Below are 213,914 nucleotides of genomic sequence, written 5' to 3'. Positions count from 1 at the left end.
AAAGGATACAGAATCTGTTTCAATTGTGTAAGAGACTGCAAAAAGACTCCTTGACACTTTAGTCAGAACTTGACCCTAAGCTTAATCCCGCTGTAAAGCGAAAGGGTTCTTGTGTCCCACACCAGCCGGGGGCAGGGTCACCCATGCTGCCGGTGCGGTCACTGCAGTATTCCATCCTGAGAGGCTGCTCGCCCTAGATCCTCCCACTGGTCCCGGGGGGAGGGCCGAGCAGTTCCTCTCCATCTGGGTGGCGCCAGCTAGAGGGCGTGGGCCGGGCGGGGCCGGGGAGCGCGGGGGGGGCGTGACCTCCTGGGGGCGTGGCCTCGCCTCCTGGGCGTTCCTGGGCCGCCGGCGCGCAGCGGTTGCCAGCCAGCGAGCGGGCGAGCGCGCGGCTCCTACGCACTCGGCCGCCGCCTGCGCGCGTCGCTGGCACAGCTGCGTTCTCGCCTCGGCGGCTGGGAGCCGGGTTCAGCGCTAGACGCTGCTGAGCGCCCTGCGCTCCCCACACCTGCGCGCCTTCCCCACGGCAACAGGTCAGGGGCGGGCGGAGGCGGCGAGGGCGCACGACCCGAGACTGGAGGACTAAAGGCCTGGAAGGTAAGCGGAACCCTGCGCCCCCCGGGCTGGGGGTCATCCTGGCCAGAACGCCGCGGTCGCTGACTTCTGGGAAGCCCAGGCTCGGCCGCCTCGCTGCCGGCTTCCCAGCACGCTGGCTTAAGTCGCTGGCGTTCCCGCTTTTCCAGTGGGAACCTTAGGGGAGAACGGGCGAAGGAGACGCAGAGCTCGCACCTCCCTTACAAATCCCAGCAGGTAGCGTCTAGAAAAACTGGGGAGGGGAACACAGGAAGGGACCCATTCTCCTCCCCCAAATCAGACGTTGGCCCGTGCGCCCCGCGTCTTGCGGAAAGATGTTCGGATTTTGGAACCTGGTTCCGAGGTTGCGTAATAGAAGAGTCCCAGAAGTTTCTCCGGGGGGTAAAAGCGGGGCTTTTCTCTCCTCCATTACGAGTTCCCTTCCCTCTCGTCATAGTCACCCCTCCCCCCTACGTCTAGTAGAGACAGATTGGTGGTTCCAATCTCATCAAATTGTGATTGAGGTGGAAGCGTGCGTCGGTGGTCCGCAGACTCTGGAGAGGGAGGAGAAAAGTTGGAGGCACCTTCTGAGGCTTGCTCCTGGCACAGAGGGAGACGGCGTCTGCAGAACATGGAACTGGTTAATTTCCCTTGACGATAATTTTTTCTTGGTGTTTGATCCTCCGACTGCGGCACGCTAGCCCTCCGACTTTGCGAGCGCCGGGGTCGGCGAATTTGGAAGGAGAGGAATTGGAGGGTTATAGGAATCATACTTTCCTATAATGTGTTGGGAGTATCGTTAATGAAGCTGCGACGGACCTTCAAGGGTCTTGATATTTTCCTCCTAGGTTAGTCTTATAGGAGTTTACACACACAGACCCCGTATTGTTGTGCAAATTGTCCCAGGAAGACCCTTGGCTTTGGAGGTGGAGGTGTGTCCGAATCTTTCGGGAGCTCATCTCTGTTGGGAGGTGAAGTGGGGGTGGGGAAGGCCTTACCGACGAAGTTTTGTTTTTTTTAAGGGTGGGATGGGGTAGTCTTAACCCTCCTGGTGCATGTTGGAGGCGGGGATGGGGATGGGGGATGAGGGATGACATACCATCAAGAAACCAGACAGATTTAAAACTTTAAAGGCGAAACCGTACATTAAGGCGAAGACCCAGTGTTCCCTGAGGGGGTTGGAAGGTGAGAAGAGCTCAGTAATTGAGGCACAGAAACCTCAGGCAAGGGACCGGCCTGAGAATTTGGGGGATTTTGCTTGTGCAAAATTACTCCAGAGCAAGGTCATGCAGAGGTGGTAGAAGGAACGGGCGGTGGTGGGACACCCCTCCCGGACCTACGTGTTGTCAGACTCCGCGTGGGCATAGAAGTCACGAAAAAGAAAGACCTTTGGACTCGGGAGTCTAGTTCTGCTTAGAGGCTTAAGAATACCTAGGCATGCCCTGTTTCGATGTTTACTTCCTCTGTCTAATGTATTTCCTTAGCTTGCCTTTCATCTTTAGCGGCGAGGGTTCCTTGAGTGGATATTCTGGAAATAAATTCACAGGAGAGTTGAAAATCCTGGATGGTTTGCCTGCTTTCATTTAAAGGTGGTGTCTCTTGCCAGTGTCCGAAAGTATTTTATTTGAAGAGTATTTTATGTAGAAGAGGAATGGAGAGAACTAAAGGATAACGACCCACGAGAATGAAAGGAGACCAGGAGAGAAAGTAGAATAGATAACTAGTACTTAAAAAACTAATTTGAATTCAACTAATTTAGGAGAGGGAACCAAGGAAATGATTTGGGACAGATTTGGTCACTTTAAGACAAAGAGGTATTGAAGAGTGGGATACAAGGCTTTGGGAAAAAAAAATGAATTTAGATATTGGGGACTTCCTCCCCCCGCCCCCCCTTCTTTTCTTTTTCTAAATAGAACTGACAGCGATGATGAGGCTAGGGATGTGGAACTTAAAGGTGTGTTACTATGGACTCTTTGCTTCCCACTTGCAGGAAGAAAATGAACTGTTACATATCAGAGTTAATATGTCTTATTCATTCACTGTAGCAATTGAATTTCTGTAGTGTCTTTGGCAGTTGCTTAACTCTTCAATTTAATAAAGATACGATTTTGAAGACTCAAAATGTGTTAAGACTCAAGTGTATTAATTTAGAATACAAAAATCATCAAGAGACTGAGAATTTATGGCAAGAGTAAAGCCCAGGTGATTTTCAACATTGCTTTCTCCTACAAGATGCAGAATATGCATGCATTTTTTGCTACCAGAAGTCACTGTTTCATTGTGGGGTTATGAGACGGTAAGTAGTTAGACTATGTCAAAACTGGCTTTCTCTTCTGTTTCCTTTTGGTTTCACTGGATTTTGCAAGGACTTGGTGGAGCTAAAAGTAACTTTTTTATTGACTAAGATACTTGCTTAATTTGGTTTTGGATTACATTGGAAGAGTATTGTTCGATTAAGGTATATATATGTATATATATGAGTTGCATCTTTATTAGGTACCTCTATAAATCACTGTAGCCATGTGATTGTTTAGTTGAAGTTATAGTGCCTTGGGAGTTGAAAAGATGGGTAAAAAAAAAAAAAGCTTAGGAAAGGCAAACCTGTTTTCCATATTTAAAAAATATTTATTTATTTATTTTTGGCTGCATTGGGTCTTTGTTGCTGCATGTGGGCTTTCTCTAGTTGGGGGCTACTCTTTATTGGGGTGCACGGGCTTCTCATTGCGGTGGCTTCCCTTGTTGCGGAGCACGGGCTCTAGGCGCGCAGACTTCAGTAGTTGTGGCATGAAGTCTCAGTAGTGGTGGCTCGTGGGCTCTAGAGCGCAGGCTCAGTAGTTGTGGCACACGGGGTTAGTTGCTCTGCAGCATGTGGGATCTTCCCGGACCAGGGATCGAACCTTTGTCCCCTGCATTGGCAGGTGGATTCTTAACCACTGCACCACCAGGGAAGCCCCATATTTTTAAAGAAGCAAACGAAAGAAGTTTCACGTTCAACTCTGTAATTTGTGCTCTTTCATCAAACAAATTTGCGTAATCCTTTATGAAGTTAGTTGACTGTTAAAATTCCAAATCTTGAGATAGACTGTGCTACTTGTTAAAAGGTAGAACTAATTTATTTATAAATATCTGAATTATTATAAGACATACACAGGGGACAGTACACTCTGCAGATGTCCCTTAAGGTACAGCAACATAGCTGGGATATTCTCCTTACTATTGCAGCTCTACACTGAAAGCTGTCCTTCAGCTTGAATTCATTTGCTATCTTAGAATTGTCTGTTGAAGCTAAAAGCCCAAAGTTCCCCTATTTCAAGACTAGACCGTTAACTAATTTTTCAGGAGATCGAGAAAGTATGTTGGAGAGAGTACAAATTAAGGAACTGCATTTACCATACATAAAGTTTTGTAAATAAATTATATTTTTTCATTAAATTATAAATTCAACCATGATTTCTGTTCTCAAATGATATTTGACAATGGTTTTCTAGCAGTCTCTTTTTATACACAATAGTAGCTTATTTAATATTTGCTGATTTAATATTAGATTTCATTAAAAGAGATTACGTAAACCCTGTAATCTATTTATTAAAATTCTACCACAGTGAAGAAGTAAATGTGGAATATTTAGTTCTTTGTAGGTGCACATCCTTTATTCTTGACTGTTTACAAGAGCACAAGAGATTGTCGTAGATGTGAAACGATGAGGCTCTAAGGCCATGAGGGTTGCTAATAGGAGTTTCTGTCTTATGCCTTAGGACAGAACTCCTTCAGTAGTGTTCTCCAGGGGATGAAAATCAGCTGATTTTCTTAAATTATCTGCCCCATTTAAAACATGACTAAGGATTTCTTGTTCAAGTGACTTTTTCCTATTAAAAGACTGAGATTATTGTGACAAGTGGAGCCCAGAGGAATCAATTACATCATTAATATAATACCTCATGTTCATTCCCAATACCTCATAAGTATCGAGCATCTTCTATGTGCCAGACAGTACTCTAAGCTTTGGAGAAACTGATAACACCAGATCAAGACAGAGAAAGAGCCCATGCAGGTGGAGTTTACATCCAGGTAGCACAAAAGCTGTTTACCAACGGCTTTCACATGACATATCATTTAGGCCTAATTGCAACTCTGAAGTTGGAGTTCATTTTCCATTTTAAAATCAGGAAATTGAGTTGAAGAAGTTAAGTGACTTGACTCTGTGACTCAAAGCCTGCTGCCCTTTCTACTGTGGTACACTGTGTTGGCTGTGTTGATATGTGGTTTCCTGTTTTTCAAGAATTACAGCTTGACTCTCAAATATAAATAGTGTTTCTCCTTGGCTAAGTAATTCTTTCTAATCATTGTGGGAATAAAAAAGCAGGTATTTTCATTTAGCATTATGGACATATATTTGTGACTCCAAAGGAGAATATGCAGACGTATTAAACAGACATGTGGTATTTATTTGCACCAAATAAAGATCCCTACCTTCCTAAAAATTAAATGCAAGGGCTTAGGAGCCATCTCCCTTAGTGCTTCAAATCTATTATTCAAGTTATGAAAGGTCAGTTCACATCCTTATGTAAATCAGGATATACTCATACCATTTTGTTCTATCTTATAGATACCGTGAATATATGCAGAATATATGCATATGACAGTGTTTTTCAAGCTTATAGTAAGCATCAGAATCTCCTGGAAGGCTTTTAAGACACAGATGTGTCTCTTCCTCCCCCACTCCCCAAGTTTCTGATTCAGTAGGTCTGGGGTAATGCCCAAGAATTTGCACTTGTAACATGTTTGCAACTGATATTGATGCTTCCAGTTCTGGAATTACACTTTGAGGACTACTGCAGTATAGCAGAGAATTTAAAAGCATGGTTTCTAAGCCAGACAGCTTGGGCTTGAATCTTGGATATGCCACCTACTAGCTGTCAGACCTTAGGCAAATTACTTAACTTCTTGTCAAGAACTGTTAAGGCTCTGAGATTTTACCCTGCTTTCAAGGTAACAAGCTAACCTGCCACAGTTTCATGGACTCTTGGGAATGGGTTTATTATTCATAATAATAGCTGTGGCCAGAGTATCACCATTTTCTTACACCGGTTCCCTAAGCCCCAGTTTCCAAAGAGGGGAGATGTGGAGAGAGTCAGACGTTACCCGCAAACACAGTGGATTATATTAAGGAGAGAAATCCTGATCTTAGGGAATCCTAATCTTTTATAATGGGCATTAAGCATGACTGCCCTTTGTTCCAGAGGGAGACATTATCTTGATTATACTGGATAGTAAACCTGCTGCCCTTTGCTCTAGAAGGAGACATTATATTTTTCAAAGCTGTTCTCTATACAAGTATCTTTAAAGATTGTATGGAACAAAGGCAGTTGGTGCCTCTGCTTGTACAGTATGCAGAAATGACCCATGGAGAGTTGGCTCCCAATACTTTTCCATTCCCTTATGCAATGGAGTTAACAACACTGTAGTATCTCCCTTACTGGGTAGTTGGGTAGATTAAAGGTAATAAGGCTTGGCAAGTGCTTGAAGCAGAACATAATAAGTGCTACATAAATATTTCCTATTATTACTCCTGAAGGAAAAAAATTTGTTTTTTTTTAATGGTAAGTATTGCCTTATAAGATGAAATAATTGCTTTACTGAGTATCCCTGACTTTGAGTTCATTCCAAGAAACTTCTTTAATGGGTCTAAGTTCTAAAATGGTGATGATGTATGATACAATGTATCATTGTATGATAATCTTACCATTCCATGGGGAATGAGGCTTAAATATTTACTACCAACATTCATGTGCTCTCCCATGTGTCTCCGCCTCCTTAGGTTATACAGAATCATGTGACTAATTCTGTCCAGTGGGTTGTCTATGGGAGTAACATATATTCCTGGACTGAAGCATTTAAGCGGCTCTTATGAGATCCTCCACCTCTATTTTTTTACTAGAGTAAACCCCGCAGCCACATTTTGAGATAGTGGAGCTTCCAGCTTGGCTTTTTTCCAGCTTAGGTTTCTCAGTGTGGCGAAAACTCCCTGCCTCCTTCTTACAACCCTCCCCTTCCCCCTGCAATATGCAATAGACATAAAGAATAATCAGGAAATAAGTTTTTGTGCTATCAAGCCACTGAAATTTGGGGGTTAATTTGCCACTATAGCATAACCTAGACTACCCTTACTATATTCCAGTATCTATAATACCTGCCTACTGTGAGAAAGTTGACAGTCAATTATTTTAAAATATAGGCTCTGAGTATATATAAGTAAAGCTGGACACAGAGCTTGCATTCTGTTGAGGAGATATAAACATTAACATATTTATTTACTTAGCATAAGTTAATTTCAGGTAGTGGTAAGTACTATGAAAAGATAAGTGCGGCCAACACTGTTCTTTTCTTCCCCAATGCTCATTCCCATTTTTTTGTTGCTAAGAGAACCTTGATTGTGTGTGGGATTACATTGTGCCCAGCCTTAGGTGATAGATCATGTTTGTTCTCAGCCAGTAACAACAATTTGTATCCTGATTTACCTGCAGCTGGAGGAGGCCACGTGACCTAGTTCTGGTTTTCAGATAGGTTTGGGGAAGGATTCCTTTCCTGACAAAAGGAGAGAGATGTGGCTGACATAGCCACGCCTTCCTCCTCTCATCTTCTACCTGCCTTGCATGTTGAAAAGCTGTCTGGTTGTGGCAGCAACCTTTTTGTACCATGAAATGACAAGCATAAAGACAGCATGCTAAATATGGCAGAGCGGAAGGAGCCAGAGTTCCTGATGGCCTCATTGAACAGCTAAAATTATACCAGTAGCCACCCTCCTCTAGACTTGCTATAGGAGAAGTAGAAACCTCTATTAATTAAGCAGTTGTTACTTGCAGCTAGGCACATTCTGAATCCGTATAGAGTATAATGGAATAGAGCATGGGTTGGCAGGAGGGCACAGCAGTGCTACATTAGCTACTGTATTCAGGGGAGACCTCTTTGAGAATTTATCATTTGAGCTGAGACCTGAATGACGGGAGGGAGCTGACAAGGTGTGGGATGTGTACTTGAGTCTGGGGGCAGCACCAGAGCCCCCTAGAACAAGGATTTGAAGTGGAGAAGAGATAGTTGGGGAAATCATGTTCCATTATGAATTTCTAGGCATGTGGGCTTCATGTGGCACTGGAGAGCTAAAGGAATTGTAGGTGCTCAGGTCAGTTTGGGGCCCTGGGAGATTGTGGGGTGCTTGGGGTAGAGTTCTGGAAAATTCAGATGAAAACAGTGTATGACCCATGACTCACCCATGACACGTTGCCAATTACCAAGAGACTGTTATTCCTGGAGGGTATGTATGGAAAAGGGGAAGGAGATCTGACCAGGGACTACTGACCAGTCCAGACATCCTCTGGTCTCTGGACAGTTATTTTCCTAATATTCTCCTTTGGAAACTGGGTCATGGTCATGGGGCTTTGAGACCTGCTTAGCGCTGTTTGTCCAGTTGAAAAGCTTCTCTAATGTATGGATCGTCCCTAGCATGTGCTTTGGTTGGCAGAAAGATAACCAGAACAACTACTACAACCATTTATTGAGTGCTCACCATGAGCTTGGCATTGTGCTAAAAACATTACACCCATTTTATTTAACCCTACAACAACCCCAGGAAGCCCCATATTACTGATGAGAAGGCTGAGACCTTGGGGGAGAACAGTGATTTTCTTGAGGTTATATACCTAGTAGGTTGCAAAGCAGGCCTTTAAACAAGCATGTCACAAAGACTCCTGGGAGTAGTTCCCCAGAATGTGCTAGGTTTGGGAGCACTTAATGACCTAGAACAGAATATTTGAAAATATCCTGAATCATTTTTCTGTATTCCTCCTCTCTTTCTTTCCTTGTAATTATATATCTATATGGCGTAAATGTCTATAAAACTTTAAAAAAATTTTTTTTTTTTTTTTTACTTGAAATGTTTTACCTGCTATTTTGGGGAGAAAAGTAGTTTGATGTACATGACATTTTTATTTCTGAATAAATTTGCATTGCAAGAGGCTGGAAGGACTATGAAGGGTCACTTAAATAGATCTGGCAAGGTACAGTCCTACATGAAGCATAGTCTGTTTCACTTACATAAAAAGTAAGATAGACAGTGCTGACTTAAATGAGAACTGCTATGTATTGAATGCCCATGATGTGTCAGTGTGCTGGGCATTTTAGCTAGATTTATAAAGCACTTTTCTCAGTAACTCTGTAAAATAGACTGTTTTCCATTTTACAGATGGGAGCACTGAGGCTGGTAGGGCTTAATTTGCCCAAAGGGATCACCTGTCTCACTTGAACTTATTCTCTTTTTGCTGTATAGCACTATGTTATGTTATGTTATTTATTTATTTGGCTGCGCCGGGTTTTAGTTGCAGCACATGGGATCTTCATTGTGGCATGCGGGATCTAGTTCCCTGACCAGGGATTGAACCCAGGCCCCCTGCATTGGGAGTGCGGAGTCTTAACCACCGGACCACCAGGGAAGTCCCTACTGTTTTTAATATAGAGCCAAGTTGGAATCTTAACTGCTTTTTTTTAACGGGAGGATTTTAAACTGCCCCTCTCCCCCATTTTTTATTCTGCTTTGTCTTTATAATCTGGTGAGAATAATATAAAAATGTATGAAAACTTCAGGAAGACCTTCTGATTTCAATATTTATGGGCCAGTACATCCCCCCCCAACCCTTATATTTAGGAAAAAAAAAATGTTTACACAGGTAATAAAGGATTCATAGCATATAGAATAAAAGATGAAAGTGCCCCTTTCCAGAGAAGCCACTATTAACAGTTTGGTTCTGTGTGTGTGTGTTTGTGTGTGTGTTATGGGTGTGTGCTATGCATAAATATAAAAGGAAAGCATTTCTTTTCAAACAGATTGGCTCACATTGTACATTTTGTTCAGCATCTTGTTTGGATAAACCTATTCTTTTTGATGTTTCATTGTGTCTCATGTGCCATAATTTATTTACCATTTCTGTGTTTGTATGTATTAGGTTGTTACCACTTTTTTTTTTTTTTGCTATTATAAACAACATTTTATTGCACAAACCTCCTTGTACAAATGTGACTTTTTAAGAAAGATTTTCGAAGGAGACATTAACTGAAGCATATACTAATTGCCTTTCTTAGCAGTAGTTTAGGGTTATAACCTCCTGACTACAGTAGGCCTCCATTCTAACCTAACTAACCTTATATCTGAGTTGTGTGGCTACCCCGTACAGCTGTGCAAATCATACATACATCAGCATCTAAGCAGACTTTCATAGGCTGAATTTGGTCTTTCCTGTGAGACGTAAGAGTCAATAATCTGGTGATGTAGCCTCCTTGCCCTTGCCTCTGTGGAAAGGATTGAGCCACCATACAAGGTTATGAATTTGAATTGTACACACAAGTCCCTGGCTGTGCCCAGGGGCCAGATCCCTCAGAGAATATGTCTCTTTCACTTTGTACTTCACTCACCCACCCAGGAAACCAGTAGTGAGAGCCAGGGATTCAGCTGACTCCTTCAGTCTTGGACTTGTCAGTTCCTAGGACCATTTTTTAAAAAAACAGGCTTGCCCTATTTATTTATTTATAGCAGTTAAGTTCACAGCAAAATTGAGTGGAAGGTATAGAGATTTCCCGTAGACCTCCCTGTCCCCATCCCCACCCCTAGCTTCCCCCATAATCAACTGTCTCCTACTAGGGTGGTGCATTTGTTACAATTGAGGAACATGAGCATTGACACATCATTATCACCCAGAGTGCTAGACCGTCTTTTACTACAGCTCTGCCTGGTTTGCTCCGCACTTCCTTTAAGCCTTTGCTCAAATGTTTCCTTCTCTGACCACTCTATATAAAATTGTAACACCTTACCTCCTTTCCTCTCTGGCACTCTACACTGTTCACTTTGTTTTTCTCCTTTTAAAGTCTAACATCTATATATTATGTTTCATCTTTGCTTACCTCCTGTAGTTTGTAAACTCAGCATGGCAAGGGCCTATTTCCTTCACTCTCATATTCTTACAGTAGATACCCAGGAAATATTTGTTGGCTCAGTGAGTAAACGAACAAACAAGGGAACTCAGGACCATGCTGTCGGGTTGATATCCCTCAACAGCCCCCCCGCCCCCTCCCTTGCTGCCCTCCTTTCTCCACCAATCCGCCCTGGGATGGGTGCTGTTGGGCCGCAAGCAGGTGGGCCATCCTCACTGGGAGGGCTGTGTTGGGGACTGCCATCATGGACTCTTGAGAAGGCTTTACAGTGTTAAGAAGATTAATGCCAAAGCAAATGCCTACTATTTTATTGATAATTTGCTGTGGGCCAGCCCTGCATGTTGAGAGAGAAAGAGAGAGAGAGGGGAGGTGGGGGAAGGGGGAGGGAAAGGAGGGTAGAGAAAGACAGAGGAAGAAGGAGAAACAGAAGTATGTGTTTGAGGGACTTCCCCGGTGGTCCAATGGTTAGGACTGTGCACTTTCACTGCCGAGGGTGCAGGTTCAGTCCCTGGCCGGGGAACTAGGATCCTGCAAGCTGCGCAGTGTGCACCCCACCCCACCCCCCAAAAGTGTGTGTTTGATGGGATTCCCTCGTGGCACAGTGGTTAAGAATCCACCTGCCAATGCAGGGGACACGGGTTCGAGCCCTGGTCCAGGGAGATACCACATGCCGCGGAGCAACTAAGCCCGTGTGCCATAGCTACTGAGCCTGCGATCTAGAGCCCACGAGCCACAGCTGCTGAAGCCCGAGCCCCTAGAGCCTGTGCTCCGCAACAAGAGAAGCCACTGCAATGAGAAGCCTGTGGACCACAATGAAGAGCAGCCCCCGCTCGCCACAACTAGAGAAAAGCCCGCCGGCAGCAACGAAGACCCAATGCAGCCAAAAATAAAATAAATTAATAATTTTAAGAAGCGTGTGTTTGAGAGAGGGAAAGTGAGAGAGTAAGGGGGGAGAGTGAGGGAGGTGATTGGGATTTGAGTTGGAGAATTTAGGAAACTTGCATAGGGCCACTGTAGCCAGTTGAAGGAGTGGCCTACTCCAAAGCATGTTTGACCCTGAAAATTTTAGAGCTCTACTAGTGTGAGTTTAATTAGAATATTTGTAGCATCCGTGTTGCATTCTTTTGGGGGAGGAGATAGAGTGACAAGTGGTATCTACTAATATGAAACACTGTAGTCAGCAAGTCAGCAATTTTAATTTCATGGAGGGGGAGATAAAAGACCTTATCAAGAGGCAGAGTAGAGCTCAAGGACTCTATTCAGCGTTTCTTCAGGCTTAGGCAAAAAGTATAACAGCCTCTTAAAATAGGAGACAAGCTAAAATTGTTACAAATTTAACATCATGTTTCCATTTGTATCAAATAGTTTGTTAAATTGGTACTAAGATAATTTGGTAACATACCCTTTGCCTTAAGGATGTCTGAAAAAATAGAAACTATTTAAAGCAAGTTAGGATAAGAGCAGTAAATTTACAAATACATACAAGAAAGGGAAAAGGAAACAGCTGTTGATAGTGTTAACCATAGAGAGAGAGGTTGTTTCTAGAGATACTCAAGATAGTACCAAGGCCATCTGCCCAGGTTGGATAACAACTTTTTAAAACCAGTACTGTTTTGAGAGAATGCTCCAGAATTGCTTTGGTGGTTAAGTACCTTTTATGAGTGGAAGTAAAATCTCAAGATTGGCTCTTAAACTGGGCCCACTTTTTTACTTAGTGTTGAATTCTTATGTGAAGATCAACTATTAATTTTCTTTCTTGTCCATACTCTTTCACCGTTTTCCCTTTTGACTCTAGTGAGGTTGTTGACACAACCTATTACCTTAGGCAACTTACTTAAAACTGAGTTTCAGTTCTCTTATATATAAAATGGGGTATTTGGTATATGGTGTATTAGTATGTACCTTGCAAGTGTATTTTAATGTTTACATGAAATGTCATTTTTAAAGGGCTTAACACAATGCTTGGCACAAAGTAGACACTGGGGAAATGTTTTTTCCTTTCTTCCTCCTCATGATAAACTTGTGCACATTTTTTCCTGGCTGAAATTGCTTTGAGTAGCAGCCTTAAAATTAAAAGTGCATTTGGCCAAAAGTACATTTGGCCTTTGATATATGCTGGCCGGTTTGTTCACGCAACTTGAGAGTTGGTGAAGAACCATTCTCTTATTCGAATGGGAACTTTGAATTCTGTGTCCAATAAGATTTCTTACAGGTCGGGTGTACCTATGAGTTTACTTACGGGCTAATGTTCACAGGCTACTGTTTCTCTTTCAGATGAATAGACTCGTCGCTTTCCACTGACTGGCAGCAATGGCATTTACCCAAAGAGTCAACAGCAGTGGCAACAGGTAACCATGAAATCCACGATGCAAGGATATGATAATATTTAATTTTATAATCTAGTGTTCAAAGAATAAGTTTGGTCCTTTTTATTTTTGTGACTTATGACTCTCTGGTGCAGGAAAATGTGTGAAAATTTCTGTTTTCTCTACATGAAGTCAAACCTATTAGACTGGCTACATATTTTCTTTAAATCTAGTACTCTCTTAACTCATTTCTTTAACATGTGGTTGTGATGTTAGATCAGCATCTTAATTTTCTGTTCAAGGTACTGGTCCAGATTACACTGATTTGGGAAAATGTACACCTATTCAGCTTGTGCTGAAACAGATATCATGATGAAATCTGCCTTATCATGAGAGCTTTGAAAGAGGGAATTCTGTCAGTTATATTTTATGACTTTCACATCTCTCCCTCCAACTCTGTACATATAGTTAACTGCCATCTTGCTTGCATATAGTACATGACCAGGGTTGGTTGAGGGGAGCATATTTATATTCTGAAGCAGTTATTAAGAATAACCCATTTGCTATCCAGAAGGAATTCTTAATATCACTGATCAGTTTTTATTTATACTATTCGATGCTCAGATACACATATATGAAAGTATGAGACATGTAGACTCAAACTTAATTAATATTTCTTGAGTAATAGATGATCGTGACTGTAATTCTGGACCATTCTGATGCTTTCCTACTTCCTCCTCCTTTCTGGTTCATTTAGGAAATTCTTCCTGTACTCCAGGTGGTCCTGGTGGTCCTGTTGTTAAACTTGGTGCACTCTCCTCCCCCACAGAGGAAAGCATGTGACCCAGGCTGCAACAGTCCACATTCTGCTAGAGCCAGAGGGGAAGCTGTTATCATCCGTTTTTTTAGGCTTATTCATAATGTTTGGTTACACATAAGTTTTAAATTTTTATGTAGTTAAATGTCTTTTTTATGGATTCTGGTTTTGATTGTGCTTAGAAAGGTCTTTCCTACTCCAAGATTGAGAAAATAATGTCATGTGTTCTCTGCTGGCACTTGAAAGGTTTCATTTTTTGCATTTAATCAGAACTTGTAAGCTGGTGGCCTATGGGGCAGATCTGGTCAACAGATGGGTTTTGTTTGGCCTCTCACAGTGTTCTAAAAAAATATATCTACCAATGATTTTTACATAATGATCTAGACTTCCATCTTCTCTTAAAAAACTTAACAGCATTGGGTTTGCATTGCAATATAGCAACGTTCAGATGGAATTGAATAGCTACTTCTCTTTTTGAGAAGTCATGAGCTTTCTAATTCAAAACGTCCCAAGTGGTGTGCCATTAGTACTTCTCAGGTGTGCCAAGGTGCTGCTCTCCCCGCCAGAACTCCCGAACTCCCACCTGATTTCCTCCTGCAGATACCTGCTTTGTCAGCTTGCCCCAGAGAGACTTGACGTTAAAAAAAAAAAAAAAAAAGTTGGGGAAGCACGATGCTTTCTAGTTCACTACAGTTCCCACACAGCTGGATTCACACCCTGAGTTAGCTGCTTCACCCTCTTAACTTGCAACCCATTTTAGATCGTTGACTTTTTAGCATTTTGATCCATCTGTAATTAAAGTTAGTGTAAAGTGTGTGTTGTAAATTTCCATATTAATAAGAAATGAAAAAAGCCTGGGGATGTTAGGGAGCCTTTTTTTTTTTTTTTTTTTTTTTTTTAATTTTTATTTATTTATTTTTATTTTTGGCTGTTTTGGGTCTTCGTTTCTGTGCGAGGGCTTTCTCCAGTTGCGGCAAGCGGGGGCCACTCTTCATCGCGGTGCGCGGGCCTCTCACTGTCGCGGCCTCTCCCGTTGCGGAGCACAGGCTCCAGACGCGCAGGCTCAGTAGTTGTGGCTCACGGGCTTAGTTGGAGCCTTTTTTTTAAAAGCAAAAGGCTAACCAGTTGTTACAACATAATTTATTAAATCATATATCTTTACTGATTGGAGTGCTGTGTCCAAATTCCATCAGATTGTTGAGTCTATTGTTAGACTCTTTTGTTCCATTGATTGCCTCTTCTGACAATGGTGCTATACTATTTCAGTGTATTTTTATAGGTCTTAATATTCAGGCAGATTCTTTGTCATTACTTTTCATTTTTAGAATTTTTATAGCTATTCACATCTGATTACATTTCCACGTGTACTCTGGAGTCATTAGTCATTTTCTAGAAAAATTGTTGGCATTTTGATTGGGGTCCCTTTGCATTAATCAATTAGATTTGAATTTGATAAAACATTAAAACTGGGTCTTTTTACAAAGGAATCTAAATATCAGATTAATGAAAATTTACGGGGTGAAGAAATTTTAAATTTCAATTCTAAAATTTTTTGGAGGTATGATTTTTCAACTATTTCTGGTTATTGACACTGCATCCAGGGTAATTTCTGGTAGGAGAATCAATTATAATAGTTAACAACATCATCAGTGACAATTTAAAAAGATGTTTTGTAGTCTATTGTTTACACATGTTTTCTATTGTTGCTAATTATTAAGTTAGGATAGGTAACTGCCCTTTGTAGTAACATTCTAGCAATTACAGAGCTGTTTCTATTATTTGTTACATTTACCTTTTCAGCTCCTTACCTCCCTGATGTGGTCCTTTTAATTTTAACACCCAGTACAAGTGATAAGCTAGGGGAAATCCTAAATGGAGCTCTATTTTTAATATATACCAAATAGCTCACTTGTTTAAATGTTTAGTCATGGCAGTTTAATCTTTTAGTAGTCCCCCCCCCCTCAAAAAAATCAAATTCATGTGGAACTGGTCCAGGACTAGCACATATTTTAAAGGAAACAGATGTGTATTGAGCAGGCAGCTCTAATTGCTCAAACTAAATAGAAGTCTGAGTGTGAATCCTTAGTTTGCTCAGGGCTATCAGAAGTCATAAGCGTGGACAGAATATTAATGTCATGTGTAAAGACAATATTTGTTTTAGTTCTTGTAAATAATAGGCTTATTCCCTGGCTTCCAGATTTATCAGCATTAGACACTATTGAATCTGATTTACTTATATTTCCCCTCACCTTTCTTCCCCTCCCCGTTTTGTTCTTTCTAAAAATTGTCATTGGAGTATAACAAATTGAAAAGGGCAGACATTATTAGTACAGTTCAATGCATTTTCACAAAGTAAACACACTTGTGTAACCGATCAAGCAACAACAATACCAGCTCTCCAGAAGCCCCTCCTGTCCCCTTTCAGCTGCTGTCTCCCTCAAAGCCTGCCGCTATTCTGACTTCTAACACCATGGATTTGTTTTGCCTGCTTTTGATTTTTATTTAAAAATAATCATATTCTTTTATGTTGTCTATTTAGTTTTGATGTTTATGTTATTTTCTTTTATTTTATAAACTTGAATATCTTTAACATTTATATATCTTTATAATAAGGTATTTTAAATTAATGTACCATATTAATTATATTATATAATCAATATTAAATTTTAAAAAATTTCCATCAACTTTTCATAGTCTAGTACGATAGTATAATTATCCTTACTGTTTTTCCACTTCTCTCTCCTTTACCCTCCAACTGTTAGCTCTGCTTTTAGTTTTAAATTGTCCAGATTGATAGTACATTTATTTTATAATCATCTGTGCCCTTGCAAGCTTTGTCTTTTAATTGATAATAAAAGCTGAAAAACCAATAAGCATTATTTACATTATTTTGATTGGGAAGCAAAATAGTGTTTAGGGTTTCATTTCTCCTCTGTGGGTTCCAAGTCAACCCAAGTACCACTTGAGAAATTTCATATTGATCTGGACAGATGAACTCTTTAGCTGAGTAAATTGTTCAAATTCATGCCGCATTTAAAATTCCTTCACCTTTGGATGGTATTTTTATTTTTCCTGGCGTTTGTAATTACTTTTCTTTTTCCTTGTTGAAAGAGAGAACATGCCTTTTTGTTATGTCACTACCGTGTTCCCCTTCTTACCCTTCTGTACGCGTTAGGAGATTTTGCTGATATGCTTTTCAGTTTGGGTGAAGATTTGAAGGATTGCATTCTGTGAACCCTGAATCATAATGCTGTAGTCGTGGATGCTCTACTTCCCCAGGAGAGTCTGAAATAATGTTTAACTCTCCTAATTGAGGAGAGTCCTCAATTAGTGAGGAGGCTACAAGGTGTTAAGCTGATTAACACCTATTATATAGACAGATTTTCTTTGTGTAAGTAAATCAGGGGCCTGACTTCCAGATGCTCAGGAGAGAGATTAATGGCTGTAGGCCGTGTTTGCCTGAAACAGTGATTGGCCTGGGCATTGTAAATAATCCACACCTGGAATTGTGAAATTTCCTGTATTTCCCAAGCAAGTCATTTTAGGCCTGATTTACAAGTGCAATGATGTTTCTTATATAGAATGCATTGTTTCCCTTTATTTTAGAAAATGGTTCCTAAGTGTGAAGTATGTGTCATTGTCATATGTAGTTTTAAGATGAGTCATTCCGTTTGATGGCTTTAGAAGAGTTTGGTTTCAGACTCATCCCAGACCTGAGGAAATCTTTTTCAGAATTAGTTATTTCCCAAATGGATAGTTAAATTTTGGGGTTGGAGGGGCTAGACTCAACTGTAGAAGTATTGAGTAAATTTACCAGTAAAATCCAATTGACCGGTTACTGCATGGGTGATATAGTGGGCTTTAGTGTGGAACTCCAGGGCCACAGCCTGTGTTTAGATCTCTGACATGTTGGTTACTTGGACAAATTGCTCAACTTTTAAGGCCTCATTAAAATGGGGATACAGAGAATAATGTATGTAAAGTGCTTATCACAGTTCCTGGTAAATCATAAGTCCTTGATAAATTATTAATTCTATCGCTCTGGTGAGGATGGTAGAGTGCTGGGTTTCAGGAGAGTCAGTACCTTCCTCAATTCTACCTTAAAGGAGAAAGGCTTTGTTTAGAGGCAACTCTCTGGATGGAAGGGATTCCTTTGTGAGCGACTCCAGGAATAATATACATAGGAAGGAGAGTGATAGAGGAAATAGACCTTTAAAAAAAACAAGAGTGTGTTTATTTGCAGGGCATGTGGATACACTTACAAGTTTTTCTCTGGTCTATTTTACATTTAATATTGGCTATGGGATTGTCCTAAATCACACACAGGGATTGTAGAGGTCATCAAGCCCCTATGTTTTCATTCTTTTGGGTAGCTATTTAGGGGTGGAATTGCTTTCTTGTAAGGTAGATTTACGTTTAGAGTCATCTTAAGATTGTGCTAAGTTCATGGGCTTCCCTGGTGGCGCAGTGGTTAAGAATCCGCCTGCCAGTGCCCGGGACACAGGTTCGAGCCCTGGTCCGGGAAGATCCCACGTGCCGCGGAGCAACTAAGCCCTTGCACCACAACTGCTGAGCCTGCACTCCGGAGCCCGTGAGCCACAACTCCTGAAGCCCAGGCGCCTGGAGCCCATGCTCTGCAACAAGAGAGGCCACCGCAATGAGAAGCCCGCGCACCACAATGAAGAGTAGCCCCCACTCACCGCAGCTAGAGAAAGCCCGCTCACAGTAACAAAGACCCAGCGCAGCCAAAAATAAATAAATTAAAAAAAAAAAAAAGATTATTCTAAGTTCATAAGTCAGTGTGCCCAAGGTCAGTTTCAAGTTCATTTGTGTACGTTTTTTTCTCTTTGTCTTTAGCCCTGAATTCTACTAATGCTGTGAGTTGGAGGAGAATGAATTAATATTTATTCAGCACCTTAAATAGAATGGCTACTAGTCCAAGCAGTTGGCATTATATCATTTTAGGTGACACTTTGGTCCATGGTGGTGGATAAGATGGACATTGTGTTGAATTGTTTAGGATTATACCATCTTTATAGGAATACTGATTTTATACTATCCTGATTTGGGGAAGAATCTTTTTTCTTTTTGGAGGGCTTCGGTTATAACAATCCTTTTTTTCTGAAGCTGTAGCAGTCAACCTCCTTTGGAATCTGTGGAACAGGTTTAGAAAAGAGAGCATCTCAGTTCCAGTTTCCTCTTTTTCAGAAGCCTGGAGGACATTATTTCAGAATCTGAATCTTGTTTTCTGTACCTCATGATAACCCTGTAATGTGGTCAGATTAGATAGTAATCTGCCTCATTGTACTGGAGAAAGAAAAAGGCTGGAGAAATTAATAGTTGAATGTGTGAATCAGACTAAAGGGAATGCTGGGGCAACTAGTTTGTTTTGGAGAGAAATTGTTAAATTACTAAATAACATTTAACATGTAAGGCACTGTGCAATTTCATTTCTGCCTTTGACCAGCAAGTTCTGATCGTTTCATCAGATGATGCCTTCTTCTTAACCTGTAATGCAGAGTGCCACCATTTTTGTTGCTTTAAAATGAGTTTAAAATGTTAGACGTTGGATTGTATGTGTTTACAGAGGTAAGATGTTAATAGATATTGTTAAGTGAACAGGTCTTATTAAAGCTACTGAAAGCATGAGATGGTCCAAGACTTCTTGTTAAGGGGAAGACAGTCTAAAGGGAGAGAGAGAGGGAGGTTGGGAAGGAGGAAAGGCAGGGGTGGAAGGTGGGACACAAGGGAAAGACAGACAGAAAGAAAGAAATCTTGTGCATTGTAGCAGCAATAAAGAATTAACATTGGCCCTGACTGGGCATGTTAACCGAATTTAGCATAGACTTTATCATATTTCTTGCTCACTTTTTTCTTCACTTTAAAATGATTTTTTTTTTAAAATTTATTTTATTTATTTATTTATTTATTTATCTTTGGCTGTGCTGGGTCTTCGGTTCGTGCGAGGGCTTTCTCTAGTTGCGGCAAGTGGGGGCCACTCTTCATCGCGGTGCGGGGACCGCTCTTCATCGCGGTGCGCGGGCCTTTCACTATCGCGGCCCCTCCCGTTGCGGGGCACAGGCTCCAGACGCGCAGGCTCAGCAGCTGTGGCTCACGGACCCAGCTGCTCCGTGGCATGTGGGATCTTCCCAGACCAGGGCTCGAACCCATGTCCCCTGCATTAGCAGGCAGATTCTCAACCACTGCGCCACCAGGGAAGCCCTCTTCACTTTAAAAGAAAAAATTTTATCACAGAAATATTCAGACATTAGTAGAAGTAGAGAGAATTCCTCAGACTGAACATTTCTCAATATTTTGCCACACTTTAAAAAAAAATCTATCCTTTTTCTTTTGTTCTTTGCTGAAGTGCTTTAAAGCAAATCCCAGACATCTGTTTTTTCACTCTGGCATACTTTATGTGCATCTCCTAAAAAAAAGAGACATTTCCCTACATAATTGCATACCAGTCTCATACCTAATAATATTAACATTTTAGAGTCATTTATTAATTAACCCATCTCCAAACTATCCAGATTGTTTTAAAATGTCTATTCAAGTTGTTTACATCCTAATTCAGCCAAATCAAAGTGCGTACACTGCGTTAGGTTTTGTCAATTAAGTCTTAACCTAGAGCATTTACCTTGCTTATTTGGCAGGGATGGGGGGCGGGCGGGGATTGACTGGTTGAGGAAGCTGAGTTTGAATGTATGTCCTACTTTGTGGATTTGTCTGACTGCTCCTCTTAATGTGTTTTTGTTCTTATATACCAGTGGTTCTCAACCTGGAATACTTTTACCCCCTGGAGGTGTGGGGGGGTACATTTGACAATGTCTGGAGAGACTTTTAGTTGTCATAATCTCATGGGTAGAGGCCAGGGACGCTGCTAAACATCCTACAGTGCTCAGGATGGCCCCCACCACAAATACTTTTCTGGCTCCAAATGTCACTAGTGCTGAGCTTGAGAATCATGTGGTTCTGTCTCAGGTATTTCCTGTAGAATGGACGTTAGCTCTAAAGCTCAGTTACATTTGAGATAAGTCTTTTTGCTAAGAATAGTTAATAGTCCAAGAGTGCCGGTATTGTTCTGTGATTTGATCTGGGTGCTGCTTACAGGGGTATGTCACTCTGTGAAAATGCATGTGTGAGTGCATGTTATATTCTAATTTTTAAAGTTTACTTGAAAAATATCTTCCTAGTCCTGCTGTGAACCTTCCTCTTTTTTGACTACCACCTCAGATTCTTGGATGAGTCAAGAAATCTTTAAATCCTCTTTCCTTTTAAACTTCCTTAATTCTCGATTCCTTTTAATGTAAGAGACTGGTAAAGATGGGGAAATGGGTGCCTTGTGACCTAATTATTGGGATGGTTATGGGTCTGTTAATGGCCAAGCCAGGGTACTGGTATCGTCCTTGCTCTGGAGAGTTGCCCTAAGGGAGGGAACACCGGAACAGTAAGTAATGTTAGGCCCCCAAGAAAGCTTGAAGGAGAGAGAAGGAAAGTTCTCCCAGATGGGATGGCTTCAAGAGAGAAGGTTACCTTTCTCGAGCACTGAGAAAGGGGCATTTGGGGCAGAAAGAACCAGTGGAGGCTGGGAATGCAGTAGGGGTGTGCTGGGAACCCTTTCTGCAAAGTTGTCTTAAAGCCAGATTCTTCCCCCATCTCTGATAAATCACTGGAAGGAAAGGCAATGAATTTTTTCTGACAATCAGTTCTTACTGGGGGCCCAAGCTTCGTTTGCAAGTGAAAAGACTGCTGTTGGAGTAGTTGACATCACAATGGGCCCTGACTCTTTTCACATCAAAGTGTAAAAGAATCTCCAGGGGTGATAAATGGGGGCTGTTGGACTCATTACTTGTAAGCAAAGCTGAGGGATGACCTCTACATTTTTTTTAATTAAAAGAAAACAGGGTTTCCTAGTGGAGAGCGTGGGGCTACTCTTCATTTGAATTTTGACTGCTCCCACTGGAGAAGATCTTTGTTAAGGTTACAGGGAGGCAGCCTCTGTTACCTCGGGTTTGCCCTGACTCGCAAATCCTGGAGAAATGGCTCCGCCTGGGGTGGCCCCGCGGGTACTCCTGCTAGGTTGAGAATTGAAGTGCCCTGGCTTCAGCTGCATTTTTGTTGCAAGAGGGGGGAACAGGGCAGAATTTTTGAGCCCTGTTTCTCTGGGGAGACTGAGGGCTTAGACCCCTCCTCTGTTCCTTTTCCCACCCAGCATCAAGAGAAAAACTCCCTTACTCCCATGCAATGCAGAAAGAGGTCAGTTTTTAAGTAAATTCTTAGAACTTTGCACAGAAGTCCAAAGGTTATTGTTTTCAGGCTTACATTTAAAGTTAGTATTCCTTTTATTTATGTAGTACAAGGCTTTGCATTGGATCAAAACCCTTAACCAAAATTATAGTATTTGAACATATAATGATCAATGTTTATGTTGAAAGCAACACTATTAAAATACTGTTATTAGCACTGATAACCTGGCATTTTATGGAACCAAGACTTGGAAACTGCTCTTTAAATGCAACCCTGCAGCTGAAGGTCCACCTTCAAGTAAACTCTCTTCCTAGTGTCCCCATCTCCCCATCAAGCTTATCTCTCTTTTGCTGTTTTTTCACTTGGCTCCTTTGTTGCGGTCGGTCCAAGCCTTAGCCAGATTTTAAACAGCTGAGGGGGTCAGAGACTGCCCTTTGTAACCCGAGTGAAACCAGTAAGGCGCTGGGCATCCAAGAATTCTCATGTGTTTACTGACTTCCCAAGTGTTTGGTAATCACCTTCTGAGTGTATCTTCCAAACAACTTATAAGATTTGAGAAAGGAGCAGAGGTCACAGCTGGAGAGCAGCACGTCCCTGGATGGAGGGTAGAGAGGGGCTGTCCTCCAGCCAATGCGTTTTCAACGAGAGATAAGAGAGTGTTCAAGGCCTCCATTCCCCGAGATACTGGAATGGTGCGAATGTGGGGGCGCTCCTGGCTGACACGGCTTTTATGAGTTCAGAGGCCAACAGCAGCTAATATTTAATGAACACAGTGACCAGATTTTGTGCTAATAAGTATTTGATAGCTGTGATTTCATTTCAGTCTCACAGCTCTCTATGGGGCTATATTTTACAGATGAAAAAGGGGAAGGAAAGGTTAACTGATTCATCAGTGGCAGATACTCAAGCTACCTTCCTTCTGTCACTGGGCCCCAAGTCCGTTCCACATTGTCTTGGCAGAAGCCGGTGGCAGGGAAATACTTTCTGAGCTCTGGTTTGAAACTGAGGCTTGGGCCAGAAATCCTCTTGGTTGACTTTCTTTTCTGATATTGTAAAGGAGTACTAGATAAAACGCTGTTCCTGGGAGATGGCTTCATTGTGGCACCAGTAGTTAGAGAAATGTGCATCTTTTTTTTTTTTTTTTTTAAATTTTCACATGAATTAGTATTTTATCTTTGAATTTTTGAATTTTATTTTATTTTTTTATACAGCAGGTTCTTATTAGTCATCCATTTTATACACATCAGTGTATACATGTCAATCACAATCTCCCAATTCATCACACCACCACACCCAACCCCCCCGCCCCCCCCCACCACTTTCCCCCCTTGGTGTCCATACATTTGTTCTCTACATCTGTGTCTCAATTTCTGCTGTGCAAACCGGTTCATCTGTACCATTTTTCTAGGTTCCACATATATGTGTTAATATATGATATTTGTTTTTCTCTTCTGACTTACTTCACTGTGTATGACAGTCTCTAGATTCATCCACGTCTCTACAAATGACCCAATTTCGTTCCTTTTTATGGCTGAGTAATATTCCATTGTATATATGTACCACAACTTCTTTATCCATTCGTCTGTCGATGGGCATTTAGGTTGCTTCCATGACCTGGCTGTTGTAAATAGTGCTGCATTGAACACTGGGGTACATGTGTCCTTTTGAATTATGGTTTTCTCTGGGTATATGCCCAGTAGTGGGATTGCTGGGTCATGTGGTAATTCTATTTTTAGTTTTTTAAGGAACCTCTATACTGTTCTCCATAGTGGCTGTATCAATTTACATTCCCACCAACAGTGCAAGAGGGTTCCCTTTTCTCCACACCCTCTCCAGCATTTGTTGTTTGTAGATTTTCTGATGATGCCCGTTCTAACTGGTGTGAGGTGATACCTCATTGTAGTTCTGATTTTCATTTCTCTGATAATTAACGATGTTGAGCAGCTTTTCATGTGTTTCTAGGCCATCTGTATGTCTTCTTTGGAGAAATGTCTATTTAGGTCTTCTGCCGATTTTTGGATTGTGTTGTTTGTTTTTCTAATATTGAGCTGCATGAGCTGTTTATATATTTTGGAGGTTAATTCTTTGTCCATTGATATGTTTGCAAATATTTTCTCCTATTCTGAGGGTTGTCTTTTCGCCTTGTTTGTAGTTTCCTTTGCTGTGCAAAAGCTTTGAAGTTTCATTAAGTCCCATTTGTTTATTTTTGTTTTTATTTCCATTACTGTAGGAGGTGGATCAAAAAAGATCTTGCTGTGATTTATGTCAAAGAGGGTTCTTCCTATGTTTTCCTCTAAGAGTTTTATAGTGTCCAGTCTTACATTTAGGTCTCGAATCCATTTTGAGCTTATTTTTGTGTATGGTGTTAGGGAGTGTTCTAATTTCATTCTTTTACAGGTAGCTGTCCAGTTTTCCCAGCACCACTTATTGAAGAGACTGTCTTTTCTCCAGTGTCTATCCTTGCCTCCTTTGTCATAGATTAGTTGACCATAGGTGCATGGGTTTATCTCTGGGCTTTCTATCCTGTTCCATTGATCTATATTTGTTTTTGTGCCAGTACCATACTGTCTTGATTACTGTAGCTTTGTAGTATAGTCTGAAGTCAGGGCGTCTGATTCCTCCAGCTCCGCTTTTTTCCCTCAAAACTGCTTTGGCTATTTGGTGTCTTTTGTGTCTCCATACAAATTTTAAGATGATTTGTTCTAGTTCCATAAAAAATGCCATTGGTAATTTGATAGGGATTGCATTGAATCTGTAGATTGCTTTGGGTAGTAGAGTCATTTTCACAGTATTGATTCTTCCAATCCAAGAACATGGTATATCTCTCCATCTGTTGGTATCATCTTTAATTTCTTTCATCAGTGTCTTATAGTTTTCTGCATACAGGTCTTTTGTCTCCCTAGGCAGGTTTATTCCTAGGTATTTTATTCTTTTTGTTGCAATGGTAAATGGGAGTGTTTCCTTAATTTCTCTTTCAGATTTTTCATCATTAGTATATAGGAATGCAAGAGATTTCTGTGCATTAATTTTGTATCCTGCACCTTTACTAAATTCACTGATTAGCTCTAGTAGTTTTCTGGTGGCATTTTTAGGATTCTCTATGTATCATATCATGTCATCTGCAAACAGGGACAGTTTTACTTCTTCTTTTCCAATTTGCTTTCCTTTTATTTCTTTTTCTTCTCTGATTGCCGTGGCTAGGACTTCCAAAACTATGTTGAATAATAGTGGTGAGAGTGGCCATCCTTGTCTTGTTCCTGATCTTAGAGGAAATGCTTTCAGTTTCTCACCATTGAGAATGATGTTTGCTGTGGGTTTGTCATATATGGCCTTTATTATGTTGAGGTAGGTTCCCTCTATGCCCACTTTCTGGAGAGTTTTTATCATAAATGGGTCTTGAATTTGGTCAAAAGCTTTTTCTGCACCTATTGAGATGATCATATGGTTTTTATTCTTCAGTTTGTTAATATGGTGTATCAAATTGATTGATTTGCGTATATTGAAGAATCCTTGCATCCCTGGGATAAATCCCACTTGATCATGGTGTATGATCCTTTTAATGTGCTGTTGGATTCTGTTTGCTTGTATTTTGTTGAGGATTTTTGAATCTATATTCATCAGTGATATTGGTCTGTAATTTTCTTGTTTTGTAGTATCTTTGTCTGGTTTTGGTATCAGGGTGATGGTGGCCTCATAGAATGAGTTTGGGAGTGTTCCTTCCTCTGCAATTTTTTTGGAAGAGTTTGAGAAGGATGAGTGTTAGCTCTTATCTAACTGTTTGATAGAATTCACCCGTGAAGCCATCTGGTCCTGGACCTCTGTTTGTTGGAAGATTTAAAATCACAGTTTCAATTTCATTACTTGTGATTGGTCTGTTCATATTTTCTATTTCTTTCTGGTTCAGTCTTGGAAGGTTATACGTTTCTAAGAATTTGTCCATTTCTTCCAGGTTGTCCATTTTATTGGCATAGAGTTGCTTGTCGTAGTCTCTTAGAATGCTTTGTGTTTCTGCAGTGTCTGTTGCAACTTCTCCTTTTTCATTTCTAATTTATTGATTTGAGTCCTCTCCCTGTTTTTCTTGATGGGTCTGGCTAATGGTTTCTCAATTTTGTTTATCTTGTCAGAGAACCAGCTTTTAGTTTTATTGATCTTTGCTATTGTTTTCTTTGGTTCTATTTCATTTATTTCTGCTCTGATCTGTATGATTTCTTTCCTTCTACTAACTTTGGGTTTTGTTTGTTGTTCTTTCTCTAGTTTCTTTAGGTGTAAGTTTAGATTGTTTATTTGAGATGTTTGTTGTTTCTTGAAGTAGGGTTGTATTGCTATAAACTTCCCTCTTAGAACTGCTTTTGCTGCATCCCATAGGTTTCAGATCATCGTGTTTTCATTGTCATTTGTCTCTAGGTATTTTTTGATTTCCTCTTTGATTTCTTCAGTGATCTCTTGGTCATTTAGTAACGTATTGTTTAGCCTCCATGTGTTTGTGTTTTTTACTTTTTTTTCCCTGTAAATGATTTCTAATCTCATAGCGTTATGGTCAGAAAAGATGCTTGATATGATTTCAGTTTTCTTAAATTTACTGCGGCCTGATTTGTGGCCCAAGTTGTGATGTATCCTGGAGAATATTCCATGTGCACTTGAGAAGAAAGTGTAATCTGCTGTTTTTGGATGGAATGTCTTATAAATATCGAATAAGTGTATCTGGTCTATTGTGTCATTTAAAACTTGTGTTTCGTTATTAATTTTCTGTTTGAATGATCTGTCTATTGGTATAAGTGAGGTGTTAAAGCCCCCCACTATTACTGTGTTACTGTCGATTTCCTCTTTTAGAGCTGTTAGCAGTTGCCTTATGTATTGCGGTGCTCCTATGTTGGGTGCATATATATTTATTATTGTTATATTCTCTTGGATTTGTCCCTTGATCATTATGTAGTGTCCTTCCTTGTCTCTTGTAACAATCTTTATTTTAAAGTCTATTTTATCTGATTTGAGTATTGCTACTCCAGCTTTCTTTTGATTTCCATTTGCATGGAATATCTTTTTCCATCCCCTCACTTTCAGTGTGTATGTGTCCCTAGGGCTGAAGTGGGTCTCTTGTAGACAGCATGTATATGGGTCTTGTTTTTGTATCCATTCAGCAAGCCTGTGTCTTTTGGTTGGAGCATTTAATCCATTCACATTTAAGGTAATTATCGATATGTATGTTCCTATTCCCATTTTCTTAATTGTTATGAGTTTGTTTTTGTAGGTCCTTTTCTTCTCTTGTATTTCCCACTTAGAGAAGTTCCTTCAGCATTTGTTTTAGAGCTGGTTTGGTGGTGCTGAATTCTCTTGGCTTTTGCTTGTCTGTAAAACTTTTGATTTCTCCATCGAATCTGAATGAGATCCTTGCCGGGTAGAGTAATCTTGGTTGTAGGTTCTTCCCTTTCATCACTGTAAATATGTCATGCCACGCCCTTCTGGCCTGTAGAGTTTCTGCTGAGAAATCAGCTGTTAACCTGTGGGAGTTCCCTTATATGTTATTTGTCGTGTTTCCCTTGCTGCTTCCAAATTTTTCTTTGTCTTTAATTTTTGTCAATTTGATTACTATGTGTCTTGGCGTGTTTCTCCGTGGGTTTATCCTTTATGGGGCTCTCTGCACTTCCTGGACTTGGGTGGCTATCTCCTTTACCATGTTAGGGAAGTTTTCAACTATAATCTCTTCAAATATTTTCTTGGGTCCTTTCTCTCTCTCTTCTCCTTCTGGGACCCCTATAACGTGAATGTTGTTGCGTTTAATGTTGTCCCAGAAGTCTCTTAGGCTGTCTTCATTTCTTTTCATTTTTTTTTTCTTTATTCTGTTCTGCAGCAGTAAATTCCACCAATCTCTCTTCCAGGTCACTTCTCCGTTCTTCTGTCTCAGTTACTGTGTTATTGATTCCTTCCAGTGTATTTTTCAGTTATTGTATTGTTCGTCTCTGTTTGTTTGTTCTTTAATTCTTCTAGGTCTTTGTTAAACATTTCTTGCATCTTCTCGATCTTTGCCTCCATTGTTTTTCCGAGGCCCTGGATCATCTTGACTATCATTATTCTGAATTCTTTTTCTGGAAGGTTGCCTATCTCTACTTCATTTAGTTGTTTTTCTGGGGTTTTATCTTGTTCCTTCATCTGGTGCAAAGCCCTCTGCCTTTTCATCTTGTCTATCTTTCTGTGAATGGGGTTTTTGTTCCACAGGCTGCAGGATTGTAGTTCTTCTTGCTTCTGCTGTCTGCCCTCTGGTGGATGAGGCTATCTAAGAGGCTTGCGCAAGTTTCCTGATGGGAGGGACTGGTGGTGAGTCGAGCTGGCTGTTGCTCTGGTGGGCAGAGCTCAGTAAAACTTTAATCCGCTTGTCTGCTGATGGGTGAGGCTGTGTTCCCTCCCTCTTGGTTGTTTGGCCTGAGGGGACCCAACACTGGAGCCTACCCGGCCTCTTTGGTGGGGCTAATGGCGGACTCCGGGAGGGCTCGTGCCATGGAGTACTTCCCAGAACTTCTGCTGCCAGTGTCCTTGTCCTCACGGTGAGACATAGCCACCCCTCGCCTCTGCCGGAGACCCTCCAACACTAGCAGGTAGGTCTGGTTCAGCCTCCTGTGGGGTCACTGCTCCTTACCCTGGGTCCCGATGCACACACTGCTTTGTGTGTGCCCTCCAAGAGTGGAGTCTCTGTTTCCCCCAGTCCTGTCAGAGTCCTGCAATGAAATCCCGCTAGCCTTCAAAGTCTGATTCATCTTTTTGTAATGCAGGAACAAAGCTTTACATTGGGGTGTGGAAGGTGGGGTGGGGAAAAAAAAGGATGGGAGGGGATAGGGGTGACTAATGAGCTGCTGGCTGGAAAAGGATGAATTAGTTTTAAAATTGAGAGATGGGGACTTCCTTGGTGGTCCAGTGGCTAAGAGTCTGCGCTCCCAATGCAGGGGGCCTGGGTTTGATCCCTGAACTACATCCTATGTGCTGCAGCTAAGAGTTTGCATGCCACAACTAAAAATACCATCCGCCGCAATGAAGATCCCACATGCCACAGCTAAGACCTGGCGCAGCCAAATGAATAAATGTTTAAAATTGAGGGATGGAGGTGGTGCCCATCCTAAGATAAGTTAGAGCTGTTTTCATGCTTGCGGTGAGGTGATGTGTGCTCTCTCCCTGAGAGCAACTTGCAGTCTGTAGAGCATTGCACAGATGTCAGGTGGTGACCCTGTGAATAACTCAAGCTTTCAACGGTTAGAAGTTGTAGGAGGTTTCATTTTAGATTATCTTTCAACATCTGGCAGAAATTTACTTTCCCTCAGTGAGCACTTGATAACTGAGATATGAAATCATCCTTAATTTAAGGGTGGAGGTGTTGATTTTCAAAGAGACAGTGTATTTAATAAATGAGAGCAGGGAATATACCTTACTTATCTAGAAAATATATCTTAAAATATGTGTTCCTTGTAAAGGACAAAGAGTTGAGAGCACAGTCAATGATTGGAGTGAGAAGGGAAGATATTTGGAACAGTTCTTTTTATTTATTTATTTATTTATATTTGGCTATGTTGGGTCTTCGTTGCTGTGAACGGGCTTTCTCTAGTGTGGCGAGTGGGGGCTACTCTTTGTTGTGGTGCACGTGCTTCTCACTGCGGTGGCTTCTCTTGCTGCAGAGCATGGGCTCTAGGCGTGCGGGCTTCAGTAGTTGTGGCTCCTGGGCTCTAGAGCGCAGGCTCAGTAGTTGTGGTGCACCGGCTTAGTTGCTCTGCGGCATGTGGGATCCTCATGGACCAGGGCTCCAACCCGTGTCCCCTGCATTGGCAGGCGGATTATTAAGCACTGCGCCACCAGGGAAGTCCCTGGAATAGTTCTTAATATCATTGTTACTTTTCCTTTCTGTCCTCATGTTTCCAACCTACAGTAGTGACTGAGGTAAGGAGAACAATTTTTAGAGGCTCACTGAGACTCTGCTGTTAAATTTCCACTTGGAGGGGCAGTCTGAGTTCAAGCGAAAGTGATTTTGCTTTGAAATCGGTGAGACTTGGGCTTGAATTCTAGTCCCAACTAGATGTGTAATGCTGGGCAATTTTCCTAACCTCTCTAAACTGTACTTCCTTCACCTGTAAAATAAGAATAATAATGAGAACTGCATGAGATAATGCATTTTTTAAAACCCAGTGCCTGCACTGAGTCAGTATTTAATAAATACTAATTTTCTCCCCTTTCTATTGACCTGCCTTTGATCATTTTAGTGTTCAGGGTGCAGAGAATTTGACCTCAATGATGTTCTTAAAGTCCCTAGGAGGTTTAAAAGTTTGGGCTCCATTGGGCAGTATTGGGAAGCAGCCTGCCTCCCCAATTCCCTACCCCTGTTCTGAGACCCAGCTCAGAGATCCTGGTCTGTGACCAAGGTCTGGCAGTGTGTGAACTGCTTAATCAAATGTTCCTGACTGTGGGCTCAGGTGATTATGAGACTGTTTTTTTGTTGTTGTTGTTATTTTGGAATTTATATAATTAAGAGTTTGGGCAATTTAAAATGGTTGATGACACTCTGAATTCATTTCTCAGTAAAACCCTCATTTCATGTTTCCTATTACAATATTACATTAAGATATAGTTTAGGGTATACATCAAGATAAGTGTGCCTAACTGTGTAGAGAAAGTAGATATTTAATTAGTAATACTTTCTACCCTTTTGTGTTAAGTAAATAAGGAATCATGCATTTCCCTTAGTTGGACTTTTCTAAAAAATTTTTTTGCAATTTTATTTATTTATTTTTTTAAACTTATTTATTTACTTATTTTTGGCTGCGTTGGGTCTCTGTTGCTGCACACTGGCTTTCTCTAGATTCGGGGAGTGGGGGCTGCTCTTTGTTGCAGTGCGCGGGCTTCTCATTGTGGTGGCTTCTCTTGTTGCGGAGCATGGACTCTAGGCGTGCGGGCTTCAGTAGTTGTGGCACTCGGGCTCAGTAGTTGTGGCTCACAGGCTCTAGAGTGCAGGCTCAGTAGTTGTGGCACACGGGCTTAGTTGCTCCGCGGCATGTGGGATCTTCCCGGACCAGGGCTCAAACCCATGTCCTCTGCACTGGCAGGCGGATTATTAACCACTGCATCACCAGGGAAGTACAGTTTGTTTGACTTTAAATGGAAGGTCTTCTCTGTTAAGATAATTCAAGACTCACTCATCCATTCAGCAAAGACTTGTGGAGCCTTGATGTCACAAGTGTCTGCTAGGAACCAGGGGGAAAGGATGGGGAGGGAGGGAACTGGGGTGGGGATAGATTAACCTGATAGGAACTCACACTAGCACTTGCATTCTAGTTACTGTGTGAAAGTATTACCATCAAGTGGTTTTCATCTAATGCTTTAAACTTTATTCAAAGTTTATTCACAATTCACTGTTGCATTTTAATCTCATACAGATCTTATAAGGTAGGTGGGCTTGAAGAGGTTAAGTGGTTTGTTGAAGATTCCAGAGTTAATAGTAAAACTCCTTTCAATAGTAAAACTCCTCTCAAGAGAATGAGTTTTCTCTTACTCATTCCTCCCCCACCCAAATCTTACCCATCCTTTAATGTTCAGCTGAAATGTCATCTCTTTTAAACTCTATAATCACCCAAGAAATTCATTACTCTTTTTGTGCACTCCTATCCTTTCCTTTACCTCCGTGCCACATTTCAATTAACGCCTCTCGTGTCCAAATTCACCCTTTAGTACCTGCTCTGCTAGAATGGACTCTAGGCCTTTCTCCTTTACAGCCAGCACGGTGTTACACTTGGTCAGTGGAGGGTGCTGGAAGGACATTGCTGCAGTTAGAGAGATTCTCTTCAGGGTTGTGGTCGCTGCTCTTTCTTACTCTTGCTGTACACTGTCATTGAGAGCATGCACACTGTGCCGCGTGTGCAGACACCTAGTGATGCTCCGTCCCAGCCCAGCGCCCCAGAGCTTGCAGTCTCTTGGCTACTTGCCTGGGTCCTCTCAGTGCAGTCACTGGCACACTCCAGACCTCACGCCCACAGAGGCACCCCGCTCTCTCTGTATGCCCATCAGCCTCCGCTTGCCTGTACCCCAGAGAATTGTTTCCTGCTGCTCAGCTAGTATGAACCAGTTCCAGTGAACAACTCTGCCATCCAGTGGGCTGCAACCATACCTTCGCCAACGACGAGAGCTCAACTTCAGTTTCGGGGAGTGACCCTCCCCACTCAAAGTTTGTCTGTCCTTGGGTACCACGACGAGAGCTCAACTTCAGTTTCGGGGAGTGACCCTCCCCACTCAAAGTTTGTCTGTCCTTGGGTACCGTCTCTCAGCCCAGGGTACCTCTTAGAGTCTCTCTTTATGTCTTGATAGTTTTTCCCCATCATAGTTTAACATTTTTTATCTTACACTTCTGTTCACATTATCGTGTGGTTTCTCTCTCCTGATTAGACCTAGGCTAATATGACCTCTAGTGCTCATTTCCCTCAGTCTCAGTGTTACATCACACATCTGTGTAAATTGTATATTTCTTTCACACTGGAGGTCTGTTTAATCTTTGAGCATTATCTCTGTGCTTTGCAAATAACCAGCCATTAATGAATGATTGAGTTTGCGGCTGTTGTAGTTGTTGCTGTCATAGAGATGGAGGATGGATGATGGTTATGATGGGTATTTATTTGCCTTTTCTTGGAAAAACAGCCCAAAGTTCTTGCTCTATTACTAATGGGTTAACTTGATGTTTCTGTGAAATCCTGTAGCTGTTGAGGCAATTGCTTGTTGACCCAACTGTTGAAAACTACATGTTAAGGCCCGTGTATAAAGTCTTCAGAATTGTGTAAACAATAATTTACTGCTCCCTATTTGTCTTCATTGACCTTTTAAAAACAAATTGCTTCAAAGCACAGCAAGCCTTATAACCAATGGTGCTTAAAAGTCACCTGCATTTCACTTTTCAGGCTAATCTGTCAGAGTCATCTTGCAATGGCGTTTTCGTCTGTTTCGGGGGTGGGTTATGAGACTCGAATTAACGTTCAGGCTCTACGCAGGCACTTGCTGAGCCTGTTGTCTCCAACCCACAAGCGAGGGAGGAGGAGTGAAGCTGGCAGCCCATAGGGGGAATGTTTTCTCTCTTCCTTTGGCATCGTAAGCCTACATCCAGGAAAGCAGCGTAGCCAGAAGACCAGGAATATTGCCTGCATTTTGAAGATAGGTGCTCCGTGATGGCTCATAGAAAGGAAATATTGATATGTGGAATCAGTATGAGGCTAATGGGCATTTGTGGATCCCTAAAGATTTATTTGGCTCAGTCTGCTAGTTGAACCTCTGAGATGTGCCGACTTCAGCTCCTGGGTATTTGCATCTGCCTTCCCTTGCCCAGGCCCAATCTTCTCCATCAGCATTTGTCTGTCATTGCCCGATTCTTTGCACCCCTCCCCCCCACCCCACTCACACCCACGCAGATGACCTTTTCACACTAAAGCAACATTTCTCTCCTTTATGAAGACAGAGGGTACATTAAAATCCCCAATTTGAAAAAGTAGAGAGTAATAATTTGTATGAAGAAGATTTTGTTTCTTTTCAAAAGGTTTCACACCTGGCATCCTTCGAATCAGGGAGTGGGTGTGGCGTTTTTTGAAATGTAGTTAAAAAACTATATTTTGGGTGGGTGTGCTTTTTATCTTCCCGAACTCCCTGAGGTGACAATTTCTGTAATAAGAGAGTGACTTGATAATCTGGGAAATATATGCAGCTTCTTTAGAATATATGTAGCTTAGGGCTTCCCTGGTGGCGCAGTGGTTGAGAATCTGCCTACCAATGTGGGGGACACGGGTTCGAGCCCTGGTCTGGGAAGATCCCACATGCCGCGGAGCAACTAGGCCCATGAGCCACAATTACTGAGCCTGCGCGTTTGGAGCCTGTGCTCCGCAACGAGAGAGGCCCGCGCACCGCAATGAAGAGTGGCCCCCACTTGCCACAACTAGAGAAAGCCCTCGCACAGAAACGAAGACCCAACACAGCCATAAATAAATAAATACTAAAAAAAAAAAATTTAGAATATATGTAGCTTGAACAGAGGTGCTGCAGTGTATTATTTTACACTTCAGCAAATGCTCAGCACCTACTGTATGCAGAGTGCAGCACAGTAAATTGGACACACGATGTGGACATTCCTTCCTCCCTCCCTGATCCCCTCTCTGGGACATTCATCCTGGCTTATAAGCTCCTTACCATTCTGATTAGCCCCTTTCACTTTCACATGAAACTTCCTTTTTTCCCACCTGATAAAAGCAAGTCACTTCTTAGACCTCTATCTCTGCCTTGCTTCCTTCTTACACCACAAATTTTCTCCCACACAGTCCTCATCATGGCTTCACCACCACCTCACCCCCAGCCCAGGTGACTCCCCCAACTGATTTTCTGAGCCAGAACTGCTTCCAGAGTGCCCTCACTTCCCTGAGCATATTCCTTTATGCCTCTAAGTGCTAGTCATTATCTCCTAGCCTAACTTGATTGCTCCTCAGTGGGAGAAAGTTTATTATGTTAGGGGGTTTCCCCTAAGTTCATTGCTCCTCTACTTGAGAAACCTCCACAGCTCCCTATCACCTACAATTTAGAGATTGATTCCTTTAATGTGGCATTCAAACCCTGTGTCCCGTGGGCCTCAACCTTGTCTACAAGTCTCATCTCCCATCACTCCTGTCCTTCCCCCAATCTTGCTGCCTAGCTGTACAGAAGTTCTCACAATTCCATATGTAGGCCTTTGTGTTTCAAATACCATGCCTTGGCATATGCTATGCCTTCCTCCCGTCCCTGCTCCATTCATTCATTCATTCATTCATGCATTCATCCATAAGTGCCATCAGGAAAGTATGACCTTTACAGCAACATACAGGACGGGCACCTAAATGTAGATTTAGGGAATAATCAGGGAAGACTTCTTGGAGGAAGTGGTGGTTAGGCAGAAAATTAATGTATGTTGAAGAGTTAATCAATTGAAAAAGTTCGGTGGTGGAATGAGAAGAGAAATGTATTCTGGGTAAAAGAAAATATACTTCAGAAGATTTGGGTAAAAAAAATAGGGTCCTTTTGAGGAACTTAGTGAATTTCAGTATAGCTGGAGCATAGAGCACCAGGCCAGGAAATGATCTGGGGACCATGCTAAAAAATTAGACTTTATATTTAGGGAAATGGAAAGCCATCAAAGAATTTTAAGTAGGTTAATGGTAGGTTTGCTTTTATTTTTATTTTTATTTCTTTTTTTATTTGAATTTTATTTTTTTCTACAGCAGGTTCTTATTAGTTATCCATTTTATACATATTAGTGTATATATGTCAATCCCAATCTCCCAATTCATCACACCACCACCCCCACCACCCCGCCGCTTTCCCCTCTTGGTGTCTATACATTTGTTCTCTACATCTGTGTCTGAATTTCTGCCCTACACACTGGTTCATCTGTACCATTTTTCTAGGTTCCACATATATGTGTTAATATACGATATTTATTTTTCTCCTTCTGACTTATTTCACTCTGTATGACAGTCTCTGGATCCATCCACGTCTCTACAAATGACTCAATTTCGTTCCTTTTTATGGCTGAGTAATATTCCATTGTATATATGTACCACATCTTCTTTATCCATTCGTCTGTCGATGGGCATTTAGGTTGCTTCCATGTCCTGGCTATTGTAACTAGTGCTGCAATGAACATTGGGGTGCATGGGTCTTTTTGAATTATGGTTTTCTCTGGGTATATGCCCAGTAGTGGGATTGCTGGGTCATATGGTAATTCTATTTTTAGTTTTTTTAGGGAACCTCTATACTGTTCTCCATAGTGGCTGTATCAATTTACATTCCCACCAACAGTGCAAGAGGGTTCCCTTTTCTCCACACCGTCTCGAGCATTTGTTGTTTGTAGATTTTCTGATGATGCCCGTTCTAACTGGTGTGAGGTGATACCTCATTGTAGTTTGATTTGCATTTCTCTAATAATTAGTTATGTTGAGCAGCTTTTCGTATGCTTCTTGGCCATCTGTATGTCTTCTTTGGGTTTCTCTAATAATTAGTGATGTTGAGCAGCTTTTCATATGCTTCTTGGCCATCTGTATGTCTTCTTTGGGGAAGTGGCTATTTAGGTCTTCTGCCCATTTTTGGATTGTGTTGTTTGTTTTTGTAATATTGAGCTACATGAGCTGTTTATATATTTTGGAGATTAAACCTCTGTCCATTGATTCGTTTGCAAATATTTTCTCCCATTCTGAGGGTTGTCTTTTGGTCTTGTTTATGGTTTCCTTTGCTGTGCAAAAGCTTTTAAGTTTCATTAGGTCCCATTTATTTATTTTTGTTTTTATTTCCATTACTCTAGGAGGGGGATCAAAAAAGATCTTGCTGCGATTTATGTCAAAGAGTGTTCTTCCTATGTTTTCCTCTAAGAGTTTTATAGTGTCCAGTCTTACATTTAGGTCTCGAATCCATTTTGAGTTTATTTTTGTGTATGGTGTTAGGGAGTGTTCTAATTTCATTCTTTTACAGGTAGCTGTCCAGTTTTCCCAGCACCACTTATCGAAGAGACTGTCTTTTCTCCATTGTATATCCTTGCCTCCTTTGTCATAGATTAGTTGACCATAGGTGCATGGGTTTATCTCTGGGCTTTCTATCCTGTTCCATTGATCTATATTTCTGTTTTTGTGCCAGTACCATATTGTCTTGATTACTGTAGCTTTGTAGTATAGTCTGAAGTCAGGGAGTCTGATTCCTCCAGCTCCGCTTTTTTCCCTCAAGACTGCTTTGGCTATTTGGGGTCTTTTGTGTCTCCATACAAATTTTAAGATTTTTTGTTCTAGTTCCGTAAAAAATGCCACTGGTAATTTGATAAGGATTGCATTGAATCTGTAGATTGCTTTGGGTAGTAGAGTCATTTTCACAGTATTGATTCTTCCAATCCAAGAACTTGGTATATCTCTCCATCTGTTGATATCATCTTTAATTTCTTTCAACAGTGTCTTATAGTTTTCTGCATACAGGTCTTTTGTCTCCCTAGGTAGGTTTATTCCTAGGTATTTTATTCTTTTTGTTGCAATGGTAAATGGGAGTGTTTCCTTAATTTCTCTTTCAGATGTTTCGTCATTAGTGTATAGGAATGCAAGAGATTTCTGTGCATTAATTTTGTATCCTGCACCTTTACCAAATTCACTGATTAGCTCTAGTAGTTTTCTGGTGGCATTTTTAGGATTCTCTATGTATCATATCATGTCATCTGCAAACAGGGACAGTTTTACTTCTTCTTTTCCAGTTTGTATTCCTTTTATTTCTTTTTCTTCTCTGATTGCTATGGGAAGGACTTCCAAAACTATGTTGAATAATAGTGGTGAGAGTGGCCATCCTTGTCTTGTTCCTGATCTTAGAGGAAGTGCTTTCAGTTTCTCACTGTTGAGAATGGTGTTTGCTGTGGGTTTGTCATATATGGCCTTTATTATGTTGAGGTAGGTTCCCTCTATGCCCACTTTCTGGAGAGTTCTTATCATAAATGGGTCTTGAATTTTGTCAAAAGCTTTTTCTGCATCTATTGAGATGATCATATGGTTTTTATTCTTCAGTTTGTTAATATGGTGTATCAAATTGATTGATTTGCATATATTGAAGAATCCTTGCATCCCTGGGATAAATCCCACTTGATCATGGTGCATGATCCTTTTGATGTGTTGTTGGATTGTGTTTGCTAGTATTTTGTTGAGGATTCTTGCATCTATATTCATCAGTGATATTGGTCTGTAATTTTCTTTTTATGTAGTATCTTTGTCTGATTTTGGTATCAGGGTGACGGTGGCCTCATAGAATGAGTTTGGGAGTGTTCCTTCCTCTGTAGTTTTTTTGGAAGAGTTTGGAAGGATGAGTGTTAGCTCTTCTCTAAATGTTTGATAGAATTCACCTGTGAAGCCATCTGGTCCTGGACCTCTGTTTGTTGGAAGATTTAAAATCACAGTTTCAATTTCATTACTTGTGATTGGTCTGTTCATATTTTCTATTTCTTTCTGGTTCAGTCTTGGAAGGTTATACGTTTCTAAGAATTTGTCCATTTCTTCCAGGTTGTCCATTTTATTGGCATAGAGTTGCTTGTCGTAGTCTCTTAGAATGCTTTGTGTTTCTGCAGTGTCTGTTGCAACTTCTCCTTTTTCATTTCTAATTTATTGATTTGAGTCCTCTCCCTGTTTTTCTTGATGGGTCTGGCTAATGGTTTCTCAATTTTGTTTATCTTGTCAGAGAACCAGCTTTTAGTTTTATTGATCTTTGCTATTGTTTTCTTTGGTTCTATTTCATTTATTTCTGCTCTGATCTGTATGATTTCTTTCCTTCTACTAACTTTGGGTTTTGTTTGTTGTTCTTTCTCTAGTTTCTTTAGGTGTAAGTTTAGATTGTTTATTTGAGATGTTTGTTGTTTCTTGAAGTAGGGTTGTATTGCTATAAACTTCCCTCTTAGAACTGCTTTTGCTGCATCCCATAGGTTTCAGATCGTCGTGTTTTCATTGTCATTTGTCTCTAGGTATTTTTTGATTTCCTCTTTGATTTCTTCAGTGATCTCTTGGTCATTTAGTAACGTATTGTTTAGCCTCCATGTGTTTGTGTTTTTTACTTTTTTTTCCCTGTAAATGATTTCTAATCTCATAGCGTTATGGTCAGAAAAGATGCTTGATATGATTTCAGTTTTCTTAAATTTACTGCGGCCTGATTTGTGGCCCAAGTTGTGATGTATCCTGGAGAATGTTCCATGTGCACTTGAGAAGAAAGTGTAATCTGCTGTTTTTGGATGGAATGTCCTATAAATATCGAATAAATGTGTCTGGTCTGTTGTGTCATTTAAAGCTTGTGTTTCGTTATTAATTTTCTGTTTGAATGATCTGTCTATTGGTATAAGTGAGGTGTTAAAGCCCCCCACTATTATTGTGTTACTGTCGATTTCCTCTTTTAGAGCTGTTAGCAGTTGCCTTATGTATTGAGGTGCTCCTATGTTGGGTGCATATATATTTATTATTGTTATATTCTCTTGGATTTATCCCTTGATCATTATGTAGTGTCCTTCCTTGTCTCTTGTAGCAATCTTTATTTTAAAGTCTGTTTTATCTGATTTGAGTATTGCTACTCCAGCTTTCTTTTGATTTCCATTTGCATGGAATATCTTTTTCCATCCCCTCACTTTCAGTGTGTATGTGTCCCTAGGGCTGAAGTGGGTCTCTTGTAGACAGCATGTATATGGGTCTTGTTTTTGTATCCATTTAGCGAGCCTGTGTCTTTTGGTTGGAGCATTTAATCCATTGACGTTTAAGGTAATTATCGATATGTATGTTCCTATGATCATTTTCTTAATTGTTTTGGGTTTGTTTTTGTAGGTCCTTTTCTTCTCTTGTGTTTCCCACTTAGAGAAGTTCCTTTAGCATTTGTTGTAGAGCTGGTTTGGTGGTGCTGAATTCTCTTAGCTTTTGCTGATTTCTCCATTGAATCTGAATGAGATCCTTGCTTGGTAGAGTAATCTTGGTTGTAGTTTCTTCCCTTTCATCACTTTAAATATGTCGTGCCACTCCCTTCTGGCTCGAAGAGTTTCTGCTGAGAAATCAGCTGTTAACCTTATGGGAGTGCCCTTGTATGTTATTTTTCGTTTTTCCCTTGCTGCTTTCAATAATGTTTCTTTGCTTTTAATTTTTCCAATTTGATTACTCTGTGTCTCGGCGTGTTTCTCCTTGGGTTTATCCTGTATGGGACTCGCTGCGCTTCTTGTACTTGGGTGGCTATTTCCTTTCCCATGTTAGGGAAGTTTTCAACTATAATCTCTTCAAATTTTTTCTTGGGCCCTTTCTCTCTCTCTTCTCCTTCTGGGACCCCTATAACGTGAATGTTGTTGCATTTAATGTTGTCCCAGAGGTCTCTTAGGCTGTCTTCATTTCTTTTCATTCTTTTTTCTTTATTCTGTTCTGCAGCAGTGAATTCCACCATTTTGTCTTCCAGGTCACTTATCTGTTCTTCTGCCTCAGTTATTCTGCTATTGATTCCTTCTAGTGTATTTTTCATTTCAGTTAGTGTATTGTTCGTCTCTGTTTGTTTGTTCTTTAATTCTTCTAGGTCTTTGTTAAACATTTCTTGCACCATCTCAATCTTTGCCTCCATTCTTTTTCCAAGGTCTTGGATCATCTTGACCATCATTATTCTTTTTCTGGAAGGTTGCCTATCTCCACTTCATTTAGTTGTTTTTCTGGGGTTTTATCTTGTTCCTTCATCTGGTGCATAGCCCTCTGCCTTTTCTTCTTGTCTGTTTTTCTGTGAATGTGGTTTTTGTTCCACAGGCTGCAGGATTGTGGTTCTTTTTGCTTCTGCTCTCTTCCCTCTGGTGGATGAGGCTATCTAAGAGGCTTGTGCAAGTTTCCTGATGGGAGGGACTGGTGGTGGGTAGAGCTGCCTGTTGCAGCTGGACCTTCTGTTTGAATGATCAGCTTGTCTGCTGATGGTGGGCCTGGGTTCCCTCCCTGTTGGTTGTTTGGCCTGAGGCAACCCAACACTGGAGCCTACCCAGGCTCTTTGGTGGGGCTAATGACAGACTCTGGGAGGGCTCACGCCAAGGAGTATTTCTCAGAACTTCTGCTGCTAGGGTCCTCTTCCTCACGGTGAGACACAGCCACTCCCTGCCTCTTCAGGAGACCCTCCAACACTAGCAGGTAGGTCTGGTTCAGTCTCCTATGGGGTCACTGCTCCTTCCCCTGGGTCCTGATGCACACAGTACTTTGTGTGTGCCCTCCAAGAGTAGAGTCTCTGTTTCCCCCAGTCCTGTCGAAGTCCTGCCATCAAATCCCGCTAGCCTTCAAAGTGTGATTCTCTAGGAATTCCTCCTCCCATTCCGGACCCCCAGGTTAGGAAGCCTGACGTGGGGCTCAGAACCTTCACTCCAGTGGGTGGACTTCTGTGGTATAAGTGTTGTCCAGTTTGTGAGTCACCCACCCAGCAGTTATGGAATTTGATTTTATTGTGATTGCACCCCTCCTACCATCTCATTGTGGCTTCTCCTTTGTCTTTGGATGTGGGGTATCTTGTTTGGTGAGTTCCAGTGTCTTCCTGTCGATGATTGTTCAGCAGTTAGTTGTGATTCTGGTGCTCTCGCAAGAGGGAGTGAGAGCAAGTCCTTCTACTCTGCCATCTTGCACCAATCGGTAGGTTTGCTTTTAAATGGTCACTTGTCAAGTGGGGCAGAAGTGGAAGCACAGAAACCAATTGGGGGCCTATTAAGTAGTCCACAGGAGAGCTGGAGAGAACAGAATAGATTCTGGATAATTGAGGAGAAATAACAACAATGACAACAACAACAAGAACAACAACAAAAGGATATGCAGGTAGGTTGGATGTAAAGGAGGATGAGTAAAAGAGAAGGATGGAGAACAATTCCCAACCACTTGGCTTTGTTACTGGGAGATGCTGTGATTAAGATGAGGAACACTGAAGGTGGTACATGTTCTTTGGGGGAGAGTTTAGTTTGAGATGCCCGTGAAAATCCTTGCATGTGGAGGTGTCAAGTGGGCAATTGGTCATCCTAGAATGGAGCTCATTGGGGAAGGTCTGGGCTCAAGATACACATTTATTCTGTAGAAATTGAATCAGAGTTGTACATGAGATTTCTAAGGAGAGAAAGAGGATGAAAATGCCTAGGAACAGGAAACTGAGTAGCAAGAAGGCTCAAGGAGACTGAGAAGACACTGCCAGAGAAGTGGGAGGAAAACCAGGAGAGTGTTATCTTGGGGGCCAAGAGAATAGACTGTAGTGGTTCAGAGCATCTGATGCTGTTCAACTGCTGGTTCAGTTACCTCTTCCTCTCACTTTCCAGCAGTAAAGGACCACTGCCTCTGAAAGATAAAATCTTTTATTATGGCATTTATTTCTTAAATTGCTTTTATGTTTATCTTCCTTACAAATTTCTGTCTTTGAACAGCTGATTAAGAGCTGTCATCTTTGTGTCTCCAAGGGCTGGCATTGTATCTAGACTCAGAAGATATTCAATAAAGTAATTAAATAATTTAAAGATGAGTAAGAATTGGCCTCTACCCATCAAGAAATGGTAATGCCCTCTTTTTTAAAAATATAAATTTATTTATTTTATTTATGTATTTTTGGCCACGTTGGGTCTTCGTTGCTGTGTGCGGGCTTTCTCTAGTTGTGGCGATTGGGGGCTACTCTTCGTTGCGGTGCACGGGCTTCTCATCGTGGTGGCTTCTCTTGTTGCAGAGCATGGGCTCTTGGCACGCGGGCTTCAGTAGTTGTGGCACGTGGGCTCAGTAGTTGTGCCGTATGGGCTTAGATGCTCCACAGCGTGTGGGGTCTTCCTGGACCAGGGCTCAAGCCCGTGTCCCTTGCATTTGCAGGCAGATTCTTAACCACTGTGCCACCAGGGAAGCCTGTAATGCCCTCTTAGTGATTTGCCTTATTTTTGTCTCCCTGGATTTAGGATGTGCTTTTAAATATATCAACATTCCTTCATAGCCCCTTGTAGAATTTTCTGCACTCACAGTGGCAGAAGTATGACATTTTCCTGAGGTCTTTGCCCATCCCAAGAACCATACTTTTTTTTTAAAAAAATTGAAGTTTAGTTGATTTACAATATTAGTTTCAGGTGTACAACATAGTGATTCAATATTTTTATAGATTATACTCCATTTAAAGTTATTACAAAACAATAGCTATATTTCCCTATGATGTACACTATATCCTTGTTGCTCATTTTTTTTTTATAATTAATGTTGCCATGCCAACATTCTTTTTTTTTTAATTTTTATTTATTTATTTATTTTGGCTGAATTGGGTCTTCGTCGCTGCACACGGGCTTTCTCTAGTTGCAGTGAGTGGGGGCTACTCTTCGTTGTGGTGCACCAGCTTCTCATCGTGGTGGCTTCTCTTGTTGAGCACAGGCTCTAGGTGCGCGGGCTTCAGTAGTTGTGGCTCGCGGGCTCTAGAGTGCAGGCTCAGTAGTTATGGCACACGGGCTTAGTTGCTCCGCAGCATGTATGATCTTGGTGGACCAGGGCTCGAACCCGTGTCCCCTGCATTGGCACGCAGACTCCCAACCATTGTGCCACCAGGGAAGTCCCTCATCTATTTTATATATAGTAGTTTGTATCTCTTAATCCCTTACCCCTATCTTGCCCCCCACCTTCTCTCTCCCCAGTGGTGACCACTAGTTTTCTATATCTGTGAGTCTGTTACTGTTTTGTTATATACATTTTTTTATTTTTTAGATTCCACATATAAGCTATAGCATAGAGTATTTGTCTTAGGAACCACACTTTTGAGACCTTACATAGGGGGCTTACACTAGGGGAGTATGGGAAATGGCAACTCTTGTAAAAATAAGCTAGTCAGTGGGTGGTAGGTTAGCTGAGGGAAAAGATTTATGAGCAACATCCTGTTCTGCGATCACTGCTGGGGACAGAAGAGGGGGAGAAACTGCTGTATAAATCACGAAGGCAGCTTAGGAAATAAAGTCTGCCCTGGAGCATCTCTGGGGACCCTCTACGGATCCCTTTTGCATAACACATGGGTGATGGAGAATCAATAGGTGTAAATCTATGTGGGGGTTAGTCTGGGTTGAGATAATCCATCTTTCAGAAGGGGAAAAAAGGAGCAGAAGACAGAGAGATGGCACAGTGGGCCCAGAATCATCTGTGTTTTATAAGTGCTTGCTGAATTGTGAAGAAAAACAGAGAGTGAAGGGGCCATTTGGTAGAGAGCAGAAGATTGTGTTCATTGGTCTCAGGTCTCATGCGGTACCCTCTGCATGGAGTGCCTCCCTGTTCCTTCACTAATGTGCATCAGTTTCTGCTCTGGCTCCGGATGTGTAGGTGAGATCCTAATGTCTTGGCCAGAGCGTGAATTATTTGGTTTGAGATTTTTTTTTTTTTTTTTGAGAGGGAGGAGGGTCCTTTTCAAATGAAAGACGCTCGAATCAGTTCATTAATAGGAGATTAGATTCTACATTAGATACACCTACAAAATAGAAAATTAAGTAGCTATTAAAAAGGATAAGATAATTCTGTGTGTATCAACATAGCATGATGTAATATCTAAAAATTATGGAATAGAATCAAAGATATGGTCTATTTTTATGGATAGGAATATAGAGTTCTATCTATCTAGACATACATGCATTAAAATGGTTCTGAAAGGACATGCCCCAACCCTTGCAGTGTTAATTTTCTTGGGAATAGAATTATTCAGGTTGATGAGTGGAATAATTAAAAATAAAAATTTATAGATTTAAGGGTAATTTTTTTCATGATGTGCATATCTTAATTTTGTAGTTAGGTTTAAGATATTAAAATGAATGGTTTCTGAAATATTATTTGAAAAGGAAATGGTTCCTCGTTCTGTCACTTCCTTAAGAAAATTAGAATATTGCACATTCACTTGTTCAGCCAATAAATATTTGTGTCCCTGTTGCATTCCAGGCACTGGTCACTCCAGGCAATGAGGCTATAGCAGCAAATAAAACCAATGTGATTCTACTTTTCTGGAGCTTATGTCCAATGTAGACAAAGAGTAAACATGTAACAGGTTAGGGTTATAAAGCAGGATTGGTGGGTATAAGTAGTGTCAGGTGTATGAGGAAAAGTTGTGCTATTTTCTGTCAAGTCATCAGGAAAGTCCTCTCTGATAAGGTAATATTTGAGCAAAAACCTGAAGGAGTATAAGCCAGACAGATGACTAGATCTGGGAGTGGGGGGAAACTTTTCAGGCAGAGGGAGCATGTGCAAAGGCCCTCAGGCAGTGTGTACTCAGCAAGGCAGCCAGTGAGGGGGGAGAGTAGTTGGATGAGGTCTGAAAGAGCTAGCAGGAGGCCAGACTGTAGAGAGCCCTGTCGCTGTTGGAAAGTTGTTGGAGTGAGATGAAAAGCCGCTTGAGGGTTTTTTTTTTTTTTAATTTATTTTTATGTTTGGCTGCGTTGGGTTTTCGTTGCTGCGTGTAGGCTTTCTCTAGTTGTGGCAAGTGGGAGCTACTCTTTGTTTCGGTGCACGGGCTTCTCATTGCGGTGGCTTCTCTTGTTGTGGAGCACGGGCTCTAGGCGCACGGGCTTCGGTAATTGTTACATGCGGGCTCAGTAGTTGTGGCTCGCGGGCTCTAGAGCGCAGGCTCAGTAGTTATGGTGCATGGGCTTAGTTGCTCCGCAGCATGTGGGATCTTCCCGGACCAGGGCTCGAACCCGTGTCCCCTGCATTGGCAGGTGGATTCTTAACCACTGCGTCACCAGGGAAGCCCTTGCTTGAGGGTTTTGACCAGAGGAGAAGCACTAAACGTCTACGACATGGTAGGTGTGAGCAAAAGCAGTTTAGGGGAAACTATCCCTGCCTTGGATGGGGAGTATACTTCCCTCTCATTTCAGACATAGAGAAAGTCAAAGGTTTGGTACAGGAACATAAAACACTACAGAGTAGGGACCAGGTCATGACTGTTCCTAGTTGTTACTTCAACACTCTGTTACACAGATAAGGTATCCAATCTGGGAGTTTCCATTTTCTAGCATGTTTTTAGAGCATGTTATTTTTAATAGTTAGATCTGTAATTAATTATTGTGAACATGGCCCATGATGCTGCGTAGAATGTCCAGGGGTTCTGGCCTCAGTCCTCTTCTTCCATGAAGATGATGCTTCTGATCTCTGACATTGGCTAAAATTCTGGATCAGAGTGTGAGTTAGTGTCACTTTTTCTGAGCTTAAGTTGGGATGCACCCAACATTCAGCTTTTGTGTTGCCAATGGGTATTAGTAGTTTAGTTTACCTTGAAACTAGCTGTACCTCGGGCATGCATTCATGTTAAGGGTACACTTCTCTTGTATAAGGCTAGTAACTTAAAGAAGTCACTTCATTGGAAGTTTATCAGGGGTCTTCGGTGTGCAAAGCACTGTGCTGTGTTCTTTGAGAGCTGTAATATAAATAGCAATACTGTGTCTTTAAGGAGTTTACGATCTGTTGGGTAGCACAGGCAAAAGCACCGATGTTGTTATAGACTTGCAAGGATGACATGGAAGTGCAAAGGAGATAGAGATGGATTATGAGGGGAGGGTATGGGATAAGCTTCATGAAGGAGGTAGCACTTGAACCCGGTATTAAAGTTTGGAGAGAAGCAGAGAAGACATGCTTAAGGGACAGCCAAAGGAGTGACATGGAAGGAAAGAGGTTTAGGGGGAATGGTCTGTTACAGCTGGATTAAAGTATTTTCGAGAGGTGAAAAGCCGGAGGCGGTGGTGCAGTGGGGTCATTCCATCTAAGCCTGCACTGTTACAGTTCAGTACCACAGCCACTGGCCACATGTAGCTGTTGAGCCCCTGAAATGTGACTGGTCTGAGTTGAGACCAGTCCTCATGTCCTGGGAAACATACAGTACACACAGATTTCAAAGACTTGCTCTGGAGAAAAATGTAAAAGATCTCACCAATAACTTTATATTGATTACAAGTTAAACAATGAAAACACTTTTTGGATATATTGGTTTTAAATAAAACGTTAAAATTTACCGCACTGGTTTCTTTTACTGTTTTAATGTGGCTACTGGCAAATTTTAAATTACTATTTGTAGCCCCTGTTATATTTCTCTTGGTTGTAGCTGATCTAGGCTAGGCCTGGTAGCCCTAGAAGAGGGAGTAGTGAAAGCAGGGTGAATGGAAAGAAGGGAAGGGATAGACGAAAACTGGAAACGGTGAAGCTCTAGGATTTATACCAGTTGGTTTGGGAGGTCAGAAACACCCCTGAGGCTTCTGGCCTTGATGTTGCAATGACTTGAAGGAGTGCGCTGCTGCATGGAAGTGCTGGAGGGCTGGGGACACATCTCATTCTGGTTCTGTTAATCCCGGGCTGCCCTGTAGGGAGGTTCGTTTGGCAGCAAAATGTGGAGCTGGCATAGGCTGGAGGCCGGGAGACCAGTTAGGTTGGGTCCCATGCCCATCACACCCGGCTGCTGCAGCTGCTTGGAGCGGGGCAGGATGAGAGCGTGAGGCACTGTAGAAATAATCTGCACAGTTCCTTAGTAGATTACACTGAATTTTACATAGGGCTTCCCAATTCTGCCTCCAAAAATCTCTATTTTTTTTTTCTTAAATTACCACATCCTTTATATCAGGGAAAAGAAGGAAGTGTGCAAATTATTGTGTGGCCCCCAAATTTTAATGCAGATATTTAGCCTAGTATAGCAGCTTACCTTTTCCCTTATTATTTCTGGAAGGAGATTGATTTGGTAAAGAGATAGGAAGTATCCAAATAACAGATTTGCTTAGCTTTATTTCCTAGAATCAGAATGATGACTAAGAAAGTTTTTCATATGAAAGCTTTGCCCCCCCCCCCTTTTTTTTTTATATTTTGGCCACACCATGAGGCATGTGGGATCTTAGTTCCCAGACCAGGGATCGAATCCGCACCCCCTGCAGTTGAAGTGCGGAGTCTTAACCACTGCACTGCCAGGGAAGTCCCTTTTTAGTTTTTTTAATTCATTCATTCATTCATTCATTGAGCAAGTATTTATTGAACATTTCCTATGTCAGATGGTACGTTAAAATCTGGTGTCTCAAAGATGATCAAGATATAAGGGGTCCCTGTCTCTTTAGCCAGGGAGATAGGCACACAGATAAATTATGAAACTGTGTGATAAATGCTCTGATGGAAGTGGCAATAAAGTGTTACAGGATCATAGAAGGAGGTGACATGTCCTGTGTAAGGTCTTTCTGCTGAGAACCACAGTTATCCTGACTCATTTTTACTTTCTTCTGGGGGCTTTGGAGTCATACCGTTTTGCTTGAAGCACTGCAGTGGCAAAATTCAACTTAGTCCTACTTAAACTTTAGAGTTTTTATAAATGCAGGGATTTATATTAAATACAGTCTCCTTCTTCTGGCTGTTCCACCATTGTCATTTTGGTTACTATGAAGTTGCTTTTCTTCTAAGATTTGAAGTACAGATGAAGGGATTAGCCAGGAAATGCCATCAAGAATTGCTAACTTGTGATTTCCTGAAAGGGTGATATTTCTTCTAATTAACAGTATTCATATCGAGTATCTTGAAAGCTAACAATGTGAAACCACAGGAAAGCATTTCGTATACACTTAAAAGAAAAAGCTGGATGTAATGTTTTGGTCACATGGGTTACATTCAGAAAATAACTTTGTTCACTAGCTAAAGACGGGGGTCATGACACAAAGAATAAGCTATCAGGTTGTGGTGTGGGAGATTCTGCCGTCCTTTCTGGTCTCAGATTCCAGGCCCTCTTTCTTTGCCTGTCGTCTTGTGAATGCTTTTGACTGTGCTGCCTGGATTTTCCCAATCGGCTGCAGTTCCTGCACCTCCAGCTAACTACTGCCTTTGCCATTCCCTGTGTCTACTGGAAGAATCTTTCTAAAACCACGACTGCTTTAAAAACTCTGCTAGATCACTGCTGCCTAAAGAAAAATATTGCAGGCGTCTGCAGCCTGCTGGACACTCACCTCTTTAGTGCTTTCCCTACATCTCTCGGGCTCCTTCTAGTTTTCACTGTTTTCCTCCAAAAGCCACATCTTCCTGTGCCCCCTGTGTTTCTTTCTTTCTTTTTTTAAACTACGTTAACTGTAGCATCATCTTTCTAGTCAATCTGACTTTATTTTTATTTATTTATTTGGCTGCGCTGTGCAACTTGTGGGATCTTAGTTCCCCAACCAGGGATTGAACCCGGGCCTTCCGCAGTGAACGCGCCGAGTCCTAACCACTGGACCGCCGGAAAATCCCCTCCCCACTCCAACCCCGCCCCTGTGTTTCTAACCATATTGTCCCCAGGCCTGAAATGGTCTTCCAGCACTCCTTTTTTTCCTGGGGAAATTCTGTTTTTCCTGCCTTAACCTTTATTTGGTTTCAGTTCAACAAACATTTATTTATTCCTATGTTCTGTGTGCTCGGGATACAAAACTCATTAAGACAGTCTTTTTTTTTTTTAAGGATTTAATAGTGTAAGGAGGCAGATATACAAATATTTATTCCTATGTCCTAGGGTTAGGTGTTGAAAATATACTGACAGAAACAGTTATACTTCCTGCCCCCATGAAGCATATGTTCTAGTGGGGGAGACAAATCAAATTTAAAAAATTGATCTGTGAGAAATACTATAAGCAGGGGGAAATCTTTGATCTGAAAAAGCAAGTAACTTGGGTGTGTAGGAAAATCAATTTTAGACAAAATAAAGAGTCAGGATTGGCCTCTCTAAGGAGGTGACATTTTTTTTTTTTGGAGGTGACATTTTTAAAAAGACATTTAAGCAAGTAATTACAGTAAAGTGTAGTAAAGGTTAATTATCGTAGGGTAAGTATAGGAGACTTATGTGTAGGAATGTAAATGCAGATGAACAGTTATGATACTTTGTGATAAACTCAGTGATGGAGGGATATAACAAAAGATACTTTGATCATGGGAGGGGCACACAGAGTTTTTACTGCCATGCAGTGGAAGGGTTTGGTGAGGGCTTTCTATGCAGAAGCGCAGAGGTTTGAAACAATTTGAGTTGTGTTCACAGAATTAAAAGTAGTTTGATATCACCGAAGTTTTATAGTGCAAGGAGCCCAGAGGCAGGACATGAGGCAGAGAAGTGGGTGGTTATGAAAAGGGCCCTGGTGCCAGAACTGGGCTCATAGCTCAGCATCCGATGGTCCCATGCCTGATAGCTAGGACAAGGTTTTTTTGTTTTTTTAAATCATTTTGTGGCTCAGTTTCCTTGTATGTAAAACTGAGATGACGGTAGAAGCAACCTCGTCAGGTCATTGTAAGGATTAAATACTTATAAAATGCTCCGACCTGGGTGGTGGTGGACTTTGTATTGCGTGGAGATAAATTTTGACCTATTGTAGACTCTTGAAAGGTTATTTGCAGTTCAATGACTTGGTCATGCGTCTGTTTTTCAAGTACCATTTGAGAGCGAGTGTGAGCATGTGTGAGCATGTGTGTTGGGGAGGAGGGGGCTGGAATTGAATTTTTGTAGATTCTTTGAGCTCACCTTTTTTTTTTTTTAAATTAATTAATTAATTAATTAATTTTTGGCTGTGTTGGGTCCTCGTTTCTGTGCGAGGGCTTTCTCCAGCTGCGGCGAGCGGGGGCCACTCTTCATCGCGGTGCACGGGCCTCTCACTGTCGCAGCCTCTCCCGTTGCAGAGCACAGGCTCCAGACGCGCAGGCTCAGTAGTTGTGGCTCACGGGCCCAGACGCTCCGCGGCATGTGGGATCCTCCCAGACCAGGGCTCGAACCCGTGTCCCCTGAATTGACAGGCAGATTCTTAACCACTGCGCCACCAGGGAAGCCCCGAGCTTACCTTTCTTTATGCTCATTCTTTATGCTCATTCCCAGCATAATTACTTGCTCCTTCACGTGTGTTCCCACATCATTTTCTCTCCACGGTGGCATTTTCCTTTGTGTTTTATTTATAGTTCGAGTTTCTCACAGTAGACTGAGTTCCCTCAGGGTGTTAAGGACTATGGGTTACTCATCTTTACATGCCAGTGCCAAGAATAGTGCCTAACACTGAGCATACTGGGTGCTCCATAGGTGTTTGTTGCATTTATTTGAAAGGTTTATTAGGGAGTTGCCCCAACTTATAATTCAGGACGAAGGTCCTCCCATGGAAAAGTCTGAGCATGTTGTTATGGGAGGGTGTTTTCATTCTTTCATACACCAAATATTTATTGAGTGCCTGCTGCACATGGTGCTATGGGTGATACACAGATGAATCAGCTGTGTGCTCTGCCCTGGGCTCTGTTGACTCTTACAGTCTTAATTGTGGGGTTGAGGGAAAAGGTAAGTGGTTGCTGATAGGTTTAATAAGAAAAGCTATGAAGTGGTTTAGTTGTATTTGGGTTTTTGTTTAGATGTGTAATTACTTTGATCAAAGAATCTCCGGGGGCTTCCCTGGTGGCGCAGTGGTTGAGAATCTGCCTGCCGGTGCAGGGGACACGGGTTCGAGCCCTGATCTGGGAAGATCCCGCATGCCGCGGAGCAACTAGGCCCGTGAGCCACAACTACTGAGCCTGCGCGTCTGGAGCCTGTGCTCCGCAACAAGAGAGGCCGCCACAGTGAGAGGCCCGCGCACCGCGATGAAGAGTGGCCCCCGCTTGCCGCAACTAGAGAAAGCCCTCGCACATAAACGAAGACCCAACACAGCCAAAAATAAATAAATAAATAAATAAATAAACCCAAAGTTAAAAAAAAAGAATCTCCGAATTATTTTTTAATGCTGTCTCATTGGTGGTGGTACGGTTTCTCGTTGTTACATTTCATGTTTATATCATGACAGACTCTGTCTAGTAAATTGCACAGTGTAAAGTTTCATAGTAAGCCTGCTCAGTTTCTCAGATTTTAATTCTAAATAGAAAGGATTCCCACCTATGTGGGACAGGGGATATATCCTTGCCCTTGGACAAAATACCTTACTGGACTCTTTGTTCTTGAACGACTTTTTCTTAGACTCCTTAATCAGAGTTGGGTGTTACGTTGGATTATAGAGGTACCTAGCTACAGGTTTTTATTACAGTAGTTTTAGGCTTTTGCTTCTATCTGTCTCTGCTTTTCTCATCATAATTCTCTGCCACCTGTAGCCTGTTCCACCACCTTTTTTTTTTTTTTTTTTTTTTTAAATAGAAAAGGCAGGCTTCTTCTGCTGTGACCATTTATTATTCTTTTGCTTAGACCACCTCTAAAGCCTAGAAAACCCTTTCTCTTTTTTTTTTTTTAATTTTTATTTATTTATTATTTATTTTTGGCTGTGTTGGGTCTTCGTTTCTGTGCGAGGGCTTTCTCTAGTTGCGGCAAGCGGGGGCCACTCCTCATCGCGGTGCGCGGGCCTCTCACCATCGCGGCCTCTCTTGTTGCGGAGCACAGGCTCCAGACGCGCAGGCTCAGTAACTGTGGCTCACGGGCCCAGTTGCTCCGCGGCATGTGGGATCTTCCCAGACCAGGGCTCGAACCCGTGTCCCCTGCATTGGCAGGCAGACTCTCAACCACTGCGCCACCAGGGAAGCCCAACCCTTTCTCTTTTGACCCAATGAACTACTCCTTATTGAAATTTGCCTCAGATACTCTCAACTCTAGTGATGTGCACACCACTGGGATGCCTGCTGAACACTTCATCATTGGCCTTCCCATACCCTCTGCCCTGCCTGTGTTAGCACACCAGGAGCAGGTCCTGGTGCACCAAACCCCTCGAATGTGTGTTGATTAGATGAACTGGTATGAATAAAAGCCTATGTGTATGTGGGGTATTCTGAGTATTTAAATTACTCAGAATTAAGGAGGGTGTTTAACAGTTTTCCTTTATCTTTGTGAAAAGTTAATTTGAAAACTTTATTCTACAATATCAAACCTGGGACTTCCCTGGTGATGCGGTGGTTAAGAATCTGCCTGCCAATGAAGGGGACACAGGTTCGATCCCTGGTCCGGGCAGATCCCACATGCCGTGGAGCAACTAAGCCCGTGTGCCACAACTACTGAGCCTGCACTCTAGAGCCTGCGCACCTAGAGCCCGTGCTTAACAAGAGAAGCCACAGCAATGAGACGCCCGCACACTACAACGAAGAGTAGCCCCTGCTCCCCGCAGCAAGAGAAAGCCTGTGTGCAGCAACGAAGACCCAACGCAGCCAAAAATAAATAAATAAATTAATTAATTAAAAAATAAAACAAAATATCAAACCTGTCAAAGCACTTACATTTTAAAAATGTCCCTTTAATATGAAAAGATGCTCACTCATGCATGATAAGGGAGATGCAAATGAAAGCTACACTGCTGCATCGTATCTTGTCTGTCAGGGTGGTAAAAAGCAAAATTTTTGACAGCATGTTTTGTAGATAAGACTGTGGGTGTGTGTGGGGGACTTCCCTGGAGGTCCAGTGGTTAAGACTCTGCACTTCCACTGCAGGGGGCTCAGGTTCGATCCCTGGTCAGGGAACTAAGATCCCACATGCCATGCCCTGGAACAGACTGTAGGGGGGGGAAGTACTGTGCTCTCACTCATAGCTGGTGGGAATGCAAAGCAGAATAACCCTATAAGGAGGATTTGGCAGTAGGTAGCAAAATTATGTTTACATTTACCCTCTGATCCAGCCAGCTCACTTCTAGGAATTTATCCCCAAGATACACTGGCAAAAATAAGAAAAGGTATCACCAGTTTATTCATTACAGACTGTATGTGACAGCAAAAGACTGGAAATAATCCAAGTGTCAATAGGGAGTTGGTTTTAAAAAAAATCTGGTCCTTCAACAAAATGGAGCATTATACAACTATAAAAAGAAATGAGGACTGTTTCTTTTACTGTTGTGTGGTCTCTAAGATATATTATTTTAAAAAGTAAGATACAGAATACCATGTATAATTATGCTATCTTTTACCTAGTAAGGTAAAAGTAAGGGAGGAAGAATATGAAAATGTATATGTATTTGCTTATATTAAAGAATAATGGAAGGATAAACCAAAAACTGATGGGGGGACAAAAATAGAAGCTAGACTCTCCTGAAGGTACCTTGCTTTGTGGCTCCCTTTAGAACTATTAAATGTTACACGTAATTATAAAACAAAATTAAATCAAAATTGGAGAGGGGGTAAATGATCTCTTAAAAATTGAAAGCAACATGGCACACTCAAAATCTGATGAGGTAGGCCAGGAGGCCAGAGACTCAGGGAGGAGTTGCAGTTCAAATTCAAAATCAGTTTGCTGGTAGAATTCCTTCCTGCTCAGGAGAGGTCAGTCTTTGTTCTATTAAGGCCTTCAACTGATTGAATGAGGCCCACTCACATTATAAAGGACAATATGCTTTATCAGAGTCCCCCAATTTAATGTTATTCTCATCCAAAAACAAAACAAAACAAAAACAAACAAACACCTTCACAGAAATATCCCAAATAATATTTGACTAAATATCTGGGCACCATGGCCCAGCCAAATTGATACATAAAATTATAGATCACAGGTAGTTTTATTTCTTTCTTTCCAATCTTTATACTTTTCATTTTATTTTTTGTTACCTAGTTGCATAGATAGGGCCATCAACCTAATATTGAATGAAAGAAGTGAGATCAGATATCCATGCTCCATTCTCTATTGTAGAAGGAAAATAATCAATATTTTTCCATTACATATTACATTAGCAATATGCTTTTCACAGATACCCTTTATTATATTGCAGACGTAATCCTAATTTGCTAAGACTTTAAAAAAAATAATCAGTGGATATTAAATTTTGCCAAATGCTTTTTTTCCCATTGAGATGATTATATAGTTTTTCTTCTTTATTCTGTTAGTGTAGTGAGTTTCACTGACTGATTCCAAATGTTAAAACAACTTTGCATTCCTGCAGTAGACCCCAGTTGGACACCATGTATTATCTTTTTTTATACATTGCTGGACTTAATTTGTCGATGTTTTGTTTTGGCATTTATGTTGATTAAAGACATTTGCTCTGCAAAAAAAAAAAAAAAAGGAAAGCAACAATGAACAAATGAATTTAATAGTTTCTCAAATTGGTGGTTTATATTTTCCGAGAGGAATCAGTCAGTCCTCACTTTGCACAGTTCCAATACGTACAAACTTCAGTTACATGGTTTAAATAACACCAGTCCCCCAACACAATGGTTCAAATTTCAGTTAGCACAGCAATTTCATAAAGTGCAAACTTTGCTGCTAGCTCATTACTCCACAAATCACTATATAAATAACAGATGGCCTCATGATCAGTGACCAATCATATTACTTCTTTTAAAGCGTTTTGGTGATTGGTCACTGAGTTGCTCATTTAGTTCACGCAGAGATAGCAAAGCATGTCACTGTGTTGCCTTCTTGTCTCCCAGTGACAAACCATGTGACATTTCACATAAATGGATAATCGAAAGAGAGAATTGGGCAACAAAGATGAAAGTGCAGGAAAGAAACAAAAAGTGACAATGCTGGAAGTGAAATTCTAATAGACTATAATGAGGTTATAGAAGAAATATCTGACTGTGGGCATGTGCAGCCAGAAGAGTGGAGTGAAAGTAACTTATTGACATAAATAAGGAAAGTGGTTGAGATGGAAAGGATGAAGATGTCCCTGGGAAGTGGTGCCTCAAAAGCACTCACATTAAAAGAAGTTCTGGAGATATTTCACTACACTGAAAGAGCAAAGGATGCAATGTTGGAAGTTGATCCATACTTAGAAAGGAGTATGACAGTTTGCCAAGGCGTAGAAAAGATGTTCGCTTTGTGTCATAAGTTATGTGGCAAGAGGAAGGCAAGCACCCTTCAAAGAACTCTTAGAAAGTTTTTTTTTTTTTTAAAGTTGCGTTTTTAAACTTCTATTTCTTTTTTTTTTTTTTTAATTTTTACACTTTATTTATTTAATTTTTTATTTTTGGCTGTTTTGGGTCTTCGTTTCCGTGTGTGGGCTTTCTCTAGTTGCAGCGAGTGGGGGCCACTCTTCATCGCGGTGCGCGGGCCTCTCACCGTCGCGGCCCCTCCCGTTGCGGGGCACAGGCTCCAGACGCGCAGGCTCAGTACTTGTGGCTCACGGGCCCAGTTGCTCCGCGGCATGTGGGATCCTCCCAGACCAGGGCTCGAACCTGTGTCCCCTGCATTGACAGGCAGACTCTCAACCACTGCGCCACCAGGGAAGCCCAGAAAGTTTTTTTTTAAACAAATAAAATCATTCAATTCTCAAATGTGTCTGTTTTAAATCACAGCATACTAAGTAAATATTAGTTTTACTGTTTTGTTCATTTCCCTATAAACTGATAACCATGTAAGTTACTTATATATGTTATTTGTATATGTTATTTACATGTAACTTATGTTACATATATATTATATATGTAATGTAAGTTTTTTCCCTATAAATGTATAGACTTTTTAGTGTTTTGACAAAAATCTGTAAAGGACATGGAACAATTGTAATTGCCCCCATTCATTATTAAGATTGTCTTTGCAAAGTTTCAGCCTGCATAATCCTTTTTATGGTCCTGCACTACTCTGCAAATGAGGATTATCTGTATTTCAAGTGACTTTAATGGCAAAGAAACCTTAAACTGTTCTCAGCAAACATGTTTAGTAATGACATAGCTATCATTATTGTATTTGTTAGGAAACACAATTTTCATTGTAAGAGAAAAGAGATGATACAAACAAAACCAAAGAGGTTAAGTAAAAACACTGTAATCCTAAATATAATGATGAAACTAATGATGCCTATTATATTTTTAAAAATTGCATTTTCTTCTTCTGGCCCTTGGAAAAAAAGCCTAAAAATGGCCAAGCCAGAAGCAGGGCACTCTCCCAGACCGCACAGTGTGGATTTTATACACCATTTCCCACTAAAAGGAACCGGGGCTCTTTGGAGTAAAGACTGATTCTAGGTCTGGGTCTGGAAATGTAAAGATGAGCCTAGAATTTCTCATCATTACTAGAAAACAAAGCACTATCAAAGAGTATTGGTGTGATAGCAGAAAGACTCCAGAAACAACTTGAAGGGTTTCCCAGCGGCCAAAGGTCAGTCAATGGGAATATAAAAGAATAAAAACTACAGTGGATTAAAACACATCAAACATGTTTAAACCCATGGATTTAAAATAATACTGAAACAACAAAATTCATTAGTCACCTTTGGAAAAGGGCAGGGAACCAACTTATACTTTAAAAAATGAATATGAAAGAAAGAATCAAGTGTTAATCCTAGTTCCCTGAACAGATTGGGTAACCAAATAATTAATGAGGAAAAGTTATTTACAGGAAAAAAATGGCAAATAAAGACTGATAGTATTGGGATATTATCATTCCAATATTTGCATTTTCAAACTGGATAGGCACTAGTTACCAATAGCTGGTAATATCATTAGTTTAAGAGGTGGTGAGAAACTTTTTAAAAATAAATTTATTTATTTATTTTTATTTTTGGCTGTGTTGGGTCTTTGTTGCTGCGTGCGGGCTTTCTCTAGTTGCGGCAAGCAGGGGCTACTCTTCGTTGCAGTGCTTGGGCTTCTCATTGCAGTGACTTCTCTTGTTGCGGAGCACACGCTTTAGGCGTGTGGGCTCAGTAGTTGTGGCGCATAGACTTAGTTGTTCCGCGACATGTGGGATCTTCCCAGACCAGGGATTGAACCTGTGTCCCCTGCACTGGCAGGCGGATTCTTAACCACTGTGCCACCAGGGAAGTCCCGAGAAACTTTTTAATGGGATGGTTTGGGGTGGCTGTTAACACCTGAATCCATTACTATTTAATGTTAAGATTTTTTTATTTTTTGAAGAGTTAATTGTTGTGCATCCTGATGAGATTCAATGGGATGTAGACAAAGCACCCATGAAACAGTCTTTCTAGAAGTTTGGACAGGAATCTAAACAAGCCAGGTTATAGGAAATATGCTGGACAGAGGAACATGTTACAGGACACTTCCTGCATGCTATCAGCAAAATCCATAATGTGAGAACGCTACGGAGAATAATCTTTTTTTCTTCCAACAAATAAAGCTCAAGGAAAAAAAAACATAGATTATTAAAAGACCTAAGAGACATATCAACCCTGTAATGAAAGGATCCTCTTTGGGTCTGGGCACACCAATTAAATTTGAAGACTATCTGGATATTTGAGGTTATTAAAGGACAATTTTATAAATATTAATATTAAAGGAAACATTTAGGTGGTGTAATTGTGGTTATGTTTTTTGTTTGTTTTTTAAAAATCTTCATCATAAAGTCTATTTAAACCTGGAAAATGCTGCTGCTTGAATTTCTTACCTGTGAAATTAAGCAAGAGGATTAGATGTCTTTTCTGTTTTCTCTCTGCTCCTTATGTAATAGCCACTCCCACTTGCTTTCCTTCTCGGAATCTTATACTGTTATGTGCAAGCATTGGTGTTGCTTGTGGACAAGGCTTTACTTAATCAATGCACCTCTGGGAGGCAGGAACTCCAGGGCTTGGGCCGAATTATCTAATGGACCCTAGGAAGCTGCTCTATGCTTTCCTCCTGGTCATTTCCCTCCTCCCTAGTAGGGTCTGAACACAACAGTTCTGCATCTTGAGTCAGGGGTCTGCTAGGGACTTGACAACAATTTATAGGCTGGGCTGTCAGATTTGGCTGAGAGCCAGCCCTGCACGTGAAAGTCCTCATTCCTTAAGAGGTGATAACTAACTAATGCTCATGTGGGAACCAGAGGCAATAACCATGGTAGAGTAGTAATGATTTAGCACTTCTTCAAGACTGCATAAGTTGTGGAAGACAGCAGGACCCCTTCAGGGTGGGGAGACACTGGTACCCCTGCTTTGGCAATATCCAAAGAGCCTTGATTAGCTGTTGACATCAAAGAGGTATGATGAGAACAGTAGGCCATGGGATCCACCTCCAGAGAGCTCTACACCAGAGCTTTTGTACAACACAAGTTCTCGAAACCCCAGGCTCCCCAAGAGCAGTTTCAGACTGCCCACAGAGAGGGTGCCCTCCAGGAACAACTAGCCACCAACGGTGACTAGGGAGTGTTCAGGGAGGTGTTTGCCAAAGATGTCTCGGGTAACATGCTATAGACGTCATCTAAGTTTGTTGAAAAACTCAGGCTTAAGTATTGCATGTAGGCATTAGGAGGCTGTCCAAAAATGTTGTATCCCAGGAACTTGATTCAACTCTGAGAATAAACGTATGAGTGTTAGGAAAATTGTTTGGGTAGAAAATATTTTTTGTTTATTATTTTATCTTGGTCTCTCAGCTGTGATCTACTTATTTGAGGTTGTTGGAAATCTACAGCCTACATATATGGCCCCTTGCAACTATACATTTGTTAAAGGGAGGGAGAGAAATGCTGTTAGTTGAAATTGTTTCAGCCAATTTAGTTCTTATTCTAAAATTCTTTCTATTCATAAAATGATTGTCCTAGATGACATCAGTAACTGTTACTCTTAGCCCTCAGACTCAGTAACATTATTAACTTGCAGCTCTGCAGACTTTCTACCACCGTCTTTTCTGAAAGATGAAAACGACATATTCACTGTGACTTGTGAGTCACGGTGGGAGACTTTAGTGTTCATGGTATCTGAAATATCAGGTAAAAAAACAGGACTGGAGTTCCATGTTTACTTCAGATTGCTTTTTTAAAAAATATCTTTGTCTTTAGTCATTGAAAAATGGTAGATGCTCTGGTCCCAGATATTGAATTTCAAACCCAGATATACCTAAAAAAAAACGAAACCAACCAACTATGATAATAAATCACCATTTGCCTTTTGCAGAAGCCATCTAGCTGGGCTCAAAAGTCATGTCAAATTTGGGAGTGTTGTAATGAAACATAGCTAGATAGCAGGAAGAATGATTTTCTAAAAGACTGTAAAAGTAATCCTATGACTGTTTCCTCGGGAGTGTAACAGTAGGTTCTCCAGAGAGGCTGCATGGCATAGTGATTAAGAGTAGGGACCCTGGAGCCAGGGTGTTAGGGTCACAGCTCAGTCCCACCACTTACAGCTGCATGACTTCAAGGAAATTACCCAACTTCTTGGGTCTCATTTTCCTTGTCCTAAGGCAGAATGGTAATACTGTACTTGTCTTAACAGCTTGTGGTGGGAATTAATTTAATAAATAAATAAATAAGTTTAATGCCATCAAAGCACTTAGAACAGGGCCAGACATACTGTGGGCAATCAGCAAACACTGGCAATTCATATCACGAACAGAATTATTCCTATTACCTTGCTTTCCATTGTGCCCAGGCTTTAGTATCTAAGACCCCATTACTAAGTGTCTCAAATAACACGTACCGAGGAAATACTATCATATTTGGGGGCAAGTTATCTTTCTGTGAATTTCCAAATGGAAATGTAGGGCCTGTTAAGTTGTTAAGCATTTTAAGGCATGAAGCCAGTGGCTTTGAGGTGTTCAGGGCACTCACAACTTCCCAGCTGAGAATTCTCACCTAGACCCCTCCTTTCTGAGACATAGGCAATACTGTAAACTAAAACTGCTGTAATTTTCCTAAATGAATCCTTAAATGTAATGCTCAAAACTATTTAATTAGCTCAATAACTTATAGATCCTTGATTAGGAAAAGGTTTAATTGATTATTAATCAACTTTTTGTTCTTTAGATTTGCTTTACAGTTGACCCTTGAGCAACATGGGTTTGGATTGCTGAGGTCCACTTTTACCGGTCCCCTTTTTTTTTTTTTTTTTTTAAACCGGTCCACTTTTATGATAAATATGTACTATAGCACTGCAAAATCCCAAGTTGGTTGAATCTGCAGATGCAGAACCCCAAATACGGAGGAACCTCAGGTAGGGAGGGGGGACCATAAGTGGTACATGGTATTTCTGCAAAGAGGGGGGCTGCCTCTAACCCCCGAGCTGCTCAAGAGTCAACTGTATTTTTCAAGATATTTAGGACTTAGAAAATAGAACAGCCCTTTCCCTTAGTTACAGTAAGTGCTTAGAAGATAAGGATTAAACAAACAAACAAACAAACAAAAAACCCCCCAAAAGCCTCTTCTATAGAGTTCCACAGGGCTTTGGACAATATATGTGCTTAATAAATGATTTGATTTCATCTTAATTTGCCTGTTTTGCATGCAACCTAGTAGGAGACAGAGCTCATGACAAATAAACCTCAAATAAAGCTTCCCTGACTTTTGGGAGGAAATCCTCAGTCCTCAAGTAGAAAGTAAAATTGGTACCCCTAATTAGATTTGAGTTGGTGGGATTTATACATTTGCTGGGAATAAAAACAACGCATTTAGGACAGGCCTGGGTATCACAAAAAAATGTCAGTAGTTGACATAACGTCTTTTATGTATGGGGAGATCAGATCTTAGTGTAATTTATAAGCTGCAATTTACTGATCATTGTGGCTTGTCTGTGTATGTAATTTCTTTTCCCCCCTCACAAAAAGAAAAAAACAACCCTGCAGAGAAAGACTGGGAAATATCCTCTTTCTTCTAGTTCTTAAATCTTTCCCTTTTCTTATGTGTAATCAGGAAAATTTGAGAGTAGCTTGAAGGGATGGAAAAGGCTCCTACAACGGAGAAGCCTGTCCCAAAACATTGTTTAGAGATTAATGTTTTAGACTGAATATTGAGGGAATATCGGTCACTTGTCTCTGAGAGGTTAAGCAATTCTTTTGGTTGTTGTTGAGTTTTCCATTTATTATCTTATTTGTAAATCTAATTAATTGTAACAATTACTTTAAGGAAGATTTTATAATTTGATAATATCTTAATAAATACCTTAAAATAATAGTTTAAATGAATACTAATTTAATAATATTTAAGTGTAGTTGATGTACAATATTATATAAGTTATGGGTGTACAATAAAATGATTCACAATTTTTAAGGGTTATACTCAACCTTTGAGTTTATAGTTATAAAACATTGGCTATACTCACTGTGTTTTACAATATATCCTTATTTTATACATAATAGTCTGTACTTCTTGATCCCCTACTCTTAAATTGCCCCTCCCCTCTTCCTTCTCCCCATTGGTAACCACTAGTTTGTTCTCTACATCTGTGAGTCTGTTTCTTTTTTGTTCTATTCACTAGTTTGTTGTATTTTTTAGATTCTGTATATAAGTGATATCATACAGTATTTGTCTTTCTCTGTCTGACTTAACTTCACTTAGCATAATGCCCTCCAAGTCCACCCATGTTGCTGCAGATGGCAAAATTTCATTTTTTTAAAATGGCTGAGTAGTATTCCATTGTGTATATATATACTACATCTTCTTCATCCATTCATCCGTTGATGGACACTTAGGTTGCTGCCATATCTTGGCAATTGTAAATAATGCTGGGTTAAGCAATTCTTAAGTGTTCTGTATTTTATAAGGCAATGTTTCTCAGACTTCTTTTTTTTTTTCCACACACACACACTGTATTTTATTTTTACAAGAGATAAATAAACTGACACCAAGCATTGTAAATGGATGACCACAACAAAAGCAGCAATGATTGCAATTACCAAACACGAAACACACTCATACTATGTCATAATATTGATATTCAGTCCAGTAATCCTCCACTGTAACCGCTCCTTTACTTTGCAGTGAAAGTTGATTTGTATGTTTTTTGCCTCTGAGTCCTTGTGGGATTTTTTTTTTTTTCAAACAGAAAGTCACAAAAATTATAATCATCCTCATCAGTTCACTCAGTCCCATGTAATTAATTTTTTTTTTCATCTTGATCTTTTGTTAGCACTTTTATGAATTCATCAGTTTTCCATAAGAGTTCTGAAAATGCTTATTCATTCAGTTCAGCAGTATAGTCAGTTACCAGAAACCTGTACTTGTCAGAGTCTTTTCCATGAATTCCTTGAAGATGAAACCCTTTTATAGGAACATTTTTGCAAAAGCATCAGAGTACACCCAGAACTGTCTGTAAATGACAAAAGACTTAAAAATGACCACGGTTAAAGATTTGATGAAAGTTCATAATAATGCAATTGACAAGGAAATTTAGTTATTTCTGAGATATACATTTTAAAGTAATAACTAGAATTATGATTTATAACATTATACCAGAACATAAAAGATTTTTAGAAATTTCATGTAATGTCTGAAACATTTATATTTACATATTTCCATGCAAATAACCCAAAGAAAGTTAAGTATTAGTTGTTTTTTTTGTTTGTTTGTTTGTTTTTTTATACTGCAGGTTCTTATTAGTCATCAATTTTATACACATCAGTGTATGCATGTCAGTCCCAATCGCCCAATTCAGCACACCACCATCCCCACCCCACCGCGGTTGTCCCCCCTTGGTGTTCTCTACATCTGTGTCTCAACTTCTGCCCTGCAAACCGGTTCATCTGTACCATATTTCTAGGTTCCACTTATATGTGTTAATATACGGTATTTGTTTTTCTCTTTCTGACTTACTTCACTCTGTATGACAGTCTGTAGATCCATCCACGTCTCAACAAATGACTCAATTTCGTTCCTTTTTATGGCTGAGTAATATTCCATTGTATATATGTACCACAACTTCTTTATCCATTCGTCTGTCGATGGGCATTTAGGTTGCTTCCATGACCTGGCTATTGTAAATAGTGCTGCAGTGAACATTGGGGTGCATGTGTCTTTTTGAATTATGGTTTTCTCTGGGTATATGCCCAGTAGTGGGATTGCTGGGTCATATGGTAATTCTATTTTTAGTTTTTTCAGGAACCTCCATACTGTTCTCCATAGTGGCTGTATCAGTTTACATTCCCACCAACAGTGCAAAAGTGTTCCCTTTTCTCCACACCCTCTCCAGCATTTGTTGTTTGTAGATTTTCTGATGATGCCCATTCTATCCGGTGTGAGGTGATACCTCATTGTACTTTTGATTTGCATTTCTCTAATAATTAGTGATGTTGAGCAGCTTTTCATGTGCTTCTAGGCCATCTGTATGTCTTCTATGGAGAAATGTCTATTTAGGTCTTCTGCCCATTTTTGGATTGGGTTGTTTGTTTCTTTAATATTGAGCTGTTTATATATTTTGGAGATTAATCCTTTGTCCGTTGATTTGTTTGAGAATATTTTCTCCCATTCTGAAGGTTGTCTTTCCGTCTTGTTTATGGTTTCCTTTGCTGTGCAAAAGCTTTGAAGTTTCATTAGGTCCCATTTGTTTATTTTTGCTTTTATTTCCATTACTCTAGGAGGTGGATCAAAAAAGATCTTGCTGTGATTGATGTCAAAGAGTGTTCTTCCTATGTTTTCCTCTAAGAGTTTTATAGTGTCCGGTCTTACATTTAGGTCTCAAATCCATTTTGAGTTTATTTTTGTGTATAGTGTTAGGCAGTGTTCTAATTTCATTCTTTTACAGGTAGCTGTCCAGTTTTCCCAGCACCACTTATTGAAGAGACTGTCTTTTCTCCACTGTATATTCTTGCCTCCTTTATCAAAGATAAGGTGACCATATGTGCATGGGTTTATTTCTGGGCTTTCTATCTTGTTCCATTGATCTATATTTCTGTTTTTGTGCCAGTACCATATTGTCTTGATTACTGTAGCTTTGTAGTATAGTCTGAAGTCAGGTAGTCTGATTCTTCCAGCTCCGTTTTTTTCCTCAAGACTGCTTTGGCCCTTCGGGGTCTTTTGTGTGTCCATACAGATTTTGAGATGATTTGTTCTAGTTCCATAAAAAATGCCATTGGTAATTTGATAGGGATTGCATTGAATCTGTAGATTGCTTTGGGTAGTATAGTCATTTTCACAATATTGATTCTTCCAGTCCAAGAACATGGTATATCTCTCCATCTGTTGGTATCATCTTTAATTTCTTTCATCATTGTCTTATAGTTTTCTGCATACAGATCTTTTGTTTCCCTAGGTAGGTTTATTCCTAGGTATTTTATTCTTTTTGTTACAGTGGTAAATGGTAGTGTTTCCATAATTTCTCTTTCAGATTTTTCATCATTAGTGTATAGGAATGCAAGAGATTTCTGTGCATTAATTTTGTATCCTGCAACTGTACCAAATTAATTGATTAGCTCTAGTAGTTTTCTGGTGGCATTTTTAGGATTCTCTATGTATAGTATCATGTCATCTGCAAACAATGACAGTTTTACTTCTTCTTTTCCAATTTGTATTCCTTTTATTTCTTTTTCTTCTCTGATTGCTGTGGCTAGGACTTCCAAAACTATGTTGAATAATAGTGGTGAGAGTGGCCATCCTTGTCTTGTTCCTGATCTAAGAGGAAATGCTTTCAGTTTTTCACCATTGAGAATGATGTTTGCTGTGGGTTTGTCATATATGGCCTTTATTATGTTGAGGTAGGTTCCCTCTATGCCCACTTTCTGGAGAGTTTTTATCATAAATTGGTGTTGAATTTTGTCAAAAGCTTTCTCTGTATCTATTGAGATGATCATATGGTTTTTCTTCTTCAATTTGTTAATATGGTGTATCACATTGATTGATTTGCATATATTGAAGAATCCTTGCATCCCTGGGATAAATACCACTTGATCATGGTGTATGATCCTTTTAATGTGTTGTTGGATTCTGTTTGCTAGTACTTTTTGAGGATTTTTGCATCTATATTCATCAGTGATATTGGTCTGTAATTTTCTTTTTTTGTAGTATCTTTGTCTGGTTTTGTTATCAGGGTGATGGTGGCCTCATAGAATGAGTTTGGGAGTGTTCCTTCCTCTGCAATTTTTTGGAAGAGTTTGAGAAGGATGGGTGTTAGCTCTTCTCTAAATGTTTGGTAGAATTCCCCTGTGAAGCCATCTGGTCCTGGACCTCTGTTTGTTGGAAGATTTAAAATCACAGTTTCAATTTCATTACTTGTGATTGGTCTGTTCATATTTTCTATTTCTTCCTGGTTCAGTCTTGGAAGGTTATACCTTTCTAAGAATTTGTCCATTTCTTCCAGGTTGTCTAATTTATTGGCATAGAGTTGCTTGTAGTAGTCTCTTAGGATGCTTTGTATTTCTGCGGTGTGTATTGTAACTTCTCCTTTTTCATTTCTAATTTTAGTGTTTTGAGTGCTCTCCCTCTTTTTCTTGATGAGTGTGGCTAACGGTTTATCAATTTTTTTAATGTTCTCAAAGAACCAGCTTTTAGTTTTATTGATCTTTGCTATTGTTTTGTTTCTATTTCATTTATTTCTGCTCTGATCTTTATGATTTCTTTCCTTCTGCTAACTTTGGGTTTTGTTTGTTCTTCTTTCTCTAGTTCCTTTAGGTGTAAGGTTAGATTGTTTATTTGAGATTTTTCTTGTTTCTTGAGGTAGGCTTGTATAGCTATAAACTTCCCTCTTAGAACTGCTTTTCCTGCATCGCATAGGTTTTGGATCATCATGTTTTCATTGTCATTTGTCTCTAGGTATTTTTTGATTTCCTCTTTGATTTCTTCAGTGACCTCCTGGTTATTTAGTAATGTATTGTTTAGCCTCCATGTGTTTGTGTTTTTTACGTCGTTTTCCTTGTAATTCATTTCTAATCTCATAGTGTTGTGGTCAGAAAAGATGCTTGATATGATTTCAATTTTCTTAAATTTACTGAGGCTTGATTTGTGACCCAAGATGTGATCTGTCCTGGAGAATGTTCCGTGCGCACTTGAGAAGAACGTGTAATCTGCTGTTTTTGGATGGACTGTCCTGTAAATATGAATTAAATCTATCTGGTCTATTGTGTCATTTAAAGCTTCTGTTTCCTTATTTAGTTTCATTTTGGATGATCTGTCCATTGGTTTAAGTGCGGTGTTAAAGTCCCCCACTATTATTGTGTTACTGTCGATTTCCTCTTTTAGAGCTGTTAGCAGTTGCCTTATGTATTGAGGTGCTCCTATGTTGGGTGCATATATATTTATAATTGTTATATCTTCTTCTTGGATTGATCCCTTGATCATTATGTAGTGTCCTTCCTTGTCTCTTGTAACATTCTTTATTTTAAAGTCTGTTTTATCTGATTTGAGTATTGCTACTCCAGCTTTCTTTTGTTTTCCATTTGCATGGAATATCTTTTTCCATCCCCTCACTTTCAATGTGTATGTGTCCCTAGGTCTGAAGTGGGTCTCTTTTAGACAGCATATATATGGGTCTTGTTTTTGTATCCATTCAGCAAGCCTGTGTATTTCGGTTGGGGCATTTAATCCGTTCATGGTTAAGGTAATTAACGATATGTATGTTCCTATGACCATTTTCTTAATTCTTTTGGGTTTGTTTTTGTAGATCCTTTTCTTCTCTTGTGTTTCCCACTTAGAGAAGTTCCTTTAGCATTTGTTGTAGAGCTGGTTTGGTGGTGCTGAATTCCCTTAGCTTTTGCTTGTCTGTAAAGCTTTTGATTTCTCCATCGAATCTGAATGAGATCCTTGCTGGGTAGAGTAATCCTGGTTGTAGATTCTTCCCTTTCATCACTTTAAGTATATCATGCCACTCCCTTCTGGCTTGTAGAGTTTCTGTTGAGAAATCAGCTGTTAACCTTATGGGTGTTCCCTTATATGTTATTTGTCATTTTTCCCTTGCTGCTTTCAATAATTTTTCTTTGTCTTTAATTTTTGCCAGTTTGATTACTATGTGTCTCGGCGTGTTTCTCCTTGGGTTTAACCTGTATGGGACTCGCTGCACTTCTTGTATTTGGGTGGCTATTTCCTTTCCCATGTTAGGGAAGTTTTCGACTATAATCTCTTCAAATTTTTTCTCTGGTCCTTTCTCTCTCTCTTCTCCTTCTGGGACCCCTATAATGCGAATGTTGTTGCGTTTAATGTTGTCTCCGAGGTCTCTTAGGCTGTCTTCATTTCTTTTCATTCTTTTTTCTTTAGTCTGTTCCGCAGCAGTGAATTCCACCATTCTGTCTTCCAGGTCACTTATCCGTTCTTCTGCCTCAGTTATTCTGCTCTTGATTCCTTCTAGTGTGATTTTCATTTCAGTTATTGTATTGTTTACCTCTGTGTGTTTGTTCTTTAATTCTTTTCCGTGTTTGTTAAACATTTCTTGCCTCTTCTCGATCTTTGCTTCCATTCTTTTTCCGAGGTCCTGGATCATCTTCACTATTGTTATTCTGAATTCTTTTTCTGGAAGGTTGCCTATCTGTACTTCATTTAGTTGTTTCTCTGGGGTTTTATCTTGTTCCTTCATCTGGTACATAGCCCTCTGCCTTTTCATCTTGTCTGTCTTTCTGTGAATGTGGTTTTTGTTCCACAGGCTGCAGGATTGTAGTTCTTCTTGCTTCTGCTCTCTGCCCTCTGGTGGATGATGCTATCTAAGAGGCTTGATGGGAAGGACTGGTGGTGGGTAGAGCTGACTGTTGCTCTGGTGGGCAGAGCTCAGTAAAACTTTAATCCCCTTGACTGTTGATGGGTGGGGCTGGGTTCCCTCCCTGTTGGTTGTTTGGCCTGAGGCAACCCAACACTGGAGCCTACCTGGGCTCTTTGGTGGGGCTAATGACAGACTCTGGGAGGGCTCACGCCAAGGAGTACTTCCCAGAACTTCTGTTGTCAGTGTCCTTGTCCCCACTGTGAGCCAAAGCCACCCCCCCCCCCCCCGCCTCTGCAGGAGACCCTCCAACACTAGGTCTGGTTCAGTCTCCCCTGGGGTCACTGCTCCTTCCCCTGGGTCCCAGTGCGCACACTACTTTGTGTGTGCCCTCCAGGAGTGGAGTCTCTGTTTCCCCCAGTCCTGTCGAAGTCCTGCAATCAATTCCCACTAGGCTTCAAAGTCTGATTCTCTAGGAATTCCTCCTCCTGTTGCCAGACCCACAGGTTGGGAAACCTGACGTGGGGCTCAGAACCTTCACTCCAGTGGGTGGACTTCTGTGGTATAAGTGTTCTCCTGTCTGTGAGTCACCCACTCAGCAGTTATGGGATTTGATTTTACTGTGATTGTGCCCCTCCTACCTTCTCATTGTGGCTTCTCCTTTGTCTTTGGATGTGGGGTATCTTTTTTGGTGAGTTCCAATGTCTTCCTGTCAATGATTGTCCAGCAGCTAGTTGTGATTCTGGTGTTCTCGCAAGAGGGAGTGAGAGCATGTCCTTCTCTTCCGCCATCTTGGTTCCTCTCCCTGTTTCTCAGACTTTAATGGACATACGAATCACCTAGGAATTTTGTTAAAATGCATATTATGATTTGGTAGATCTGGAATGGAACCTAAGATTTTGCATTTCTAACAAGCATCCTGTGCAGGACGCTGCTGCTCTGGCTCTGTGGCCCATGCTTGGAGGAGCAAGGCTCAAAAGCAGAGATTCTCAAACTTGGCTGCACATTAAATCACCTAAGGACATTTTAAAAATACGGATGCATGGGTCCCACCTCCAGAGATTAATTGATCTGGGGTATGGCCTGGGTGTCAGGAATTTATAAATCTCCCCACATGATTCTCAGGTGTAGCCAAGGTTGTGAACCACTGCTCAGTCTAAAGGATCTGAATTGTTTTCATTAGTTCACATCCAAGAGGGAAGTACCTGTCTTCAAAGTGATGTCCTCTGTGTGTGTTATTAATTATTACTGTTTTCTCTTTTTCTTTGTATCTCATGTTTTGAAAGAGTCCCTGTACCAAACAAACTATGTTTAAACAATTTTGTTTGTTTTTCTATTTTTAAATCAAATCAAACCACCTACAGCTGTCAATTGGACTTCCTGATCAGCATGAGCTAACTGGTGTTGCCACACTCAGTTGGCATAAGCTCCAGAAAGGCCCAAAGCAGCATCCCTCACACGCTTTCCATGGGCAGTTATGTGATTTCCTGTGGACTTTTTCAAATGTTGAAAATAGTTGACTGGTCTCCAGTTGCTTCATTTGTGGGCCCAGGTCAGAGTCCAATGATTATATGATTGGAGAACTCCTCAGATTGTGCTGGTTTGGGGGCATTCATGTGTAGGAGTAAATCTTGGCAATTGCCCCTCCAGCAGAGTTCTTCACAGTTCTCTGTTTCAGTAATTATCCGTTAACTGCAGTATCTGTTGGCTGCCTTTCCCTTGAACAAGCAAACATTCCCCTTAATCCCATCCAGCCTCACGACTTGATAGACAGGAGAGGTAAGAGTTTGTGATAGGTAAAAAGTGTGAAGGTTAAGATATCAGAGAAAGCTTCTGAGAAGAGCTGCCTTGGTTGGGACTTGAATAATGGTAGAAAGTCTCCAGCTGGAGAAGAGGGGAAGCACCATTCCAACAAAGAGAAAATACTCTGCAAAGACTGCTGGTACAAGAGAACTGTCTGGCTGGAGGGCTTTTGTGGTGATGGGGTGGGGAGGGGATGGAGGGAGGTTGGTGGGAGGTGGTGGTGGTGGATGAATTGGGAGATAGGGATTGACATATATACATCAATATGTATAAAATAGATAACTAATAAGAACCTGCTGTATAAAAAATTAAATTAAATTAAAAAAAAGAAATAGCATAGAGGATGTAATATTTTCATCTGCTTCAGTTTAAATATTGTTTGCAACTCAAAGTGACAACTAACATCATAGTATTGTGTAGTAAATCCCACTGCTTTGAGCTTCTTATGAACCTGGAGAAAGAATCTCCTGTCTGTGGCATCTATGTCTCTGATTTCACTTGAGATAACTTTGGGTGAAAAATGCTGCTTTGGAGAAATAGCATGAAATATGGGATCTTATCTTTATCAATGTTACCTTCCATTTTTCTAAGAAGATGACAATTTCTTTTATATGTTTGCCAAATGCTACATATAATATAAAATTCTGCTTTAAATAAATACATTCATCATTTTCAGATCTAGAAAGAAAAAAATGAGAGAGAGAGAAAGAAAGCTACTGATGTGCCAAATTGCGAAGGGTATTGGATGCCCCTGTAATCTTCAGCCTGGAGGCAGGGAAGTCCTTCCTTCCTTCCTTCCTTTCTTTCTCTCTCTTTCTCTTTCTTTCTTCCTTCCTTTATCTCTCTCTTTCTTTCTTTGCTCTCTCTTTCTCCCTTTCTTTCTTTCTTTCTTTCTTTCTTTCTTTTTCTCTCTTTTTCTTTCTCCTTTCTTTCTTTCTTTCTCTCTCTCTCTCTTTCTCCCTTTCTTTCTTTCTCTCTCTCTTTCTTTCTCTCTTTCTTTCTTAAGAGTAACATCTGATGTATATTTTAGGAACAATATATTCCATATTCTGGCAATGAGGTTGAAGGCTAAGTGCCGGGTGGGGGGGAGAGATTTGGCAAGGGAAATAATCCTCATTAAGCTACTGAAAAAGTATGATGATGTATGAAGAAGAACCTGAACTTAGAGAATGTTAGGTGTTCTAGAAAAAATGGAAGACCTTATGATTATTTTTAATTTCCAGTAGGAATTAGATGATGGAAGAGTTAGCGAATTGGTACGATATTGACTCTAGTGGTTACTAAACTTTAGTGTGAAACAGAATCACCTGGAGGGCTTGTTGAAACTCTAATTGTTGGACCACACCAACAGAGTTTCTGCTTCTGTAGGTTTGGGTGGGGCCTGAAAGTTTGCAAAAGAATGAAAGAATGGAGCAACAGAGGAACCCAAAGAAACAAATGGAAGACAAGTAGCAAGTTGATAGAACTTAAACCCAACCATATCAATAATTAAAATAATGACTAAACATATCAGTTACAAGGCAGAGATCCAGCAGACTGGGTTTTACCAAACACAGTCATCTACTTCCAATAGATGTATTTAAAAATAAGAACATGCATAGGTATAAAGGCAAAGGATAGAGCAACATACACCATCCAACAGTAAGCATAGGAAAGCTGGACGGCTATATTAGAATCAAGAGGGCAGAAGTAGAAGCAATGGATGATGGCTGCAGGGAAGCCAGTTTTAGCTCTGTGGAGCACAGAAGTTTCCAATGCTATCACTGGCCAGCAGTGGAAGGGGTTGCCTTGTAATTATAACACATGTCCCTGGAGATATGCAAACAGGCCAGTCTAGGAAGAGAAAGAACATTCTTGCATGGAGAAGTGGATTAGATGATCTCCTTTGGTCTCCTTTCTGGAGCTAAGATTTCATCATAGTTTATTTTCTACAATAATTGTAAATTATTACAATTGTAAAAAACATAAATTACGGGTAAGTGTTCATTTTATAATACTTAGAATATTTTTAAATGCCCAGAATAAGACAAGTCATTTGATCCTTCCAGCCAGGAATATCTATGGCTAGCATTTAGTACAGAGGCTCAGTCAATCTATTTCAGTTTTGGTGAAGTGGGTTCATAACAGATGCACTGTATAGCAACTGCTGTTTGTTTTTTTTTTTTTAACTTTATACTATATCTTTCTATGTCATAAAATATTTTTGTAAAACAGGAGCGTGAAAGCATATTCAACCCAGGGGGAGAAAAAGCATTTCGAGACTAGTTGTATAAATTCAAGAAAACAGAGAAGTATTTCAAGTAAGATCTCCCTGCAATGACACCACTGCACTTTTAGTATCTCAAGAGACCTTTGGGATTTGGGTGGTGATTACATGTGCAGGAAGAGCCAGGAAAAGGAGAGAGTGACTGATCTTTAGTTTGGGTGATTGGTGACTAGGACCAGGGGAGAGGAATGGGTTAGAGTCATGTTAATTCTGGCCCTGTTGAGTTTGAGTTGCCCGGGGGTCACTGCCTGGCCTGGGACCATTTCTCAGGCTAATTTTGTCTCTTTCCTTTAACCTGTTTGCCTTTCCTTTTTAAAGGCATCACCGCTCTACCCTGCACACTCCCTGCATACTCGTTATTGTGCGTACTCCCTGGTTTTTACTAGTAAAAAACTTAAGGAGGCAGATCTTATTTTAAGAAGTTAATTGCTGATCATTACAGTTAAATACATTATAAAGATAATGGAATTTTTTAGTTTTATGTGACCCACATCCCTCCTGATCTGCTAATTGGAAGTCCTCTTTGAATTCTGCCCTCTGCTTTTATTCCTAAGAATGGAACCAGCAACACCACCCCCCCACAGCCCCGCACCAGTCCCTTCTTTGGTGAAGGAGACATTGTCCCCTCCCTCTGTAGAGAAACCACCCTTTGCAGACCCAAGAAGCAGCTCAGGTTGAATGATAGGTGGCTCTTGGCATCTCTAAGGTGACACTTTTCACTAAGTGAATGATCCATTTGGGGCAGAATCCCAAGTGCCTTTTTATACCCAGGAAAGTGGTTTTGGGCAGCTGGAAAGAAGGGACTTGGAGTTGTGGGGAGAGGCTTGGGCTAGAGTCATACTTCTGGAGGGTCACTGATGATTTTGTCCAAGACAGCATGTAGACTGAGAGATAAGGGACGTTTTCTAGCATCTCATATTGGATCCCGGATGTATGAGCAGAAAGAATTATGAATCACAATGAGGTCCCTCCAAATAGAGAGGTATCATGAAAGTCCACAGAGGAGAGTTTTGAGGAAGGTGGCCACTGGGGTCACAAAGGAAGCAGACCACTCTTCGTTTAGGAAGTTTGGCTGCAATGGCAGGAGATTGGGCACTAGCTTTTAGGGGGAGAAGACTGATAATGTGGGAGAAATGGCTGATTCTAGAGAAAGCTGTGGTAGAGAAAATAGAAGATGAGCGTGGAGCCCCTTGTACCAGAAAGTAAGGAAGTGCTTAAAAGACAAAAGGATGGGAGCAAGTCAAAGGGATGAGGGGCTAACTGGAAGAGCTCCCAGTGGCCAGAGCCAGAACAATTTGAGCAATAAAGTAAATCGTAGAGTATTGGATTATAGCCCAAAGGATAAAGTAAGTATCTATGAGTATATGCCATACTGCTATAAATAAATGATTGAATAAATTAATAAATGGAGAAGTAAATCTTTCTTACAAAAGAATTCCAAGTAATGTGTGGATACTACCACCCCATAGGAGTGGAGCATAAGTCCCTCCCTCCCTTGAAGGGAAAAACCATCAGACAAAGTCAGATGGGGACACCTGGCCTGAACTCCTCAAAACTGTCAAAGTCATAAGACTGAGAAACTGTCACACAGTACAATGTGTGATATCCTGGATTGGCTCTTGGAGCAGAAAGAGGATATTAATGGAAATCAAAATAAGTCTAGAGTTTAGTTCATAGTAGTATACCAATGTGGATTTCTCAGTTTTGACAAATGACAGATGGTACTATAAGACATGAAAATGGGGAAACTGGCCAGGGAGGTATATGAGAATTCTTTGCAACTTTTCTGTAAATCTAAAATTATTCCAAAATAAAAAGACTTTTTTTTTTTTTTTAAGTGTGTGTTACCAAACGAAAGTTCATATGCCCAATTCACAGTGAGGCCAAACAAACCAAAATGTAGGAGTTTGGGGCAGAGAAAGGTTTATTGCAGGGCCAAGCAAGGAGAATAGGTGGCTCATGCTCAAACAAACAAACAAAGAAACAAAACCCATACTCCCCAAAGGGTTTCGGCAAAGCATTTTTAAAGGCCGGGTGAGGGTGGGGCGTCCCAGGGTAAGTGATCAGCTCGTGCACTGTTCTCTGATTGGTTTATGGTGGGGTGACAAGGTGGTGTCACAGGAGTTAACATTATCAATCCTTAGGCACCAGTAGGTCTGGGGGGTATGTGCTCGGGATCATCAAGTAGTTAATTTCTTTGTTTGGTGGTGGTTTTAGCATCTGAAAAACAACTCAGGAAATGTGCATCAGATACTATTATTTAGGTAATTCAGAGAGGAGCTAAAGCAGAAGATATGGGGGAGGGGTCTGTCCCAGGAAGACCCCATAGGGTCCTGCTCAGTTACATGTTGGGGTGGGGTTGGGGGTTGGGGAAACTTGAGCTTGTTTGTAGGCTGAGAATAAATAAGTCAACTGGTATGGATGGGCAGGGGTATTGGGGAGGTGAAGGAAGAATGTTTTATCTATGCACAAACAGAAGAAGATAGGAAAAGTGTAGACCAGGAGTAGAGAAAAAGACATTTCAGTGAAGGAAGAGGTGACACTGGGCAGTAGTCTTTAAACCTTTTTGCTTGTGTCCCCGCCAAATGAATGTTGAAAAACTGGAAGTCTTCAATCTCAAACCTATCAGCTGAATCGTATCAGAGAAAATTTCCATCTCGTTTCATAATTCTGATATATAGCTGGATTGGTGAGGCAGGGCCTTGCTCCAGGTTGGTTACCTGGATATGTCAAATGAGGAGCCACCAATGAGTTTTTCCTGATTTGAGCTCAGGGACTGCCCTCCTACATAGAACTGTTCCTCTGGGGCTTTAGACGCATTTGCACCCTGGAGCAATGTACACTTAGAAGAGTGATTTGGAATGGGTGAGAGGCCTACTTTTCTTAATCAAGTAGGGAAAGGCAAGTGGAAGTGGGAGGAAAGCCTGAACCCTCGTTTCAGGAAAGAGGGCATTTGGGAACGAAGAACCAGGAAATAGATTTGCTTCAAACCTCTGCCCTCATCCCTCTTGAGGACTTCCACGTACCCCTGATTTGAAGATCATGGTAGAGGACCTGAAAAGTGTGGAATAAAGCTGGGGAAGAAGAGGTCTTTCTCAGGACCAGCAAGGGGAGGACTGTTTTGTGTTGAGGTCGTAGCTGAAGGGGGAGCTAGTTAATTTCCAGTGATGCTTATCCAGTTTTCCCTGCTATCTCTGCCCACCCGAGATGGCTCATCTTTTTTCTCCTCCTTTGTCTCCCCTCCCCTTTCCTGTGTCTGATTTATTTGTGACTGTCCAGTGGCACCTTGAGCACTCTTCTTTTGGTGAAGTGATTTTTGCAGTGTCCTCATTAAACAACATCCCATTGAAATGAAGTAAAAATTCTTAGACTTGACCGATGTAACTGTTAGACCAAAAATGCCATTAAAGAGTAGTATCATTGAATGACTATTGTGGACCAAATGCATGCATTGAATGAATATTTAACAGTCCTGATTAAGGCAACTTGTTAAAAAAAATTTTTTTTTTTAATTTAAAGTATGTTAGATTTTGCTTTCTATCTCCTAAATTAAAAAAAAATAATATAAACATACATTTAAAAACATATGCCTGTTTATATTTTGCCAAATAAATGATGGAACACTTGAAAGATGATTCTGTTTTCACTCTTGGATAACAATATGTAGGGCACATTTGTGATTGTACTTAAGATATTGTTATATATGCCATCTGTTGTTGCCACTACATGTGTGCAAGTGTCATTTATAAAGCTCATTAATTTAAAGAGCTAATAAAAAGGCACTCTTGTGATTCAAGAACCCATTTCAGGTAGTAAAACAGTCTGTCCCACTCACCTTATAAATTCTGCCCTGTTTATTAAATTGTATACCTTACTTTTTTGTTGTTAGCATACTTGGTCACTGTAGGCTTGGTGAATTCTGGAAATGTAGAACTGATTAGCATATTCTCACCATACTGAGAAACTTGTTATTTTGATATATAGATGATATTTTGCTGTCATGTAACATCTTTCCTTTTTTTTTTTTTTAAGACTTGTTTTGAATTGGCTTTATTAGGCAATTCATGAATAGGGCAGAATCCCATCTAGCAACTAGAAGGGTATTCCCTCTTTCCATTATTTTCATTAGAAATTCTTCACTGTAGGGAATTCCCTGGCGGTCCAGGGGTTAGGACTCCGCGCTTTTGCTAGGTTCAGTCCTTGGTCTTAAGATCCCACAAGCTGTGCGGCAGGGCCAAAAAAAAAAAAAAAAACCCACAAAACTTCACTGTACTGGGCAATTACTAAGACAGTCCTAACATTTTAAAGGGGCAGTGAAGATTGACAGGTGATTGTACCCATTATTTGTAAGGTAAATTGGGTCCATTAGCTGGTCCAGTTTGAGTGCACCTTAGGGCCCAGGGATTTATCACCTAAAGTCTACAGAGCCTCAGGTCCTCCTTAAGTGAGCTGCAGGGGGATCATGAACATCAAAGTATGGCAAATGTCATGTGCATAGGTCTGTATCCTCAAATCTTATCAGAAAGCCAACGAATTCTGTGCCCCCAAAAGGTTAAGAATGTCTTTTGTTCAGTTTCACTGCTGAACAAGACTGTGGGTTGGATACAATGATGTTTTCAAAACACTTGGAGATAATAACACCCACGTGTGTATTGCCGTACTTCTTCAGCCACATGCAGTATCCAATTCCAGAATAATTTCTCCTGCACTTTCCTCTAGTATTGTTAGATCTATTACAAATCGAGTGTAATCCCACATCTGTTTCAAATTACTCTCACTAATTTACGTTACAAATGATCTTGAGAGCCCTGGGAATTTCAGGTGTAATCCCGATCTGCTGTTGATTTCATATTTCCGTGTGTGTAAATATTTGCTGTATTCTTTTATTTCCTCATCTTTAGTGGAACAGAACAATTAACACAGTTCACAGGGGAAAAATGTAATTTTAATATAAGTGATGTTATATTTCTAGCCAGTGATAAAAGGAAATTTTGTCAGTAAATGCTATTATGCAATATTGTTTCTGCTTACTTATCTGATATCAATTTAAAGGATAAATGATCATAGTTGGTATTTAGAACAAGAGAAAGATGGGGGGAAATGGCAAGCAAAAAATTTTGGGGAGTAGACTTTTGCCTAAATTTATGCTTTGTTTCCTTCAAGGTTTATCATTCTCCTATTGCAAAAGAATACATGTGTGCAGTGGTATTTTATTGTCTGATAGAGATTTCTTATGAATGAAAATAAATGCTGTCCAACCATGATACTTAAAATGACTGAGGGATTATAAACCAATACTGAATCAAAGAGCTCACCTTTATCTTTTAAGTATGCGTGATCTAAGCAAGTCGTTCTCACATGTAAGCAGACAAGTATTAGCTGGAGAATTTGTTGAAATGCATATCCCTGAGACCTCCCCCTACAAAGATTTTGATTCACTAGTTCTGGAGTCTGTGGTTTTAACACATGACACAGGTGATTTGATATTTTACCAAAGCTGATCTCGGTGCTAAGATTCTACATAGGAATAGCTATAATATAATAGTATTACTTTTTTTTTTTTAAATTTATTTATTTATTTATTTATTTATTTATTTTTGGCTGTGTTGGGTCTTCGGTTCGTGCGAGGGCTTTCTCCAGTTGCGGCAAGCGGGGGCCACTCTTCATCGCGGTGCGGGGACCGCTCTTCATCGCGGTGCGCGGGCCTTTCTCTATCGCGGCCCCTCCCGTCGCGGGGCACAGGCTCCAGACGCGCAGGCTCAGCAATTGTGGCTCACGGGCCCAGCTGCTCCGTGGCATGTGGGATCTTCCCAGACCAGGGCTCGAACCCGTGTCCCCTGCATTAGCAGGCAGATTCTCAACCACTGCGCCACCAGGGAAGCCCTACTTTTAATATAAGAGAAGCCATGATGATTGTGGAGAGCTGGAGGAGACATGGAAGTATCAACAAGTATCAACAAATGACATGGAATAAGTTTGCACCCTCAAATTATTAAGGACCCCAAAGAGTTTTTGTATGTGTGTGTTTTATCTATTGACACTTGCTGTATTAAAAATTAAAATTGAGATATTTAAAATATTAAATTCTTTAAAATAATACACCCATTACCTGTTAACTTAAATAATATTTTTATTTGGAAAAAAAAACTATTTCCAAAATAAAAAATTTAGTAAGAGGATTGGCATTATTTTACATTTATGCAAATCTCTTTACTGTCTAAACTTAATAGAAGACAGCTGGATTCTCATCTGCTTCTGTGTTCAATGTTATTTTGGTTGAAATATATGAAGACGATGCAGCCTCACACAGAAAACGGAGGAGTATTTTAATACCTTTTTTGATATTATATCAAAACTCTACAAGTCATAGTTTCTTAAAGGTTAGTTGCAATGTGGAATTTGAAATCATATCATTGAACTTTTTTTTTGATATATTAAAATCCATTGGTCTGTCCTGTACTTTCAATGGATCTTTTACCCATGCACGATTTTTAAAAAATTTTATTTATTTATTTATTTATTTATGGCTGTGTTGGGTCTTCGTTGCTGTGCGTGGGCTTTCTCTAGTTGTGGTGCGCAGGGGCTACTCTTTCATTGTGGCATGCAGGCTTCTCATTGTGGTGGCTTCTCGTTGCGGAGCACAGGCTCTAGGTGTGCGGGCTTCAGTAGTTGTGGCACGTGGGCTCAGTAGTTGTGGCTCACGGGCTCTAGAGCGCAGGCTCGGTAGTTGTGGCGCACGGGCTTAGTTGCTCCGCGGCATGTGGGATCTTCCCGGACCACAGCTCAAACCCGTGTCCCCTGCACTGGCAGGCGGATTCTTAACCACTGTGCCACCAGGGAAGCCCCACGATTTTGTACTATTTAGAAAATTTTGGTCACTGAGTTACGCAGGTCTTCTTTTTTTACAATTTAATTAATTAATTAATTAATTTAGCTTTGGCTGTGTTGGGTCTTCGTTGCTGTGCACGGGCTTTTTCTAGTTGTGGCGAGCAGGGGCTACTCTGTTGTGGTGTGCTGGCTTCTCACTGCAGTGGCATCTCTTGTTGCGGAGCACAGGCTCTAGGTGTGTGGGCATCAGTAGTTATGGCTCACGGGCTCTAGAGCGCGGGCTCAGTAGTTGTTGCTCGCAGGCTCTAGAGTGCAGGCTCAGTAGTTGCGGTGCACGGGCTTAGTTGCTCCGTGGCATGTCTGATCTTTGTGGACCAGGGCTCGAACCCGTGTCCCCTGCCTTGGCAGGCAGATTCTTAACCACTGTGCCACCAGGGAAGTCCCTACACAGGTCTTCCAAAACCACATTCATTACTGTCCTTACCTCATCGGGAAAGTCTTTAAGTATTGGGAAGCTGACAGGCTCGCAGTGGCAGATGTCAAGTTTTCCAAAATGCTTGAAAACTCAAATTTTATCATTGGCAATAAATACTGTCAGTTGTTTTCCTTGAAAAAACAGACTCACTTTGTTCATTTTTGAGAAAATGATTGCCAAATACCCAAGTCAGAATAACCACAGTTCGTCAATTGTTCTTTCAAGTAGAAATGGTAGTCCATGAAAAAAACAGCTAGTTGAGCTTGCAGCTCAATTATACAAGTGCTTTTCTTCTAGACAACCACTGTACTTCACTCTGCAGCAGCAGAGTGCTTCATGTGGACTTCCCATTTTGTCACAAAGAACATTAAAATGACCTGTACTCAAGGGTCAAGATTTAAGAAAAGCAGTAATTCCTACTGCTCCCTTCATTAAGGACATGTGTAAAGAAAACTGACCTTTTTTTCTTTTTTAAACTGCTAATGAGTGAAGAGCCACTGCCTTGATTAGTGCTAAGGTGCCAGCAGTTTCCCCACAATTGCTTTTGCACCATCAGTGCAAATGTCAGCACAGTGAAAAAGACAAATAATGTCTTTGTGTTATTCTAAAAATAGCTTGACCTCTGAGAAGGTCCTGGGGACTCCCAGTAGACCACGAATCACACTTTGAGACCCACCATAGAGATGCTTTGGGCCTTCCTCCCACCTGCCAGCCCCCACCCCCCAGCTTTGCAGTTTTTGTGCAGATGTCAATATGTCTGTATCCATGGCTCCTTAGCAGTACAGTGTGGAGTATCTCTTTGTGAGATGGTGTCACTATCATGATTCTAGGTAGAATGGGGAGTCCACGGGGCCGGCATTCACTCAGCATTCATTTGGAGTTTGCAGCTCCTACAGTGTGCTGCTGGTCCGCATGAGACGCTGAAGCCCAACCTCTCCCCTGCCCAACGACGTTTTTCCCTGCTTATTAGCTTTAGGCACAGTTTAAATTTAAATGCCTTCCCTGGTCCCCTTAGTAGGACACGGTTTCGTTTGTACTTACAGTGTTTAATATATTGTTGGCTTGCATCCTCAGTCATTTTCTAAAAATTTGTCAGTTCCTTAATTACTTCTTTAAGTACCATCTGAGTTGCTGTTTCCTTTTAATCTGAATATTGTCCAATAAAAGAGAGGGCGTTTTAAAAAAAAAGAAAGAGACGGCGCTTTGTACATATTTGTTTCAATGTAACGAAATCAAAACTGAAAGCTAACAAAGTCAAACAAGTGTGCGTTAGTTGCACATTTCCTGACTGCAAGCATTGGCACGATCAAACGTAGCGAACGTGTTTTACTGTTGTGGTTTTATTCCTTGTTCACTTCAGCCTCTTGGGACCCAATATTCAACAAATATTCAAATTGGGGCTGGAGTTCTGAGCGCCCGGGTACTGCGTGTTCCGGCAGTGTGTGTTTGTACATTGTTAAAACCTGGCAAGAGAGTGGTAACCAGGAGCCTGCAGGCGGGGCTCCGCCGCGGTCGAGCCAGCTGGGCTGCGTCGGCGCTCGGGCTCTGCGCCCCCGCCCGGCGCAGCCTCGGGCTGGGTCGGTGGAGCGCCGTGCCCTTTTAAGGAGGCGGACCGTACCACCAGAACTTTGTTGAAGGGGGTGTCCAGGCGAACTCGGACAACTTTAACAGAGCCGAAGGACGATTTCCTTTACCTTCTGACGCGGGCCGGAGTTCTCGTGCTGCTTGGCGGGAGCTGTGTGCTGGTGGGCTTTGCGCGAAGGGAGCCCTTCGGTTTCCCTTCTCCGGAATCGCCCGGAGGGATCTCACTCGGTCTGAATCCGGACGCGAAGCTCCCCGGGCCGGTCCAGAGTGTAGTTTGCCTGCAGAGGCCCCAGTGCCCGGATGTCCATCAGGATTAGCGCGAGCCAATACGCTGGGAGCCCGAGGCTGCGCTGAGGACGCCCGGGCTCGAGAGCAGGTAGTCCCGTAACATCGGGGAGTCGCGCTGGGGAATCGTCCCCGCCCGGCCCCGGCAAATGGTGAGCGCGGCGCTGGCAGAAGGGCCGCGGGTTGAAGGCTCTGATGGACAGGAGACCTTGAGCTCTATAAACTGAATTATGGCAGCCCAGTCAAGGTAAGGGAGGCACCGAGAGAAACTTTTAAAATATGTTAGTGGCTAGGAGAATTGAAGGTTGCAAGGGAAGGGTTGGGGTGCTGCGAAGAGGACGAGCAGGAAGCAGCTTTGTCATTGCTTTCTCATCATTCCTGATGCTGTGGTTCTTTATTTATGTCAGATAAAAAACAGTTTGGAGAACATACTAGACAATTTCTGCAGAGAGGAGGGGGTTGAGTTAAAGTTAAGATTAAAGTTAAATTTCTCTTCTCTTCCAAAAATAATTATTTTCAGAAAAATCAAGTTGATTTAACTTGTCTGCCTTTGCCCAAATTGTCCTTTAGTTTCTTTGTGCACCTCCTTTTGGTTCTCCTGATTCCCCCCCCCCCCCCTCCGCTAATGCCTTGAGCAGAATTTTAGAAATCGATTAATGTGAAACAGTTCGCCTTGGGGGAGGTGGTTGAGAATTTGCCTGGTAAGTGACTGGAAATTTTACTGCCAGAATGTACGATTGCACATAAAACGGCACAGCTTGCGTGAATCTGCTGAGTAGGCAAAGACCAGGAATGTATCGGGGTTGGTGAAGGGGAGAGGATAATGAACTGCAGTTGCTGTCAGAGGAACGCTATTGTAAGAACCTCCAGCCCTGACTTTCCATGGTTTGTTACTTTTTTTGTAATGAGGCTTTAAGAGTGATGACAAGGCATTAGTTTTTTTTATGAAATTCAAACTGTTGTGTATGATTTCATTTTAGTTGTGACAGCAGCTGGTGCTAAAGGAAGCCTACAATTTAGATATATTCTTTTTAAACTTTCAGTTTTACTGGAAAGTACTTTGGTGTCACATTTAAATTAATGAGAGCTCCTCAAGTTGCTTTTTGATGTAATAAAGTGATTTGGGGGAAATCTTACAAGGCTAAACACATTTCAGGTCTGAAGACCCAGATAGGTCACTCAAAGAAATAGATGCTTTAAGCTTAAAGTTTGAGCTTGATGAGACTTTGAAATTTTTTCCTAAGAGATAGAACTTTCTAGGAAGAAAAAGAACTTCACTATATAGAGCGCCTCTATGTGCTTTGTATATTTAATCCTCTAGACTCAGTGGTTTATCCCCTGCCCCCATTTTATTGGTTGTTCTAAGAAAGAGGTTCTTAACTTGAGGCCATGTAGTAGGAAAACTTGGATGAGAAACAAAAGTTGCATCTTTATTTATGCTAACCTTGACTGAAATTTAACTGCCAAAAGGGTCCATGGCATCAAAACCTTAGATTAAGACACTGTGAGCTAAGAAATTAAATAGTATCTAACAGAGCTCAATAATAGAAAGCTGGGATTTGAACTCAGATGTGAGTGATTTCAGTGTCTGAACCCTTAAATTAATTAAGAACAAAATGAGGTAATAGCTAAATTGGACACTGCTGTGTGCCAGGCACAGCAACTGTAACTGGATTACCTCTGACTCTTCTCAGTCACTTAAATAGGTAAGTACTTGTATTTTTCACATTTGTTCAGGAAACTGAGGCCCAGCCAGTCTGTTTCTTGCTTGAGGTCACGCAGGTAGAGCAGTGCCTGCCTGACTTCTGAGCTGCCCTGCAGCATTTCCTTACTTTCAGGCTGCCTCTTTAATGCTGAGATAGGTGTTGAAAGGGAACTGCAAAGCCTCAGTCTAAATGCACAAAAAGCAATTTCTGCTAAAAGTACTTTGCTACAAGATGTAAAAATCCGAGTTATCAGTATGGTAGTTCAATTTGCTAGTAATTGAAATAGGAGGACTGTACATATTCTGCTTTTCTGCCTGGCCTTCAGATGTGCCCTTGAACTAGGAACAAAGCTACAATGTCTTTTTTTTTTTTTTTTTTTTAATTTTTTGGCCTCACTGCATGGCACGTGGGAACTTAGTTCCCCGACCAGGGATTGAACCCGTGCCCCCTGCATTGGAAGTAGAGAGTCTTAACGAGTGGACTGCCAGGGAAGTCCCCAAGGCCATGCTGTCTTGCTGTTTTCTTAGTCTGCATCATGGGAGTGTATCTCTCAAGTGGTAAATGTGCATTTTCTTCACTTGTAGCTGGAATGTGGTCCAAGCTCACTTAGACATTGTATTTGTGGGAGAGTAGGTAATCTTTGAGATCACGAGAGAGAATATATGGAGAAAATTGCAGGTATTTTTGGATTTCAGGAAACCCCAAAGCTGGGCCACTCTGCCTGAGTAGTGCTAAGAGAAATGCAGCCATCATCTGTGATGTATAATCTGGGGTAGTAAAATCTTGCCCGTGTGTCACTTGCAGCATCTGTTTGCTTTTGAAACCATTAATTTAGATTCTTGGACTCATTGGATCTGAATATTCATAGCATTCATAGCTCAGTTCTAACCATTGTGCACTGTTTAAATAATTAGGTGGTGGGATTTTTTTGTTTGTTTTTGAGTAGAAGAGATAGATGGAAACTTAGATGAAAATGAATTTTGTAGCACTGATAGTGAATAAATGAGCTGACCATGGCACTATTCTCTTATTATTTGTTATTGTTATAAGGTAATAGTCTTCATTTGATGTTGATGGATGGTGTATGACTAATTTTTCATGTGTATTTCCTCTCTCTAGTCAGCTCCTTAAGACATTGTCTGACATTTTTAGTATTCCTTGCATAGGCTAGAAGTACTTTGAATGAGGGAGGGACTGCTTAAATCTCTTGGCTTGTGAATTTCCATAAATTGAGGTTACATGTTCCTCTCCATTTTAAAACCTAAAAGTAGGAAATTGATTATTTTGTTTTGCTTTGTGGTTGATTTCTTCTGCTAGATATGGAAGACATTTATTGAATGAAAGGTCAATTGCCTAAGTTTTAAAACTTAGATTTTGGGTCAGTATTTTGAGAACATTAAATATCTGCTTTGCCTTTTCAGAATTGTGGAGAAAGGCAGTCACTTAGAAGTGCAACATCAGTTAAAGCAGGGCATATTCTATGCCTCCCCTGTGAGATCAGTGTGTGCTTCCTTTGGAGTCTATATAAGGACAACAGATATATTGACTATGCTTCTTTGCTTTAAGGTGAAATAGTTACAGATCATGGCTTTAGTTTCCGAATTCTGATCTAAAGCACTTGGAGACTGCTTTTATAGGAGTATACAGCCTGGCACACCCTGTTTTGAGGACTGGTAAACCTATGATGGGTAGGGGTAGGCATGGAATCCCATCAGTTTGTAGATCTATCCTTTTCTATGAGGATTAGCTTGCTTTATCTTGAGGAGTGTGTTGATGGATAAAAGAGAAAGGAGGGCTTTGGTTCTCCATCTCTGCTCACCCCTTCATTGAAGCAATCCCTGAATTTTAGAAAGGAATACATACATCTCTTCAACTACCTTCAGCAATTAACCGGTTTTAAATGCACCTTGTGATACTGGAGAAGCCCTGGCCCACCTCCTCCCAGGGTGTGTGTGTGTGGCGGGGGGGTGGGGGTGGGGGGTGGTGGTGGCGGGGGGAGGGTGCATGAATGAGAGTTGGGGGAGTTGAACTTGCTTCTTTAGAAGAGTAGCTTCTGGTGGCTGAGCACGTCTCAAAAGCGCTTTCACACAAACTGCAGAAGGAAATTAGGTTTAGGTAACTCTCCCACAGGTTTTTTTTTGTTTGTTTGAATTTGACTAAAGTTAATGATGTTAAAAAAAAAATAATAGAGGAAAGTTAGATTGTTCCCAAGATTATTATGAAGCCGGTTTTTGGTGGATCTCTGACTCTGGTGGGGGAAGTTTTCCACGGCAAAAAGCAATGCTCTTAAACTGGTATGGAACCAGTTTTGCTCCGTCCTCTGTCCCCACCCCCAGTTTATGAGCTTTGTAAAGATTACCTTGGAAGAAAATTCATGAAAGCAAAAAAGTTCTGATTTAATATGAGCAAATATCAAAGAAGAATGCTTGATGTTTTGGAAAGTGCAGTTCAAGGAAGTGATTTCAAGAGGGAAATAATTTATGCAGTATTTTGACCCAGTGAATGTCTTCATTTTTTCCCTTATGACGCCATCGTAAACTGTGTCCTTGACAGAAGAGGTTTCTTAAATGATTTCCTTCTAGTTCATCCTGAGAACCCCGCTGAGCTTCCTGACTCAGACTAGAGGTTCTTCCATGATGAGGATGGAAGGAGGATTGAGTCATTTTTTTCATTCAGCTGGTTTATGGGGATCTTCTTTGGCAAAAAATAAAATAAAATAACACAAGTGGTCTCTCAAGAGAGGGGATTCTATACTATACCATGAAAAGGTATTCAATAGCTGGTTCTATACTGTTTTGAAAATGGAATTTAGTGAATGCTGCACTAAGCAACTTAAATGTCAAATATACTCATTATCTTAATCATGGATAAGAGAGAAATCTCTCTCATCTGGGTACTGTCACTTATTTGTTTTGAGCATCCAAAGCTATGTATTACTTAATAGCTGTAAAATGGAGGAATTATAAAGCTGGTTCGCTTCATTACTGCTTTGAGGTGTAACATACAACTTGATTGCTTCTAATATATAAACTTAGTTTTCTGTTAGCAAATTTCTCTATTTTGTTTGCTTTCCAAGATAGGAAAATAAACTTATTTCCAAAATCTGTCTTCTGAAAGGGCAAGTCCTGTATGTAAGATGTGGTGAGAAGGACTACATGCAACAGTGTATTCTGACTTTGCTTCCATTCTACTTGGAAATGCAGCCTGCACCTTTAGGACAATGTTTCTTGGCTCAGAAGTGCAAACATAGCAAGCTTCAGTATCATAATCTCTTTGTTGTGGTTCAGTTACATTTTATTGATATGGGGTGGGTGCATAACTTTTACAGCTTAAATGATTACCTATCCTTTTTACTTAAGTTAAAAAAAAATTGAAAGCTAAAGTTGTAGTATTTTAGCTCTGCTTCCGATTGTTCTTCATGCATTTTAGTATGAACATAACCTGTATTCATTTGCTCAGAATAATACAGCAACTAGAATGCAAAGTAATGTCTTGCTCAAGTATATATGTACCAGATGAAGTTTAGCTTTAGGCCTCTGGTGGAGGGGGGGAGAATAAGATTTATAACTTTTGGTGTTAATGCCCTTGGAGACCCAAAAGTAAAAATTAACTTTAATAAACATCCCAGTGCTGACTTTTTGTGTCTTGGCAGTGATCAGTGTTGAGAATCCTGCTCCTGTGCAAACTTTTCCCTTTTCCTATCTATCCACAGTGAGTTAAAGCTTAACCTGATGGCCACAAAGCCAGCAGACTTAATATCCTGAAAGCCTTTTTCAATGGTGAACGTCTGTTGTTTTCTTGCGTTGGTTTATTGGCTTCGTTTTTAATTTAACCAGATTGGACTCCTATCAGGTTCTTAAAGCAGTAATTTGATGTCAGATTTAATATATTAAGGGGAAATCCCAATAGTGACATCTTGTCAAAAGGAACTGAAGCAAACAGAAGGGAGAAATATATTGTATTTCTATTGACAGCTAAATTGTCTTTATTTTGGTATTAGGTATTGTATTTCCAGAGGGCACCCATAGTTCGACCACATTCTAAAAGTACCAAAGATTGTTCTTCCTCCACAGTGGCTCATGTGATGATGAATGCTTGGAGACCTGCGGGCCACATGATCCTTTGTTTGGGTGGGCTGGGGAGAGTTAAGGATGTGACTCCTGAGTCACTGGCTCGCCTTTATTTTACCCAAAAGGATCTTGCCTTTCTTTTCAGTATTGCTTACAGCTCGATTGGCAATTAAACAAATAAAAGTGAAGGAATATTTTAGGGGCAGTGTGGTTATATTAAGCTCAAAGTTCTCAAACTGAATTAGGCACAAGAAACAACGTGAGTGCTTCTTAACATGCAGATTCTGCTCTCCCCTCCCCCCAGAGATTCCTATTAGGCAGGTCCAGGGTGGAGCTTGGGTGGAGCCCTGCTGGGTCTGAGGCCAGAGGCCCACCCACCACACTTTGTGAAATGGGGTGTGTGTGAGGGAGATACAGTATCATATAAACTATGTGTGTAATGCAGTTACATTTTGATTTAATATATATTCATATATACACGTCCCCCCCATTGAAATAGACAAGAGGTTGGTACAGAAGGTAGATATCTACCTCTATAAATTTATGTACCGATTATAAACTCTATTAGTTGAAATGTCCAAATGCACCTATATTTAAAAAATAAAAGGAAAAGGAAGGTACCAAGAAGTAATGTGCAATGTTTGATCCAGCAGCACTTTCCCAAAAATTGTTTCTTAAGGACCTGGATACTTAATTTACCCTTTCCTATCCGCTCTGGTCTCCCTCCCCAAACTACTAACTCACTTCACTCTTCAACACCACCCCCCCACCCCCCCCCGCCATCCCCCATTCATCAGGTGGCAGTTTTTTTTTTTTTTTTAATTTTTACTTACTTTACTTATTTTTGGCTGCATTGGGTCTTCGTTGCTGCGCACAGGCCTTCTCTAAGTTGCTGCAAGCGGGGGCCACTGGGCTTCTCATTGCGGTGGCTTCTCTTGTTTCGGAGCACGGGCTCTTAGGCTCCTGGGCCTCAGTAGCTGTGGCATGCAGGCCTAGCAGTTGCAGCACGCGGGCTCAGTTGCTCCGCGGCATGTGGGATCTTCCCAGACTAGGGCTTGAACCCGTGTCCCCTGCATTGGCAGGAGGACTGCCAACCACTGCGCCACCAGGGAAGTCCCAGGCGGCAGTTGTTTTTGTTCCTAGGGAAAAGTTATAACTGTGAATTGGTCAATTATATCCAAACTTTTGAAACTGAAATAAAAGTTTAGGGTTTTTTTCCTTTCTTTTAAACAAGAGCATTGTCTAGGTGTACTGTCATTGAACAAATAATACGCAACAAAATTTTTAAAATGGGGCTCCTATGGGAAGTAAATGTTAAAATTATAGCAGAAGTCAGTTCCTGTAACAAAATTCAGGAAACACTTTCTGGTATGTGGGTGTTGTAACTTTTCAATTCTTGGAACTTTCCTTCAGGAAACTGTCCTGTCAAAAGCAGAGCAGTCGATAAAATATGAAGCACAATTCACAAACTCTGTTATGCAGTGTAATTAAATTTTGATTTGGGGCATATGTTTTTGTGGTGGTGATAGAGCTGAGACTGTCATGTGACTTTCATCGTGGATAACGTGCATCTGGATAACTTGTTAAATGGCTTCTCTCCCTCTCCCCATTCTCTTTGCTTTAAAAATACAGGTGTACCTGATTTGCTCTGGATGTGAATTTATGGAAAGTGGTATTTATAAAATTAACCAGTTCCCATTGTTTTCTATAAAAGTATGAAACTTGTTTCTTTTCCAGCTTTACAGAAATTACATATTTTTGTCTCATGATTGACAAATTAATATTTTACCTTAGACATTTACATTTCTAAGTAAGATGGTCTACCTAGTAAGTTGGTAACTTAAGCTGCCAAAATGCTGATAAAAATTTGAGTCCATGATTTTAGGATTTTAATTTTTTTTCTTTAAAGGAAAATAACTTCTCACTGAGTTAATAGGACGTTTTAAGTAAGGTTTTTTTGGGGGGGGGTTAAAAACATATTTATTGGTTCAAAGTTCTAGACAGTAAAACAATAGCTAAAGCTCTTGTTTTATGTTTTTTTCAAGTAACTTTGACCTAGCATTTACACGTCTAGGAATTATGTTTTTCTGTTATTCTTTTATAAGCTGTGTGTCTCCCTTTCACACTCAGTTCCCTCTTAGAGTTCAACCATACTTATGCTAGCTCTCCATTAAGAAAAAAAGAAAATCTGTGTAAATATAAACTTTGTACCAGATGGAAAAAATCAGGCAGCAACATTTACTAACATTAGGATAGTAAAAGGGTAGAATGAAACCCAGCGTGTTACATTTGTTTCAAAATGGAGTTCTGCTACCTGAAGATGTTGGGAAGAATAAACAGTGGTCTGTGTCACTTGGTTTTAGTAAAATTCAGAGTAAACCAATTAGTTTTTGTTTTTAAATGGGAACTATGCCCAGAAGACAAAAAGCCCTAGATGGGAAGTTATAAAAGATTGAATATGATCATTTCTATCATATTGCTGATTGTGTAGGGGTTTTGTTTTAACCCTCATGACAGGGGCATTTTCTTACAAACATCTTTGTATTTTTCTCATTTTAACAGTCATATTTTTCTAAGGATAAAGTGAAAATCATTAGATTTACTTCATTTGAGTTTAATTTGTAGGCTTTTAAAATCTTGACAGTTCTCATGATAAGCCTAGAATAAAACTTGGTTTCTATCTGAGTTCACCCGTAATTCTGGGGTGAAACCCCTAAGGTATTGGTATTATCCATTATTTTAAAGAGCAGAGTAGAAGCTTCACCACTTTTGGTCTTTTGGTAGCTTGGTAAATTACTTTTTTTTTTCTTTTTGCAAAGGGAGAGGGGCATGTTCACCAGATCTTTTATCTCCCATGGTACTTGTCATTTTACGCTTCTTCCCAGCCCAGCTTTTTTTTTTTTTGCTTTGTTTTCTTTTTTCGTTTTTTCTTTTCTTTACAACTTTGAGGTATATTTTACATATCTTAAAAGTTGACCATTTCAAGTATACAGTTCAGTGATTTTTAGTTACTTTACTGATGCAACCATCACCATTAATCAATTTTAGAACATTTTATCCTCCCAGTAAGATCCCTCATTGCCCCATCCAACCATTAATCTACTTTTTGGGTGTAAATTTGCCTTTTGTGGGTGTTTCATGTACACGGAATCTTGTAGTTTCTTGCATCTGGCTTTTTTCACTCACATAATTTTTTTGAAGTTCATCTGTGGCATAGCATGTGTCAGTAGCTCTGTCCTTTTAATTGCTGAGTAATTAATTCTGTTGTCTGGATAGATAGACCGGTTTTTTCCAGTGTTTTGCCTTTTGGGGGGGTATTTGAATAATGCTGCTCTGAACATTTGCATGCAGGTCTTTGTGTAGACTATGTTTTTCTTTTTCTTGGTTAGGTACACTATGAGTGGAATTGCTGGGTCTTATGACAGTTTTGTACTTAACCCTTTGAGAAACCACCAAACTATTTTCCAAAATATATGCTCACCCATAGCCCATGTTTAAACCGATCTAATTCATTCAATTTCTTGTGACTTATGTACTATTCTCATAGTCAGTTGGGCTGTGAAAGTAGTGGTTCTGAGATGTGATTTAGAAAATGTTTTAAATTTATATATGTCTTAAAAACACAACTCTTTTTTCCCATAAAGAAAATCCCTTTTGGTATTTTTAAATTTGATTGGGCTTTTTGATGAAGAAACTTATCAAGGAATGTTTAAAGAATACCAAATTTAAAGTACCAGCATGCTGTTGTCAAAATCGCAAAAGAAACTTCCAACCCACAACTCAAATGTCACAAATACATTATTAAATATAACTCCTTTATTTCATAACTGCAGAATGGTCCTAGAAGTTGTTAACTTCAATACACTTTATAATAAAAACATTCAGGCAGAAATTAGCTGTTTTCATTCACTACAGCCTCACATGCAAAGATACGTTATCTAAATGAAGCTTCTGGAAATTATCATTGAAACTTGGGTCCTGCCAGGGGAAGGTGGTGACCACGTGCCCTCAGTTGGTGGTGTGCTCCAACCTTCAGGAAAAGATACATCTATTTTACACACAGAAGTATTTCATGAAATGCGGTGAAGTTATCTGTATGTGCATGTGTGATGGTAGTGATAGCGGATCATCTTTTCAGCACTCCACTGCTATTCTGTTTTTTAAAAAAAGGCTGTGAGGCCCTGGTTCATTGTCCACTGCACAGCTGCCTTGAATGAGTCTGCCCAGTGTGTCTTCTGCTTTGGAGGACATGTTATCAGAATTCACTGCTTCTGAGTATTAATTTTTACCTACTTAAAGATTATATATCAGTATGAATAGCTTTATGCCTGTGACCAATTCACATGCCTGGACAGTGCTTTTAATATTGATTCTCTGTATCCTGTATCGATGAAGCCTCACTGAAGCCTCACTGCTCGCTCAGAGCCAGCCGCAGCGTGTGCGGGGCTCTGAGCTTCTTCAGACAGATCCGGGGTTTCCCTCCCCGCAGGGAGACAGAAAACCAGCAAACAAGCTGGCAGCAAAACAACGGCAGACTGTGTTAGGTACTATGACAAAAACCCAACCGGGCCGGGGCGGAGAATAAGGGAGTGTGGGGAACTTATTTCCACGTGCGCCATGAGGACCTTCGAGGAAGTTAACCTGAAATGGAGAAAACGCAAATCATGACAAGTTAGATTTAATTGTCCTTTCAGAATGTAATAAGTGATATTGGTGGGAAGGATGGCATTTTTAAACAGGGTCAATATGGTTTTAGGAAATAGCCATTATGTGGCAGTTTCTCAAAATAAAATTTTAATTGTTTTTGTGAATTATACCAAAACTCAGCCCTATTTAAAAAAATTTTTTTTTAATTTTCATGAAGGCAAAGTGAGTTCCATAACAACGTAACTTGAACTTTAAAAATAGAGACTATGTTTTCTAAAAGTTTGCTTTAATTGGTGCATAAATATAAACAAGTTAAACATGTGGGAAAGAAATTTGAGAGGACATTTTCCTTAGTTTGGAAACCATCAAATAAAGGATGTGATAGAATTAGAGAAGTCCTAGCTCAGTGAGGACAGTCATAAGGGAGTGAAGATTTAGACTGTTGCAGAGGGTTTTTAAGCCTGGCTATTTTAAAAGGTTAATCTACAAAGCATCTTTTTATACATGTGAAAGGCTGTTATGGGGAGTGAGGTGAAAGATGGCCTCCATCTCTGCCAAAAGCAGATCTTGAAGAAATAACTTATATATGTTAAGAGGTTTAAGCAAAGCCCGGGAATGAACTTCTCATTGAAGATAAGTAAACATGAAAATATAGTAGAAGGTGGTGTTCTTTTAGTATATATAGAAATAGAAAATAATGTTCTACTTTGGATATTTTAGGAAGTAGCAGATGGTTTTAAGTACCTTTTTCTCAAGGGATTCTGTGGCTTCTTAAAAAAAAAATGTGATCACAACAAACTACTAGAGGAACTGAAAGTTCTTATCCTCTGCATGCATCACGGCTTTATTTGATTATATAGAGTTGCTTCAAGGATCCTGTGCTCATTATCACCTTATCTCTTTTGTACCTCTGTTTTATAGTTATTTTCAAATAGATGTATTTAGTTCTATACCTTTTGTGGCATGATATATGGTAATTTTATGACTGTACTGTGAACATGTGAAAAGAAGGTGTATTCTTTATTTTCAGGGTCCAGGGTTAAACGTGGGTTTGTACATTAGACCTATTTTACATTATTTCTATATTCTTTGTCCATTTATTCTGCCATGGACTGGGAGATGAATAAAGATCTCATACAATTAGAGAATTTCTACTTCTCCTAGTATCTTGTGAAGTTTTTGCTTTACAAATGTGGTTGCAATGCTTTTGGTGTGTAGATATTCAGAATTGTTACATCTTCGTTTTAGATCGCTCCCCTTGAAAGCATTAGTTTCTTATGTATATTTCCAGTTTTCTTTGAGTATTGGTGACATTTTAAAAAAAAATAAAAGATACATCTTTCATCCACATGGATATTATTTTGGTTTAAGGAGTGGGAGGGGTGGTCCAGCCTCCCTCCCAGCCTGCCCCCAAACTAAACATTTTGTTCTCTGTTCAAGAACCACCATCAAACTCAATGATTGTAACTTTATGTCTTAATATGTGAAAGAGCTAATCTCCCTTCTTTACCCTTCGTGCTTTCAGAATTTTCATGGATATTTTCTCATGTATATTTTTCAAGATCAGCCTGAGTATTTTGTCAAAAACTGGTGGCTTTTAATAGGATGACTTCCTAACAAACTTATAAAACCTCATCCTGTTTTTCAGAAGTATTAAAGTTTTAAACAGGATCTCTGTTTTTTTTAGATTTTCATGGAATGGAAAAGGGTAAGTCCCAGTGCCAGGGACTCCTGAATCACCAGACAGACACCACTCATTTATGTTGGGGACATTTGGGAAATCCTGTTTGCCTCAGTTTCTCCAGAAAGAAGTGAAAATGTACATTTGCTCTTGTCATGAATGAATGTATTATTAATATAACTCTAACTGGAATTGTATTTTTGTAGGTGATTCACATCTGGCTTTGGGCAGAAACAGCATTTTGCAGTCTCTGTATTGCTGTGCATAGTATCTCACTTTCTAGCAGACTTTTTGGTCGTTTGCTTTTCCTTGACCATAAAAGATATAATTTAGGCTCTTTAAAAATCTTTTTGTAGTTCAGTAAAATAAAAGCAGCAATTTATTAAAGTTAATTGTAATTAAGACGAAAGAGAAATATCTTCCTTAAATCTCAACAACTTGACTAAAGATGTTCTTTTTGTTCCTTTTCAGCTTTTTTCTTTATACGTTAAATGTTTTCACATAGTTGAACTATTCTTTGTATACATTTGATAAGTGATTTAGTCAATATACGGGGAAAAGAAGATGAGGTTGGGATTACTTTAGGCTGTTGTGATTTTTTGAGATTCTCATTATCTCTTAAATTTGAAAAGGAACAGATAAGACTTTCAGATCTTTTATGCTTAGAAACGCTATGCTAAGAATACATTTTTTAAAAGCTGAAAATAGCCCAGTTCATATTGACTAAAGCAAGGTGTTACTTTATACGTTGTGCTATAGAAGCCAGGGTGGTCATGGAGATATTAACACACTGCCACTTGGGTTTAATAGATATTGCAGCCTGTTCATGGTTCTGGTTATGGAAACCACACTGAATACCATAGTTATGAACTTCACTCGTTCATATTTACTTATAAGACTGTCATAGTTGAAGAGCTAGTGTAGCTCACAAACTCATAATAATTGAAGACCCCTTGTAGGATTTTTTCTTTTCTATTCACACTTGCAGATAGTGTTCATGAATGTTCATACAGAACCCAAACATTGTCTCAGTAGGAGAAGTTGGAATCGTATATGCAGACTGAAATCATTATTTCTAGTCATGCTTTTAAATATTAGTTTGAAAAATTGCTGTTTTGTTTTTTTCCTATTAGTATCATTTTAAGATCAACAAGAAAATTAGGAGTTCTCTGGCGGTTCAGTGGTTAGGACTCTGCACTTCCACTGCAGGGGGCATGGGTTCGATCTCTGGTCGGGGAAACTAAGATCCTGCATGCCATGTGGTGTGGCCTCTCCCCCCAAAAATAAAAAAAAATAAAATCAACAAGAAAGTAAAGAGATTTTTGACAATTGCCTTAACTTTGTAAATCTCAATCAAATTTGTTTAAATTATCAGGGATAGAAAATTCAGATACTTAAATTTTTATAGAATTCCTTTAAAAATTGTGCCCAAACTGTAGGACAGCAAGAGTCACTGAAATTACTTATTTACTTGAGGAAAACATTTCTGATTTAATTCAAAAATGATTTTTTTTCCCATTGTGTTTTCATAGTTGAGCTGGTAAGAGTGGGTGGTTATTTCAGTAGGTGTTGGGAATTTTAAAAAGCGTAGATAGTTTCCTAATTACCACTTTTCTACCCAAAATGGGTTTGGAACACAGAAAGCAGCAGAAGCAGCAGTGAAAATCATGTGATGAAGGTTAAGCCCCCAGGCTGCACCCAGAATGTTTCTTCACTTATGGTACCAAAATGTCAAAAATTTGGAGCAATAATGGAAAACAGTGCAATTGATGAAACAAAGCATACAAACCATGCTTGAATAAGATGGTTTATCCTATACTCAAGTTAGTTTTTTGTTTTGGCAGGAGGGAGGAGTGGTGTAGGGCATCTTTAGGTTTAATAGGAGGAGAATGTGGAAAAAAATGAATTATTTTGGGAGTATTTCTGTTGGTAAACTTGGACACTTTGAAGGACAGAGGCTTTATGTATAGTTTCAGTGTATGATAATAACAGTCATTTATTGAGCATTCCATTATATTCTGAGCCCTGAGCCAGGAACTTTGCATATTTGATATCCCTGAATCTGTATGACAGAGATTATCACTCCTATTGCACGGATGAAGAAACTGAGGCTTGTGGAGATTAACTGACTGACCCAGGTTACACAGCAAGTGACAGCTTGACACACAGCCTCTACTAATCTACTCTAGACTTTTCATTTAATTGTCTTATCCTCATACACTTATCCATATGGCAAATGTTCCTTGGTTTACTAATAAACAAAGGAAGGATGGAGAAAGTGGAATATGATTGTATGTGTATGTCCGTCTGTCTTTTAACTCAACTGTGACTGTGAAACAGAAAAAGGGAGGGAGAATAGGGAAACACGGTATGTGTAAAATTCCTCTCAGGGTGAAGAAATGTGCAGAAGAAATGTGAGGTCAGTCTTTACTAATGCCCAGCACTGGGAAGTATCTTTTCGCCACAACTTGGTCGCCACATGGAGAATGAGGGAGAGAATGCAACTATTTGAAGTTGTGGGGTATTTGTAATTCAGGGAACTCCTGTAGTGTTTGGAAGGGGAGATATGTATGGATGGAACCTTTGTGGATAAAAGATGTGAAATCCTTTTTACCCCGTATCCTCCTCCAGGATGCTGCTTCCATGTAAGAAACTCATTGTGGGACAAAGCAGACATCCTTCTGCCTCTTTTTAGTATGAAATGCATGCACCCCTTTGCCTCTGCTGCAGGACACCACACTTCTCATACCATCCTTGGATTCTCCTTTTTTTCTGCTGTTCTCTTACCTGCTCTATATGCTGCTAGCTCTAGAAACCATCGTATTGTGTTTAATATTGAATTATTTTGCTTTCTCCTTGGGTAAGAGAAGAGTGGGAGGAGCATAGAAAGCATGGGGGTAGGGAGACCAATGCCTGTGTTGCTTTGCCCAGTTCTTGGACTCCAGCTGTATGTATTTATTAATAATAGCTCACAGTTATTGAATACTTAACTATGTGCCAGGCACTGGGCTAAGGTAATTGTATGCATTAGGTAATTGAATTCTTACACCAGCCCTAAACCTTTGGTACAATTATTTCCATCTTAAAGAAGAGGAAACTAGAGCTTAGAGTTTGTGACTTATGCGGTTGACCATAGCTAGTCACAACAGAGTCCCAAAGGTCCCTTTCACAAATGTAGCTATTAAGAAAATCTCCATGTTTGTTTTCAGTCTGCTTTCTCAGTAGAAAATAACAGTGACTTGGGAATATTTCTCATTCTCCACTGTAGTGGCTCTCAGTGTGGGGGAGGAAGGGAAAGGAGGAGGAGGGTATCGAGGGTATTTTCCCACCCCCGCCCCCAGGGATATTTGGCATTTCTGGTATATTTGATGGTCACAGCAGGGAGGAAGGTGTGCTACCATCATCTAAGATAGAGGCAGGTGGTCCCATTACACTTTCTACAGGGCACAGGACAGTCCCCACAATGAAGAATGATTTGGCTTAGAGTGTCCGTAGTGCCATGGTTGAGGACCCCTTCTCTGCAGGGCCCCCCTGGTTCTAGGCCTGGGGATATTTGTGCTTCAGCGAGCACCTGTGCCTTGTCATCAGACTCCAGCTCAGTCGGTGCTGGCCCCAAATGGGAGTTATTCGGCCATGTTTGGGACATAGTACGCAAGACACTGCTAGGTACCGTGTGGATTACACTGCCCTGTAGAAAAGGGAGAAGTGGTCAGACTTCTCATAGGAATTCAGAAAATGGAAGAAACACTTCTGAGTGTGGTGAGGAAAGGATTTGTTGAAGCAGAGGGGCCATGGCACAGGCAAGGGCTTGGATGGATACAAGTTGCGAATTAGGGAAGTATTGATCCCGAGTGGATGGATAAAGAGCACAGTATTCTTTTTAGGGCTGGAGGTACATCTGGGGGACATTTTCAGGCTTCTTTCTTACCCAGTTGAGTGCTCTCTGTTTACTGTGCACTTTAGCAGTCATTAGCTCACTTAATCCTCATGTTAATCTTAGGGAATTGGTACTATCATTAGCACCACCCCTTTTAATGGCTGATGTAACTGAGACTCAGAGAGATTAAATGACTTGCCCAAACGATCACAGCTAGGAAGTGGCAGAGCCCAGTTTGAACCTTCACTAACTCTAGAGACCATGCTCTTAACCAGCTTAGTATGCCAGTAACCAGAGAGTTCTGTCCTGTCCTGTATTGCTCAGCGTCCTCTCTGCCTTCCCCCAAATTCAACGAAGCCATGGTAGGAGACTGACAAACAGCAGTCTCCATTTGGAGACCTTGAGTCTGGTTGCTGTAGCGGAAGGTGGTAGAGGGGTCAGAGGTGCCGAGGGTGAGTTAACAGAGAACTAAGGTGCACCTTTTAAAGGAGCAAGGAAAGAATTCTGAGTGACTTGAGCCTCAATATATCTGGCAGGGACGAGGTTGATTGCAGTAGCATTTTGAACTAGTTCGAGGGAAAAAATATACAGAAAGGGAGATTGGTAGGTATAAGGTAACCACCTATTATATTACAGATTTACTTGTGTCAAATGCGTTTCTAAAATCTGGGCCTTTTGTAGTTTATATATCAGATGTAACTCAAACTAGGGAAAATAAAACCATAGAATCAGGCCCTCCTTAAAGCCCAAAGCTTTCTGGCCTGGTAATTTTGTAGGGAAGGACTTGCAAGAAAAACACTCTGAAATATAAAGAAGGAAATGTGATTCTGGTCTTGCCTTTATAGGCACTAAATCAGTACATGAAGAAATAGGACAGGAATCAAAGAAGATTAATTTTCCAAAACCTCACAAACAACCTAGTTCGCAAATAGGGAACAGCAACAATTTTTTTAAAAGTTGAATATTGGAGGAGGGAGGCGGGAAAGGTGAATTGTCTTCTCGGTGGTTGCTAGGGAGATTGACCTGAAAGCTTTGCAGATGGGAGCCCGAAACTCACTCCTACAAATGTGTGTGTGTATCTCTGCTGGATCACTTGTAGTTTCTCAGTAGAGCAAAAAGCAGAAGCCAGAGAACGATTTTGAAGCAGTGAGGTAAGGTTTTGCTCAGCGTGCTTGCACAGATAGCACTCATGCAGCATGCACGCAGACACTCAAGCTGTTTCAATTCCGCTCACAGCAAATGCAATCTGTGTCTCACAAGTTCAGATCACTCTTTAGTTCCTTTCCTTGCAAAGTCCACCGTGCTATTTGATAGATGACCATATGCTTCCCAGGTATTCCTTTCTGATAAAACTTCAGATTGCACCAGAATTCTCTGAATGTGTCTGATGAAAGATGTGGAGCTCCCAGCAAATGCAATCTGTGTCTCACAAGTTCAGATCACTCTTTAGTTCCTTTCCTTGCAAAGTCCACCGTGCTATTTGATAGATGACCATATGCTTCCCAGGTATTCCTTTCTGATAAAACTTCAGATTGCACCAGAATTCTCTGAATGTGTCTGATGAAAGATGTGGAGCTCCCAGCATGTGGCAGCCTTTCAGATCCTACCATATTTACTAATTTATTCTTGTGGTGGTTTTCCTTAATATTGTAATAGGAACATTTTCAAATAGAAAAGTTGAAACAATTCCACAGGAAAAAGCCTCATCCCCAGATTATATTATTAACACTTTACTATACTTGCGTTACCATATGTCTGTTCATCTCTTCCTTGCTGTATCCATCCAGTAATCTTGTCTTTTGTGCTTTTTATGTCAGTTGCAGATATCAGTGTACTTTCTCCTAAATACTTCAGCTTGTATGTCATTAACTAAAGTTAAGTATTTATATACAGGGTTTTCTTTTTTCCCTTCTGCCATAAAATTTACATGCCACAAAATGTACAAATCTTAAGTGGACTTCTGTGTTTTGACAATGCATACATCTGTGTAACCCAAACCCCTATTAAGTTACAGAACTAGTCTTAGGGTTATTTTTTGGTGTGAATGTGGGAAGATGATTAGAAGATGAGTAAATAGACACATTTTTGTTTTATTTTTCCTTCTTTCAGGGTGTCATTCCTGTTTTGTTTTTTTAATTATAACATGAGTTGTATGTCCTTGATAATATCTCATTTTGTAGATTATTTAAGTAGTTTCTTGAGGTCTCAGACCAAAACCTTTGGATAAGGTACGTTTTTCTTTACCTAGGTTTCTCTTACTAAGAATTCTCTTGGATTGCTTTATTGAGTTTCTGGGATTTTCGACCCTTCTAAGATATATTGAGTATTGTTTTAAAAATGACTTTTCCCATGATTGTTACAAACTAAAATTTCTTCTGTGTTTGTGACTAGGCATATGGTGACTGCTTTCCTAAAAATAAGCAAATCTTTCTTTACAGAGTGCTTTGAACATTTAGTCTGACTCCAAAATTATTAAAAATACTTTTTTTTGTGGCATTAGCCCTCCCCGCAAGTGAAGACACTTTGTGAGGAGTAAAGACCCTGTCCATTCCTTTAGACGTCCCTAGTTTTGGGTAACAGTAAAATGCCTGTGAAAGAGTGTAACTAAACTACCCCCTGCTACTTTAAGAGTGTGTTTGGGAATTTCCTGGTGGTCCAGTGGTCCGTGCTTTCCCTGCCAAGGGCCCAGGTTCAATCCTTGGTCAGGGAACTAAGATCCTGTAAGCTGTGCAGTGCGGCCAAAAAAAATGAAAAAAAAAACAAAAACATGCACTTGTTAGAGGAATGCTAGGATGATTGGGTTGTGTTCTTCCAGGGTTATGCTGTGGAAGTCACCGGTAGCGAGGCAGGGGCTCTCCTGAAAGAGGTGGACTTAGTTGATGTGTCCCTCATCCTTCATGGGTGGGCCCTGGGCTCTCAGAGCCTCCCTCTTGGGCAGGATGAGAGAAGTCTGGGGGTGATGGCATATCTTCCCTGGCAGCGGATCTACAGATAACCAGGGACCCCAAGCTGAAGTGAGACAAGTTGTAATTTGTCAATCAAATGATCTGGTTGCATGTTACCTGCTTATTTCTGTTCTATTATCCTCCAGCTTTTGGTAAAGTCTAATGTGAATGTTCCCGTCATTTTTCAGCTATTTCATTGGAAGGGAATAGTTCAATCTATGATTGGCCCAGAGTTGTACGGGAAGCAACATCCGCCTGAGGGCAGAGTGGGTGTAGCAGCCTTAATTAGTGGGAGATCCCCTAAGAGGTTTTAAATTCAAAGGAATAAGACATCAAACAAGATGTTCACTCTACCTTCATTTGAAGATCTCAGTTTAATTTCATCAAGGCTGTCAACCTAACAGATGTCCTTTTATTTAAATAAAGGTACTCAAATCTAGTCATGCAGTCTCCCACCAGACTTCTAAAGAACCAGGACATTTGAGGAACAGTAAGTTCTGACCTTTAATAGCAGCCACTGGCTTAATTCTTCATATTTTCCAAAAACCACACCCGCCTGCTGGAGTAGATAGCTCAGGGAAGTTGGCTGGACTCACTGTGCCTTGGGAGTTTTTAATCCCAGAGCTTCTCCTAATGTTTTCTTCTGCTCTGCCATCTCTCTCACATCCTGTCCTTTTCCATTTATTTCATCCTAAAATTAAAGAATTGTAGTGTGAAGGCCATTATTCCATTGAAGATGCAGCTGGAACCAGTGACTGGCATGGTTTTTATGCCTCGTACAGCTCCCGAACTTCCACCAACACATTCAGTTTTGCCACCCTTTTGAGGCTGTTGACTGTTAGTCCAGGCAAGGTATTGGAGATGGGGAAGCTGAGCCCTGGAGATAGTGGGTAACATCGTAGAGTGAGTGGCACTGGAATCTGCAGGCTGCCCCTTTGGGACGCTTCTCACCACACACTACATTATGCTGATCTTTTGGAATAAGGGAGTAAGGCATTAAAATTAGATAATTAAGAGATAAAAGTGGAGATTTTCCATCTTTTCCCTCTAGGCAAGTAAGCTGGTGAGAGAGAAATTTGGTGTTACTGAAAGACTTGTATATTCCAGAAGAAATTATTTCAGAAGTAATCCTTTAAATGAAACACTCCAAAATGAACTTAAAAATTCATCCTTTGTTTTTCTTGTTTAATAATTCAGGGGTTGACAAACGTTGTCTGTGAAGGGGCAGATGGCAAACATTTTAGGCTTTACTGCTCATGCATTCTTTGCTGCCGCTGCTCAATTTTGCAGCTCCTCACCTCTGCTGTTCCAGGACTGCAGCAGCTATAGACAATATGTACACAAATGGGCAGCGTTCCAATAAATGTTTACAAAAACAGGCAGCTGGGCCAGATTTGGCCAACAGGCCATAGTTTGCCGACCCCTAGTCTAGTCCATTCTTTTGGTTTCGGCTAACTTTATTCAGTGTACGTTTATAAGTTGGGATTAAAGCATTGGTTAATGTTATGTCAAATAGGAATGTTAAAAAAAAATCCCTCCCCCCCTTTGCCATTGGTAGCCTTGTTTTCCTTTAATTTTACTCGCTACTCTGAAATTTCTGGGCTAATCATGTCAGGAAACTAAGGAACTGTTTGGGGTGGGGATGTTCAATTCAATGTTTCATTTAAATTTACTACTGAACTTTTTCAGTCCTGGGGTTGTGACTGCTGGCTCAGTAAACAGAATGATACATTGGAGGTCTTGAAAAGAGTGTAAAATCATTTGAATTAAGAAGTCAGGCCAGATTCTGCACAGCAAGGCTTTGTAACGGGGGCTGGTACCTTGTGGGTGCTGGGACAGCGCTCTTTGGGGCGGCGAGGAGGAAAGAGGGTGTGGGAGGAGTGATCAGTTTTGCTTTTGTGATCATCTGTGGCCACAGTTGAGTCCATTTGCATTCTAAACTTTGACATCCCTGCTCTGTTCATTGCCTAAAATTGACAGTTTTGGGGGTGCACCCTATTTGAGATCATTGTTTCAGGCCGAGGAAAGCCCACAGGCCGTATGAGGGGATTGTTGCCAGAAGAAAGATCATTGAGGCCTAGGCCAGCCCAGTGGAGAGGATGACTGCAAAAAGCTGTCATCCCCACAAATAACCCAGAGTTCTTTGGACCCTTCCTATGAGAAATTTGGCGTTGGGGAACGAGGTGAGATGTGTGCAAACACCCCATGGCCAGTGATCCCTTTCTCAGCGGGGGTATGGGGGTCCCATCTCCTCTTCCAGACTTCTGCTCATCCTTCAAGCTCAGATGTCACTGCTCTTAATTAAATCATCTAAGGCCCCTCCATTTAGACTTGGTGTTTTTCTCCCCTATTCTTTAGCGCTTGTAACCAACCTTTACAATCACTCTTAGTGGTTCCCTGCTTTTGTATTTCTCCCGCTAGATTGTGGCCTCCTTAATTCTTTTGTCCCTAGGTCTAGCACATAAAAATCAATATTTACTGGAAACAAATAGGTCTTCTGTTACCGTTCTGTGAGGATTAAGATCTTGAGTCGGGCTACCTAAAACCATAGATAGATAAGTGCATTAGTGCTCTTAAATAACTTTAAGTGGCATAAATAATATTTTAAATGCAATTTTGTTTGAAGGAAATATTTTATAATCAGAGGCCTTGTTTAATATGTTATCAGTGTATTGGTAATTTTGAATGTTTGCTTATCATTTCCTTACAATGGATATATTAGCCTCGGCTTTTCAAAGAGAGAGTTAAAAATGAAAATGTTAAAGCATTATAAAGGACATAATCTCTCAAAATCCTGAAGTGTACTTCTTTTCTTTTTTAAATAATTGAGCCCTCAGATTCTCATTTACTAGCATTGAAGAAGGTGGAGGGATGCTTTATTAAGTTTGGTAAGTACCCTTTGTTTTATGCAAGTGAGCTGCCTGTTGGCACTGATGGGGAAAAGATGATCTAGTCTGCATATAAATGTTCCTGGCTGGGCCAAAATCCAGCCGAGAGAATCCTGACAAGCTTTGGAAGGCTCATAACACTGCTTAGCAGAGGTCGAAATGAAGGGAGACTTCTCCAGAAAAACAATGACTTACTGTTTAGCTTTAAGGCGATGCCAATTATAGTGGGTGGTAGGAGGTGAGCTGGGGTTAGGATGAAAATGAGAATATTTAGAAACATGTCATTGTTGCTTGTTGCCATATAAAATACCAATACATGTTTCCAGCTTTCTTCTCCTATAATAATCTCCCTGTTCTTCCTACTTGAAATGTCTGTGGAATGAAATGGAACAGATAATGAGACTGCCTCTAGTTTTTATGACATTAAGCTTTCTTTCTGTGAAAACAAGTGTGGCATGTGCAGTTAACCAAAAGAAGAGAGAACTGTAAGTCAAGAGGTAAAGGGGAAAAAAAGTGCCGATGGTTCTGTAAAAACACGTATAGGACATTTTCTTACATTACATTTTCATCGTCTGTTTTGTGTAATATGCAAGTAAGATTAACTATCCATGTGGCTTTATTCCATGTGATTGTTAGAGCCTGGAAACTTTTTCAGTCTTAGAAAGTTTCTCTCTTCATATGTGTGTCCACAGCAGTCTGTTTAACTAGGTTTAAAATATAATTGGCAGTGATTTCTACTACTTACAGTCGTGTGTTGATTGGGGAATGGAGAATCGTTAAATTTAGTTTTCAGATATCCTCTCCTGTTATGGAATGAGCTTCCTTAAATGGATGGAGGAAGAGCCCTACAATTTTGGGGGGTTTGTTCAGTAACCGAAAAATGTATTGGATCTCTGTGTACCCATTTAAAGAATAAGTGTTTCTGAATATTTTCTTCTTTAGAGCAATAAATTGCATCTTGCCAGTTTCCTTATTATCCCATTGTTCCCCACTGTTCTTATCAATACACAGACATTGCTTTTCCTTTCATTTTCCAAGTGTAAGCCTTTTCCTGTTGCTTTTTGCTGTTGGTTAGCAAGTCTAAAGGCTGAGCATTTGTTCTGGCTGAAGCTGTATTTGGTACTTTGGCCCAGTTTCAAACGGTTCTTCTTATCGTATGTGGTGCAATTGGTTTTCTGGAATGTGTGTTAGAAGTTCAGTCATTGGGAGGGACTCTTCCTTTGGAATGGTAAATCCTGTACAGTTTTCCAAGCTGTTCTATAGAATGTAATTTGTTTAATTTGGTGTGTGTTGGGAATTATCTGGTGCTTAAGCTGCTAAGTGACAAAAAATATCCACTTAGTATGTTTGATCTCTTATGACTGTAGAATTAGTCTCTTCTTTAAAAGAACAAAAAACAAACAAAAACAACAAAAAACTTGCTCCCGAATAATTTGAGAGAAGAGTTGTTTTTTTAATCCCTTTAGGGACATTTTAGCAGTCTCATGAGACACAAGATGAATTTGGAACTGATTTGTTTTTCTCTTGCTTTCTATATGGTACTTGAAATTTTGATGTATTAGCCATTTAGAGGATTCTGTCCATAACTGCCTAGTTTTTAAAAAATGACTGTCTTTTGAAAATGCTTCTGTTAACTTCAAGTTATATGATTTTCTTTTAAAAAAAAGGAAAGAAACCACTACTGTCTTTGCATCTGTATGCAGAATTCCATCCATTCAGCCAATATTCATTTAGCTTAATGGGTTAGAGCTGGGTACATAGTGAGGCACGGGCGAGAAAAGGTGACTGACCTTCTGCACATTCTTCATGGAGGTGGGGGGGGCGCCAGACATAGTTAAACAGATAAATGAACAGACAAGACAATTTTACTGATAAAAAGAGACAAAGCAGGGTGAAGTGCTAGAGAGGTCCTGCTGGGCGGGGAGAGTGGCCATTTAGGTGTGGGACCTGGATGAGGAGCTGATAATTACCGGAGATATTAGTGACAATGTTGTCCTCAGCTCTAGGACCGAGTGTCCAGACAGGGATCAGCAGCGCACAGCTCGATCTATTCCAGGCGTGGAAAGGCCAGTGTGGCTAGTAGTTGAGGAAGGGCATGGGGAGGGGAATAGATCTGGGAGGTAGCGGTTGAAAGGAAGTGGGGATGCCAGGCTTCTGGATTTTAGTCTTGAATGCTAAGGGCAACCTATAGAGGGGGCTTTCAGCAGTGGAAGGAGCCACATAATCTGATTTGCATTTTAAAATTATTTCTCTAGATCTTGTATTTTCTTTGTTTTTCCCACGATGCATTTATAGCAGCACAGAGAGATTTTTCATTGTGGGAGTTTTGTTGCTGAAGTTTTTACTCCTAGAGACAGCTTATTAATATTGTTCTGAATCTTGTTGATTTAAAATTAAATGTGTATTTGCTATAAATGTTACCCAAACTTTTTTTTTTTTCCTTTGGTGTAGTAATGCTTTTATGACTAATTGAAGAATAAAATCTGTAACATTAACTGATAAACATGCGGCGTTAGCTGAGGCAGCTTTCATGGCTGACCTAGGAAAGAATGATGTCAGCTTCCCTCTAGGTTTGAGTCATTTGATGGGTACAACAGTCTGGTAAAATCGGTTTTAGGTATCAGACAGTGAATCATATTTTGTCATCAAATAATAAATAAGACTGGCAGAATTCTGCAGAATTCTGGATTGTTTGCAATTGAGTAATGCCAGAATATAATCGTTTTAGTCAAAGACGTGTATTAAGTAAGCCTCACTATTTGCTAAGCTCTCAGGAATAGTCCTTGCCCTTAAGGAGCTCACAGTCTAACCAGGGAAATCTGTAGGCACGTATACAGTTCATCTTGTTTTTGTAAATGTAAACATGGGCAGATTGGCAAGAACAGAGGTATCCCAGAGAAAGAAATCATTCACAACAGGAGATGGGAGGTGAGAGTGGAGGTCGAGGCTAGAGGCAGTGATGTTTTGGACGGCTTTGAAAGTCAATTTAGGAGTTCATCAGGGAACTAGCAGAGAGAGGAGGGTTGTGCTTTCTCCCAGTTCCTTGTGTTCAGAGGGTTGAGAGGTGAGGGAGTGGGCGGAAAAGGGTTTGTGTCCATGAGGGTTGAAGGGTAAGTGGAAGCCAGGTGGTGAAGGGTTGCTTGGCACACCTACCCCTCAGCTTTAATCCTGTAGGCAGCAGGACACTCGGAAGGCTTATCAAATGGGTGAATAACAAGATCAGATTCATGATTTTTAGAAGGAGGCAGCTTTGTGGAGCAAATAGCCCAGGAGGAGGAGAAGTGAGGAAGCCCACACAACACTTCATTTGAATTTTGGATGCTTAATTGATTTAATGCCCCAAACATTTTTTTAAAGTTGGGTATGAATTAAATGAGGCAAACATTAAAACAAGCAAACAAAACTTTAAGCTTGCTTGTCTACATTCTTTCCTAGTTTGTGACCGCAGCATTCTTTTAATTTGTGGCTGTAATGATACAGACTTTCACCAGCCTCATTATTTTATAGGTATGTGATGTGGTCCTTCATGGTCAGTTGAGTGTGCAAGAAGAATGGCCTGGGAATGAGGCCAGAGCTCTGGTTGATCCTAGTACAGACCAGACTTGCAGGAAGAGCCAACAGCTCCTACCCGTGTTTCTGATGGGTGCCAAATGGGCACTGCCAACCAGCAGGCCGTCAGAGGCGAGGTGGCTCTGATCATCAGGGGTCTTTATAACTAAAGGGGGAGGTGTAAATAACTAGTCAGGGGGCAGATTTATCTCTAGTGATCCTGTTTCCCACTGTGGTGAGTAACTTCTTTGTCCTTTCAATTAACTGCAGGTGAGTACTATCAGCATTTTAGGGAACGCTTCTCAGAGACTAAGTTTTCTGGAATTTGTCAGTAACAATAAGATGTTTTCATTTCAAGTAACATTAAAAACACATATTTTATTAACTGCCAGCTATATGCATCGTCAAAATCTTTGAGAGTGGGAGTGATTTCTTCTCCCTGGTGTGGTTTGTGTAATTGTGTCATTGGCGCGATGGCCTTCCTCCGTCAGTACTAGTTTTCTGTTTTTTAAAATGTGTTTGGAAGGTACGGGACTTGGGGTACTGCACATGGGAATGCATTAGCTCATTCGTCTCCTTCCCCCTCATCCCACTTTTGTTGGGGCTGTGTATCCCCACCCACACCATTTCCCCCGTGCCCCCTCTAAGACCAAGTAGTGAGAAGACAAGTTCTTGTGCTTTTCCATCTATAGGGCAAAAAATGCCCCTCAAAATATATTTATATGATTAGAAAAATTATTTTTGTTTTTTTTATTTTTTGGCCTTGCCACGAGGCTTGAGGGATGGATCTTAGTTCCCCGACCAGGGATTGAACTCAGGCTCTCAGCAGTGAAAGCGGGGAGTCCTAACCACTGGACTGCCAGGGAATTCCCTATGTGATTTATTAAGAAGAACAAAATGGGTTATAGTGAGACTACTCCAATTAAAAAACAGCAGCTGCTGGTGTTTGAACTTTGGAACATAGTCTTCAATGCAGTTTTATGAAGGTGGGTCTATAGTTATTATTTAGCAACGATCTAAGACTGAGTTCAGGGTCCGAAATCAATTTTCAGAGGTTCTGATGAGAGTTATTGCCAAAATGAGCAACACCCCAATATTTCTTTACCCCTGATCTTGATACTGTTATATGGATATGAGGCTATTTCTTTTGGTTTTAATTAGAACATTTAACTACACAAATGAATGAATACTTCCTTGTGAAAAGCACATTAAAACAGAATTTTAAAGCAAGAAACTCCCTAAACCACCAAACTACCACCTACTCCCTCCACCCTGATCTGGTGCTCCTTCTTGATAGATTTTTGTAAAGTATATCCTTTCAGACCTTTGCTCCACATTAACATGCCTGCAGAGGACCTGGCAGATTCATTTTGAAAAGTAAATTAGCATGTCTCTCGTTAAAAGTGAAGTGACTCACTTTTTTCCCCCCAACCTTGCCCAGGTAGAGGCTGTTTCAATTTAAAACTCATAGCATGCCTTTAAGGTATATGAAGTATCTTAAAGGTTGATTGAATTTTGCAAAATGAAGTCACAACTCTTCTGGTATTTTAATGAGGCTGAGCATTTTGTGGCAAGCAGAAGTGAGTAGCAGAGAGAGCTGTTAGAGATGATCCTTTAGGAGCTCCTCCAGGAAAACAACTGTGACATACTGCTGTTTTGTCATTTCGCTTTGGCTGGTATTTATTTTTTATATCCTATCAGATTTTGTTTTAGGATTAGGTCTCTGATGTTTTCTTTATATTTATTGTGTGTGTTAAGTGGTGGGGCAGGTAATGAAGGTGATATCCTTGAAAGATTTAGCTGAGTGATTTTTATCATGAGAAAGCCGCTGGTGAATTCTTTCATGTGCACAGAGCGGGAGAGGAAAACATTTTCCATCCTTTGAAGCAACATTTCTTCTGCCTTCAAACATGGAGCCACTTTGATTTCTCATTTTAAAACGCATCTATGAGTGATACGGTTTAATGACAAAAAAAAAGTTGGACATTTTTTCATAAAGCCAATGTGCAAAATGTTCTCTGATCCCCGGATTGTAGGAGTAGAGGACATAGAAACAAAGGCCAGAAGATGGACTTAAAAAGTCAACAGGGGTGGCTTCCAAACTAAAAAAGTCACTTGCGCGACGAGTAATCACCCAAGCCTGCTCTCCTTTTGCCTCTGTCACTTCGTGACGTATATCTCTACTCTCTAATCCAGAGTTGCCTATCTTTTGTGAACAGACTTGTGAGTTTTATGTTTTGCTCTATCCTTTGTACGTTCAAACCAGAATGGCATAGTGCTGCTAAAACAGTGAAAAGACTCGTTCTTTTCGAGAATTAATGCACCCTGTCGATTTCAGGATTTACCCTGTCCTTCCCGCCAAATGTCTCTTCCATGCCCATGAAAATAAATACACAGGAGAAATTGCACTCTATCCTCCGAGAGAGAATTTAACTTTTAAACTTGAGTCGGTCACATCCATCAGAGGAAGGTCTGTGCGAAGTGACCGGTCAAGGGTGATAAATGAGTAGTCAGCTGTGCACAGCCTGCCCTGTGGGCCGAGTTGCCATGGAAGCGCCTGGTGGCATTCGGGGATCCTGCATGACTAACCTAGATTAGCAGCAGGGCCCTTGGGCTCAGCCTGGGGAAGGTGCTTATAGCCAGATGATAGCAGAGCCAGCATGCCCCCCGCATCCCAAGCCCAACTTGGGCCTTCCTTCCCCTCCTCCCACATAGGCTCTTTCCTTTTTTGGTGCAGGGGAAAGAGAAAAGGGGGGATCACTCTCACTAATCCTTACAGAGCTGTGATTTCTTCATTTTATCTCAATGTTCTAATGCATGGGCCCATACCGCCAAGGAGAAGCATTTGAAAAGTGGGAGTAAATGTGCCCTGACAGGCCCCAGCATGGGGTTGACCAGACGACTGCATTCAGGGGCTGACTGGGCAGCTCTGAATTCCTCAGGAGTTTCACCACCTCTCTGAAAGCGAGCGCACCCTGGCAGGTTTTAGCTTTCCAAGCTTTGTTCAGGCTCCCGTGCTGCTGATGGAGAGTGGTGGAATTCTGTCAGTGAAAACATCCGTGGCACAGCCCACCTTAGTAATGGCTCGTGAGTCTCACATGTCACCGCTCTCTCTCACCAGGCACTGGAAATTGAAGCCTGTGGTTTCCCCCATCGGTCTTTCTAGTTCACTTAATTAAAAAAAAAAAAAAATGTGGTAGAGGAGGTGGTTTGATGTATTTTGCAGAAATCTTTCTGAGGCATCGGTGTTGAAACTTGCAGATGGTGGACAGTAGTATATGATCCAAAAGCAAGAACCTGCCTACTGCAAAGTAAAGTTATTCCCTATCTAAAAATATTTTTGCACACTTTTGGTGGAACTCGTGGATGTCTGCTGGGTGGTCCGACTTTGCACCCGCCCCCCCCCCCCTCCCTGGGGCGGGGGCACGTCAGCGCGTGGACTTGTTTTTGAATGCAGCCAGCTGCTTCACATCACCATGTGACTTGTCTACCCCTCCCCCCCCCCCCCAGGTGGGGACTCCTGGGCTGACCAGAAAGCTGGCACTGAGGCCCTAGGAACATGGCCTAGGTCAGCCAGCCAGAAGTTAATGGGAGTGGAGCCCAGTATCGGGCATATAATGGCTACTTTAGTGCAAGTTTATTTATAGCCTGTTCTTGAAAGAAATTAACGTGAAGAGCCCCTTAGCACATTAGAGATGACTTGTGAATCCAGAGGTTATTTTGGGGTCAGTGACCTTAAATCTGTAAACTTAAAAAAGGCTCTAACATAAGAATTATAGCACAGTTTTTATAATTTGAAGAGCAACTTCATGCTGTCATGCCCCTCCCCCCATCATGCCCCCCCCCCCCCCCCCCCCCCCCGTTAAGAGGGCCCTCTGTTGGGTCCATGGGCAGGGACAGACCTGTATGGATACATTTAAGGGAACATGTGTTTTATGGCTCTGAGATGCTCCACTGGCAGGGATAATACCTGAATTGTCGATGTGTACCTCTTTGAGACTAAGGGATTATGAGCAATTATGAGTGATTGTAAATTACCACATTTTAGCATGCTTTCTTTGTTTGCTCTATTTAATATAGCCTGAAAGCTTTACTAGCCACCGAACTGTGACTCAGAACGGAAGCTTTGGTGTCAGGCGGCTTGCACTTGAATTTTCAGGTCTACCATTTAATAGCAGGTTAATCACTGAGCCTTATTTTTTTTCACCTGGGAAACGGGATTAATCATCTCCTTCTCACAGGGTAGTTGTGAATATTAAATAGGAGGCTGATGTGATTTGCCTAAAGCTGTGCTCACTGATTCGCAGGTGCTAAGTGGGAGCCGTCCTTGGCTCTGGTGCTCTCATAATTGCTATTGTTTCTTGGTAAGCCTAAAGCGATCCATACAGCCCCCAAAGACTGTGCTCTCTCGTACTCTTCAGAACCACCTAGAAACTTGTTTAACATGCAAATATCAGGTGCCACATCAGATTGAATCAGAAACCCTGGGGGCAGGTCTCTATGATCTGTGTTTGAACAAGTTCTCCAGGTGCTTCGATGCTCACTGAAGTTTGAGAACCTCTTATCTAATGCAAAGAGCCATGTAGAAATCAGTGAAGGAGAACTTGTACAGTAGTCCCTTGGTACCTGCAGGGGACTGGTTCCAGGACTGCTGCTGACATCAAAATCCGTGGATGTTCAAGTCCCTCATATGAAATGGCCTAGTATGGTCCTTCCAAGTCTGTGAGTTCCACATCTCCAGACATGGAGGGTCAACTGTAACTCACTCTCTGTGAACAGTGACAAAGTCTGGCAAGCCTGATGTTGGGGTGAGGTTATCCTGTGAGAGCAGGAATGCTTTTTTTCCTTCATACCAGAGGAAAAACTGCCACCTTTAATTAAGAGAAGTGGTTGTCAACTTGTAATTATTCAAAGGTAATTACAGAGTTTACGAATCACGTAGGACATTTACTGCTTCCTAAAGTCCCCTCATTTAAAATTCTTCCATCCGCCCCCTCCTTGCTTGCACCTTGGTTTAAAAACAACAGTGGTGTGTAAGAGGCTGAACAATGGTTTACTCATGCTACTAATTGTGTTAATGTTTTTAAAATGTAAACTTCCCCTGATTTCAAAATGGAACCAAGAAAAAGAAAATGCTCATGAAAAAATTTGCCTGATACTTTAACAAACCATTCCTTAAGCCATTGTAAACTTAGTAATAAGTAAAAGCCAAATAAACCAGAAAGCTGCCCAGTATGACTGGCAAAACCCTGTTAGTTGCAAGGAGAAGGTAGACAGCCTAGAAGAATGAGGGCTCACAGCTTACCCTATGTCATCATCCTGGGGCTTGGACTGGTCACTTCCTGTTTCTTCTGCCGCCTTCTGCCCTGCCCAGGGGCCTTGGTGAGTGAGACCCAGGAGGGAGTTGCCCAGCAGACAGTGTGGGTGAGAATGAGTTTCTCTCACCAAGTTTAGGCCTCATAAAACTCATCCTACCAGTGACACTTGTGATATCTTTTCCTCACCTCACTATTTTTGGGTTTCTCAGTTGAAGGGTGATGGTGAATAAGAAAAAAAATACACTCAAAGCTCATCTCAGAATTGGTATAATATTACATATGTCTGCCAGTGAAATCTGGCTGTGGCTTTTAAACTTTTTTTTTTTTTTTAAACTAATGAAGTCAGACCTTTAATTAAGCAGAATCCTTAATTTAGTAGAATTCCCTCCCGGTAGGAGGCCTGTGCCTCAATTTTTGAATCCCAAAGCAGTAAGCCAGTGTTTGGAGTTTTGTAAAATTGGGTTCTTCTCATTATTTTTGTAGCAGCTTTGATTATTTTGGAATAAAAATCTAGAAGTGTGCTAAAGCCTAACTGATGCTGAGATAAGGCTGAGCTGATCGATTTAGAAATACTTTAGTAATTTTAAAACCACTGTAGCTTTTCTTAAATGTATGTGCAGTTGACAGGAAAATTAAGCAAGGACCCCGAGCAGCCTGATAGTTGAGGTGCTCTGTTACACACGCTCGCTTTTCAGTCTGGGACTGAGAATTTTGCCATTTGGGGTGCCCTTTCTGAGGCAAAGGTAGCGATTACTTAGAAGTGGGCAGAGCTCTGTCTCTTAAAGCAGAGCCATAGGCCAGGAACATTCAACAAGCAGTCAAGCTATAGAAACTCCACTGACATAACCAGCAGAAACAGACAAGGGAGAACTCCCTTTGTGGTGAGACTAGCAGAGCAGACACCCTTGCAAAGCAGCTTCCCCTTCTATGTGCACCCTGTGTGGGCTGTCTGTACCAGGTAGCTTTGGAAAAGAGAAGCTTGGGAGTTCAAGTTGCTTAGAGGACAGTTGCATGCCCTACCCCTCCCTGCAAACAAAGTGGCTGTGAAGCAAGTTTGAAGGAAAAAAATTATTTCCTGATCAACCCTCTTTTTTGGCTCCCATGGTCGGATGTTAATGGTACACATTGTGTGTGTGTGTGTTTTGAGCCAACAAGAATTACCAAAATTGGGGCTTCCCTGGTGGCGCAGTGGTTAAGAGTCCACCTGCCAATGCAGGGGACGCGTGTTCGAGCCCTGGTCCACGAAGATCAGACATGCCGCGGAGCAACTAAGCCCGTGCGCCGCAACTACTGAGCCTGCGCTCTAGAGCCTGTGAGCAACAACTACTGAAGCCCGTGCACCTAGAGCCCGTACTCCACAACGAGAGAAGCCACCGCGATGAGAAGCCCGCACACAGCAACAAAGAGTAGCCCCCGCTCCCCGCAACTAGAGAAAGCCCGCGCGCAGAACGAAGACCCAATGCAGCCAAAAATAAATAAATTTTTTAAAAAAATTACCAAAATCATAAAACAATTGAAAGGAATTCTTGAGTGATCAACAGGTCCATTGTGCTACTGTCAACCAGAAATAAGTCTGTCTGAAATGTGTGAGATTCAGACTTCTTAAAGAAGACTCCATAAGCCAGTTTCTGTTTTAGTTTTTCCTCAGTGTTTTTAGTATGTTGACTAACATAAATGTTCACTTTGCTGTTCTCTTAAAATCTGATATCAAGATACCCATCATCTAGGAAAAGTTTTTGCTACGGTGATCTAAGCAGATAATTCTTTACTACATCCCGGTGAATTCAACAGGGTAGCTTAGCCTTCTGCACACCCCTCACCCCCCACCCCTGCCTGTGCCCTCCCGCTTCCCCCAACCTGTAGATTGAAGGGCTATGGAAATAGCAGACACTCATTTTTTAGATGATTATAATTTTTTAAAAGCTGTTTTTGCACGCCGTGTCTTTCAGTTAAATTTAAAAATTACAAGTAATATACTGTAAGCATAGTGGCTATTTTTAAATTAAAAAACATTTAATGTTTAGCTTCTATGCAAAGTACCATGCTTGAGCACCAGGAGGCAGAAAAATATGAGAGGTTCTATTATGATGGGCTGGACATTCAAGGTGAACGCAGAGAAGGGGAGAGAACCAATCAGTATATTAAGTCAGGTGGATTTGAGAAAGCCTTTAGAGTGGGTGAAATTGGAATCACTCCCGATTTTCGCTGGTAGCTGAAAATTGGGTATAGGAGTATGTGGTTGAGAGAGACAGAGAGGAAATTCGTGTCATTAGAGTGAAAGCATCGAAGTCCAGGATATCACTGAGGAGCAGGGAGTGGTCTGGAGTGACTGAAATACAGAGGTGGTTTGAGGGAATTTTGTAGGTAAACTGGTCCTGGAAGAACGGTTATCTTTCAGTAAAAGGGGGTTCTGGGGTGGGGGTGGATTAGAGCAAGAGGCTGCCCTTTACCGGGTATGTTTGGGGAATGGACATGACTGTTAGGTAGAATGCATATGGTAGGCCTGCAGGGAGACAGCAAGGTAATTTTTAGGGTAGGTCTGTGCTAGATTATGGGGGAATTTTAATGCCAAAGCAAGGGTTCAGAGTTTATTCTGCAGTAGCAAAGAGCCATCGAACGCTGGTTATTTTAAAATATGGATGGTGACATGAGAACCAGAGCCTTAGATCAGATTTCTCTCCTTGAGAAGGCTAAATTAGAGGGACAAGATGTGGAGGCAGGGAGACCAGTAAGTAGGCTCTTGTCAGAGGAAGTCAGAGAAGTCCTGAGAGGGCCTAGGTGCCGGGAAAGGGGTGGGGGAGGGTGTCTGACATCAGGGCTAGAATTTCTAAGGTACATAGAGCCTTGGAGAAACAGTTGAATATTTTCCGATTTATTCAAATAATGTTGGGGGGAAAGATTCAGTAGATACTCTAAAGCAAGTCTATGAGGACAAAAGTCTTAATAGTTCTTATTTTCATTGTTCTTACATATCACATGTCGGGGTTGGGAGGGCGTGGCCCGAGTTGCTGACCTAAGGTAAGCCCACTTTTGGTTTGCATTCTAAAACTGCACTCTTTTGGGTTTCCAGCTTCATGATTTGTTTGCCAGTAGATGCATTTTTAACCCCTTTGGTGCCGGGGCTGATGATTTAGGATACATTTTTATGTGGTTTAAACAGTGCAATCAGATTATAGTTTTTCAGTAGGTAGAGCTGACATCTAAAATTGGATTTTCCCATCCTTGACATTTGAAATGAGAAATAAAAGTTATCTTTTCAGGTTTACATGCCAAGACTCTTCCAGTAGAGTAGGCTGAGAATAAAGTAAATGCTGTTTTGGGTGCCTGGTAATCTTTTAATTATGAAATAAGCCTTTGGATTTTAATCTTCCAAAATATAAAATACTGATTCAGGAAAACAGCCTTTTTAAAGTTCACATCCTGCTGACTCCTTCAGATGAAAAGCGTCCACCTCTACCCTGTATTTTGCAAGGCGAAAGTAAAAATATCATTAATCTTGTCTCAGTCCCACCACTGACTATAAAAGACTCTTCCATTTGGAGTCAGTCCTGAGCCATGAAGCCAGTAGCCCAGAGTGAACTCTTAGTTTTCCAGAACCAGGACCCGAAGCTGGAGGGTCACGGCCAGCTGACTGAGGCCTTATTCTAGGAGTGGGATGAGGGACTTGGGCTTTCTTTAAACCAGCTCCCTTGTCGTCGAGGCTTCTTGAGCTGTCCTTGCCTCCCTCACACATGTACGTATGCACAGCAAAGCTTGGATACTGATAAACTTTGTTTTTGTTCTTTTGTGGCATCTGAAGCAGCTTGTACAATGAAGACAGAAACCTGCTTCGAATTAGAGAGAAGGAAAGACGCAACCAGGAAGCTCACCAAGAGAAAGAGGCATTTTCTGAAAAGATTCCCCTTTTTGGAGAGCCCTACAAGGTAATTTTTTTCTTTTTTTTAAAAATTTATTTATTTTATTTATTTTTGGCTACATTGGGTCTTCGTTGCTGCGTGGGCTTTCTCTAGTTGCTGCGAGCGGGGGCTACTCTTCGTTGCGGTGCGCAGGCTTCTCATTGCAGTGGCTTGTCTTGTTGCGGAGCATGGGCTCTAGGCACGCAGGCTTCAGTAGTTGCGGCACGCGGGCTCAGTAGTTGTGGCGTGCGGGCTCTAGAGCGCAGGCTCAGTAGTTGTAGCGCACGGGCTTAGTTGCTTCCGCAGCATGTGGGATCTTCCCGGACCATGGCTGGAACCCGTGTCCCCTGCATTGGGAGGTGGATTCTTAACCACAGCACCACCAGGGAAGTCCTACAAGGTAATTTCTTGAATATGAGAAAGTCTGATTTATCACCATATTTGACTTCATGATGAAAGTGAGTTTGAACAAGGGTCACACTTGTGAAAATAAGACAACTTATCCTAGAGATCGTTTTTGAAAACAAAATATGAAAATCTTCTGAACCTCAGTAGTCAAAATTACTAAAGTTTGTGGTTTTCTTTTGTAATGTTCGTCTCCTGTATTTAGTAATATTTGTCCATGGCAGGCTTCTCAGCAGGGGAATTGAGTCGACATTGCATGTTAAATTCTGTGTTACACATTAAATTGAGGTGTTTCTTTTCTAATGGCATTATGTAACATGGTTTACTAAACAATGGTTTTCCTCCCCCTCTTTTTCCCCCTCAGTATCTAACTCTGCTGTCTTTTCTTTTTTTAGACAGAAAAAGGTGATGAGCTCTCCAGTCGAATACAGAACATGCTGGGAAACTATGAAGAGGTGAAGGAGTTCCTTAGTACCAAGTCCCACCCTCAACGCTTGGATGCTTCTGAAAATAGGTTGGGAAAGCCGAGATACCCCTCATTTCCTGAGAAGGGGAGCAGCATTCCATCTCACTCCTTCCACACTAGTGTCCACCACCAGCCTATTAATACTCCTGCCTCTGGACCACTTCCTATTGGTACCATTAGCCACAACCCAAAGATGGCGCAGCCAAGAATGGAACCAATGCCAAGTCTCCATGTCAAAAGCTATGGCCCACCGGACAGCCAGCACATGACCCAAGATCGCCTTGGTCAGGAGGGGTACAGCTCTAGTCATCACAAAAAGGGTGACCGCAGGGCTGATGGAGACCACTGTGCTTCAATGACAGACTCAGCTCCAGAGAGGGAGCTTTCTCCTTTGTTCTCTTTGCCTTCCCCAGTACCCCCTTTGTCACCTGTACATTCCAACCAGCAGACTCTTCCCAGGACGCAAGGAAACAACAAGGTTCACAGCAGTAACAGTAACAATAAAAGCTACTGTCCGGCCAAGTCTCCCAAGGACCTACCGGTAAAGGTCCATGATAAAGAGACCCTTCAAGACAGTTCAGTAGCAGTTGCCAGCCTTGGGGTAGCCCCTCCCCAGCCACCTTCTCAGACTTTCCCCCCACCCCCCCTCCCCTCAAAAAGCCTTGCAATGCAGCAGAAGCCCACGGCTTATGTCCGGCCCATGGATGGTCAAGATCAGGCTCCTAGTGAGTCTCCTGAACTGAAACCACTGCCGGAGGACTACCGGCAACAGAGTTTTGAAAAAACAGACTTAAAAGTGCCTGCCAAAGCCAAGCTCACTAAGCTGAAAATGCCTTCTCAGTCAGTCGAGGTGAGTGGAAGTTCACATCTGAGGCAATTCCAGTGTGAAGAAAGATTTGAGGTGGAAGTTTCTAGAGGTTTAGGAACAGGGGTGTCAGTGGCCTTTGTTCAGGGAGATTCCTTTCTGGCTTTAGGATCTCGTTGACCCACAAGAAACTCAGGTCTGAGGTGGATTACTGATGACAGATACTGAAATATGATTCGTAGAAAGTTAAAAAAAAAAAATCTTTTTATTGAGCCATGATTTACATACAGTAAAATATAGAAATGGGAAGAGGGTAGTTTGCTCTGTTTTGGAAAATGTATACACCTGAAAAATGGATACACCTATACAACCCACAACCCAACTGAGGCAGAGGACATTTCTATCATGAGAGTTTCAGGAAGGTTTTGAGCTGTCTTTGATTTTTGGGGGCTTTGGGGAACACTGGCTTCTTTAAAGACATTGGAAAGAAAAAAAATTTTTTTGGTTAATATTTCCTCTGCCCCAGTTAGTTTTTCCTGAGATCCAAACCATAAAAAAGTGAAAACAAGAGGTCAAAATGTTAGAGGCGAAGTATTAATTTTTAAAGATTTGTTCCCTATAAATTATAAGAAACTGTGAAACTAAATTTCTGTTCTAATATATTTTATTTACCACCTACGAAAAAAGAGTGGAGGTGTGACGACATCTCATTTGAGAGTGAGTCACAAATATAATATAGAACGTTATTCAACTATGGCTTTTTCAAGTAAACAAAATACTTTATCTTTTTAAACAAAGGAAAAATTCCTTTTTCTGCTCCTTTGACAAATGGCAACGTGGTGTTTGAATGAGGAGAATCAGAGCACACATTCTATCACTGAAATTCTAAATTAACACCGGTTACTCAGATTTGTAGTGCAAAGTGAAATGTTTGAAGTGAATTTATTTTAGCGCTTATCTGTTAAGGTAAAGTCTGTGGTTGAGTTACATCCATTGTATAAACATTCTAATTTGCATATCCCATCCTCAAAGACTTGTATGTGCACCCAGATACCAGCTTTACATCAGTTTTACATAGTGCTAGAAGGCAAAATTCCTTAAGGTTTAAAAAAAGAAAAAAAAAGAAAAAATTCCAGGATCCATAGCTGGAAAGATAACCCTTATCTTGAAGGAGGAAAATCTGTTCCTTTGTGGTGTCAGCTTTTGGTTTAGAAGAGGTTAGGGTTCTGTCCATAGTCAGCTGTTGAGCTGGAGTGTCTCCGGATGTCTTTAGAATGTGACTGGTTTGGAGGCTGAGGAAAAATTAGAAAGGGGGCTGAGGAAAAATTAGAAAGGGGAGTAAAGCACGTGGTAGAAATGACCAAGATGGCAGAACAATCCCTGTAACCCCATAAGCTATGCAGATTCACTGCAATGAGCCATTTACTGAACATTTTGTGCTCTGATGGGTGGTAGGGGTAGGGAACAGAATGAAGGTGGAGAAGAATAAAGTGAGGTCTTCCCACCTCCTATGGTCAGTCAGCCTACCTTATAATTCAGAAAGAACTTAATGGAATTTTCTTTATTTATCAAATAAGGTCTGTTCTATTTTCCTAGTTTAAAAAAAAAAAAAAGGTAAGGGGACAATTTAACATGTTTTCTTTAAAAAGAAAACTAAGCAACTAAAAATTGCTTTAAAACAATTCTAAGACCAATTGACAAATATTTGCATTGTCTACCAAATACCCAACCATATGTATAAGCACAGGGTGGGATGCCAAAGAAGTACTGGTCCCTGCCTCAGAGAGATGACAGTCTAGCCTGGAGATCAGCCTACACATATGAAACAGTTAGAGAACTGTTTGCTACTAGGTGCATAGAGAAAGTTTCAAACATCAGCCTTAAGACAGTGAACCCATGTAAATTCAGCCAACAGGTTTTCTGGTAGACCTTTTAGGTTAGAGGATCCCAGTTAACCTTTGCTTTCCTGGTGAAAAAAAGATAAGGTGAGTTGAGATTTCTCCAGGGTCTTACAGCTCCTCAGATTTAATACATATTTCAAACGTAGGACCGCATTAGACGGTCCTTGCATATTTTCTGAGTGGACAGTTGAACAAAATCATCCATAGATGTGGTAAGAGAATGGGGTTTTCTTGGCTTTTCTTGATCTGCTGTCAACAATTGAGTAGATGTAAATGTTTCCTCTTCAGCCTGTGTTTGCAGTCAACCTTCATTTTAACATGATATCTCCCTCTGGCCTCTCTAATCAGGGTTCTCAGGCCAGTGGCAGCTGTGGTGCTAACTGCCTTGGAGACCCTGGGTGGTGTTGGTGGCATGGGAGGATGGAGCTGAGGGGTCAGGCAGTTGGAGGGCTCTGGGCAAAGAACTTGTAATGAAGGGGGAGTAAGTCTGGGAAACAGGGATATTGCTGCTCTCTGGTGAGCGTTTAGATTTGGTTTAGTAAGATCTCACGTTTCACAGACTTACCATTAATTTTCTGTTTGTACCCAATAAAATGGCTATTTTTTTAAGGTTTTAAAAACACGTAGGGGCTTACCTGATGGCTCAGTGGTTAAGAATCTGCCTGCCAATGGCAGGGGACATGGGTTCGAGCCCTCGTCCGGGAAGATCCCACATGCCACAGAGCAACTAAGCCCGTGTGCCACAACTACTGAGCCTGCGCTCTAGAGCCCGTGAGCCACTACTACTGAGCCCATGTGCCACAACTACTGAGCCTGCACTCTAGAGCCTGTGCTCTGCAACAAGAGAAGCCACCGCAACGAGAAGCCCACGCACAGCAACGAAGACCCAATGCAGCCAAAAATAAATAAAATAAATAAATTTTTTTAAAAAAGCATTTTAAAAAAACCATGTAGATTGGATTTAAAAAATCTCAAATTTAAAAAAAATTATGTTTTTGGCTGTGTCGGGTCTTAGTTGCAGCACGTGGGATCTTTAGTTGTGGCATGCGGGCTCTTTTTCAGTTGTCAGATTTTAATATTCTGGTGAATCAAAGGAAAGCGTAGAGGTGGGGGACAGCAAAAGCGGGGAATTAACCCCAGAGCAGGTAAATTCTGAATATTGAACCGGAATAGTAGCAATATCTTGGGCTGCTTGTGGCACTGGGGCAGAAGGATAGAGAATGCCAGGGTGCAAGGGGAAGTTGGCTGTTGGTAGAGCCATGGGAAGGGACTTGGGGATAGCTAAGTGGTTTTCCTTTATTTGCCGAATTTGTCCTAAGGCAAGTCGGAGGAGGTTTTCTTTCCTGGCTTTCTGAGTGTGTGGGTTTTGTGGTTTGTTTCATTGCTCCCCTCCCCCACTGCTTCCATCAAACAGTATTTTTAAAAAATGGACCAAGATGGGAAAGTCATCTTGTCTGTCTGGCACTCCTTTATTCTCAAGCCACATACGTATGAGTTCCTTGCTATTTTCTGTCCTTTCACTTCATGGGAAACACTTGGTTTGTGTATTTTAGTCTCCTAAATAATGGTATTCCTTTCTGGGATAAGTCATGCTCACTGTTAACACTTAGTCTTTCCTTAAATCCTACAGGAAAAAAATTATCAAAAGGTCAACATTCTGACTAAATAGAGGCTAGAGCACACAGTGTGCACTGGATTTTTCTCTGGGCATGTTGGTTTTAGTTTTGTGTCAACTGGAAGACGTATAGCATCTTGAAATGACCCATCTGAGGATATAGCCAGGACTCCACAATCTCACATGGATGCCTTCCAGCTGTAGAGTTGCCACATCAGAGACCGAACTGCCCAAATGGAAGGCTGAGATTCCTTTCTAGCTCTTTCTACCGGAAGTTAACAAATGAGAGTGAGAGGAAAACCAAGGCATCTCTGTGGGAGCGTTCCTGAGTGTGGACCCTGGACTGGAGTGGATGTGCTTAGAGGCAGATAGGCATTTTACTGAAAGGGAGAAATGAATTAAGTTGAGGTGGGCATATTAAATTGTATACTGGATTTAGAATATTAGAATTTTAAGGCTAAACCTACAGCCCTTTCATTTTGCAAATAAAGCCTAAGAAGGTGAGGTCACTTAATTTTGCTACAGTTTAGTTAGCAGCAGAGCCAGAGTTAGAATTCTCAGTTCTATGATCTTTCTACCTCTGCTTGTTAAGTATGCATGGAGACCATAGGAGGATCTTGAGCACAGGAGTGATATATCTACTTTCTCATTTTGAAAAAGATCATTCTGGCTCCTGGGTGGAGAATAGCTTGGAGGGGCAAGGGTGGCAGAAGTAGGGAGGCCAGCTAAGGGGTGGGAAATGACGATGGCTTGGCATAGGATAATAGCAGTGGACATGGTGAGAAGTGGATAGATTCCAAATATATTGGGTAGGGGAGTAATAGGGCTTTGTGATTGACTGGAGATGGGAGTGGGCCTGAGGCGCGAGGGAAAGTGAGGCATTAAGGAAGGTCCTACTGGAAAGGTGTGGATGGTGGGATGATACCTGCTCTTGAGATGGAGTTGACCTGGGTGGAACAGGTTTGGAGGGAAAACCAGGATGCTCTGGATGGATCACATATTAAGTTTGAGATGCCGTTATATATCCAGGTAGACATGACAAGTTGGCAGTCATCGGTAGTAGATCAGCCCAGGGAAAATGATAAGTTTGGATGTTTGTGGCAGGGTAAGAATCACAGGAGTGGAGATAAACGAAATGGAGCCAGCATTCAGTTAGCACACAGCATAGGTTAGTCAAGTCAGGAAAATAGGCAAGAGAGTAACAAACCACTCCAAGGAGAAGTCCGGGAAGGGGGTGTCTCAGCACAAGCAGCGGTCTCGGTCTAGCAATGGTCTCGGTCTAGCAGCGGTCTCGGGACAAGCATGAGTGGGAAGTAGCGGTCTGCTTGGACAGAGCCTCCAGCAGTGCCCACGTGGAACAGCTCTCAGCAGGGGGAAATTGGGTCCTCCAGGGAAGAGCCTTCAGTTGCTCGGCTCAGTGGGCTCATTTTAAGGAGTTTATCAGTGGGTGTAATGGTCTTACTCTAAGACATTCACAGTCCTATGGTAGACTTTTCAAAACAACTAATACAGAAGTTCACATTGGCCACTGGGACTCCATTTTGAACTACTTAACATAGCTTAAGTCCTGTAAGTTTCACACAAGATGAGTAGAAATCATAACACAAAAGAAATCTCATCTTAATACTGGGAATAATAAATTTGGGCTGTGTTTGCCTATGGTGAGTATTTAAAGCTTTGGGACCAGGCAGGTGTAGCTGAGACGGCCCTAAGCCAGGCCCTCCCTGGCTTAGCTTTACCTGTGGCAAGGGCAGGAGCGGGAAGAAATGGGGTCCTGCTGGGTCTTCAGAAGCAGAAATTGAAGATCATCTTGAAAACTTGAGAATCTGCTTATAGATTAGGGGAAATTATAGGTTTCTGTTTTTTCACTTAGGGTTTGAAGTGTACATGTAAATAATACAATTAATTTAAGCAAATAAGTCACTGGAACGTAGCAGAATTTACCATCAATTTAAATTTGCTACTGCTTCTACCTCCTTATATGGCCCTACTCCATTCCCCTCCAGAGAAATCTGGCTTTGAGTCCTGATGGTTTCTGATTTCTGCAGAGCAATTGCTCTTTTCCTTGTGGCCTCTCATGACATCATTTGGGAACATTTTCTGATACCAAATCCTTCCACCTAATTTCCGAGACTCAAGTGTCACCTGCAGCTGTGAATTCATTGTTGGACTACTTTGACTCATGGCAACTCTTAAATTATGCCTTCCATTTTCAATAAACTGCCAGCCTAATAGAGTGAAGTAATCCACGTGGAAAACTGTGATAGTGATTCACTTTGCATTCATGTATGCAAACAATCTTTCTTACTTTCTTATTTAGCTTTCTTATCTTAAATCCTGAAACGAGGAACTTCCCCATTATGAAATAATCTAACCCTTCAAGAGGTGCACTTTCGGTGTGTCGATGGTGTATATCCTGCTGATGAGTCACTCAAAATATAGTTAAGCTCCCTGTCTCCCGTGTATATCATCAGTTCAGTAACTTTCAACTAAAATTTTTAGAGTACCTACCGTATGGCAGGCCTAATGCTGGGGATGCGGTTACAATGGCGGGGAAACCCCAGATGATTCCAGTTCTCTTGGACCTTAACTATCTAGTTAGAAACTGACTCTATTTAAATAACCACTCAGATCAATGTGTAAGAACTTTGGCAAGTTCTGTAAAGGAATCTATAAACTATTATAAGATTGATAAAGGGGTGTTGTGGCTTAGAATGTAGGAGCTTAGGGAAGAATTCTCTGGGGAAGTATTGAGTGAGACCTGAATGGTGAGTAGAAGTGAAAAATGTGAGGGGTTGTCTGAGTCCATTCGGGCTGCTATAACAAAGTATCACAGACTGTGTAGCTTGTAAACAACAGAAATTTATTTCTCACAGTTCTGGAGGCTGGACGTCCAAGATCAAGGCACTAGTATGGTCATGTTCCTGTGAGGGCTTTCTTCCGAGTTCCCAGCCGGTGCCTTCCTGCTGTGTCCTTACATGGTGGGAGGGGCTAGGACTTTCTCTCTGGAACTTCTTTTATAAGGCATTAATCCCATTTGTGAGTGCTCTACCCTCATGACTTAAGCATCTCCCAAAGGCCCCCACCTCTTACTATCATCACCTTTGGGTTAGGTTTTTGGCCTGAATTTTGGGGACACATAAATATTCAGACTACAGTAGGTGTGTTAGAAGTTAAACAGCATCAGTATTCCAAGCAGAGGGAAAGTGTATGCCAATGGTTTATGCCACATGATATACAGAGACCATTATAAGTTTTCTTGGGTTCTAAACCCAGTACTGTAGATCAAATGGAATTTGTGCATTCATTCTGAAACTTGGTGGCAAGTCTGAATCACCTGGGGGAAGCCTGTTAAAAATACAAATGGTTAAAAATAAAACTTCCCAGGTCCCATCGTAGGAGATTGATTCAGCAAGTATACAGGTGGGCTCAAGTACCTGTAGCTGATTCTCATGAGGTTTCTTCCAGAGCCTGGAAATGAAACTGTTCCAGAAGAGCTGATAACAGGCCACAAGGAGTTAGGGGCTCCCTTCCCGCTGGTTCTGGAGTCTCCCTTGTGGGCCCTCAGACAAAATGAGCACCTGAATTGATGGGACTGCTTGTCCTGAGCAGGACATGAGAGAAGCCTCAGGGAAGAAATAAGGGAGTAGGGCCCCCAGAACTGCATACACTCTTCCTCTACAGCTCATGTTTTGTTTTGTTTTTTCCTTTGGGTCCCCAACATTTTCAAGCTCATGGGGAAAGTAAGATTCTGATACAACCTTATCTAGCTTCACTCAGTTTTCTAAAAATGTTTTTATTACAGTAGTTCTTTATTGGAAATTTAAGTTAGATTCCATGAGCTAGAGCTCAGGTAACTTGGGCAGACCTACGTGACTTAAATGTTTGTTAGGAAGATGATAGCAAGGTTTTCTGTGTGCACAGTTCCCTGATGATGTTGAGTGTCTGGAGCAGAATACGTCCTATCTACAAGAAATAATGAATAGTAATAACCTGTATCTGCTTGGAGGATGGCTAAATTTTAGACCGCAAAATATCTAAATGTAGAAGCTTAAAAATAGTGGCAAATGGCTGACAGAAGTTTTAGAGCAGAAGTTGCAGGCAGCCTGAGGGCTAGACTGGACCTGCAGACTATTTTGTTTTGCCTGTATAATGTGTTTTTCTTTTTTCTCTTTCTTTCTTTCTTTCTTTTTTCCTCCCTCTGAGCCAATATTTACAAACTGGAGAATTCTGGTGAAAAATCAGATTTTCAGTTTCACCAGCTAGAGCTGAGTAGATGCTGCCACCTTTAATTTCCTGATCCTGGCGATTTATTTTGAGTTTGAAGAAACACTTTAAACTCTGAAGGAAACATTTTAAGTAATATAGGCAAAATATTTTTGGAAAAGCTCCAAAAATTGCTGGAAATGAGTTACTGCAGAGAACAGAATTGTTTATAGAAGCAAGAAGAAAGAAAGCCTGCGATCGAACCTGGAACATCTTTTTGGGTGGTATTAATTGGAGTTGTTTTCCTTGTACGTTTTACTTTACATTCCTTCTCAAAACGCCAGAAGTACATTTGGTACCAGGATAAGAAATTCCTGTTCCTCCTTGTTGTTTTCACACTTGAGATGTTTGTGGAGGGTTATTGGATCCCCCCTGGGTCCCTCATGCTGTGCCTCTGCCAGAATGGAGACATTCACCACTTCAGAATCTTTCCAGGCTGTGCGCTCTCCCAGGCTCTCATGTGCCACCCGAGTCATTTTAGCTCCTCTCTAGATTAATTGTGTTTTATTCTCAGCCAACTGATAATCTTCAGGGACAGAAAACCAGATATTCCGAGGGGAGTCCTGCTGACGACTGAGTTAGTGGTTTTGATTTGGGCTGTTTTGGTGGGGGTGGCCAATATGCATGAGATATTTCAGCCGAATTCTTTTTAAGAGAGGATTCTGGTTCATGTTATCATAACAAGTTTGTTTTTTTTTTTTTTTTTTTTCCTTTGGGCCATGGATTTCTCCTCTCCATTTGCCAAGGTCTATTTGAAAATCATTTTCCAAGGTTAACTCTGCGGCATGTTCACATTTTCTAAGAACTTCCTAAGCAGTTAGTTTTACATTGATATTGTTCCTTTTTTAATTGTTGAAATCCCTAGGTCGACCATTTTCCCCCCCTGCCAGATGTTCAGGGTCCACACACACCATTAGATTTCTCTTGAACTTCATTTTATTCCCTTTTTAAGCTTGGCCTACTTTTTCTCTGCTTTTTTCCATCCCCCTAACCCTGTGGTAATTTGTCAAGCCCATTCTAATCTCCTTAATCCCTTTGGCTGAAAGGTTTTGAGGTTTAATGTTTTAATCTAGGGGCCTTAGTGTTTAAGTAATTAGAGGTCCTATTTCTAGCTCTGTCCCTTAGATAAATTACCTTAGGGTTTTTTTGTTCCAATTTACAAAAAAATAGAACTCCAAAAATTCATATTGGGCAAGAGCGAAGCTTTGAACTGCACTGCATGAATTAAGAAAGGAAGGAAGTATTCTGTGCTATTCAGAGTCCCCATACTTAGTCTTACCAGCTCAGGCTTTATGGATTCTTTTCCTTGCAGCTCAATTTTTTAAATATTCTACCCCAAAGCAAATGTTTGCTATTGCATTTTAGAGAAGAAATTTTTAATAGAATTTCATGCTATAATTAGAGTTTATGTTACTTCCAACATTTTTTTCTCCTCATGTCTGAGAACATGTTAATTTGGGGAAAAAAATTTTTTTTCCCTTTTACCAAATAATCTGGACATTCTTACAAAATGTTAAAAAAAATCTTTCCTGTCAGGAAAAATTTAGTCATAGAAGGATTCACTTTTTACATTCTAGGTTTCTGCCATTTTGGTCAACAATATTTGAACACCCACTAGATACAAAGGGGAGCTGATAGGAGAGAAAGACACTTGACAGTACATTTATTACATAGTGTAAAAAATACAAAGTATAATCAGTATGAAGAGGTAATATGGAACTACTAATTATAGTCATATAATGCTCACACTGTTCTCTAGTGCACTTTGTGATAGGAACTGTTCCAGATGCTTTATGTGAATCAACTTAATCCTCATAGCCATCCCATGTGGTAAGCACTGTTACTGTGGCTATTTTACTGAGAGATTTACAGAGGTGTAGAAAGATTCATTTGTTCAAGTTTACCCAGGCCTTAAGTGCTGGATCTGGAATCCATATCCAAGTAGTTTGGCTCCAGTCCATGCCCTTAACTATGACACCTACATTATATTGCCTTTCATTTTTTTTAGAGTTGACTTTTGAAGCACCTTGGGTATTGACAAAAGTGCATTCCAGGCTAAAGGATTGAGAGAAAAGACATAGAGGCAAGAAACGGTGCAAAATTTAGTAGGGGTAGCTGGGCCTTTGGTTCAAGGAGATCTGGTAGAGGCAAAGGAACTTGACCTCACTGTGTTGTCAGTTTATCCTTCTGTACAGTGGGGCTACTGGTTGCAGGGTCATCCATAGGAAGTGCTTAAAACAGTACTGGGTACATAGGAAGAGCTCAGTAGGTGGTGGTAGGAGTGATTAGAGTTAAAATTTGAGCTGGGCTTTAAGGAACAAGGTACAGCTATCAAAATGAGCAGGTAGAGTTGCTGAGGAGACAGGAAGACCCAGAACAGGCTCCTGTGTATTGGAGTATCCTTGAGCATGTGGGTGGGATCAGATCAAAGGGATCACGAATGCCCAGTTAAGATGTTCTAGGTGAATAAAGCCCTAAACATTTGATTTTCAAGTGTTAGACAGATGAAGAGCCTAGGGAAAGAAAGCATTTGCTTGGGGGTTGTTGAACTTTTAAAAACTGGTTTGCCAAGGTGAGGGACCACTGACCACCCTTCCCATCCCTGCCTGATGGCACAGGGGCTTCCAGCTCACCCCTGAAGAGCAGCCTTCCCATAGTTTGGCAACCCCTGGTGTAAATATTTCATTTTACAAAAGCTTATGCTCTCGGAAATACTTTACTGCCTCCCCCCCCCACCCCCCCACCCCCCCTTTTAATCCCAAAGCACTTGCTTATTTGTTTCCTCTTGATTGTCACAGCAACCTCGTGAGTTAGGCAGGGCAGTTGGCACGAATCACCACTTTACATGCCATGGAACTGAGTCTCTAAGAAGTTTAATGATTTAAGCTCATAAGTGGCAGAGCTGGGGGCACGAAACCAGGACCCTTAACTTCTAGTTCCAGTAGTCTTTCTGCCACACAGCGTGTTTTCTGTGGAGTCATGACCCTTTGAGTAACACTTTTATTTAAAGCGTTAAGAGCGCCGTTTTTCTTCCTGGCCTTGCCTTCGTGTCGGCACCTGATAAATCATACAAATGTTGGGTGGCACAGATGATTCAAATGAGAAGATGATTCCAACTCATTTTTGGTGGTGACAGCCATGTGGCTTGCTCTGAGGCCTTTAACTTTGCTTCTACCGTTTAGTGGCAGTGGCCACCAGGTATGAAATCTCAGTTCTTTCCACCTACGATGATTCAAAAAGGAAAATTCCATATCCGCGCCCACCAGTTCTCTCTTTCCTTTGATCTCTGAGAGGGAGGTGTTCTTCCTCTCTCCCATCCACCTGCACACCCTTTTTGGTTGCCTTAAACCTTTCCCCCATCACTTGGCTCTTTCCTAACAATCTGTAGTTACATCCAGGCCTTTCCTAGCTGAAAGGGCAAAACAAAGCTTTCCTCACTCCTGTGTCTTACTCTAATTGCTTCTTTCTTGTTCCCTTTACAGCCAAAAGTCTGGAGATCTAAGAGGTAAACATTCTGTGCCTGCTTCCTCTCCTCCCATCCACTCTGAACCACTGCAGGCCAGCCTGCACCTCCACCCTCCACCACGCAACCCCCGTTGGACTCCTCCTGATGCCCAGGTCAAGGAGTGCTCTTGAGCGTAGCCTGCTTGACCTCTTCATGGCATCTGACACCGTTGACCACCAACCCCGCAAACACTGCCCTTCTCTGTCCTCTGCTCTTTCTTCTACGTCTTTGGACAGGCTTTAATCTCCTCCAGAGGCTGCCTCTCCCGCCCTTCCCCAGGGTCTGCCCTCAACCATCTTTTCTCCTTCTACAGCCTATCCCTGGTGATCTCATCTGCACTTAAGGCTTCAACTGTTGAAATACTGATGACCGCCAAATTGATTTTTCTAGCCTGAAATTCCAGAAAGTTTTCTGAGCTCTACATCCTTTTATCCAGTTGTCCACTGGGCTTTTCTTGTTGATGTTGCAGAGGCATCTCAGATTGAACGTGTGTGCAGTGGATTTCATGATATCTGCCTCCCCTGGACCTCTTCGCACACACAAGACATTCTCCTCCTTCCTGGTCATGAGTCTCAATTCCTCTCTGCTCTCTGCTCTCTGCTTTATCCATTTGGCAACCCAGTCCTGTGGGTGGGGATTACTTTGTAAATATTGAAAGTGTCTCCTTTTCTCCATTCCTCACTGCCCCTTTATGGTTGAGCTTTTTGTCACTTTCTTGAACTCTTACAACTTCCTTCTAACCTGTCTTCCTGCCTTTTTTTCTTCAAACTGTCTGCCACACAGTTCCACAAGAGTTATTATATGAAAACCGGATCAAGTTATCCTAGCTGAAGATCCTTCAGTACCTCTTCTTTGCCTTCAAGATAGGACTCTCCAGTTGCTTTCTTACTTGTCTCTGCAGGCTTGGGTTGTGACCATCCTGCCCGTGCCTCCCAGCCCCCCTGCTGTCACCCAGGCCCTTTAGCGAGGATTTTCCCCTGTGCTCCTGGTGCCCACACTTCCAGTATCAGCACTTCTCCTTGGCGTCGTCCTCTGTGTGTTTCTCCAGGTGGGAAACACTTTGAGGGTGGGGTCATTTGTCTCACACGCTTGTTTGTCCTTTGTGTTTAGCACACATGAGGACTGGGGAAAACAGGGCTATTTCCTGCACTGTGCTGAGCTAGAGAGTTCTTACCCTGTTCACTTTGATCTGGAGTCTGAAAGATAACCTCTAATAAATGTTGGAGCAGAGGGGGAAAACTATTTGATGTGAGACTGAATTTTCTATTTTAGGACACTTAGATGGGAAGAAGCCACTAAGTTCAGTAATTTTTTAGAGGAATTGTTTGACTTACCATCTTCAGGCTATTTATTTCCCAGGTAATTTTAGGTATTGTTATGTGTGGATTTGAAAATAAGCAACATAATCTGATTACGAGGTGTTCTTAGTAGAGTTCCAGCCTTAAATTGCTGTGCTTTTCAGTACTGAGTTTAGAGATTAATCAGGTGGTTTTATGTACTATAAGAGTTGGAAAGTAATGATTTTTTATGTATCTGTCATGTATATAGGTGCTTTCCTCTGTACTAAATAAGACACCAGATTTCCTTTAGTATATGGGATGAAGTGAGAGAGTAGCATTGACATATATACACTACCAAATGTAAAACGGATGGCTAGTGGAAAGCAGCCGCATAGCACAGGGAGATCAGCTCGGTGCTTTGTGATCACCTAGAGGGGTGGGATAAGGAGGGTGGGAGGGAGTCTCAAGAGAGAGGGGATACGGGGATATATGTATACATATAGCTGATTCACTTTGTTGCACGGCAGAAACTAACACAACATTGTAAAGCATTTATACTCCAATAAAGATGTGAAAAAAAAATAAAAGAAATATATAAGTGGTACTTACATTAAAATTGCTGTTAGTCTCAAAGGATTCTCAATTTTAAATATTTTGCCATTGAGTGATTCACATTTTTGGGAATGAGCCAGCCATTTTGGGTAGAGGCATTAACTCCTCTAGACCACTTGGGTATCATTAATTGGTATCCTAGTAACTTAAGAATTATTGACCCTGAAAATGCCCAACTGGCAGCCTGGGTTTAATTTTCTGGTAAGATTAATTATCTTGCAGTAAAGGGTAAAACAGAGACACCAGGGTCCTTTATGGCCCTTATGTTCTCTCAAGATTCCAGTGAATTAGTTGCTAAGACGAGGGAAAACACTGGTGGTGTTGTTCTGAACCTAATTGAGTCCTTTATTATGTTATGACTCACCTATAGTTCACAGATTTATTCCGTGCAAGTCATATAAAATAACTACACTGTGGTTTGTTTTGCTTCTTTGGTTCATGTTTCTCGCGATCTGTCAGGCCGCTGCTGCCAATCCCAGGCTTTGGCAGGAGCCCGTGCAGCAAAGGGGAGACCATCCCAGGTCGGCAGTGAGGCTGCCTCATGCTTTGTTCCCTCAGGCAGGCATACTTTTCACCATCTCTTGGAAGGAACTGAAGATGTTCATTCTGTATGTGGGGCTATGTTCAGCATAAAAAGAGACCCTTCTCTTCAAAATGGGTGTGTTTTCCAATCTCTTGTTCCCTCCTTTGGCAGAGAAGGAAGCTTTAAAGTCAGTGCTGGAGGGCGCTCACGCGGAGGTGTCTTGTACTATGTGTTGATTTAGTTGCAACATCTGAAAATTAGTAGATTTCACACTGAAATCTGGATTTTGATTCTTTTTTTTCTTAAAATGCTGGAAGCATTGGCAACATAGGACTTGTATTCCCGAAGAACAGCAGCTGGCTTGCCCCAGCCCTCCTGCGCCCCTCCTGTCACCTGCCTGAGCCCTGAGAGTGTCAGTGCTCTCTCCCTGAGAAGTACAGAATCTCTCTGTCCTTGTGATTATGCCTCGCTCTGGGCAAATCCAAGAGATGAGAACCCAGACGTGCAAAAGACATATCTTTTCAGAAAGGTTTATACTGCAGCATGTTTAATGGTATCTAGTTAAACTAAAAAGGGGTTGATTTTCAAACTTTAAATGAAATTATATAAAGTAGGTCCTACTTGGTTTCTTTATCTTTTTTGCTCTTGTTTCCAAACGAGAAGATGTTTTCCTATAAACCTTTAAATGTGTGATTTAGACACTTGTTCATATTTTAGTTAAAGAAAAAACCCCACAACGTTAGCCTACTTGACAACTCCCCCCACCTTTTTAACATTTTTTTTTTTTTAAAGGTTTTTGCCGCTACCAGAAACAGTGGAACATGGATCTTATCGTCCTTGTCACCAAGTAGAAATGCACTCGGTCAGTTTTTTTTTCTGTGTGTGACAAGGGAGTGGATAGTCATTATGCTCTTTTCTACTCTAAAATATTATGGTTCTTTTTTAAAAAAGAGTTTGAATTCTAGCAATTGAACTGTGATGCTGTTTCGTATACCAAGTCTGTTAGCATATCCTTTAGTACCTTTTATTCTAAATTACTTTTCTTGTTTTTATAGTGACTAATAGGAAGTTGGTTTTCAACACCCATTCAGCAAACAAGAGCTGCTTTCCTTCCTTTGATCTTAGCAACATATATATGCTTTTGTTTTTATATTGTGAACGGCTTTTATTGGTTGCAACAGGGAGGGTGGACACAACAGCTCTGGCTCCTGTGGGGACTCCAGAGACGCCCTCACCACCACCCCCCGCCCCCTTCGCCGCCAAGGAGCTGGTCTTAGCAATAGGGATCCTGTAGTTACATAGACAACTCATGTTTAAGTTTCTATAGTGTACAGGTTCTGTAGGGTGTAATTTTCTATACTTGTACAACTATACTTAATTAGTGTAAGGTACTGTTAAGAACTGGGGTGTGACTGTTTTTGGAGAATTTCCAAACTATTCTTTTTTGTTGGATGTCATTTTTACTCCTAGCAATACCATTGCTGAGAATTTTGATGTCTTAATAATTTTATAACTAGGGATGAATAATAAGTATATAATAGAACATGTAATCCACAGAATGCTAAAAGCTCTGGATGTTGTTGGAGGGTAGGAAGATACACTTGAAGATTTTGGGGAGGTGGGGTGGAGCACTGATTAGATGGGACTTTTAGGCATTATAGGTAGTAGTTAAGAGCACGGATTTTGTTGTTGTTGTTTTGATATTTATTTGGCTGCGTTGGATCTTCGTTGCAGCACGCGGGATCTTTTAGTTGAGGCTTGTGGGATCTTTTAGCTGTGGCTTGTGGGATCTAGTTCCTTGACCAGAGATCGAGCCCGGGCCCCCTGCATTGGGAGCGCAGAGTGTTAGCCACTGGACCACCAGGGAGGTCCCAAGAGCGTGGATTTTGGATTAAGGAAGATTTGGGTTTGAATCTTGTCTTTACCTTGAATTAGCTGTTAGACCACAGGCAAATTATTTAACTATTAAAAATTACTGCTTGAGCCTCAGTTTCTTATCTTTAAAATAGAAACAATAATAGAACCTTTTCTTAAAGTAGTTGTCAGGCTTAAATAAGAAAATGTTTGTGAAACCCTTAGATCAGTGATTGGCATATAGTAAATATTTAATAAACAGATTCTGTATCACATCATTATAGTTATTTTAACACTAAATGTCTGAGTAAATGTAGTGGATTTATTTCTTTGCCTTGGCTTAGGATCTGAAGTTTAGGTAGCTGAAAAGTTTTGAATATTAAGGCTTTAAGGAAATATTAAGTGGGAGGTAATGTTTCTAATGAATAACTGGAGTCAGAATACTTGGGCTCATTTTCTTCCACCGTTTAAGCGGGACATTTCTGCCTGAACCACCGGGCTGTTGTGAAAATGAAATGGGATATATTTGCCTAGCATATAGTAGACTGAGATATCCCACCTTCCCTTGACAGTAAAAGCAAATTTCACACTGTGGGAAATGTGTATATTACCCATCTTCAGGTTATCTTTATTGACTTTACAACTATGTTTAGAAGTCACCAGGGTCTTAAGAAGTATCCTAATGGTTTGGGTTGGTTTGATGGTGTTTCTCTCAGCTGTTTTGGTGAAGTAATGAAATTCTATATCATGGGTTTAATTTTATTCATGTTTAAAAATATAACACTTTTTAAAATAAGAGACTTGAATAAATATTTTGTGCCACTAATAAAGTATTGAGTACCTGCTGCATTTTCAGGATTCCAGAATTGTACTAGTTGTTGTGAGAACTATAGGGGGCTTTCAGTTGTATTTGGGCATCAGGAAACATATGGAAAAAAGATTATTGTACTGAATTGCACATCTTAATTTTGTGTTCTGGGTGACAGATCCAGTAAGGAAAGGCATGAGTAGGCGTATTCTCATGTAATTTGTGAAGGATGGACAACACTTGTGTAAGCGAATAAAGTAGGATGATTTTACAAGGTAGGGGAATCACTACAGCTTTACTAAAAAACATCAACAAGATGTCCCAAGACGCTCCATTCAGCGTTTGGCTTAAATAGCATTGATTAGTACATGAACTTCCAAAAGAGTATACGGGCACCAATCTTTATGTATCTTAATGCGAGTTAGAAAACATATATACACCAGCATATCAAACCCAGGATTTCATAAATATTGTTACTTAGGATCAGGCCAAGTAAAAAAGTGAGTTGATAGTAAGTTGATTTAAAGAAAACAGTACAGGTAGTATTGCAATATGGTATCACTGTCAGGATAGTGTGGAATTGACTGAAGTTTGGGTAAAACTGTTTTAGACTAGACTTTGAGTCATGGAGGAGAGAATTAGGAAGTTCAGTTAGAGATGGGGCAATGTCACAGAAGAAAAATAAGCTTGATGCCTCGACGTGACTTAAAACATTTCTTTGCCTTCGCCAATGAAGGGGCTTTTCATGCTTGAAAAACTTTCCTCCGTTCAGAACTGAGTTTTTTTTTTTTTTTTTTTATTGATTAATTGATTGATTGATTGATTGCTATGTTGGGTCTTCGTTTCTGTGCTAGGGCCTTCTCTAGTCGTGGCAAGTGGGGGCCACTCTTCATCACGGTGCGCGGGCCTCTCACCATCGCGGCCCCTCTTGTTGCGGAGCGCAGGCTCCAGACACGCAGGCTCAGCAATTGTGGCTCACGGGCCCAGCCGCTCTGCGGCATGTGGGATCCTCCCAGACCAGGGCTCGAACCCGTGTCCCCCGCATTAGCAGGCAGATTCTCAACCACTGCGCCACCAGGGAAGCCCCCAGAACTGAGTTTTGTTCATTATTTTCTTGCCCCCTTCCTCCACCCCCTCCATCCAACTGGTGCTTAATAAATGTTTCTACTACCGACAGCTGTTACTGCTACTCCTGCTGCTAATGCCATACTGTAGACATTTTTGAGTGAGGAGTATCCTTTAGAAGGCTTTTATGGTAATACTGTGTGACATGTATTGCTGACTATGCCAGCAGGTTGTCCTGCAAGTTCTTAGGTATGTAGGATTTGAAGGAGAATGGGCTCAACTCTGTTTGAACATTTTCAGGAGTAAAAATAGTACAGGGGCCATAGATTTTCTTCAGAATATCAGAATAGGGTAGAACCATCACTGCATGGTAATGAAGATATAGCTGATTTTTATAAGAGCATTACAGCCTGTGTTTTACTTCCCTTGCTTTCAGACCTAATAATTATTTATTGATTGGCACTGTGGGATAGATCGTGGCATTCATCCTTAAGAGCAGGTCTCATGCCAGAAGCCTCAGAATGGAGACATTCTCAATAATGCTCTAGTAGTTGGTTAAACAAACCCTAGGGTTTGGCTTTCTAATGGCCCATCATTGCCCCATAAAGGGACAGTCATGTAGAAGGGCAGTGCTAAATGGCCAGTTCTTGCTTTCTCCTCTTGGGCCTGGAACTCGTCTCATGGGAAGCTTTTTTGCACTTTCTCCTTGTTCCATAGGTGGCTCGACGTGAGGGCAGTCTCAAGCAAGCCCTCAAGGCTTATCAGCACTTGCCTGTTGGACAGCACCACAGCCCCTGCCCTGGCTCCCACCATCCCCTAGTCCCCGGGCCCAGGGTCCAGTCTCTACAAATCATCATGTTTTCCCCACATTAATTCAGAATTTATTAAATACATATTGTAGACACAAGTGTCCAATAGGTGATGGCTTCTTTTGCTGTTTAAAGGTAAATCAAAAAAAACAACAAAAAACAGACAAACAAAAAAGATAAATCAGAGAGAGGTGCAAGCAAGGATTGTACTATATAGTTACCAAAAGATATAAAATTTGTTGTCATTCATTTAGCATTCTTTTCCCCTTTCCAGTGGAAGTTTTCTTAGATGTTCATTAAATAATAGTTGTGTTTGTGTGATGGGTTGGAGAAGTGGGGAAGTTTAGTAGAATGAAAGAAAGGAAAAAAAGACTGAGGTGTTTGTGTCATGGTAAGATTAATATTTGAATAAAAATGATGTCTGTATTTTATTGAGAATGTACTGTATATCAGGCACTGTGCTTAAGCTGTTTCCATGCAGTGAGCTTCATAGTTGGTCCCTGGCAGAGCCAAGTCTGGAAGCTGGTGTGTCCAGCTCAGAACCTTGCTCATAAGTACTACCCTGCAAGGCCAGAACCACTGAGGATGACTTGGAGGAATAGCTGAGGTTTTTGAGAATTCCCCAATTTGCAAAGACTGCACGGAGTTCTCCAATAAGCTGCAATAAAAAGCTTGACTTAACAGGAATTATTGTACGTAACTGGGCAAGTAGCTAGTGATGAGCTATGGTGAGAAGTGTGTTCCAGGGTGTTGAGTTCATGTTTGCGGCTAAAGCAGGATTATGAATCCACACATGTTGTGGAATTTTAGGGCTATTGTTAACTCTAGTCAAGGACCTTTTGGATGTATTTCTAGTGGCCATTGGTATCACCCAGGCTTTTCTGCTTCTGTCAGCTCCGGGTAGAGACTTGATGAGAGCAATAGGTCAGCTTGCCCTTTGTAGCTGGAACTCGGTTCCTATAAAAGGTTTTTTAAAACATGTGTTTCTAATATGTCAAGATTGGTTTGGCCAAAAAGAAAATTGTAGCCTGATTTGTTTAAAGGAACAAAAATATCTACATGCCCAAGTTTGAATGCACAGAACATGGTTCAATTCTTAGTTGACTTTTATGCCTTTTAATATTTTGACTTTTATTTCCTGTCAGTGCGCTAGATATAAAGTAAAATTACATGCAGAACATATATGCTACCTATAAAAGTTTTATTTTTATTAGGTTTTTTTCCTATGTATAAAATTACTGTATTATGAACTACTTTTAGTGTTAATGAGTAACCTCAGTAAATTACCGAGATGGCTATGTTGAGGGATGCATAAAAAACTTAGGAAACTTAAGATCATTTGTTTTGAAATTCATGATGTTGGAATTACTTAAACGAATTTTTGTTCTCTAGACTTCTTAGGTTCCTTTGCCATTGATCCATGTCTGTGTGTGTGTGTGTCTGTATTTTTGTTTATGAGGTTGGGCTATAATGTGAGCATGAAAGTTACCCTACCTACTCTGTGAATAAATTGCCTTTATATCTTATTTTACTAATAAATATTTACACATAATACTTTGTGATAGAAAATGTTACATAGAAAACTTTAAACTAAATGGGATTTTTAGTTCAGACACATCCTCACGTGTAATCGTACAGACAACATTACTTACCAGGTGGGGTTTAATAGGAACTCCATTGGCTTCAGTATTCTGAATCCTGTAGATGGTTATATCGACCTTTAAAGCTAAGTGAAGATTAAGCCATTTGGGGGGGTTTCCACATCCCTGGTTTTTCGGGGAGATGGGAAGAGTGGAGGATTGCCCATTTCATAAAGCCGTGTGTGTTTTTAAACTATGAGCATGGTGCTTTGCACAAGTCAAAACTGCCAAAGGGACAGATGTTGCCAATTTCAAATGTACAGGGGGAAGGCAAATATTGCTAAGCAACGGTGTACTTGAGAGAGCATTTTTAGGAGCAGAGCCAGGGGAGTTGTGTCTGGGAGCACTCGCTGCTGCTTATGGCTCAGTACAAGGGAAGAGATGAAAAGTTCTTTCCTGTCAGGGCCGCCATTGCAGCTGCCAGCACAAAATACAGTGACCTAGTGGCACCGGTTAGGGCTGGCAAGGGGGTGTATGGAAACAGGAAAGCCTTTTTGCCATGTAGGAAGGCAGTAAGACATGTTCACGGAGGTAAGTGCCCCAGTGCACAGCTGCCCCACAGTAAGTACCAGCGAGTGCAAGCCTGAGGTTCAGGTGGGGAAGACTGAGGCCTCAAAGGAAAACCTCTCTTTCTCCCCCTCCTTCTCTCTCCCCACCCCGACCCTTCTGCTTCCTCCCTTCCCCACTTCCCTTCTTTCCTCTCTCCTTCCTTCCCTCCTTGTTTTCTCTTTTGCCTCCTCTGTTAGGGGCTAACATCAAAGAAGGGAAGGATCCGAATAAACTCTAGTTGAGTGCTGCTGTGTGCCTGACCTTACAAACAAGGTAAATAAGCTTTCTAGCCACAGGCATTCAGCCATCCCATGGCCCCTCCCTTCGTGTACACTTGATAGGTAACAGACAGGTGGTGTGGAGAGGCTTTTTTTTCCTTTTGGCTGCCCCTAGAGACTTGGAATATCTCTTGAGATTTGCACTGGTTGTTGGTTTGGATCATGGATTTTCCTTTCTCTCCCTCTCTGTCTCTTTATAATGAAATAATGGAGTAAGAGCAGAGAAAGTATAATCTAGTTTTCTATCTATCGCAAATCACAGCACATTTTTGGCAGTGCATTTTAAAGAAATTAAAAACATTTTAAAATAAGCAATTCCTTACCAGTCAGATATTTTGTCCCTCTTTCAAACTCTGGTCTTGAACTTCTGGATCACTTGGCAAACATTGATGGTTTCTTTTGTCTTCCCAAAGTAAAGGTACAGGTCGAAGATATTGGCAGCATAAAAGCTTAAATATGTTTGTATACAGGTGTGCATTCCCCCCTCCCCTTCTCTCTCTCTCTCTCTCCCTCTCTCTCCACCCCCCTCCCCGCCCCCCCAATCCCTTTTGGCTTTTATTGCTTTGTTTTTGTTTTTTGGCAGACAAATAGAATTTACGTCAAATATAAAAGATTGTGGAGCACCTACCCAAGTTTTAACCCATGTATTGATTTCTACTAGTATAGGAATATTTAGAAGTGTTCTTACTTCAGTGCAAGCAGGTGTAGTAGATAAATTTTAATGTTTAATGTTCTTGTAGCTTTATGGGTCTCATTAATTTATTCAGCATAGTTTGTGGTCACATAGTCCGTATCTATCTGGGGTGTAAATTTATGTGATGAAAGGCTAATTAGAGAACATGACAGTGTTTACATATTTTTCCCCCCTCAAAAAATAGAATTTGTTTAAGGTTAAGCAGTAGTGTATCTTCCATCGGCAAGAGAGCTCAGAAATTGGGCAGAAGTAATGAGAAAGCAGGGAGAACCCTCAGGTTGTTATAGCGCAAACTCTTCATTGATTGATTTAAATTTAGGTTATGCCTTTTGGCTTTTCAAAGTAGGAACTATGTCATAAAACGAGTTGGAGATCTGTTACACCCAGACTTAGGAAGCAAGAGAGTTTTCCAGTGATTTATGTTCCTCACAAGTTCTTGTTTTTGTTTTTAAAGACCGTGTTCTAGTTAGAAGAAACTGTTTTATTTGTCCTACAAAAAGCTTTTGAGAGAATCTTACTAAGGAGATGATTTTCTGACATTGAGATGCTTCTTAGAAGTTTTACCTAAAAGAGAGAGAAAAACAGATTAAGACTTACCTGCTCAGAGGCCAATCTAAAACTTTTCAGGTTCATTTAATGCTACTTGGTAGACAGCATTATCGTGACGATATTAATAATACTACTTATTTTAACAGAGTATTTGGCTGGCTGTATACCAATTAAAGAACTTGTTCAAAGGATTTTTGTAATTGGCCCGTGCCCCTCCCCTTTCCCCAAACTAGCAATGTGATTATGATAATGTCAGGGAAAAAGTTAAGTAGGTTCCAGGAGCCTTTTCCCTGGCGGGGCATGGGCCAGGTGTGTGGAATAGTCAGGAGGGCCACAGTTGAATTGATGTATAACTGAGATATAATTTACCTCTGCTGGATTGGTCCTCCTGTCCCTTAAAGGCAATTTTCAAGAGGAGTTGCTTTTGTTGTTCCTATCAGAATGATGGCCTATTTTTCGTATTCTCTCTTCTCTGGCACCTAGATTCTGCATTCTAGAAAGTGTAGAAGGAAAAGGAGAACATAGGAACGACAGTAAATGCAAGAATATTGGGAGTTAGGACAAATGTGGTTGAGTTATACTGTGCCTTAAAACACTCAAAAAGTTGGAGTCTTGGTTTAAGGGCTCCGGATTAAAGTCAAAAGAGTACTTTTAAAACTTCATTGCATGTGTGTGTGTGAGGGGATGAGAGAGAGTCAGAAGGACTTCGAGAGAAGTATATTGAGATGGAGAAAGATGGGCGGAGAGTCACTGCTACATGTTTTCAAAATGAGTATAAACGTATTGTTTCCTACTGTAACTTTTAGAATGGTGGTCTGTGTAAGATGTGATAGAATTATGGTAGATGTACTACGAATGCTTAATGCTTTTAAATTCAGCAGGTATTAGAGCACATTTATTTTACAAGCAAAGGAAATTTTCTCCTTGGCACAGATTAAATACCTATTTAAAATAAATACAAGAATAATTCTTTTATGTACTTATCTGGCCTGTCCCTTGTATTTATTTTTAAAAAATACTGGCACTTGTTGAGTGACTGTTTATTTAAAACTTTGTTATTAAACATATTTTCACTTTTGCCAGTTCAGTAAATCACTTTATGAGATGAGCTTTCCTAGAAGTCTCATGCAATTTGTTTATACTTTCAGACCAAACTTACATACAAAGATAATGCAGGAAAAAGAAAAGATTATTAAATCTACTTGCAGTTCGGTGGCATTAGTAAGGTTTCTTTTTCTTTGTAAAGAATCTGGTTTTTAATAAATTATAGAAAAGCAAAATAGTCTCTTAAATTTAGGTGCTCTTTGATATTAAATAAGTGATTTATAACCACCATAATGTTATATTAAATAATTATACTTTCTCGAATGATCTTTGGCCCTTTTTCTAGATCCTGGCAAGTAATCTGTTTGTTACCCAATATTAAAGACCAAAAAAAGACAAAAAAGGAATTTACTTATTCAGAATTAAGATATAAAGGGCAAGGCCATCTTTATTTGCCTTCTCTCCTCTGTGTTTATTATAGTATCAGTAATCCCCAGGGCAGTTTGAAGCTCAGATTGTTTCCTCAGAGTATATATTGCCTCTTGCCTACTGCTTCAGTAATTTTCTTTCCTTTTTTTCCCTCTGGGTTCTGTTTTTTGTTTTTAAAAATCATGATGCCAGGAGACAGACAACCAACACCTAGCCCAGAGGAACTGTTGAGATTACCACTGGAATAAGTCCAGGATAAAAATCTTTATGTCCTTTCAGACAAAGCGTGGATTAAATGGCTTATCTTATTCATATGACTTCAGTTTCTTTCAACCTCATCCAGAAACCGATGGAAAGTTTTCTTTTTCTTCCCCCTGGTGTCTCTGTAGTCTTCACTTATGCCTAGCTATTAAAAAAAAAAAATGTCCAGGCACCCTATGAAACACAGAATTAGACATGGTTCCCGAACATTGTTTGCCACTTAAATTTGATAGACACATACACTCAAAAAGGAGCAGTAATCCAGGTTTATGCACCTATAAATCCTGTCACGGTTCACAAAGTAATTCAGTAGTGTTGTTTTAGACTCAGAACCATCCCTTAATATGATTTGTGAGAGAGTACTTGTGTGTGCGTGTTGTGTGTGTTTGTGTGCGTCTGTGTGTGTGAGGTGGGGAGAGAACAGAGTAGGATGGGAACGGAGTAAGCATGGTCACAAAACACCATCACACTTCAGTTTAACACCCTCCCTGCAGTGGTATATTTTAATTGAAAGACTGCTTGTGCTTTGCAAATCAATGTACCCACTCAAAAATCAAAATTTAATTCCTCTTAAAAAAAAAAAAACCTTAAAAGTTGTTTTAGTGAGTAGAATTGGTTACGGAAGGGGAGTTAGGTCATGTAGTTTGGACCATTTGAAAGAACTTGTCAGTTTATTATCACTGGAATGGAACCACTGTCTAGACTTGTTCTTTGTGATGTCTTTTTCTTTTTTTTTTGCCATTTTTTTTTTAAAGTATTTGTTTATTTATTTATGGCTGTGCTGGGTCTTCGTTTCTGTGCGAGGGCTTTCTCTAGTTGTGGCAAGCGGGGGCCACTCTTCATCGCGGTGCGCGGGCCTCTCACCATCGCGGCCTCTCTTGTTGCGGAGCACAGGCTCCAGACGCGCAGGCTCAGTAGTTGTGGCTCACGGGCCTAGCTGCTCCGTGGCATGTGGGATCTTCCCAGACCAGGGCTCGAACCCGTGTCCCCTGCATTATTGGCAGGCAGATTCTCAACCACTGCGCCACCAGGGAAGCCCCGTCTTTTTCTTTTTTTAAAGCAGTGCTTTTTAGCCAGTCTTACTAAATCATTCATGGTTGCTATGCCCACAATGGGCTTCGTGGGGTCTCATGTGATCTTCCGTCAAAGGCACAGTGTTTTCAAGTCTTAAAACACTGGGGATTTCTGATTCCTTATTACACTGTGAATGGTAATAGTTCACAGTCAAAAGTTAGAAAGTTGGTGAATAACTGAGATTAGATATATTTACTCTCAAACAGTGGTAAGTTTTCTGCATTTGTTTTTCACCCAGGTACTTTGTTTGTAAGTCTGTTTAAACCTAGCTCAGTTACACCCCACCCCTTTTCACTTTTTTTTTTCCCCTTTTCACTTTTACACCAAGAAGCTATTTGACATATTGTCATAAAGAATATTTACTGAAAACATTTCTGCGTATAATGCAGCAACATAAATAGTGGTGGGTTTTTTTTTGTTTTTTTTTTTAGTGTTTCTGTTTTCTCCCCACCTGTAAATTTATTTATTTATTTATTGTCTGTGTTGGGTCTTTGTTGCTGCGCGCGGGCTTTCTCTAGTTGCGGCGAGCGGGGGCTACTCTTCATTGCAGTGCACGGTCTTCTCACTGGGGTGGCTTCTCTTGTTGCGGAGCACGGGCTCTAGGCGCGTGGGCTTCAGTAGTTGTGGCACACGGGCTTCAGTAGTTGTGGCTCGTGGCTCTTTAGCACAGGCTCAGTAGTTGTGGCGCACGGGCTCAGTTGCTCCGCTGCATGTGGGATCTTCCTGGACCAGGACTCGAACCCGTGTCCACTGCATTGGCAGGCGGATTCTTAACCACTGTGCCACCAGGGAAGTCCCTAAATAGTATATTTAAAAATAAAAACTATTTCACGTGACTCTGTAGAAGCCTTACAGATATATTAAAATTTATATACTCAGGTGATCTCAGGAAGTATAGTAATACAATAAATGAAACCAGCACTTTCATTACTCCCCTAATATTCATTTGTATATTTATATAAAGTAAGTGTTATAATTATATATGTGGGGAACAGCTACTCATGGCTCCTATTTTTATTTATTTAAACCAGATCTTAAGAACTAGATCCTAGGTTTCGTGATTAAAAGATGCCCTCTTTTAATAGAGATCAAAACAGAATTTCCAGAATATTTTAAGTAGTTCAGTTAATACAAGTTATGAGCTTTTGTAAATTTTATATACTTTAGAAAAATAAATTCTTTATGACACTAAAGCAAATTGCTTCACTGGTAAAATCAAAGTAACTGGAAAGGAACAATAAACTCTCTAGTTACATTAATCTTTAAAGTACATATAGTTCAAAATATTTCTTCCTGTAAGGGTTTATAAGTTTCAGCAATGATATTTAGGGTCTTTTTTTTCTTTTCATTTTTTTTTATTTTATTTTATTTTATTTTATTTATTTATTTATTTATTTTTGGCTGTGTTGGGTCCTCGGTTCGTGCGAGGGCTTTCTCCAGTTGCGGCAAGCGGGGGCCACTCTTCATCGCGGTGCGGGGACCGCTCTTCATCGCGGTGCGCGGGCCTTTCTCTATCGCGGCCCCTCCCGTTGCGGGGCACAGGCTCCAGACGCGCAGGCTCAGCAATTGTGGCTCACAGGCCCAGCCGCTCCGCGGCATGTGGGATCTTCCCAGACCAGGGCTCGAACCCGTGTCCCCTGCATTAGCAGGCAGATTCTCAACCACTGCGCCACCAGGGAAGCCCCTCTTTTCATTTTTTAGCCTGTTTTTGCTCTAGCTGGTGAAAGGGAGGGAGATAACATAGTTCGCTTATAGAGGAGTTTACCTAAAGGTGAACTTTATAAGCATTTGTGTGTGTTAGCTCTCATTTAATAAGTGAATTGGGGTGCTAGCACATCTTCCAAGCTTCCAGCATTCTGTTTCTGCATTTATCCTGGAATATTTCTTGATCTCCATCTCAAGGAGATACACCCTTCCTTTACCTCACCCAAGCATGCCCAATGTACCTCTCCCCCAACAATCATGATCTGATGTTACTGTCACATCAGAAACTGCTCTCGGAGAAACTCACATCCTCAAATTGCACTTAGGCAACTACTCCTTGGGTGAAAAGCATCTCACTGAGTTGATGGTGGTGATAGAATTTCATTATTTTTTTTTTTTTCAGTTGAGGATTTCTGTATCTTAAAAAACAAAACAGCCTTGTTCTGTGAAGTTGCCTAGAGTTTTGCGGATTTGAGCAAACACACATTGCTTCCAGTATACAGGAAAAAATGGAGAATTCACTATAAAATATTCCATAATTACTTTTTGGCTAGCTCATGTTTGTGAATTCTGTCGGAGATGCCATGAGATGGCAAGATCAGGTTCATTCATTTGACAGATATTACTTGCATATCTGTGTTAGTCCAGAATTATGCTAAGGCCCTGGGAGATACTGGGATGAATAAAGCCAATCCCTGCCTGTAGGAAACCGTTCCGGGGGAGACAGATTAGAGCACCATGGGTTACCATTCAGAGTTGAAGGTGGTGGGTACAGAGTCAAGGTGAAGGAAGACTTCCAGGAAAGGACAGCCAGTGTTTGTGACACCCATGTTTCCAGACTGCTGCCCCTTTTCTAGTTCTTCCAACATGAGTAGAATTGCTTGGTCTTTCCACAGTAAATTTTTGTTGGACGATAGCTGTAGGTGACCTGTAGATTCCTCATCATTTAAAATAATCTTGTCCTTCATCAATCTCTTTCCTCTTCTCCTTGAAACATTTACTTGGAGAATTATAGAGATTTCTGCAGTTAGCATAACATTAATTGTGGTAGCCTCCATGCCTGGCAGACCAGTTTGGCATTAAAAAGAGGCTTCCAGGGAACACGTAATTCTTTGCTACATATTGAAGCTTATCGCCTAAAAAAAAAAAAAAAAAAATACTACCCCAAACCCTGCCATTATTTGAAAATATTTGAGTAGAGATTCAGGGTGTTTAATTTTTTGAAGGGAGAGTTTGACGGTTAAAATTGGTTTGCATTATAATACTATTCATCTTTAGGAAAACTGTTAAGGGTATCTTAGTTTCTGTTTTCTGACCCATTATCCTTCCTTCCATATTAACAATCTATAGCTTTCCTTTTTTTCTTTTTGTACTATAAGTGTGTCCATAAATCTGCCCAGGGATTTAAAAAATTCTTACCTAAAATACTGGGTGTGGAAGTAGATGTTTAGATAGTTGCCCAAAGGGCATGACACTTCTGAAGAAGTAATACTGTTAGAACCTTGTGCCTTTTTTCAGCCCGAGTAGGCATACCCAAGCAGTATGAGCGAGTTCTTGGAATAGGCCTAGCTATTTAGGTAATTTACTTTGTATTCACAGAATAAAATTGATTTTATGCCAGAACCTTGCTCAGGCAGGCCTTTTGGTTTCCTCCTCTAATCTGTCTCTGGGAAGTGCTGATTATTGCATCTTCATGATAAGTGCTTAAGTTTATTTGTGCGTCATTAGCTTTAACGTGAGTTGTCTTATTTCTTCCTCACAACAATCCTATGAGGCTTTGTCTATTTCAAACATATCTGCCCAGTATTTAAGCATGACTGATTAAAAAAAAAAAGAGAGAGAACCCACTCCCACCCCAAATACATCTCTTTCAAGGGCTTTGTAGCATTCTAGTTTGGGATACAAGAGTGAACTAGCCAGCAAATACTGGGCCAGACACCAAGTCCTAGGTTTTCCCAGGAGCACCTCACAGGAAGACTGACTGTAAATCTAGGAACAGTTCAGTGTGCTGAGTGTTACATGAGGCAAGCCCAGAGCTCGGAGGAGGAAGCTGTGGACAGATTCATATAGACACGTGTTTGGGAGAAGGAAAGTTACATAGAAGAATGGTAATAGAGAGTAAACACAAATGTGGCAGAGACCTTTGGCTGTACTTTTGAGTAAAAATTTTTATCCTTAATTTTTAAAATCTCAATCTAATTTTTGTGTTTTCCTTTATAAATACATAATATACTTCATAATGCAGAATTTTAAAAGATATACAGTGAAAATCTTCCCATTACTCTAGCCCTCCAGCCACTTAGTTTTCGTTTCTAGAAGTAATTAATGTTATAGATTTCTTGTGTTATTCCCAATGGTATTTTATGCATAATAAGTAACTCAACATATATATTCTCTTCTGACGTCACCTTTTCATTTCAAATCCTGGCATGTATTGCACCTGGTTTTTTCCCTCCCCCTTAACAGTATAGCTTGGAGATTACCCAAATCAGTGCACGAAGAGTGCCCTCATTCTTTGTCATGGCTGCGTAATATTTCTGCCTAAGGGGCATGTAACACAGTTTTCTTAGCCAGTTACCTCTAGATGGGAGTTTAGATTTTTTCCAGTACCTTACTATTTGGAGACTAGGCTGAAGTGAATAACTTTGTGCATATATCTTTTTGTACATGTAGGAGCTGGTGCTAGAGGTAAAATTGCTGGGTCAGAGCATGAGAAAATAGAATTTGGTGGCTCTTGCCAAATTGCTATCTTCAGAGATTGTGCTGTTTTACCCTCCCACCAACCACGGTATTTGAGCGCCTATTTCCCCCCATCTATCTCATAGACACAGAATTGTCCGTCTTTCTTTTTTTGTTTTGCCAATCTGATATGTGAAAAATAGTTTCTAAGAGTAATCTTAATGTTTTGAAGGAGAAAACAATGCAAAACAATTTCCTTTTTGTCCCTCGTACGTTTATTTCTGTGTAGTTTGTTAATTAAGATGTTGGCTTATAATTCAAAGAAGCTACAGTATTTAGAAAGTCTCTAATGCTCTAAAAATTGGGAATTTGTTTTCATATTCTGAGTTCGGAGGCTGAAAACTGTACCAGCAAATGTTGATTGGTTGCCTCTCTGTGGCAGGCAGCGTGTAATTGGTGATTTAGCAAGGCAGAGCTGGCCCCTGCAGTCATGGAACTAGTAATCTAGGAGAAGCAGAGATGGTGGGACATGAGGCGGTTTGACAGCCATGGGAGCACATGCACAGTTTTGGGACTGAGGGAATCCAGGAATATTTTCCAGAAGATGATGTTTAATCTGCCACTCAGAGTCTGAGTAGGAGTTTTCCCGACACAGGTGGGAGAGGGAAACGGGTTCCAGGCAGGGGCAAGAAGAGTGTGGCTTACCTAGTTAGTTTGGGATAGGTGAGCAGCAAGTAGATACTATAGACTGAACCATAGTCCAAAAGTTGACATATATTTGAAGAAAAATAGCACGAGAATTTGTTTAATCTTTTAAAACATAAAATGAGAGAGAACCTATTGGGGTTTCTTTAAAAGCTGTCACACCAGTGAAGACTGCCTTGATAATGTTGGCCCCATGTATTTATTTCACATATCAGTGCCTCCTGATAGTTTTTTTTTTTTTTAATGGAATGGTTCTTAAGTAACCACTTCTTTTTTTTTTTTTTTGAAATTCACGTTCTTTTTTATTTATTTATTTATTTATTTATTTATGACTGTGTTGAGTCTTCGTTTCTGTGCGAGGGCTTTCTCTAGTTGCGGCAAGTGGGGACCACTCTTCATCACGGTGCGCGGGCCTCTCACCATCGCGGCCTCTCTTGTTGCGGAGCACAGGCTCCAGACGCGCAGGCTCAGTAATTGTGGCTCACGGGCCCAGTTGCTCCGTGGCATGTGGGATCTTCCCAGACCAGGGCTCGAACCCGTGTCCCCTGCATTGGCAGGCAGATTCTCAACCACTGCGCCACCAGGGAAGCCCCTCCTGATAGTTTTTATAAGTTTATTTATTTATTTATGGCTGCGTTGGGTCTTCACTGCTGTGCGCAGGGTTTCTCTAGTTGTGGTGAGCGGGGGCTACTCTTCATTGTGGTGCATGGGCCTCTCACTGCAGTGGCTTCTCGTTGAGGAGGAGCACGGGCTCTAGGTGCACGGGCTTCAGTAGTTGTGGCATGTGGGCTCAGTAGTTGTGGCGCATGGCCTTAGTTGCTCCTTGGCAGTGAGAATGTTCCCGGACCAGGGCTCAAACCTGTGTCCCCTGAATTGGCAGGCAGATTCTTAACAACTGCGCCACAAGGGACGTCCCTCCTGTTAGTTTTTAAAGGTTCACATTTGACCTTCATACCAACCCTGTGAAGCAGTTAGGATTGGTAATATTATCTCTTTATTGCCATGAGGAGATAGTCCCAGGGAAGTTGAATCTGAGCCAGCATTGCAAGAACCAGTCCTCAGCAGAGCCAGAACTAGAATCCAAGATCTTTTGACCTCCTTCGTCAGCACTCTGCCTGTGTGCTCCCTGCAGTTCTGGTTAGTGATAACTAAGCCTTTTTGAGAACAGCATTGTTAAAAAAGTGCTGCTCTGTTGAAACTTGAGAGGCTTAAAACACAGTATTGCCAGAGCCTCCTGGTCTTAACGGTGAGGTCTATTTCTTCCGTCCAGCTCTTTTTAGCTTATTAAAACAAACTGTGTCATGCTTAAAAGACATTTACAGACATATTTTATTTTGGTATCAGTGCATTTCCTTAGGATCACACAGTGTCATTCCAAGAGGAGTGAGAAATCAGACCAAGGCTAGCATCGCTGCCTTTTCTGGTCTGAAGTACCCACAGTAGTAAGAGGCAGTTAAGTCTGAATACCAACTTCTTTGCACAAACACAGGGAAAACAGTACTCTTTGAAAATGGTTTTGGTCATGCATACGACAACTGGGATCATATCCCCTCCTTAAATACTAATCTATTTGTCTCTTGCCTGAAGTTGAGGTTTTTGAAAAAGTAGTGTAGCAACATTCGGAAGTCAGGCTCAGTCACTTGAGAGCATCGTGTGACCTTGGACATGTAACTTAATTTCTTTAGAATTCAGTCTTCATTTTAAAAACTGGGGGTTATACTGCAAAGATTGATGTGAGAATGAAATGGAGCATTACGCAGGATTCCCTCAAATTTTTATTTCATTTTTCAGTGTCTGTATTAAGGGATGTATCTACAGTTGATGCGTACGTTTAGTGCCGTAGGTTTTCCCCTGCCAAGTTAATGATGGTGCATTTTACAATAGATGGTATCAAATGGAGGAAATGTGTGAGAATTTAATGCAGTATCAAGTACAATATGTGTTCAATAAGTAGCTACTATTTTTTTTTTTTTTTTTGAATAGGATTATGGTTCCTGTGTTAAGGCCATACCCCATGGGGAAGTGAGGGCTCCGCTGGGAGGTCCGTGTATATACAGGACACCATATGTGTGAGGTAGCCGAGCTGGTCTCTAGGAACCTAGATGTTGAAGGTGGGAGACAACAGTGTGATTTGTGGTTGTGAGTGTCTAAAGTCAGTGCCTTTGCCCCTGAAGGTGTGCTAGACAGGGAAGGACCTGCAAACTAGAGCTTCTGCATTCACGCAGTTAGCACAGATTGTTGTTGTTGCTGCTTTTTAATCATCCCTTGTTCTTTGAAGAAGTCTTACCTAAAGATCTTCAGCCTTAACTTGGCTGAGCTTCAGAGAGGCTGATTATTTACTCCTTGGCCACAGTGTTGAAGGGAGAGCCTGGCTTCTCTGAGTAGGGGTGGCATTACTCAGCTGGGGACCCTGTGGGGAAAGTGGATTTTAAGGAAGGGGATTAAGCCATAATGGTTTGTTGAACTGCCCCTCCCTTTTTGGAAAGTCTCCTTCCAGTGGCAGACTTGGAGGTGCCAAGTTGTACTTTTTAAAACGAGGCAGCCGGTCCTTATGGATCTTCCTCTGCTGAGATACCTACTGTACTCTAGTTTGAGTCTCTAATTTGGGTCAGGGAAGAGTGGGGATATGAATCTTGGGTAGATGGAACATAAAATGGGCTCATACTATACAGATGATCTGGTAACCACCCCCCCCCCTTTTTAAATAAAGCTGTAAAGCATACCTTGGTACACACAGAAGTATCTAGAGGTAAAAGGGCATTAACTCTAACTGTCTAACTTACTCTTGAATGGCTCAGTGTAGATGTGTGGGTGGAGGGCAGGGAGAGAAAAATAGAAAGCAAACTGTGGTAGAATGCCAGCATTTGGGGAATCTGAGTGAAGGGTTTGTAGGAATTTCTTTTACTGTTTTTGTTATTTTTCCGTAAGTATGAAATTCTTTCCAAAGGAAAAGTTGAAAATACCTTGAGCGTCTTTCCATGCAAGTACATGTATTTACATTATTTTATGATCATTTCCAGTTATTTGCCATTGTAAACAGTGCTGCATGGAGATCTTTACATATGATGTATCCTCATGTATTTGGGATGGAATTCTGGCACCCCTTTGAAATACCCCCATTTTCATAATGGACCTGATAAGAAAATTCACAGTACATTAACCAATTAATGCTTGAGCCTTAGACTTTAGTTAGAATTTTAAATGGGTTAAATGGTGACTGTTGAGCAATATTTATCTTATTACCCTGATACCAATAAACAATAATCTGTGGAAAAAATTTCTTCAGTCCTGGTTCATCTCATGTAATAAAATTTTAGGGAAAAAAATGAATCTTTTAGTGACATGAAACGTCTTGGCTAAGGGTTGACGGCTTGAGTAGTAATGAAGATCAAAAAGTCTTTGAATGTCCTGAAGTTGTAGCTTCCTGACCCCATTCTGTTGGAAGCAGTGGGCAAATCTTTTTTGCCCTCATTCCAACTGTGCTTCACTGTTACGTTGATTGCTGTATTTTTTTTAATCAAAAAAAAAAAGTTTTTTTTTTTTTTGGTTGCATTGGGTCTTCGTTGCTGTGCGCAGGCTTTCTCTAGTTGCAGCGAGTGGGGGCTACTCTTCTTTGCGGTGCACGGGCTTCTCATTGCGGTGGCCTCTCCCACTGCGGAGCACAGGCTCTAGGCGCGCGGGCTTCAGTAGTTGTGGCACGCAGCCTCAGTAGTTGTGGCTCGCAGGCTCAGTTGCCCCGCAGCATGTGGGATCCTCCTGGACCAGGGATTGTACCTATGTCCCCTGCATTGGCGGGCAGATTCTTAACCACTGCGCCACCAGGGAAGCCCCTCAAAAGTTTTTTTAATTGAAGCATAGCTGTTTTACAATGTTGTGTTAATTCTGCTGTACAGCAAAGTGATTCAGTTGTACATACATATACATTCTTTTTTAATATTCTTTTCCCTTATGGTTTATCATAGGATATTGAATATAGGTCTCTGTGCTATACAGTAGGACCTTGTTGTTTATCCATTCTGTATATAAAAGCTTATTACATCTTCCAACCCCAGCATCCCACTCCATCCCTCCCCTAACCCCGTCCCCCGTGACTGCCAGATATTTTAATTGGATTCTCATTCTCATTCCAGCAGCAGATAGGATGAGGGGACTATTTAACCAGAGTCAGGAGTCATATGCTCTGTTCTGTTGATTAACTTTCAACTCCTAATTGTTGTTCCTAATGACGCATGTGAAAGATTAAAACTGTAGGATATAATTACATTTTACCCGCAGGTCAAAACAGCATTCATTGTTTCTGACATTTGTGCTATAATATTTGGTCCAGTTTTTAGGCATTCCTTAATAGTCTTGAAAAACAAAAATTGGGTAAGCAGGTCCTGTTGTTGACATGCATAATGCATAAAGGCAGGCCCAGTAGGGCCAGCAGAGAAAGGGGATACCCTTGATTCTTTGGTTATACCTCCTAACTTCCAGACCCTACCTCAAAAAGAGCAAACTGCAAACATTTCAATAAAATCATCTCCATGAAATTTACATGTTTTAAAACCAGACCTAGGCAGGTCAAATTGCATCTGAATTTTGACGTGTCCATTAGATTCAATTCCAGGAGAGTGTTAATGCTGTATGCTCTTTTCCTTTTTCCTTAAAGAAACTGCAATGAGGGAAATGGTGGATTAATAAACCCTAGATCAGGAATTAACAACCAATGCTGTATTAAATTACACTCAAATTAGAGACGAGAGCCCTGAAAAGAACTCTTTTCCATCTACACTCTGGCTGTGAGGCAAGCATTGGACCAACTGACTGGGAAGAGCAGTGCTTTCTTCACAGCAGGGGCAGTAATGGGAGGGGTGTGTGTTGTACAGGAGTTGCCCAGGGCACTTGGCTCATGAACTGACACACAGCGAAAGCTGATATTCTATTAAAAACTGTGAAGTCAGGGGATTTGTTCCATATCTCTAGTTAAGGAAAAGTGATTTTTTTTAAAAAAAGATTTTACTTTTCCATTTTCTTTGTACTTAAAAATGTAAAGACTGTAAAATGACATTTTCTAGAAACTATGGTTGTGATACTAGCAACAGCAGCTGTCATTTGTTTAGCTGGGGATAAGCAAGGTGATCTTTCCTTTAAGACCCTAGGTAATCTCCTCTCTCCCTAGGGTCTGTCTCTGGAGAACTATTTTGTGTGTACTTGTTTGTGTGTGTGTGTGTGTGTATGTGTACATGTATGTGTGCACGTGTGTGTGTGTGTGTGTATAAGATGGAAATGCTGACTTCAAGTAGGGCTAGAATTTAAAATGAAATTTTGTCAGGTAAAATTTCTAATATTTTAGAATATTACCATAATATTACCATAAAATCTATCCTTGATTGGATGCTGGCCTCCTTCCTGTGGGCTCAGTAAGATGTTCAGAATGAATGCCATCTTCGTGTTCACGTAACTTGGCTCACTGGACAGATGTTGCTATAAAGCAGCAAACTAACACCACCTCCACTTTTGTTATATCTGTTATTCCCCTAGATTTACTAATGTACTAATTTTCTTTAATATACATATTTTCCATCAGAAGCTTTTGACCTAAGGGTCATAATTCGTCTGTCATTGTCTCCAGCAGAAACCTTTCCTGCACGATTAGGTCAGGTTAATCTCTTTGGTTTTATTTCATCCAGAATGTGAAGTTTCTCCTATTTAGCTCGTAAGAGGTGGGCCCTGAGGTGATTCTACTTACAAGAGTGTTGCTGTATTAATTAGTACCAGCACTCTAGTTGTTTTTTGTTTGTGTGCTAATCTTTTTCTTGCTTTTCCCGTTCAGCAGACCTACTCCAGTGAAGTCCATTGTGTTGAAGAGATTCTGAAGGTGAGCTTATTGTTATTATTTCTTGCTTGAAGAAATACTTAAGTAGGCAGACATATATTCATTTTCTTTGACTTCAATAAACAGTTGCCGTTCTAAACTCCTTTAAACAGTTTCTCCCCTCATACCTCCTAAAGCAAAATAAACCAGAATGATAACAAAGGGAGTCTTAGGACATTATTGAACTATCTGACAGATTTTAATTGAAATGAAGTCTACAAACTGCGAGGCATTTGGACCAGAGTCTTACGACATCTCCCTTAAGCTTTTCTGGTTGTCTGTAGAGACCCTGGAGGATTGCTCACCTCCCAGAGAGGAGATGCCCTGTGTTGCTGCAGCAGGGGGCACCAGGGGTTAAGTAGTGCTTGGTTTTCACCTCTCGGTGTTTTATAGGTGACACTTTATATGTTTGGCCTTATCGTCAGTGAGACCATGAATTTTTAAAGGGATAAAAAGAAAAATAGTAGAAAGTAAATGGACATCTTTACACCTACCTTGAAAGGGTTATTTTTTGCTCTTGTTTGAGACCATGCCAGGAACATTTGTGCTGCTTCTACAAATACATCATTGAATCCATTATCCATTTGTTCAGTTTTCCTTGCACGAGGATGACAAATTCCTTTTAGAATTCAGTTCCAGGAAAATAAATAAATTCTCCTGATGAACCGGCATGCTTTCTTTTTATCAGAGAAGAATTATATAAACTGTTATGTGTCCCATTTTGGCTTTAACTTCCAGGAAATCTAGAGCTAAATTTAATGCTCAAATACAGTAATTGTAATGGCTGAGAGTTTTGTTTGTTTATTTCTTATTCCTCCTCTGTGGCTCTTAATTTTCTTCCATGTCACTTTTAATGATACTCTTACTTTATCTTTTGCTATAAGGTTTCTGATTTTTGTTTTCTGGTTTTTTTGGAGGTAGGAGAGATATGACACATGTACCTATTAATTTTTATCCCAACTGCACACTTTTTTCCTCAAAATATGCTTACCCAATTTTTTCCTTTAAGTTTTCATTGCAAAGGATTAAGTGAGGTGGTGCTGAAACCAGTAATTAAGTATATTGGTTACCTTCTCATTTGTGCAATTTTTGACAAAGGTGGTGTCTAGCCAGATATTTGGAAAACAGTTCCATTATTTTTGTTCTACTATCTTCGGTATCCTACTTTTGTAGTTAGAGTTTTCTGAGAAAGAAATACCTCTAAGGAAACATACTTTGTATTGCTGAAAATGAGAAATTTTTGCCAACCAGCAAGTAAGATTAATAATAAGATATCTTGATCAAGCTTTTGTTTTATCCTCTCCCTCTGGTATTTCTGAAATTCTTTGGTAAGATGAGTCATAAAAGTAACAAACAACTTAGTTATGAAATAATAGCCTTAGCATTTTCCCTGAAATTGTGTGTGATTTGTTCCATGGTTATTTCAAAAGTAAATGCAACAATATAGATTAGTTGTCTCCTGCATGTGCTTCTGTTAATGTTTTGATGTATGTTAATATACAACTTATTGAGTCCTTTATGTAAGGTGGTAGTATTAGAACATCAGGCAAGCATTTTTAATTTAATAAACTCATCCATCCTCCCTCCCCTCTCAGCCAACATCACTTTAATGAGTTCTTGCTTACCTGGATATGCTTGAAAGTAGATGGTTAATGCGAGCCACAGGTGAGTGTTTTCATTTGGAAGTCTTAAAGAGAGAGAGTAAATCGCAGGATGTCCCGGACTGAAGAGGGGCATGGGTCTCTGCTTTGTGGAGACTTAGAATCTGTCCCCTTCTCTTCTCCTCTTTTGGGGCCTCAGTTAAGTCACGTGTACTCCCTGGACTTCAGTTTCCTCACGGGTAAAATGAAGGCCCTGGGCTGGTAGATAGTAGATGACTCTAGGGTCAAATCCAGCTCTCACTCTCTGATGTCGATCCAGATACTTCCCTCTGCCTCGTGGTTCCTGTTCTTATCTCCTACCAGTAATTTATGAAGATTGCCAGGAATCCTAACACAGATCTTTCTGATGGGCAATAGAAGCAGTAAATAGTTCCCTAAAAGAGAAAATCAATTATAGACGATAGTGTTTGGTTCTCTGGTGGAAATGTTAAGAGTCGCAGTGTTTTACTGAAGGGGCATTGGTGGCCTGTGACTTGTGCAGACTGGCAGGGTAAGAAGGTAGCAGGCAGACACTACCAGCAACCAGGAATTGGTCATGCACAAGGGTCCAGACGGGGATGGTGTCCTTAGTGGGTGTATGGAAACGGCTCAGGTTTTCTACAGCCTGGACAGCCTTTTGGGGCAGTTAATGCAGTGCTTGTAGACATTATCTCAGTGCAACATTCCAGTGACACTGGTACAACGAGTGGTAGCTTTGTACCACTCGTTGTACCAGTGTCACTGGAATGTTCATTTATTCAGCAAATATCCCTGAAGATGCACATACTTTTCTAGGCACTGGGATGCCGTGTGAATAAGAGTCCTTGCTCTTGTGGAGACCATAGTGGGGAAGATAAATATATAATAAAATGTCAGTTGTTGATAAGCGCTATGAGTCATATAGCAGGCAAGTGATTGGAGGAAAAGGCAGAGGAAAGAGCGCAGAAGCCTCGAGGTGGGAACAGGTTGGTGTATTAGAAAAACAGCGATAACTAGACAGTGTCTAGAGCAAAATGAGCAAGGTGGAGAGTGGGGAGGAGATAGCAGCTGTGGCACCTGGAAGGCCAGGAGTGAATCAGGTGCTAAGTGATTTACCCCCATTCATGTGATAAGTCATTGTTAAAGTAGGGAGTGAATTCAGGGCCCTGCAATTCTGGGCAGCCTCCTCTCCTTATGGCCCCAATTCTCCTAAGGCCTAACTTCCCCTAGTAAGCTAAGCATTTAGGGAAGTATATAAATTCTTTCACACTATCAGCAAACCACTTAAGGCCTGAAAGAGTTTATGCACTTTCCAACTGCCTAATTTAATAGCCGGGGCAGCCTTAGGCATTGAGAGTACAATAGATATTTCCTGGGAATCATTGGTGACTAAAAGTCATAGACACCATTGGGATTCTAAAGAAATTCTTGGAAGACAGAAGAATGATACTTTCAGACACCTTTGCAATTATTACAAGTTTTTACATTGTAACGTTCTCATGGTCCCATACCTTAGAGTATAGTCAAATAAATAAAACAACAGGAAACTCTTTGGTGCAGTATTAAAATTCTTTTAAAACTAGGCTTTTAATTTATTAAGTGCTTTCTCTTACCACGTATTCCAGCACTTTATGCTCTGAAAAATAAGTGGTCTTCGTCCACCTCTTCCTGAGAACTAAGGCTCAGAGAGCTCAAACTCCTCAGGCTGACCTGACCGGCAGGGTCAGAGTTAAGATCCAATCTGGGTCTCTGGCTCCAGAGCTGCTACTCTTTCCATTTTACTTCAGTATAGAATTCCTCTTTTGTACTGAACAAAAGATGGTTAGTCAAGTGAGCAAGGGCATGATATCACCTTTAACAAAAATTACTCGAGCCAGCATCGGTTACTTTGCTTGTCACTGTGCCAGGTCATTTCTGTCTGTTCTGAGGTTCTAGCAACCCGGAGGGGGGCTGTGGGGAAGGGCGGGGAAGATGTGTGCAGAGGTGGGGAATGGGGATGCTTGCCCAGCTCCATCTCCAGTTGTTGCAAGGATCAGATGGCATTTCTGTGGTGATGGAGAGGTTGGTCAGCACTTGGAAAAAAGCACAGTGTGTAATGTAAAATAGATAGCTAGTGGGAAGCAGCTGCATAGCACAGGGAGATCAGCTCGGTGCTTTGTGACCACCTAGAGGGGTGGGATAGGGAGGGTGGGAGGGAGACGCAAGAGGGAAGAGAGATGGGGATATATGTATATGTATAGCTGATTGACTTTGTTACAACGCAGAAACTAACACACCCTTGTAAAGCAATTATACTCCAATAAAGATGTTTAAAAAAACAACAACAGTGTGTTGTACAGGTGAGGTAACATAGCGTGATCTGGGGTCCCCAGTGTGCTGGTGGAGGGTTGCTTGTCAATCTTAAGCCAGTTTGCCTGGCAGGTCTGACACACGTGGGGATGGACTTCTTTCTCTCAGACTCCAACGCAAAGGGGCCATTCCCTGTGCTCTCAGCCATTGGCTTCCTGGGGGACCTGATCCTGTCATTTTAGACCTCATTTTTCTCAGCTGTAAAAGGAAGGGGCTGGCGTTAATCTCCAGTGCCATTTTAGCTCTTCAACAAAGTGTGTGTGCATATTTGCGATTAGACACCTTTAATATGACATTTTGTTTTCCAGCAAGTGAATGTGTTAGAAAAAAGAACTCATGTCAAGATAAATATATTAATTTGGAAGATATAGAAATCTTGCTTCCATGAAAACAGTGAATAGAAATGAAACTTCTGTTAATGAAAAGGGATGGTCACTTTTTAAGGCCTTCTCTGCAAAAGTTCTTACGTACTAATAATGTGTATCAGGGAAGGGTCAAATCCATTAAAACTCTCCCAAGTGGAACAAGTGACCTGAATTACTTGTTTGCTTAAGTCAAACAGGAAAGTTCTTCTTCCTTTGAACTTAAATAATTCCAGGAAATGCAATAAAGAAGCTGAGAGAGAAAGAAAGCATTGAGACAGGACTGAGTTTTCATAGTTACACAAGCTCTGGTAATACCTACTACCGTTTTTATGCTTCATGCTGTTCAGAGTGTTAAGACCATTCCTGTTCTTTGCTCTTGTTTTTCTTCTTCGAACTGATTTCTTTTCAGTTTTGTTTGTTGGAGAGCTTCAGCTTTTGAACATAGCCCACCAGGTAGGAGCTTTTTAAAAAAAGTAAATGAAATAACTTTTAAGATTTCACTTTTCATATACCATCACTCCACTCTACATTCAGTTTAAAAAGTTAACTTAAATAGCAGTAAATGTTCTATTTATAATTTACTTTTTCTTCCCATTCCAAATCTCTTTCCAGGAAATGACCCATTCATGGCCTCCTCCTTTGACAGCAATACACACGCCTAGTACAGCTGAGCCCTCCAAATTTCCTTTTCCCGCAAAGGTAATTCCTTACAAGTCTAGCAGGCACTGCATCCACACCAGTGACAAGTCTGAAGTATTGCTGTGTGCCAGATTAATCAAGTGTTATTTGTTGAACTCTTTGGAGATTAGGTTAATATTGCAATTAATTTAGCTACTAAAGTGCTTCCTAATGCTTTCAAATACTTCACTCTCCAATTATGTCAGTAAGAACATCTTACATTTGTATAGGGTTTTGTAGCTTATGAAAGTATTCAGGACTTTACAATAAATTCTTTCATTTTTGAGGTTCTTTACCTTAGAAGAGGGACACGGAGGTACAGGAGAATTAAGTGAGGTAGGGTGTCTGCTTCCTAGTTCAGGACTTAGGTACATTACAGATATACATTTACACTTGTCATACCTCCTACATTTTCTTAAAGTTTAATGCAATCAGCTGCATTCGTGATGGTTTTAATAGCAAGGTGAACTGCCTACTTGCACATTTCTGTTAAAGTATTTGTGAACAATATATTAACAACACTGTCCCCTCGCCTTTTCTACTTTTGGATAACATTCAGAATATAGAAATATCACCTTCAGATCTGTGTTCAGTCCAGCCTGGTATACATGCACATTGTTAATATATTATCGCTCTTCCTTTCCATGATGTCATTGAGGTTTTATCTACCCAAACCAGAATTTACCATGTTAGATACTTTACATATTTTCTAATGATAGTTTTTTTTTCTTCAAAAAATGTAATTTATTATTGATTTTAAGGTAAAACATTATACTTTGTGTTGAAAATCCTTGACACCAAAGGAAGAATAAACTTTAGGAAACAACAGAAGCAATACAACCTATTTTATGTAAAAATTAGATTTATCAATATTTATCAGATTTAACAGTGACACAACCTTGGATTTATAAACCTTAATATTTTATTAACTAGAGATTTTTATTTTTCTTTCTAGGATTCTCAGCATATCAGTTCTGCAGCCCTAAACCAAAGTAAGTAAATATGTGGAACTGATTATTGCATTGGAGAACAAAGCATGGTTTTTACTGCTTTAATGTAGAAAACGTTAATGAAAAATGCTCCAGCAGAGATGAAGGCTTCCTATGGTTAAAGAATAGGAAGGAAGGGCAAACATAAAGCTGTTCTTTAGGTGGAGTTTCAGATTATTGCAAAGAGTTAATGAAGATGTCTTAGTAAAGTACCTAACAAATAAAATATAATTTGGTATTACCTCACATATGATAAATATCTTGAGAGTGACTCTAAATGCATTGTTACCCAGGAATTGTGTATAAGAATAGATTGGGCTATTTTGTGTGTTTCTTGTATTTATTTTAAACAAAACCAAGAAATTTTTATAAGGAAGAGAGCACATAGCTTCTCTAGACCTTCTATATGTATTTGTCATGTAATTCTTTTTTTGGTTTCTTTTAATGGATTGTAAATACTTGAGAATTCAGGGGGAAACAGAAGAAAGCTAACTGGATCCAGCCTTTCTCTATATCAGTAACCTCTCGGTTCACTAAATTCTTTGTGTCCCAACTACATGCAAGGCATTTCAAGCCTTACAAAAATGACTGGTGTATTTGCAGTCATGTAGTTCATCAACATACGGTGAGTGCCCAAGTTATGAAGTGTTAGTCTTCAGAGGATAGGGAGACGAAAGTAGGGTGCGTGGTGTGCATATATGTGTTGGGAGAAGACTGCTCATAGATATTCCATAGAGGTGACTCTTCTTGAGATATCTCCACCTTATTCTTTTTCCTCACTTGTGTTTTTCCCTTGATTGTCCTGTTGTTTAAATTGCAAGGATATGAGGAGAGTAAAAAAGATGAGAAAAACAAGAAATGGAATAATCTTCCTCTAGAACAGGGATAGGCACACTATAGCCTGAGAGTCGATCTGTTGTACAGCTAGTTTTTGTAAAGAAGGTTTTATTAGGACACAGCCGTGCTCATTCATTTATTATTATGCCACAAGGTATGGCATGCAAAGTCTAAAATATTTACTATCAGACCTTTACAGAAAAAGTTTGCTGCCCCCTGCTCTAGAAGTACTGAATAAGACTTTGCAAATAACTCCTAACTAAATTTCCCCCAGAGACTTCCCTGGCGGTCCAATGGTTAACACTCGGTGCTTCCACTGCAGGGGGCATGGGTTCGATCCCTGGTCGGGGAATGAAGATCCCGTATGCTGTGTGGTGTGGCCAAAAATAAATAATAATAATAAAAATAAATAAATTTCCCCCAAATGCAGAGAGATAAACCTGATCATCTTGCACAGTATTGGGGAGACTGGGAAATCTTTTTTTCTCAACATCTTGGCAGCCTATCCAAAGATAGATAACGGGTGAAGTGGCATAAGTCTGCAGGTGTGTCACCAGCTCAGCTGTGGGCGGGATTGCTGTGCGTTCCTTTACCTTTTGCTCCTCACCCCACCCCCAAATTTGCTAGGGCTGCCAGTCATGCAGATTATATGCCTTCCACTGAATTACTTACAGCTTGCATGATTGCTACCTCCTGGTTTAGAAAGACCCTGTAATCCTTTAAACTGTCTCATTTCTCCTTTTAGCAAAATATAGTTGAACATGAACTGGTAAGCACTTTCTTCGCCAGGGGTGGTGGCCCTCCAGGCCTGTGGAATAGTGTAGGCTGATTCCTTGTTGCCCTGATGAGAAGTTTTCAGACACTGGCAGGTCTCCTGTAGGTCTTGGCTCAGCAAATGCTTACCTTGGGGTCTTTTATGCTGCTGCTGGAAACCCTTTTTACCTCTGTGAGAATGTGGCCTTTGGGGGGCCTAGTTGGACCCTGGAGGGGTCTGGTTTTATGTTGGATGAAGAAGGAATGGAGTGTGTGTAGATATAGCTTTCAGAAAAGTGGAGTGTGACATATATTTCTCAAAGTATGCCCAGCAAGATAATTCAAATTTCTTGAAAAATTGTGGTTTTGGAGTCTGTAGAGAATGAAGTATAGGGATTTTACTTGTATGTCCCAGTATTTATGTTCACGTGTGCAAAAAACACGGCTGCCTAAGGATTACCAGAGCCTCGTTGAGCTTAGGACCGGGTCAAGGTGACTGTGTAGGAGTACATGTGAGTGTACTTTAGCCCCTCTAATTTGTAGTGCCAGCCCTAGCTTGCTAGCCAGAAGGGCAAGCAATTTAGAAATATCATATAAGAGCTGCTGCCACCATGAGGATAAAGCGTTTAATTGCAAATATTCAAGGGCCTCCACATGACATTTGTGGTCACTCTCCTCACCCCTGTCTGAAAGGCAACCGTATTTCCCTTCCCCTTCTGCTTCAGGTCCGTATTACCTCAGGCCTAGACAAACACAGCCTCCCAGCTGGTCTGCAGCCTCCACACTTAACATTTCCCATTCCTTTCTAGGTTACATCAGGTAGCACCAGCAGGTTAATCTTTCTGAGCAATAGCTGCATCGTGCTTTGGAGATGTCTCATTGCCCGACAACTGAAGTTTTAACATCCTGTTGTGGCACTCAGAGCCCTCTAAAATCTGACTTCCCTGGTCCCCCCATGCTGCCCACCACACACTCTGCACCCCAGCCTTCCCCTGTCGTAATCTGCACCATTTCAACTCCTCCCATGTTCGAGCCTTCGCTCACTGTCTCTTCTGCCTGAAGGCCTTCCCCACCCTCATCTCCCTCTTGCCAGCAGTCATTCTGTCAAAATCTCACCCATCCTTTGTGACACAATTAATTTTGTTTCTTTTCTAATTTGCCTTCTTTCGTCATGACCAGCAGAGTGACCAATCTGTAGATTCCCGGGACAGTTCATTTAGATGATTGGTTTTCGCGCTGATTTTGCATTGCCTAGGGTTGTAGATAACACGTGCCTGTTTGATGTCCCTCAGTCAGCTGTACGCTCATTGAGGACGGGGTCAAATGCCTTGAACATCTTGGTGTCTAATAGGCAGTTTGTAAATAGCAGTTGAATGAATGAATGGGGGCTGTTGAATAGTGGGGGGATGGGTGGGAGCACAGTGGGCCAAGGACAGAGTCTATAAAAGAGAGTGCTAGCAAATCACGGATAGATATGTGACGTCAAACCAGGTGAGGGTGCCTGCAGCCCCATCCTAGTGCTTCCACAAGGGAGCCCCGCCAGCTGACAGCAAGGAGAGTCTCCTGCCCATGGCAGTGTGGTCGGCATGCCGGGTGGCGCTTTCAAAGTGTGTTCGCTCTGTTTAGGGCTTTCCAATTCTGAGCAAGCCCTCTCTCTAGAGGTAACAAAAATGTTATTTTATAAGCAGTGTATAACACTCTGGTTGGCATAATTTAAGTATACTAAGTGTTTAGATTAAAGTGGGGGGACAGCAAAAAAAGAGGGAATTTATAACTAACGGTCTCATGAATTTGTCATTGTGTTCCTCTGATCATTTTTCCCTTGCCCACAGAACAATATGATACATCTTCAAAAACCCACAGTAATTCTCAGCAGGGAACATCGTAAGTAAAATGCTTTTGTTTATTAAAAGTTTATAATATAACATTGTAATTTCCCATGTAAATCTGTTGCTTAGATTTTTTTTCCTCCTTGCTTTCAAGTAATGACTCATAAAATACTGCTGCAGTGTAAAGGGAAGAAATGACCAACATTTCTATTTGGATTAAATTCTCCTGTTGAAGGTTTAGGTACCTTAAGAGTTTGCTAAGGGGTTTTAAAAGAAAGCCATTTGAGCCATTATTTACATATTAACTGTGGAAAATAGAAGGTTTTAGCTTTATAAATTTCAGTCTTAAATAGTTTTAGCTTGTGGAAACAAATTTTGGGGGATGTGCACAATTTCAGACTTTCTGCCACTTTTTTGGCCTAGTTTTAACTAATAAAGAATGAGTCTTACTGCCCAGCTGTGCTTTATTAAGGCCAAGTAAGTCCAGATATATTTTGGGTTTTGGGAACAGTTGAAACTACATAGTAAAGATTTTTAAACCAGCATTTTGACCCAATTTGTCATTTCTTGGTGGTATTGAACTAGTATTTCTTTCTTTTCATGACTAGCAGTGGTTCAGGGACTGAGTGAGGAGGCCTTTCTCTCCTCAGTATTTGATCAGTTCCTAACACGGAGTTGCTAGTCTCTGAGGACTTCAGGTTCAAGCTCCAGCTTTCTTCTATTTTCGAGGCATAGTATTTGTTCCGTGTATTTTGGGAGGGGGTGTTGCTGTGGACTGAATATTTTAAAAACTGTATAGTTGAGGCAAAGAGCTTCTTTTATCTCCTCACTGTGACTGAATATGGAACAGGGTTAAAATCACTATTCCTAAGTGCCAGGTCCTTGATGCAATTGTTTTCACATCTCTACAGCAAAGTAAGAAAAAAAGAATAACGATTTTTTTTTGTTGTTGTTAAAAAGATAAATTTATTGGGAGTTCCCTGGCGGTCCAGTAGTTAGGACAGTGCGCTTTCACTGTGGAGGGTGCGGGTTTGATCGCTGGTCGGGGAACTAAGATCCCGCAAGCTGTGTGGCACGGCCAAAAACAGAAAAATAAAAAATTTTTTAAAAGATAAGTTTATTATAGGATGGATGGATTTTTTTGTATGTGTAATAAAAATCTGTTTCATTTGTGGTTCTGGCTGATGGTGAGGTTTTGCTTATTTTTATTGTCCTTTACTAGAAAAAAAAAATTAACCCTATGTTAGTTATTCTTTGCCTGTTTCTTTTTTGACCTTTTCTTTTTTCCCCTTTATTTTTGTTTAAAAAAATTATTTTACTCTTGAGTTCTGAAAGTCTAGAATCACCGACTTGGCTTAACCAACTACCTCCTCCTCTAAATAGAATCTATCTGATGGCTGGTGGAGAATAGACAGGACGGTGCCAAGGACCACACTTACAATAATTGTGTGGACTCTCTGTGACCTCCCCAAGGGTTTACGCCTTGTGCTGTTTGTGATGGTTGATAGTAAAGCTGTTTAGACCATAAGAGGCCCCGGCTGATGGTCTTTGGTGGGGGCAGCAAGGAAAGGGGAGCTGAGAGCATCCCACTTGGCAATAAGAACAGAAAGGAGGAGCTCCCTGAGGAATGAGCTGGTGGAAGCAGTGGCACCAAAGGGAGGAAGTGGCTGTGTCCCTGGGAAGTGTGTGTAGAGGAAGAAAGGCAGCTGGGTCTGATCTGGGCCCGGGCAGGCCAAAGCTGCAGCCTCCCACACCAACTTTCATCAGCTTTCCGCCGAGGTAGTTGATAGGGACTCAGACCATATTCTGTGACAATTTTGCTACTCAGAGAAATGGGTTGTTCTCCTGATTGAGTTAAACCACTGAAGTCAGAGGTGCCTGCAAGTTTATATGCTCATATATTGTGACATATGTAGTGTTTTCTAGATAAAAACAATTGGTTTACCCTATATAAAATTAACTAGAGGGGGGACTTCCCTGGTGGTGCAGTGGTTAAGAATCCGCCTGCCAATGCAGGGGACACGGGTTCGAGCCTTGGTCCGGGAAGATCCCACATGCCACGGAGCAACTAAGCCCGTGCACCACAACTACTGAGCCTGCGTTGTAGAGCCAGTGAGCCACAACTACTGAGCCCACATGCCACAACTACTGAAGCCCGTGCGCCTAGAACCCGTGCTCCGCAACAAGAGAAGCCACCGCAATGAGAAGCCCACGCACCGCAACGAAGAGTAGCCCCCGCTCGCCTCAACTAGAGAAAGCCCGCGCGCAGCAATGAAGACCCGATGCAGCCAAAAATAAAATAAATTAATTAAAAAAAATTCTCTTAAAAAAATTATCTAGAGGGAATTCCCTGGTGGTCCAGTGGTTAGGATTCTGCGCTGTCACTGCTGGGGCCTGGGTTCGATCCCTGGTTGGGGAAATAAGATCCTGCATGGCTGTGCAGTGTGACCAAATTAAAAAAAAAACATTACCTAGAAAAGAATATTTGTTTTGATCCTAATAAACTTGGAGAAGGAGTGAAAGTAGGGCCTTGTACAGGTGAAGAGGACAAGAGTGATAGAGAAAAGAAGGTACTACTGAGACTGGGTGGATACGAAGGGTTGTGTGTGGTGGGGCTGGTGGTATGGATAAGTGCCGAAATGAAATGTACCTATGGGAAAAAGAAATCACTTTTATGGAGCTTGGATGAAAACAGTGCTCCAGTTAACCTGTAGAGTACGGTCGTCGTCTCAGAGTTAGTATGGTACATCTCTCAGTGCTCGAAGGTTAATTTGATCTGGTGTCAGCATTAGGGTTCTTTGACAAGCAGTTAAACTGTTTGAATGTCACACCGAGTGGCAGGGAGATGGTCTAATGCACTTTGAATGTCAGGAAAGAAAATGTTAATTACAGGGTCATTTGTACTTTGGTTTTAAAAACCCATGTAGGTCTTACTGCTTTTTCTTTCAGAGTTATTAGTACTTGGGCCTCCTTACAGAAGCAGAGTAGTACATATAAAAGGGAAAAAGAGGAGCCTGGCACTAGAGAATAAACTGTGGAGAGTCTGTATTAACTCTCACATCTGTCCAGACTTGGGGGCAGGGGGCGGTTAGCCAGCTGGTAGAGGATGTAGGTGTAAAAGAAATGTGCTAAATCTGTTACTTTTAATCTCTGTAGTTGAAGCTCTAGTTAATTATCAAATGATGAATTCTTTCTACCAGGTACCTCAGGGAAGTGATTAGCTAGGGATCCAGTGCTATTTGCCCCTAAGTTTGAGGGGGGGGGGAATGTTGGTTTAACGGCTCCTAGCTTTGGAATCCTCTTCCTTTCCACGACTTGGGTCTGTTGAGTTCTCAGGGCAAAGTACCAAAGTATTTCCTTTTTCTGTACAGCTATTACGTACTTCACATGATTGTGGATAGTTCCCTTTCTGTACAGTCAAACACAGTTTCTTAATGTCAGTGCTTTTGCCAACCTCTCAAAAGGGATAACGTGTTAATGTTTTAGAAACTATAGAGCAGTTGATAGGCATTATTGTAGCTAACTTCCTTCTCCCTCCCATCCCCTACCCTCCCCCCAAATTGCCAAGTCCTTACTAGCTGGTGCCCTCCTTTATGTTTCTTATTTTTGCTTCAGAAATCGTCACTACCTATTTAGACTAAGTGACAGAAATTAGCAGTTATAGCAATTTGGAATTTTTATTACTTACTTGGGAAGTTTCTTTTGAAATGAGGGAAGTATTTGGATGTGAAGATTGGGATTGTCCTGGAAGTGTGACGAGAAGGAATGGTGCAAAGTTAATAAAGGCTGGGAAGAGTCTGATACCTTTTTAAATGAGCCTGAGTTTTCAACTTTTACTCAAAGCATTATTTTAAATATCTTGCTAAAGAACTAAGGAAGACCCAGTCTATCAGTTTACTGCAATATAAAATCATCACATCAGGACATGTGTCAGCTGAAATGTCCGAGAATTAAGTCTGAAGAAATGCCTTACTTGTATCAGTTCTTTTAAATCATATTTGACCTAAGGAAAAAAGTTTTATACTTTTCTAGGTAGTTCTTTTTGTCTTATTTTTAAAAGTTGTGCTAGATGCAAACTAGTATATATAGAAAGGATAAATAACAAGGTCCTACTGTATAGCACAGGGCACTATATTCAATATCCTGTGATAAACCATAATGGAAAAGAGTATAAAAAAGAATGTGTATTGTATGTGTGTGTGTGTGTGTGTGTGTGTGTGTGTGTGTGTGTGTGTATGTATGTGTATGTATAACTGAATCATTTTGCTCTACAGCAGAAATTGACACAACATTATAAATCAACTATAATTTTAAAAAAAAAGTGCTATATGAAGGTGTCTTACCTGGGGTCTTTATTTCAATTGACAGCTCTGACTTAAAGTGCTGCTTGCTGATAAATGTATGGTTGAAGTAGCAGAGCTCACCCTAATGGGCAAAACTTATAAATCATTTGTCCTTGAGATTATACCCCTATCCTTTATTCACAGTTCTTCAGCTCTTCTGAAAACAAGTAACAAACATTAGTGCTGGTCAGTAATACATTTGTAGGTCTACATTAAACCTTCAGCTTCTCAGAATGTAAATGGAGATCTTGTTGTTAATAATAATTCTCAGTTCTCAAATATCTGGCATTGCTGGAAAAAGATGCACTTTATTTTTACTCCAAACTTAACAAGTGATTGTGAATCCAAAGTTATTGGTATTCATAATTATTTTATTAATCTAGATATAGAACGAAATGTTCTGTTTGTTTTCAAGAGAAAAAGTAGAGGTGTAAAATGAAAGAATAAGAAATATAACTTTTTTTTTTTTTTAGTGAGTTACTATTAGCCATGCTATGGAGAAATGAGAATTTGTAATATTGGGTATTGAAGAAATTTTCATGCTTAGGTGAAAGCAAACAAATGGTCATTATGTGCAATGTTTAATCTGCTTATTTCAGAATTACAGTTACTAGGACACATTAAATCAATATTTAGAAAATGCTGAAACTCCCAAATGCAGAATCACCTCCTTTCATGGTAGAATTATAGTCTTTTGGAATAGTCAGTTTAATTCTTGGGGTTCTGGCTTTAGTAGACAATATTCTAGGATCCCTTGCAGGGCAATATTTAACTTGACACTGTATACAAATTTATGCCGGAAACTTGCATAATATTGAAGGGATATTTTGGTGAGGCTATGAAATGAAGCATATTTTAAATAATTATAAAAATACTGCTAAGGTGCTGGAAGATCATCTTCTTCAAAGTATTCCTCTTGGAGCTATATATATTTCTCAAATGATGGCTTGAACTACTCTGGGAGCACCCCTTTAGGATAACATATACTTCCGTACTTGGTCTTAGACCAAAGGTCAAATAAAATGGACAAGAAGAATAAATTTTTCAAGTGCCTGGTATATAATAGGTAAGTGTTACGTAAATGGGTTTGTTTATGTTCTACATAAGAAAAGTCATTCTCATCGTTCTTTAACATGCTTTGACCCCAGTTATATAAATATTGGCCTCTGGGCTGGATGCCAGGCTATTTGGAGATACTTCCAAAAATTGCTTCCACTCATCCATTCAGTACATAATTATTAAACACACGCTGTGTGCCCAGTGCTGGTTTAGGTACTTGGGGAAATAGTAGCCAGTGAGACAAAGTCCTTGTCTTCCATGCCTTGTAACTCAGTGCGGTGGCATGTAATACAAACTAGGTGATGTGACAGAGACAGGCTTGAGGAAGCAGGGTTTTTTTTTTTTTTTTTTTTTGGCTGGTGTTGATACTTCTGGGAGGCTCAGGAAAGGTCCCTCAGAAAAGGTGACATTTGATCTGGAGCCTGAATGATGAGAGGGAGGCAGATAATACTTGCCACCTTTAAAGGGGCTTGATGGGCTACAGGCTCTGAAGGCATTTGAAAATGGCTAGGGAGTAATTCTTGTTGGAAGTGACTTCTTTGAAGTATTCATTTGCATTTGGAAAACATGGTTTTAAGGGTGTCCTTAAGAGTCTGTTTAAGTCTCATTTTTAATCATGCTGCTAATTTACTACAGTAAGTGACCCTAGATTAATTTAAGCATAGATTGAAAAATTTAGTAAGATAGGTTTTTATTAGCCCTAAAAGCAGTTGGTACATTCTGCCCACTCTGGGTTGCTGGGTTTCTAAAGCAGCAAGGTGTGGTCTACTTGCACAAGAATTCGTATTCTCCCCGTCCATCCCCACCCCTTTCATCCACCCTGCAGAGGCCTCCAAGGCCCTCTATAACCTACCTCTCCACCTCCTCTCCTATACTCCCACAACACACACACACACACACACACACACACACACACACACACACACACACACACACACACACACACACACACACACATATTCTGGCCACATTGGCCTCTTTGCTGTTTTCTATGCCTTAATCACCCTCCCCATTTCCTGCATTGTGCTCCCTCCTCCCTTCAGGTCCCTCCTTGGATGTCATCCCCTTATCAGTACAGTCTTCCTTAACTACCCTAACGTAGAAGAACCTCCCACACCCATCCTTTCTCTTTTATGCTTACTTCCCCCTCCCTAGGCTTCTTACCCATTGAGAAAGAATATAGTTTGGTTATTTATCTCCCTCCCCTAGACTCTGAGTGCACAAGAGCAGGAGTTTCTGTCTGCTTAGAGTTGTATCAGTAAAGTCTAGAGCAGGGCCTGGCATATAGTAAGTACTCAGGATAAATGTAGAAGGAAAAACATTACACATAAACTTGATTAAATACCTATAAGCAATGTTTAATAGAAATATAATTTTCAGCAATAATTTTTCTAGATTTTCTTTCTAGTTGTCTAGTGTGTCATCTTATACTAGTACCTTATTTATCGTACTTAATGATTTAATCTTATTTATTAACTTCAACTTTTCCCTCATTTATACTCTTGTGATTTTTCTAATCTTCACTTCATCCATGGAGTTTAAATAATCTTTTACACCTTTGGCCGCAATTTTTGCCTTATCAACCGTTAGGTCATTAACTATAGTGAATCACGTACCAAGTCACTTTTCCCTCTGCCCTGCTAGTCTACCATCTCCCGTAGACAGTCTCTCCATGAATTTGAATTCTGCTAACTGCTGTCACCATTTGGAGAGTCCCCCTTGTATGTTGTGTCATAAGGGATTAAGGTCTGCTTTTTCATTTTTAAAAATTTATTGTATGCGGAGCCCTCTACCTAACTCGTCACCTCCCATCATCTCCTACAAAAAGCATTTGCAGTCCTTATTTCTGCCCTGTATCAAAAAAGGAAAGTACAGGGCTTCCCTGGTGGCGCAGTGGTTAAGAGTCTGCCTGCCAAAGCAGGGGACATGGGTTCGAGCCCTGGTCTGGGAAGATCCCACATGCCGCGGAGCAACTAAGCCCGTGAGCCACAACTACTGAGCCTGCGCATCTAGAGTCCGTGCTCCACAACAAGAGAGGCCACGACAATGAGAAGCCCGCGCACCGCGATGAAGAGTAGCCCCCGCTCGCCGCAACTAGAGAAAGCCCTCGCACAGAAACGAAGACCCAACACAGCCAAAAATAAATAAATAAATAAATAAATTTATTTTTTTAAAAAAGGAAAGTATGTTCTCACATGCTCATTAGTGGTTTCTGAAAACTAGGTATCAGTTTATTTGCCATTTTGAGCACATCTAATACCAGGGTTGTGACTATTAATTGCAAGTTAACTACTGTGAGCTTGCCTTCACTTGCTCTTTTCCAAATAAAAGGTATGGCCCGATCATAGGAAATGTTAAGCCAAGAAATCAGTGTATTGAAATAGTTTTGGAGTTCTGAATTGAGATGTTACAGAATATTGGCAGTTGAAGCTTTGGGTAAGCCCAGTACGAAGGAGGAATGGAAGAGCAATAAAGGCTTGTCTGGTGTGTCTTCACACAGTAACAGCTGGGCTCTGAGTCGCTGAAGCGTGCCTGCCGGAACCTGTGTGCAACTCTTTCAGCTTTGCAGAACAGCTGTCTGAAGAATGCATTTGTACAAAGGGGTTTGAGGATTGTCTGTAACCTTTAAGTAAGAAGTTTACCTAGCTGATAATGTACAATGTGAAACCTACACGGTAGTTCAAAGAGTTGCTTTACCTGAGCACTTGTCTTCTTCTGAACAGTGCCATATGGTGCCATGTGCTTCGAAATACCTGGTTTGCTTGGAGTTTGGAAATGAAATTAGCTATTTAACCAGTTTAAACAGTATATAAAGTTTAAAGTTCCTTTACTTTCATAGGAGAAAAATAGTGTATTCATTTTACTCCAGCAGTATAGTTCCTGTTTTCTTTTTTTTTTCTTTAAATGTGAATTTCCTGGATCTTATTTTTTTTTTTTTAAGAAATTCACGTTCTTTCTTTATTTATTTATTTATTTATGACTGTGTTGAGTCTTCGTTTCTGTGCGAGGGCTTTCTCTAGTTGCGGCAAGTGGGGACCACTCTTCATCGCGGTGCGCGGGCCTTTCACCATCGCGGCCTCTCTTGTTGCGGAGCACAGGCTCCAGACGCGCAGGCTCAGTAATTGTGGCTCACGGGCCCAGTTGCTCCGCGGCATGTGGGATCCTCCCAGACCAGGGCTCGAACCCGTGTCCCCTGCATTGGCAGGCAGATTCTCAACCACTGCGCCACCAGGGAAGCCCTCCTGTTTTCTTTTAAACCAGAGTCTTTCTCTCAGTGGGTTCTGGGACTTAGATTTCATTCCCTCAGTTAGGTTTTCTAACCACTGGTCCTATATTGGCCAGAGCAAGGAGGTGGTATCCGATGGAATGGCTTTTGCATGCAGGCTGTAGCATATACCAGCTTCATGATCTTAGGCCAGTTAGGTGGCTGTTCTGAGCTGTTTCCTCATCCTTAGAATGTGAGGGGTTGATCAGAGTCAGCCCGTGGGGTTATGAGTAAAAGCAATGCCTGTCAAGTTCAGATTACATAAAGGGCACAGCTATGTGGTACTGTTACTTATTCAGCAAAAAGGATGCTGTTCATTCAGCCACCTTCTTAGGGTACCTGCCAAGTTCTAGATAAAGAAAATATGAAGACAAAAATGACTTGATCCTGCTTCAGAAAAGCTTACAGTTGAGTATGTCCCTTGGGTCTTATGTTTCTTGACCTAGGTTTTATTGGTATAAATGAGACTAGATCTAAGAGATTTGCTTCTCTTTTAGTGGGTGCAAAGGTGCTCACCCAGATGTGCTGTAATTTGTCATCTTGACATTGAAGGACCGGTCCATTATATATAGAATATAATATATGAAGTATAGTGTAGTAATTTAGTGATATGCTTGGCTTCAAATATAATTATTTGTGACACAGTAGGGGGGTTTTTAGCAACTGATCCATTTAAACATAAAACCTTTACCTGTCATCAGGTTACAAATTTCCCAACTATATAGATCCTTTTTAAAAAAAAAAAATCATGATGGCAATTGTGATTAATTTTCTGTATTAACAAAACTTGGTTAAGGTTTTTTTGTTGTTGTTTTTTTTAAATGAATTGCCCCATTTTTTGATGTTCAGAATAAGGGGTTTCTTTCTCTTTATTTTTTCTTTATTTTTTGGCTGTGTTGGGTCTTCATTGCTGCATGCAGCCTTTCTCTAGTTGCAGCAAGCAGGGGCTACTCTTCGTTGCAGTGCATGGGCTTCTCACTGCGGTGGCTTCTCTTCTTGCGGAGCACGGGCTCTAGGCACGTGGGCTTCAGTAGTTGCAGCATGTGGGCTCAGTAGTTGCGGCACACGGGCCCTAGAGTGTGCGGGCTTCAGTAGTTGCGGCACATGGGTTCAGTAGTTGTGGCTCACGGGCTCTAGAGCGCAGGCTCAGTAGTTGTGGCACATGGGCTTAGGTGCTCGCGGCATGTGGGATCTTCCCGGACCAGGGCTCGAACTCGTGTCCCCTGCATTGACAGGCAGATTCTTAACCACTGTGCCACCAGGGAAGCCCTGGGACAGCATGTTTATGGTCCCTTCTATTCCCTAAGAGCAAGTGGAACTAAAAGTCAGAACATATACTTTCTGAGTTACTGAACATATCTCATATACTTTCTCACTTGAGGAGAGTATATGCACGGAAACTGGGCATTCAGTAGCTAAGCAAACAACTTACAAGGTATTTAGTAGTCCGCTGCTTGCAACAGGAAGTGTGGTTGAATTACACGATCACTGCTGTTTCAGGAAATTAAGGCAAATCAGCTTTATACAAAACAAACCCAATGACTAAGAAATAAAGAGGTCCATTTACTGTGGTTTTGTTGTTGGTGGTTAACATTGAATATACTTTGCCAGATTTGTTTTTTCTGGTTGTATTATACCTAACATTTATTCCAAAGATATATCTTTTGCTTGTGTGTATCCCAGCCAAGCCATTTTTAGCCGTAAACCTGTTGAGTGACTTCTTCTTGTACACCATTAAGATTGCTGCTGCCAAGTTGTACATCCAAAGGCTGTGTCTTCTAGCCTTGCTAAAATAGGAGTTTAGCTTCTACTAGATACATGTTGAGCAAGATCTACATTTACAAGTAGCTAACAGTTTTTATTTTTTAAAAGAAACTTATCACAAGATGTTTTTAGTGCATTTGTTGGTGAAAATAAGTCCTTGGCAGAATTACAACATTGCATGTAGGCGGTCATTTTGAAAGAGCCAAGTTTTTATCATTTATTTTCATTAGAAAATATAGTGATTTTTACCATGGATTCCCAAAATAATAATGCCTGCTTACTTTAGTGGCAGGTAGTGAGTTTGCAATAAAAATCGTTGGTCAGAATATTGAAGAGGTATTTTTAGAAATAATGAAGGATTGTAACTTCTTAATATAATTTGCTTTTTGGAACATCAGTAATACTCAAGCAGATTTTTTTTTTTTTCCAATTTCACTTATAACATTTCCTCAAAGAGTCATGCTTGTAAATTTTGGGGGATGTCGGGGGGAGCAATTACTGATTCATTCCTTTGATGTTGGGTATCTCCATGAAAAAAAGGTAAAGGGGAGGGGGTAGGGAAAGGGCTAAGATTTGAGTAAACAAGTACAGATTGGAAAATGTTTGCTTTTAATATTTGGGTTCATCATAAACTTGAATGCCTAGAGATAAGTATTAATATAACTTTGAGGACATGAACTGAGTTTTTATTTTTACCTGAATGATAGCAGGAGGGTTAAACATATTTTTTAGACAACAGTATTATTTGTATTACTGCTCTTTTCACGGATTAGTGTTCAGGCACCCAGAAGAAGATATTTGTGTGTGTGAAAAAGTTCAATATTAATAATGTCTTTGGACAAAAACGTAACATAACTGCACTGTTTGGTGACAGTTGTATTTTTATGTATTTATTTAATTCATGTATAGCACTTTTTAAGTGCCTGGCACTGTTCTAAGTACTTTACAGATATTCATCCAGTATTAACTCATTTAATGGTTAATCATTTATTCTAGTTGTTAGAGACCATAGAAGAAAATGATTTGAGGGTACTGTATATTTTTCTATTTTATGTATTTTTGTTGTTATTGTTTCTTCTGTTTGTGTGGACCTGGGAGCCTTAGTCTCAGGGCTGGCAACAAATCACTTGCAGAACTTGTAGTTTTGCTTTTAATGCTCAGAACGTGTGAAAGACTCAGTTTTGAAATGATAAGGAGTTTGGACTGAACTAGTTTCTGTGTTAAAATTGTAAAACTTAACATTTCCAAGAAAATAAAGCATTTGATGAATAAGTAAAAGTTATACCTGTCCCACCCCTTTTGTTTCATTAAGCATATTTTATGTTTATATGCTAAAAGAAGTTGTTAGACATTATTTTAAATTCTGCAGTGTCTCTATCCCTGCCTGTTCTAGCATGCTCAAAGATGACCTTCAGCTCAGTGACAGTGAGGACAGTGACAGCGGTCAGGTAAGTTCCGTACACCCCACAATACCAGGAATTCACTTAAATCCATCTAACATTTCTGAGCTGCTTGTCCTAACCTGTTTTTTGTTCTTTTCCTGGTCCTTCTTCCCCTTATTGTGAATGCCTAGACCCCAGAGAAGCCTCCCTCCGCATCTGCACCCCCAAGGTACTGTGTTTGGGTTTCTCCCCATCTGTACAAAATGTCTGCTTTTTTCTACCAAATGGGGAAATTACAGCCTTATTTAGTATTTTCATAACTTCTTCATGGGAGAAGGAGATGGATGATCACAGTTAAAAGAAAGTACCTGTTTCATATTTTGGAAGCTTAAATCAGCCCTAGAGAGGTTGTTAACTCTATGAAAGAGAGAGTCCCTGTGTCCACCTAAATCTTTAGTCAGTTTTGTATGTGTAAAATTTGAGCGTTTAAAATAAGCTTAAGTCACTTTCGTCAGTATTATGTAACCAGTATTTGAAAAGTTATACTGAAGAGCTCAGTGTTTTTATGAAAGTGACAGATATGCTGTTTTCAAAAATTAAAGCTGAATTATTTCTAGAAATTGTTTTCCATAGTGCCTGTCTTCATAGTTATATGAATTTTCTAATTGTTTCAGTTGCTTTAAAAGATGACCTGCAATACATTTTGGTATGATGGAAAATGGCACTGTTTTCACTTTGTAAACAGCTTAGCCATATTTTAGAAAATGTAATGCTTTCGTTTTTAGAAATGGAGACTATCTGAACTACCTTTATTTACCATTTCCTCTGGCACTGAATTTAATGATTTAATATGCCAATACCTGTCCTCCATGGACAAAGAGTTAAATTACCCTGTAGCTGTTTTACTCCCTTGAGATGTGGTCATCCATTTTGAGACAAGCTCAGCACTAAAAACCTTGCTCTCATATAGCTGAGGTTGTAGTTAATGTGGAGGAAGATCACGCATAATTATGTGAGGTCTTAAGGATTCATAAGCTCTGCTTATTTACCTCCCATTTTGTTCAGTAATTTCTGGTGGCTTGTAACGACTTACAAAATCTGTCAAAGTAACCTAACTGAAAAGTGGAGGAGGGAATAAAAGGAAAAAAAACAAGGTGGGGGGGATAGAGGCAGGAATAATACTGAAAGTATATCTCTTTTTGACCATCACTTGGCTTAAGCTCTTCAGCTACCACAAATTTGACATGAGAAAATTCTGTTGTATAGTGTTTGTTTTAAAATGGTCTCAACTAGTGACCTTATTATTATCTAATACATTTTTGTTATTCTAATAAATTTATTATCTTGAAAATGTTTTGGGTAGATTTGGAGGCTTTCACGATTATAGTTACTGATTTACTGCTGTGGCTAATTCCATCTAGGGCAAGGTTTTAAGATACGCTTTGAAATTCTGTATGTGTCCAGCAGTGTGATCACTTGTGTGTTTTCTCACAGGCCTAGAGTTATTGCCCTATCCTGAAAACTTGAAGTAGTTATTCTCTACTTCAGCTGATATTTGGGAGTGATCCTAAGCCACTCATAAAGAACGGCCCATTTTATCATTCTGCCCAAGAAGTGTGAGTGGATTGCCTGTGGGGTCACTTTCCAAAGGAACCCCATTTGTGTTCAGCAGTCTCTGACTACTCTACAGTTGGTTCTCATATGGAGAATAGAGGAAGACTTTAATGGATTGGCTGTTCTTTTATAAATTAACTCCTTTGGGTTTTATATTGCAGGTGTCAGCAAAGTTAAAGGGTCCGAAAGTCAAGGTTTTAGGCTTTGTGGGCCATAAGGTCTGTGTTGCAGCTATTCAACTCTGCTTTTGTAGTATAGAAGCAGACACAGACAATACATAAAATACTGGGTGTGAATGTGTTCCAACAAAACTTTATTTGTAAAAGCAGGCAGCCAGCTCAGGCCGTGGTTTGTCCACGCCTGATTTGAAGCACCCCGCATCTCACTTACATTTCACATAGTTCGCAATGTTCTTCAGGAAAATTCCCCAGGCTTCTTTTATGCAGTTACCTGGTGATCTGTTGCAAGGCTTTTCACTGAGCTTTGAGCCACCATGGGCCTTGCTTGCGCCCAACTGGCCGCCATGGTCATTTAGTACTGCTAGGTAATCTTTGAGGCCCCTTCTTTCGAGAAGCAGAAAAACGGGCAAAGAAGGAAGGGAGTCAGAAGGGAAGGAATCCACCTCTCGTGGGTCTTTGACTCTCTCGCTTGCTCCGCAGCGCTCCGCAGGCGCTGCCCGCAGCCGCGGCCTCAGCACATTCCAGCAGCGCTGAGTCGGAGAGCACCAGCGACTCTGACAGCTCCTCGGACTCGGAGAGCGAGAGCAGCTCCAGTGACAGCGAGGAGAACGAGCCTCGAGAAGCCCCGGCTCCCGAGGTACTGGGCCGCTCCCGGCCGTCTCGGGAGCTCGGGAGCGCGGTCGAACCCCGGTGGCCCGGGCTGCCTGGGGGTGGCGCTTTCCGGCCGCCGTGCACGCTGCTGGCTATTCGTGTTTACTTGTTTCTTGGCGTTGGGCTGTGGAACTTTGGGAGAGATGTCATCTCTCTCCTGTTGAAAATGATAGGTTCTTCCCTGTTGCTGCCAGAGCTGTTTTGAAGAGCAACTCATTGAGAATATGTACACCCCATTTTCTTTTCCCTTATTTCGAGAAAAAAAAAAAAACCCCAAAAATCGTTTTCAGTAGGCTGCCATTTTAATATTAATGAGAAAGCTTTTTGAAATTTTAGGAACGCATGAATTAAATCAAAAGGAGACAGCCTGATTTAGCAAAGGGCAGGAGCATGAACTAGAAATAAGCCATAAGAGGTTCTATTTTTGAATCACTAAAAGCCATGCATTAAATTGATGGCGATGTAATTTCGCCAGGGCCGTGTTTCTTGATCCCACTGTCCCATGTAAAATAGGAATAGTGCTTGCCTGTCACCCACCCTTGGGAGATATTGTAAAGATAAACAGTTGAGACTGAAAATCTCAAGCACTAAATTTATCTGGAGAATTTATGCTATTTACTGGATTGTTGAGCAAAAGAAATGTAGTAACAACTAACAAGGTTGCCAAATGTCTTCAAAACTTAGAGTAGCAGGGTAAAATGTTTGCTGGGGAAGACACTTTTAGTGAACTAGACTAGCTTGTATAGAGAAAACTATTCTCTGTATTTAGGTAGGAATCCCAGGAAATGAGATTTTCTGATTAAGAAAGCGTTAAAGTTTTCAGTATTTGTCTCTGCTGTTTAGAAAGCAAGGCCACTGCACTAGAGCATTAACCAAATACATCTGGAGATGATGTAGTGAGACTGAGGAGCCATATCTGAGGGCAAGAGAGGATGAGGAAAATAACTGAGTATCATTTTTTTGTTGTTGTTGATATGAGTTTATGTCTGGCACAGAGTAAGTGCTCAGTAAATATTTTTCGAGTGAATAAACATAGATCAGCATTAGCTGCACTTGAAGTGCCTTTCAGATTTTAGAAGCTACTCTGTGTATTTCTGGGGGCTCTCTGTTTTCTCCTGAGATACTAATTGCTGTTGAAGTAATTTTTCTATGCCCCAGGGAAAACGGTACTGAATATGCTCTACAGAGAAATTGTGTGCTTGTTCATGTTACTGTTCCTAAGATCTTTGCTTTATATCTCACCTTATTCACTAAGAAAAATCTGCATGCTTGTTTGGTTACTGATATAAGCAAGAGAATCCAATTAAATCAAAATTCAATTCAAATAAAATGGAAATGGCACAGATTTGGCTGAATAATTAAAACTTGAAAGAAATATTTAACCTGGTGTTTGTTTTAATGAAGCAGTTATATCTTGTTGCTCACGAGGTTATTGAATAGAATAGATTTAGAGACTCTTAGATGAAAAATGATGTTCCCATCATACTTTACTTTTTAAAACCACTTTCCTAAATAGGCTCATATTTGTATATTTGTGTTAATGTGCAAATCTAGACTTGAGTATGGTTTTGTTGGTTATGTACCAATGCTTGACTTCCTCAGACATATTTTTGTCTTTGTCTAGATTTTAAACCTTTAATTTTTCCCAGTTATTTAGCAACCTTTCTTTCCTTTTAAAATAAATACCTGCATTATTGTAAATCTGTGTTAGTTGAGCATTACATGAATTCCATAATAGGTCATAGTTACTAGTTTTAACTTTCTCACCCTTTTCTTTATTCTATTTTTAATGCTGAGGAATTTGCTCCTTAAGTCTCCATTTTAAATTCATTTGACGAAGTTGTCCAGTGACCTTATGAGATCTGAAATGTTATATGTGTGCCAATGGGCTGGTGGTGAACTTGGGGAAAAACCACTTTCAGTCTCTTCTTTATAGTGAGTCAACATGTAAATCTCAGCTTTTCAGAATATATGGGACGTATCGCCCTTTTACTGCTTAAGTAAAGTTCAGGGAAAAAAGATTCTATTCTCAGTTATTCAGGGATCTGCTTAGTTTTCTAATCTATTCATTGTCTAATTCTTTGGTAGTAAACAACTGTGGTCGATTATCTACTAAGCTCTTGGCACTTTCTTCATAAATTACGTAATGTAACCATCAACCCTAGAAGGTCAGGAGCTTTCTTTTCACCTGTAAGGAAGTAGCAGCATTAAGATTGAAACCCATAGCCGTTTGACTCGGAAGCCATTTTTTTTCCCTACTACATCATGCTACTTCTCTCTTTCTGTCTTTTTTTTCTTTTCTCTTAAGTTTTGGAGTTGTACTCCCTCACAACAACTATGATGTTTTACAAAAAAACAAAAACAAAAAAAAAACCAGACATATGTTGTGCATAGCTCAAAACTTTTTTTTCAAAATCATAATTCATTCTAAAATACACGAACTTTTGCCAATTCGAGAAGCTAGGAGAAGTAAAGAGACATACAGTCAAACATTTATTAAAATGCTCATATATTGTTGCACCTCCTCTGTGCAGTGTTTGGGTTGATCCAGCACTGGGAGGCTGGGGGTGGGGCATGGGGAAAGGCTGAGGAAGAAATGAAAGTCCAAACCTTGATCCTATCCAGCATTTACACTCTTAAAATTCATCTTAAAATCTGTTTTTAATCAGTCCCTTATGTAAAACTTTCCCCCATCCCAGCACCCAAATAATACCTAACCTTAAAGGAATTCTATCCATTTTACATCTTTGTAGTAGGTACACAGAAAGGATCACCCCTACCCTTTCCTCTTGTCTGGGCACACCAACTCAGTTTTACCCTGCAATTGGGCCATAGGCCTCCCTTCTGGACATTTTCAGTACCGCAGTAGAGGAAAATATGTTTTATTTCTGTAACCAGGACATTCCTTTAGGGACTACTAAATGTATCTTAAACTGCCCTGTTTTGGGGTGTGTCGGGGGGAAGCAGATGTTATTTATACCAGGAATGACCTTCCCTTTCGGTTAATGTGTAAGTACTCTTCTGTAGAGCAAGAGTGTCACTGATTGCAGTGCAGTTGTCAGCGTAGCCCTGGTGAAAGATCTCTGTACCTTTCCCGAGAAAGGGTTTGAAGGATTTGGTTCCTGAGGTGATACATCTTTTTTTTTTTTTTTTTTTAATTGGGGTATAGTTGCTTTACAGTGTTGTGTTAGTTTCTACTGTACAGCAAAGTGAATCAGCCATATGTATACATATATCCCCTTTTTTTTGGATTTCCTTCCCATTTAGGTCACCACAGAGCATTGAGTAGAGTTCCCTGTGCTATACAGTAGGTTCTCGTTAGTTATCTATTTTATACATAGTATCAGTAGTGTATATATGTCAATCCCAATCTCCCAGTCTCCCAATATATAAATGATATATCTTAATGCCTTGTTCCCAATCATTTAACCATTAGAACTACCACGCCCTCAAGTCTTTGCAAGACATAATGTCTGACAAGTAGGTATGGTGTGCTAATCTTTTCTCTACCCTAAACAACCATCCTGTTTTGTTAGAATATTGAATGCAGTTTTAGATTATGTGGGACTTTGCAAAGTAGTTTCCTTCTTCCCTCTCTCCCTGCCCTGAAATTCAAGTGAGAGCATGGGGATAGAGTTGATATAAGTGGAGGGAGCTACAAAGAAGATATGTTGTCTCAAGAAGGGAAAAAAAACAACAACAACAAAAAACCCACAATTCTGTAGCCCTCTTTCTGGCCGAAGTATGATCCTACCTAGCTCCTTAGAGTTCCTCTTAGTTCTATTTTGTTACAATCACACAAAGCCCAGTCTAGCTACCTGATCATTTTATTACCTAACCTTTTCCTGGCCCCAAAGCCTTCACGTTATATCCACATATCTTAAATGTATTACATTTGCGTCTTTTTATAGAATTGAATTGTTTGGGATATTCCACTTGGGAAAATTGTTAACAGTCTTCCCTATAAAATATCATCCACTTACTGGAACGAGCTCCTTACTCCATAATCTAATCAGTTAATCCCATGTGAGATATCTTTGAATTAACTTCCTGTTGTGTTGTGGAAATGATTTAGTCATTTATACAAACCACCTGTCAGAATGGATCTTAAAAGCATGAAGCATGCCAGTGACATACTGCCCTTTAAAAAAAAAAAGTAATCATTACTTACTTTATTAAGACATGAATATTTTCCCAAATTGCATAAAATTTATAGGTACTATAATACACCCATGAAAAAGCCCAAATAAATATCTCATGCACACCACTGTGTGCAAGACGTAATAGTAGAATTTGGAGATAAAGATGTCCTCATCATTGTTTTAATAAGATCTAATATCCCAGTTGGAGAGAGAGAGTGCGATGCATCAATAGTCAGTTAGCAACAAAGATTTTAACAAGATATCTCCTGTTAAGATAACAGGAGAAGTCAGGGACTTCTGTTTATTTGCCAAGTGAGTTGAACAGATAATCAGTATAATCTCACTGCTCTTAATTGTGTGCTCTGGAGCCTCCCTGTGTTTCTTAGAAAAATAGGTGCTATTTCAGAGACTGCCTGTAACACGAGACTTCATGTTTGATTTTTAAAGAATTCAAGTGGGACTAATGACTGGCTAATGTGACCTCACTTGGTTCTTTTTACCCAGTTGTAAAATCTGAAAATCAGAAGACAGTCTATCTGTGATAAACTGAAAGCTGTGTCATGTATTAATATTTTTAAGTGAATAAGGGAAATGAAATTGTCTTGAAGAAAGTCATTTTCAATTGACAAGTACATCAAAAAAAGGGATAAAGCGTGAAACCCATCCATAATCACTAAGACTTATTCATTGACCTTCTTCTGAAAATCCTTGATAAAAAGATTCTTTTTAGCCTTCATTTTTCCCTATCATTTTCTGACAGAATAGTTCACAAGCCAAAATGTGAAAATTCTGCTTAAATTATATGGTAATTACCAGTGGAACAAAATATTTATTACACAGATTTCTCTGCAGTCGCCAGTGGTCTACATTGGTCAGTATGTAATGGTCTATTATTAGTGTCCGCCACAGCAAAATTCCTGTAGCATGAAAAAATTGGAAGATTGTTTTAAGAGTTAATTGTTATAGAATTTGACCTATAATTAGAGGGGGGTCAAAAGAACCTGAATTCTTAGGTTTGTAGTGATTGCATCTCCCGGCCAGTCCTGTAGGATTGGGTGACTAACCCAGAAGAGTATCATTATTGGTCAGTTAACCCTATCTTCTTTTTCCTTGTTTGTAGCCCGAACCTCCGACAACAAACAAATGGCAGCTGGACAACTGGCTGACCAAAGTCAGCCAGCCCGCGCCGCCCGCCAAGGCCCCGGGCAGCGCCGAGCCCCCGGCCCGGCATCCGGACAGTAAGGGCAAGGGTGGCGACGGCGCCACCGGAGGTCACGAGCGCTCGGAGTCCAAAGAGCCTCCCCCCAAGAGCTCCAGCAAAGCCCCCCGGGTGCCTTCCGAAGGCCCCCATGCGGGCAAGAGGAGCTGTCAGAAGTCCCCTGCCCAACAGGAGCCCCCGCAGAGGCAAACCGTGGGATCCAAACAACCCAAGAAGCCCATCAAGGCCTCTGCCCCAGGGCATGCGGATGCGCATGCAGATGCGCGCGCCAGTCTGCTGGTGGAGAGCGAGCCCGGACTTCCTCCCCAGGCCTCCAAAGACCAGCCTTCCAAAGACAAGCCCAAGGTGAAGACGAAAGGGCGGCCTCGTGCCGCAGAGAGCCGTGAGCCCAAGCCGGTGGCGCCCACCCCCAGCGAACGGAAGAAGCACAGGAGCGGCCCCCCGGCCCCCCCGAAGGCACCTCCGAAGGACGCGGCGGAGGACAGGAGCCCCGAGCACTTTGCCCTCGTCCCCCTGACCCAGAGCCAGGGCCCTGCCCGCAGCGGCGGCGCCAGGACTAGTGGCTGCCGACTGGCAGTGGTCGTCCAGGAGGACCGCCGCAAGGACAAACCCCTGGTGCCTTTGAGAGACACCAAGCTGCTCTCCCCGCTCAGGGACACTCCGCTCCCGCAAAGCTTGATGGTGAAGATCACCCTGGACCTCCTCTCTCGGATACCCCAGCCTCCTGGGAAGGGCAGCCGCCCCAAGAAACCGGAAGACAAACAGCCATCGGCAGGGAAGAAGCCAGATTCTGAGAAGAGAAGCTCAGAAAACTCAAGCAAGTTGGCCAAAAAGAGAAAGGTGAGTGGGGGGCTGACCTTCCCCTACAGCAGTCCCTGCTGCGGACTTGGGGCTGTCTTTGGCCCTTGATTTTAACCCTGAATCATCTTAGAAGAGGCTGGAAATCTTTGGATTCCATGTTGCCTTTGCGACTATACCAGAGTTAGTCTTTCACTGCAGATAAGTGTTGATAAATGCCAGATTGCTTTAAGTCTTGCTAGTTTGAAAAAAAGATGAGGCAGTCATTGAAAAGGATATCTTGCTTTAGAATAATATAGCATTAAGGGTATGTTTTTATCTATTGTGATAATATTGGTATTTACCACCTGGCTCATTAGGTTTTGCCCTGGAAATTAAAACCTTACATGAACTGAAATGTTAATTCTGAATTACTGACAGGAGTGCTATATACTAAATGTTACTCCTGTAGTTTGATCATTTTGATACTGATATTATATCCATGTTTTAACTCATGGCCACCTAGCACCTCATTAATTTGAAACCACCAGATTTAGAATTTGTGACTCCCGTTAATGACTTTTACTAATGAGCAGAGCATTATGGAAAAAAAGTTTTAGAGCTATTATAGAGATGGTTAGGGCATCATTTTGGGTAATATAGGCTGTTATGATGCATTGTGAAGTATTGAAATCTGTCATTTATCATAGTATTTGGAAGCTTCACTTAAGGAATGAACATAGTAAAATAATAATAATAATCCCTGCATTATTTAAGACCCTTGTTACTTGGACATATACACTATTTTGAACAATCTCCTTTCGATCTTTATTCTGAATTATTGAGCTCTTGATATATTTTTTTTGCTGCTTCTTGATGGTGAAAGATTAATGAGTTTTCCCCCCAGTGGCATTCCCAAGCCAACCTACCCAGGATTCAGAGTGAAAGGCACAAGAAGGGGCAACTCTTTCCTGCTGAGAAGGAATATAAACTTTAACACTCTTATAAATGCATAAAAATCTCTTACTCAGTTGTGGAAGTTGAGCTAAGGATAACAAGGACAAAAAGATCATGAAGACTGCTGTCATGTCTGATTTGACTGATTACTCCACTAGGTTAAAAATATATTGTGACTTTACCAAATAGTAAAGGGCGACAGTTTCTCGAGCACCTTGTCGAATGAGACGTGAGGGTGTGTATTGCCACCATAATTGCAGCAGGCAAGTCCAGTGGGGTGGGATCAAGTGCCAATTGACAGTGATGTTTCAGCTAGAAAGAGGGTGTATTCTCGTTCCTGATAACTTTTAGTTTAGTTTTTTTTTTTTTTTTAATTTAATTTATTTTTGGCTGCATTGGGTCTTCATTGCTGCGCATGGGTTTTCTCTAGTTGTGGCGAGCGGGGTCTACTCTTCGTTGTGGTGTGCGGGCTTCTCATTGCGGTGGCTTCTCTTTGTTGCGGAGCACAGGCTCTAAGCACGCAGGCTTCAGTAGTTGTGGCTCGCAGGCTCTAGAGCACAGGCTCAGTAGTTGTGGTGCACGGGCTTAGTTGCTCCGCGGCATGTGGGATCTTCCCGGACCAGGGATTGAACCCGTGTCTCCTGCATTGGCAGGCGGATTCTTAACCACTGCGCCACCAGGGAAGTCCTCGGTAACTTTTAAAACGATGTGTGCCTGTAAGAGGTGTAAAACTTTATGGAGAAAATTGTGATGGGCCAGGCTAGGAAAAGGTGCCTGCATCTACTATACTCGAGAAATCTTCAAAAATACACTTTTTTTTCATGATGTATGTTTTATTTTATTTTATTTTGTACATATGTATATATCACATCATCTTTTTTTTAATTAATTTTTATTGGAGTTTAGTTGCTTTACAATGTTGTGTTAATTTCTACTGTACAGCAAAGTGAATCAGCTCTATGTATACAAATATCCCCTCTTTTTTGGATTTCCTTCCCATTTAGGTCACCACAGAGCACTGAGTAGAGTTTCCTGAGCTATACAGTAGGTTCTCATTAGTTACCTATTTTATACATAGAATCAATAGCAAAAATACACTCTTTTACCTCCTCCTGGGAAGTCTTTTATCACCTGTCCCCCAGCTACCCTAATACTATCTAGTATCCACTGCTGACCTTCTGCATCAGCTGGAGTGGGGAGAAGTATTAGCTTCTAAAGCGCTTACTAACCAAGGGTAAATGTTGGAAATTGGAGGCTCCCCAGACAGTTGTCAGACCAGTCCATCCTCCAGTGCAAATCTAGAAGCTCTGCTTGCAGCTCCAGAAAGGGAAATTCAGCTGTCCCTGTTGAGTAGGTGAACTGTGCCCTCTGAGAGCCATTTCCAGCCCTTGGCTGAGCTCTCCTAGGGCAGCTCATTTATCTTTCTGTTCAAAGGATGGAGAAATAATGACTGCCTCATCTTAGGCAAGTCCATGCTTGCCTTAAAGCTCTGGCGAGCAGCTGAGAGATCTGGCTCTGGGAACGGCCTGCCTCCCTGCTGTGGGACTGACAGGATCAGGGACTGAACCAGTGGTTCCAAACCCTGGCTGCACATTCCAGTCCCGTGGGGAACCCTCAGTACTGGTGGCAGGATGTGTGCCACCCCCCAGCCCCACACTCCCACTGTTATTTTCTAACTCCTCAGGTGATCCTAATGCCTAAGGCTCTGGAGCAGAACCTTATTACCAGGCCAGGACTGTATAAAGCTAGTGTTTTGGACCAAGAAATCTCTCCAGTGTGGTGCATTTAGACATCATGGATCTAGACAACCAGGAATTCCTGGCCTGAAGTATGTCACTAGTTAGAAACATTTCTTAGGAGCTTTCAGATAAATATAAACATCAGCCAACAATATAGCTATTTCATGATCAGATAACTGTGTGTCATTGGTTTTGCTTCCTGCTGGACTCCAGGTGGTGGTATTAATACTGAACATCATAACCTCAGGTTCTCTCTGCGAGGGGCAGGCTCCCCCTTTCCTGTCAGGACCCTGACTCCACTTGCTCAGGGTACCTTTGGCCACCACCCTTGGACGAGCGGGGCAGCTCTGTGGGCAGCCCAGGTCTCTTTTTAAGCTTAGGTGCTTTCCCCCAAATTTGGATAGTGAAGACTTGTTCATTTCTTCATATTAAGTGTGAACACTAGAAAAAACTCCACGAGAATATAGTGAGAGCTGTTGAATAATGTACCTACTCCTTTGCATTAGTGGGATTTATTTAAAGGTTCATCCCTCTCTTGGCACAAAATTTAACAAATATTTTCAGAGGGTTAACAAACCCTTAAAGCCATTTTAGACTCAAAAGTGTGAGAAAATGATCATAAAGAGAGAATGGACTTGAGGACATGGGGAGGGGGAAGGGTATGCTGGGACGAACTGACAGAGTGGCATGGACATATGTACACTACCCAATGTAAAATAGATAGCTAGTGGGAAGGAGCTGCATCGCACAGGGAGATCAGCTCTCAGCTCGGTGCTTTGTGACCACCTAGGGGGGCGGGATAGGGAGGGTGGGAGGGAGACGCAAGAGGGAGGAGATATGGGGATGTGTGTATATGTATAGCTGATTCACTCTGTTATAAAGCAGAAACTAACACACCATTGTAAAGCAATTATACTCCAATAAAGATGTTAAAAAAAAAAAAAGGATTCCATTATGAAGATTAAATATTCCCCCCCAAGTCTCCCCTTATATACTAAAAAACATATTTTGTAAGCCTGAAAAAAAAAAAAAGAGTTTATGGTGGTTAATAGCTGTGATGAAGCCATCAAATGTGGCACCTATAGAAATGTACCTATATATATTTTTTTTTCCTTTTTTCTTTTTTTTCTTCTACTTTAAAGGAGTGGGTTGGGGACAATTCATGAGAAAAAAGAGAAAATTGTGAGGGTAAATAGACATTAACTCACATGGTGCTCCTTACATGAACTACAGAATTTCTTCAACCTGATTACAGTTTAGAATTTAAAATGGAACTTATATTTTCTTTTATATAATTTTTAAGCTTTATGTTTTCCAGACTTGGAAGAAAAGTTGAAGTTGAGAAGCACAAGATAATATACAATCAGGGCAGTGCAAATGAGAGGATTCTAAAAGCACACCAAACATGCATAGAGCTAAGCATTGCTCTCGGTGCTTTCATAAGATAACCTCATTTCATTCAGTCACCTTATAGATGTCTTTCAAATAAAATGCTAGACTGTCTCAACAGTCGTTTAGACAAATAACAGAACTGGGAGGTTACGTTCATTCAGGTCTTTCTCTTTTTCTAAATAACTGCTTTATGGACCAAGAAGCTTGGACACTTTTGGAAAAACATTTCAGTGCCATCGTTTATGTGTGTTTTGAGGAGCGGGGAGGGAAGTTATGGGATCTGGTGGGAAAATGTGCATTTTTATTGCTTGATGGTTAGTTCAGACCTTCCCAAGATCTGACTGTCTTCTCTTGGGTTGTTTCTCCAGATCAACATTCCCAGTTATTATCCTTCAAAATCAAGGGTTTGAAAAGTCATCCCTATAATTTCCTAAAGCCACTTAACGTCTAATTTCTTCATGCCTGTTAGTTACCCTAAAAGCATCATAGGAAGAACTGTTTTAGGGCCAGTCTCATGCCTGTGTATTCCCTCACCAAAAAGAAGGAAAAGAGTGGATTCCCTTTGCTTTTCTGTGGTACTTTCCCCAGTGAATATAACCTGCCTCATTCATGGGGTCAGCTTGGACTTACCTGCTGTGGCGTCGTCTTATTGAACCTCCTGCAGAGGCAAATCCCAGAAAAGTACCTGAACTTCCCCAAAGGCTGCTTCTCCACTTTTGCTATGCTCCATGTGCTACCAAGCGTATTTGCTTCCCTGTGGGAGAGGAGGATAGAATTTAGAATTGGAGTGCTGAGACCGCATGTGTCTCTTGTTCAGTTGCTACCTTTTATAGATGGGATCCAGAAAGGTCTTCACATCACTTGGCTGCTTAGCAAAAGCAGGTCTGGAGCTCAGTATGCTGACCACTCCCAGTCTAGTGGATCTTGGCTCCTTTGCTCTCTTTCACATCTTTTTTTTTTTTTTAAATATTTATTATTTATGTATTTATTTATTCTATTTATTTTTGGCTGCATTGGGTCTTAGTTGTGGCACGCGGGATCTTCATTGAGGAGTGCAGGATCTGTCGTTGTGGTGTGCGGGCTTCTCTCTAGTTGTGGCGTGCGGGTTTTCTCTTCTCTAGTTGTGGTGCGCAAGCTCCAGGGCGCATGGGCTCTGTTGTTTGCGGCACGAAGTTTCTCTCATTGAGGCGCATGAGCTCAGTAGTTGTGGTGTGCGGGCTTAGTTGCCCTGCAGCATGTGGAATCTTTGTTCCCTGACCAGGGATTGAACCCGTATCCCCTGCATTGGAAGGCAGATTCTTTACCACTCGACCACCAGGGAAGTCCCTCTTTCACACCTTTTTTGCTTTTAGTGGGGTGGGGCGGGAGGAGCGGGGTGTGTGTGCAAGTGCCTGTTAGGGGGTGGGTGCAGGTTGGGGGCCGTTGGTGGCATTCTTGGAGCAAGGCCTGAGGTCGTACTTCCAGATCAGTGTACCGACGGGCTGTTAAAATATCATCCCTGGCTCAACCCCTCCATTGTCCCCACTCCTGCCACCCTAGTGCCCGCCACACTTTGGTTTCCCTTCCAGATGCCCGTCATCTCTCCCCATCATGGCTAAGCTCTGAGTAGGCTATCTTTCTGCCTGTTAGAAACTATGGCCCCAAATGAGTGTTAGTTCTAAAAAAAGCCGCCTTCACTGCCCCCTGTTATCCGCGGCACCTAGTTGGTGAGTCAGGTGCTGGGGCAGGCAACAGGCTGCCCTGGAGGCCCCGTCCTCAGGAACCGGCTCGGCCTAGCACAGTCCCACATCGTCCGTTTACCGTGTTCATTCTTGCCCTTTTGCTCCACTCTGTAGGTGGGGCAGCGTTTGGCAGGTGATCTGAGGCTGCCTGACCCAACAGGTTAGGAAAAGTAAACAAGTCAGTCGGGAACAGTCATCGGCCAGCAGGCTTCTCCTGTTGGAGATGCGGGCACCGTGGACACATTGTCCTTCTGGAAAAAGGGAGTGTCCAAGACCCAGACCTTAGGCAGGGGTCCCTGAAATGGGAGTTGATCTGTGGATAAGCCACTGAGCAAAGGAGACTCCTTTTTCCTTCTGAAGAGAGTACGTCACTCTCACCTCACTTTCAAATGGCTTCTTGACCCAGAAACAGCTCAAGAACTCCTTGCCTTCTGTTTTCCAGTCTTGGAATTCAAGTCTGCGTTTCCTGCCACCCAGGATCCGATGACTCCCTCTCTAATGGCGCCTTGCTAAATCCATCCACTTAGGGTTGTAGGGCAGGTCTGCTCCTGGGCCAGCTGGCGAATGCTCACAGAGTGCCTGCTCTGGGGATGCCCCCGGGACTCTTCCTACAGAAGACAAGAGGGTTCCAACTACAAAAATACTGACCCTGGCCCACAGGCGAGAATTCGGGTCAAAGCAAGCACAGTCGACAGAAGGGGATTTTGCTTAATTGGTTTAACGGCTTACATTCTACCAGCTGACAGAATATTACCAGCTTCTAAGTTGCTACGTGTCAACATAAGGTGTATTATTCCAGTAAGTGCCAACATAGTTGTTAAAGCTAACATTGAAGTTAGTCTTTGGTGATTCTTGTTTTTGGGCTGTTCTCTTGAGTCACCGATTGGCACAAGCCAGAGTTGAAACCAGTTTGTGAGGATTGACTCACTATGAATCTTATTTTCATGTGTGGTTTATAAGGCCTGACACTTTGGTTTCTAGTTATAACTAGCATGTCCTAAGCAGCATGAAGATATACAAACAAAAATTAACCCTCATTCCACCTCTGGAGTTTGGTGTTTTCTTTAGAAAGTAACCTTGTGGACCGTTTATGCTTAGCTTTGTCTTGGGGACTTATCCCACATGTTGTTAACTGCTTGGAAATGCCTTCCATTTAAAAAAATATGTATTACTAACTACTTCGTGTGCAGGTTAATTATCTGCCTGGGTATTTTAGCAAATACTGTGACTTTTCCCAAAGATAAATTTCCCACCCTCTTGTAATGCTTGCTGGGCCAGCTGTGTGGCCTTTAATCTAAAACTCAAGAGAATTCACTGGGGCCATTGGTAGCAGAGCCTCTTGGCCACAGTGGGTGTAGTGATGAGGGGATACCCCTTAGTAGTAGGGTTCTATTTTAACCGGTCACTTCTGGTTTATTCTTTCTTCTCTGCCAACATTGAGTTCATTATGAATTGTTGAATGGAAGGTGAGTTACATGCTGGGCAGAGCTGCAACAGGCCTCTCCTGGCCTGTGCCAGGACCTTTCATCTGTCCTGAACTGTGCTCCAGGCTTGTGCTGTTGGCCTGCACTGCCTGCCACGTGAGAAACAGCCATGTGAAATTTACTGTTTCAGCCGTGCCTGTGGGATGTGCTTATTCACATCACGTGTTCTCTCCTTATTAAGTCCCTCAAGACCCTTTTTCCCCGGTCTTCTGTAATGAATGGTTATATTTCTGAGCAACTGATTTGTTTTTATCTTACCTAACCTGTACATTTAATAATTCTTTCTTTGCATCAGCTCATTGGAAGTTCAAGGTCCATTTTGCAGATCACCTCTAGAAAAGTGTGTAAAACAGTTCTGTCCAGTAGAAATATAATGTGACTCACATACATAACTTAAAATTTTCTAGTAGCCACGTTAAGAATATAAAAAGGAAAAAAAAACAGTGAAAAATAATTTAATCCAATGTGTCTAAAATTACCACTTCAGCATTTCATCAGTAGAAAAATGATTACATTCTCCTTTTTTGGACAAAGTCCCTGACTTCACTTGTCGCTGTGGACTAGCCGTGTCCAAGTGCTGTGCAGCTCTGGGATGGAGTGTGCGGGCCAGAGCGGAATCGGCTTCCAGTGGTACCATAGTACCAGCCTTCCCTTGGATTTCTTTTCTCCACCCATATTTTCCCTTCTTCTTAATGTTCTCACCTGTGCAGACACCGAGAGATGAAAGCCAAGTATCCTTATAAGCCATCTCGAATGGTCCATTTTGAAACAAGAGATAGATGTTTTCCGCAGAATTTATGAAAGGCTGGATGGAGGTGCACACCCAGGCATGCTTGCTTGCAGAATGCCGGGGGAGGGAAGGGCATGTCTTTGCTATTTCCCTCCTTTTGAGCAGGGCCAGGCCGCTGATTAGCGCCTGGGCAGAGCTTGAGCCTACACATCTTAATTTATTCATTTTTCTTGGAGAAATTCAGAGAATGAGGGAGAGACTGTGGTGAAAACCGGCGCCTCCCACAGTGAGATCATTTGAAGAATGTTGTTTTTCCCTTTAAGGCTCTCAGAGAGGATTTCGGGTTTTTTAGGGATTGTCCTAGATTGGCTGGTGGTGTCCCAGATTTCTCTCCCCGTGAGCTGACAGTTGAAGAGTTTAATTCTAAAGCACCTGAGTCGATTGAAGGACTCCCACCCATCGCTTCACTGTCCTTGCTAGAAAGCTTCCTTCCCACAGGGCCATTACGTGAGCACAGACCAGGGGGAAGGAGCCTGCGTTTTGGACTTTCTGTAAATTTGATAGTTGTCATGAGAAAACGCAACTGTTTTCTTCCTGGGTAGAGAAAAACCTAGCTCTTTCCTTAGTCCTTCCTCATGTACAAATCCGTCTCAGTACAAATCACATCAAATCTAGATGGTCTGCTGCCCTCACCACCACCCCCCCCCGCCCCAAACACACAGTGTAGATACTTATAAGGTTTCTGTGTGTGTTTAGAAGTTTCCAAAAGTCTGATTGCTCTCATTGACCTTGCTGCATATTTTTTTCTATTTTGTCTGTACAGTTATGTTTGTAATAATTTGCTGTTATACTGCAATAACAGGGTGAAGCAGAAAGAGACCACAATAGCAAGAAAATCAGGCTGGAGAAAGAAGTCAAATCGCAGTCATCACCCTCATCCTCCCACAAAGAATCTTCTAAATCAAAGTGAGTATAGAGATTGGGAACAGGCTGCGAAGGTGATCGAATCTTCCTGGTTGGCAACACGGCAAAACGTTTTTCTTCTGCAGTAGAACGAGAGAATAGTGAACTTGTCGGGCTCATTTTGACGATATGCTAAGTTCTGTTTGTTTTCCTTCACGAGGACCTTAGAGGAATTAACAGTTCATTTGGCAGCAAACTTAGATTTATCAAAAGCACAAAAAGACTTGGCAAAAACAAGTGAGTCGTGTCACTGCGTAGGAACCAACAGAGATTTGAAAGAGAGAGAGAGAAAGGGTCAGATGTGAAGGGGGCAGAGAAGAGGTGGCAGCTGGGCCTGCCTGCTTGTCAGAGACAAGGTGCAGGTTGGGCAGCAGCTACTGCAGAGTGAGTGACTTGCTTGGGTAAAGGTAAGACCATTGGCAGACTCCGCAAGCTTAGTGACAAATTATACAACTTCGTTTACTACTCACAGGTAGGACTATAGTTTTCAAAGGCATCAAAAAAAGGGCTCTGAAATGTGGCCTTTCTACAAAAATGGATTTCATGGCTCTGTGATATCTTTATCTTTTGTGTCAACAGCCATTTTGTCCTTATAACTCAACAGCTAAGATATACGGTTCATGTCTTGCCTTAACTTAGTTTTGCATGATGTTTCATTCCAGAACTCCCAGGCCCTCCTCTGAGCCCTCAAAGAAGGAAATGCTTCCCCCTTCACTTGTGTCATCCTCGTCCTCATCCTCCCAGAAGCCAGCCAAGCCTGCACAAAAGAGGTCAAGGCAGGAAGCAGACCCCAGTGGCCAGGACCCTCCCAAAAGTGCCAGTAGTACCAAGGGCAACCACAGAGACTCTTCTGTTTCCAAGCACAGAAAAGTAGAGGGGAAGGGCTCTGGAAGCTCTACAGAACACAAAGTAAGGAGGGGAGGCAGTAATGTATAAAAAGGAATATGTTGGTGTGTCTTTACTTTAAATGCCCGAATAAGATAAGTTTTCTACGATGGTATTTCAGAGCTATTCATCACTTTTAATAAAGCAGTAATGAGTTATTTGTGCTTAAAGCTCTACTTTTCAGAGGGAGAGTAAAAGATAGTTCATATTACCTGAAAATTTAGGTGGCAGTTTATTCTTCTTAAAGTGGTTCAGAGGTGAAAAATAAGAATAGATTTTTGTGTTAATTTTCTATCAGGTGTTTTGCAGTAAAACATGATTACCCTGGTTCTTGGTTTGGATGTTTGATCTCAAATACTTTCATTATTAGTGATAATGGGGAAAAAAGTATCCACTTTCTCGAATACAGATTCCTTCCTTCCTGTTAACCTGGGGTAGGTGAGTGTGTGTGTGTATGTATTGCTTAAGAGAAAATGTTAAATTTGGCTTTGTTGATAATCTGTTCTCTTGGGCATTCTTGTCTTATGGCTTTTCTGTGTCCCCGATACAATGCAAATCTACAGTTTCAGTTGAATCTAGCTGAGAAGGTGCTTGACCAAGCTAGAGTGTGCAGCGTTTTGAGTTCCTTGCTTTTGAACTATTTTGGGCTAATTTAGAGAGACGGTACAGTTAGGCCAATGGTCTTAAATGTTACAGGGTGATCAGTATGATGATCTTTTTTAAGGGATCTTCTGGAGATACTGCAAATCGTTTTCCAGTGCCTTCTTTGCCAAATGGTAACTCCAAGCCAGGGAAGCCTCACATGAAGTTGGACAAGTAAGACTTTGGATGTTGCTGCTTCTCTCTTCTCCCTCCCCCTCCTCCTGCCTCCTCTTTGCCCTGCCTCTCCTCCCATCCTTTTCCCCCCTCCAGTCGTCTTAAGTCTTCTTGCCCCAGTCCAGTACTTTTAGGTTCCTGTGACCCACGCCTGGTCTTTTCTTCTCTTTCAGACAACAAGCAGATTTTCACATGAAGGAGGCCAAAAGGTTGAAGGACAAAGCAGAATTAGTGGTCAGTCTTGGCTCTTTCTCCCTTTGGTGGAATGTTTTCTGATCAAACACTTGCCGTCTCGTTCCAAATCACTGACTGTGGCTTGGGGGCGGGATGGGGGGGTAGGGCTGCGGGGGCCTGACGTTGGCCGCAGTGTCAGCAGGGTCGGAATGAGCGAGGGCTGAGGGGTTCCTAGGGAAGGGACACTGTTTTGACTTCGCTGATTCCATCTGATCATGGGCAGATAGACAAAGTACTAGTTGCACGTTTTATATCTAAATGAATGAAAGTTGATCTACCTGGTAGTGTTTTATTTAATATACCTGAGGGCTTCCTTGTCCCACTGAATCAATTCTCTGGATGTGAAAAACAACTCTGGCTTATTGAAAGCTGGTCAATTTGTGGTCACCCCAAAACATTTCAAAAAGTGAAGTAGCCTGTTTGCATTCCAAAATTATCTTAACGCCCTGTTCACTGTTAGAGGCTGACAGTGAACAGTGGACCTATACCATCAGGTGAAATTTTAAGGTGAAGGTGATGATTGCACTGTGGGTAAACATGCCTTAAAGAAACGAACTCTCTTTGCCTGGTGGCTGTTGGACTTTCTGGAAGGTGGTAGTTTTGTTAATTGCATACATAAATAATGCTTTTATTTCTCTGCTGCAGTATAGTTATATGATGCTTGCCCTTTGTCATATTTAAGCATCTAAGACTCTGGGGCCTTTATTTGCTTGGTGTATTCCCCACACCTAAACCCCTGCAGATACCGTATGTTGAACTTTGTACCACAAGAGAACAGCATCGGTTGCCTTGATTCTGCCACAGGCAAACCTAACCACAAACTCTGGAGGTTCACGGGGATTGAATCAGATCAGTCCATGGTGGCCTCAAAACCCTAGCCCAGTGTTCTTCAACCCCAGTCTGTAGCCTGGCATCTGTTGTCAGGCTGGGAAGGGCTGGGCCGAGACCCTTTTATCAGGTCCCCATTCATTGGAGTAAAATGTTGATTGAGTCCTTACCATGCTGGATGCTGTAGGAGAGTCAAAGACAAATTAGACACTGTCTCTCAAGTGACCCTGTACCAGCATGACCTGAGTCAGATTAAGATGCCTCATATAGCACCAAACAGCGGTATCTTTCTAACCTCTTCCTTTCAGTTCTCCAAGGCTGTTGCTAGAACTGTATGAATCTTTTGATTTTTGAGAAAGAGTAAATATTCAGTACTTTGTCAGCCAGTTATCAAAAACTTATCTTGACACTGGGCACTAGATTCCTTCATTATTCAAACAAGATTAATACTCCAGGGAACTTTGTTTTTGTGTTGCTTTTAATCTATGCATATGTACATCTTCTTTCTCCCTTCCTATGGCTATTGCATCCCATTTTAATAAGTAATGTTAGCTCATTCCACTCTCAAAATATGCCAGTTTGGACAGAAACCTGAAAGGCCAGCCTCTTCACAATATTCTCCTTTACTTGCACAATGTCTCAAAGATGACCATCTTGCGTTCCAGATAGTGAAGTGCACAACTGAATATAGAGTAGTGTATTTCACCTCTTTTCTTACTTTACTTACTGTTAAGGAAATTAGAACTCTACTAGTTTAACCCTGTCTCAGGAGATACATAGAGTTATCACAGGAATATTTTCATTATTAACTTTACAAAATACTTAAGGAAGCGGATACTGGCAAATTGCTTTAATATAGTTTCTTTTGTTTCTACCCTAAGGCCAATATAAATTTTGGAAATCCCATGAAGGAGATGGTATTGAATAAGTAAACTTGAAGAGTTAAATTCGCACCAGTGAAGCAAACCAATAAGGCCCTATACTGTTGATTATTTGGGACATGCTGATTTGATTTCTATTCTTTCTGTCACTAATTTTCTGAGCCTGGGTTCTCTAGAAAAAATATTTTTAAAGCAAGTTTTTTTTTTTTGTTTTGGCCATGCCGCATGGCGTATGGGATCTTAGTTCCCCGACCAGGGATCAAACCCATGCCCCCTGCATTGGGAGCACGGAGTCTTAAACACTGGACTGCCAGGGAAGTCCCTCGAGTTATTTTTAAAAATTAAAATTAGTAGCCATCTTTATTTGCCAAACCTTCTTTCTTTGCTGATGTGTCACCATCTCCTCACACTCCACTTGCACCTTTATGGTTTTCATTCATTCTTTTTGAACATATCAAAGTAGAGACATTAGCAGAAACTACAACCTTGCAAATGTCATGTTGATCAGTTGCTCTTACAATGTGTGCTGCATATGATGTCTCATATGTAGCGAGACTCGGCACAGTCTCAGTCGAGTTGGCTGAATTCCACCAAGTGAGAAGAGCGTAAGTGACAAAATATGTATTTGGGGTTAGATGACCACCAATATCTGATTGCATTCATATTTCTACATTCCTGTTAAGGGACTCTGAAATTTTATCCCTGTTGGCCCAGGGGATAGCCTTGTGCCCTTAACCCAGACTCCCAGAGGAGATGACCTTTTGGGCTCTAAAATACATAAAAAGATTATTGTTCAACATGAAATCTAAGATGCTTGTAAACCATAACATTTTTTACTTATTATAAGATAAACTTCAACACGTACAAAGAAACTGTGTCTGCATTATTCTAGTTGTCTGGAATAACCTATTTGCCAGGAAAATCATATGATGGGTAATTGCACACTAGTAACAAGGGGACCATGTACTGAGTGCCTTAGTTTGAATATGTACTTTAATAAGGTTTTGAGAGTATAGTCTTATTACAAGATTGTTGTCTCTTTCCTACTGAATTTTTAGTAAAAGAAAATTCTCAGTAGGTCAGAGCTGACGGGCTTTGGTTATTATGTTGAGTTTGTTTGTTCTCACACTTCTCTCTAGCCATAGTTAAATTAAGACAGTGGAGGGAAGTTTCTGTAAAGAATGTGTGTGAGAAACTAAGTAAAAGTCCGTGTTAGGCTTAACAGTGACCCTGTTCTTCGCCCACAGACGGACAAGGTTGGGAAGGCTTTTAAGTACCTGGAAGCTGCCTTGTCCTTTATTGAGTGTGGCATTGCCATGGAATTGGAAAGCCCAGCGTCCAAGTCGGCTTGCTCCATCTATGCAGAAACCCTAGACCTCATCAAGTAAGTGCAGACTCATTTTGCCTTCCTTTTAAGTACTTCTCTGTCCTTAACCTTTATTGCTTTAATCCATTTGAACTTTGGTCTGAAGACAGCTTAACAAAGGGGAGTCTTTAAAAAAGTTAGTGATCCAGAAACTTTTTTTTTTTTTTTTTGGTCATGAACTAAAAATGTATTCCAGACGAAGTGCTAGAGCAGAACAACTGGGTTGGGCTGCATCATTTTGCCAAGTGCACGGTGAAATGCCAAACCCTTCAGGGGGAGGGTTGGTTTTTCCAGTTTTACTTTCTTATCAGATGCCCTCTCATCTCAGCTGAAGCTCTCGTCTTTGTTTATTACCTGCATTTCAGGAGGGGACTCAGTAAGGATACAAGTCTACTTGGTTTCAAGCAGGTGGACAGGTCAGAGAAAAGGCATGTCCTCGCCTGATTTTCTGAATGGCCTGAATTGTTGCTCTGAAGCCTCATTTTTCTTCTGCGTTGCTGTCATATCTTCACATCTTCAGGAAAAATCAATATAAAACCAAAACAAACATAATAAGATATCTTTGTGTCTGGGATTTTCTGACTGCCTTTTTTTAACCTGATGTACATTTGTATTTTCCTGTAGATTCATAATGTCATTAAAATCCTTCTCGGATGCCACAACACCAACACAGGAGAAAATATTTGCTGTTTTATGGTGTGTATTTTTTTCTTTGTCTAAATAGTATTACATTTGCTTTTGCATATCTGTTTTCTTAAAGTGAAAATGATCATGAAAAGCAAATCACTACCAGAAAGGGTAGGCTGTGTGGTCAAGGGGTTAATCCCACTGATGGTTAATTATTATTGAAATGGCATCTACTGCCATTTTACTGATGACTTTGGTCTTGTGACTTAAGTTATATCCTTGTATATTTGTGTTGTTTCACCAGTATTTACTTCTGACGCTAGTGTGAACAGTGCAGTGAGATTCTCGATATTCTTTCTCGCGTCGATGAGGAAAACCCAGTATGTTCATTAGGGTGAACATTAGGGAAAAGGTTAGGTGGCTTGCTCTCTGTAGTAGTGATACTCATGAATCGGAGCTAATGCTTCACTTCAACTTATGTTTATGTTCACAGCATGCGTTGCCAGTCCATTTTGAACATGGCTATGTTTCGTTGTAAAAAAGATATAGCAATAAAGTATTCCCGTACTCTTAACGAACACTTCTTCAAGACTTCTTCCAAAGTTGCCCAGGCACCTTCTCCATGCATCGCAAGGTAATGATCAGTCTAATTTAAGTAACTTCCAAAATTAAGTTCGTTCTTTCCTTACCTCTTGCTGTGACTTTGTTTCAAAAATTGTTTACATCCATGTGCTTATTTGCTTGTTCAACTGAAATCATTAGCACATTTATACCTTTTTGAGGAATAGTTAGAAATCAAGGTGTTTGCTGGTTGGGCAACATAAAAAGATAACTACATAGCATCTAGGGTCCAGATTTTAGAGCTTTGAGGATATTTAGATATGCCCAACGATGCAAAACAGGCAGAGCCAGCAGAACCGGAGCCAAGGTCCTTTCTCCTTCTATGCAGCGCGTTGTCTTAGCGTTTCAGTAAACAAGAACTTTCCAAAACCAATTCCCTCCTACCTTCTCCAGGGTCTGTAACAGTGATATGAAGAATGAAAACAGCTATCTCTAGCTAAATTTCCCCCCCAATTTTGTGAACTGAAATTGCTCATCTGTTCCATAAGCTGTCGAAAAACAGAGTCCTTGTGCGGGTGTTTTTAAGATGAAGATAGAATTTTCTTCCCTTTGATACTTGCCTAGTATTTTTTTTTTTTTTTTAATTTGGTCGTATTCCTTGAAAAGCTCCCAGTTCTGACGGGTTTTGCTATTTTAAGAACATCACCTAGAAGATTGCCCCATTTCCAGCACATTCAAAAGAAGAGATTCCCATATGGCCTCTCTTAAAAAAAGAAAGTCCTGATTGAGAAGCAACTTCTTTACCTCTGAAAATTTTCATGACTCCTACCTCTGAGATATTATTCTAAGTTAACAGGTTGTCAGTCACGTGATTTTAGATCACTCCTTCACCATCTGGCTACCCACCTTCCTTGTACCAAGCCTTGTCTTAGGCTCAGGGAAGCAGCAGTAAACAAAGCAGACAGGAATTGCCGCCCTCGGGGAGCTTCTGCTCTAGTTCTTCGAAGGGGACGCTTAGGATCCATTAGAGTTCATGAAGCCCAAGGGCAGATGTAACTATGTGACGAGGCCACTGCTGCTGACCCATCTTTCCATTTCATATCCATCACTTCTTAACGTCTGAGTGACTTCACGTGTGTTTCTCGTTTGATCCGCATCAAGGCACTTGTGAGCTTGCAGGTGCAGGTGGGCAGTCACTAGGAGAACACAGAGCACAGTGTGAGTCCCCTGATGCCCAGTCTCCTCGTGGGCTGCCCTCTGTTCAGTCAGTGATGGGCTCAGCAGGTGTTTATCCAGAGCACCTCCTGTGCTAAGGGCTAGAAATGCAGAGATTAGGAAGAGATGGTCCCTGCCTTCGAGGTGCTTGTGAGGCAGGAAAAGGAATAGACAGAAAAGTATAATGAGGTATGATAAATGCAAAGAGACAAGTTCAAGTGGTGACAGAAAGGAAGCTGTGATGTATCCCCAGTGTCTGGAGGAGTGCTACCTGCAGAGTAGGAGCTCAGTGATGTTTATTGAGTGGATGAGAGAATGAATATATCGGAGATGAGGACCATCTTCTCAGGGGAAGTACTGTCTTCCTAGGAGAAGTTGGAATAGGGGTTGGGGAGAGAAGGGATTCCAGGCAAGGGAGTAAAATGTGTAAAGGGCCTGGGAAATACACTTGGAATACAGATTTGCCTACCTGATTCTATGTCCAGTGAAGAACACCTTACGTCTCTCCAGTTACTTTTTCCATTTGGAGGGCCCCATCCCACTGTGTTTTATGAAATAAATTTCCAGGATACTGAAGGTGAAGGGTGCCTCTCTGACCTTGTAGAAGTGATTTTAGAAGTGATTGTCATTTTGGCAAGTACACACTGAAGCCTTGTGACTTGGACTGCAGTTCCAGAAACAGGAGATCTGTGATCTGGGAGTTCAGGTGATTAACCAGTTCTCTTTTCTTCCACCTTCCAGAAGCACAGGCACACCATCCCCCCTCTCTCCAATGCCGTCTCCAGCCAGCTCCATAGGATCCCAGTCAGGCGCTGGCGGTGTGGGGAGCGGGGGCGTGCCCGCCACCATCAGCACCCCAGTCACCATCCAGAACATGACATCTTCCTATGTCACCATTACTTCCCATGTCCTTACTGCCTTTGATCTTTGGGAACAGGCTGAGGTCCTTACCAGGAAGAATAAAGGTAAATGGTTCTGTCGTGTTTATTACTGGGCCATGGGGATTGGGAGGGGAATAACATTGTATTTTCTGTTCAGTGTTTTGGCCTTTTTTTTTTTCTTTTTTAAAATTAAAATATAGTTGATTTACAATGTTGTGTTAATTTCTGCTGTACAGCAAAGTGATTCAGTTACACACATAAATACATTCTTTTTCATATTCTTTTCCATGATGGTTTATCACAGGATATTGAATATGGTTCCCTGTGCTGTACAGTAGGACCCTGTTGTGTATCCATTCTATATGTAATAGTTTGCATCTACTAACCCCAAACTCCCAGTCCATCCCTCTCCCACCTCCCCTACCCCTTGGCAACCACAAGTCTGTTTTGGTTTTGTAGATAGGTTCATTTGTTCCACATTTTAGATTCCACATATAAGTGATATCATACAGTGCTTGTCTTTCTCTGTCTGACCTTACTTCACCTAGTATGATAATTTCTAAGTCCATCCATGTTGCTGCAAATGGCATTATTTCATTCTTTTTCATGGCTGAATAGTATTCCATTATATATATATGTATCACATCTTTATCCATTCACCTGTCAATGGACATTTAGGTTGTTTCCATGTTGTGGCTATTGTGAATAGTGCTGCTGTGAACATAGGGGTGCATGTATCTTTTTGAGTTAAAGTTTTGTCCAGATATGTCCCCAGGAGTGGGATTGCTGGATCATATGGTAGTTCTATTTTTAGCTTTCTGAGGAACCTCCATACTGTTTTCCATAGTGGCTGCACCAACTCACATTCCCACCATCTGTTCAGTGTTTTGAAGAAAAGGAAGTGTGCAGCTGTTTACTCTTCTCACATTTTCTCCATGCTGTCACAGTTCTTTCTTGAGCTCTGTGACATGGAGATAGATTTCTGTGACTAGATCTTAGCAAAATTAAATCAGAAGTGGCTTTAGCACCTTGCCCCTTCAGAAGTTTTGGTATCGTTATTTCACCCTGAACTGAAGTGCTAGCAAAAGGGCTAAGCAAATGCAGATGGAAAGTCATTGGCTGTCCCCAGGCACAACACATTTGAGATGGGAAGTAGCATAACCTAAAATACTGCATTTATTCTTCAACCCAGAAATGTAAAATGGATGGAGCACCTGATGGCTGAGGAAGAAAAAAGCAGCTGAAACTACGAACACATATTTGTTTCATAATCACTAACTTTAAGCTAGTAGTTCTCTAATTTACAGGTCTTCATAAGATGTACTGTTCAATGCTCAATTGTTATGTCATTCAAAGACATCAGGTTCATCTGTTTACCAAGCTAGAAACATAGTCTGTAGTTTCACTTTTTTAAATGCAACATCTGTGCAGAAGTTTTTTTATCATTAACACTTGAAGTAGTAAAATAGGCTTCATTTATTAATAAATGTTTCATTTGATTTATTTTTATATTATAGTTCCATTTGTGAGGCTTGTGACTCTTGTTTATCAGCTATAATTTCTACACTTGTAAGGCTTAAAAGGAAGCAAACAAGTTAAAAAAAAAAAGAAAATTGCAAATAACATTAGTTTGGGTATCTCTGAAGTGCTGTTGAGTCTCATCTGAGAAGATTATGTAAATTGCATTCCCCTTGCTTATTATATGGGTAGAATGGGAAAAAAAGGAACACAAATTCTCATTAAATTCTGGGTATATTTCTGTTATGCTTTCTGTTTCTGTAGTTGGTTCTGAGGTGAATATGCCCTATTCTGTTTGGAAGAATGGCCTTTTAGTTATATAGCCAAAGACATTTAGTATTTTCTGATGCCTTAAGATGTTATTGTACCATTTTGTAAAAGGAATATTATTATTACTTATTAAAATTGTTTGGTAAATATTTTTGACAAATTACCTTCTGAAGCAGCCACAACTTAGAAGGATAATGTCAAAACTAAGGTGATTTTTTTTTTAAAAAAAGACCCAGCCAAAATAAGGTGTGAATTTGTCATACTGTTAAATTGAAATTGGTAACAAAATGTATCCCCTTCCACTTTACTTTTTTGGGTTTTAGAGTAATTGAAAATTTTATTTTATTATATTTAAAATAATTTCTAAGTGTGAGCAGCAAGACTGACTGTAGTTTCAGTTTTTATTTTCTGTGGACAGACTTGATAAACTGGAGACCCTGAAGCAGGATTACCCAAATTGTAGTGTCAGGATTTTAGCTGTACCAGAGGCCTTTATGTGCAACACATAATTTATATAAAGTTATATGTGTACATTGGGTACATAAATAGTCTCTATTTTTCTAAGGGAATGCAATAAGTGTAGCATCGTGAATAAATACAACTTTCATAATCCTTAAAAAAATATTGCGTTTATTGCTTGTTTTCAGTATATGTTAAGAAAGATGGTTAGCAACAGTATAGGAAATATGGCTTAGTAAATATTCTTGGGTCTTGTTTGTGAAGAAGGCCCTTGGAGAAATCCAAGGTTTAGGAGATGGTCAAGCACCTATTAGAGGAACTGCTTGGTGTCGGTGCTAGTGACCACTGAGCAAATGCTTATATGTAAATACCAGATTAAAGCCTTGACATGCTCTTTCCTGGCTCTAGGGAAGAAGTTGGCCAGCTGGCTGTGGCCACTTACTTTCCTCACAGCCTCTTCAAACCTTGTTTTCTTTCTTAGCAAACTAATGATGCTTTTTTTTTTTTTTTTAACATGTTGAGTATTTTTATTTGTTTATTTTCATTCATGTGTCCATTGATCCAAAAGTATAAATTGAGTATTTTCCACTGTCAGCCACTGTGTCAGGCATTATGGAGTCAACTCTGAAACAAACTTAGTTCTTCCCTTTTTAGACTAGTGGAGGGATGTGGAGAGTTAGCAAACCATTACAGTAGATTGTGAAGTTTTTTTTCTTTTTTTGCTCTGCTAGATGACGTACAGAATACTGTGGGGATGTAGTTTCTGGAGCCTTGCCTTTTTATGTTTTCACGTTTATTTTGTGTGTGCACGTGTGTTTACATGTTGGGCTTGCTTTGTTTGCAGAATTCTTTGCTCAGCTTGGCACAGGTGTGTGCGCCCTGGCCCTTGACAGCAGTCTGATGGACCTGGTGCGCTATACAAGACAGGGCTTTCAGCGGCTGAAACAAGTAACCAAAACACCTTAATGGAGGCCCAGGTTGAACTTTTTCCAGGCCTTGGGAACTTTTTTGCACGTTGGAAGCCTCAAAACAGTCCAGACATTTGTCTGATCAGGATACCAAACTTGAGAAGAGAAGCACCATGAGATGGCCAGGACATTTGTTCACTGAAACTCAAGAACTGTGGAATCATTGGTTGGACAGGATGTTTTTGTAGAAGCAGAAATGAGGAGGCTGGCCTCAGAGATGATCTTGCCTTTCCTTCCTAAAGGACAGAAGTGCAATGTAGCCTGAGTGGGCGTATGAATGGTCTAGAAACATTTCCGTCTTTTTTTAACCAGCAGGATGCAAATGAAATGAGGAGGAGCAATTTCAACTCTGAAAGCAAATTCACATCATCTCAGTAGCCACATTAGTTCATTCCTAGAAGGAATTTTTTTTTTTTAAACAGTGAATTGTGGTGTAGGGTTTTGTGGGTGATTTTTTTTTCTTTTAAGTTTTGGGGGAAATATTTGTTTAATAAATTCTAATGGTCATCTATAAAACGTAAGTTGTGAAGGACTCCACTGTACCCCACTTTCTGCCATTGAACAGTGGCTTTGATAATACCAGGTATTGTCCTAATTTATAAAATTGAAGGCAACCCACCCCCCGACCCCCCCATTGCCTGGATACTGCACGTTCAACCCAGCTCTGATTTCTCCGTTACTGTGCTGGAAGGTGGCCCCGTTGGGCTGGGGGAGAGAGGAGCTACAGCGCCCAGGGGAGCCGTCCCCATCCCCATCCGCATCCCCATCTCCATGTACCACGGAGGACTGGGCGCTGCCGTTCCCACCCCCTGCTCCAGAGAAAGGCAGTCACGTTGACTGTACTCTGCATTTTCTACTTTGGGGAAGAAGGAAACCAACATTTATCCGTGACCAGATGGTTGAAGTGCTTTTTAATTTTTGTTTAAGTAGAGCTGGAATTTGAGGTGCTGATCTGTGGTCTACAGTTATGTGGTAACTCACGTTGTCTACCAACTCAGAGTTTTGTCAGCGAACAAAGAAAAATGAAATCTACTTCTTAGAGAGGCTATATTTTTCTGCTACAAATTACTTTATATTTATAGCAAAACTAGACTTTGAGAGCCCTTGATTGGCTAGGGGAAATTAACTCCCTGAGAGGCTGTGGAGATTTGGGGTGGTTTATTAGACTTTCAAAAAAAAAGTCACCACATGCCTTCAGTCCAGAGTGTTCTCAATCAACTAGATGTGATTAGATTGAAGAGGAACTGTGGCCTACCCATAAGTTGTTATTGCCAGATTCTATACATTAAACCAAGTTTATTTTGAATGACTTAAAGTGGGGGGAAAAAAACCCAAACAAACAGAATTCCCACATATCCATAAGCACAGATTTTTTTCATTGAAACTTTGAGGGTTATTATTGGAAGCATTATTTTGAGTGCAGTGTTTTTAGAAGCCAATTCTTTTTATCCCTTTTAGAAGTAGAATTTGCACATCTCTTACAATTGAGGAGTGAGTGTTAACGCTACAACTGGTTTATTTTTCTGCCTTCGTCCCATTCCGCCCCCTACGTGTTGTTTCCTACCAAGCATGTTTGACATTGTCATGTTTATTAGTGAAGAAGGGAGTACCATCTTTATTTGTGAGGAAGAGGTCTAAGGTCCATATGATGAATGTAAGAACTTTCTTGGTAATTGGTAACTATATAAAAGGGATGTGTAGCGGATGGGAGTGATGCTTATTTTTCACAGTATGAGTTGTTTGTGTGAAGCTGTTCCTTCAGTGTCTTACGGTATCTAGCCTGTTCTTTGGTTATCACTAGCTAGGACAGAGGTCTGTTACTTCATGTTTAGGTTAAAGCGAGAGCATTACAACAGTAGTGTAATACCTGAGCATAAGAACTTGATGTGCGATCTTGATGGACTGATTTCATTTACTGATGTTCTAAAGCAGAGCCATGGTCCTTTTTAAGCTACTTGTTTAAAAAGCAGCCTGTTGTTAAATGAACAGTAATTGCCTGGTAGGTTGTCTGCTTGTGGCATTGTGTGTCCATCTCTTCTGTGTAGGAGACAGGACACCAGAGTGTGTTCTTCAGGACAGGCTCTGATCCATGCACACCGTGCTGAGTGCGTGTGTCTTGTCAGGAGCCACCGTGTCCCCCTGACTGAAGACATTTCCAAGTCAGTTTCTCAGCCATTTCTAAAAGAGGTAATTGCTTTTTCAGTGGCCTTATTCTTTGTGTGTGTGTGTTTTTTCCCTGACCTTTATCTTAAGATTTTATTTGTCCCTTAAAAAACTAATGAGTTTGCAGAGATCAGTTTGTACTATTTTGATCATGGAATATTTCTGATTCTTACTGCAAAATGCATTTTACCTAAAAGAATTCTTAATGGCTACTTTTAAAGTAGAGTATGTAAAAGGGTAGTGGCTGATGAATCCTTAATGTTCATAAGGTCTTTTCGCTGTTACAGTTGTATATAGAAATCTAAAGGATTTTTAAATCATTTGCACTTTTCCACTGCATGCTTAAATTCCCAAAGGCAAAATTTGTACTGAGGTAGATAATTGAAAGAACTAGATTATAAAATCAAGCCTTTGAATATGTGAAGTTCTTACAACAACCGTAATAGTACACACTTCACAGTGAGACAAATATAAAACATCTTGAGTAAAAATGGAGTGTAAAAACCTTGCCTTTGGCACTACAGTTTCGTGTCTGTGTGTGTGTGTGTGTGTCTATCTTTACTAGGAAATGGAAGAACACTGTTTTACTTTTAAAAATGTTGAATGTTTCTGTCCTTCCTGGAGGCAATTAAAATGTGAATCACTGAATTTAAGATTTTAGCTAGACTAAGGGCCCTGATAAACAATGATAAAACACTTCACTGAAATTTACCAAATTACACTGGGTTAAGAATGTGAAAACGTCCGCCATATGCCAGCTGTGGTAGAAGAGCGGGAGGGTCCAGCTGGCATATTATCAGGACCAGAACTACAACAGGAGAATGACTTAGATGATGCTATGATTTAATCACAATACTGAATGGGAAAAGCATCTGATTTTTTTTTTTTTTGAACAAAAGGACCTTTATTTTATAATCTGTTTTGACCAAAATGTTTAGCTATTTCCCCTAGACAAATTGGACCACACTTATCTCCCTTGTTCTATATCCTTTAATTCCCGATTTCAGGATGTTTAGAAGCTAACAAACTACCCCTTTCTGGCTGAAAACTTGCCTTAACTGGTACCTTAAATATTAATGTTAGTAGGATCAGGAGCTTACTATTTTTTTTTTATGATTCCTGTTCAGTAATTTTTAGAAGCAAAAACAAACCATTGTGCCCTCCAAAATGAATAAAACTCTTATCTCTGATATATGAAAGGAAATGTGTGTGTACATAGACACACACACACACACACACACACACACAAAGAGGCTGGCTAAATTGGATATATTTATTGTGCCTTTGTTGACCACACCTAATTTTGGAATAATGCTGTATTCATTTTGTCATGGCTTTCAGAGATGTTAGGTGGGTCTTGCACCTTTTTCTCTTCTGCTTCATGAAGTTTGAGGTGTATTTGTGCATCTTTAGGTAAATGAATCAAATAAGGCTTGATTCCCTACCTCCCACACAGATTCTACTTTTTCTTAAGGATTTGTTTGCCCAGACACTACGCAAAATCTGTGAAAAACTTTGCCACCTCATCTCCTACACTCTTTACCACTGATGAGCAGTATTTAAATCTTGCTAGAATATTTGGCCTTCTTTTAGAAACACAGATGTAGAGATTTCCTCATTGTGGTTGTGGTGGGGTGTCAGGATTATAGCGGTACTTGGTCCCTTTCTCTCTTGCTCTAGTGGTTGCCTCTTGTTTTTGGTCCTACTTAGAATTTGTGGATGCAGGTTTTTTTCCTATACTTTTTTGTCATTTTGTTTGTGGGAGGCGGAGTGGCAGAATAACAAACATGGTGTTGGGGATTTTCCTTCAAACATTGCAAGTGGTATTTCTACCATATACACCTCAAATATCCAATCCAGTTGTGTCAGTCACCGAAAATCCGAGAACGAATTGTGACCACTGGCCATGCTCTTTAGTTCGTATTTACGAGGCGTTGACAAGCACCCATCTACCACTTCTCTTAAGGTAGCTGTAAATTTCCTGTTGTCCTGGGGAAAGCCACTCTATTCTGTTCGCGGTGTGTTGGATATCAACAGGTACCGTGCTGGGTAGAGAAGTGCCTGTATTTCTCTACCCAAGACAGCAGGAAGGAAACTTACAGCTCCCTGGGAGCCTAGATATTACTGTATCAACCTGGAAGGACAGAGAAGTAAGACCACTGACAGCGAGGCTGGCCGAGCTGCACTGGTCAGACCAGGAAGTGGCTGACCTAAGGAAGATAACTTGCTGTGCTTACAAGTAGATGTTTAAGTGATGCTGAATACAGGCAGTATTAACTTTTGTTAATTAACTTTTGTTTAAGAACAAAAGGCAGGGGCTTCCCTGGTGGCGCAGTGGTTAAGAATCCACCTGCTAATGCAGGGGACACGGGTTCGAGCCCTGGTCCGGGAAGATCCCACATAAAAAAATTAAAAAAAAAAAACAAAACTAAGAACAAAAGGCAGTACTCGCCTTTTGTTCAGGCCATCAACATGTATTGTTAAAATTACTGCACATCCCCTCCTCAGATACCAAGTATACACTGTTCATGTTGGTGTGTGTGTTTATACACGTGTGTCCCAAATCTTGTGTTGGTTTTTTTTTTTTTTTTTTCTTCTCCTGAATGTGATCATGTTTTGGATGATACCTGAGCAGGGTTGCCTTTTTTTATTTATTACCATTATATATTATATTATATTATATATTTTTTGCTTTCTTATAACTTTAGAGGAAAGTCAAATCTTGGTATTATTAAAATTGTTTAAAAAAGAATAAATCGTCCAGTTGATAAATGAAGATCACTGGTCTGTCTCTAAAATAATATGAATTTTTCTTTAATTATTGTGTAATAACGTGCCAGCTATCTAGTCCACACAATGGTTTTGTATGCAGGATAGGGAAGCAGTGATGTGCTCAGTGGGAAGATGTGCAGCACAGACAAGGGGGACTCCGTGTGTTTTATCTACTTCAGCAATGGAACTGAAACTTGGGGCTTTTGTGAATAAAATTTAGCTGCCTTGTACAGTCCTTTGAAAGAGACATACGTGATCTGTGAGAATTATAGTTTTCTTTTTTTAGAAGAAAAATTTGCAAAAGATCTTTCCAAAGATACCGTGCCACAGATCTTTTGTTTATTGTTCTCTGTAATAAGGATTAATTGCTGTTTAAAAAAAACATGTAATTGACTTGTTCGTCTTCAAATTCTTTACTTTTCACAAGAGGATGGAGCTGTAAAAAAAAAAAAAAATTAATAAAAATTTAGAGAAATCATTGGCGTTGAATCCATGCTTTCACTTTGCTTGAATAAACTAATTCCTAAAATTGCTATATGTAGTTACCACGTACAGCCAAGGAGAGTCTCACATGGAATAATTTGCCCTTATTCACAGTATGTATTTATTGTTGAAATGGGAAAGGGGCGGGCAGAGGGTAGCTCATCTTTCTGTTCAGTTTATTTTCAAGATCTCAATCACTGCACTGGTGGCACAGTGGTTAAGAATCTGCCTGCCAATGCAGGGGACATGGGTTCGAGCCCTGGTCCGGGGAGATCTCACATGCCACCGAGCAACTAAGCCCGTACGGCACAGCTGCTGAGCCTGTGCTCTAGAGCCTGCGAGCCACGACTATTGAAGCCCACGTGCCTAGAGCCTGTGCTCCACAGTGAGAGAAGCCACCGCAATGAGAAGCCCGTGCACTGCAATGGAGAGTAGCCCCCGCTCTTTGCAACTAGAGAAAGCCGGCACGCAGCAACGAAGACCCAATGCAGCCATAAATAAATAATTAAAAAAAGAAAAGACCTCAATCACAAATTAGCCTAATACCACCAGTGTTGCTTATCTTAACATCAACTGCCAGGTGCAACAGTGACCAAATTTGCCTATTTTCAATTTGTTTGCTGGGTATGGGGAGACATATTTGTAGAAGGTTGGTATGGGAAGAAATCTAAAGTCCATCTGGTTTCTCTTCCCTTTGCCACTCCAAAAGAAATGATACTCTAGGTGCTGAAAGATGACTTCCTAAATTTGAATCCTGGCTCTCTGGTTTGCTGTGTGACCATGGGCAAGTTACTTAACCTCTCTGGGTTTCTTTTCTCATAAAGTTAGTTACAGCTTTGGTGTCTACCTAGTAAGGGGCTGAGGATCACATTAGATGGTGTACAGAGTGTGCTTAGCATGGTGCCTCTGCCATAAACACTCAAGACTGGTGGCCTTTTTAGACTTCCTCCCTCCCCTCACTGCACCGCAATATCCCAACAGGTGACCCTCCAGTCTTTGACTGAACGCTGATAAAGATCTTGCTACCCACCTCTTCCTCTTTGATTCTTTTTTTCTTCCTTACGTTAGGTTGACCTCTACTTATATCGGTCCTAATGAACAAACAGGGACCCACCTTTGGCAAGCTCACAGTAGAGTTGACAAGCCAGCAATAACTGTGGTGAGCATGCAGTGGCAAGTGCGGGAAAGGGAAAGTTTTAGTCCTGCTTCAGACTAAAGGGAAGACTGAGGGAAGAGCTCTCACTTGAACTAGGCCTTAAAACATGGGTCATAAAACCTCTTCTGGGTTTTCATTTTTTTCACAAAAACTTCCCATTGTCACATCTTGTCTCATACATTTTCAGCAGTAGTTGTCCACTGCATGGTTGTACCAGTTTATTTAACCAACCCCCTTGTTAAACATTGAGACTGTCTCTAATTTGGGGATAGTATGAAGAATGCTCCCATGGCCATCCCTGAAGCAAACTAGTTGGGCAGATTCAACAGTATTTCACCATATTTTCTTTATGTAAGTGTATGCGTGTGTATATTTATGCTTCACCCCTAAAGACTTCAGCATGCATTTCCTAGGACATTTTCCAGCAGGATCACAATACAATTATATCAGCTAAGAAAATTTCTCAACATCTGATATTCAGTTCATATTCAAATTTCTGTAATTGTCCCCCAGAGGTCTTACAGCTTTTTTTTTTTTTTTGAGCCAGGACTCAGTCAAGTTTCAGGCACTGCATTTGGTTGTCATGTCTCTCTGTTAATCCAGAACAAAAAAAACACACCTTTTTAATACAATATCCTACATCTTGGCACTGTTTTTCCCTAAGAGTCCGTTAATTCATATCTGTATCTCCTATATAGATTTCCTATAAACTGAGTGAGGTTTATTTTATTTTAAATATTTTTTTGATGTGGACCATTTTTAAAGTCTTTATTGAATTTGTTACAATATTGCTTCTGTTGTATGTTTTGGGTTTTTGGCTGACGAGGCATGTGGGATCTTAGCTCCCTAACCAGGGATCGAACCCGCACCCCCTGCATTGGAAGGCGAAGTCTTAACCACTGGACCGCCAGGGAAGTCCCTGGGTTAAGTGTAGAAGCTTGATTGTATTTGGCAAGAATCTTTCACAGGTGGTGCTGTGTATTTCATGTTGCATCACATCAGGAGACACCTAAAATCATCCTGTTAGTGATGCTTTGAGTCTTTGGTGAGGATATGATCACCAAAACTCTTACAAATATGGGCTTTGCCCTGTGGCAACCACGTTTCACTTAGTGATTTTAGCATGCATTAATAATCCGGTCCTTTACCAATCATGGGTATTATGTTTGGAAAACACAATAAGGAAAAAAAATCACCCAATTTGATAGGTGGGGGACTGTCTTCTGATGTTTTCATTTACATTTTCATTCTTACGGTACTATGTTTTTTGTTACATATGAAGTTGCCATTTGTAGTGCATAGGTTACAGGACCAATACTCTAGACCCAATTCAAGAGCCTAACTGGGCAGATGTGGGGAAAGTTTTCACTTAAATCATATGGAATGAGTTCTCCACTAGGAAGAGTTCTGTTAATGAAGGAAGAGGATGCTGAGCAGTGAAAAAAAATAACAAATTATCCCTGCAGGCTATTCATCTTTCCCTTTTGATTTATATATTCAGGATATTAACCTCTTATTATGTTGTAAATATTTCTCTCCAAATTATCTTTTGCTTTTCAGTTTTTATTATGACACATTTTAACAAAGTTTGTTTAGTTTTTTTAAGTAGGCTGACTTCTACCAATGTCATTGCATTCTGGTATCTCAAGGTATGTAAGAGCTGTCTCCCAGACACTGGGAGACAATTTTACTACTGCTGGATTACCGTAGCACCTCTAAGGTAAGACACAAACCTTTCTCCGTGCGTCTGTCTTCTAAGTATTTAGGCACTTTTGACGCCTTAATTAAAGGGATATTTGTTTACTATTTGCCATGGTTCTTGGGAATAATATAAATTGTCACAATCCAGGCCACTTTAAATTAGGACACCTAGGAGGTGTTCAAAACCCTTCAATCCATTCCAAACAGCTTTGAAGTCCAGTGGGTCTTTACCAGAATATAATCTGAGGTTTATCTGCTGTTACTTGGTTGTGATTAGATAACTGTACCCGTCTAGCCTGTTTTGTCTTAGAGCAGGATTCTTTCAGTGTTTGTGGTTTCTCCACAGACCACACTCAGCTGAAAGCCAAGACTGTAGTGAGACAGCAAGGCTCTGGTAATAAAGACCTGTGCCCTTCCAGCAGACTGGAGGGCGGGCCTTGAAATACTTTCTAAACAGACAATTCTATTTTAGCTTGAAAAGATCATGTGCCTGCTCTGGATAAGTGCTCTACATCATTCTTCTCTATTACTGGGGCCCAGTCCTAACATCTCATTTACCTTATTTCACATGTAGGAGGGCAGAAACAATTATGGGTTTGCATCTCTCCCCTGCTAAATTATCATCGAAACAACACACACATACATTTCTACATATATACACCCTATTATTGGAAAACCAATTGAACTCAATTGCATGGGCTTTAGAAAAATGTCTTCAGTTAACTATTCAACTCCCTGCTTTCCCATCTTTGTTCTGCAGTCTTTGAAGAAACTCCTCCTCCTGCAGGTAGGACTTGGTATACAAGATCGTAACCGAGGACTTTACAAGCATCTCAAGGGAGTAAGTGATCTGGTAGAGTGGTTTCGCAGAGGTCCCCAAGCCTACATCTACATAAGTATCATTTTGGAATTAAAAAAATTTTTTTTCAAACTGATTTACAAATAGTCTAGTTTCAAAAAAATCAAATGACACAAAAGCATATAGAGCAAAAAGTGTAAGAGCAAGTCTGCTTCATCCCTTCCTCCCCAGAGTAAACAACCATTAAGTTTGGTGCATCTTTCCAGAACTTTTGTGCACTTACACATTATTTTTAAACATAAATTTGGATGTATTCTGACTTTCTCCCCACTTTATATTTCTTTTTTTTTAAATTTATTTTTGGCTGCGTTGGGTCTTCATTGCTGCGTGTGGGCTTTCTCTAGTTGCGGCGAGCTGGGGCTGCTCTTCGTTGGGTTGCGTGGGCTTCTCATTGTGGTGGCTTCTCTTGTGGCGGAGCACGGGCTCTAGGTGCGTGGGTTTCAGTAGTTACAGCACTTGGGCTCAGTAGTTGGGGCTCGCAGGCTCTAGAGTGCAGGCTCAGTAGCTGTGGCGCACGGGCTTAGTTGCTCCGCGGCATGCGGGATCTTCCCGGACCAGGGATCGAACCTGTGTCCCTTGCATTGGCAGGCGGATTCTTAACCACTGCGTCACCAGGGAAGTCCCTACATGTCTTCTATGTTAATCATTTTGGCTGTAAAATATTGTGTAACTAAAGACATATCACCATTTATTTAAACATTCTCCCATTATGCACGCAAGCTGCCCCTGGCCCAATTATTCTGCTGTTGCAAACAATGCTGTGCTGAGGATTCTTGGCACACACATTGTCTTGCATTCCTACAAGTGTTATTACAGGAAAAATTTCTGGAAGGGGGATTTCTGGGTCAAACAATAAACCAATTTAAAAAAATTTTTTGTCACCAAACCACTTCTCCCAAAAAAGCTCTTATACCAACTGTGGATGAGCTTAACATTCTTGCCAGCTTTGCTTGCAAAATGAAAAAAAATTTTTTTTTTTTTTTTTTTGCCCGCACCTCGCAGCTTGCGGGATCTTAGTTCCCTGACCAGGGATTGAACCCTTGCCCTCGGCAGTGAAAGTGTGGAGTCCTAACCACTGGACCGCCAGGGAATTCCTGCAAAAAGTCTTATACTACCTCAATTTGCATTTGTCTGACAACTGAAGTTAACCATTTTGCCACAGATTTATTTGGCCACTTGGCATTTGATTCTGTAGAATGCCTTTTCCTATACTTAGCTCATTTCTGTGAGATTATCTTTTGCTTCTAATTTGTAAATTAAGAAACTTGGACTAGGTTGATGATCGCACGACCCTTCCCAAGTTCATTCCGTTGAGAACAAGCATCACGAGCTGCTTAGAGCATTTCCCATTTTTTCCAACGTTGGAGGGAGGCCATGATCAATCCCTGAGTGAAACTCCATTCACATCACTGACATGGGTCCTCAGGATTTGAAGCTCCATTAATCGTTAAAACTTATTTCTTGGTCCAAGCAAATGACATTTGTCCTAGATAAATTAGAAGCTGTAAAATATTGGAAAGTTTTGAAAACCCACTGGATGTACAGAATGAATTTCACCATAGGTTTCTCTCTGGCCCATGGATCTAATCTAAACTTTGATTGTACAGTCCTGAGCCTTACTTGACTAGTCCTATTAATTTTCTATTTGCCTATTTTAAATGAAGGTAAAAAGCAAGGGAAGACAAGGCTTCCCTGGTGGCACAGTGGTT

At 40.9% G+C, this 213,914-nt stretch overlaps 1 protein-coding gene across 9 annotated transcripts; it reads left to right on the top strand.

Moving 5' to 3' along the window:
* Positions 1 to 381: 381 nt before the first annotated feature.
* AFF1 (ALF transcription elongation factor 1) lies at positions 382 to 207,543 on the top strand. 9 transcript variants are annotated; one of them, XM_057546856.1, is made up of 21 exons: positions 382 to 597; positions 12,826 to 12,899; positions 115,292 to 115,412; positions 116,186 to 117,106; positions 152,721 to 152,765; positions 157,708 to 157,794; positions 158,729 to 158,765; positions 162,185 to 162,236; positions 173,982 to 174,060; positions 174,186 to 174,223; positions 176,268 to 176,424; positions 181,701 to 182,639; positions 191,462 to 191,565; positions 192,225 to 192,471; positions 193,172 to 193,263; positions 193,437 to 193,497; positions 196,454 to 196,590; positions 197,197 to 197,268; positions 197,693 to 197,833; positions 199,717 to 199,940; positions 202,948 to 207,543. In XM_057546856.1, exons 2-21 carry the CDS (start codon positions 12,862 to 12,864, stop codon positions 203,067 to 203,069), a joined length of 3,714 nt encoding a protein of 1,237 aa, XP_057402839.1. In that variant the 5' UTR covers positions 382 to 597; positions 12,826 to 12,861; the 3' UTR covers positions 203,070 to 207,543. The 9 variants fall into 9 exon arrangements, with proteins under 9 accessions (XP_057402839.1, XP_057402840.1, XP_057402838.1 ...); XM_057546857.1 differs by having other exon boundaries at positions 115,289 to 115,412; positions 152,724 to 152,765; XM_057546855.1 differs by having other exon boundaries at positions 115,289 to 115,412.
* Positions 207,544 to 213,914: the final 6,371 nt, after the last annotated feature.

This window comes from Balaenoptera acutorostrata, chromosome 5 (assembly GCF_949987535.1).
Source record: "Balaenoptera acutorostrata chromosome 5, mBalAcu1.1, whole genome shotgun sequence".
NCBI classification, from domain to species: Eukaryota; Metazoa; Chordata; class Mammalia; order Artiodactyla; family Balaenopteridae; genus Balaenoptera; species Balaenoptera acutorostrata.
The sequence above is the reverse complement of the archived record's forward strand: the minus strand, read 5'-3'. Positions and strand labels throughout refer to the sequence as shown.

Bases quoted from the DNA above. Each gene is read 5' to 3' on its own strand.
- AFF1 (XM_057546855.1), top strand. From the start codon at position 12,862: ATGGCATTTACCCAAAGAGTCAACAGCAGTGGCAACAG. The intron at 117,107-152,720 runs GTGAGTGGAAGT...TTTCCCGTTCAG, and splicing joins TGCCTTCTCAGTCAGTCGAG to CAGACCTACTCCAGTGAAGT. The intron at 193,498-196,453 runs GTCAGTCTTGGC...CTTCGCCCACAG, and splicing joins AGGACAAAGCAGAATTAGTG to ACGGACAAGGTTGGGAAGGC.